The sequence below is a fragment of the Trichosurus vulpecula genome, chromosome 2, assembly GCF_011100635.1.
Source record: "Trichosurus vulpecula isolate mTriVul1 chromosome 2, mTriVul1.pri, whole genome shotgun sequence".
NCBI classification, from domain to species: domain Eukaryota; kingdom Metazoa; phylum Chordata; class Mammalia; order Diprotodontia; family Phalangeridae; genus Trichosurus; species Trichosurus vulpecula.
Window position 1 is genome coordinate 55058596 of NC_050574.1, and position 288358 is coordinate 55346953.

General features: G+C 46.1%; 3 protein-coding genes across 5 annotated transcripts; 1 reads left to right on the forward strand and 2 right to left on the reverse strand.

The window, feature by feature from the left end:
• Positions 1-280: 280 nt before the first annotated feature.
• On the reverse strand, positions 281-64798 carry USP48 (ubiquitin specific peptidase 48). 3 transcript variants are annotated; one of them, XM_036744370.1, is made up of 27 exons: positions 64490-64782; positions 50449-50569; positions 47210-47366; positions 45961-46088; positions 44748-44872; positions 43483-43591; positions 42122-42255; positions 41030-41112; positions 38743-38922; positions 35444-35569; positions 33786-33935; positions 28846-29043; positions 27408-27522; positions 25044-25174; positions 21635-21706; positions 17575-17699; positions 17336-17458; positions 16909-16970; positions 16367-16477; positions 13850-13980; positions 13216-13322; positions 12426-12530; positions 8839-8994; positions 5883-6008; positions 4282-4330; positions 3553-3579; positions 281-2485 (listed from the first exon to the last, which is right to left on the reverse strand). In XM_036744370.1, exons 1-27 carry the CDS (start codon positions 64621-64623, stop codon positions 2463-2465), a joined length of 3108 nt encoding a protein of 1035 aa, XP_036600265.1. In that variant the 5' UTR covers positions 64624-64782; the 3' UTR covers positions 281-2462. The 3 variants fall into 3 exon arrangements, with proteins under 3 accessions (XP_036600265.1, XP_036600264.1, XP_036600266.1); XM_036744369.1 differs by having other exon boundaries at positions 2263-2485; positions 35444-35572; positions 64490-64798; XM_036744371.1 differs by having other exon boundaries at positions 2263-2485; positions 35444-35572; positions 38743-38919; positions 64490-64734.
• Positions 61811-62189, forward strand: LOC118837474 (ATP synthase F(0) complex subunit C2, mitochondrial-like). Its single transcript, XM_036744372.1, has one exon. The coding sequence runs from the start codon at positions 61811-61813 to the stop codon at positions 62186-62188; it is 378 nt and encodes a 125-aa protein (XP_036600267.1). The 3' UTR covers position 62189.
• Positions 64799-99186: 34388 nt separating the features above from the next.
• On the reverse strand, positions 99187-221472 carry HSPG2 (heparan sulfate proteoglycan 2). Its single transcript, XM_036743736.1, has 103 exons — positions 221287-221472; positions 217012-217150; positions 213286-213330; positions 207456-207565; positions 207154-207212; positions 204850-205010; positions 204463-204501; positions 200841-200969; positions 200291-200533; positions 200038-200157; positions 197051-197182; positions 196656-196800; positions 196386-196537; positions 194467-194613; positions 192137-192300; positions 191001-191180; positions 190214-190410; positions 189275-189422; positions 188681-188808; positions 188343-188429; positions 188166-188227; positions 187756-187823; positions 186793-186933; positions 185285-185467; positions 184002-184181; positions 183685-183803; positions 183008-183119; positions 182462-182575; positions 182105-182232; positions 181500-181586; positions 180364-180413; positions 180110-180222; positions 179118-179258; positions 178608-178799; positions 173057-173149; positions 172438-172518; positions 171206-171436; positions 170436-170549; positions 169652-169779; positions 169287-169373; positions 168873-168931; positions 168266-168433; positions 167951-168061; positions 167351-167451; positions 167056-167236; positions 166115-166240; positions 165356-165508; positions 164977-165119; positions 164331-164457; positions 161458-161609; positions 161090-161240; positions 159764-159915; positions 158871-159018; positions 158436-158587; positions 157319-157454; positions 157056-157207; positions 155920-156067; positions 155559-155710; positions 154876-155011; positions 154259-154410; positions 150536-150683; positions 148395-148546; positions 147639-147780; positions 146733-146884; positions 145609-145744; positions 145288-145439; positions 144236-144377; positions 143231-143382; positions 142864-143011; positions 141951-142102; positions 141446-141596; positions 139409-139560; positions 139012-139159; positions 138668-138811; positions 135846-135980; positions 135559-135743; positions 133508-133703; positions 120527-120706; positions 119908-120168; positions 118846-119044; positions 116925-117022; positions 115634-115900; positions 115223-115332; positions 114348-114495; positions 114146-114262; positions 113657-113674; positions 113228-113345; positions 112524-112668; positions 111967-112066; positions 111615-111724; positions 111039-111147; positions 110233-110331; positions 108015-108236; positions 107415-107659; positions 105390-105561; positions 104699-104821; positions 104304-104354; positions 103459-103534; positions 102800-102878; positions 102388-102452; positions 102080-102163; positions 101668-101771; positions 99187-100990 (listed from the first exon to the last, which is right to left on the reverse strand). The coding sequence occupies exons 1-103, from the start codon at positions 221470-221472 to the stop codon at positions 100818-100820; spliced, it is 13995 nt and encodes a 4664-aa protein (XP_036599631.1). The 3' UTR covers positions 99187-100817.
• Positions 221473-288358: the final 66886 nt, after the last annotated feature.

Sequence of the window (288358 nt, forward strand, 5' to 3'; positions counted from 1 at the left end):
CTGTTATACAGACTTAACTTGGCAGAAGGTTAGTTATTCTAAACAACAGAAGCAAATTCACTATTATTTTGTCCTCCAGGAAAAACATGATACGAGTCAAACTGCATAGATCCTGCCAATGTTATATTTTTAGATTTTGAGTATTTACATATTAGTTGCAAAATGAACTAATGAAACTGAGAAGGAAGAAAACTGGTTGGAAAATCTACAGGTGCCTTTCTGCAATCCAATATAAAAACCTACACACATACGATGTATATGAAAAACATGAGGGAAAAAATTGACAATGCCGCATACTTTAATAAGGTATCCACAATTCAGATAACAATTTAGTCCAATATATTTGCAAATACAGACAGAACAGTCAGTCAATGGACCTTCAAAATTCCATCTTGTACCTGTTTTCCCTGTACACAAGGTCAAGAGCATTGAATACAGCCATTTATTTTTTGCAAATTGTAACTGCTTATACATCCCAGTTTACAGTACTTGGCCTACATAATTTAGAGGCTGTGTTTGCAAGGAAAAAGACCCTAGTTAAAAAAAACGCTATCAACAGCAAATTGAGAAAAATAGATCAACTTTCTGGGGGCTATGTACAGGAGTGAGGGCATCAATCCTGAGACCAAGGCTCTTGCTGCAGCCCCAGATCTGTCTGCAGAAAGAAGGCAGCCGTTTCATCAAGCACTAAAGCGGAGCAGAGCAAATGTTTGCGGAAGTCTTTACCTTGGGAAAGAAGAAGATACTGGGGGGATCATTCCACAGAAGACCCAGCCCACTTTTCCTGGCACAAAATAAGAGGCTGGAAGCCAACATCAAGATGAGCTTGCCGCAGCCTCTGTTTTTTTCAGTCCCTTTCCTGTGCTCATTTCAAAGCTACCATCAAGAGCTCTCCAGCTGCTTTTCATAGGATGATTTCTGTCAAGTCTTTGTGCTACTCTCACTAACCCACACACACTAATTAAATATTCCCCCACCTCCTCGGGGAGCACAGATTGAATATATTACAAACAGAGACAGAAAAAACAAACAAGGATTGATAATTTTACAGTACAGTCATAATTATTTTCATAAAAAAATGAGTTGCAGAGGGACACTATTAAGATTAGTGCCCCAACCCCAACACGAAGATATGCTTTTCTTCATTAAATCTATTTTCTGAGTTAAATTCTCAGCAATGTTTCATAAAAAACAAAACACAAACACAAGCCTTAAAACAGAACCACCACAAAAACTGAGTGCCAGCACCCCAACCCTCCTCAGCATCCCTGCCATAAGCGAATGGAGGAAACAGCCTTTGTCAAAGAGGGGCACACCAGTCTGAAGTTATACCAAATTATCCTTCAGGATCCTCAAGACAACCTGCTGGCTTCTGGCAGCTTCCGACAATCTGACTAGTTAGTAGCAAGCTGGATAAAATATCATTGTAGCCATGTATTTTCCACAGAGAAAAACAACAACATTTAATTAGGTATAAAAAAGACGACACACTGGGCATTCCAGAACACAAAGGAATTCATGGAAACCACAGACCAAAAGGGACTGGAGGGGGGGGGGAGAGGGAGGGGGAAGGGAGAAGAATCCGATGTCGGGAAGAGCCACATATTGTCCAAATTCACTTTCAGGTCCATCAATCTTCCTGATATGGACGTCACTTTAGATAAGGTCAAGTTGGTGCTTCCAACCTGACAAGTAGGCAGGATGTGCTGGGCATGGCTCTCTCTAGGCAGTGGCATCCTCAAGTTGCTACCCAATTAAAGTGGTTACAATTTCCCATCATTCCTAAAATGCACTCAAGCAAAAGACCCCTGAGGTTGAAGATTCCCATTTAAAACTGCTAACCCTGGACACCAATCACTGGCTAGCTTTGGTGGGTAGGCTGCGATCGGTATGTCAGTGCAGATTACCTCTGAAAAAGCTAGACATTGTTTTCACAATTAACAACTTGTTTACTTTCATGCTTTATTGAAAGTATAACAGTGGATTAATAAAGACAGGTATCTGTAAGCAGGTCTATAAAGAATTACTTCTGAAGACAGAACTGTTCATCTACTGCAATACAAATCCTTTATGGACAAATGCCTCCAGTATGAAATTTCGGCAAGGAAACACAATCGGATTTCTTTCCCTTCCCTCTATAAATTTTCATATGTAAACATGATATATTGTTACTGCTACTAAACTTGTTCAGCCTTAATCCAAGCCCCACCCTTTACCCCAAATTCCCCTCCCCCCCTTAAATATAAAATGGGAAACATTTCCTTGAAGTCTGATGTCCTTCAGTGCAATCTGCTTTATTTGACATAAGGCATTTGGGACAGTCACTTTTGAATGGATTCCTGCCTTCTGGAAGAGTCAAGCAGCCATTTATTCATAAAACTCGCTTTTGCAATAATGCCCTAAAATGTCAAACTCCTCCTTCCCTTATGGTCACTTTAAGCACTCAGCAATTTTTCATATTATTAATGTCCGAGGAGACCAGTCCCTGGGAAAGGGGAAAAAAATTTAAGAGTTAATTTATTAAAAGATGACACCAGCAACAATAATTTCTATGAGAACACACAAATACAAGCCCCTCAAAAGACTGTGTCCCCTTAAAAGCACAACACCTGGTCTGACTTTTGACTCCTCAACTGACTGGAGGAAACTGATGCAAGCTTTGACAAAGGAGTGTCACCTGAGTGCTCACAATCCCTATCTCCCTTATCCCTAAAATGAGGTTAAATAAAGATCCTCATCATGAACTACTCTGAGGAAAAGTGCCCTATAAAGTTCATTCTTCCGTAATTCTCTCTCTCATAGGGTCCAAACACAAATATGTGGTACACTGTGGGCACTCACCACACCATCAACAAGTGGGCAAGGAGAGTTAGAGGATGCAAACTAGAGGGAAGAGAAGAACCTAGGGAGAGTTTTTAAGGTTTGGGGACATTTGGATATATGCAGGAAACGGAAAATGCGGAGAATGAAAGGGATTAAATATACATGGAGATAGAGTGGTAGAAAAGACAGGAGGGGACAGGATCAAGGGTGCAAGTTAAAGGGTGGACCTTGTCAAGGATAAAGGCCAATGCAGAGGCTGGAATACAAGAGAAGAGGAGAAGATCATATTTCATAGGAAAGCTTACTGTTTGAAAATGGAGGGACACAAGCCTACAACCTCAGTAATATCAATTCCTCCATAAAACTACTTCTGGTTAACTACAAACAAGTAACTTTGCTTAAACCTAGGATGATTAGGAGAAACTGGATAAGGAAAGAAATAGCTCCATTTAGCTTCCCTATCTCTTTTCCTTTCCCCAGCCAAACACTCTCTTCAACGAGAAATGCAGCTCTGCTGATTTCTGGCAACAGGTGCTTCCAAGGTAGAGGCCCTTTCTATCTTTAACAGTTTAAAAACCAGGGATGAAGCTGGTCTTTTTTTTTAAACCACATTTGACTACAATGAATTGCAGATATAGGCTCCTGATGAAATTTACTTTTAAAATCAAATTTCACCTTTCACTTTAATGTAAAATTGTCCCTGACATTCATGAACCAAATGCATCTTACCTTTAAATCCCTCTTCAGGCATACACACTGAAAAAGAATGTCAAATTGAAAAACTTGTCAAGAAAGCGAATGATGTTCAGTGACTATGGAGTGTTTAAACTTTTCTTAAAAGTGAACTTGATCACCTACAATTGGTTCCTTAATAATGACTAACAATTCGTTTCCCTGCTGGGTCTCTGGAGACAAAAGAACAGGTATTTCATCTGATGATTACATTTCTATGAACTCTAGCTAACTTTGAAAAGCTTTTTTTTTAAATGTTAAGCATTGTATTAGTTCTGAAGCATGGACAGATCTACAGGAATTGATGCACAAGCAGAGCCAAGAAAACAAGATGCACATGACTCTAACAAGGTAAAAGATCGTGCATAAACACACACACACACACACACAAACTGTAGCAAAAATAAAGAACAAGCATGGCTCAAGACAAGACGGCCCCCAGACTGTGAGGTGGGAAGCTGCCTGGTGATATATTTTATATATCACACATATATATACACATATATATAAATTGCACATCTTTTCAGACTTTAAATGTATTGATCAGCTATGCTGACTTTTCCTCTTTTTCTTGTTTTTTAAAAATTTAAATTATAAGCACTTCAATAAAAAGAAGTTTGTGGGTGTGTGTGTGTGGGGGGGGGTGTGTGTGTGTGGGTGGGGGTGTGTGTGTGTGGGTGGGGGTGTGTGTGTGTGGCACTCAGCTGCTAGAAAATGTCTCCTTACCTTGCATAACATCATCCATTGCTGCATAATCTGCTATTGGTTCATCTGCCTAGGGGAAAAAAAATTAAAAACTCAGACAAAAACATTTTAAAAGTTCCTGTTTCAAAAGGAAGGAGTTCTGAAGAGGAAACAATCAACTGATGTCAGATTGACCACTCAATGACTGGCATTGCAACGTATACTGTCAACCCACTTATGGGAGGAAAGGTCAAAAGGAGCATTTCCCAAATTCCAAATGGAAACCTCAGAGAACTGGATTTACAGTTGCATCCACTCCTGTTCCCCTGAAAGAGGTTCCTGACTTGAGAAAGCTTAATGTCAATTACAGATGCCTTCACTGATGTGTTACATTGATGTTACTGCTGCTTTGGGAAGCTGGAGAGGAGGCAGGGCAGTGATAAATTCATGCATGGAAAACCAGCAGCAAATCAAGACCCTAGGTACACCAGCACGTTAGGAAATTATCCATCAGGATGTGTGGCTGAAGTTGGTGTGAGTTCTCCTACTTTTATACGTCCTACTCCTCTGATCTCATGAATAAGTGAAACATTATCTCTGTGGCCAACTCACAGATTCATTCATTCAATAGGACAATCTGGTTAAAGCTTTGATGAAAACGGACTAGGCAGGTTCTCAAAAAGAACTCTGCTCAAAACTATGCCTAAAGTGCTAGCAGAAGCATAAACCCTGGGTAACCTCACAATGGGATAAGTGGTGGAAGCATTCTTTGGCCCTGATCATATTTAGAGCTTAGAAAGAAGGTCAGAGTTCACCTTGTCTCCTAGCTTTCTAGATCATGTGGAAATTGCCCAAAGTCACAAAGGTGACACAGAGCAGCAGCAGAGTCACGCATCCAGTGTCATCCACAACATGGTACCTTCTATGACAGACATCTTAAAGAATTGGAAGAATCGGCTGGTCATGCTTGAGCTCAAAGGGCAGAACTTTGAACAGCAAGCAGCCGCAGGAATTATTTTAGATTAATTTAAGGCAAGATTGCCTGGGTAGTAAATGGTCTCCCAAAAGCAAGACAGGCCATCTTATGAGGCACTGGATTCCATGCAAGTCATATGACAAAGAGGCAGCTTGGCACAGTGGATATAACCAAATTCAGAGTCACGGATGTGCCAAGGAGGAAGCTGGGCTGGATCTCTAAGTGCCCCTTCCAGGTCCACTGTGCAGGGGCACTCCACTCTACCTTGGGATAGCTACAGTTTTAAAGAAGCTTTATCTTAAATCAAGCCCCTAGTCCTGCTTTGTGTGGACAAGTAGAATTATTTCTTTTCTACATGAAACCTATTCAAATACCTAAAAGTTACCTGTTTCATCCTTAATCATCAACAACGCTCTAGGCTTCAGCCTACTTTAAATGACTTAGGTATGTTTAAATCTGGGGCACACAGATATCAAGGAGTCTAGATAGACATCAGGGGGCTATGGAAACTTAGATGGGCAAATTCCCATTCTAAGTGTTATATAACACAATTTTATGGATATAATAAGGTGAAAGACATTTTAAATATGGGGAATTTTCATTTATTCTTGTAGAAGTCTTCATCTGTTGTGTGAGAGCATCTTTCATGCAAATAGCTGTTCATTACCTTTAACAAAATAACGGATTCAGGAATGACTCCAAGGGTACCCAGGGTAGCGGTGTCATCGTTTAAGACTTTCCCATCAATTGAGAGATTCTGGTCAAAAGGAGCTACTGAGAAGGCGTGCATGATCTGTGCCAATACAAAACAATGTTTTGTTTGTACAGAGGAAAAACATTCTCCTCTAAACACGAAGCAATGAAAGCAATCTAAAAAGAGAACACGCAGATCCACAGAGTACAAAAGCCTGGGAAGTGTTCAAAGTCAACCCACTTGTTGAATTTCTATTGAGACTCAGATCCTAATATATCTGGGAACATACCCAGGAGGCCTGGTAGGCAGCAGCGATGGAAGAATTAAATAATATTAAATAATATTGTTTTAGCAGCCTATTTTTCTAAAAGTTCATGGTTTCCCACCTCCTACCCCCAAACAAAGGGGAGAACTCCAAAGGAGGTTGATATGGGAGGAAGGCACAAAGGGACAAGTGTGGGTGCTAGCCTTGAGTGTGGCTGGAGAAGGCTCTCAAATGCCTTCCTACCCTTTGCCTATCTAAAGGCTACCTTACCTATCAAATGGCCAAATGAAGACCCACATCTCTCACTCACTAGCCAACTGATTCCATCCCACACAGATTCCTGTGCAGCAGCTAGGACACTGCACTGTGCCCTGCTGGGCAGACAGAGTTCAGTACTCTGCTATCATAAAGGACTATAATCTGTTTCCTGTGGCATTGGAAGAAGCTATTCTAGCTGTGTTGTGACAAAAGGAGGTTGAGCTACTCGAAGAACTCTGAACCTCCTTATCAGAAAAGGCACAGATAAAAAAATATTAACACACCGAAACCTTGGCTGAAAGGATTTAATATTAAGTGGGTCAGAAGGCATTCCCTTTAGGCCCTGAGTAACTAGGAATTTGCTGCTACTTCTCATCTCCTAAACTCCTCATGGTGAGATCAGCTGTAGCGGAGATTGTGCAGATCTGCTACACCAAGCCTGAGAAATGACTGAGAAATGTAAGATAAATGTATTTGGACCCCCATTATCTGCTGCAACATCATATCTTTTCCAAAGAATGGTTCCAAATTAAATCTCATATACCTTCACCATCAGTTTATGTACAATAATGAAAGATTCCCAAGAAGAACACAAGTTCCAATTTTATCCACAATGCTACTAAGCAGCAGGGCTGCAGAACAGGCTCATTGTGCTGATGTTAGGCTCCCTAGGATCCCGGAAGGAGAAGGGGAGGTAAAAGAAGAAAGCTGGAAAGGCACTGTCAGGGGGAGCTCACGCAATAGCTGCTGCCTGTTGTCTTTCAGCAGCTATTCCAAATGGCTGACAGGATAACAGAGGGAGAGGTGAGCTACAGCCGCTCAAAGGCTGACAATCCAAAGGGAAGAAATAAAGATTTCTTCATCCCCTGGGGCAGATTTATGTTGCTTTGAGGTTTACACTGTAGAGTGCTTACCACTTACATAGTTGCTGAGCTGATGGAGGAGGGCTAGCCATGGGTGGAGAGAGGAAGTGGCTATGCCAGTATAGGGAGAGGGGTATAAATACTCATGGGTTCTACAGTATCATATGCTTACAAAAGACTGTGCTTGTCAATAACAAATGACAAACACAAGAAACTGGACACTCAACATAAAAGGCCTTAATAAAAAGGCCTAAAAGAAATTTCATGTACTCTTCTGGGGCTTCAGTGACAGCAGGGATGATCACTACTACACTGCTTTCTATGATGGACATGTGAAAATCCTACTGTACAGATAGTACCTCCACAGACATAAAGGAATAATAATTGGACTTTCACAGGCCATCTAGGGCACCATGCCTCAACAGCATTAGAATTCTGTTTCTGAGGGGCAGCTAGGTGGTGCAGTTGAGTAGAGCACTGGCCCCGCAGTCAGGAGGACCTGAGTTCAAGTCCAGCCTCAGACACTGACACACTTACTAGCTGTGTGACCTTGGGCAAGTCACTTAACCCCAACCCCCCCCCCTGCCATCTCCCCTCCAGAAACAAACAAAAAAGAATTCTATTTCTGATGCAAAAAAAAAAGGCAAAACTGTTGGTGTTTAGGAAATTTTAAAAGAAATAGTACAAATATTGAAGTTCTCCATAAAGATAAAATATTACAAAATCACTTGGTACAAAAAACTTAGAAAAAGCCAAGGGAAACGGGTACATTTACTTCAATGATCACAAAGCAAGTGAGTCTCCAAGGTGGGACTGAAACCCAGATTCTCTGAGGTCCAAATGCATCAACTTCACCGCACTGCCTTTCTGTGTGCTAGTAATATGAGATATATACAAAGTAATAATGTCTAATTTTAACAAAGGTCGTTCAGTCACAGGAAAAAAAGAAATAGATACTCTTTTGGCTTGGAAAAAAAGTTATCCTGCAACAACATTAACATGTGCCCTGTATTTTCTCTACAACTTATAAATTAAAGTCTTTCTCAATAGTTACAAATGTTAACACATTGACAATATCAAAAAATCTTTGTCAAGATTTACAAAGTGTTTTCTTCACAACTTCATGGAAGGAAAAGTGGAAAAGTATCACTGCCCATTTTATAGTCAAGAGAGTTCACAGAGGATTAAGTACTCTTAACTAGTACTCAGGGACTCCCATTTCAATGCTACAAAACAGTTCCTCAAAAAAAATTACACAGATTCAGAGGTCTGCAAACTGACACTAATTCTCAATGAAACTTGAGAAAAATCCTGGCTTTTTTTCTTAATGACTTCATGAAAATTAACTGGTAATTGGTCAGAAATATGGTACTTCACAGGTTGGTATGGTAAGGGCATCTGTGAAGGAAGCATTGCCCTTTTTAGAAGTCAACACACCTTTTTCACATGGACTCATTCATCCCCTTTAAAAGCTAACCTCCTTCCTTACATAACTTGTAGGATAAAATCTAGGGGAAGACTACTGTCCACTACTTTTTCTCACCTGGATTTTTAGTTCTTTTAATGTCTGATTAGCTGAAACAAGTAGCGCCTTTTCTCCCCGAACTTTCCGGTGCCTCATGCTCCGTCTAATGACTTGCTTCTGATAAACAATATAATTCTGATGGGATATTTTTTGCCTCTTTGTTCCACCATTGGTCTAGGAAAGAGCATAGGAAAGAAGTTAGAGCAAGACATTTTTAATTTTAAGCAAGTCATGAGGACAAATAGTCTAAAGGCAGATTGGAGTCAGAAGGAGTCCAACTCTGTTCTGAGAAATGACTACTTCATTTATGTACCATTTGGAGTATTCAAGTAACACACAGATGGTAAAATGAAAGCACAAAGAATGGAAAGGAGACAAGGCCCAGCTTAGCAGGGCCACAACACAATGTAGAAGTGGGACGAAGGGAAAAGTTTTGTCCTGAGTTTGCCATGTCACCCTATAGTAGCAAATAGATTTGAAGATCTTTCCCACCCATTGAACGCCATGTGACTTGTCACAGGAAGCCTAGGACATGTGGTGGGAGGAGGAGCTTCCTGACAGGAAAAGGTTGCGTCACAGAAAATGCTGAGATAGAGAAGATAATATGGCTGCTGGTGGCTGCTAATGGCCACCCTTGTCATGGTTAGAACTGAACAGGCTGACTTAGCTGTACTGTGAGTTTGTTTTGGGGAGACCCCAACAGAGGGTTAGAGAAGTTTTGGGATGTTGAGGCTCCATGTTGTGATTTTCTGTATTGAATGTTTTGGGTTCCTTGCTGTTATGATGAAGTGGACTGACTGGCTGTGGGAGCTGAGCATTTGGTTATGGGATATGGTTCTCTGGTGTCTGAATAAATGATTTATTTCTACCTTTTTGTGGAGAGTCTCCTATACTTTGTGATACAGACCCACATAGGCATCTTGACAATCATCATCTACATTGTTATTACTGCCTTACTGTTTCATACCCTTAAAATCAAGATTCCCTACTAACAGGCAGGGATCTTCCAACACCTTTTCCCTGCCATTCACTGCCGCCACCCCCCCCCCCCTCCAATTTTACCAGGCAAGCTGAATTCTAGCTGTTTTAAGGATGTTTTTTTATTGTGGAAAATAAAGGAAACCTGCACCATAACTGGACCTAGGACTCTACTACCTAATTCTTCCAATTATGAGCTAGTGACCTTGGGCAAATCACCAGAGTCTCCATCACCTTCTAGCACCACATACCTCAAAGCGTGTTCAGTTCAATATGCATTTAAGTGTCAAACACAGGGGTTTTGTGAAGCTTGCCATTTAAAATGCGGGTTATGAGACATTCAAGCACACAAGGGTAATAAAGAAGAGTCAAGTGTCATGTGAGGTATGAGTGAGAATGTTGGGGGAAAAGCTCAGAAATTCAGTAAGCATCCTAGTAATAGGGACACTAACAACTACAGGGCGAATGAAAATGCTGTAGTCCAAAAGGAAAGGAGAAAGGAACGGTGTAGGGCAGAAAAGAAGCCTCCACTTGGGAATTCAGCAAGGAGAAAACGGAGAAAGGGAAGGGCAAGGTGGGGGTCAAAGTGCCAGACACCCTATTTAGAAGTACATAGCACAGAGAGAAAAGAACAAAAAGGGCCAGCTCAACCCAAGGGATTACAAGAAGCTGGTCCCAGATCAAAGTCCCAATACAGAAAATAGTTGAACTCAGCTTTGGAAGAGTCTTACCACTGCAGCTAACCTAGGACTGTCAGTGCAGAAGGAAGTTATTGTCGGAATGTTACAGACAATGCATGTAATCCCTGTAAAAGCACTTCTTAGTCGTTAGCCAGACAATGGGGGGCATGCAGAGTGCATGCAGAAAGGTGAGAAAATACAACACAGAAGGCAGAGGAGGATGACATTTGCGCTGTGGTGATTATAACAAATGTACAAGGCTTCAGAACATCCTGACACAGGGCCTGGGGAACAATAACAGTGAAAATTAAGAGAATAGCTGATTAATGAAAGGCAAGAAGATATTCAAATTATCTTTTGCAATTAAAAATACAGCATGGCAAACGTCTTCTGGATTGGCAGGTAGAAACACCCAATATATCAGCAAATCCAACAGCTATTCACATTAATGGTTTTTCTCCCCTTTAGGAGAGGCTTAAATTATAATTGAACTGCAAGCCATACTATCACAAGGAAGGAATTATTTCATCTCTTTGTTAATGGCAAACTTCAATTTGAGGAGACTCTGAATCCAAACTACCCATAAAAACTTCCTTTTTGAAGGGGTCCTATTTCCACAGCCTCTAAATCCTGGATTCTGAGCTACAATTTTCTATAAAACCAAACAACAACCAAAAGCACTGGAGCCTCTTCCTTGGGAGCTTTGATAGTTCATGTAAAATCGTGGTACATTCAGGCCTGCATATCCATGATCACTCAAACCTGCAATGCCATATTACTTCCTAATGTCATAGGACAGTACTGGTGATGACGTAGCAATGCCTATATAAAGCATAAGTAAAGCTTCAATTCTGTGAGAAAGCTTTTTTTATTCATTAAAAAAATGGAAAGGATTTTGTGGTATTTTAGGTAATGAAAATAGAAAACACTAAAAACAGCTAAAAAATGAGAATTGATCAAGATTAAAAAGTCAAATTAACTCTGGCATTTCATTACCATCTTACTCAGAGCCTTAAGATTCTTTCTGAATCTTAGCTCTTGGTATTATTCATCCTATTTTTAAAAGGGTGAGCACTTCTAAAATAATTGACATTTCTCAGCTTCCAGACCTTGAGATTCAAGTTAGCAAGACTTTAGAAGGATTTTTTTTTTCTCATCTCGTTTTCTTGACAGCATTTAACAGCTTTTTCAACTTTACTTATTTCTTTCATTTAATGTTTGTTTATTCCTGAAGCTGTGAATGTGTATAATTGTGTTTGTTTCTTAACATAGCAGAAACATGTTGTTCCTCTCCTCAAAAACCTCAACATATTTCCTATTCCCAATAATAATGTCCAAATTTGTTAGTCTGGCAAACAAGGGCCTTCCAGTGTGATCTCTTGAGGGACACTTCAGAACAGCTCAGCTCTAATAAAGCATCCCCAAAGTGCCCTGGGTAAACATGATAGACCTTGCATGGCCCTTACTACTTCTTCTACCTTCATGTTTTTTTTTCCTAATTTGCTAAGTTTTTCCTCAAAACAAGTCACATAACTTTTGACATGAGGCAACAAAGGAGTGTAAAGGTATTACTTAGTTCAGGATCACAGCTAATAATTGCCAGAGCTGAGATTTTTATAGCCAGGCTGCTTTCTCATGGTCCAAGCTTGGAGATCTTCAGTGGTATGCCTTTGGCAGGGGGGCGGGGGGTGGGGGTGGGTGGGTGGGTGTGGGGGTTACATGTCAGGGTGCAAGAAGACTGCCTACTAGTATGCTTCTCCCATAATGAAGCTTCTCACAAGAAAAAATTTGGTTATTTTCCCCCATCAGACAAGTTTTTATTCAGCAGTTAAACATAATCCCATTTTTATCAGCACCACAAATGGATCCGTGCTAGGGAATTCTCTAAAAGATCATTTGGAAGGATAGACAAAACACAATTAATGAAAAATGCCTTCTGATATTTACCTGATTAAAATCTGGGTCTTTTTCCCCTTCAGGTCTGGTTTCCTCCCTGTCCTCTTCAGTTTCTGAGCTACTAACATTCAATTCTGGAGCTGCATCCTTCATTACCTGAAGAGTACAGTAAGAGAACCAGGATCAACAGCTGGGAAAAGGACTGTGCATCAATAAATCCTTTTTAAAAAAACTACTCAAGAGTCTGGGGAAACCTAACTGGTGTTGAAGGCTGAGAAGCCAAGGACAGCAGAGAATCTGGTCCTGTAGTGAACGATCATAGACATAGCTAGGAAGCTAACCCTCAGGGAAGAGAATGACTTGATCAAGGCCACGCAGGCATTCAGTGACAAAGGCAGGCTTGAATCTAGGTCTGACTCCACAGCCAATGCAGAATGCTGCCTCTCACTCAGAGGAAATGTAATAGGATAAAGTAGGTAACAGCAAGTTGGAAAGGCTTCAAATATAAGATGTATATATAGCATGTTTTTGTTATAAAAAGGACACTAGGGTTAAGGGTAAGGAAAACTCCAAATAATCTAGACACTACTAGTCTAGTTAATGAGATATGCAAATACATTAATAATGGAGAGCCCTAATTGCTTCAGAAGGAGGTTAGGGAGGGAAGCTTTTTTTCTCAGGGAAACTAAATGAATTTACAATTGAACCTTAGATTAAGGTGTAAGTGGAAATACCAGATCCACAATAGGTACAGTAAGGTTTTATGTACTTTTTTTACACAAATAACCCCTCTACTCCAAGATATGAATGAGTTGGTCACATCCAGAAACAGAATCGGTACCTTTTTATTATCCACAACTTTATGTACATATATAGTGGCTTGAGTGTATTCCCGAAGATCCCGCTGCTGTTGACACAATAATCCTTCCCTGCATTCTGGGCAAAGACCTAAAATGTTTTTTTAAAAAAGCAAAAGGTTTGAGGAACTATAGTGACAAATGAGAAACGTACAAACAGCATAATGGAGCTATTCATGTGTTCCCAGTGATTTACAAGTTATGTTGGGTTCTCCTTACACAATATCTTTGAAGGGAAAGTGCAACTAAAAATGATCCCTGATTGTTGTGTGGGACCCCAGCTATAACTAGCTTCAGGGAGGAAAAGTCCCACCGTTTAAGTGAGAGGTGGCATATGAACATAGCAGGCCCACATAAAATATTACTCGTGTTGTCATGAAAATGTGCTCTGCACTTAAACGGGCTAAGATATATGGCTGCTATCTATGAAAAGCCAGCATGATTGATTAGCCATGTGGAAAGCACAGGGCCTGCTACAGAGTAAGCATACACAGTTCACAAATGTTTGCTCCCTGTTGGGTGGTTACATTATCAAATTTAATTACCCCAATTTGAGTTCTGCCATTGCTTCTCAATACCCCATGCCCACCTAAAACAAACGTGGCAACATTTACTTACTGGGTTCTAACGTGTACAGCATCTGGGAAGGGTTTGCATCGTCGGTTTCAGCTTTGTTAATTTTAATTACATGATCCACGACAAATAGCTTTTGTATCATCTCCCACTCATTGGGCCATATGAGAGCTATACTGTGCAAAGAAACACCATTCCTTATGACATTGTGAAGTCAAACACCAAGGTTTTAGCTAAGACAAATATTCTAACAGTAGAAGCTCTAGTGTTTATTAAACAGGAATAGCACGTCTAGAAAAGCTTAAAACGATAATTTTGTACAGTATTCTAGCTCCATTAAATTTATCTTCCTAAAGCAGAAGTTTGAACAGGTCACCCAATCTATTCAATATAATCCAGGGGTCACCATAAATACCAAATCTGTCTGACATTCAAAACCCTCCTCTAACCCCGTCCCTTCCTATCCTATACCACTTCCAGTATTCTTACACCTTACTTCCTCACATAAACTGTGAATCACTGACATTTGCCTCCTTGCTAGCTATCTCCTGTCTATAATGGGCTTCAGTCCAAACTCTACCTACTTCACCTTCTCTAAGTCCCAGCTATATCTCTGCCTTATATGTCCATAATTCCCTTTAGGCCTACATTCTGTAATGAGCCTTCTTTGGCGCTCCTAAATGTTAGTGCAGTCCTCTCTGCTTAAGGCATAAATCTTCTTTACTACTTGTATATAGTCTTGCACATTAGATTCTAAGCTTCTGGAGAGTAGGGGCTTCTCTGCATTTCTTTGTATACCCAGTACTTTAAGGTGAATGGCACACAGGAAGTGCTTACTGATTGACAACAGCATGTACAGTCAGAGCTAAATGAAAGCTGATGAAATTTTAAAAATTTCTTTCTATCTCTTTTGTCTTTTTTGTCTTTGAATCCCTGATGATTAGCACAGGATCTGACAGCAGGTGATAAATACTGATAAATTTTCCTAAAAGGTAAATAATCCATAAGGCTTAATGGATCATAGATTTACAGTTTTTCCTTCCACATCCTGACTTTCCCTATGGTGGTTTCAATGTGTCCCAGGGTTGGCAAAAGAAAAAAAACAGAAATTTTGCAGAGTTGTGTGGAAGATACAGTAGACATGTGAAGCCCACTACTCAACACGGGAAAAAGATTAGCAACTCAAAAATGCATAAAGTATAATACACATATAGTATTGTATAATTCACATCAACCCAAATATTACAATAAGCTGCTGCAAACACCACAAAAATAAAACGGAAAAATTCAGATTTCTTCTCTGGTATAAAGGGAGGGTCAGATTTTCAAGATCATGGGAGTGCCCCCCCCAACCCCTAATGCAAGCTTTCCATCTGACAAAGAGGCCCAGAGTCCAGAAGAAGGATACAGAGGTGGATACTTCCAGGGAAGTGAGGAATTACACAGGGTGAGATACCCTTCTTTAGGTTAATATGTTGTAGCCATAATGGCTTTTGTTTTCTTTGAATGGCTCAGCTTGCCTCATTGAGCCTCTGGACACTGTGGCTTGCTCTTCCGGGGCAGGAGGCCCGGGGAGCATGCCGGGAGGCAGACGGCTTCCTGTGTGGGGAGTCATGGGGCTGGCTGAGGGGAGGTGTTAGCTCCAGAACCTGGTCTACCCTAGGGGGAGGGGCCAACTCAAGAACCAATCGGCCCTGGTCATTTGGGCGGAGCTTAATGATGTCAGAGACCCTATAAGAGGGGAGAGGACAGCTCGGAGAGTTCTCTCTCTCTCTCTTTCCTTTTCCGGTTGGAGCCAGCGACAGTTACGACAGTTACGTCAGTTACAGCGACCGTTACATCGTCAGTTTCAGTTGCAGCTTCAGTTTCAGAAACAGACACAGCTGAGGCAGGAGCTGCCAGCAGCAGAGCTGATCTACGGGAGGAAGCTGAACAAAGACTTCAGTCCAGTGGGTAGTCTTATTACCATCAAGGGGGAAACATGATTTTGCTTTACGCAATCATGTTTCTCTGTAGCCTCCTGGTTACTCTTTCAAGGCGTACTTATTGGGCCTGGAAGATTTGGATCAACATATCAAAATGGGGTTGCTGGTTCATGGGTTGGTTACTGTTGAGCCTAAATAAATGTTTTGATTCTTCTGCCTTCTACTTTGAGAGTTTCTTCTATCCGGCGATTCCGAACCTATCAGACATGTTTATGATCCTCTTTGAGATTATAAACTCTGCCCTCCTGATACATATGTATAGCTTATTCAAAGTAAAATTACTAGTTCTGCAGCTGAGAAGATCCCTGCAACTTCTATCATACATCCAGTCATGTCTCTTGACTAAGGAAAAGGTCAGTAACCAGAAGACAGGCACTTTCTCAGAGTAAAGCCATTGCTTTTCTTACTCTGTTAGTGCTAAGGCCCAGGAGGAAAAGACATCTCTCACCCAAGAAAAAAGGATTCAAATTCTGATCAGAGGCAAAATGACATAGAAAATGTCTCTAAGAAAAGACAGTATGAGACAAACTTCTTAAATCACTTGAAGAAAGAATACACATAAACAGAAAAAACTCACAGTTTAGAATCTTCTTTGGTCATGGAAGCAAAAGTAAACATAAGTCCACCATGAGGACAGAGAAGAGCACTGTTTCCTACTGATGATACAGGGCTACATCTGGTAGGCCGCCTATTCCAAAGGACAATAAAAATGAACACCATTCAGATTTCAGTGGAGAAAAAAATTGCAAAACTGGGTGGCAACATATGCAGCACATTCTACTAAAATACAGACACAGGTCTACGCTTGTCATTATCTGGATGGATTTTGCTAAACGAGATAGGGAGACATAAAATAATTTATTTTAGAGTTATTCCCCATGCCAACAGCAGCGAACCTTAAGGATATGGCAATGGATGGTCTGAGCTATTTTTAAAAAATCAGAAAATTTGGAGAGAGAAATGTTCTGACTTTCTGACTGAAAAAAATAGAGAAGGGGAGGGGAGGGGAGAGGAGGGGCCGGGTATATATACCTTGGTAGAACTGGAGAAGGAAGGGGGAAGTTTAAGTGGGTGGAGGGAAACAGGGAGATAACAGATGAAAATTTAAAAAAAAAATACCTCACAAATTTCCGCCATTCTTCTACAAAAAATTGGGATACAATATAAAGCACATCCGTCTCCTGAAAAAAGCATTTCATACAGGAAAAAAAAAGATTCGGTTTATACCCATCAACAGTTCATGCTTCATACACCACATTTTTAAATTCACGTATGAAAAAGAAATTAGGAAAATCACTAAGACGGCATTAAGTCACAAACCAAAATGATCAAGTCAGGTGTTTTGTAACAGTTTTTATAGATCCATTTTCAATTCTTCTTGCTAAAATTGCAAATTTCACAATTATATAATAGTATTAACAAGGCCTTCCTAACTCATTGCCAAGAAATGCAGGTCAAAGGGAAAATACATTTAACTGGAGACTGGCTTATAGTAGTAGCCTTTTAAAAAGGTCATCCTGTTGCTGCTCTCTTCAATTCTGCATACCTGAGGCCAATTACTAAGACAGGGTCTGCTTTTGTCTTGGAACAAATTGGGGAGAGAAGTTTTCTGCTCATTTGCAATCATCTTATGTAAGGCTTCATTTTCTTCTCCTTCTCTTTCCAGAATCTGCAAGAGAAGAAAATACACATCAACTCCGTATACCTTCCTCCAAAACAACTATTATGATAATAAACTGGGGAGTCAGCCTGAGCTGTCTCAAATAGCACAGAAGGCATACACACCTTACACTGGGAACAGCATTCTTTGTAACTTGGAAATTCAGGAGCTTTTGGGAAGTATTGCAGCAGTTTCCCCCAAGCCTCTTTAGAAACAAGTCGTCTCTCATTTTCTGTTATACATAAATTACCTGTAAAAAACCATCTTGCTTGGTTTTGAAAAAGAAAAAGCACAAAATACAGTAGCCCTTCCTGCATATGGAAGAAAAACCATAAATGAAGACTCCAAGGAGTCCCTGAGGGAGTCTCCACTCTCACTTCCTAACTGCCGAAAGAAATTTGACTTTTCTTTTGATTTTGCAAGTGTCACAATAACTGCCAATTGGGTGCCTATTATACATAATTTTCTAAGCATGCCTTTGCAACTGCTACGTTGAAGTCTATGGTTCCCTTACAGGCTGTCATACACCTAGTTCACTAGTATTTCCATTTTTGCATGAAAACAGCAGTGTAAGGGGCTACTGATTATTCAGTACAAAAATGTTCCACTTTTCTTATGCCTACACAGATAACAAGGGTGCCAAGGAGGTCAAGTTTTCCTGTGACTGAAAACTTTCCCATAGGAGTATGCAACCCTGTACCGTGAAGGTGGTTACTCAACTGATGCATACAGCCCAACTTGAGAAAGCAGAACTCAATCATTTTGATAGTTATAAATATGTGTAAATTATATATAATTGAAGAGCAGGTGTATGCAGTAGGAGAATTCTTACTGGCTGCCCTCCAGGTTCATCAACTTGTGCACAGTACCTATCCTTAGAGACTTCTACTCTTTGATCTCTTCCCTACCTGATATGAGACAGAGAAGACTGTGAAAGGCAACTGATCCTCTACAGAAATTCCCTAGTGTCAAATAAAACAGACACCATTCTCATGAGATAATATTGTTAAAGGGATGTACTTGTCATTAAAAGGTTAACTGGAATAGTGATTAACCATGGAATACTAATTAGTTTAATTTACATCAAAAATTTTTAGTTTGTGTGCTTTGTGGCTAGGACTGTTCCATAACAATCATATCAAGTGACAAATCCCAAGACCAGTCCCAAGTCTTTTGCTCTATTCCTGAGAATATTTATAAATACAGCTTTGCTGGTCTTTGTAAACCACAATGACCAGTGGTGTTTTAATGTGGTCCTAAAACTAATAGCATTGAGATTTTTCATCTTCAGAAAGCATAACTATTTCCTGCAAAGCATAAAATCCTTAACCCAATTCAAAAAACCATTTTAACAGAATTTTCTGGAAATGAGGGAATATGATTTGAGAGCAAGTAAACAGTACATTAACATTGTCACCTAGTGTCCCAATGAGACCTTTTTCTATGAAAAGATGAAAGGCAGATCATAACATGGAACCGAAACAGCCAAAAAAAGAAAAAGGCCTAGGAACAGGGGTCCCTAATTTGAGAGCTATGAACTTGGGTTCTTTTTGAAATTCTAGTATGTTGATATTTATTTTAGTATTGATACATATTTAGTTTACCCCAAAGAATCTTACATAAGATTCCCTAGACTTGGCCACAGTTGTACATGTACTAGGGTTTCTTAACCTGACAATCTAAAGTCAATGTTTCCCTTCGTAATTCTATGTATTTTATTTTAGGCATTTAAAAAACAAATCTGTGACCGGGTCCACAGACTACACCAGACTGCCAAGAGGATCCATGCAGTGAGACTAAGAGCCAGAGGACTAGAATTTCATAAATTTCCAGTTTTAATGAACTCTATCTCCAAACCTATTATCAATATTTCAAAGGGTGACCTGTCCAACTTTTCAAAGTAGTAGACACTGGTAGGCATGAAGTCTGACAGGCATAAACATTTTCATAAATTGAAAACTACCATGGAATTCCTCTATTTCTATATTTTACTGACAAGAGATGCCCAAATAAATAAGAGTACCAAAGGAGCCCAAGGGTCAACACACACTGGCAGAGATGTGTTGACAAGAAGATGGCATCAGCATAACCTTGAGTCCAGGCAGCAGGGTGGTCATGAACAATATCCTTCTGCTGGCTCTGCAACAAACATATTCCACTTCTTCAGAAGTTCCAAGGTACATGCATTCTACTACTCACTTTAAAATTCAATTTTATTTTATTTTCAGTCCCAAATTCTGACCCTTCACCTCTAACAGTCTCCCATTTACTGGGAAAGCAAGAAAAACTAAACCAGGGGTGGGGAACCTGTGGCCCTCTAGGTCCTCAAGTGTAGCCCTTTGACTGAATCTAAACTTCACAGAACAAATCCCCTTAATATGCAGAACAAATTCCAGCTTTAGTCATGCCCCAAAGACACTATGGTAAGCTCAGTGGAGAGTGGGGTGAGGTTATGTGTTACATAATGGGAAACTGGGAGATTGTCTTTTGTCACTCAACAAACTGACATGATAGAAATCACCATGACTCAATTAAGTTTGAGAACACTATTTTGCAAATTTTAAGAGCAAAATAAATGTATGCTATTATCATAGTGATAGAGGAGAATCAAATAGGGAAGAAAAAAGCACTCTTAAGTATATAAAACTCTTAAAAACATGGAAGAGTCACCATTAAGACAAAACTATCAGTAATCTTGTAATTGTTCCTGTCTCACCCAAGGACTTTCTTCCACTTTCCTAATAATCTTCAGAGGTACTTAACAGGGCCTAGCATACAGCAGGCATTGTACATACAGCCTTGTAACACCACTACATCGTACCTCACAAGACTGTTCATTTGCCCCTGGAGGAGCCTATGTATGTTCAACTAGCTACAGAGACAACAATGGTAAAAGGGATGTGGACCCAGGGCACAAGAGGAAATAAGGGTGGAAAAGAATCTGGAACTCAAATTTAAAAAAAAAAGACAACAGATTAAAAAAAATTCACTGCCACCATAGAACGAGGCGAGTATTTAAAAACATTTTCTTTAAAGAATATGGACTCAATGTTTATTTTCAGACAGGTGCATTTAAGCCAAATTAGAACCACAGTTCCCTAAGCTGAGCATGAAGAAGTGTTTAATCCTTCATTTTAATGTTGATTTTCTTTTAGATATACTCTAAGAGAGCCTGATTTGGCTCTTTCTCTCTCTTCCTTAACCTATCTCAAATCAGTGCTGGATTTCCCCTAGCAACGGGCCTGGGAAAGCAACAAATGTTACTTTAGAGCAAGCCAATGAATCGCCAGCTCACTTGATGACTGACCAATCAAAACTCTAAATGTCACAGTATGTGAGCATATTAGGTAGATGAGATCTTGATCATGGAGGTGGTCTACTAGGAAGGCTATGATGGCTGCACCTCAGCTCTGAGCGGACTAGATTTTTAAGACGGATGAAAAGACGACCACAGTGGAAGGATCTGTGTACTGTTTGGACTTGGCATAACATCCTACAAATACCAACCCCAGTATCTAATGAAATCATTGTTAACATTAGAATTCGACCACTAGGATAGGCAAAAAGGATACAAAATTGTGACCTGAATAAGAAACTATTACAGTGGAGAGTTTCCAGCACAAAGGACAGGCTAGTGGTGATGTCACTTTAGTCTCTACCAGGCTGGCTCTCTGTGGTGTAATGAGTGTCACTGCTAAGTCTTTGGGGTGAGAAAGGGGATCTGGGCCACCATAACCAAATCACTTGATCACTCAGGGTTTCTCTTAGTTGCTTCCTCTTTAAGGTGAGGATTTCTAAGTGCCTGCTCAGCTCTGACTCTGAAGAGTCTACAGTGACAGATATGTAGGCAGAATAAGGCATCCTTTCAAGAACAAGAAACCAAAATGAATTAGCCAAGTAATTAACTTCTACAAAACTTAACACCTAAGCAGTTTTAGGTTCTTTTATTTACTCAACACAAAAACAAAAAAAGTAAGCAATGGAGGTATAGAGGGGTTAGCAAGAGAGAAGATGAAGGGAAAGGAAGCAGGAAAGGAATATCAAGCATTTCACTCAGCCAGGTTACTCTGTGGCAAGGATTTTATATAGTCTCCAGAATAGAGGGAAGATTTACAAACTACCCATCCATCATTGAGAAAATAAAGGGAAGAATAAGTAACACAAATGGTACATGCCAAAGCTCACCATGGGGGCACAGGATGTCTTCATTAAAATTTAACTCCTCTTCCTCATCTTTTTTGTCATCCTTTGAATCATCTGATGAAAAGATAAGGAGGTCATACAGTAATTATCACAGTTACTTTGTTTTGGTGGGGGGCGGGAGGGGGGAAATCAAAATACATTCAAGATCTACAACCTGAAAGAAAATGCTCCCAAATGATGACCACCCCCTAAAGTGGCAGGCATAGGCATTTCTGCCAGGGACTCTGCTCCTCTCAAAAAAAGGCAGACTGACTCACAAGATCTTCTGTTCTGTCTGCCCCGGGAGATGAATTGTTCCCACCTACCCAAAGAACACTCTGATTTTTTTTTTTACTCTTCAACACAACTTGGAAAAACTAAGGTGAAGGCAAAGGAAGCAGAAAAGCAAAGCAGGGACACAGAGTGGAAGGAAGCCAAAAGCCTGACTCAGGTAACGGTAATGACTCTGTGTTTCATAATGATCACTGGGACTTTCAAAGTTCAAAAAAATATTCTTGAAATCGCATTTAAGAAAATGGATAAAGGAAATGACTACACATGAAGTACAAGGAGAGCATCATCTTCACAAAAGGAACTGAACTGTGAATATTCAAAGAAGGAGCTCATGGATTTCACATTGTTTGCTAAAGACACAGGCTTAAAAAGAGAACATGCAATGAACAATACTGAAGACAGCTCAATCTAGTTGACAGGTAGGAGAAAAAACGTGCCAAGAATGTTTTGCAATGGAGCATAAAGGGCCCTGAAGTACACGAATCAGGGGGTGGCAAATTTCATTTTGAATCAAGAGCTTTCAGTGACTCGGTGTCAAAGCGTTCCCCAAGAGCAGGCATTATGAAAGGGAATATAACAAAGACTGTAAAAAAAAAAATTAAAGGAAGAAAGAGCCTAACCATTAATGTGAGGAGAACCCAAACTGGTTTCACTCTTGGATTGTTCACCAGGTGATGTGGAATACTCTCTACATGGAGAGACCTTCAACTCTCCAGTGGAAAAATTTTGCCTGCAAACTAGGAATTCTATTCTGTGGAGGTTACTGATCTCCACAAACCAACCTGAACCATTTGAATAGACACGATTTAAAATAGCATTTTAAAAAAGAAAACAAATGGTCATCCAAATAAGCTGAAGACTGAGTTCTCAATTAAAGACAATTATCTGATATAGTCTAATGATTTCAGGTTAGCAAATCTTTGGCTCATACCTTCAGACAATCCAATAACCTGCATAACAAAATAAACTTATTATATTTTCCTTGAATTACGGTTGAAACATTAACAATAAAATCACACTACAGTTTCTCAAGTGCAAAGGCATATCTGTACTACTGAGTATACAAACAAGGCAACAAGCACTTAATGTCTGCTATATGCCAGGCACTGTGCTAAGTGCTGGGGGATACCCCCATCCCCCCAAAAAGGATCTGTTCAAGGCTCTCATAGTCTAATGGGAGAGACAACATGCAATCAATCATGTACAAACAAATAAAACTAAAAGATAAGCTGAAGATAAAAGAGGGAAGGCACTAACATTGAAGAGGAACAGGAAACGCTTCTCTAGAAGACTTTAGCTGAGACTGAAAAGTCAAGAGATAGAGATGAAGGACAACCGGTGACTATGCACAGGGTCAGCTGATGGATGATATTGTATAAGGAGCAGCAACTCAATGAAAAAATGTGGAAGAGATTAAGGCATACAGTCCAGAAAGAAAGAAAAGGGTCAGGGTAATGAGGGCTTTGAAAGCTAAAGAGAACCATTTTATATTTACGGGAGAAGTGAGACGACTGGAAAGAGAGAGCAGTTTATGGTGTTTCAATGCTTAACAAGAATTCTCATATGATTATGGAGGTGACAGGGAATCAATGGAGTTCACTGAACAGGGGGGATGAACTAATCAGGAAGATCAGTTTGATACTTGAGTAGATGATGGATTAGAGTGGGGAGAGAACAGAGGCAGACAGAGCCAACAGCAGCACAGGCAGTGACGAGGGCCTGCATCCCAGTGCCCAAAGACAACGGGGGCATATTCAAGAGATAGTGCAGAGGAAGAAATGACAAGACAGACAGCAACAGACTGGTCATGAAGGTGATAGTAAAGAATCAAGGATGGCACCTAGGCTGCAAGTGTGGGTGACTAGGAGAATGGGGTTACCCTCAGTAATACTGTACTTTACTGGAATGCCACTTACAAACCACTCACTCATGGAAGGGGGGGATACTGATATCAAAAGTCATCTATTCTTAGCTTTCAGAGTAATTAATCTCATAGCACTCTTCTTAATAATGTGCTTTCTCAGGGAAGTCCTCTGGATGAATAAAAATTTTAAATATGCAAGTCAAATACAAGTCATTCCCGAACTGATAAATGGTCAAAGGATGTGAAGAGGCAGTTCTCAGAGGAAGAAATTAAAGCTATCTAGAGTCATATGAAAAAATGCTCTAAATCACTATTGATTAGAGAGATGCAAATCAAAGTAACTCTAAGGTACCACATCATCAGATTGGGTAACACTGGGGAACAGGAAAATGATAAATGTTGGAGAAGATGTGGGAAAGTTGGAACACTAATTCATCGCTGGTGGAGCTGTGGGCTCATCCAACCATTCAGGAAAGGAATTTGGAACTATGCAAAAAGGGCTATAAAAATGTGCATACCCTTTAACCCAGTAATATCACTACTACGGGTGTATCCCAAAGAGATTATAAAAATGGAAAAAGGACCCACATGTACAAAAATATTTATAGCAGCTCTCTTTGTGACGGCTAAGAACTGGGAGGGGATGTCTATCAGTTGGGGAAATAGCTGAACAAGTTGTGGTATATGAATGTAATGGAATACTATTGTGTTATAAGAAATGAAGAGCAGGTGGTATTCAGGAAAATCTGGACTTATATGAACTGCTGCTGAGTGAAGTGAGCAGAACCAGGAGAACACTGTACACAATAACAGCCACAAACTCAGCCCTTCTCAGCAATGCAAGGACCTAAAACTTATATAAAACTATGGAATGCAGACTCTTTTTCTCTTTTGTTTTGTTTTCTTTCTCATGGCTTCTGCAATTTCCTATAGTTCTTCCAATGACTAATGTGAAAATAGGAAGGTATGTGAAGAGCCCATATCAGATTGCATGCCACCTTGGGGAGAGAGGGGGAAGAGAGGGGCAGAAAATTCAAACTTATGGAAGAGAAGTTGAAAACTGAAAATATATAAAATATAAAAAGAGATAAAAATAGTAAGTCAACTTTAAGATTGTGATAAATTTTAGGAGGGCATTTTTTGTTCAGTTTTACTTTGTTTTTAATAAAAACTTTGAAACAGAATATTTGATTTGTAATACCACAAAATTACTATTTATGATGTATAACAAGTACAGGCTGAGAATATCATTACCTTTATTTAAGGTGTCACCATTCATTTTCCCATTGCTTTGGTCTGTATCAACATCTTGCTCATCTAATTGCTCTAGGGCTAGCTGTCGCCAGCTTCGTAAGGAAGATTTCCCTACCCAAAAGCCTTCATTACTGTGTGAAACAAAGGGGTAATAATAAACGAGTTAATGTCATGAGAGAACAAATACATGCCCTCTCTTCCTTCCCACCTTACTCATTTTTCTGATTTCCCTCCCCTCCCCTCCCCATCCCAAACACACTCAGCCAAATGTTCTTCACTGTGCAATTTCCCTCTTCCACTTCCACCTTTGATACCTTTATCTTCACTACTGTTAAACTGTTCCTTGTCTTCTGCAGGCCATCTGGCCCCTCAATGACTTCCTTTTCTTCCTCACACCTTTGTCTGCCCTTTACTTTACTCCTTGTTACTGAGTGATAACATATCCTTTCCACAATGGAAGGTCCACTGGTCTTAGGAAAAGAGGCTAGTGACAAGAAGGTTTCAAACTTACTAGCCATACTGCTATAGGCAAATCTCTTACGTCTAAAAGTCATTTTCCTCAACTACAAAATGGTGGTAACTTACAATGTGAGATAACTCACAGAGTAATTTAAGGACTAAATGAGATGGATTTGAGCCCCAGGATCCTGGTGGTGTAATAGCCTGCAATCAGGAAGACCTGAGCTCAAATCCAATTTCAAGACACTCAACTAGCTGTGTGACCCGGGATAAGTCACTTAAAACTTGTCTGCCTCAGTTTCATTACTTGTAAAATGGTTCTAATACCATCTACTTAACAAGGCTGTGATGCCTGGGAGATAGCAGGTGTTGTGTAAATGCATATTTCTTTCCCTTTCTCCTCCCACTCTCAACTACAGAAAAGTTCTCAAAGCACCTTGGACCTACCCTTTGCACTCTTCCCAACTCTTCAAGGTGAATTCACTTCTGTTGGTGTTGCACCCTCCCAATCCACACCACAATGTAAGCTTTCTTTGGCCTGGAACATGTGTTTTACCTATCTCAATCACAAAGCTTGTATAAGGTAGGTAGGTAATAGCAGAAATAACCCAAAATGAATGTATTATGTCTCCACTGCCTTAAGCTCAAAGCTGCATGACTACAGCTTGGGGGTTGAGGGGAGGGATTAGTGGTGAAGGCCCTGTGCCCTCTCCCCATTTCCACAGCCAAGCCTATGCTCAAAGCTCAGCTCAAGGGTCAGGTCCCGTGAGATTTTCTCAGCACTCCTGCTCACAAGACCAGTGAGTCCTTTAAAGCTATAACATCTGTAAAGACCAGGCTTGTGGTGCTTCACCCCCTACCTTGTGACAACGCTCTGCATCACTGTGCCTTTTCCAATTAGTAGTTTTCCCTATTTTTCTCCAAACTAAAGAAAAAGGGGGAGAAATGCCAAAATAGTACAAAGGATTCAAATATTGGTCACCTCCCAAAATACCCTTCCTTTGTACTCAATAGCTTAGAACAACGCATCTTCAGCTGACAGGGTACTGAATGATCCTTATCAAAAATTACAGAAGGGATTCTTGCTCAGACAGTGCAACTAGATGACTGGAGGTCTCTTCTACCAGAGATTCTTTCTATAAGAGGTTTTGCATCAACTACTATTTAATATCTTCCACATAATTCAAGTTGCCAATTAGAATAGACGGGAATTTTTCTCATGCCGTTCACAAAGCAAACAGGTGCTTAATGGTCAAATGGATATACACCTTCTAAAAAGCAGGATGACAGGTCATTGGATATAGACACTAGGTTTTCTACTCCAACCTGTATACTTTCAAAGTTATGATGGTCCAATGAAATCAAGAGGGGCAATCACCTGTTTGGGAAATTTTGTCAATCTAATGATTTTATGATTTCAAGAGACCAAACAGGTCGTCACTTCAGAACACTAAATCACATGACTCACATTTCCGTAAAGCTCTGGAGTCATAAAGTGTTTTGTAAATATGGTGACCTCATTTGAACTTATAACACCCCTGTGAGATAAGTCCTGTTACCAAGTCTATGTTAATAGATGAGATGCCTGCCAAGGGTCGTTCAGCTAGAAATGAAGAACTTTTGACCGAAGCGCTTCCTGACTCCCAAGTCCAGAGCTTTATCTTAACATAGGAGTATCTTCCCTTTATTGTCAATAGTAAGAGATATAATTAATCAACAAAAAATTAGCACTAAAAAACCATAGCCCACTTTTCCCTAACTGGAGAGATTTCTCTCTAGCACAGACACCTTGGGATACCCATGTGTTTCTATGAAAATAGAAAAGAAATCTCTCTTCTGAACATGACTGATTTCTTTTCTATTTTTACCATGTCAGTTTGGGAAGAATTAACTATTATTACGCACCCCTTCACTGTAGTTTTCAGCAAATTTGTAACAATCTTATAATCTTCATTTAATTGGTTCTTCAACCTCAACACCCGACAGCGCTCTACCACACAGTCTTTGCAAAGGGCTTTAACTATGGGTCAAAAACAAAAAAGAAAAGAAAGTAAGCCAAAAAACAAATGCTCCCTGATAAACCTCTGCATTTTACTTGATGTATTTAAAAGTATTTAACATTCTCTGTGCTTTTCATTTTAATGGTAGTAGGGGGGAGGGAAGAAAAGGGAAGAATGACCTTGTGAAACATTTCAAAGCTTTGGCTATAAAGGAAAAACAAAACTCAGAAGCAAGAAGACCCAAGTATATTGAAGAATTATGCACGAGTCATATATCTTATGTACAAGTGATATCCAACAATGATTTACTGTGTTTTAAAGTGTAACTACTTCTGATATAATAGGCAACCCTAGTCGTCACATTCTGTGTGCCAGAGGTTCATACCAAGACAAAAATGCTTCAAAAGTACAGGCCCAGCAAAAATTTCTACAGAAAGCTGGCCTATCTAAGCATAGGGATGTTCATCACTAAATAATTAGCTAGAGGAGCAAAAATTTGGGATTAATGGGGCCAAAATAACTGAGGAAGATTTTCGACTCTTCTCTAGTGTGGTAAAAAACTGAGAACAGTGTCAATGAACACCATTTAAAACACAGGCGGCACCTGAAATGAATAAAGTGCATGTACTTCCTAAAAGGGAGACATACATCTGTCATTACAAACACAGAGAAAGATCTCTGAAAGTAACAACAGTAACTATGTAAAAATCTGTAAATAACTGTTAAAACTGAAAACAGCTATTAGTTAAACTTCCAAGTGAGAATAATGCTAAAAAGTAGTTATCCAGGATACCTGCAGTTCTTAATAGGCCCCAAAGCAAAATAGAACAGAGAACAAAGCACACAAAGCCCAGGAGAACACTCAGAACCCTCTGAAATACAATCTTCAAAATTCACAGACTGAGAGGAAAAACAAATCAGAGAATGAAAGTCTGGTCTGAATTACAGAATATTGAAAAAGAAATTCAGCTTTTCTGCTTTGAAGAATGTTATCTCCAGTAACTAAAAATCAGAATGTCAGTAGAAAGTAGATGAAAAAAAACAAACAAAAAACCCTGTTTGTAAATAGCAACACGTGCATATACACAGTTTACTGAGCTCCAAGCCCTTAAAAATAACTGTCTTCTTACATAGATAAAACTCCTCTCTCCTCTACTCCACTCTAATCTTCTATCACTAATTTGTTTGGCAAGCTCCTTTCTCAAAGACGGTACAATAGAAAATTTCAGGTTGGCCTACATCAATTCTAATTATCACAAATGAAAAAATGAGCAGAGGCTGAATTAGCAAGGCTTTGCTGTCCCACACCCTTTCAGATGGAGACTGCACAGGTTTCAGTTTACCATTAAGCCGGGGTCCTCCTCCATAGCGACTGTAGAAAATGTCAGCTGCATATTCCGAGATTCTCTTCATGATTGATATTTTGTCAGGATGCAGCTTGTCATGGGCACACAGGCAGGCATGGTTATCAATGGGCTTTGTTGGGGTGGATTCATCTAACCACTTCTGCAGCCATTCAAGTGAGACAAACTCATATGGCTCTGGGAAAAAAGGACACAAAAAACAGCCTATGTATTTTACCACTCCCACACAAACACTGCACTCAGATAAATTTTCAAAAGTCCCCATTAGAGGGGACAAATCTAGAAAACACAGTTCTTCCATGACCACATTAGATCTACATGGCTCAATGCACATTGTAACAAAATGCTTGCAGCACCAGAGGAGAAAGGCTGGTATTATTAACCCCACCAGAGAGAAGTGTCTTGCTTATTACCACGGCAGAGCTTGGATCAGAGCTCCAAGTTTTCTGTCAGTGGAGTGCTCATATCATAAAACCCTGCTAACTTGCCCAGGCCCAAACCCCATCTAGTGCACAGTCTGAGTATTTGAGTTAAAGTACCTACTCTACAGCCAATGCCAGGAACCAAGAAGTAGGAATGGCTTTTCAATAAATTTAGGCAGCCAGTTCTCTTTTCTGTCCACTTTTTATTTCATTGATGTAAACTTTTTCTCCATTCAAGACTACATGAAGCCAATTTTTGAAAAAGTGAGCAAAAGATGTGTCTTTCTACACTTCATTTAGGTATCCACTGAAACTAGCAGACTAGGCTTTGGTAATTTTTCATTAAAGAAAGCCAAACACTAGCCAATCGAATTAAAACAAGGACATGTATCAAGAAGACAAAGGGTTTCTATCACAAGATTAAAAAATCATGTAGTAAAAATTACAGGTTTAGTTCTAAGCAATCTAAATAGAAAATGTATGAAATTAAAATGACTGATCCAGTGAATTATAAACACTTACAGGGAACACTGCAGTTAAGTTCTAGCATGATATGTGAAAAGAAAACAGACTGAATATTATAAAGAAGGTATTACTGACAGCTGAGCTTTGTTCTCCCAGGGCCATTCTGCCTGATTGAATCTTCATTTGAGTGATCTTCCCTTTTAAATTTTAGTATATTTAACATCCACAAATTTTGTTGCCAAGAAACAAAATTTAGGATGTCCAGATGTACTGTTAATGGTACACAAAATAACATATACCGAGTATAAGGTGTTTTATCCCTGGGGAATGGTGGGAGCTAAGGCAGCAGGGAGGAGCACTGTGCTGGCAGTTTCTAGGATAGAGGTCAAGCCAAGGCCTTCCCTGCGTGAGCCATGACCCCAATGAGCAAGTCACTAAACTCAAGGTGCTCCAGGTTATTTGTAAAATGAAGGCAATAATACCTGCCGACTACCTACCTCACAAGGATGCTGCTGAGTATAAGAGATAAGATATGGGAAGCATTTTGAGCTTTTTGGAAGAAAAGAGACATATAAAAGTTAATATTCATACATTCCATAAAATATATAAAGAGGAGACCTCAAGATGCAACATAGGTATCAATGTGATTGGCCTTTTAAAAAACAGCCTGGTTTGAAATTAAGCACAAAAACCTTTCCTTTGGGTTTGTTACCCAGCTTATAGCAAATGTGTGATGCAGGGTTAAAACAGGGGTGTGTGAAAAGGAGAGTGAATTAGTGAGGAGGCCACAAGATGCCTAGTCAATATTAAGTAGAAAAAAAAATTATTAGCATCCAGAATTAGACAGCTGAAGGGCCTGTTATCTACTCTGGTTTAAAAAAGATGTCTCTAGTCAAGGCAACAGACTGGTCCCATCTCTCGCCATGTTTCAGGAGGGAAGCTGAGACAGGGTCATACTCTTACAGATAAAGAAGGGAGAAACAGTAGCCTAAAGATTCCTTTAGATCACCACATTCACACATTTGATGAGGGCTGAGTGAAGAAAAGGAAACCTGGGTTTATGGAATATCTGAAAGCAGGTTACTGATAACTGCACAGTACCAGGGGGCTGTGAGTTACCTCCAACCCTGAACAATACTAGGAGAAGTTCCCACAGTTACCAGGTTTTCAGTAACTTTGTAGTTTCTAGAAAACTTTCCAAAGATCCAGAATGGCCAAAAGGACAATAGTGTTCCAATTAGATACAGTGACTTAGAGGTCTCCCAATAATATTCTTTTGTACTGATGACTTGACAGCATAGATCACTTTTCTGGTTTAGGTTAATTAGATACAGTGACTTAGAGGTCTCCCAATAATATTCTCTTGTACTGATGATTTGACAGCATAGATCACTTTTCTGGTTTAGGTTAATTAGATACAGTGACTTAGAGGTCTCCCAATAATATTCTCTTGTACTGATGATTTGACAGCATAGATCACTTTTCTGGTTTAGGTTAAACAAAATAAATTTTTTTGAGTTTACTTGTATTAGGAGTTACGAACCCTTGAGGGTGAGGCAAAAGCCAAAAAGGAGGGTAGAAAGAACCAGGCACTACAATTTTCCCCTGATTTGTAGCATCAACCCATTAATTTTGCAGGCTGCAGATTAGCATATATTCTACGACCCAATGCACTTAATAATGAATACTCAGGAGGGCCTTTACCTAGAAGATAAACAGTGTGTAGTTGTTCCAGGGTTATATATTTCCCTTTCAAAGTAGCCCATAATCTAAGGGGGTTTTTTCCATCTATTTCTGGCATTGCAAAACCCAAAGGTTATATCCTGAACCTGAAGCCCTTGCAGTTGTAGCCATGAAGGCAAACAAGATTTGGTTGTAACAAAGTATTATGTACCCCGGCCCCTCCCACAAACATATGTTCTACACACAAAATGAAAAAGAGTTGACAGGTTCTGAGAAAATACTCTTATTTATGGTTCTCAGGGATCTCTACTGGTTAGTGACCATCTCCTTCCTCACCCTGTACCAAGGGAAGGAAAGGAGCATAATCCATTAGGGAACGATTTTTAATAGGTAGTAAAGAAGAGTAAATCAGCAACAGTATTATAGAAATTTAACTCTGAACAAGACTTGAATATTCAAGAGTTAGGAAAAACAAGATGGACAAGATATTTGTAAAACACAATAAGTGGCACATTTTGGTTCAAAGTTATTTCTGCAAAATAGTTAAAGAGTTCAAAAACAAAACTAATTTCTTTTGGTAACCAGACAGTCTAGCAGGACCCAAGCATCAAAGATATGCCATAGATACATTTCTGTGACTTGAGGATAATGAAGATCACCAAGACCAGCACATAATTCATTTAATATATAGAATTGTGATGAATTAAGACATTCACCAATAGGTATTTATTTTAAGATCAAGAAAGGAAATGCTGGTCAATAATGGAGTTATAAAGTTGAAATCAGAATGCTTGAGAAACATTCTGACTCTTTCCAACTAAAATAAAGTACAGATTACAACATTTTTATTGGCTGAAACCATTCATCACACTTAAGGCATTAGGGGTCAGCTCCACCACCAGATCATAGATTTAGAAATGGAGTATCTATGCCAGTTCAATTTCATTGGAGTACATTTTACAAATGAGGAAACAAAGACTCTGAGGGGTTAAATGACTTTTCTACTTCCTCGTCTCCAAGGGAGTAGAAAAGCAGAGCCAGGATTCAAGTACAAATCCTCCTGACTCCAAACAATACAGCATTCCTCAATTACAAAACGATTAAATATAAATCACCTGAAGAAAAAAACAAAACAAAACAAAACATGGTAGCAAAGAGCCTTGGACTGGCAGTCAGGAGACCAGAACTTGAACCCACAACTGATACTGGGAAAATCACAGGCAAATCTAATCTATCTAATCTAAGACCACACAAATATGGACTCTCTCTCAGGATTGCTTTCAAGATAATCACTCTACAGCCCTCAATCCAAATTAATAAGATTACCAGGTTGCCTTTCAACTGGTTCCCACACTACACAGCAGCATTGAATTGAATGCAAGGAGCTGCTGCCCTATCAGACCCAGGGTAGTCTTCTGACCTGCTTCCATACAGGCAGTCAATAATCCCCATTCATCATGAAGAAATGACAGCACCAGGAATGGTAAGAAGACACATAGGCATGTGATTATGCTAGGCTCACTAAGCACAAACTCTGGCAGATAAAGGGGCAAAGCATGGGAGGGGACCAGATTGCTTAAGGTTAAATATTATGGAATTTCTATCATTAGCTTCAAAAATTCCTAGAAGCTATATTAAGAGCTGGGATCTGTGTTGCTCAAAGGAGAAAAATCATATTCTTGAAAGGGGTTTCTGTAAAATAGGTGGTGTCCTTTTGGTGGTCTCTAATCTCATCTATTTTATGCCAAGACAATTAATTGGAGCCCCATTGTCTTGATAATCATTCCCAAATCACTAAGTTGCCTGTTAATTACAAAGATTCTCAGTTCAACTTTATATACAATCAGTTGTTTTTCTAGAAGACTATCTGAAGCTAAGCTATGTGACTGTATACACCTGGGAAAAAATAAGATCTGAAACGAAGCTGAAAGCTTCACTTAAGTGTTTTAAGTGTGCATTTATGTGTTCTGAGAAACCTCTGTGGATTTAATTTAATGAAGTGTTATTCACTGTTTAGTGTTTCATTCTAATGGTGTAAAAACATTATTCCACCAAATGCTGATGCATCTGTATGGAAGACAATTTTTCCCCCAGAATCTCTCAAACTGGAAATTTTTTCAGATCTCAAAAGTGAGACCTGGATGGAAGAAAAACAACTTATCTGCAGGACTAAAGTTTAATAGCATGCTGGCCTAAATCTGACTCCAGGGAGGTAGTGACTAGACTCTATCATCACAAGTTTTAGTCCTACAACAGATTCTGATAAAGGACACATCTACAGATAGCAGTTCTCATAGTTAACACTCAGCAATGAATGACTACAGGGCACTACCAGAAGATCTTACAGACCAGCTCCAGCAGGTAACCTTTGGTAGAGTTCCTTCACCTCTTCATGTTTGGCTTTGCCTTTGTCCACACTTTGTTTACGCATTTCGGCCATTTCCACACACCACTCCTCAAACTTGGAGTTATCACGGTCTACCAGCTCTTGAAGAAAAGCTAACCAAAAGAAAAGGCAAAATTATGATTATTTCCTGTAAAACTCTTCTTCCTAAAAAGGCATGCTGAACGTCTCAACAAGAGTTTACCCAGATTATCTTACTGCTTTGTACCAACTGGACTACTTAGCCAAATCTTCCAGCTATGTATCTTCTCTTTTAAACAAGAGCTCTAGAGCTAGGAACAGATGTTAGGTGGGACACACGGATGCAAATGAGGTCAACACTAGTAACGATTACTAGCACACAACTACACAGCAGAATCTGCAACTACCTGCTGATGTGCCCCCTCTTACAAGATTCCCCTCACCCCCAACCACATGAACCAAGGATAAGAGGATCAACAGGAATAGGATTCTCCATGGTCCAAAAAGCTCTTTACCCAGCAGCCACAAAAGATTCCTGAAGTGGCTAATGAACTGTCTTTCTCAAAGGGATGTGGTAGAACATCTCACCTTATTAAACACCTTCCTATTATCTAGAATGAGAGATATTTTCACTTTTTCTTCATCCCGTCCTTAAAGGTAAATTCATACTTGGTCAATGATTTCATCAATATAAATACATTTTAAGTTCAACAAACCAATTTTAGAGGGGAATTATACTTTGATGAAAAGTTACATTTGTTCCAAGAAAAACGCACCACGGAACACGAACCTTTATAATTGATTAAAGGTGTTATTCAAGGTGTTAAATGCACAACAAACAGCTAGCCTTTAAGTCACACTTTGAAACTAACAACAGGGATTTCAAAGATCATCTAATGATAGTATTGTTAAGATGATGTTGATGATAACTAGCATTTATATAGGGCTTAAGGCCTGCAAACAACCCTATGAAGTTAAGTGCTATTACAATTTCCATTTTACAGAAAAGAAAGCTGAGGCTCAGAAGTGAAATGATTTGCCCAGGTCTCACAGCTCCAAGTGACTGAGTACAGATTTGAATTTAAGTCTCCCTAACTCCAGGCAAAGCATAATATACTGTGCCATCCATCTGCCTCTACTGAACTCAGTAACACATACCAGTCTCTCCATGTCATGAAGGGGGACATAAAATATACAACAGATGTCAGGTTCAGAGAGTCCCTACATTTGCCTTCACTTGGCCTTTCTCAGCTCATCTCTAAGCATCTTTGCCACTCAAGGAAATAAGCTTTTCACAGAAGCTTTGTCCAAAGCCTCTTTTCTGACTTTAATTCATCTTCAATCTAATGTGTATGTTTTAAATGAGCACCCAAAAGAAAAATCCTGACTCCCACTTTGGGGAGGACTTTCGTTTATCAAATGCTTATCGAAAGGCCCTCATGATCATGCTGGGACAAAGTAACTGAAGCTCAGAGGGACCAGGTGATTCATGCACAAGATCCACCCAAACTTCCTGTGACTTCTAGGGCTCTTGAGACTTCACCTCACTGACACTGGCCACACATGGAAGCAAACAGTTACTTCCCTTCTCTTTGAGAAAAATATTCTGAAGCTTCCCCTTCTGAATGTCTGACTTGCTTACCTGGTACTTGAACTGTCAGAGAAGATTTCTCTTGGGTCTGTAATCTATACACCAACATGTAGGCATTTCTAGAGCAGTGAGTTCCTTTCCCACATTTAGGCTTACGAGTCTGTGACTTAGAAGGCTCTGCTAAGATACATAAACAACAACAACAAAAAGATTAAGCTGAAACATTTATGCTTAGTGAAAGACGGGGCACTAACCAGGACCTAATTTGTAAACGCTCCCATACATGCTCAATGGGTTTGAATAACAATTCAGAATGATTATAGAACAGGCAAGGCAGACAATAGATTTCTTGTTCTAAAATATTTAATTTTTAATTTTCCTTTTTCCAGATGTAAAACTTTACATGCAAAATACTCATCAAGTTCTTTAAATTTTTAGACTCTAGAATTTCATAATTTCTCACTCAAGAAGGCTAAGTTCATTGGACAGACAAACAAGTAAGAATCTACTATGTGCACTGTGTTTGGTGCTAGGGATACCAAGATCCAAAAAGTTCCTGTTCCCAAAAGCTCCTTTTCTATTGTAGGAGAAACTGGAAATACAAACTTATCTGAGGAAGGAGAGAGAGCATTAACAATTAGAGAGTACAAAGTAATGGATCAGGAAAGGATGAGCAGAGGTGGGGTGCTCTGAAGTGGGTCTTGATAGAAAATGAAAGATTCTAAAAGGTGATGGTGAAAAAAGACTCCATTTCAAGGCAGGGTGTCAGCCCCACCAAAAATACTGAGTTGAAAGATAAAATGCAGAATTCAGGGAACTAGCAGACCACTTTTCAACGGAAGACAAGAGTTCATGAAAGAAAAAGATGCATGAAAAAAGTGTATGGATAGGTGGATAGGTGTGTCCTTACGAAATAGGTAGCTGATTACATGAAACAGAAAATGCACATAAGGGAAGTTGAGTGTAAAAAAAATCTGCCTCGTTTAGGTTTATATATTTTGCATGCTAGCTAACAGATTCACGTGTATGTGTGCAGGTATACACACATAAAATAGGCAAAAATAAATCTGGTTTTAAAAAGATCAAAAACCCTGATAAGTATTCAAAGATGTGAACAAACAGTTGCCAAAGAACTTTTAAACAACAACAACATGAAAAGATGCTCCAAATCACAAACCAGAGAAATTTCACATTCTGCACAATGACAAATGTGACAAAATAATCAACAGTGTTGAAGGAGTGATGGGAAGATGGGAAGTTAGGAACGGGTAGATTACTGGTAGAACTGCTAATCAATGCAATCATTTTAGGAAACAATTGGAAATTATGCCAATCGAGTGACTAAAACATCCATACCCTTAACAGAGAACTGTACCAGTAGACATAGGTGAAGGATGTCATAAGGAGAAAATGTATAGACCATATTTACGGCAACATTTTCTGTGACAAAGAACTGGAAATAAAGTAGATGCCAAATGATCAAGGAATATCTTTAAAAAACTGTAGTGCATGAATGTGAATTATTATGCTGTAAGAAACAACAAGCAGGAATACAGAAAGGCATAGGAAGATATGCAGGAACTTAATGCAGCGTGAAATAAGCAGAACCAAAACAGAATGCCTATAACAAACGTAAAAGAACCACCACAAATACACCAAAAGTGAATGATGTGGAATGTCTAGGGCAAAGGGAATCAATCTTTATGCCTTTAATTTTCCAGAACTACCTGGGGAAGCTAGGTGGCACAGTTACAGCACCAGCCCTGGAGTCAGGAAGAACCGAGTTCAAATCGGACCTCAGACAACTTGACACACTTACTAGCTGTGTGACCTTGGACAAGTCACAACCAATTGCATCGCCCTCCCCCTCCAAAGATAAAAAAAAAAAGTTTAACTTAATTTCCCAGAACTAGATATTTCATGCTTCTAAATAGAAGGGTTTTTAGAATAGATGCTATACTTTGTCAAAGGCTTTTTCTACATATGATTATGTGGGTTTTTTCAAATGTTGAACTTCAGCGAAATGTCATGATGAAATTACTAAAAGTAATTTAATAGGACAGTGACATGGTCAAGCCTGTGTGTTAGAAATAACCCTCTGAAGCCTATAAATGCCAATACTTGTGACAGCAATTTGGAGGTAGCAAAGAACTGCAAACAAAACAGATGTCCATGAATTGGGGAATGTCTAAATAAATTGTAGGACATGATTGTAATGCAATAATATTGAAGTATAATGAACTATGAAGAATAGAACATTGACATGAACTGGTACAGAGTAAGGTAAGCAGAGCTAGGCAAACAGTATATACAAAGACTTCAACAACACAAATGAAAAGAACATTCACCACAAAACAATCAAAACTGAAATATTGCAGAGGTGGAAGATCCACAGGGGTGGAACACTGCATATTGGCTTGTCTTTTCTTTCTATTCTCTTATGTTTCAAGAGAATAAGCAGGAGGAAGGAGGAGGGGTACAGGGAGAAATTTAGGTGATATGCAAATTTGTTACTTGCATGTTGTCAACCTATTTATTAGGGCAGGCACTGTGGTTTTGCCTTTCTTTTCAATCTGAGCACTTAGTGTCTGGCAAATAGTAATACTTGTTGACTGACTGAAGAGTAATAAACTATTACTGTACGAGGGGAAATGGAAAACAACATGTACTTAGAAGGCTGAAGAGATGCAGTCAATTCTTAAAGCTTTTCTAAATGACAAGCCCAATATTGTCATGGCCCATTTAGGTGCCAGTGCATCATCCATTTGGCTCTAGCTATCTAACCTGCCCTTAACTGTGTGAAGAAAGGGTTAAGAGGCCCTGAGAGGGAGGCAGCCATCTTCTCTTCCATACCACCTCCACCACAATGTACTCCACGCTAGGACCAGAGCAATGGTCCCTCCTCAATGTGGTGGCAGAGAGGGCACTAATGAATCCCCAAGGTTTCCATGCTTAGTCTGGTAACAGAGGTACAGAAGGAGGAATGGAAACAAAGCAATGCATAGTTTCTGGACAAACTCTCTGCCAAAGGGCACCTGATCACAGGCCCACCCTGGTTAAACATTAACTATCATTCATTTTTGATCCTCCACATTCAGAGCCTTACCATGAACCATAGTACTCAAATTTTAGTTCCTCCGAACTTGTATTGAAAACATGCTAAAACAAGTTGGCAAACGACCTACCTAATAGAAAAACAAGAGCCACATCCAACTCCGAAGGATAAAAATGGGCTAATTACACTTGCTTAAGGACTCTATCAATGCTGGCTTAGGTTAGTACTGATTATGAACATTTCAGGGAAAGAAAAGGTGTATTTTAAAAGGCCACTCACAACTTAAAGGTTTTACCTAGATCTTCCTCAATCCCTAGTTGTAATTTCTTTCCCTCCATCTTTTCTATGTCTTCATCATTGAATTTATACCATTCTCCAGTCTGAGGATCCTTCACGTGAGCAATGTAGTGACCCGAATATGCACTTACGCCTCTGTGTATGAGGACAGCACTGAGTTCATATACATAGATGCCTTCTAAAAGATAAACAGAAATGAATTACAACCTTGCCCACTTGTATACATTCTTACATTTCAAATTTCAACCATGGGGCGATCAGCAGTGTGTTTATGAGTAGCATGTGTGCACGTGCACCTCTCTAGTTACCTGCAGAGATGTATTCACTCTACACAAGAGAATTCTCTAAAAGCTGTTTAAAATCTTACAGACTTGAGAAAGGTCGCAAATTAAATAAGCTATAAAAAGAATACTTTTGAACATAAATAGCAAATGATACTTTAGTGTGGTAATAGGAGTTGGCTTCAGCAAACAGTGCAATACATAGTAAAAACCGAGTAGACAAATATTGCTAGAACACAGAAAAACAATAATTGCAGCTGGTCATTCAGGGAAGGTTTCCAGGTAAATTACACATCAGACAACAGATTTGAATTAATACAGTACAACAAGGAGAATATTCAAAATATAAATGGGGTGTGCAAAGAGAAACCTATGAGCAAATCATATGCGAGGGGCTGGGTACCATGTTAGCATAGATGAAAACAACTGATACATAACAATCTATTATATTCTATCTCACTGCCTAGGGGAAGCTAACTGGGTTCTCAGTACAGAATCCTGCTCTCAGGGAAAAACAGGTCTGAATAAGGAGGCCTTTCCTGGAGAATTCTGGTATACTCAAGAGAATCACATAGATGGACAAGAGATCTAAACCTGAGGAAGACCTTGGAATCTATCTTCATAATAAACCCAGATCAAAGTATTTTGTAAGTCATAACTAAAGTATTGAGGTAGTCGTCCAAATTTCTTAGCTTCCAAGGCTAGACAGTGCAGGAACCTCGATTTTCAGAAGGACCAATGGGCTACCATGGTTTATACAACCCTGAAGGAGACGCCATTTGGGTGAAGGGCCCTAATAAAAACAAGTGACTAAAATGAGTCTCTTCTTGAATTTATGTTGCACTTTCCTCATAACCACGTAGGGTACACAGTATATTCCCTTCTGCAGAAAAGTCTACTGAGGCACAGAAAGGTTAAGTGATTTGGATCAGACAGTAAGTTTCAGGGCCAATAATTAGGGCTTCAGATGTTAGGACCTTGCCATTACCCAAAACTTAACTTCATGGCCTCGCTAAGATGGCACTACAATAATACTGGAGAATTAGATTAAGTGGATTAAGAGAAACACATTAACTGGTTTTCTGATTTTTCTCATTTACACAAAAGACACTGACTTTAAGCAAAGCCATAACAGTATTAATAATTGGAGTATATCAAACTTTACCTAATCAAACCATATACCCAAACGGATCACATTCTTTGAGCCATCAATTCCACTGATAAAAATATAATCCAAAAGAAAAGCAAGTCAGTTCCTGAGCTCATGGTTTCTGATACATAATCTGATTAAAACAAACCAGTTTTTATCTATTTTACGAAAAGTTGAAGATGGTGGCTGGAAAGCAGGGACTTGCCTAAGCTCTCCCCCAGGTGTCTCCAAACACCTGTAAAAATGGCTCTGAATAAATTCTAGAGCTACAGAAACCAAGAAATAGCAGAGGGATGCAGGGCTCCAGCCCAGGAAAACCTGGATGGTCACTGGCAAGGGTCTATCGCATGGAGCTGGGAGCAGAGCATGGCCCAGTGTAGACCACACCAGGACCAACCAGACAGGGAGCAGGACCCTGGTGGTAGGGTCCTGAATCATTGAGCTGTGACAGTTACTTCTTAACCCACAAAGACCAAAGACAACAGAGCAGGTTAGTGGGAAAAACTATTTTTATCACTTTCAATTTATATAGCTCCATCTTGGGGAGGCTTGATAGTAAAAACCAGAAGAACTGAATTGTTAAAATACTGGTTTAATAATTTGTTCTCTGACCCAAGCTTGTTAATTTTTATGCTTTCATTTCTTTTTCTGTAAAATGGAAATAAAACGAATCATAGAAAGCAAACTGCAAAAGAACAAAGTGAATGTTGACAACATGTGTTCAAATATCTGGAGGGAAAGCACTAACAAAAGTTGACACTTGACACCTATCCCTTTGACTCTCAGAGTGAAGTGAATGCTTGTCTAGAGAACCTCTCATCTGGCCACAGCCAGACCAAGAGTGTGAAAATTACCTTTATGCTCCATGTAAGGTTCCATATCCAAAAGTTCTGAGAAGCCAATGTAGGTATTCAGCTTTTTCTTATGTCCCGTTTGTCTACTCAAAAACAAAATCAATGACATTTTACTTAACCTCAGTGGGAAAATGAGCTCTGCCCTTCCACTCTTTTCTGAGCTAGTTCAGGCTCGTTTTCCTTGTCAAGCTCTCCTTGTCAAGTTTTCCTTGTCAAGTACCAATCGACATGCCAGTATCTTGGAGTCAGCTAACATATCCCATGTCTGAAGAGGAATCTGCTCTCCAGTCTCACCACGAGTGACGGTCCAGACTATCGAAAGACTTCTACTGATAGGGAACTCATCATTCTCTCTCCTCTTTCAGGCAAGCTCAGGTTTTCAGGGTGTGACTCCTTACACAGACTTGAAATCTGCCTCCTTCTAACAATGTTATCAAAATACTATTTCAAAAAAATTGGCCATTATACTCCAAGTACCATATACTCCTCAGAGTACTCCTCAGAATATTCCAAAATGTACTCCAGTCACAAGATCAAAAATACACACTATCTCTTGCATCACGAATAAATGTGATCCTGCAAAGGTGGTTATAAACAAACATTCAAGTGCTACTATCCTAAATTTTGGGGACAGGGAAAAATACGTGCCATGCAAGTGGCGTATAATTAGGTTTGAGTTGGGGTGGTGGGGGGCGGGCGCAGGGCGGCAGTGGCTTACAATTGCATGAATGACACTGTATCCAGTGCCTATAAGGGGTGCAAGTTTTTAACTTCAAGTTCCCATTTTTCCTTTCTTACACTTTCCTTTATTGCTGTCAGTATCTTTTCCCCATTGCTACTGTGTCTCTCCTCTGCTTGAGGATCATCTCACTATTTAAAAGAAGCCTATATTATGTTCCATACTCCTGGATTAATAATCCAGGGATGTCAAATCATCAATTCAAGGTGCTAGAGTCCAAAACCTGTATCAGTCTGAAAATTCCTTCATATTCAAGGATTTAAATAAAATGTATGAGTCATTTCCTCACATGTCAATGGCATATTTAACATCTGCCTATTTAGTTCATAAGAGATAGATGTGTGGGTACTGACCTGTCAAACACAAAACGCATTAGCTGTAAATTAAGTGTACATGGAAGACTGAGTAGTCGGATCTTCCTCGTTGCATTTTGTTTACTCTGACAGTTTTCACAAAAGTATCGATTGTCTCCTTCTAATTTTTCTTCCTGAGCAGAATATAAAAGAAAAGATGACCAAAGAAAAGTAATGAGGATGCTGGATGATTCCAAGTAAAATCAAATCATGCAAACACATTATTAGATATGCTTAATAGAATTTGTTCTAAACATTATCTTTCATTTAAACTATTAACAAACACTGACAGAGCAACTGAGAAAAAACAGGGATGTGCAGACAAGCACTTGAGCTCAACAATAAGCTGTGGATTATAAAAAAGCAATGAGATTCAAAATTCTTCCATCTTTGCAGCAGTACATACATGAAAACTCATGGAACAACTGGAAAAATGTTTTTTTAAAGATGCTTTTAAACAAGTATGCAAAAAATGTATCCTAGATGCATTCTGTCAAGTTGTTTGATCAAGCTTATCTTCTCTTCCTAGTAATAGGAAGGCAAGAGTGTCTGTCAGGTCAAGGAGCACAAAAATTAGAAAATGGAAAAACAATGGCTGGGTCTGATTCACCTCATATTTTCAAAGAACAGTCTGCTTTTCTATTACATTTTCACCTTTTTTAGCCCTCTTTTAGCTATTATGAAGCAGCTTTTCCCCAAAGGCATAATGCTGTCTCTTCTGGCAGTGTCCCTTTGTAACCACAGCAGTCCTCAGTCTGTCACAATGAAAACTCCCCTGTAATCCCGCCAAACCCCAAATGTGACATAGGGTAAAAATGAGAGCTGGGAGGAGAGGATTTGGGCCTCTCCAGTCCAATTCTCTTGTACAAATAAGTAAACTGAGGGAAGTAATCTGTTCAATGATAATCAACCAAGATAGATAGCATGTTAGCAGTTTAATCACAATGCTATTTCTAAGTTCTTCTGAGCAGGCTGTTCTCCATGTGACTCCAAACTGATCCTATTTTTTCCACTTAACAATACATATATCATAAGCATCTCCCTCATTACTTTCAAATACTATCAAGTGGATAAGTAACAAAATTCATATTCCCAGATCAACCTATCCCAAATCACTCAGTAAAGTTATTTTCCACTACAAAAATCTATTCAAAACAGCCATTTGTAAAAGCCTAGTCTTTTTTTAAAAGTCATAAAACTCAGTCATTAAGTCATTAAAAAAATCCTATCCCTACACATTTCACTGAGGGAAAAAATGGAAATTGAGTAAATCACACCACTACAGCTGATTAAATGCTAGAAATAGCATCTGTTGGGTTTGTTTTAAAATAAAAGCTGCGTAATTTGCTTGTTTTCAATACCTTGAGAAATTCAGTGATGCAATCTGTTAACTGCTTATGCCCTTGGATATTTAACTCCAGTTCATAAAATTTTGATAAAAGTTTAGACTCACGACCACACTGGTTACATCTGAAATAAAGAGAACATAAATAGCATCAGAGAAAGAGCTAATAATTAAAGCCTAACAGGATTTTCAATCTTACACTAAAGCATAGGTTAATATGTCAAAATACATTGTATGATGGCTAATAATGAAAATGTGTTCTGCATAACTTCACATGTATAATGGGTATCATATTGCTTGCCTTCTCATATGGGGTAGGGCTGGGAGAGAATTTAGGTTCGGGGGAAGAAGAGACTTAGTACTTTGTATATCTATAGATAGAGATACATATGTATATGTACATATACACACAATACATCATATGATTAAGAAGTAAATGGCATGCTGAAATTTTATTGACAAAACTTGGCTAGAAGACAGGACAAAACATAGTCTTTTTTTCCTTGGGTCTAGATCATTGTATATATTGTCATACTTGGTCACTATGTTGATTTAGTTCTTTTGAACTCCCTTTGGAAAGACGTACTGGGAAATGAAAAAATTATAGGGAAACAAAAATCGGTCAGGAGTAGTTCCATTTATTTTCAATATGCTATACAAAACTTCAATTTGAAGGGATTGTGTCTTTCTGGGCTCTCTGTAAATCAGCTGTTGAACACATATACATGACAACTTTGTTCAAAGCATATTCCAGCACATTAAATCCTATTTCAATATAGCACAGATCCTATGATTTCACAGGCTAAGAGGTTTAACAACTTGCCTATAGACACGTAGTTATCTAAGTATTATTGGGATCTCCTGATAAACCAGGTTGTTTTAGTCAAAATACGAATTAGAGGCAATAGTAGCACCAAGCCCTAAAATGCAACATGTTCCCTGGAAGCAATGAGGGACAGTGAGGGACAGGTCCCTACGCAAAGGGATGGAACAGAAATGGTTATTCATATGCCCAATTTACTCATTAGCTAAGAGTTCAAAACTCAGGTACCACCTTTACAAATTAGATTAGTTTCTGGAAGTACTTTATTGATTTGTAGTGCATCATTGTAGCTTATGTAGAATTCTTAAAATTTACAAGATAACAATCTAAAGTTTGAGGTGCTAATAAAGAACTGAGAAGGATTTCTTTATTCCACAGCAAGAGCCCTCCCAAAAAGAAAATGCTACTGAAAATCTCTCACACATTTCTAAAAGACCAAAATGGCCCACAAAACTTACACAGTGACATATGCGTATTCCCCACAAAACTGCTGTTGGACAATGTTCCGTACATCTGGATTCTTTTGCTTAGACAAAGTATCCTCCAATAACGACATAAACAGCTTTGAAAACTCTTGGGCATCCTAAAAAAAATTTATTTAAAAGAAACAAAGAAAAATCAAATCTTGCCCTCTACTTGTTTATAAGAAATAAAATTGCTCCACAGCTACCTATACTCTGAATGTAAGGACTTGTAGATTAAAAAGTCAGTGCATGAATACTTATGAATGGGATAGTACTCCAGAAATCTGCTCTGAACAGCTGTTTGGACATTTACATAGCAACTATGTTACAAAGGATGGCAAAGTTTCTAGATCTAGGTCTAGTCTTCTTAAATCGGACAGTGACTAAAACAGCACTGATAACCCCCTATATTTATATAACATTTTAACAGAGCTGTCATTTCAGTGATCTGAGTATTACTGTCAAAGATCAGCATCTGCCAACTGGTTACTGAGAATTTCTGGTATACAAATGGTACACAGGAAAGGTAGGGGGAAAACCCATTTTAAAAAGTGGCTTCATTAGTTTGTATAGCGAAAATATTTTTATTTATTAAGTAAGTCCTCTGGTAACAATAACTGCCAATCTTTCCAACTCAAGAGAAGCCAGCAGAACTCTGACTCTCTTGGCACTTCCATTCTCCAATGAGGTATCATCTATGTTCTGGTGCCAGCATTGCTTAAAATCCTATTATTTGTTTCCATATATATTATTGTAATGTATACTGTTTTTAAGAAGACAGTGTCTGCTATGAAATCACACAAATTCAGGTGCAATTTTTATAACTGTTCACAAATGATGAAACACATTTTCCACCTTTTAAGTAGGAAGGGCAGAGGACTCCTTACATGTGCTATCAAATGGGGTCATTTAGTTGGATTTGACTGTTTCTTTGGTTCAAGGAAGTATTTGTTAGGAAGGTAATATGGCTGAAGGGCAAAAGGCATTTAATAAAAAATTTTTTAAATTTAAAATATCTAGTTCGCAGCTCCACCAAAAATACACTAGTGTACATATCTTCCAATAACCCATCCAACATTTCACTATTCCAATCATTTGTCATCTTTCCTAATCTACTGGGTAGAGTGAAATGTCAGAGTTGTTTTGTTTTTCTCTTTATTAAAAAATCATGTAAGAAAGTACAAGTTCCTTGTAAGACCAGCATTACCTGTTGTTGTCCCGTGTCTAAGCCTAAGGCTTTAACAAATCCTGATGGATCGATGTACCGTCTATTACTGTTCTGCAGCAAAGCAAACAGGTACTGGAGATGCTCACAAATGGTCTGAGGTTCATAATCTATAGGAAAGTTATTACACATTAAATTGTTATGTTGTTTCCTCTACCTCAGCCAATGCCATTCTTACCAAATATTAAAGGTTATAGTTGTTTATTATATCCTTTAATGTGCTGAATGTCTAAGAAAACAAATTAGTGGGCTCAAAGGCTTTAAAAAATAATTTAAAATGAGCTTGTGCCTTATGCCAACTCTCCTTTGGGAGAAGAAACTGCCAAGACTACAATATACTATAACCATGGCAGTGCCTGGAGTTTTCACAGTATTCCAGTTTGGGGTGTTCAAATCTCTAATCCTAAAATAAAGGGATACTAGATTTACTGTTGTTTAAGGCTGGCTAAAACTAATGTGTTTGATACCAAAAAGAAAACAAGCAAAAGGATTATGGAAGAAAAATTAGCATCTCTGTCAGGCAGGAAACAAAGCACTTAAGTATGAAGAGAATTAGTATTATTTTAGAATCAGTCTGCTGGGGTCAGACTGATGCTTCAGGGCATGCAGCAAAGGAAGGAGGCAGATTTCTCCTTGAGGAAGATTTCCTAACAAAGTTGCACATAAGCAAAATGGGTTGCCTTTGATGGCTACTGTCATGGATGCTACAGAGAGAATTTGTTTAGAAACAGATAAGCTTATATACAAAATCTTAGATCCCTTCCAATTCTGAGATCTAAAGATTAAGAACTATGCATACCTAAGGTAACAGAATGTTAGGGAGATACAAAATCTCATGGTCTGTAAATAAAACAAGCATTTGTAAATCAAGATTTATAAACTAAATTATTCATTAAAAAACAGGAGGCTGGTTTGTTTGCTATATGATGTCCCTTCAAACACCAGCTCAAATCTGATTATGCTATGCCTAAAGATAATAAGTTAAAAAATCCCTTCTCTAGCCAGTCTCTGATTGCAACTATAATCTACAAATATAAAAATTAATTTATAGAAATAGAAATATCTCAGAAGTTAGAAAAAGCATGAACTGCTTAAGAAGCAAGATTTTTTTCTGCATGTTCTTAAAGACTGAAATTGTTCAAACTGCACTTGCAGATGAAATATGCATGAGTGTACAACTGAATAGATATATATATAGGAAAACATGATCACAGATATTCCTTTCACTAACCTTTCTCTTCCTGTATGCCATCTCCCATCATGTGGTCACCACAGGTACTTGGACATAAATACAGAGCCTGCCTAAGCTCCAGATTAAGAAACCAAACCTGAAGAAAAGTGTTCACGTAGCAAGTTGCTCCAAGGTTTGTTAGACCCACAAATGAGTTCTACAATTGAAAAACAAACAAAAACATGCTTGCAAAGGTGATTTTTCCTTTAACACTCAGTAAATTTGATTAGTTTCAAAGTTAGCAATTTTAAGAATCTGAGTTATTCAATGGGCATATTTTCAATACTCTGATACTTCAAAATGTATGGCAAACATCTTTTAAAGCTGTTCGTCTTCGAAAGATTCATACCATTTCTTGTCTACCCATAAAAAACAATTCTCTCCAATTCATTATGATTAATGTTTCACAAACATATTTGAAAGTATTAAGAACGCTGAACACCAATTGTAAGGCAATCCATTTTATCCATGGTGAATCCTGCTAACCACAGCCTAACAAATGTACTCAGTACAGATCTGGAAATATTTTTATTGGTCATGGTCAATGTGGGCATTTCAAATTTGGGGGGATAACCTGAAGAATCTAACTGTTCGGATGCTTTGACCAAGATTCAATTATTAGATATATTCAAAGAGTCAGTAACAAAAGGAAATGTCCACGTAAAACAAAATACTGATAGCAACCCTGGTTTGTAGTAACAATGAACTGGGATAAAATGTAGATGACCTTAATTATTCTGCTTCATGTCCAGCTTTTGCTAACATAAAAAAGGGCTGCTAAGTACAGTTAAAGGCAGGTGGAGCTTTTGTTAAATGCCTTGGAATGTGTTGTGTGTCCTGGGGATCTCTAGGTCAAATGAACTTGTGAACCTCCTTTATATAAGTCTGGGCCCCAGGTAGGGATCATGGCAGATAGTGGTAGATTTTTTTGATGTTCATAGATAAGCTTTTTTTTCTTAAAGTGAGAAGAGAAAAATTCAGTAAAACCAGCATATACATGTGATATAAAAACAAAATATTTATTAAATATTTTAAAAATTTTTAAACTTTAATTTTAAAAATATTTTAAGAACAGGACTCAAAGTTCGAGGGCTACTCACAGGCCCAATCCTACAGCAGTGTAAATGCTGTTTCTGACCAGGTCTGTTTTGCCCCTCCTAGGGCAACATCAGTAATCCCTAACTCTAAATGTCAGTTTTATTACAAATCACAACTAGGCCAGCTAACTTTCTTCTTTCAGGAGTTGGCTACAGATGTGTTTCTATGGCTTGAGGGTGTTCTGGAAGAACAGATTCTGGAACACTGATGACCTCTCAAACCAGTTCACCAGGTTACTCAGTTTTGATGTCCCCCAATTTCACTTTTGTCTTTTGTTATATGGGATTAGAAGGGAAAAGTAAACCAAAGGAGAGGAATGCAAGAGATGGAATTCCTTGAGTAGGTGTGATGCCTTCTAGAAGGTGAATTTGGATTGTCTTTCAAATACAGAGTGGACCTTATAATTGGGAGGAAAGTGTTACTCCAACCCCAAATGAAATGTATGGAACTTCATGACCTTCACAACATAAACTAGAAATACCATCTCACTGAAAAGTAAATACAAACACCAGCACGGCATATGCTAGAGTTAAAAGTCACCATTTCACCCTGGTTCATACTACTTGAAATAGGCTAGCTGAGAAGAAATAGCATTGGGCATTTATTTGCCTAAGGAAGCACCAAACTGCTTTGCCCCAATCAGCAAGGTAACAAGTCTTCCTTCCAAAAAAGGTTAATTATCTTTCAAAGGAAAAGTGTTTAGCGCTAAAACAGCCCTTAGACATAATCTAATCAAATGACTCTCAAAGTATGGGCCAAGGACCCCACCAAATTCAATGTCAAAAATATTTTTCAGAATATCCTAAAACATTTTAAATTTGAGTACAGTAAATATCAATAAATATAATCCACATAAGCAAAAGTTCTTTGGGGTATCCTCAATAATTTTTTTAGACTGGACTGATAAGTTTGAGAGCCACTGAATTAATCCATTACCCTTCATCATTCACCTATAACAGGTAAGGCAACTAAGGCCAAGAGCTTGCTCCCACATAAGACAATAAAAGAGATTTGTCCAAGGGACTCAACTATGATGTTCTTGCTATTACAGATCAGGAGCTGAGGCAGAAGTGTACCATGCATGCTTCAGCAAAAAGTCTAAGGACAATCACATCTTTTTTCTCCTGAACTTAGGGAGAATGTCATAATGGTTTAGGACAGCCCCCAGCCCAAAAGGTGAGGAGCAAAATGTTTTCTTATGCATTTTTAAATGTTATTTCCTTTAAGGAGAGTAAACGAGATACGGGTCACAGGAATAGAGACCACCATTAAATCAACCCTGAAAGCCACAAAAGGCACCTGAGATATTTGGGGGCTGACATTTACAACAAATTCATCACACTGTGGTACTGGAGACTGAAGTCTTAGTATAACAGCATATGGTATGGTATCTAGCATGGAAATCAGTATATTCTGGGTCCATGATGGGCCTCCACTTTATCTTTCAGATTAAAAAAATTACATTTCTAAAATTTGAGTGGGAAAGCGAGGCTCAGGGAGGTTAAGTGATTTGCCTGGGTCACACAGTTAGCTAAACAGTATCATAACCAGAACTTGAACTCAGGTCATCCAATTATGAACCCATTGTTCTTTCTATTGAACCAGGTTCCCTATCAAAAGTACAATCATGGCGCCACCTAGTGGGATGAATCCTAACAGCAATACAATGTTGGATACCAAGGCTCCCAAAGCATATGCAACTTCAGCTCCTCCTTTGCTGTTTAAACAGAAGAATCCACTTGCTTTTCTCTAAAAACCTACAAGTCACTTACAGAAGTGCAGTTTTGTCCTCCAGCTTAACATCTTTACAATCCTATCCAATTCTGTAACTGGAGTTCCTTTTAAGAAATACAAAATATTTCTGCAAACCTATCAAATCTGTCATGACCAAAGTAAAACTGTCAAAGACAAATGTCAGTCCTGTACAGAGGGGACAACTTTCTCTAGCAGGGTCACCTGCCATCCTGGAAGCCTCTCTATCCATCTGTCCCCCTGCTCTGTGGTACAGCAAGACAAACACACGGAACACACACAAAGTTGAGAGTAAACAGTTCTAAAGACAATGAGAATGAAAGCTGCAACGTTGAGATGTGCCATCATCCAGTTAACATCTTATCCTCTACCACAAGTGCGGACTTTACCTTTTTCCTCCTTTCAGAGTTGGGATCATCAATGTTGTGAAAGCTGTTTTCATCAATTTCCCCCAGCCAGACATGTTCTCCAATCCCAACCAAGCAATTTGGGTTCCCTTTGCAGTTTCTTCTACAAAGCAAAGTTAACAAATTAACATTAGACTTAAAGCAACATTTACACAGTCAACTACCTGGTCCAATCAGTTTTTGCAGAGAAAAACACATTAAATGGAAATCACTCCAGTCTTTTACCTCCTGTCTTGAATAAATGACAAGACAATGGTTCCCCCATGACCTCATTCAACAATTATACAAGGCACTGTGCTCACTGGGAAAACAAAAATGAAGAACAACCCCCAACCCTGAAAAAGTTAAGATAAAGAGGACAGTACCTAACAAAATTTTTTCGTAATGAGACTAGGTTGTCATCCACCAATTCCAAATCTTCAGATTATGTTCTAAACGAATGGCTTCAAAGGGGTTACTTTATTTTTCAGGTGAAACACATGTACATAAATTTAATGAATAATGAATATCAAATTCAGAGGAAATTCAAGATTTGTATGAACTCACACAGCAAAAATAAACATAACCAGAAGAACAGTTTGCTCAAATAATGTAAATGAAAATATCATTAGAATACTCGAACCCTGACAAATCACTCATTTCAGAAATGAGGTAAAGAGGCCCACTCAGGGAGGTTCAGTGTTGACCGATCCCAGGTCACACAGGTGGCAAGCAGCAGAGGGCCAGCACACTAGCCACCCAAACATGCTGCCTCTTTATAACATCCTAGGCTGTGCCATCTAGGCACTGTTTTCTCCATCCTCCTACCCTTCTAGTTTAAAAGCCTCTTAGAGTTTCATGAGCAAACTACTCAGCATCTGTATCAAATCACTCCAGATGAAACCCAACTAACATTCCACCTCTTGTCCTTTAAAAAAAAAAAAAAAGACTAATGATCCTTTCACATTATCTGCTACCATATCTATTTGGCAACTCCTCTCCAACTACTACTTCCTCAATACCTTCTCTGACCTCGGCTTCCAAAGACTAATCCTGTGTCTGCTGTCTGCTGTTACTTCACAGCTATCAGCTATACGGATTCATCTTTTTTCAGCACGGGTAAGACTCAGGAGTACATCCGTGGGATTGTGCTCTCTCCATTCACAGAAAATAACCCAGGCACTGCGTCACCTTTTATGGATTCAGCTGCCCTCTGTTCACTCGTACACAGAACTGCCTACCTGGAAGACATCTCAAACTGAATTCCCTATCATCAGTTCAAGTTATGAATGATAATGACAAAGTTGGTCAAGTTCTCCTTGATGACCTTTCCAACAAAAGGTGTATCTTCCTAACACTAGCTTTCTAGGAAATTTCAGCATCATTTTTTTAATTCTTGTCCTATACTTCATATATTCAGCCTATACTCAAATTCCACATTTCTGCCTAAATGTAAATTCCTTTTTTCCTTTTTATCTCTACACATTAACTTAGCTCATAGTCAGTATCAGCCTGGACTCCAAGTACTCATTGTCCTCCCTATGCAATTTCCAGAACTGCTCTCATAAGTTTAATCCAGGTGGGGAACCTGTGGCCCTTTGAATCCAAGCTTCACAGAACAAATCCCCTTAATAAAAGGCCACACCCAAGGACCTAGAAGGCCAGATTCCCCATCCATGGTCTAATTGCTAGCATGATTTTTATTTTCACCAGGAACCCTGCCATCTCATCTCTTCAGGGACACATCTTTGGGGAATATATAAGTCATAGTTACTTGTCCCTAATCTCCTGTCCTCCTATCTATTTACACCAGAAAGTGCCCCAGAAGACTTCTATCTCCCTACTATCCTGGTTGGAGACTTTCTTCCCTGTCTACTATACTCCAATTTGTGGAGCCATGAACCAAAATCAGACCAACTACACCACTGTTCCTAGATGGAGTAAATCAATCTAATACACTATGGCCCCACTCCCCACTGAACTTTTTTTCCTTTAACTAGTTTTCAAGACCCAAGTACCCTCTCCCCAGCCTCCACTCTCCTCTGTGTCAGATCCCCAATAAAGTTCCTCTGAGACAAGAATTGTCTTTGCTTTTGCATTTTTAGGCCTAGTGCTTAATCTTTTTTCACTCCTTCATTTGCCTACTTCAAAACCTCATCTAAATCTGACTACTTAGAAAAAATGCTAACAAAACGGTGTCAACCTATTGGAGGAATGATTAAACACACTGTAGCATGTAAGGAATGAAGAGAATCAAAGGATCATAGATTTGGAGCTCGAAAGCTGCCCATGAGTAGCAAAACCAGAAAAAATGTACACAATGATTTTAATAAATAAATGAAGACAACATGCTAAAAGGGAAAAGACTTCATGGCAAATGAACAAAACTTGGGAGAATTTATACAAAACATAAAGAAAAACAATTTCGAAAGCCTCAAAAACTCTCCTCAATGCAATGACCAACCACAACTCCAAAAGGAGCAATAGTGAAACACTACCCGTCAGGCAGGTTATGGACAACAGGGTGCAAAATGAGACACACATTTTTGGAGATTGCTAAACTGTGGGTTTGGCCTCACTAGGCTTTGTTACAAGAGTCCTATTTTTTTGGTTAGCTCATGGAGGTACAGCTCTTCCTCTTCACCTTTCCCCTCCCATAGTCAATGAAGTTTGTTTTGTTTTGGCACAAGAGAGAACAGAAAAAAGTTCAGGAAGAAACAAACAAGCAGGACAGCTTTCAAAGTAGGATAGCACTCAATTCAGATATTCATTTTGCTTGGCTATGCATATGTTTTGAGGGTTTGGATTTTCCTTTTTCCTTTCAGTTCACTTGAGTGTGAAAGATAGTCAGTACATGTCTTTCACAAATTGAACCATACATGTCTGGAACACTTCACCTCACATTCAATTCCTAAAATCCTACCTCTCCCACAAAACTTTCACTAAATAAAATTGAGATTACAGCTTCCCCCAATTTTATTCTAGTTCAAGTAGTCCCACAATTTTGTTCTCTTAATACCAGGGAGAGGAAGTAAAACATTGCACCTAGGATGGTGTCCCTACTTTCTTCCACTTACTAGCCATGGTACCTGAAGAGCATTTTTATACAACTATAAAATAAAAGGAATTGTCTAAGGTTCTGTCTGGCTGTAAAGTGATTCAGAGAAACCAAAGGAAAACCAGACAAATGTAAACAATGACTTTAATAATAAATGAAGACAACATGCTAGAAGGCAAAAGAATGATGTGTTTTCCAATTCCTGACATATCAGGATGAGTTAAAACAAGGTGTTAATAGGTTAAGTCAAAAAGTACCTACCATAGTAGGCCAGGTATTGTAAATACAGTAGAATAAAGAAAGACCAAAATAGCCCTTCATCTCAAAGAGCTCACATTCTAACTGGAGAGACAAGTAAGCAACCACATAGAAACAAAATGTATACAAGACAATCTCAGAAGGGTAACAGGTAGATACAAAAAGCCCAGTCATACCAGTCACTTCTCTTTCAGGAAGCACAGAAAAAAGGCCCTCAAATCATACCAAATTTGTTGACTGATCCTCTATTGGGGCCATGCAAAAAAAAAAAAATACTGGGAAAATACTTGAACAGATAAGTTTGCCAGGTGTGAGTAACTACAATTCCCCCCAGAGGGATTACATAGAATATTTGGCTTCTTTATTTTAGCCACTGCCCAAAGGGTGGTACAATTTGCAATTTACATCCCCTGACCCTACAAATAGCAAATTTATATCAAGTTAAATTATAGTACCTTATACATTTGCTATATACTTGGAAAGCTCTACCAACTGAACTGAAAAAAATATAATGCAATCTCTCTAATCACCCAGAAGCCATTCAAAACAGATGTTATTGACTTTACTCCCCATCCCCTTCTAGTTTCCTGTCTATCAGTGCAACCGGCAAACCAAGGGAGGAAACAATCAATGACAGTTTTCTTGCATATGCTTCCAAAGAAGATCTTTTAAACCACATACAGACTTTGCCTAATATGGCTTGTTACAATACAGGCTTCTTCCTGCTTATTGACTGTGCTGAGCTGGCAAAGCATACTTTAACAATCAATTAACATAACCTCTTCAGCATAAAGTAATTTCTAGGTGGCTGGTTCTAGTGCTTTTGCTTAGACTGGAAACCTGGCAGAGAGAATAAAACTTCCCATATGATCAGAAATACAACCTAACAGTATCATTTATCCAGGTTACTCACTGCAATCTCAAAAAGAAAACCTACCTTTTATTGTTGATGGTAAATAAACTGAAATTTTGGTAAATGGCAAATAAATTGTGCAAGGAATAGCAAGGAATTAAGTATCATTGGATTGCAAAGTACTTGGAGAAGAGTAAGGTCCCCCAGACTAAAAAGCTAAGGAGTTAGTCTGAAATATTTCAAACTTTTTCCTTATTATGTTTGTTGTGCTGATCAGTGATCTTTGATGCTACTACTGCAACTGTTTTGGGGTGCCCCAAACCACACCCATGGAAGATGATGAAAGTAAGTGATAATTCTTGTGTCTTCTGACTGTTCCACTGACCAGCAGTTTCCTGCCTCCCTCTCCTTGGGCTTCCCCATTCCCTGATACAATACCAAAATCAGTCCAATTAATAACCCTACAACATCCTGTAAGTGTTAAAGTGAAAGCAAGAGTAAATCCATGCAGCAAACTTAATTGTTGCCTAAGAAATTGCCACAGCCACTCCCACCTTCAGCAACCACCACCTTGATCAATCAACACCCATCAAGACAGAGGAAAGACCCTCCACCAGCAAAAAGGATTACAACTCACCTAAGGTTCAGATGATGGTTAGCATTTTTTAGTAATAAAGTACTGCATGTAGTGATCCCTAACTGCTGTTTTAAGCTTTTCGTACCTTTACTTTCCTACATACTGTAGCACTCCTGCCTGTACAAACCACAACCCCTATACAACTCCAAAACATCTTCCACACAGCTGCCAAAGAGATTTTCCTAAACCACAGATTTAGCCACAGCAATATTCTATTCTATAAACTCTAGTTGCTCCCAATTATTTCTAGAATGAAAAACTCTCACATTTGGAGCTCTTCACAACTTAGCATCTTTCTACTCTTCCAGTGTAGAGACAGTCTCCACCCCCAGCTATGCTGATGGACCTATCTGCTGTTGCTCACAGGATGCTCCAGCTTCCATTTCTGGGCCTTGGCACTCCCCTGTATATCCTCCATAGCTTGAATGCTCCCCCTACAGCCCAATCACTGGCTTCCTTTAAGTTCAAGGGTCACCTTCCCAATGAGGCCCTTCCTGTTGCCTCAAACTGCTAAGGCTGTTCCTTGCAACGTTACCTTGTATTTGATCTGTATACAGCAGTACACAACCACGTTGTCAATTCCATGTGAAATGAAGTTCTTTGAGGGCAAGGAATGTTTCTCTTCTATCTCTGTATCCCTACTACTTGTGATGTTGCCTAGGACACTGAAAATTCAATTCAAGTGACTTGCCTAGGATCAGAGAGCATGCATCAGAGAGACAGGACTTGAAGCCAGTTCTTCCCAGCTCTGAAACCAGCATTCATATCCATTACAAGAGGCTGCTTCTCTACTAAAACTACAGTGAACATGACTGAAGTTTAATTTTTCATTATGCAAAAACTACTTATGGATCTCGCACTCAGTTATCACAACGTATGCCCCTGCTCCGGTTTATATAAACAAGTTATTTCTCAGGTTTTGATCAGAGGCAGGGCTTTATATGGTTTGTATGAATGTTGTATGAAGGATCCCACTTTGGCAGTCTGGTGCAAAAAAGGCCTCCTTTCTCAACTACTGTCTTAAAAGCATAAAATATGTAGAATTACAAAAATCAATTATATTGAGTTACCAAAATATTTTAAGTTTTATGTACCTCAAGAATCCCTATATTAGAGCCATTAATATATTGTTTTAAGTTTGCTGTATCTAATTCTAGACCCCTCAAATTCCAATCATTAATGACCTGATCCAAATCAAAGAGCAGAGAGAAATGTATTTACACTAAGGAGGTGAGTGGGGATGAGAAAACTGAAGCTTAACGCCTTGGATCACAAAACTTTTTCCAATATTTTAATTACTAAAGGATGAAAGTCCTAGCATAAATGTGGTAGAAGCATGCAAATAAATCTGGATTCTTAGGAGGCTACCAGAAAAACCCAAGAGCTCAAGTTTTGATTGATCCCAAGAAAATGGATAAGATATGAAGAGCAGGGGGCAGCTAAGTGACACAGCAGATAGAGCACCCAGGTTCAAATCTACCTCAGATACTTATTAGCTCTGTGACCCTGGGCAAGTCATTTATCCAAGGAGCTATATGGTAAAAAAATGTTTTCAGGCACAGAAACTCTCATGACACTATTAAGACACTGTCATCAACAAAGCCATGGATCTTTATTGTACTGAAAATGCTATTTTCAGTGAAATCCTTGTACAATATATTGCACATTTCTCTGCTTTCTTATTCATAACCTACTATTTAACAATGGGGAGGAAGGGCATTATCATGCCTATCAATTATTGTAGCATTTCCAACACCATCTCCTCCACAGAACTTTCAGTGAGCTCATATAGTACTGTATTTACCTTGGCACTTCAAGTCACTTTAACTTTAGTGTTACTTTATAACTCAGCAGTGTAAGAAAATTAGATAACTTTGTTAAAGTTGTGACTAAGTTAAGTTTCAAGAACCTCCCAAGTCTGGGAGACCAGTGAGGGGCCAGGTGTGCTGGTCCATGGCCCTGGCTAAGTAAGGTTCTTCCCAGCTCAGCAAGGCAGTTCACTCACATTCCTAGAACGAGGAGTGGACAAAATGACCCTTCCAGCAAAGCAAGGAGCTATTACGGAGTTCATTTTTACTGACTTTCAGGTTTACTGAAGACTAAATCAGAGTTTTTACAATACTGTATGAGTTTACAATAAAAATATTATCCCACACTTACCTCTGAATACTACTGTATTTGAAATCCATAGAAGGAAGCCTTTAAACATGGGGTCAGGGGTCTTCTGAGTTAAAGTACCCCTGGGGCAAAGGAAGATAACAATTTTGCAAGGAGATAGTAAAAATTAAGCCTCTTTTTATGATGAAAATTGTCCTATTAATTTCTGAAAAATGTGGCCTGACAGTTCACATTTTAGAGAGGAAAACAAACCTAACATTGAAGCATTTTCACAGATCCAATCACATTTCATGAAAACCCAGTTGTCCAGGGCTAGGCTTTGGAAACATTGTTGATACACATGTGTCTTACCTAACTTTACACACTATGTATTCTCTGCAAAAAGGTATGTATACATTAAAAATATTTGGAATGCAATGACCAGCTGTGACAGAATTATAAGGAAACTTCATTAATCAACTGGGCATCTCCTATAAACCAGACACTAGGGGGTACAAAGACAAAAATCAAAGTCAGCTCTCAAGGAATTGAGACAGGAGGAGTGTATATATGTATATAAACACAAGGTTTGTTTTTTTTTCAAAGGGATCAAAGTTGGAGGGACTTGGGTTATTTTTAAGGAAAGAGGATTCTAGGAGGCAAAGGTAAGGAAGTACATTCCAGGAATGGGGGTAACAAATTCCAAGTCAGAGTTCTGAGCTTCCTATGTAGTAAGACTTCCAGAAAGATAGCTATCTGAACAGGGGACAGAAAGCCCAGCTCCTGCTCCAGCAAACCCTTACATTTAAGAAATAACGACCAAGATATTCAATAAGAAACTATGCCTAAGTGATTTCTTCCACCTCAGAATTGGTCAACAGGGTCAGGCAGAAATTGGAAGGCAATAGGAAAGGAGATCTCCCAGTAAAACCAATTTAGGGTAACCTACCTTTCCAATCTCCTTAAACGTTACCTCTAACATCTACATACCCACTCTGACAACCCCCCAATCCTCAAGGGCCCAGGTTCCTCACCCCTGGTTTAGGGGAAAAGATAATGAATTCCATTTTGCACTTTTTGCAAATACTACATTGATACCTAGAATATCAAACAAGATTAAAAGTTCTTGAGAAAAGAATTAGAAGACTATCTTAGAAAAGAAATTGGTAAACTTTACCAATGGAAAAAAGAAAAGACAAATCGGTGATCTTGAGAAATATTAAAACAAAGATTTTTAAAATGTAAGCCATCTGTTTAAAAACAAATGAGAATAAACAATCGACTCCTTGAAAACCAAAACTTTAATAAAAAGCGTGGACACTATTTCAGGATATCATAAATAACTTAACTATTCGAGCCAGAGAACTAAATGGAAATAGGAAAAAAAAAATCCATCAATGAGACACTGAAGGAAAGTCCACAAGAAAGAGTCCCAGGAACTTCAGCCAAACCTTAGAGCTTCAATGTCCCCAAACAAGCAAGCATCTAGAAAGAAGCAATTCAAATTATCAAAAGACCTAGTCAGGATTGCACAAGACCTAATAGCTTCTACCATAAAACTAGGAGAGATCCTGGAATATGGCAAAAAACCTTAACTGACCCTCACTACTCCCTTATCAACTCACTACAACTACAACTGCTCCCTACAGGAGTTCTTCCAAAAACCCCTCAAGCCTTCCAGAGCTTCTCTTCCTATCCCCCTCCCAGCTGAGATGCTTGTGCTTAGTATTTTATAGAAAAAATTGAAGTCCTTCTCAGGGAGCTCCTTTTTTCTCTTCTTCCTCATCTCTGATCACTCAGGTGCCTTCTGCCCACTATCTCCTCCTTCACTCCTGTCAATGGTTCTCCTAACTATGTGACCACCCCCCTTCTCAGGCTCTTTTGCTGGATGCTCCCCTAGATCATACCCTGAACTAACTAGGTGTCTCTGGGGTCATTCTGGGCCTTCTTCTTTCTACTTCAGTAGGTGATCTAATCAGCTTCCATATATTTAATTACCATCTCTATCTTGATGATTCTCAAATCGACCTAAATGTGCCTCAACCTCTCAGCTAACACCAGAATCTAGAATCTAAGCTTTCAGACATCTTAAAACTCCAGTGACCCTGGGCTCCTAGATGTTTCACAAACAAGACATTCAGTACCTAGGCTCCTGGTATTCATTTTTTAAAAATTTTAGATATTTTTTCCAATTACATATAAAGTAACTTTTAACATTAGAACTGAGTTCCAAATTCTCTCATTGGGGGGGAAGCAATTTGATATAAATTACACATGTAAAATCATGTAAAACACATTTCCATACTAGCCATGTAGTTGCAACAGACCCCCTCCCAAAAAAAGGGAAAAAATTAAGTAAAAAAATAGTATGTTTTGATATGCATTCAGACTCCATCAGTTCTTTCTCAGGTCTAGACATTTTCCATGGCTATTCTCCATGCCTGGAATGCTCTTCCTTATCTCTGCCAAGGACCTTCTACATACACGAAAGCTTCCCCAATCCTTCTTAATGCTAGTGCCTTCCCTGTCAATTTCCCATTTATTCTATTTGTATAGGCTTCTTTATCCCATTTATCCTATTTATATAGGTTTCTTTGTACATTTACTTTGTCTGCCCCATTAGACTAAGCTCATTGAAAGTAGGAGCTATCATGCAACACATTACAATACAATACAAATACAATAAATGTGTATTGATTGATAAAGCTTAGAATGAATCTTTGAAATAGATTTTTAAATTCACTAAACAGAAGTTTAGAAGAAAACAAAAGCAGGACAGTTTAGAAAGTAATGTATAGAATTATGTACTTTTTATTTAAAAAGCAGTTTGGGTGAAATTGGAGACTCAGTTTCATATAGCCTGTGTTTTACTATGCATATTGAAATAATCTTATTCTGCTGTTTTAAATTCAGAATAAGTAAAATAACAAGGAAACCAGCTTGGCCAAGCTGTAAAGTGAAAGAGAGTAATCTACAATAAGGAGGTGGGTTGGGGCCAGGTTCTTAAGGGTTTAAAAAACCAAAGGGAGGAAAAAGTGTTAATGCAAAGTTAAGTAGTCTGAATTTTATCAGTTTGGATTTTTTTTAAGGTCAAATGAGATCGTGTATACAAAACAATGCAAACACTAAAGGTACTACATAGTAAAGTTAACTATTATTATTCAAGCAAGGCAAATTCAGGATGTTAACAAGCTAACTCAAGCATTTCTCCAATACCTCACAAGGTCAAGGTGGTAGGTGACAGTGGGTTGTCCAAGATCATGCTATCAAAACAGATCCTAACAAAATTAGAAAGGCTTTAAATAGTGGCCTGGTGAGGGACTTGGTGTTTCATCTAGGGACTACTAACAAAACAATCTAAGAGTTTGTTTAGAGAAGAGTGGCCACTAGGGACTGAATGTTTTTGCCATAACAACTTACAAAGTGGAGAGGTTGTGCTGTGTCTATAGCTTACCCATGCTGACAAAATGACAGATTTATTCAATTACCTATACTTCCTTCCCCCCACCACTCCTCTATATCCTTTAAAAAAAATCTTCCTTCTCTATTCGATGTTTGCTGTCTCAGTTTCCAAATACTGAAGTTTAACTCAAAAGTTACTGAAGTAGAGTCAGAATCACAAGACACTCCGTGCCTCTTTCCTCTTTCCTCACTGACTTTGTCATGTATCCTAGCCCTCCACAGGGGGAAAGATGGCCTGGGAGCCCTTCTAGTCTAATATGTATCTTAGTGAAAATCCCACCTTCTGCAGTAACCAGGCCCCTTCCCTGAGAGTACCTCCATTTTTCCTTGTTTTTATCTTATTTGTACACAGCGGTCCACATCTTATCTCCCAGGTAAGACTGTGAGCTCCTTGAAGACGGGGCAGGGACTATTTTGCTTTTCTTTGTATCTCTGGAGCTTAGCACAAGATGGCTACAGACTTGGCAATGGACAGGCCCAGATGAAGGTAAAATGGGCTGACTCAAAAAGCAGTGGTTTCTCTGAGTTGCTACATAGGAGGTCCCTGCTCAGATTATTTCCCTTCCAACTTCCCAAGGTTCCACCTTATTCATGTGTGGCTTTTGGGTGTTCTCTCTAGTTGTGTAGGCTGTGTTTTGTCCAACTACAGGATAAAAATCTAAGGAAAAGGACTATATCTTTGCTTTGATTATATCTGTAAAATAAATTCCTGGAACGAAGCCCAAAGGGCAATCAAATTGTGCATACCCTTTGACCCAGCAATACCACTTCGAGGTCTGTATCCCAAAGATCATAATAATCATGTATAAAAATACTTATAGTAGCTCTTTTTATGGTGGCAAACAATTGGAAATGCCCATCAGTTGGGGAATGGCTTAAAAAGTTGTGGCATATGAATACAATGGAACACTAATGTTCCATAAAAAATGAGGAGCAGTCCCCCTCTCTGTCTCCTCTGCACTGCCCGCAGCTCTTCAGCTTTGCCCCTCACCCCCTGAGAATGTTTGCCTGCACCAAGTTCATCTCTACCCCTGCCCTTGTGAGGAGCAGCTATCAGATGCTGAGTAGACCATTAAGTGCAGTGGTACTGAAACGGCCAGAAGTTCAGACAGATGAGAACCTCAGCATTTTGTCAGCATCAGGTCCCTTGTCCTCACTTGTCCCCAGATATGGATTCCAAACTAGTGCCATCTCAAGGGACATTGACACAGCAGCCAAGTTCATTGGGGCTGGGGCTGCCACTGTGGGGGTGGCTGGCTCTGGAGCTGGGATTGGGACTGTGTTTGGAAGTCTTATCATCGGTTATGCCAGGAATCCTTCCCTGAAGCAACAGCTCTGGGCTTTGCCCTATCTGAGGCCATGGGGCTCTTTTGCCTGATGGTGGCTTTCCTCATCCTCTTCGCCATGCGATGGAGCCATTTCTGTCCCCCAACGTTTCTGAATGTTCCTCTTCGTCCTGGTCCTTCCATGTCTCTTTTCAGCCTGTGTATACCTCCCCCTCCATCTTACCAGGCAGCCCTGGGGAAAGCCATGGGCTCAGGGTTTGAAAGAGGGAAGACAAATACTGTATTAATAAGCTGAAAAAAAATGAGGAGCAGATGGATTTCAGAAAAACCTGGGAAGACTTACATGAACTGATACTGAGTGAAGTGAGCAGAACCAGAACATTGTGCTCCGATCAACTGTGATACACTTAGATCTTCTCAGCAATACAATGATGCAAAACAATCTGAAAAGACTCCTGATGGAAAATGATATCCACATCCAGAGAAAGAACTACAGACTCTGAATGCAGAGCAGAACACAGCATTTTCATTTTTTCGGGTTTTTTTGTGGCTTTCCCCTTTTGTTCTGTTTCTTCTTTCAAAACATCACTAACGTGGAGATGTTTCCATGTATAAACCTATGTCAGATTGTTTGCCATCTTGGGGAGGAGGGGAAGGAGAAAAATTTGTAACTCAACTCGTTCATAAAAATAAATGTTGAAAACTATCTTTACAATTGATTGAATAAAATAGTATTTACAAAGTAAAATAAAAGATAAACTTGACCCAGACGAACAGCAATGAGAAACCAGGAAAGAAGTGGAAGCCTAGTCTAATGTTAAGAACTTGCTGCGTTACCTTGAGCAAGTCACTTCCCCTCATAAGCAAAATGGAGTTGAAGTAACTGACTCCAAAACTCCCTTCTAACTCCCTACAATACAATCTTAGCTTCCTAAATCTCACAAGAAATAAGAATTCATTCATCCCTTGTCTATTCTAGCTCTAACAACCAAGACTCTTATCAGGTACAAGGCATTTTGCTAGGCCCGGGAAAAACAAAACGTTTCTGCCCCCAAGCAGTTGATGTTTTAGGGAAGGGAAAGCTTTACTTCCATTACTTCCCCAAATATAACCACATGTCAGTGGACCTGAATTTTCATCCCAATCATGGTCAAGTCATTTCAAAGAGGTAATATTTGTAAAGTGCTTAGCACAGTCCCTAGTAAATAGCAGACAATCATTTATTCCCTTCCGTCCTCTTTCCCAATTCCGATCTTCAGTTTCCTCCTCTAAAATGAAGGGAGTTGAACTGCTACCTCTAAGGACTCTTCCAGTTCTAAACCTGGTAATACAATCTAGCAAGCATTCACTAAGTTCCTACCAAATGCAAAACCCCTTGGGAGGAACCAAGGATACCAGGACAAAAATAACTCCCTGCCCACTAATCAAGTGCAAGAATCCCACCATCCCTTCCCCTCAGTTGCAACAAAAATTGAGAGCTGCTGTATCCCAATACCTGGGCAAGTCACATAACCTCTCGCAGCCTCGCTTCCCTGGTTTTAATCCAACTGAATATCAGGGATACAAAAGCTCAAGAAGTTTACAAAGCAAGTAAATCTATACCAAGCAAGCTAGCTAACAAGACAAACTGGTACAATGCAAAGAGGACATCGAGGTGGAACTGTAGATAGACAGGCTAAAGTTCAAATTCAGCCTCCTATTTAGTAGCTGTGTGACTCCGGGAGCAAGTCACTAAACCCTCCTGTCTGCCTCAGTTTCCTCATCTGTAAAATGAACTGGAGAAGCAAATGGCAAACCACTTATAACCCCAAATGGAATCACGATGTCACAGTAACAGTGTAAATAGTCTCTCTCAAGAATTACAGGACCTGGATTCAAATCCTGCCTTTGATACATACTAGCCCCATGTTATTTCAGGCAAGACACTTAAACCTCCCTGGGCCTCAATTCTGCGCTCCACATCTGATCCTAACTAAATCAGGTCTATGGTCGCCTCCGGCTGAAAAAATCTTAAACCAACCGCCAACAAGCATTTATTAAGCGCCTACAGCGGGACTTAAAGTGGGGCCCTGGGCAAGCTCCGCATCAGCTTCCTCGTCTGTAAAATAGGGGTGAAGCTAGGAACAGTGCCTGGCTCCCAGGGAAGCGAGGGGGCTTTGGGGGCTCCCTGTGGGAAGGCGGGCTGCCGGGAGGACTCCGGAGGGCTTCCCGCCTCCTCGGGGGCGCCCCGAGGGCCGGGCTCCCAGCGGGCATTTAACCAGCGCCGGTTGCCTTGGCTCCTCCTGGGGGAATTCGAAAGGTGCGCGCCAGGCTCGGCGCCCGCCACTGCAGGTCGCAGTTTGGGGGCGGCGGCCCTTCCCCCCCCACTTCCCGGGCCCGGGGGCGGGCCTCACCTGCACACGCCCCGGATGCAGGGCTCCAGCCAGATGCGGTAGGCCGCCTCGATGTGCTCCTGCGACACCTCCTCGGGCCGCACCGTCTCCGCCCATCGCCAGGCGGCCTTCTCCAGCTGCAGCCGCGGGGCCATGGTGTCCCCGCGATCGTCCCCGCCCGATAGCAAGGAGGTACAGGTAGCTGCTTCAGCCCGCTCCCGCCCGCACGCACTCGGCCCGGCCCCTCAGTCACCGCTGCCACCGCCGCCGCCGCCGCCGCCCGCACAGCCCGGGCCCAGCCCAGCCCTGCGCCCACCGCGACGCGACGCGACGCGACCCGATACCCCCCGCGCCTAGACGTTGGACGTTTACTCCCCGCCGCGGCGCGTGCGCGCTCCCGAAGCGTCCGGCGAGGCCCTCGAGCGCCTGCGCAGACCGACCACTGGCCTCCAGCTGCCTCTCCGCGGGCTAAATAGTCTGGAGAGCTGAGTGGCTCTGCCCGGATTGGGTCTCTTCCCAGAGGAGATTGGAGTAGGGAGGATTTTCTCCATACCTCCCGGAGAAGGTGTTTGAGGCTGTTGTTTGTTTTTGATCCTTCCCCCTCCCCCATACTTTAAGGCCGAGAAGTCTGCAAAGCACGCACCCGCCAGGGGTTGGAGGAGGGAGGGGTGTGAGGGGAGAAACCTGCCATGAACTTGGAGCCACGACTCAGCGGTCTATCATTAGAAGCCCCATTCACCCCACCTTTGACAGGATTCGCCTCACCTGGAGGCAAATATGGTCTGCTGGCTTTAAAGGCTGGACTACAGTTCCCAGGGTTCTTTGCTGCAGGATCCAACACTCCTCTCCCCCCACGGCATAGTGCACGCCGGGAGATGTAGTCTCTGAAGGCTCTTCTGGCCCACCTCGTATCCCCGTGTCCTTTCTCTTCATGGGATCCTAATAAAGACGCAGAGAATGACAGGGCATCGACCACCTCCCTTCTAAGGCATCTGCCCCGGAGCGATGTGACTGGCACCTTAATGCATCCCCAGACCACTCTTTGAAGTCTTGGTTCCCCTCTTATTCTTGCTCTAAACTGCTGCTTTTACTGCTGTCCTTCAGTCTCTGTGAAAGCCCATTCATCACAATCTCATTTCATGCTCTGTTTGGAGAGATAACTTAGAGACCCCCTGGTCGCAACGCCCTTAGTTTACAGATAGGGAAACTGAGGCTCAGAGAGGGTCGCACAATTTGTGGGGGCTATTCCGGATTTCCGAGCCAGCCTTAGATTTATCTCTCATCACTGCGCTCCTCCACCCCAAGAAGGGATTCACTCAGATGCTTAAGTGGAGAGACTGTCAGATCCATAGGGGTGCGCAGATAATGACTCGTCAACAGCGGCTTGAGATTTGTACTGTGAAATTTGGATTCAGTCAAAGTGCCGCACTTGAGGACCTAGAGGGCCACAGGTAGCCTCCAGGCTGCAGGTTCCCCACCCCAGACTCTCCACCACCAGATCGCTCGGAGGAGAGGGGGCACCACCCTACCGCAAAGGAACTTTCCGATTTTCTTTTGCTCTGAGGCAATTAACTAAGCAAAATGGATTATCTCGATACTCTAGGGCTAACTTGGCCTGAGCTCTTTTTTTTTTCATAAAATATTTCGGAGCAAACTTCCTTTTACTCTGGTTCCCCTCTTTTGTAATTCCCCATTCGTAATAGACTTACAACCTACTCACACCCCCCTAGTGCTACTCCCCGCCTTCAGGAAATATTTATCCTTTCCAGACTACTGCTATAGCCTCCAAAGTAGTGTTCTTCCTGCCTCCGCTCTCTCCACACCCCAGTCTATCTTCTACACAATTGCCAAAGTAATTTTCCCAAAATGAAGGTCTATGTGCCATCCTCCTCGGTAAAGTCCAGCAGTTCCCCATTATATCTAGGATGAAATACAAAATCGTGTTTGGCATTTAAAGCTCTTCACACCTCGACCCCATTCTTCCTTTCCAGGGATTATAAATCACTCCTCTCCGTGAACTCCATGGCCTACTGGCTGACCCTCAGGAACAACATTCTATTTCTTATCTCCATGTCTTTGTACTTGGCCTTTCTCCAAGCGTAAAATACCCTCCCGCTTGGCCTCAGTCTCTGGAATCCTAGGATTTCTTCAACATTCAGCTCAAATACTCCCTTCTGCATGAAAGTTTCCGAATTCCCCACCCCAAGCCCTGCTATTGCTAGTAGCCTCCCTACCATTAAGGTTACTTTGTATCTTTGTATTCGTGTTGGTTGTCTCCTGGGATAGAATAGAAGTGGCTCGAGGCCCCAAACTTTGCTTTCTTTCTTTGTATTTCCATTGTCCAATTGGTACAGCATCGGGCATAAATGCTTGCTTATTAATTGCTTCACATAAAATCTTTTTGGGAATGTTCTCTTTGTCTCTGTCTCTCTGTCTCTCTCCCCACCACACACACTTGGCATACTTAATGAAAATGAGATAGGAATAAGCCATTTTAAAAAATGTTTTATTGATAATTTTAAAATATTTCAGTCACTGCAGTATATACAACCTCATCTAATCCTGTTCCCCCCCCACTCTGTATCCCCATATCCTATATAAGCCAAGCCATCACCCCAATATATCGCCATTGATTTGTGGTGCCGTACCCCAATGGCTGCCAGCTAATAAATTCTCCACTTAAAACTTATACTCTGTGGTGTGTCTCGCTCGCTTCTGGTACAACAACTGCAGTATATACCACCTCATCTAATCCTGTTCCCCGCCACACACACCTCACTAATGAATCTTCTAACAGAAGAACTCTTTAAGCATAGAAATGGTACAACAACCGTGTCTAACAGTGTATGCAAAATTCTGTACTCATATTCCCCAGTTCCCCATCTCTTGGAGTGCCATTTTTAACTCTCTTCTTCTGAGGCAAAAATGGTTTTCATTTTGGAATTTGTTTGTTTACATTACTGTAATCATTGAACACCTCCCCCCCCCCAATCTTCTTATCAGCAGCCAGAATCAGAAACCATACTCCTTGGATTTACCCCTTTAATCTCTACAACACCTGCCTCTCCCACCTTCCCCTTACTGGTCTGTTTGGGGTCCCCTATTTCACATGGGCCTAAACATACTTTAATTCCTGGTTATCTTCTCACCCTACCCTCCCTTTCCAGTTCTATATAACCATATCAATACTGCTATTATTGCTGGAAGGGGTGTGTGAATCTCTTGTGTCATTCACCATCTCTGATTTTCTAAACGAATAATACTTCTAATAGAATGTCATCTCCTTGAAGGCAAAGACTTTCTTTCCTTTTGTTTTTGTATCTCAGTCAAATGTTCTTTTCATTCATCAATTATTGTGTATTGTCTTTCAGGTTTTTCTTAACTCTCAGGGTCTGTTCATACAAATCTTCCCATGATTCTCTGAAATCTTCCTATTCATTGTTTCTTACAGCACAAGTAATGTAATATTCCATTACATTCATATACCACATTTGGTCAGCCCATCTCCGGTGAACGGAAATCCCGTTTTGTTACCAGTTTTTTGCTACCACAGAAATGTGTGGGGTGAGACCACCCAACAGCAATTAATTAAAAAAAAATCAGAGGTCTCTCAAATTCAGGAACAGAAAAACTTCTTTATTAGGATCCCACTGGGAAAGGCCAGGTCTCTGAACCCATAGCTGATCAGAGGTGGGGCCCAAAGGGCAAAACCCAGCCTTATACTCTAACATAAACAAGTCCCCACCCCACCACCACTGGCCTTTTACTCTCATTGGTGGAGTCCAGACACAATTTCCAGGACATCTACTACCCCAGGTACAATTTAGCCAATGCCAAACTCTTAAAGACACTTTTTCCTTATTTGGTGAGGACAGGGTTCAGGTGATTTTTTTTTTAGTAACTCCAGACTTAAGCCTAGCTGTCAATCAGAAGCCCTGAGTCCCCACCTCCATTTATCCACATTCAATTCACAGAAAGGCTGAGACCCAGATTCCATGGGAGGGCTTCACCATCCCACCCAGAAAGTATTGCACTGAATATTTTCTCTATGGGACTTTTCTGAATCTGATCCCCTTGAGTTCTAGGCCCAGCAGTCAGATCTCAGAGTGAAAGAGACAAGGAGACTCTTGAACATGATTCTTTACCACAGATTATTTTTTCACAGACACATATTTGACTGCTATGTATAAAGACTACAACACATTTCCGTGTTTTCCATTTGTTAGCAGAAATTATATTAGAGCATTTGGGTTGAAGGTGTAAAAGTTTAAGACTCCTCCACAAGATGTCTCAGAGGTCACTCCCAAAATCATTGTTTGTACAGTCACGAGAGAATTTTGCTCAGTGATTCTCCAACCATCAATACCATTGATCAAAGTCCTTGGCCAAGAGTAAATGGAGAAAGGGTTCCTTATCTATGGGGAGATTGTCCAGGGCTCCTATTTGGAGATGGCTTTGTTCTGACTGTAAACCTGGGTGTTACACCTGTTAGAAACATACTCACATTGTCTAGGAATAAGCAGGACTTGTTGGGAAGCCAGGAACATTTTAATTATAATTTGCATTTATTCCTCCTGAATAAATGGGTACCTCTCCTGAACAGAGTACAGGAGAAAGTACAAAGGACTCAGATGGATGCCAGTCCTTTAATAGACCTGTTAAACCTGAAAATTTGGTTGAAGGAAACAACAGAGCTAGGTGATAAAAAAATCCATGTTGTTTATTATTTTCGCTTAAAGCATAGCTAAGCTAGCTTACTTGTACGTACAAGGAGTTAGAGCATAGGCTCTGGCTGTCTGAACAAAGGAATGAGAAAACTTATATACATTATTTTAGCAGACTTAGCAAGCCTGTATTACCTCATGTTTATGGCCCCCATATATGTTTAACCATGATACAAGAAGAGGATTTTCCTTAATTGAATAGAGTTGTAAAGGATGTTGACAAAAGTCAGTTGCAACTACAGCCCAGCGTCTCTGTGTCTCATTACATTCCATAACATAGTATATACCTGTAGAATATTAAGCAAGGTAATCTCTCTTGGGGTTAGGGTAATGTCCTTAGGTCAGTCTGATCTGGCCTTGTTGACAGAGGTAAGGGTATTACCTGAGCAAACTTTTAGAGAGAACAAAGAAGCCCAGGTCCTGGATCTTCATCCAGTTATAATCATCCAGTATAATATTTTCCACAGACCCTCACCTCAAATCTCCCCCTAGGCTCTTCATTGGCCAGATACAACCCCCTGACTGCCTACTTACGTTCAGCAGCACGATTTCCATTCACTTTTGCAAACTGGATCACTTTTAACTTGAATTCAGCACTGTATGAAAATCTTTTCTGAGCCATTTCTGGGCAGAATGTGGCAAAACATAACCTAATATACTGCTAACAAATGCGAAACAATGAGTGCAAAGACAACAAGTAGGAAAAAGTGGGAAATGCAAGTAAAAAAAATCTACAACCACTGTATAAGATGCATCCAGTTTTTAGACCCCAAATTTTTCAAAACAGGATGTGTTTTATACATGGGGAAATACAGCACTACTAGTAAATTGGTAGATTTAATTGGAAGGATCTTCATTTGGGAATTTTCTATCCGCAGCTACCACTCCTGGTCCTAGAGGGTATCCCCTTTCCCATCCCTCCATGGCTGCCTTTCTAATCATACCCTTTTCTTCTCCCATAAACAGGAGGTTGAGTATGGACATTAATTCTAGTACCTGGGTATTAGGAATATTTGTCTGGCTAAACTTATAAAAAAGATCCAAGCTAGGATAACAATATTGAAGAACATCATAGGAACATGCAAGATCTTAGACAATTGGTAATAGAAAGGATAAGGGAAGGTGTGCCAAAATCACAGAATATAAATAAGGCTTTTGAAATAGATCAGGAAAAAAAAATGAATCTCCTTCCCAGTTCCTAGAAAGAATGAGGAGATATTCAGGATCCTGTTGAAGAGTTTAAATCAAAATGATGGTTGTTAGTGAACCATCAGTTTCTGGGGGTGCTCAAGACCCCAAGGTGCCTACACGCCGGCTCCTGCTGAAGGAGCTCGACTCGGGCCTTCTCAGCCAAGGGAAGGGACGGGGTTTGTTGGGGGTTCACCATGATAGGTTGTCTTGGGAGGTCCCACCCTTTGTGACGCCTGTTTTCACAGGCAGGTCAGACTGAATCTGAGCACCTTCATGGAGTCAAGATGGAGATTACATACATAAAGATTGCAGGAGGGATTGAGGGGTGGTCTGGGGTGACTAGAGGAGGGCTTTAGGGAGGGTCTTGAGGAGGAGTCTGGGTAGGACGAGATGAGGTCAGACTCCAGCAACCAAGAGAATGGAATTGGGGGTGGGAAGTAGCTGAAGTCATGGATATTGATAGTATCAAGAGTGGGAAGTAGCTGGACAATAAAGGGCAAGGCCCTAGCCTAATGATACTGTAAGGTTTATGGCCTTAGGGGAAGGCCAGATCTAGTTGGAAGATTCAAGGACAGTTCAAGAGGGCTGCCAGAGACTGTGCTCTCATCACTGTGGCCCAAGGGGTACTAAAAGTAAACTTTGTCACTAGGGCATGGCCAGATATAAACAAGAAATAGCACAAATTAGAGAGATGGAGTGAGAGATCAATAGGCGAATTATTGAGAGAGGCTCAGAAAGTATATGTAAGGCGGGAGTGATGAGGGCACAGTCTCTGGGAACCCCTTGAACCCTTGAACTCTCCTTGAATCTTCCCACTTGATCTGGCCTTGGCCTGAGGCTATAACCATTAGGCCCAAATGCCTACCTTGCCCAGTCCTCTATTGTCCAGCTGTTTCCCACCCTTAATCCTGTTTCCCATCCTTAATCCTGATCAAAATATCTATACCCTAGCTCTGTTACCCTAGCCCTTTATTGTCTGTCATTTCCAGGTAGCCTTCAGCTATTTCCCACCCTGGAGTCTGACCTCATCCCAGTCCCTTCAAGGTCCTCCTTAGACTCCTCCTCAAGTCCTTCCCTAGACCCTTCCTCTGGTCACCCCAGACCATCCCTCAATCCCTCCCACAATCTTTGTGTATATAATCTCCATCTTGTCTCCATGAAGGTGGTCAGATCCAATCTAGCTCAGATTCATCTGGCCCGCTTTCCTTACAGGCATCACAAGGGGTGGGATCTCTTGGAGCAGGCCTATTTGGCTAACTCTTAATAAACTTTATCTTTTCCCTTGGCTGAGAAAGCTTGAGTCGAATTCTTTCGGCAGAACCCGGTGTGTCGGTACTTTGGGGTGTCAAGCACCCCTCACGACAAACCCTCTTCAGGAGGATGAAAGACAGAAACAGAAAGCTCGGGTCATGGCCAATACTATGAGGGAAGTTATGAGGAAGCAAGAAGGAAGAGGCGATCATAAACAATCCTTAAGGGAGAATCTCAAAGGGCACAGGGCTACAGGACATAGGAGAGATGTGGGTAAATGGGCAGGTAGGAAGAAAGGAAGAACAGGTCGGAGAGGTCTTCCTTTTGTACACTACCCACTGGGGTAAAAATTGGGAGAAAAACCCTAAAGGTTATGGGAGTTAAGGGTGAGGATTTCTGGGTACTGATCTTAGAATGGACCCCTATCTATAGGAAGGATCAACAGATTTTCACTCATTTTTTATATATACCAGAAGTAATAGGACCAACAATTCCTGTATGTGGTAATCAGGAAATGCAATTGATGTCATCTGAAATTTATTGTTTCTGTATTTCTAAAATTCTCTTAGATTATGAAATTTGAGAAGAACATTGTGATTTTAATCTGAGTCTGATATATGTGAATTGGATGCTTTTAAAGGATGTGATGAAAATTTGATAATTTTAAACTGTCATATTTGGTTTAGAAATGTATTTACCAAGACTGAAATGAGTAGTTCAAATTTTACATACATAATAATGTTTAGGGCATTATTACATTTTTATAGTATGAATTTTGTTAGAGTTACACTAGGTTAAGAAGTTGGACAATTGCTGTAACCTAGGAAATTATAACTTCCAAGTTTTGTCTGGAAGTTCAGTTGAAATTGTTTTTGCTATAAATCAAGTATTTATGTAATCCCTGTCAATTCAGGATACATTGTGAACTGTTAAAATGTGGTTTTATAAACAGTAATCTTTTCTTTTACAGTGCTAAGAGTATTGGGCCTTAGAAATTAAAATGTTACCACTAGTGATCAAAATAATTCCTCTTGTAATCTAGATGTTGTTTAAGTATTGTACTTAATTAAGAAATTGAGGTTGTTAACTGAGCCAAGGACTTTTGGATATTCGATCTTGTGTAGAGGAATCTTGTAGAAGTGTAGAGGAATTCCTATGGACAACGCTTTTAAAGTCCTAGTAAACTTTGTTATTGTGATAAAGCTAATTTAATTGGGTATGTAATGTATAGAAACTAAGTGTTCTCCCCCTTACAACACCTTTTTGACTAAAGAATTTTTGTGATATCTAGAAATTCTGTAATAACAAAGAATTAAGTTGTTATTGTAAGAAATGGGAGGAGGAGTTTTGTTTCCACAGAAGTAAAGGTGTGCTTCCCTGCCCTCCCCCACCCCAGCTTTAGCAGAGACCAGGCCTCAAGGTCGGTCAGGTGAGAGGTCAGAGGCTTGTACTCATGTGCATACTTTTTGAGAAGGCAGTCTGGGGAATTAGAGAGGCCAAACCCACTTGAACCTGTTCAAGCTTATCTAGGGTCTGGTCTTGGTCAAGAATCCAGGCCTACTGATTTGCATAATTTGCATATGTTAAAGAGGGAAAGTAGGGGAAGTAAAAGAATATAGTTTAATCCTAAACTAAGGCAAGGAAAATCTAATTAACTTCACTTTTGCTTCTGTATCCTTATTATCCTATTTATATAAACTATATAACCTAGGAAAACTATGTAAAAAACAAAGATTGTAAACTAACCATGACTCTAGCAGGAGTGCAGGGAATGGTTACCCCTGCTCCTGCAACTGTATAAGTGTGAGTGTTCCCACGAGCACTACATCTGCTCTCCCGGGGAGCATAATAAAATGCCTTCCTCTGCCCACTCTGGTCCTGAATTCTTTGGGTGTGAATGGGCAAATCACATGGATTTTCCTAAGGTCAAGTGAAGGGAAGCAACAGGCAGTGGAAGCTCGCCAGGCTTACTCCTGGATCTTGTCTTGGGGTGTCCTGTGATCCCCACTGTGGTGTTAGGAGGGCTACCACTCTGGATTCCCTTGGGGAACCCTGTGGTCTGCATGGCCTTCTTAAGGGGACATCACATGGGACTTCCGGCCCTGTCTCGGGAGCCTTGTGATCTTACTGCTGTCCTAAGGGGCCATCACTTGGGTCTTCTTTAGGGTCTGACCCCTAGGAGGCCCTGTGATCCCCACAGATTAAGGGATGGCTACCACTTGGTCTTCCTCTGGGAGTCCTGTGGTCTGTACAGCCTTCCCTAGGGATTATCACAGGGTTCTTCTTCAGGACTTTGGCCCTGCCTAGGAAGTCCAGTGATCGCCAAAACCACGTTTCTCACATTATGATACTTTGAAAAATATAGGGGTGTGATTTTCAAGCCTGTATCATCTAAAGATATATTTATGTATGTTAATCTGGAGGGTTATGGACTAATTTGTGATGGCACTTTGGGAATTTGTGAATGAATCCCAATGTTTAAAGGTTATTTTGTTTTAAGAAGGAGAGAGACACATCTCATTTTAGAGCTGTCCAAATAATTTTTCTTCATGAAAGTTTAGTGACAATCCCTGTTTATATCAGGATCTATAGAAGCCTTGGGGGAGGGTGGTTGAAGGCCCATTCAATGTCTTATTCTAGGTTTTTGAGTAAGGAGGTTCGAAATGGCAGTCTGCATTCCTTACTCCTTCCCCCCTTCCCCCCCCCCCTTAGTTTAGATAAGAAGAAGGAGTTTTACCTTTGCTCACCTGTCAGAAGGGAAGGAAGGGGGAGGAGCGGAAGTTACTGGGATTTGAGTTTTTACTGAAAGAAAGAACAGTAGGGGTCAGAAGCCTCCAAACTTGGCTTCTTAAAAGTCAGCAGATACGATTAGATTTGAGATGTGATTTGGTTTGGTAGTTTTCATTAGTAAAGCTTGCCATCTGATGTAAAAGAACCCACTTTCGGGGTGAGATGATATGATGCTTTTTTTTTTATGGCAGATCTCTGTAATCAGAAATAAGCTGGTAGTGACAAAAGGGAAGGTATCTGCCAGAATCTGTTACCATTGTGAAAGAAGTTGGTTTTATGGGGGAAAAATGGAAAATTGGATAAATGCAAATATGTGAAATCTTGTTGTTTTTAATCAAATGACTGGTTACATTGGTACTCTTGTATAGCCAAGAAAGATATTATGGCTTCTAAAGTATTAAGGGGAATAATTTGGGAAAAAGGGAAAGGAAGTTTTATGAGACAATATTGTTTACAAATGTAAGGGTGAATCATTATCCCATAGACTAAGGCTGGGATTTAAAGTTATATTGTATCTATGTGAGATAGAGTCCTTAGATGTTTTAAAGTGAAATAAGAGCAATTAGGTATTACTACAAATAGTGTAATTAATCACTGGAACTAAATCAGAGACATCTTCAGTTTAGGGAAAGGAATTTCAATGTAAGTCTCTTTAGAAGAGAAGTTGTAGAATATTTCTGTATTAATGGGAAAAGTTAAATGTGGATTTTCTAAAACATAAAGTTATGGTTCAATTCTTTCAGATCAGGTATAATTAAAGAAGAATAGAAAAATAGAGGAGAAACTGATGCAAGCATGTTAGAGCAGTAACTTATGATCTTAATGGGAAGATGTTATGAACAAGGGAGGAAATGCATGCAAGTTATTTAGAGCTAACTTTAAGGATGTTCCTTAGGCAATAGTCACTAATCATTGGAACTTGCCATTCAAAGACTTAATGAGACTGTTAACTGACTGTTTTTCTGAGTCTAACTCCAGGTGTGAGTATCAAGGAAGGCTGACCCAAGATGCCAGCAGCCCCGTGGGAGGGCAGGCATAAGCTGCAGGTATGATTTTTTGGCAAAAGTTGAGGGGGCAACTGTTCAGCATGTGCTGAGGTGGGACCATCTTGACCTGGTGCCTTAACTGAAACCTGGCAGACTAAGCCTGGCTCAATGCAGCTTGCAGTTTGACATAGCCTCTGCCTGGAGTTGACAGGAAGCTGGGGAAAATATGGTCCCCTTACTCTAAGTCCCTACCCTCTTGGTGGCAAATTTCTATAATCAGATGGTTTTGTAAATCTATTAAAATAATTGATTATGGAACATCTTAGATTACTATAGGACTGGGACTAGCGTTGTTAGGGTTTTTTCTTGGAAATGGTATGGAGACAATTAGGTCAAGGGCTTGTGAGAATATTATTTTGTTATTTGGTTAATATCATGCTTGTCTAAAGCTTTGTTACAATTAGTAATGTTAATAGAAGAATGGCTTGTGGTTTATTTTGTAAACGCCATCGAAGAAACTTGGCATGACTGAAAGTTTATAATGTTATATGTACTGTGTTAAGAATTGGTTATCTAATGTATTTACGTATGTGCTGGAATCTGCTGTTAATTCCTTAGTGAAATATCATCCTCCTGGTGAGGAAATGTTAATGTAAAGTATGTTAAGTAAAGTATGTAAAGAGTTAATGTAAAGTATGAGGAACTGGGTTCTGATGTAAATTTCTTAAACATGGCAATTGGCCAAAGTTCCAATTTTGAATTTGTAAAAATGATCAGAGTATAAGGATTAGAAAATTGTGCCAAGGTAACTTTTGTAGGAGAATGGAAAGAAAGCTGGTTCCTACAAGAAGGCAAGAAGATGATGCTGGAGATGGCTGCAACAAATACCAAGGACCAGAAGACGTCACTGATGTTGTTCCCTGCCAGACAGCCTTATGGGAAGAAGACTCTTGAATCTTAAAGGGACAATTGCATTATTGTTTTCTTTTGGGTCTCTGTATCTGTATTTACAAAGGGGACTGCCCCCTTTGATTTGTCAATGCGTTGATCAATCCTTCCCATATTTAAAGGGGTGATGATTAAGGAGAAAAATTCAGATGAGAAAGAGAGTAAGGGAATATTAAAAATGTGGAAACAAAAATTTGAATAAAAGAAGAGGGGGAAATTGTAAGAAATGGGAGGAGGAGTTTTGTTTCCACAGAACTAAAGGTGTGTTTCCCCATCCTCCCCCAACCCAGCTTTAGCAGAAATCAGGCCTCAAGGACTATCAGGTGAGAGGTCAGAGGCTTGTACCATGATTTTTGAGAAGGCAGTCAGGGAAATTAGAGAGGTCAAACCGCTTGAACCAGTTCAAGCTTATCTAGGGTCTGGTCTTGGTCAAGAATCCAGGCCTACTGATTTGCATAATTTGCATATGTTAAAGAGGGAAAGTAGGGGAAGTAAAAGAATATAGTTTAATCCTAAACTAAGACAAGGAAAATCTAATTAACTTCACTTTTGCTTCTGTATCCTTATTATCCTACCTCTATAACCTAGGAAAACTATGTAAAAAATAAAGATTGTAAACTAACCGTAACTCTAGCAGGAGTAGAGGGAATGGTTACCCCTGCTCCTGCAACTGTATCAGTGTGAGTGTTCCAGTGAACACTACACCCACTCTCTTGAGGAGCGTAATAAAACGCCTTCCTCTGCCCACTCTGGTCTTGAGTTCTTTGGGTGAGAATGGGCAAATCACATGGATCTTCCTAAGGTCAAGTGAAGGGAAGCAATGGAGAGCGGACCGGCTTACTCCCAGATCTTGCCTTGGGGTACCTGTGATCCCCACTGCGGTGTTAAGAGGGCTACCATTCTGGATTTCCTTGGGGAACTCTGTGGTCTGCACAGCCTTCTTAAGGGGACATCACTTGGGACTTCCAGCCCTGTCTTGGGAGCCTTGTGATCTTACCGCTGTCCTAAGGGGCCATCACTTGGGTCCTCCTTAGGGTCTGACCCCTAGGAGGCCCTGTGATCCCCACAGGTTAAGGGGGGGCTACCACTTGGTCTTCTTCTGGGAGTCCTGTGGTCTGTACAGCCTTCCCTAGGGATTATCACAGGCTTCTTCCTCAGGACTTTGGCCCTGCCTAGGAAGTCCAATGATCCCCAAAGCCATGTGTTCTCACAATTTGGGGAAGTCCAGTGATCCCCAAAACCTTGTTTCTCACATAAGTAATCAACTGGATTCACATGTAACATATCAGCCAGGGGTTCTTAATTTTTTTTCTGCATTGGCCCCGTTTGGCAATCTAGTAAAACTTATGGACCCCTTCTCAGAATCATATTTTTAAATGCATAATATAAAGTACATAAGATTACAAAGGAAATCAATTATATTGAAATACAGTTATCAAAATAGTTTTTAAAACAAGTTCATTTGCCACAGTTTATGAAGCCCTGGTATACTCAAAAACAATGATCCTTCCTTTTCCAACTTTAGTCTTCCCCCTGCCCCCACCAGGAGTTAATTTACATATGTAACCCAAGCCTCAAAGCCCTTTGTATGGAATTCTTTTTTTAAATTTTATTTATTTGTTTTTCATTTTCAACATTCACTTCTATAAGATTTTTAAAATTAATTAATTTTAAGTTTACAACATTTAGTTCCACAAGCTTTTGAGTTCTGTTAAACCTGAAATTTGGTTGAAGTAAACAACAGAGCTAGGTGATAGAAGAATTCATATTACTTATTTATTTATCCATTCATTCCCTTTAAACATAGAAGACAGACATGATCATGGACTGAGCCAGACAGAGTTTGACTGACTTGCACAGAAACATGAACAGGTTTTATATTTTTTTAGAATAATCACAATTCAGCATGTTACTCAATTTGATGTTGTATGTTTGTACCGCAAGACAAGGATTTCCCTTAATGGAATAGGGTTGTAGAGAATGTTGACAAAGGTCAGTTAAAACTACAGCCCAACGTCTCTGTGTCTCATTGACATTCTATAACATAGTATATACCCGTAGAATATTAAGTGAGGTAGTCTCTCTTGGAGTTAGGGTCTCATCCTTTAATGGCTAACAGGGGTAAGAATGTCCTTAGGTCAGTCTGATCTGGCCTTGTTGACAGAGGTAAGGGTATTTCCTGAGCAAACTTTTAGAGAACAAAGAAGCCCAGGACCTGGATCTTCTTCCAGTTACTCATTAATTCAGGCTCTGGGTCTGGTTGAAATTAAAAATGATATAAAATGGTATAAAATGTTCCACAGTTCCAAATATTCTCTCCCTCCCTCCTACCCCCCCTCCCCAAGATGGCCTGCAATCTGATATAGGCTCTACATATACATTCACATTAAACATATTTTCACATTAGTAATATTTCAAAGAAGAATTATAACCCATGGAATGAACTGAGAGAAAGAAGAAACAAAACAAAAAAGAGATAGAATGCACAGCAAATAGTATGCTTTGATCTGCATTCAGACTCTATAATTCTTTCTCTGCATGTGGATAGCATTTTCCATCATAAGCCTGTATTAGGATGGCAGAGTTTATAATCTCAAAGAGGATCATATATATGTCTGAAAGGTTCGGAACCGCTGGATGTAAGAAACTCTCAGAGTAGGAGGCAGAAGAATCAAAGCATATATTTAGGCTCCACAGTAACCAACCCATGAACCAGCATCCCCATTTTGACATATTGATCAAAAGCTTCCAGGCCCAATAAGTACGCCTCACAAGAGTAACCAGGAGGCCACAGAGAAGCATGATGGTGTACAGCAAAATCATATACATGCTTCCCCTCTATGGTAAAAAGATTACCCACTGGCCTCAGGTCCTTGTTCAGCTTCCTCCTGTAGGTCAGCTCTGCTACTGGCAGCTCCTGCTTCAACTTCGGCTGTGGCTGTAGCTGCAGCAGCCTCTGGCTCCAACGGAAGCTGTTTTTAACCATCCAGCTTCTGCGGGGGTGTAAGGTACGCCGGGGAAAGCACAGGTTCTCTCAATCTGCTTAAGCAAGGTGAAGGAGTTGACCGGGAAAGCACAGATTCTTTCGATCAGCTTAAGCAAGGGAAGCAAGGTGAAGGGGCCGACAAGCTTACTCCAGTTCAACATACAAACAGCATTCAGTTCAGGGGAAAAAGCCAAACTAGTCAAGGCCACTTGTTGACTAAGTGCTAAGGAGCCCATTTTTGGTTGCCAACACAAAGCCTTTTGGAGTTGTCTTAGAACCTTGCATCGCTGAGAAGAGCCAAGTCTATCAAAGTTAGTCATCACACAATGTGTCTGTAACTGTGTACAATGTTCTTCCGGTTCTGCTCCCCTCACTCAGTATCAATTCATATAGGTCTTTCCAGGTTTTTCTGAAGTCCACCTGATCATCATTTCTGATAGCACAATACAGGGTATTCCTAAAGTCTGGACACACAGGCAAAAATGCATATTTTCAAGAAATGAAATGATTGAAATTTTTAACAGCACTTTACTTAATTGGAATATTAACAAATAACATCTTCAACTTCAAATAGCATCATATGATTTCATATTCATATTCCAAGAGTGAATATGCTAAAATTGACAGCAATGTGGAGTTATTGAGTTACTGCATCAAGTTCATGTGAATCTTACAAAGCACATCAGGATCACAAATGATGGAAATCATATTGAAGATGTTATCTGCTAATATTCCAATTAAATAAAATGTTGAAAATTTCAATCATTTCATTTCTTGAAAATATGCATTTTTGCCTATGTGTCCAGACTTTAGGAACACCCATTACATTCATATACTACAACTTGTTTAGCCATTCCCCAATTGTTGGGCATCCCCTCAATTTCCAGTCCATAATATTTTGAGTTCTAAATTTTCTCCCCCTCCCTGTGATTCCCCCTCCTCAAGAGGCCATGCAATATGATATAGACTATACATGTACAATCATATTAAACATATTACCACATTAGTCATGTTGTAAAGAAGAATTAGAACAGAAGACCACAAGAAAGAAGAAATGAGAGAGAGAGAATACTATGTTTCAATCTGCATTCAGTTCTTTCTTGGATGTGGATGGCATTTTCCGTCATGAGTCTTGGAATTGTCTTCTATCCTCGTATTACTGAGAAGAATTAAGTCTATCAAGGTTGGTCATTGCACAATGTTGCTGTACTGTGTACAATGTTCTCCTGGTTCTGCTCACTTCACTTAGCATCAGTTCACGTATGTCTTTCCAGGTTTTGCTGAAATGCACCTGCTCACCATTTTTTATAGCATGATAGTATTCCATTACATTCATAGACGACAACTTGTTCAGTCATTCCCCAGTTGAAGGGCATCCCCTCAATTTTCAATTTTTGGCCACCACGAAAAGAGCTGCTATAAATAGTTTTGTACATGTGGCTCCTTTTCCCATTTTTATGATCTCTTTGGGATACAGACCTAGAAGTGGTATTTCTGGGTCACAGTTTTATAACCCTTCGAGTATAGTTTCAAATTGCTCTCCAGAATAGTTGGATCAGTTCACAAGTCTACTAACAATGCATTATTGTCCTGATTTTCCCATATCTTCTCCAACATTTGCCATTTTCCTGTTTTGCCATATTAGCCAATCTGATAGGTGTGATGTGGTACCTCAGAGTTGTTTTGTTGTGCATTTCCCTAATCAATAGTGATTTAGAGCATTTTTTTTATATGACTATAGATAGCTTTAATTTCTTTTGAAAACTGCCTGTTCATATCCTTTGACCATTTATCAGCTAGGGAATGACTTGTATTCTTGTAAATTTGACTCAGTTCTCTATATGTTTTGGAAATGACGCTTTTATCAGAGACACTGACTGTAAAAATTGTTTCCTAGCTTTTTGCTTCCCTTCTAGAAATTCTTTTCTTTGGTGGAGATTGATTGCTCTGTGCTCCCTACCCACTTGAATTGGTAAGAACAATATTTCTGGTTTTTTTTCTCCTCTAATTTTAGATGCATTGGTATTGTTTGTACAAACATTTTTAAAATTCTGTTAGAAATACACCTGGCACAGAGATTTAGGCATCAAGGGCAATTTATTATTATTGAGAAAGCCAAAGAAATTGGGCTGATGTTCCTGGCCAGGAGTGGGCTTCACTCTTCTTTGGGAAGAGGAAGCAGGGAATACAGAAGGGAGACCATCTTTATTCTGTTAGACTGACACAGCCTCAGCACAGTACCTCCCTTCAGAGAACGGATTGGTCCATTCCCCTTCCGGGTTGCACTCTTCCCAACATGCCCCTTAGATACTGCTCCTTGGTATGTTCCTTCCCTTCAACATATGTCCCATATTCAAAAATGGTGGAAAACTCCTACCTGTGGGTATGTAAGGTAATATTCAATTAGCCAATTAAACATGCATGGTAGCCATTTGACCCAGTTCTCTCTTCAACCCTGACTGTTATCTGGTCTATTTAGGCCAGTTTTGCCCATGTCCTGAGTTTGTAGTTTTCAGAAAACCACTAGCTATTCTCTGATTGACTGGGTCCACCTGCCCTGGTTAATTTTTATTCCTTCTTTCTTCAAGTTGACAATTATTCTGTGGAAACAATTTTCACTGATCTCTCACAATTTTATGTAATCAAAATTATTGATTTTTGCCTCCTAGGAACCTCTCTATCTTTTGTTTGGTCAAGAATTCTGCCCCTATCTATAGATCTGAAAGGTAATTTCCCAGATCCATTAATGTGCTTATGACATCACCCTTTATGTCTAAATCATGTGTGTGTTATGAGTTTATCTTGGTGTACAGTATGAGATGTTGGTCTATACCTACTTTCTGCCAGATTTCTTTCTAGTTTTCCCAACAGTTTTTGTTGAGTAATGAGTTCTTGTCCCAGTAGCTGGGATCTTTGGGTTTATCAAACACTGTTACTGTGTTCATTTGCTTCTGTATATTGTGTACCTAATCTGTTTCACCGATTAACCTCTCCATTTCTTATCCAGTACCAAATGGTTTGGATGATTACAGCTTTGTAGTATAGTTTGAGATCTGGTACTGCTAGGCCCTTTACCTTCCCATTTTTTTTTCACTGATTCCCTTGATATTAACCTTTTGTTCCTCCGGATGAGTATCGTCATTTTTTTCTAGCTCTATAAAGTAATTCTTTAGTAATTTTATGGGTATGGCACTGAATAACTAAATTAATTTGGCTAGTTTTGTCATTTTCCTTCTATTAACTCAGCCTACCCATGAAAAATTAGTGTTTCTTCAGTTATTTAGGTCTCTATTTCTGTGAAAAATATTTTGTAATTGTGTTCATGTAGTTCCTGGGTGTGTCGTGGCAGGTAGATTCCCATGTCTTTTATATTTTAAATAGAATTTCTCCTTCTGTCTTCTTCTGCTGAGTAAGATACAGAAATGTTGATGATTTGTGTGGGTTTATTTTATATCCCACAACTTTGCTGCAGTTGTTCATTATTTTGATTAGTTTTTCAGTTGATTCTGTTTTTGTTCAGTCATTTTTTCAGTCATGTTGGACCCTTTGTGATCCCATTTGGGTTTTCTTGGCAAAGATACTGGAATGTTTTGCCATTTCCTTCTCCAGCTCATTTTACAGATGAGGAACTAAGGTGAACTGGGTTAAATTACTTGCCCAAGGTCACACAGCTAATATCTAAGGCCAGATTTGAACTCACAAAGATGATTCCTCCTGCCTTCAGGCATTGCAGTCTATTCACCATGCCACCTAGCTGCCCATGTTGGCTCTCTAAGTAAACCATCATATCAGCTGCAAAAAGTGATAGTTTTGTTTCTTTGTTGCCTATCCCTATTCCTTCCACTTCTTTTTCTTGTTTTATTGCTGTAGCTAACATTTCCAATACAATACATATTGAATAGTAATGGTGATTTTGGACATCCTTGTTTCATCTCCATCTTATTGACACAACTTCTAGCTTATGCTATTATGCTCTTGATTTTAGATAGATACCTGTTAGCATTTTAAGGAAAGCTCTATTTATTTCTGTGCTTTCTAGCTTGCTTTTAACAGGAATGGGTGTTACATTATGTAAAAAAAAATTTCTGCATCTATTGAAATAATCAAATGATTTTTATTATTAAAATTAAAGACAATTATACTTATAGTTTTCCTAATATTGAACCAGCCTTGTATTCTTGGTATAAATCCAACCTGGCCATAGTGTATGATGTTTGTGATGTATTGCTGAAATGATCTTGCAAATGTTTTACTGAAAATTTTTGCTCCAATATTCATTAGGGTGATTAGTCTTTAGTTTCTTTCTCTGTTTTGACTTTCCCTGGTTTAGAAATGAGGACCATATTTGTTTCATACAAAGAACTTGGTAGAACCCCTTCCTTACCTAATTTTCCAAATATTTTATGTAGTATTGGAATTAATTGTTCTATAAATGTTTGGTAGGATTTGCTTGTAAATCTGTCTGGTCCTGGGTTTTCCATCTTATAGAGTTCACTTAATAATTGTTAAATTTCTTTTTTTTTTTGAAGGGAATAGAAAATACATTTAATTTAGCAAAATAACATTTCTTTTTTTTTAGTTTTAATATTTTTAATATGATTGTTCATGTATAGCCTATATCAAATTGCATGCCATCTTGGGGAGGGGGGAGAGGAGGGAAGGGGGAAAAATTTGGAACTTGAAATCTTATAGAAGTTAATGTTAAATTTCTTTTAACTAAGACAGTTATTTAAGTATTTTGTTTCCTGTTCTGTTCATCTGGGCAATTTATATTTTTTAAAATATTCATCCATTTCATTTAGAATTCATAGGTTACCAAAGTGGGCAATAATACCCCCAGGGGAGCACTGGAATGATGGGGGGTGGGGTGGTAGTAACTGCAATCAACTGGGCAATGGAAGCATAAGGAAAGAAGAGAAGAGAAGAACATTTTGAAAAGCTGTTCATACATGTTTCATCCGTTGGGTAACAGAGTTAAAGTCATGGTGATTACATTATTTCCTGAATAAACACACAAAATGCAAGTTATAACTGATCAATGGTCAAGTCCGTTGAGGGGTCTTAAGAAGCAAGTGTTGGTAGGCGAGCATGTTGTGCATTGTTAGGAAGTCTGGCATACAATTGGCAGGAATATATGTGAGTAATGGCTTTTTTACAATACGATATTATACCTATATGGTTATATGATGCAATATTGTGTCATCAAAATTTCAGTGTGGGAAAAACCCCACAAATTTTTAATAAATTATTAAACTTAACATTTAATTTAAATTTAAGAAATTATTAAATTAAAATTTTTAAAATAATTTTTTCAAATGATGTAAATAAAAAAAAAACTGTTAAAGGGTTAAAGAAAGTAGATTTGGGGAGGGGTGTTGCTAAGTAATTTTGTTTTTTGAAAAGGGGATGTTAGCCCAAATAAGTTTGGGAATGTCTGATTTAGATTGTCAATTTTATTGGCATATAGTTAGACAAAATAGCTTCTACTAACTGCTTTTATTTCTGCTTTATTGGTTGTGAATTCACCTTTTTTTCATTTTTGGATTTTGGTAATTTGTTTTTCTTTCTTTTTTAAATCAAACTAGCCAATGGCTTATCAATTTTATTGTTTGTGTGATCATCGCTGTGGCTCCATAATACTCGATTTTTTTTTTCTTGTTGCATTATTATCTTCTTGACCTGGGAGCTCTGGATTTTGCTTATAATATTATTGGGGGTTTTCATTCTGGGATTTTTTTTTTTTTTTTGCTTTTTGGCAGGGCAATTTGGGTTAAGTGACTTGCCCAAGGTCACACAGCTAGTACATGTGTCAAGTGTCTGAGGCTGAATTTGAAACAGGTCCTCTTGACTCTAGGGCCTGTGCTCTACTCACTGGGCCACCTAACTTCCCCTAGGATTTCTTTCAGGAAGTGACCAGCAGATTCTTTCATTTGATAATTTGCCCTCTGGTTCTAAGATATCTGGGTAGTTTTCCTTTGTAACTTCTTGAAATAAAATATCTAGGCTCTTTTTTTGTTCATAGCTCTCAGGAAGTCTATTGATTCTTGTCTTAGGAAGATTCTGAAGATCATCTGGCAAGATAAGGTACCAGACACTGAGGTCCTTTCTTGAGTTGAATGGCCAAGTATTCAAACTCTACTGCAGAGAGAGCAACTTCAATGGGCCGACCACGTTATTTTAATGCCAAAAATATTTTAACGCCCAGCATGGCATGCCCACATCAAAGAAAGTGCTGTGTTCTATGAGGAAAGCAGGATTGCAGCAGCTCAAAAGAAAAGTAAGATGACCAAATTTAGAGACATTTCCACTCCAAATGTTCATCTGGACTATTTGTGCCTGACCTGTACTAGAAGCTTCTGAGTTTATATTGGTCTGATCAGACACAGTCAGACACGCTGTACCTCGACTCCAACATAGTGATGTCATTTTGGTCCTCTTCGAGCATGAAAGACAACAACCAGCCAGCAGAGGTGGGCAAAGGAGGGAGGCAAGGAGGCAGGAAGAGCGCCATGCGAAGATATGGGTATGCCATGCTGGGCAATACTGTGCCCGTGTCTACCATGAGGAATGGCTGAACATATTATGGCATATGAATGCGATGGAATACTTTTGTGTACATGTTTTCTCTCCATTAGAATGTAAGCTTCTTATGAGACTTTTTTTATTTTTTTTGTCCTTAAATATCAAGGACAGTGCCTTGAACATAATTAATCAGCAGAAATTTATTGGATGTACCAGATGCTTAATACATGTTTCACAGTCTCAGGCCTCAAGGAGCTTATATAGGGGGAATGATGACCATGGAGATTTGGATTGAGGCAGTCCCAGAAATTGTGAGTGGAGCCACAGGGTAGGAAATTATTTTTTCCTTTCCTTTTCCAAGTCCAGTCCTGTCTTCTCCTTCGTTGCTTGAGACAAAATGCTTGTGAAGAATAATGAGGGTCCCTAGTCCTAAAGCTAAAAATGAAGCTAAGAAGGTTGTTTTCTCCCAGCTTTTGGTGAAGCTCTTGGCTCCCATAACAATTAAAAGGTCTGACACTCCAAAAAAGATCAAAGAAAGTGGAAAAGGACACATATATGTGTAAAAATATTGTTACAGCCATTTTCGTGGTAAAGAACTAGAAACTCATGGAGTGCCCATCCACTGAAGAATGGCTGAACAGATTATGGTATAACATATTTTTGTGCCCTCCTGCTGCTGTTCAGTCGTTTCAGTAACGTCTGATTCTCCATAACCCCATTTGTAGTTTTCTTCGCAAAGATACTGGAGTAGTTTGCCATCTCCTTCTCCAGCTCATTTTTTTTTACAGAAGAGGAAACTGAGGCAAACAGAGTTAAGTGACTTGCCAGGATCACCCACCTAGTAAGTGTCTAAGGCTGGATTTGAGCTCAGGAAGGTGAGTCTTGCATTGGTAAAAGGAGCTTCCTCATCTGGGGGTCCCCTACATCGATTAAGTCCCGGGTCTGGTCGGTCCCCTGTCCCTCTTTGGTATTATAGTTATTTGTGCATGTGTCATATCCCCCTGCTAGACTGGGAGTTCCCTGAGGGCAGGGTATCACAAGGACCCTATCTTAGCTAAATCTTATATCTTCTCCAGCTCTGGTAGAGGTCTTCCCATGGAGTTCTACATATAAGTAATCAACTGGTTTTTTTTTTTTTGTTGGAATTCAGTTGGTTTAGTTACAAGCAGTGAGATGTTTCAGAAAGAGCCTGGATGTAGAGGCAGAGGGTCTTGATGTGAATTTCAATTACACTACTCACTATTCCTCTGAAATTGAGCCCTTCACTTCCTTGCTTTGGGGCCTTAGCTTTTCCCACTGTTAAATGGGAGAGTTGGGCCACTGTGATCTTGGCTTCTTCTAGCTCTTAATCCTCTAACAAACTTTGACAGAGCCAGGATTGGGACCAAGATCTCTCTCTCTCTCTCTCTCTCTCTCCCCCCCCCCCATCCATTATTTTTCTTTAAAAATTTTTTCATTAATATTCTTTCTTCTTTTATACTATTGATTTTCCTAATATCTCTCTTTGCACCATTCCTCATCTTTTGACAACGAATGAAAAAAAAAAGGAGAAAACTTAGCTTAAGGAAAACTAGCCACCCTGTCAAAAAAGTTTTACATTTTATGTGTTATTCCACACCCATAGATCCTACTTCTACAAAGAATATTAATAATAATAGTTAGCTTTTATATAATACTTTAAGGTTTATAAAATGCTTTACAAATATTATCCACTTTGATCCTTACCACAACCCTGGGAGGAAAGTGCTATTATTATTATTATCTTCATTTTACAGATGGGGAAACTGAGGTAGACAGAGGTTAAATTACTTGGCCAGAGTCACACAGTTAGCAGGTGTCTAAGGCTGGATTTGAACTCTGGTCTTCCAGGTTCAGGGCTTTCTTCCCTGTGCCACCTGCTTCAAAGAAGCAGAGAGGGGCTTTCTCACATTTCTCCTTTGGGACAAAGCTTGGTCACCATCATTTCACAGCATTCCATTTTATTTGTTATTGCGGCTCTTTCCCTTTACATTGTTATTGTCAATGTATATGCTGCTTCCCTGGTTCTGCTGACTTCACTTTGCATCAGCTCATGTAAGTCCTCCCTATCTCTCTATTTTCATTGTGTTTACTGTTTCCTACAGCATAGTCATATTCCTTTACATTCAAGCACAGTAATCTTGCTTAGCCATTTCCCAGTAGAAAGGCACCTGCTTTGTTTACATCTCCTTGCCACTACAAGTCTGCAAGCGTTGCTATGAAATTTCTGGTGTCTTTGGGGCATTTCTTTTTGTCATTGACCTCTTTGGGGTAAATTCCTAGCACTCAAATGCTCTTAATAGCATTTGATGCTGTCTCTTCAGACTCAACCTAATAAAGTGAGGCTTGGGAGTCTTGTGCCTGGACCTCCCTGGACAATTCATTCTTTTTCCTCAAGTTTCCAAGGGAGCAGGATTGTGGAGGAGGGGTGGAGACTCTTATATCCCATGGAATCCCCTTCCCAGAATCCTGTGCCAAACAGGATCTGAGTTCCCCGACTCCCTGTGGGGGCAGTGGGTGGACAAGATCATGCTTCCCACCCCCACTCCCACTCGACCTGGCCAAGGCCCCAAATCTCCATGGCAACCCCAAGACACAATACTGACCCCAAGGAAAGTAAAGCTCAAGGAAGCATGAAGAGACCAATGGAGATTAGTGGCTAAGGACAGAGATTTGCTTCTTCCTCTTCAGCCCTCTCTGTCACCAGGCTTCACTCTTGGACTGGTCGAGACAGGAAAGAGCCTCTCTTTACCCAAAGCCCCCAGCTTGGCTGTGTCGAAAGGGTTTGGACATTGGCCAACTGACTTGGGGACAACAGCAGATACAAGATGGCCTGCCTTAAACCAAGGACTCCTTTCCTGGGCCTTCCCCCAAGCCTGCTCTTTCTGGGGGCTCTTGTCTTGGCAGCATCAGCACTGGAAGCAGGTGGGTAGGACAGTCCACAGCTGGTGAGGTGCATCTCTTAGAGGCCACACTCCTGTTTTCTCCCTAGGGACTCTTGAGTCGGCCCCAAAAGGAGATTGAGATAAAGTCATAAGGTATTATAGGGACTCTTCCTTTGGAGGCTTGGAGATCCCTCTTCCCAACTCCTGTCTGGGAAAGTGAGTTCTTCCTTGATCAAGTCCTTTCCCCAAAGGTTATAGTGACAGTAGGTTTCTTAGAGACCTGAGTCTCCTGATAGGAGACTAGTACCACCTCCCACCTCCCCCAGAGATGAGCTGTATGTACCACCTTGTAAAACTGGTACCTAGTGCTTTCTCAGATTCCTCTTCTGCTCTCGTCTTCCTAACATCCAAGCTGGATGGGGGTCCTCAGCCCAAGTAACCCTATGTCTTAAGATAGCCCAATGCCATGGACAACTTTGGTGTCTCTCCCAAGGAGACTTTCTCTGCTCTTTTCAAATACCTCCCTTGATCTTCCTTCCCTTTCTCTACCCCTGTATTCTCTTCTTTCTAGTCAACCTGGTGGATTTCTGTGACCAAATGCTCCAAGGGGATGGGATGATTGTCCGCTCCCATCCAGATTCCCAGAAATTCTACTTTGTGGCTGTTGAGACAGACTGCTGGCTCACCATGCAGGCTGCTTCACCCCAGGACAGAGTCCTGTTCCAGTTCCGATTCTTTCTGGTATACAGCCTGACCCAGCCTCCACCTTCTGAGCTGCCCCAGACAACCACCTCTGGGCTCAGCCAGCTCACAGAGGACCACTGCACCACTGGCTCCTACCTGCAATTCTATGATGGGCCAGCCAAGGACAGTCCCCGCCTTGGTAACCCACTATGTGGACTGACCATCCCAGGCCCGGTCTTGTCTACAGGCAGAACCCTGAGCCTGCGCCTAGTGACAAGGGGACAACAGCCAAGGGTGGATTTCATCGGGGACTTCACCTCATTCAGACTAGGTACGTTGTTGGGATGACATGTGAGGAGGGGCATGGTGAAAGAGAAGGTGGGGCAGGATGGGCAGCTCAAGATAGTGAGAGCTGATGAGGAGGTAGCTGAAAGTGTACTGGATTGGGCCGCAGAATTGGGAGTAGCTCTGGCTCTCCATGATTCTGACTTTAGGCAAGTCCCTTAAGCTCTCAAGGATTCAATTTCTTTCTCTATATAATGTTAAGTTGGACCAGGGTATCATGAGATTACAGATTTAGAGCTGAACCTGCCTGGAGCGGCCATCTAGTCCAATGCCCTCATTTTACAAAGGCAGAAACTGAGGCTTACAGAGATCAAGTGACTTATCCAAGGTCATACAGGTAGTAAGTAGCAGAAGGAGGATTCCAATTCAATTCCTTTGATTCCAAATCCAGCATTCTTTCCATTACACTGATCTCCTTTCCAGCTCTGACATTATGTGATTCTGAGCTTCAAAGTCATCCCTCCCCCCTTCCCAACCTTACTCTTCAAAAACTCCACCATAAATAAACTTAATATTTATATTCCACTTACTTTGTGCTAGGCACCACACTAAGTGCTTCAAAATGATCTCATTTGATCCTCACAACACCCCTGGGAGACAGATGTTGTGATTATCCTCATTTTACAGATGAGGAAACTGAGGCAAACAGGTTAAGTGACTTGCCCAGGGTCACTGTAACAACAGTGTTGCTAGCAGCTGCTGTGGAGGTAAAAGACCAACAATAAGAACACACAGGAGGGCTGTTAACACAGGTTCTTTTGATGAGGTTAAAGAAAAATGATGAGGTTAGGAACTATATGCCAAATGAATTTGACTCAAGCCTTCTCAGCCAAAGAAAAAGAAAAAGTTTATTAAGGATTCACTATAATGGGTAGTCTTAAGAAATCTCACCGTTAGTGATGCTTGTTTTCACAAGCAGGCCAGTCTGAGAACCTTCATGGAGGTGAGATGAAACTTACATACAGAAAGGTTGTGGGAGGGATCTAGGGGTGGTTAAGTAGTCTGGGGTGACTAGAGGAGGGGTTTAGGGAGGGTCTTGAGGAGGAGTCTAAGGAGGATCTCGATGGGACTGGGGTGACTAGAGGTCAAGACTCCAGGAAACAAGAGAATGGGATTTTGATGGGATCAAGGGTGTGAAGCAGCCAGACAATAGAGGGCTAGGCTAGGTAGAGATTTGGGCCTAGATAATGAAAGGTTTATAGCCTCAGGGGAAAGCCAGATCAAGTGGGAAGATTCAAGGACAGTTCAAGGGAGTCCCCAGACTGTACCTCCATCACTTTGATCTGCTTTTCTAAGGAAAGCAACTTTAAGGGGTTAACAATCTCACTTTAATCAAACATATATATATCATTCACTTAGTTCAGGGGTAAAAGGTAGCACCCTGAACTTCAGGAAAAGATAAACAGAAATTACAAGCAGAAATTATATAAACAGAGCAAATAACATGCAGAAATCAACAGACAGGCCTCTAGCTGTCTGATCAGGACATTACCTACACAGTTACCAGAGAGAGAGGTACCAACATCTGGGTTTTCAAAGCCAGAGGGGCTCCTATGGCGCTCTCTCTCTCTCTCTCTCTCTCTCTCTCACATACACACACACACACACACACACACACACACGGTCCCATCAGTATGCTCACCCCAAGAAGCATATCATCACAATAAAATAATAAAATAAACACATAAAACTTAAGAATTGAAAAGATCTTTTCCATCATCTACTCAAAGTTCTTATGCTCTCAGTAGCATCCCCAATAGTAGGTGATCATTTAGTCACTTCTTAAATGGGGGAGACAACCACATCTTTAGTTTCTTGATGGCCAGCCCTAATTCTCACGAAGTTGTTCCCTACAATCAGCTGAAATTGGATTCCCTGTAATTTTTACCCCTAGATTCTTTAGAACAACACAGAACAAACAAAGCTATACTTTCACATTGTCTTGACTTCCGCAATATTGGAACTGACTTCTTATATCACATCCTCTATAAAGCTGTCTCTTCCCCAGACTTGACATTTTCAGATGCCTCAGTGGGTCCTTATGTGACAGTTTTGAGACCCTTTACTACCCTACTCATCCTCCTATTTGTCCTCCACCTTGTCAGTTTCTTAAACTTTGTCTCCCAGAACTGAAAACAAGAATTCCAAATGGAATCCAACCAGCATAGGACAGAATGGAACTGCCACCATCCTATAATCTGGACGTTATGTGTCTACTGGCATAGTCCAAGGCGGTATTAGGCCTTTCAGCAGCCGCATCATTCTTTTAATTGGATTTGTCATTAACCAAGGACATAAAGTCTTTTTCATGTGCTTAGAATGAACTCCCACCTTCCTAGGTGTTCCTTCAAGGAGAGAAGTCTTCCTTGAAATACTAGTCTTACTTCCAGCCTCAGTTCACTTACTGTCTCTTCCTGAAGTCTTCCATACACTTGCCACCCCTTAACAAGTTCATGGTACTCTTTCCCTCCACAAATTGTGTGGCAGTGTATCAACAATCCAGCTAAAAAGCTTCTGTGGGGGTGTGAGATCCATCAACAACCAGCACCCAGAAAGCTGCCAACACAGGTCCTTTTGATCTGCTTTACTTAAGGAAAGCAATGTTAAGGGGTTAATCTTACTTTAATCCAGTATACAAATAACATCCACCTAGTTCAGGGGAAAAAGCCAGCACCCTGAATTACAGACCAAATATAATTTGTAGTTATCAACATCTGGGTGTACAGCTGGGGAGCTCATTGGAATGGCTGGCCCAGAGTCACAAGCATGCTGTGGCTCAGAGCTCCAAGCGAGAATGCTAACCTTTGCGCTTATATATCCTGACCTCACCCAGGCTGGGCATGGAGAAGTTCCCCACCCCCAATATCACATCAGATACAAATCAATGGCTCCCAATTGTGTGAGGTAAATAAAATGTGAAGACTTCACAGGGAAGAAATGTATAAATATATGTCTATATCTATACTAAGAAATGTTTAAAAATCAAGAAATAGGCAAGTGAAAAAAAATTCTGAGGTCTGATATGAGTGAGAGTCTGATGGCTCAGCCTCTGGGAAAGTTTACTCTGAAACCTTTTGTTCTTTCTTCTGGTTCTGGTTTAAAGATTTGCTCAGTAAGAACAGTGTCAGAATGACCTGTTTTTCTCTACTGTAAAGAATGGAGAGGGTCTCCTCCTCCCTTTTTCCTATTCTCCTTCATTAGATTTATAGATGTCACCTCAGTTGTAATCATTAACTAAGGGAATGGGAATTGGAGTTTCTGTGCCTCAGTTTCCCAGTTCTTTGTCTAACTTTCATGCTCAGATTGTAAGTCCACCTCCCAGCCAATGGTGAGAAGGGTCAGAGGTGGGCAGGAATTCTCTTATGTTAGGTGTAATTATGGGCACCTAGCCCCTTGTAAAGTGCCTCCCTTGCTGGATTTGCTTTAGCGGGGGATGCCCAATTCTCGAGAATTTAATAAAATTTATTTCTGTTCCCATCCTGAGATGGCTCCTTATTAACTTTTAATTGGTGAGGGTCTTTCATCCCACACACAATTGTCTCAGTGCTGAGAAAAACAAAAACATCCCACTTTATATGCCCCATTCAAACAAAGGCCAGAATCATTAAAGGTCAACAGCAAAAGGTCTCACCTTAAATACTATTACATTGTAATTGTGAGGGCTCTCACTCTTGGTGGTGTGCTGATGTGGAGACTCTGGGTAGCTGAAGCTAAGAGCCCTCCAGCTCGTAAACTCAAATGCTGGGACTTTGTTAAACTCTGGTAACTATGAATCGGGTTTTGAAACAGACAATGTCTGTCTGTTGATGTTTGTAATTTGTTTATATTTTGCTCTGAAGTTCAGGGTGCTGGCTTTTTCCCCTGAACTAAGTGAATGATGTCTGTATGCTGGATTAAAGTAAACTTGTCAACCCCTTAACATTGCTTTCCTTAGTAAAGCAGATCAAAAGAACCTGGGCTTTTGCAGCATTCTTGTTGTTGGGCTTGTGTAAAATGAGGGGGTTGGATTGGATGAACTCTGAGGTTTCTAGAGCTATCCAAAGACCTTGTAGTTATTTATTTGTGTGGGTGTAATATCCCCCCAGTAAGGTATAATTTCCTTGAAGGCAGGGATTTTCATTGTATTTGTATGCTCTAAGAACAGTGTCTTTCAGTAGTAGGAATTTAAGAAACATTTGGTTTTTAGTTTGCTATGTGGTCTGGGAAAAGCTGCCCCTTTGGATCTTCCTGGTCAATATAATTGTTAAGACAAGTTGAGTTACATTGGCCCTATAAAGTTAGTTTCAGCCTGAGATATTGATTGTTCTCTCCCAGGTATGCTTTCTCCATATATGCCTTCCATGCCTTCATCCAAAGCTTCCAAAAAATCAAACAAGAGACAGGCCCAAATCTTCTGAGTGTCCCCCAAAGGCACCCTGGTTTCTTTAGCTGATTTGGAGCCAGAATAGTCTTCAAATCCCAGCCCTGCTGGATAACATATGAACTTTCTGGGCTTCATCTTCCTCATCTGGAAAAGGCAGCTAATACCTTCCTCCCAAGGCCATTGTGAAGAAAGTGTTTATAAGGACTAAAACACTATAGGAACCTGATTATTATTCTGTGGAACCTCTGTCCTGTGCCCCCTTCCTTTCCCCTAGCCATGGCACCATGCCCTCCTTCCTCAGATCTTTTAAAAATGTCTGGTTTCCTTAGAAATGTGGTCAAAATTTACTTCCTTATCAGGAAGGCCAAGGTGACTGGGTCACTCTCTCCCAAAGTACCACTTCTGTAACTAGTTCTTGTCATTCAGAACCAACCCCAAAAAGTACATCTCCTCCTATTAACAAATGAAATATTTGTAATGCACCTAGTTGTAAAGCACCATAGAGTTTGGCTCATAGTAGGTGTTTAATAAATAAATGCTTATTCCCTTAGGGCTGCTCCCCTCCCTACTCTCCCTAGAGCTGAAAGGTCTGCAAGGCAAATTCAGGAGTTTATCAGATGCAAATAGTAGGCATTTGCTGAATGAATGAAGGGAGGAATAAATGAATGTGAAAGGAGTGCTAGGTTTAGAATAAGAAGGCCTAAGGCTGAAAGACTCCAGAGATGGGCTGCTTACTTCTAGTGTGACTTTGAACTAGTAGTTATGGAAAATTACTTGGCCTCAGTTTCCATATGTGTGTGTGTATGTGTGTACATGGGTGTACAAAAAGAAGGGGTCGTAGGCAGTTTGATGAATGAATGAGGGAGTATATGTGACTGACCTCCTGTGTTGGTAAGCAAAATGGGCTCCTTAGCCCTTAGTTCAACAAGTGCCCTTGAATAGTTTGGCTTTTGTTCCATTTGAGTAATTGAGTATATTTCATTGAACCTTACTAAGTGCTAAGCCCCAGGCCCTAACCCCTATTAGGTGTAAAACCTATGTGGGTGTGGATTGGCAACTAAGGTGGGGCCCAAGGTAGGGCTAACTCCAGGGAGGGCCTAGTTTACATGTCAGGGACAGCAGAGGCTTTTAGACCACATGGGTTTAAGTCCGCCTCTTTGTGATGATTCTAGGTCACGTGGGTGAGTCGCATGTGTGACTCATCTCTGATGCTGAAAAAGATATAAAAACCAGGGGTTGGCTGTCTGTTCCTTGGAGCTCCCTTACCCACAGCAGTGGTGGCTCGTGACTCTGGGCCAGCCCTGGTTCTGAGCTCCCGGGCTGAACCTAGATGTTGGTAACTATGAATCTGTATTGGGTCTGTCTGTTGATGTTTGTAATTTGTTTGTAATTTTCTCTGAAGTTCAGTGTGCTGGTCTCTTTCCCTGAACTAAGTGAATGATATTTGTATGCTGAATTAAAGTAAGCTTGTCAAACCCCTTTAACCTTGCTTTCCTTAGTTAAGCATATCAAAAGAACCTGTGCTGTTGGCAGCTTTCTGGGTACTGGCTGTGGGTGGATTTTACACCCCCACAGAAGCTGCTAGCTGGATTGTTGAAACACCTCCCCATCATTTGCTTCCTATTCCCTGTAAGACCTTTCTGAGACTCAGTTTCCTCATCAGTCAAATGAAGTGTGTACTAGCTAGAAGTGAGTAAACTCCAGATTCCTTATCAGCTCTGACCTTCTTGCATAAGGGCCCTGTCCTCTAAATCTGTGACCCTGTCCTTTTCTGCCCCAGCTCTCCTGATCCCAGGCTCTAGCACCTCTTCCTGTGGCTTGGGCTTCTACTTCCTCTGCCGTAACAAGAGGTGCATCCCTCAGAGCCTAGTGTGTGACACATGGGGCATCGACAACTGCGGCGATGGCAGTGACCAGACCTCCCACCCCCCTGCCAGCTGTGAAGGTCAGTGGTGGGCACAGGCAGCCTTAACTGGCATTTGGGGTAGGGGAGGCTACAGGGGGAGGCAGGGCTTGGATGGGCCTAATCGGCTCCCATTTCTATGCACATGAAGCTTTACAAAACACTTTTCTCTGACAACCCTATGATGTAGACAGAGTAGGGGAGAAACTCAGGCCCTCAGATGGAATAAAAGTGGATGCCCTGGAAAGGGGGATGAACCTGGAATAAGGACACCAGATTGAATCTGGAGTCTGCCAGTATACCACTATGACCCTGTGACCTTGGCTGAGTGTCAGCCTCATTTTCTCCTCTTTGAAATGAGGGGGTTGGACTAGATTAGAAGTTCTCAAAGGGTGGCCCAGGGACCTTTTTAAAAGGGGTTCCAGAGATCACACAGTCACAAGGAAGAATCATTGCTTTGATTAAAAGGCCAAAATCTGAAGTCAAGAGGTCTGCCGGAAGAGTGTCTTTGGGTCTTCGAGCTGCCTGCCCCGTGCCCTCCACCCCCACCCACTGTGGTCTTGAATACTATTTTAGCACTTTATGGTTTACTAAGAGCTTTCCTCATGGCAGAAAGAACTGTCACCCTCATTCTCCAGGAGGAAATTGAGGTTCAGAGAATTGAATGATACAGGTAAAGTCCCCGGTCATCAGTTGTCCAGTGCCTGCACTGACCTTCCTTGTGACTTCCCTGACCACAACATTCCTCCTCAGACTATAAGCTTCCTGAGGGCAGGGACTGTCAAGCTTTTTGTCCTTGTAGCCCCAGCATCTAGCATAGGGCCTGGCATACAGTAAGCACTTAATAAAAGCTTCCCCCCCTGCCCCATTCATTCATTTATTTAAGGGTAAGAGCTGGGATTCACACCCAAGTCTTCTGACCTTCACCCAAGTCCAGAGCACATTTTTCCCTTCCCCAACCCTGCCCCTGCCCCCTCTACCCTGCACCAACTCCATTTCTATAGTGTTTTAAGGCTTACAGTCAACCAATGAAGAATCATTTATTGAGGGCCTGTTATAGGCCAGGCCCTGGATCCTGGGGATTCAAGGACAAAGGTGAAAGTCCCTGCCCTCAAGGAGGCTCCCCTCTAACCAGAGGAGACTGTGTACACATGCATAGTAGCTGCCATATAGATACTGGGTATATGTTTATTTTTGAAGGACAGGGCTAGGGTACAAGCAGCTGGGAAGAAGCAGGAAGGGCCTTTGGGGAGGCAGAACTTAAGCTGGGTTTTGAAGGAAATTAGGGATTGAAGAGTTAGAAGTGAGGAGGGCACTCCAGGCCTGGGAGAGCTCCTCTCCTCGCAACAGCCAAGTATGAATATTGCCATTCCACATATGGGATAACTGAGGCCCAGAAGGGTGATGTGGTGATGTGAATGAGGTCACGGAGGTGGTAAGTGGCCTTGGGCCTGGGAATAGAGTTCCAGTCCTGACATTAAATCCCCTGGTTTTTTCATTTCAGCCTAAGGCTTCCCCTTGCCTGGGGGGAAGTCACCTCCACTATTCAGCAGCCTTAGGGAAGGGGCAACCTGGGAATGGACAAGATGGCTTTAAGAGGCTCCTTCTTACTGGAGGATTCTGGACTTGTCAATTCAATAAATCTCATGCACTTTTATTAAGCACTGACTGGGGCACCAGCTACCCAGGTGCACATAAGACACTGACTGGCCCTTCCCTCAGGTGGCTCACAGTCTGGGCTCAGTAACAAGCTGGGAACTGGGTAAAGAAGCTAGTGTCCCTTCTCTGGCAATGTGGGGTAGGGGGATCAAGAGCCCTGACTGTGCTATTTACGCATTTGCTGTGTTCACATTCTCTGTACCTCTGTCTCCACATCTATTAAAGAATATGGTCCCCGCCTCCAGTCACAGGGGCGTCTCAAAGGTCATAAAATAATGGATGCGAAAGGCCAAGGGGATAAGGTGGGAGGGGCTCCCAGTCACTGGAGGTCTCCAAGTGGAGGCTGGGTAACTGCTTGTCTGCCATGTTGTAGAGGCAGGTCCTATTCAGGAATAGGTTAGATTGGGTGCCCTAAGGTTCTCTCCAGCTCTGAGATACTGTGTTTCCAGCCGTGACCATGGCCAACCCAACGTCTCCTGTCTTCTTGGCAACTCAAGGATCTCCGAACCCCAGCAGCAGCAGTGGTGGTGGCAACAGTGAGCCCAAGAAGAGCTGGCCTGCCCTGCAAGAGAGCTCAGCCACAGGTAGCCAGATTCTTCTTGATCCTTGCCCACCTTCTACCCAGTTTTGAGCCAGAGAAACCAGGGACCCCCCTACACACACCTGCTCACATTTCCATAGAGGTGTGAGGTTTGGAAGGGTTTCCCTACAATCACCCCAGCATGTCAGATGAGCCCAGCTTGACAGATGTGGAACTCAAAGGTTGAGTTTAAGTGATTCGTCTAAGGTCACACAGCTAGTAAGATACAACCCAACTCCCTTGATTCTAAGTCGGATGCTTCTTTACCTGCCTCTCATCCTGGAATGAAAAATGGGGGATGATGTGGAGGTCAAGGTCTTCAGCATGGCCTGTGTCTCTCATTCCCTAGGGCAAAGGTCACCAAGGACTCTGCTGGCATCCTTGGTGCTGCTGGCCTCCATGGGGGCTGTGGTGGGCCTACTGTGGTGGTGCTGCTGCTGCTCTCCAGCCTGGACCCTTACCAGGACCAGGGCATCCAAATTGCTCCCCAGCTACGGTTCCATCCCCACCACCTGCTGCCCCTTGGGTCTGCCTGGCTGCCTCTGCTCAGGCCAGGTCACCCCTCAGAGGGTGGCAGCTGAGCCGGTTGGCCAAGCTGGGGGGCAGGGGCTAGTGCTACCAGGGCTCTCCCTGCAGCTCTAGCCTCAGAGGGGACCTGCCTAAAGGCCCCAGATTTTTACATACCCCGCCCCCCAAATGTTATGAGTTCTGTCCCAAGATGTTGCTTTTACCACTCCCCTCTCCACTCATCATTTCATCATCAGTAGCTAGCATACATACAGCCCTTTTAGGTTTGCAAAGTGCTTTCCATATGTTAATTCATTTGATCTGAGCTCATCCCAATGGATAGACAGCTTCAGCCCTGGATAGAAGAGCAAGCACCTGACAGGGGGTAGCACCTTTTATTGAAGAAAGACAAAGACCACTGGAGGAGCCTCCCTTCCCCATTCCCACCCTGAAGGCCAAGGACATTGCTGGAGGGCACCCAACAGGAAGGACTCCAGGGAGGTTTGTGGAGTGCCAGGCCCCAGAGGTGGAGGGAAGACTGGAAGAGATATGACCTTGGCTTCATTTCTTCATTCCTAACTAGGACCAGAGGAAACATTGTCCCCATGCTGGGCCTCCTAAACTCCCCCTTAGATTTGATGTGGGGGTCCAGGGGAATTGAAGCCCAGATCTGAGTTCTCTCACCTCCTTCTCATCAGTCTCAAGCTCTTGGCGTTCCCCTTACCCACAGCTAGCACCCTGATGTCTCCTAATTCACCTCTTCCTCCCTGTGCACTGCCCCCCCTCACCCTACAACAACTGATGGTCCACCTCGGCCTCCCATCCTTCCGCTAACCCCAGCCAGACTGACTCCAGGGGAGCCCAGCCATCTCTCAGTTGGCCTTGGATGCCAGGGCCGAAGCCTGAACAGGTTTTCACTTTTCTGAGCTTTGCCTTGAATAAATCCTTTTTTGAATTGGGTGTGTAGACATCCCATCATCTGGATGTGTTTCTCTGATGACCAGAGAAAGTTGGTGGGCTAGGTCTCAGCTGTAGGAACTCTTGGGTTGGAGGGCATATGGAGGTTTGAGGAACAACAGACTGATTCAGTGGAGACCAAAGTGCAGGGCCAGTGAGGTCTGTGGTGGGCTGGCACCGTTCCCCTCAGTCTCCTCCTTAACCCCTAGACTAAATTCCTCGAGGGCAGGGAGCCTTCAGCACCCAGCACAGTGCTTTGTACTGGTACATGGTAGGAGCTTTATAAATGTTTTGAGTTTGGGGGAAAGAGGCAGGGCAGAATGATGCTGGGGGTGTGGAGAACATGGCAGGCTGGTACTGGGGGAGGCATGGAGGTGGGCAAGGGAATCTGCCAGGCTAGGGAGATGAGTCAACTTTGGCCACATAGTCAGCAGAAAGGGGCATAGGGATCCCCTGCTCCTCTCTGCCCAGTGTGGGGAAATGAGAAGGTCTCAAAGTCGGCCAGTGGTTCCAGGGAGCAGAGGGAGCCCTTTAGCTGCAGGGAGTGGAATATGTGGAAGGGAAGGAAAGCTGAGGGAAAGGGGTATCCTGAGCATACCCTTGTATGCCCAGCTGGAGATTTGGGGATTCTTTCTCCCCAGTACCCCAGGTGAGACAGGAAGTATGAGTTTCCTGCAGAAAGCAGGGCAGACAGGAGAAGGGTCCTGGCACCAGAGCTCACCTGGGCATCTCATGGACATCTGGTTCTGGCATTGTAGAGGACCTGGCTAGTACGGGTCCTACTGTGCCCAGCCTGACATTCCAAGGATTCTGCTAGTTTTTTGGGTGCATGTTGGCATCCCACAGTGCCCATCCCTACCCCACACCTCACCCTGTGGCTTTGTCCCCCGCCAACCCAAGGGGCAGGGTCAGCCCAGCCCCAAGGCGGGTAGCAGCAAAGCATGATGGTTGCCTTTGTTTCTTACAAAATAATAATAATAATAATAATAATATATAATCATCAGTATTGTCCTCTCCAGGGGCACGTGGCCCAGGAGTCTGCATGGGCGCCTAGGAGGGGCAGGGGCGGGTGTTGGCACCGGCTTGGACATGGTGCTGCAGGTCCAGGGGCTGAGGGGGAGGACCACCAGGGTTAGCACAGTGCAGCACCAGGTTCTTGATGCAGCCTGTGATGCCCGCATCAAACCTGCCCCCAGTGAGCGTGACTGCATCCGGAGCCCCACCTGTCAGGGAGGGAAGGCTCATCAGCATGGTGGATATACAAGACCTTCTGGCCTGCTCACTCCTGCCTCTGGCCCACAGCCTCTGCCAGTGAGGAGGGCTGGATCATGGATCCTGGATCCATGGATGGATCAGCGTAGATTTAGAGCCCGAAGGGACCTTGGAAGCCTTCCTTGTCTAATCCCTTTGCTTTACTCATGAAGAAATAGTAAAATTTATCCTAGGTCACAGGACTACTAGAGGCCTTGGTGAGAGCTGAACTCAGCTCTTCCTGATGCTAAGACATCTGGCTCTAAACCCAGTGCTCTTTCTCTTGTGCTATGACTGAACTGTGAACCAGCTGCCCCAAGAATGGTTCTGACCTTCCTCCCCATCAGGCTGCCTTGTCCCTTCCCCATGGGCTCAGGGTTCTTTTGACAGACAGATAACAACAGTCATCATATGGGTTGCTCTTTAATAAAGAACATTCCCTCCACACCCATGATGCAGATCACACAAGGGTTTTTAGTCCCATTTTATAGAAGAGGAAGCTGAATTTCACATAAGTTAAATGGCTTGCCCTGTTGGTAAGAGTTGGCCTCAAGTCAGATCTCCCTGCTCCTCCATTCCTCTTTCCCATTCCACCCACTGAGCTGCCTCTTGATGACCCCTGGAGAACAGGGAGAATGGTATGCCTTACCAATGTAGATGCTGCCCTTTGTGTTGACTGCCACGTTGGGTCCTGGAGACTGGCCACTCACCAGCTCCTCTCCATCTACCTGGATGGATCCACTTCTGCCCTCTCTGTGGGGATAATGGAGTCAGCCCCTACTTGTCTTTCCTGGGCTGTTCCTGGGGAGTTCCCCAGGATCAACCCCTCTGTCCCACTCCATTCTCCAAAGGCCACACCCACCCTTCTTTGTGGAATCCCCAACCTCCCCAAGGATCAGCCCTCCTAGCACCAGTGCCCTTGGGGTAGGGGAGCAAAGCATAGAGACCCAGGGAAACTCAGATATGACAGGCAGTCACCATTTTGCTTCTGGTCCCTCCCAGAGACAAGCTGAATGCCAGGCTGCCTCTTCCTTTCACTTCCCCCATGCCCAGCACCCTACCTAAAGGCTGTCACTTTGTGCCATTCGCCGTCATTGATGGGATCCTCAGAGATGATGTGGGCCTCACCGCTGCCCAGCTGGTAACTGTGCACAGAGCCCCAAGGGGGCATGAGAATCAGCCAGATAGGGGACTGGCCAGAAGATTCGAGGAATCTGCTGCCTCCCCTGGGAGACCCCTGATCTCTCTTTGGGAGAGCCCCAGAAGGGTTGAGCTTGGGGAGAGGGGCCGGAGGAAAAAGGGAAGGTGGAGAGATTGGCATGGATCACCTGTTAAAGAGAGGTGACATTCAGGGGGATGGGGAACTCACCTGAAGACTAGATGCCCATCTTGTAGCCCCAGGCTGATGAAGTCCTTGCCTTCCTCTCTGGTCTCCTACCAGGGAAACCCACAGTTGATCTGGAGGACTGGAGGTCCCTCAGCAGGACTCACAGAAGCGCTTAATAAATGCTTTGGAGCCGAACTGAATTGTCCTATCCCCCTATCAGACTCTAAGTCCAGTGCACACGGGCTTTCCTCCCCAAACCTGGCACGGTGCTCTGTATACAGCAAAGGGGTAATACATGCTTCATTGAAGTGAATTGCCAAACGTTTCATAAAAAATTGACAAGGTGAGAAGAGGCTGAAGCTCCTTTTCTTTGCAGAGTCTCTGTTCTTTCTCCTCCTCCCCCCAGCTGCCTCCCTCAGCCCAGAGCCGCCCCCCCCCACCCAGCCCTGCTTACCACACCCTGCCAGAGCAGGAGGCCATTAGGAGTGGTGGTCCGAATGTCCAACTCAATGGTCTCTGGAACATTGGGGAGGCTGGACGAGGAGGAGAAAGGCACATTGGCTTTGGAGATAGAAGGCCCCTCAGAGACCTCCTAGGCCAACCCCTTTGTCTTACAGACTAGAAAACTGAGAGCTGAGCCTAGGTCTTCAGCCTCAAAGTCCAGTCCACTACCAATGTGGCCTGAACCAGATTAAAATGTAATAGGGAAAGGTTTAACAAAGTCAAATACAACAGAAGACAGATAATGTAAATATGAGGTTTTTAAAGTTATTATGCACCCGCAGGGATGCCCATATATGGTTTGGTGGTCCTGGTTTCTTTTTGAGCTTGACACCCCTGAACTACATCTGACTACTCCATGCTGCCAAGGCAGGGAGGCTGAGGGGACCCCAGCCATGCCCTGTGCCCCTTTCACATCACTTCTGGGCTCCACTCTGGGCCATTTCTCCTCCCAGAGATGCCACATGGTGAACACAGACTAATAATTGCTAAGGGTAGCCCCCAACCCTTTCCACAGTACTGAAACTTTACAGGGTGAGATTTTCTCCCAAGAACCTTACATGTGTGTTTTGGGGGTGGGGTGGGAGTGGGAGGAGGGTACAGAGGCCTTACCTTCGAGGGAACACACGGCTTGGGAATGACAGGTAACCACCATCATGGAAATAGGCTCCATATTGTCCAGGGGCATCTTGGGAGAGAAAAGGGGGAATGAATGAATAAATGGATGGATGAAATGAAAAAAAAGAAATTTAAGAAGCCAAGGGTCATCCTATGCCACTTTAATTTCTCTAGACTCCCTATCCCAACTTCAAGGGCTCTGGGCCCATGGTTAGGGGAAGAGATTCACCCACAGCTCCTGTTATCCTTCCTATCCCTAGACTGCCTCAGGTCAACCATCCCTGCCCTGGTCCCTCCATGCCTATGCAGAGCCGCCCACTTGGCACAATCTGCTTCTAAACTTTGTAAGCTACCTTCCCTTTGTCACCCCAACCCTGATCCAAGGGTCCACAGGGCCCTGCATACAATCAAAGGTTGGGCTAAATGTCTTGTGAATTGAATCATCTGTACCTAAGAGATGTGCTGGCTCAACAGCCTGTGCTGGGGCGGGGCGGGGGGGGGGGGGTCACCCTCTTGCCAGTCTAGACTATAAGCTCCACGAGGGCAGAGATTGTTTCTTAGCTAAGCTCCATGTTTCTCCCACAGCTTCTGAACTCAACCAAACTGAACTGTCTTCGCCCAGGCACATCTGCCCACTCAATTGGCTATTCCTGGGTTGGGGGTGGGGGGTGAGGGAAAGGAATCCTTGAGACCAGGGACAAGAATGAAGGATGAGAAATGTTTGGAGGAAAGGGGAGGCAAAGCCCAGGACAGAGTGGGTGGAGGGAATCAGCTCCTTGTTCTCTCCCTTGTCCCAGGGTTGTCCTAGCTCAGGTTGGTCATAGAGTGGGAATACGCACCATTGCCTCCACTGCCCTCGAGATGCCAGTCAGCTTCAGGAGGACCTCGGCCTGTGGGAGAGGGGGCAGGGCCTGGTCATCAGTCAGCACTCAGCATTTGTCCATGCTGAGCCTAGACTCGAGGCCCAAAGTCAAAAAGGCTCTCAGAATGCTGGAGCTAGAACAGACTTCAGACACAGTCTAATCCAGCATCCTCATTTTCAGACATGAAAACCAAGGCCTGGAGAGGGAAGGTGACTTCTCAAGCAGTTCTCAAATCCAGGTTTTATGACCTGCCCCTCCACTCCCCACCTCCACCCTGTGAAGAATTCTCTCTGCTGTGTCAGCCTAAGATAGTGGCCCAGGGGCAGAAGAAGAGCCTGGGCAGGGGGCAAGGGGGAGGAAGGGTGGGTTACTTTTTTGACATCGAGGCCCAGTGAATCCAGGTGGGCAGAGGCAGCGGGCACCCTGGCAGGTACCTCCATGAAGGCAGGGTTCTGGAAGTAGGCAAGGGTTTTCTGCATGTTCACAGAGGTCTCCTGAGGGGGAAAGGGCACTGATTGGCATCCGGCATCACAGTTCTCATTTCTCAAGTGATTTGCAGTATACAAAGGAGGGGAGTACAAGCGGGATTATTACTATTTCATACAAAGGGCATCTGGGGTTCAGAGAGGCTGTTACTTGCCCACATTCATCCAGCAAGTAAGGAGAGCCCTAAGAGAATGAGAACTGGATTCAGAGTCAGAGTCAAGAGTCAGACCCTGAATACCAGTGGGTTTGAATCCTGGTTTTTTAACTATCTGGATGGGCAAGTATCTCCCCTGTAATGGGAAGAAGCCTGGGCAGATGACCCCAAGCCCTTTTCTAGGTCTTTTATCTTAAAAATGTCCAAGCTGGGACTTGAACCCAGGTCGTCTGGCTTCTCGTACAGCCTTCCTTCCCACTGGCTCTGGGTCATGGGGACTTTGGGGAATACCCACCCACCTCCTTTTCCTTCCCTTCCCAGTGAGAGATCATCCACAGGAAACACCCACTTGTCTCCCTTTCCTTCCCTTGTACCCCTTCCCTCCTGCCCAAGGATATCCTGCCCATGGGGCATTCACGCACCTTTGAAACCATCAAGGCACAGGCACTGGAACTCATACTCGCCGGCAGGCATGCAGGTGGCACCATTCTGGCAGGGCTGGCGCTCACAGGGAGAGCTGTCATAGCACTGGCCTACACCGTGGCTACCCAGGAAGCTGTAGGTCATGTCCAGTCGCTTCCCATTCACTGACACCTGGAGCCAAAGAAGGCAGGAGTGAATGCTTGGATTACTGGAGACAAGGAGAAGAGTCAGAGAGGTGGTCACTGGCCCAGGGCCTGGTGGCCTAACCTCATCTCATTTGGCCTGGTGGGCCAGAGGCCAGAGTTTCCAGGGAGATGCTCTCCTTTCCCTATATTCCTACTTTCACCCAGGATCCTGACTAAATTTGAGGCAGGGCTATGGGAAGGTCAAGGAGAAAGGGGACCAGCAAGGAGGAGACAGTCCCTGCCTTTGAAGGGGCAGATCTCAGTCCGATGCATAAGACACAGTCCCTGCCCAGGACACGTCCACCACCCTAGTGGTGTTCAAGTTCTGAGTTTCCTCGTTTCTCAGCTGAACTATTACAGGAGCTGCTGCTGGGTCTCCCTGCCTCCAGACTCTCCCCACTCCAGTCCCTTCCATACAGCAGCCAAAGGGATTTTCCTAAAGGATGGGTCTGTCCATTTCATCCCCCTGGCAGTAAACTGGAATGACTCCCTATCGCTTTTATAATTAAATGTATCCCTTCCATTTGGCTTTTAAAGCCTCTCGGAATTTGGCCCCAACTTATGTACTCAACTTTATTCATTCTCCTCCCCTTCCCCCATTTTGTGGCCTGTCCACACTGGCCTTCTTGCTACTGTTCCTTCCAACCCATTTCCCATCTTGAAGCTTTTTCTCCAGCTGTGCCCCCTGCCTGGTGCACACCTCGAAATCTGATGCTTCCCTCAAGACCCAGCTCAAGTACCACCTCCTCTGTGAAGCTTTCCCTGATCTCCAGCTTCTAGGGCCAGCCCTCTCTAATTACCTCACAATGACTTTGTTGTATGTGCTGAGATTTATCCATGCATCCTCCCTCCAACCATCAAACCCTCGAGTCGGGTGGAGAGGGGTGGGTGAAGGAAAGGAATCCCTGAGACCAGGGACAGAATGAAGGATGAGAAATTTGGAGGAAAGGGATGGAAAAGACCAGGACAGAGTGGATGGAAGGAACTCCTTAAAGGTAAAGACTATTTTTAATTCTCTCTGTCTTTCTATCCCCAGGACCTGGCACATAGTAGGTACTTAATAAATACCTATCTATTCACTGATTAACAATAACAGCAACTCCTATTTTCACAGTGCTTCAAAGTTAGCAAAGCTCTTTTAGATATGAAGTTATTATTGTCAGCCTCATTTTATAGATGAGAAAACCGAGGCTCAGAACCCTGTAAATAATAAAGTCATGTATTCGATAGCCAGTCACAGCCTGGTAGCACTGGACTCGGCAGACAGGGAGACCTAAGTTCAAATCTTGCTTCAGACACCTACTCGCTATTTGACCTTGGGCAAGTCATTTAAATCTCTTTCAGTGTGAAATGGGAAGACTAACAGCCCCTGTATCACAGGCTTACTCTGAGGGTCAAAGTTGATAATGGACATAAAGCACTTTGGAAATCTTATGATGGTACGGAAACGTCGGCAGCTATTTTCATTAGAGAGCGCCAGTGACTCCACCGTATGGATGAGGAGTCAGCCTCTTGAACCTTAGGAGTCAGGAGGATGAGGACCACAATAATAACAATGATAATGTGATGACTTAACTCTCAGCTGTTACAGTCGTCATTATCATGGCAACTGTAACAGCTGAGACTTAAGTCCCACTTTGAAGTGTGCAAAGCGATCTGCATAGGTGATCCCACTGGAGAATCACAGTAACTGTTTCAAAGGGTGTTACAAATGGAATTATTTCTATTTTACAGAGGAGAAATGAAGTGACTTGCCTGTGGTTACACAGCTCAGCAGAGCCAGGAAGGGAGAGCCTGTCAGAGTTCAAGAATGGCAGGGCTGGGAGTTGGAAGGCTCACCTCGCCGATGCAGCCGTGGAAGTGGGCACTGACATTGGCAGCAGGTGGCACAGCCACCGAAGGCTCCACGCCACCCAGGTAGAGGAGAGTGTGCAAGTTGAGGCCTTGGCTTTTGCCAGGGGAGGATCGCTGCACTGGGCGCCCACCATTTACTCGGAGGCTGCCATCTTTATTGAGCCGCTCTGCAGACACACGGTGCCAGCGGCCGAGGGTCAAGGGTTGGGTACTCCGGAGCACTGCTGTACCTGTAATGGACATCAGGAAAAGGTAGGCTTAGTTCTGTCCCAGTTCTTGAAGGAAGGGGTTACTAAGACCACACTCTAGTCCTATGGCTTGGCACAGGGCCTTGAGTCCCCTGGTATTTCAGATTGGTGCTCAGTTTGGCACAGGAAGGATTCTTTGGATCAGTCATTCCAGCTGCTCAGGTCATGGCAAGGCATGCCCATTTATTAGTCCACTTTAGGGAGCAAAGACTGCCACCCAGATCTGGTCACCTATCAAAGGCAGCAGGGACTTAGACACCCATCTCCCTATCACTCAGTGCCCAAGGTGAGTGCCTGGGTCCATTATCCCTACCTGCCACACCCACATGGTACTCACCTGAACCCAGCTCATAGCGAAATTCTAGGTGCCCACCAGCCATTGCCAAGGACACAAAGTCTTCAACAGGTGCACCCTTCCCACCACTGAAGAGCAGGAGTCCCTCAGGAGCCAGCGGCTTGAACTCAAGGTCCAGGCGTAGTTCATGGTGGGTGTTGGTGAGGGCAGGTAATGCCAGGTATGAACCAGCACCTGACAGGGCTGGTGTAGTCACTGTCACACCTGGAGCAATGATGAACAACTTCAGCAAAGTTGCAGGATATAAGATAAACCTACACACACCATCAACGTTTCTTATATTACCAACAAAACTCAGCAGGAAGAGATAGAGAAATTCCATTTAAAACAACTACAGACAATATTAAATAATAACTTGGCAAGACACACACAGGAAAGATATGAATGCAATTACAAAACACTCTATACAAAAATAAAAATAGATCTAAATAATTAGAAAAATATTCATTGCTCATGGGTAGGCTGAGCCAATATAACAAAAATGACACTACCTAAATTAATTTACTTATTCAGTGCCATACCAATCAAACTAGCAAAAAACTACTTTATAGAGCTAGAAAATAATAATAACAAAATTCATCGGAGGAACAAAAGGTCAAGAATATGAAAGGAATCAATGAAAAAACGAGAAGGAAGGGGACCTAGCAGCAAAAGATTTTAAACTATATTATGAAGCTATAATTATTGAAACAATTTGGTCCTAGGTAAGAAATAAGTTGGAAGTGAAACAAATTAGGTATAAAATAGACAGAAGCAAATGAACACAGGAACCTGGTGTTTGAAAAACACAAATATCCAAGCTTTTGGGGCAAGAACTCAGTTCAATTCAACACAGATTGTTGGGAAAACTGGAAAGCAGTCTGTCAGAAAATAGGCAAAGACCAACACCTTACACCATACACCTAGACAAGCTCAAAATGAGTGAATGATTTAATAAACATTAATGGTGATAAATTAGTGGAACAGGGGAGAAATTACCTGTGAGATTTATGGATAAAGGAAAAATTCATGAACAAACAAAAGATAGAGAGGATCACCAAAGACAAAATTGATCATTTTGATTACATAAAATTTAAGTTTTTGCACAAAGAAAACCAATGCAACTAAAATGAGAAGAAAGCAAGAAAAGGGGAAAACTTTGCAGCAAATTTCTTTGATAAAGGTCTCATTTCTAACATATCTGAGGAACTAAGTCAGATCTATATGAATAAGCTCCATTCCCCAATGATAAATGGTCAAAGGATGTGAATTAGGCAGTTTTCAGAAAAAGAAATCCAAGGTTTCAATAACTATATGAAAAAATGTTCCCAATCACTAATTATTAGAGAAATGCGAATTAAAACTCTCAGTGGCTAAGATGACAAAAAAGGAAAATGACAAACGCTGGAGAGGACGTAGAAATACTAGGTATATGAAATACTATGGCATACTAGGTATATTACTTACACCACTACTAGGTCTGTATCCCAAAAAGATCAAAGGAAAAGGAAGAGGACCCGTATGTGCAAAAATATTTATAGCAGCTCTTTTTATGGTGGCAAAGAATTGAAAACTGAAGAGATATCCCTCAATTGGAGAACAGATGAACAAGTTGTGTTATAGGAATACAACAGAATACTATTGTGCTAGAAGAAACAGGGGATGGTTTCAGAGAAATCTAGGAAGATTTGTATGAACTGATGCAGAGGGAAGTGAGCAGAACCAGGAGAACAATGTATACAGTAACTGTAATATCGTAAAGATAATCAACTTTGAAAAATTTAGTAACTGATCAATACAGTGACCAACCACAACTTCAAAGGACTTATGATATAAAATGCAATTCACTTCCAGACAGAGAACTGATGGACTCAGTGCAGACTGAAGCATATTCTCTCTTCTTTCTTTTTTTTGCACATGGCTAATATGAGAATTTGTTTTGCACAACTATATATATTTGTAATTTTTTCCCCTTGCTTTCTCAATGGATGGAGGAGGGGAAGGAGGAGAGAATTTGGAATTGAAACAAAATTAAATTTTTAAAAAAGTCTCTGTGCCTTAAAAAAATTTTTTTTAAGTCTCCTGATCGGTATACATGTTCCCTTTTTTTTGTTCCTCCCCGCCGCCCCCCCACCCCTGCCTCTTTTTCCTCTCTCTCTTTCCCTGTCCATTGGCTCATGGCCCTAGGCCCCATCTTGTGATGAGAGCTGGCATCACTTACCTTCCATGCACTTCTCCCCAAAGCGGCCCAAGTGACAGCGGCAAGAGTAGCCCCGGCCATCTGGGCGGTTCACGCAGGTGGCATCAGGTCCACAGGCCTCTGGGGAAGCAGAAAGGACAGGGCAGTTGAGGGTTAAGAATTGGGAGGGGGAGGGAGAAAATGGCTGGGCATCATCCGAGCCAAGAAAACCTCCATTCCTTCTATGCATTGGGAGAGGGGAGGACACTGAGGCAGTGTCTAGAAGGGCAGGAACCAAGGATGTGGCAGGTAGTAGAAGCTGGAGGTTATGTTGGTATGCATCAGAAGAGAGTGGATTGGGTGACAGATTCCTAAGAAATATTTGTTGGATTCATAGCCCAGAGGTTTAGAGCTAGAAGCAGGGGTAGGCTGGTAATTGTTTAACACCTGGCTCTGTGTACATGACCCACGTTTAAGTTTAATCTGTATTATTATCATTTTCCCCCATTACTTTCTGAAATCTACACAACCAACAAAACAGTAAATCAAGTTCTGGTGTGAAGCCTTTGCTGATCCCTGATGTGTAAATACTTAAATGGAAAATTTAACACCCAGCTCTCAGGACCCAGTTCCACCTGGCTCCAGAACACACTCGTCTAGAGGGGCCGTTGACTCTACCTCTTTCATTTCCCAGTACAGGGAAGAATAAAATGAGGTAATCTGTAAAGAGCTTTGCAAAGGTTAGTGTTGTGTAAATACTGGTGATTATTTCTTCTTGTTAAGCCCCTTGCCTTCCCACCACACAGGCTGCCTCCCTTATATCAGACTGACTGGTGACTGCCAGATACCTGGATGACAATGCAAGGCTTGCGAGTGTTCACAGCGGCTCCCGGTGAAGCCGGAGGGACAGGAGCACACGTAGCTGCTGCTCTCAGAATCCTGGCAGAACCCCCCATTCTGCAAGGCAGACCCCGCAGGTCAGGCCTCCAGTGCCCCTGATCCCCTGGGCCCTGCCCAGAACAGGGAACAGAGGCTCTCCCTCCTCCTGACGGTCCCGGAGTGCCAAGGCCCCTAGGTCCTGAAGGTCCCCTGGTGCCAAGTCCCTGGGGTCCTGGAGGCCCTCCCTCCTCCTGGGGGTCCCCTGATGCCAAGGCCCCTAGGTCCCAGAGGCTCTCCCTCTTCCTGGGGGCCCCCTAGTGCCAAGGCCCCAGGGTCCTGGTTTCTATTCTCAGGCTCATTAGGAGCAAGAGAAAGAAGGCTTTTGGAGGAACAGGAAGAAGGGGCAGGGAAGGTGGGGAAAGGTGACAGAAGGAAGGGCCTAAAGGCAGGAATTGGTCTGTCCAGGCATGGGCCAGCTGTGGGGTTAATTGGGGCTGCCAGTAGAGGGCTGTTGTTCGGGGCCCAAGGGTCGGGGATGACATCACCTGGCAGGGCCTGTCCTTGCAGGTGGGGCAGTGGGAGATGCCATGGGCTGTGAGGTTGAGATCATGGAAAATCACTTCCTCTCCCTGGATTCGAAGCTCCCGCACGCAGCCTGAGGAGGCAGTGGATGCTGGAGCTGGGGCAGGGTAGCCACCTCTCCTTGACCCCAGGAAGATCTCCTATGCCACCAACATGCCCACCCACATTCACATATACTCTGTCATGCAATGCCTGGGAGCTCTTTCCTAGCTGATGGAGCAGAGTGGAATTAAAAGAACCTTTCCCTGGAGCAGGCAGCTTGGGGAACATCAGAGGGCTGAAACCCCTTCTGTGGGGAGGGAAAGTGAGCCATACCTACAAAGCCACTGCTTAGGCCAGCTTTGGGAATGGCGGCGTAATCTGGGTAGCCACCCAGGTAGAGCTCCTCATTGAGGTCCAGGCCTTGGAATTTGCCCTGGAGGGAGATGAGTGAAAGGACTGATGAGGAGCTGAAGGGGAGGTTGTGGGAAGCCTACTCGCTGAGGGTACCCTTAGACCCTTCTCTGGCTGCTCCTGGCCTCTGCCCAGTTCTGGGCCCTCACCCGCAACAGGAGCCAGACCAGGGCCCTTTGCCCACTGTTTCCCACTTTGATGCTAGACTGTGCCCCAGGGCAGCAGGGATGTGGAAGAGAACTTTGCCCTTCCCCCAAACTGGGGCAGACCTGGCAAGAGCCTTGGAGGGCCTAAGGGCTCCCTGAGGGCAGAGACTGTAACCCTCCCATCAACCTGGGGACTCCCTGAGGGCAGGCCTGTTTCTCCCTTCTCCCACTGGGAGCTCCCTGAGGGCACACACTGTGCCTCCCCCATCAGACTAGGTTTTGAGACATCATTGAGAAAAGGAAGGTATCGGGGAGAAGTGCTAAGGGCCTCACCTGGGATGTCCCATTGACTGGGGACAGGTTGCCCACAATCAGGGAACCCTGGGTCAGGTTTCGAAGCAGGGTCACCGTGTGGAACTGGCCCAGTGCCAAGGGGGTGGGGTGGCGGATGGTGGCCATGCCAGACCCAGCATCAAACCTGCTCAGGTCAAGAGGTTAGTGACAAGGGAGATCGAGATCGGAAACTGTGGGGAATGGGGCAAGACCATGGGAGAAAGGGCAGTCCAGGACTCTTCTAATTCCTGTCAGGAGATCCTAGAAGCTGCAAGTAAATTGGAGGAGTTCTGGGTCCTGCTCTGGGTCCCAGTCCATCCGTGCATAAGGCAGGTAGATCTGTCTTCCATCCCTCTGTCCCAGAGGTGTTGACAGTCATCCCAGATCTTTCTCCCCAGGCCTATGCTTCTCACTTAAATACAGACCCAGTTCTGACTCTGGAAAGCCTTTCTAGACCAAACCTTTCTAGCTCTGCTCTCCAATTACTCAAACAACCAATCCTGACTACCCTGCTCCTTCCAAACACTTGGGACTCCCTGAGGGCTGGGACTGTGTCTCCCCCATAAGACTGGGATCCCTTCAAGAGCAGGGGCTGTTTCCTCATGACTTGTCACCCAGGCGACCTGACCATCCCATGGCCCTGCCTCAAACCTGTACAAGATTCTGAGAGAAAGTGGGAGTGTGGGGAGAGCAGGGCATCTCACCGGAACTCTGGCCTCCCGCCCACCAGGCCAAAGGAGATGAAGTCAGGCTGCCTGGCTGCCAGATTGACAGCGCTCCCAGGCCCTGGGATCCGCTTCTGCCCATTGTAAATCAGCATGCCTATGGGGAATAACCAAGTCAGAAGCTTCCTGTCCAGCGTCTGCCTCCTCTCCCCTCCTCCCATGCTACTGCTCAAGGCAGGCTGGTTCTATCCCTACCCAGCCTCCCAGTCCCACCTCAGTCTTTGGCTCTTTCTGAGACAGTCACCTGGCCTGTTTGCCCCCTTCTCCCTTTCCCCTGGGGGAGCCTCCGGATTAGAGGGAACCAGCTAAGCAGTGACAGAGAGGTGGAAAACTCATGCCTGTCCCCACAGAGGGATCAGTTAAATGAAGAAAGCCCCAAAGGGTGTGTGGGGAGGGCAGAGGACTTACCGGAATAAAGGAGGAGGGCTGGACAGGAAGGGCCGAAGACAGGCAGAAAGGGAAGAGTGGAGAGAAGCAAGGGGCATGGGCCAGGATCAGGAGAGGAGGGAGAGATGGGGAGAAGGGGAGCCGGGAGGAGGAAGGGGGATGGAGCAGATGAACAGGACAGAGAAGAACGAAGAACAACAGATCATGTTGGAGAATCCAGGAGGGGAGGCACCATGGAGAGAGAAGAGGAAGAGATGAAGAATGAATAAATGAGAAGAGACAGAGAGGAGAAAGAAGGGAGAGAAAGATGAGATACCAGTTGGTCTGTATGTGCTCTGAGATAAAGAGGGGCAGAGTTTACAATGGCCTGGAAACCCGGGGGCTCAGCTGAGGGGAGGGGGTAATGTAACAGGGGAAGTGGTTCTACAGTGAATGGGGTCTTGAACCAGGCCTCCATCCCCGAGGCTGCAGTAGGGACCCTACCCCACCAGTGACCATCTACCCTCTTACCATCTGCAGCATCAGGCCTGAAGTTGATCCGGATTTCAAACTTCCTATAGGCGTCCTTGATGGTGGGCAGAGGCAGGAAAGAGTGTGGGGTCTGGGTGAAGTAAGGGACCACCCTCTCTGTGGACAAGGCACGGTGGTCAGATGGTATGACCCACTAGACATGGCAGGGGAGAGTTGGAGGTTGGCATCAGGGCAATCTCACCTGGTACCTGGAGGCGGGCAAAAGCTTTCACTTTGCCCTGGCGGTTGGTAGCAGTACAGATGTAGGTGCCAGCATCTTGAGGCCGGACTGAGGGCAGTGTCAGCACATTGTTCTCCAGATGACTGTCTGGGGGAAGGTCTCCCTCCAGCTGAAACAAAACACAGCCTCTTGTACTCAGCTCCAACCCCTTTGTCACCTGCCTGGTCCCTGGCTCTAAGGCCTGGCACCACACATGTGGATATTTGGCATTCTACCATTGCTTGTCCATTATCTCTGAGAAGTCCTTCCTTTTACCCCTGGGCCCTGTGATGCAGTGTAGTGAGAGCTGAATTTGGAGTTAGGGAACCCAGGCTCCAGGCCTGGTACTCCTTAGCTGGGAGCCATGAGTGAGTTCTTATCCCTCTCATAGCCTCAGTTTCTCCTTCTGTAAAATGAGGGGTCTGGAGGAGGAGGTGACCTCTGAGGTTTCCCCGCCAGATCTTAGAGGTTGCTCCTGCATCCCTCAACCACCAGCATCAGTCATAACCTCTGTCTGGGGATGAGGATTCGAGGGCCACGTGAGTCTGTACCTAGGAAGTCAGCCCTGGATCAGGGAAAATACACTGTAAAGGGAAAGGCAAGACTGCAGGATGTTAGAGCTATAAACAACCTTAAGTGACTTAGGCTAACTCCTATTTTACCAATTAGAAAACTGAAATGGCTTACCCATGGTCACATAGCGAGTAAACCTTTGAGGCAGCATTTGAACCCACTTCTCTTGAGTAAGTTCTTTCATGTCTCTAGGTTTCCTCTTATCTTCAGGTTTGACCCCACTTTTGGTCTTTCTCTCCCTCCAGTGACCTTCACATTCCCTCTCTTCCCACATAGGTTCCTACCTTGGTCCAGGTGATGTCCGGAGTCGGGAAGCCAGAAGCCATGCAAGGGAAGACGGCTGTGGAGCCAGCGGGCACTCGGACCTCGGGAGGGGCTGAGATCTGTGGCAGAGCTGCAGGGGGTAGGAGGCACATATTGTGAGATGCAGACACCTCGTGGGGCATAGAGGCAGGTCTGGGAGGGAGTATATTAAAGGACAGAGCTGGATTAAAAGGGAGGGGGTGGGTATGGCTGGGCTATGAGATTGGGGTGGGGAGGGTGTGATTGACATGAAGTGGGATGAAAGGTGGGCATGGCTACATTGGAAGCTTAGGGACCCCCAGATCATGGTGGGGCTTGGTGATGGGGGAAATGATAGGTGTGGAAATCAAATGATGTGCAGGACACCGGAGGGATCTAAGGCAGGCCTTTACCTTGTACGAGTAGCAGCACATGAGACTGGGTGGTACCCGCGGCATTGGTGGCTGTGCATCGATACTGCCCAGCATCTGCCTGCTCCACATGGGCAATCCTGATGGTGCCTCCACTCTGCACAATGCCTGAGCGCAGATGGCCCCCCACTTTGCTCCAGGTGATGTGAGGCTTGGGGTCACCCAGGGCCAGGCACTCAAACTCCACAGCATGACCCACCACTACAGTCTGCACTGATGTTCGGATGTTAATGAGCACAGAGGGAAGAGCTGGGGAGAAAATAAGGGAAAGAGAGGGATTCAGAGAACAGACCCCAGAGGATGGAGAGGTAAGAAGGAAATGCTTATCATAATCAAGAAGCCAGAGCAGTCAAACTCTGAGAACAGCAAGGCAGCCACCTATGCCAATATCTCCCAAGATGGAATTGGTTTGTCTCCTACTCCAATGCTGCCACTCAGCAATTTATAAAAGTTTGGAAAGCCCAAATTTCTGTTTCAAAATCTGGTTTATATACTGAAAAGCTGAATTCCTGCATTGACAGGAAGAACAAGAGAGGATTCACTGAGATCTTTGTGGCCTGGTTACCAGGTTGGCTTTGCCTTTACCAGTGTTCCCCTTTCTTACATGTATCCCTGAGGAATGTCTTGTACAATGGGCTGGGCTGTAAGCTGACTGAGGTCTTTTTTTTTTTTTTTGAGGAGGGAAGGCAGGGCAATTGGAGTTAAGTGACTTGCCTAAGGTCACACAGCTAGTAAATGTGTCAAGTGTCTGAGGCCGGATTTCAACTCAGGTCCTCCTGATTCCAGGGCCTGTGCTCTAGTCACTGTGCCACCTAGCTATCCCTCCCTAACGTCTTAACCACATTGTCTGAAGAGTGATTACTTTGTTACTGTGATCCTTAATCTCTCAGGCTAGTCTGTGTCAGAGATTATGCTACTCTAACATCCCATTCATAAGGTATACGTAGGATTATCTTAACGTTGGAAGGGCATGTGATCTCTATGATTTAAAAGGCTGTCTAAAGTCCCTCAGATCCTTCCCCTTGCTAATTTCCTTTCCTCCCCACCCATCTGCAGAGGCTTGAGGCTTTTTGCAAATTTCTAGGACTAGACAAAGACTTTCATCTATGGAGTAGGTAGGTGGCCCAGTGAATAGATAGCACTGGCCCTGGAGTCAGGAGGACAGAAATTCAAATTGGGTCTCAGAACTAGCTGTGTTACCCTGGGCAAGTCACTTAACCCTGATTACCTGCAAAAGAGAAAGAAAAAAGGAAAAAAAAAGACTTTCACCCACCATGAACAACTAGCTGTGCACTAGCCTGGGCTTGGCCCCATGGACCATGTGCACGGCAAATATATGTCCCTTGGCAGCTCTGGTCCAAATTCTGGATCCTGTAAAGAAATGAAAGTCCAATATTGATGATGCCAGCAAAGGCCAGATAAACCGCAATGATGATAATGAGAATTATAGTGTTTAACAGTGTAAGAAATGGGAGGAGGAGTTTTGTTTCCACAGAACCAAAGGTGTACTTCCCCCCAATTCCCCCACCCCAGCTTTAGCAGAAACCAGGCCTCAAGGTCAGTCAGGTGAGAGGTCAGAGGCTTGTACTCATGTGCATGCTTTTTGAGAAGGCAGTCTGGGGAATTAGAGAGGCCAAACCCACTTGAACCAGTTCAAGCTTATCTAGGGTCTGGTCTTGGTCAAGAATCCAGGCCTACTGATTTGCATAATTTGCATAGTTAAAGAGGGAAAGTAGGGGAAGTAAAAGAATGTAGTTTAATCCTAAACTAAGACAAGGAAAATCCAATTAACTTCACTTTTGCTTCTGTATCCTTATTATCCAACCTGTATAAACTGTACAACCTAGGAAAACTACATAAAAAATAAAGATTGTAAAGTAACCATAACTCTAGCAGGAGTGGAGGGAATGGTTACCCCTGCTCCTGCAGCTATATTGGTGTGAGTGTTCCAGTGAGTACTACACCTGCTCTCTCAAGGAGTATAATAAAATGCCTTCCTCTGCCCACTCTGGTCTTGAGTTTATGGGTGAGAATGGGCAAATCACATGGATCTTCCTAAAGGTAAAGTGAAGGGAAGCAGTGAGCTGTGGAAGCTCCTCTCAGGCTTACTCCTGGAAGCAGTGAGCAGTGGAAGCTCCTCTCAGGCTTACTACTGGATCTTGCCTTGGGGTATCCTGTGATCCCCACTGTGGTGTTAAGAGGGTTACCACTCTGGATTCCCTTGGGGAACACTGTGGTCTACACAGCCTTCTTAAGGGGACATCACTTGGGTCTTCCAGCCCTGTTTTGGGAGCCTTGTGATCTTACTGCCATTCTAAGGGGCCGTCACTTGGGTCCTCCTGGGGTCTGACACTAGGAAGCCTTGTGATCCCCACAGATTAAGGGGGGGCTATCACTTGGCCTTCCCCTGGGAGTCCTGTGGTCTGCACAGCCTTCCTTAGGGATTATCACAGGATTCTTCTTCAGGACTTAGGCCCTGCCTAGGAAGTCCAGTGATCCCCAAAACCATGTTTCTCACAACAGTAACAGCAGCAGGATTTTTCATCTGTAAGGACAAATCACTTTACTTCTGATTCTGTTTTCTCTTTTGTCAAGTTGGGATACCAGTTCTCTGGGCAGCCCTCCTGACTCTCTCCAGGACTCTCTTCCCTGCCCCTAGAACCTATTCTTCCTGAAACTTCACTTCAACCCTGGAATTCACACACTGGATATACCCTCTTCCCCTGCAGCCTCCCCCTCTGGTTGGATGGCACCTCCAGACCCTCCATTTCAAGTAGGGCATCCAGGCAAGATGTTCTTCATTCTTCTGACAACGCCCCCTTCAGGTTCTTTCCAGAACTTTCCCACCCTCCCACTTCATCCCATCTTCCTTTTTCTGTGTTGCCTTCCCCCATTAGAACATAAGCTCCTTGAGGACAGGCATGGTCTTTTTTTTCTGGCTGGTATCTTAATTCTCTTAGGCACACAGGAAGTCCTTAATGTTTACTGATTGATCCATCAGTGATCTCCCAGGGCTATGGTGAGGAGATTTCTTTGGAAATCTTAGCACTGCTGTAATAGGTGCTATTGTTAGGATGATACCAAAGTCAAGACATCCCCTACACATGAGGCCTGAAGCTCTATCATGGGCTCCATGGCAGGGACCCCAGGGACAGGAAGTCTGCCTCCCCACCATATTTGCCTCCCTTCCTCACCGAAGCACCCCATCTTGCACAGTGTGACCCTGTGGCAGCTGCCCTCCTTCTTTGAACCAGTGGATCTGGGTTCCCACGTCACCATCCACAGAGCAGTGGAACTCGACACTGCCCCCGATGCCCTTGGTCTCTTGCTGAGGTGTGATGTGTACGGCTGGGGCCGAGGCTGCAGGGTAGGGGCCTGCAGGGTGGGCACCTGCTGGAACAAGGTTGGAGGTCACAGCTCTGCTGCTCATTGGCAGTCATGGGGCAATGGGCACCTTCCTGGGCAACATCCATTCCTCCCCTCCCACCCTTCTGCTTGAAGACCCATCAGGGAAGCAGAGATGGCACAAGAGGATGGGGGATTCTGACTTACGCTATTTAAAATTTCATCTGCTTTGGAAGTTAGAGACAGAGAAATAAGAAGCAGTTCCCGACTTTATCTATTAAAATTTTTTTAAACATTAATTTATTTTTAAAATTTTCAGTTCCAGATTCTCTGGCTCCCTCCAGCTCCTCTCCCACTGAGTGAGAAAGTTCCTGATTTCTCTGGCTCCCTCCCTCCTCCCCCAAGTCCTCACCCCCACCCCACCCTGCCCCTACTCCAATCCATAACATTTCAGGAATGGAGGGGACTTTCAGCCAACATCGGGTCCAATGATCCAGGCCCCATTTCACAGATGAGGAAACTGAGGAAAATGAGATGAAGTGCTTTGCCCAGCACCAAAGAGCTAGCATCTGAGGCTGGATTTGAACTCAGGTGTTCCTTGACTGTAGGCCATTGCACCATCAGCTGCCTCATTTTGTAGAATACTTCCTTGAGTACATGTTATAACCCCTCAGAAGTCAGTATGCCACCCCCCCCAGGTCACCCACTGTTTTGTTTCTCATCTCTCCATTCCTATCACAGAGCTCAGGCCCTAGTACACAGTAGGAACTTGATAGAGGTGTGGGTCTTTATGTGTAATGGTGGCAGTGAGGGCCTATGCAGAGGGGTCTCGATGGGTGTCAGTAAGCAGCAGCACCAATAAATGGTGTCTAGAGAAAGTTACTCCCCTTCCCCTTTCATGCGGCTCTCACCCTGGATTCGGAGGAGGGCGAAGGCCTGGGCAGAGCCCACTTTGTTGGTGACAAGGCACTGGTACTGGCCGGCATCCTCAGGGGTCGTGGGGTTGATGCGCAGCAGGTCCCCTCGAACAGCCGCCCGTCTGGGGAGGCTGCCATTGACCCGACTCCAGTGGAAGGTGAGTGGGGGTGTCCCGTGTGCCAGGCACTGAAACTGTACCATCTCTCCTACTCCTACCAGGGCCTCCTCAGGGATTGTTGTGGCATATGGATGGCCTGGGGGAGATAAATAAAAAAGGGCTGAGGGGGACAAGCAAAGGGCACCAAGCAGTCAAGGAAGGGCAGCAGATTAGGTGGGGAGGAAGGATGGGCAGAGTTCAGTGAAGGGAGAAGGGCAAAGAGGTTGCTTAGCCCCAGAAACTAGCTCTGTTGGAGGTCAAAGGGAGAGATGGGCAGAGGTTAGAAATGGAGGAGATGGCCGTAAGTGACGGACACCAGGAGGTGGGCTGGCAGAGAGGGCATTCCAGCTGCTGGCAGGCTTGGTGGGGCAAAGGGAATTCAGGGACAGAAATAAGAAGCAGGAGGGTTAAAAAATAGGGCATCTCCTCCCAGGGGCCAAGGGCTGGGTCCTTACTCTCCACGTGCAGGATGACAGTGGTCTCAGCATGTCCAGCTGAGTTGGTGGCATTGCAGATGTACTGGCCAGAGTCCTGTTGGGCAACCTCGGGGAGGATCAGGGTGTTGCCAGATATCTGATGCTTCCAGGGCAGGGGTGCCCGAAGCTTGGACCAATGCACAGTGGGAGAGGGGCTGCCTAGAGTGTAACACAAGGAAGATTAGGAACCCCTGAGAAACCCCTAGCTACTGACAAGCACCCCCAGAAAGAATGGACTCAGATATCTTTGGCATTTAGCAAACCCCCTGGGACTCCATGACTCCACCAAGGAATGTCAATAGATAGGACCATCCCACTGAAAGATAACCTGGCAGACCCTTTCTAGCAGATATCCCTGGGGCTCCACCAAGGAATGTAAATGAAATTATCCCACTAGTATGATAACCTGACTGAATCTTTGATCAGCCAGAACCTTTGTTCCTGTACCCCCAGACCACCCTGTGACTTGACATGTAAATTCTCTATATAAACTACCCGTTCGCTTCAACACATTGCCATTGATTTGTGGTGCTGTACCCCAATGGCCGCTGGCTAAATAAATTCTCCACTTAAAACTTATACTCTGTGGTGTGTCTCGCTCGCTTCTGGTACAACATTTTGGAGGCCCCAGCGAGATGAGGTGGTATTTCGTGTTACCGCCCTGGAGACACACACAGAATTTCGGACCTCAACAGGGAGTCTCTGCCCCTGATCCACCTTCTCTCACTTCAGAGGGCCGGCTCCTGGGGATTTCTTTTCCTAGGATTCTGATGTGGAGTGATGGTCTCGGAGAATGGGCTCTTTGCTGACCTGTCCCTTTTCGGCCTATGGAGAATTATGGTTTGTAGACCTCTAGAGGTAAGGTTTTTCTGGTTTGGTTTCTGGTTTGGAGCTAGCCATTTGGGTCTCTGTTATCATGCTAAACCCTGACGAGGCTGTGGTACAGAGCTGGGGGGCTGGGATGCCACCCTTCCTATTGGGGTGTGGGAAGATTGGGGTATTTTCCTTGAAGAGGAAATCTGGTTTATTTTCTTTCCTCTGAGGGGACCTGCTTAGCCCCAGTTAACTCATGCCATTGGTTATCTGTTTTGTGTTGGGTATGGGAAGATTGGGGTGTTTTCCTTGAAGAGGAAACCTGGTTTATTTTTCTTTCCTCTGAGGGGACCTGCTTAGCCCCAATTAACTCATGCTATTGGTTATTTGTTTTGTGTTGGGGTATGGGAAGATTGGGGTGTTTTCCTTGAAGAGGGAACCTGGTTTATTTTCTTCCCTCTGAGGGGACCTGCTTAGCCTCAGTTAACCCATGCTACCGGATCTGTTTGGGGTGTGGGAAGATTGGGGGTGTTTTCCTTGAAGAGGAAATCTGATTTATCTTCTTTCCTCTGAGGGGACCTGTTTAGCCTCCAATTAACCCATGCTGTTGGTCTCCATTTTGTGTTGGAGGTGTGGGGGTCGTATTTTAGAGGAGGAAATCTTTCCTCTGAGGGGACCTGCTTAGCCTTCAATTCGATCCACAGTGTGAATTTTGTTACGTTTTGAGTTTGTCTCTGTTCGTGTGTCTATGTCAAAATTGTGAAACGACGTTTTTAAAAAAAAAAAAAATCTGAAACATAAGCAGCCAGAGATATCAGGCTGCCACTAGGGAAACAGACTCCCTTCCTTGTGGCTCCCTTTTGGCCAATGTGGAACTATGGGGAATGGGTTAAAATTTTGGCAAATTCTGGGTTTTAAATTGTTAAAAGTTTGGAAATTGGTTAGTCGAATTTGGGAAGAAAGAACTTCTGAAATTGTAAATCCATTCCAGGAGCTCACTCTTGCTAAAAACACCTCCTCCCAATGAATGCCTTCTGGCTAAAACCTCCGTTAAAGTCTTCAGTGGGACTCTCGCATTTGTCTTAGTCTCGGATTCCCTTAGATTCAAGTACAAAAGAGGTTTTTGGGAGTGAGCAAGGGGGTGAAGTTTACTTGAATTACAATCTTTGAGATCTTTTCACTAGGGCTGCCGTAAAAGTTAGAGCAGTTAAATCAAACTCCTCTCCTCCCGGATCAGATTAGAAGAGAATGCAGGAGGACTGTAGGGAAAAACTTAAATCACCCTCCCCACCGAGCAATGAGGAGAGGGACAGAAATTCACAGACTGACAGTCAGTCTTGTGCCCCTGAGTACCTTTGTAGCCCATCCTTGTGCTAAAGTTTAAAGGTAAATTTGTGAAAGAGAGAGATAGAAAACCTGTATAAGGAATTTAGGGGGGTTGTAGAGTAGCAGTTTGAGATTACCTGTCTAGTCAGGAGTCCATGTGCTCCTCTTGGCTGCCATGTGCTCCTGGCCTCACCCTTCCCCCACCCTCCACATTGAAAGGTTATCAGAGCTGAAGCTAAAAGGAAACTTGTAAAGAAATAGGGCTGGTCAGTTAGTGCTTGGAAGGGTAGGCTCCTTGCCCTCAAGGGGCTGCCAGGCCCCACCTAGGGAGGAGCCCTTAGAAAACTAAAAGGGATTTTTTCCTGCTCTTATCTTCCTTGGGAGTCCGAAAAAAATCCTTTTAGGCATTTTTGTATAAGATGAAGCTTGGAAAAAGTGGGAACAAAATTAAGTTTCTCTTTCTTTCATAAGTTCATTCATGGCCAGGCAAAAGTTCCTATACCTGGGCCAGAGGTAGTGGTGCTGAAGAATATACAGCTAAATAAAGTGTATTTAAGATGTTAATGTATTAATATATAATATCAGAAGTAATAAGACCAACAATTCCTATACTGTATCTGGAAATGCAATTGATGTCATCTGAAATTTATTGTTTCTGTATTTCTAAAATTATACCGTATTTTAATTTGAGTTTGATATATGTGAATTGGATGCTTTTAAAGGATGTGATGAAAAGTTGGTAATTTTAAACTATCATATTTGGTTTAGAAATGTATCTACCTAGCCTGAATTTTACATACATAATAATGTTTAGGGCATCGTTACATTTCTAAAATATTTTGTTACAGGTGCATTAGGTTAAGAAGTTGGACAATTGTAACCTAAGAATTTATTACCTCCAAGTTTTGTCTGGAAGTTCAGTTGAAATTGTTCTTGTTATAAATCAACTATGTTGTTAAAATGTGGTTTTATAAACAGTAACCTTTTTCTTTTTCAATGCAGAGAGTATTGGGCCTTAGAAATGAAAATGTTACCACTAGTGGTTATGATGAGGGCACAGTCTCTAGGAACCCCTTGAACCCTTGAACTCTCCTTGAATCTTCCCACTCAACCTGGCCTTGGCCTGAGGCTACAACCATTAAGCCCAAATGCCTACCTTGCCCAGTCCTCTATTGTCCAGCTGTTTCCCACCCTTAATCCTGTTTCCCATCCTTAATCCTGATCAAAATATCTATACCCTAGCTCCGCTACCCCAGCCCTTGATGGGTTGTCATTCCCATATAGCCTTCAGCTATTTCCCCCACCCGGGAGTCTGACTTCATCCTTAAGTCCCTCCCTAGACCCCTCTTCTGGCCACCCCAGACCACCCCTCAATCCCTCCCACAACCTTTGTGTATATAATCTCCATCTTGCCTCCATGAGGGGGGTCAGAACCAATCTAGCTCAGATGGGTCTGGCCCTTTTTCCTTACAGGCGTCGCAAGGGGTGGGATCTCTCGGGGCAGGCTTATTTGGCTAACTCTTAATAAACTTTGTCCTTTCCTTTGGCTGAGAAAGCTTGAGTCGAATTCTTTCGGCAGGACCCGGCGTGTCGGTACTTTGGGGTGTCGAGCACCTCTCACCCCAAACCCTCATCATTTATGGTTCCCTGAACTGGGAAGCACTGCTAATCTCAAGTTCTTCTCCAGCCAAGACTGAAGGTATGTGAGCCTCCCCCTCTCCCAATCTCCCTCCTCGCTCTCCAAACATTTTGGATGTGCTTCTCGGGCCTGACCTCAGCAGGTCCCAGTGGGTTGGACAGCTTGGTCCAGTGGTCTCAGTGAGTCGGACAGTCACACTGTCCTGGTCAACCTGACGCTCTCTGGTGGTTCTCGGTGGGTCGGACAGCTTGGTCCAGTGGTCTCAGTGAGTCGGACAGTCACACTGTCCTGGTCAACCTGACGCTCTCTGGTTCTCGGTGGGTCGGACAGCTTGGTCCAGTGGTCTCAGTGAGTCGGACAGTCACACTGTCCTGGTCAACCTGACGCTCTCTGGTGGTTCTCGGTCCACTCGGACAGCTCGGTCCAGTGGTCTCAGTGAGTCAGACAGCCAGGCTGTCGTGGTCAACTCAACCTGACGCTATCAGGTGGATCTCGGTCCAGTGGTCATGTCGAAGGACATGGACGGATGCCCCATCCAGAAGCATGTGCCAGATCCTTTCAATTGTTTCGGCGCTGGGAATTTGGGAAAGTTTCAGGTACCTTCTGTATATTTTGTTTTCTTGTTTTATTTTGTTTGTCTCCCGACAATTACTCCTAACTTCTCCTTTACTAAGGAGGAAGGAATTTCCAGCCGAAGGGACCCCACGCCCTGCCTCTACTGCAGGCCCTGCAACATCTATCACCATGGGCCCTATCCCCAAGGCAATCCCTACTCAGGTTCCAGCCTCGGGCCCTGCCCCCACGGCAATATCTCCTCCCCTAGCCTCTCTCTCTGAGGTAGCACCCACTTGGGTCTCTGGGGTATCTTCCCCTCTGACCTCTACCCCTCCTCAGGTACTAGCTGATCTCCCTTGCCAGGCAGATGCCCTGGTCTTGCAGTCTAATCTACCTCAGCCCCAAGCTCCAGGTCCCACAGTGCCTTCAAGGCTTTTTCCCCTGAGGGAAATGCCTGCCTCCCCTGCTGGGACAAGGAGATTGCATGTTCCATTCTCCATTTCAGATCTCATCCAAATTAAAGAAAAACTGGGGAGATACTCAGAAGATCCCACTAAGTTTACTGAGGGTTTTAGGGATCTGTCCCTGCAATTTGAACTTTCTTGGTGTGATTTGCATATCCTTTTCTCTACCTGTTGTACCACTAAGGAGAAGAGGAGAATATGGGAGCAAGCCCAAAAATTTGGGGATAGTCTGGCTAGCAATAATCCCATAAAATATCCCCCAGGTGCAGCTGCTGTTCCCACTAGTGACCCAGGATGGAATTATCAAAGGAGTGAGGATAGAGAAAAGAGAGACCATATGGAAATTTGCCTGTTAGAAGGCCTAAGAACTGCATTTCAAAAGCAAATAAATTTTCAAAAAATTAGGGAGATTACTCAGGGAGAAAAAGAAAACCTTGTCCTTTTCCAAGCCCGGCTAGTAGAAGCTATTAAGAAGTATTCAAATTTGGATCCTGATTCTATTGAAGGGGCGGCAATACTTAACATGTATTTCATTAATCAGTCTGCCCCAGATATTAGGAGGAAACTGCAGAAATTGGCAATGGGACCCCAAACACCTCAGGCCCAATTACTGGAGACAGCATTCGGAGTGTTCAATAATAGAAACTTAGTCCAGGCAGAGGAAAAAGCCAGAGACAGAGAACATGCCCAATTCTTGGCGGCTGCCATGGCCAGGAGATTGCCGGAGGGTGCTTCTGGCAACTTTGGAAAAGGGGAAACCTGCTTTCGATGTCACAAGGAGGGTCACTGGTCTAAGGAGTGCCCCTCTAGGGCGCCCCCCTGGAAGAAGCCTCTAGGATCCACGCCTCCAGGACCATGCCCAGCATGTCCCCGAGGCTGGAAAAGTGGTAGAGCCTCCTCCCAGCACCCTGTCCTCCAGTACTCGGGAGGAGGGGAAAGCCTGGGGCTTGGCTGTGCTCCCACTTTCTCCACCTCTCTCGCGGAGCCTTGGGCAAAATCGAGGCAGAAGGTAAGGTTACCCACTTTATCATGGCTATGTTCTCTTACTTTAACTAGTGGCTTTGGCCCCACATGCCCCTTGACCTATCAGGTCATGGGCATCAAGGATCTGTTGTCTGAACACTCCTTCTCTGGCCCTGCCCCCTTTTGGGGAAGGGACCTGATGGTGAAATTGGGAAGCCAATTTTCTCTAGTTAAACCTCATAACTCCTTTTTCCCCCTGTTTCCCAGACCTCCCCATGTTCCCCCAGAGGCGTGGGAGAGGGTTGAGCCAATTGTTTGGGATCAGGGAATTCCTGGGCAAGCTACTTCTGCCACCCCAGCCATAGTTCCCCTCCATTGCCTTCAATATCCAATTAAGTCCAAGGCTTGGGAGGGGCTGCAACCATTAATTGGCACTCAAGGCCCTGACTCACTCCCTCTAGAGTGGGGCCCCTACCCAGCACAAGCTTTTGGGACTTTGAAAACTAAACTGACCACCACTCCAGCATTAGCCTTACCTAATCTAGAAAAACCTTTCACTCACTCTGCTGAAGGAAGGAGAGGACAGGCTTTGGGAATTCTAATCCAGTCCTTAGGATCTGACCCCTGTTTTCCAAAACAATTAGATTCTCTGGCTGCTACAGCCATTCCAATTGAGGAAGCTTCTAAGCCTCTAGCAGACCAGCCCCTAGAAGCTCTGCCTTGCCAGAGCACCCTGGAAGCAGAGGGCCACCAGTGCCTGGCTAACCACAGGCTCACCAAACATCAAACCTTGCTCTTAGATATCCCCGACCTAATTTGGATGTGCTACACACTCCTGAACCCCGAAGCAGAACAAGTGGTTAGGAGAGCTAGGTATGAAATAGTCATCTTTAATTCCCACCAGGGATATTGTCCTTTCTCTGTACTCCTGTACTGTCTGTTTTGTTGTTTGCTTAACTTCCTTGCCAGGTTTGTCTCCTCCAGTCTCCAAGCCATCAACTTCCAGATGACTGTGCACCCCTTGAACTGGACCCATCAAGCCAGCTCTACGCCCCTTGTCAGCAGGAAGCAATTCCAGAAGCTGAGACCTTCGTCCCTGACCCCAAAAGAATTTGGGTCCCATTTGTTTGAGGGGGGAATGATGAGGGCACAGTCTCTAGGAACCCCTTGAACCCTTGAACTCTCCTTGAATCTTCCCACTCAACCTGGCCTTGGCCTGAGGCTACAACCATTAAGCCCAAATGCCTACCTTGCCCAGTCCTCTATTGTCCAGCTGTTTCCCACCCTTAATCCTGTTTCCCATCCTTAATCCTGATCAAAATATCTATACCCTAGCTCCGCTACCCCAGCCCTTGATGGGTTGTCATTCCCATATAGCCTTCAGCTATTTCCCCCACCCGGGAGTCTGACTTCATCCTTAAGTCCCTCCCTAGACCCCTCTTCTGGCCACCCCAGACCACCCCTCAATCCCTCCCACAACCTTTGTGTATATAATCTCCATCTTGCCTCCATGAGGGGGGTCAGAACCAATCTAGCTCAGATGGGTCTGGCCCTTTTTCCTTACAGGCGTCGCAAGGGGTGGGATCTCTCGGGGCAGGCTTATTTGGCTAACTCTTAATAAACTTTGTCCTTTCCTTTGGCTGAGAAAGCTTGAGTCGAATTCTTTCGGCAGGACCCGGCGTGTCGGTACTTTGGGGTGTCGAGCACCTCTCACCCCAAACCCTCATCATTTAGGAATCAGATTTGATTTGCTTATCCAACTCAGTTATGATCACTAGATTGGTAATTAATTGGAATCTGTTTCAAGTTTTAAGTACATGATAAGTGCTTGTGGTGTACTTATTTCTAAATTTGTTATTATATACAAATTGGTTAACATCGCATTACCTGTGCTGTTAGAGAATAATTTCTCTTGTAATCTGGATGTTGTTAGATTAAGAATTGTACTTAATTAAGAAATTGAGGTTATTAACTGAAACAAGAACTTTTGAAACCATCTAGTCATGAATTCTTATCAATCTTGTGTGGTTTTCTGTGTAGAGGAATTCTTATGGAAAAAGCTTTTTTAAGTCCTGGTAAACCTTATTATTGTGATAAGGCTAATTAATTGAGTATGTAATTTATAGAAATTAAGTGTCCTCCCATTATAACACTTTTTGATTAAGGAACTTTGTAATGTCTAGGAATTCTGGGCAATATTTGAGAATGAGGACATTTGGCACCAACTTAGTTAATGAATTCCAGCATTTAAGGGTTAATTTGCTTTAAGGAAAAAGAAGGAGATGTCTATCATTTTAAAACCTTCTAAATAATTGTCTTCAGGAAAGTTTAGCGAGCATGCCTTTTAACATCAGGATAAAAAAATTTTAAACTGTTTTTAAGAAAGGGAAAGAATTCTAGAACTTCTGTAATAACAAAGAATTGAGTTGCTATAATACCTTGAAAAATATAGGGGTATGATTTTCAAGCCTGTATCATCTAAAGATGTATTTATGTATGTTAATATGGAGGTTTATGGACTAACTTGTGAATGAATCCAAATGTTTAAAGGTTATTTTGCTTTAAGAAGGGAAAATACTTTTGGAAAAATGTTCTGTAAAATCTTTTTGTATAATTTTAGAAGGTCTGCTGAATTTCCACCTGTAAGCCAATTGGTTGCAGTTCAAACCTATTGTGAGTTTTCGGAGTTTCTGGGTGAGAACCTTATTAGAATTAATGCTTATCTATAGAAGCGCCCATTCAATGTCTTATTCAAGGTTCTTTTTTGAGTAAGGAGGTTCAAAAGGACAGTCTGAATTCCTTACTCCTCCCCGCCCTTAATTTAGATAAGAAGAAAAGAATTTCACCTTAGCCCACCTGTCAGAAGGGAAGGAAAGGGGAGGGGCAGCAATAAGAGGACGGTAGGGGCCAAGAAGCCTCCAACCTGGCTTCTTAAAAAAAAAATGATAAGATTAGACTAAGACTTGAGATGGGTTTGGCCTGGTAGTTTAATTAGTGAAGTCTGCCATCTGATGGAAAAGAACCCACCCTCAGGGGGAGATGAAATGGCAGATCTTTTTAATAAGTGTTCCCTTTTTTAGAATGAGTTATCACCAAAAAACAAATCCCCTTTTTGTGTCTTTGAGTGTTTAAAAAGCTGGAATGGGATTCCAGTATACACAGTTATGACAATGAAAGTACTAACTTATGAATTGTTTTGTCTTATGGCTGAAATGTAAAGGAAGACTGAGTACTGGGTTTGAAAGATTTGGAAAGGTAAATTAAGGTTGAGGAAAAATAGGAAAGGCAGATAAGAAAGTTTGGGGACAAACGGGAGTTAGCTAAGCCTCTCCTGTCCCGAGAATGATAGTTTCAGAAAGTCAAAGTAAGTTGGAGATGAGTGTGAGGAAGTATTTAGAAGATGGAAAAGTTATGTAGCTTGATTTGATAATTGTTAGGTCAATAAAATTTGGGCAGTCTTATCTGAAGGATATTTATTTGCTATTTAAGATTTTATGGGACTACAATTTAATATTGTCTTAAGCTCTGATTACAGGACTAGGTCACATGAAGCCAGTAATGGCATGGCAGGCATTGCAAGCTGAGAACTTGAAAGGTCTGTGCCTGGGAAAAGTCTTGAAGATGACCTTGGACACAGCCTAGGTAGGATCTTCCTGACTCTATTTCCCAATTCTGCTATCTCCTTTCTGAAAAGGAAAATCCCCACCTGGTTACACCTAAGCCCTGCTTTCAGCACCTTGTGACTATAAGATTGGCTATCAGATATGACTCATGCCTGGAATCAAACAAATTTAAATTATCAAGAAGTTTTGTAAGCACTATGCTAAATCTGTTAGGTAATAGATAGATGAATATTGAAATATCTCTGAGTTATTATAATAGGATACAGGTATGAATAGCTTACAATTTTAACCTATGTTCATGACCAAGTAAAACATTGAAATAATATAGGGATAACATCCAAAAAGGGGAAAATGATTAGGCAAAGCAAATAAGGCAAAGATGTAATGTGATTAATGTCTAATAAAAGGAAGGGATAGCAAATTTTGAAAAAGGCAATAGGATCAGATTGATTCCCCTAAGAATTATGTACAGATGTGTATGATTGGCTCTAAAAATTTATCAGTTCTGGAAATTCAAGCTGATAAGTGTGTTTTGGTAATAAGATCTTAAATTTGGATGCTAATACAAGAAAATTGTATAAGATAATGGTACAAGTGAAAATATATCCCCTTTGTAAAGTATCTGTAAGTTATAGTAGGTTAAAATTGTCTGAGAATTTCTAGATCTGAACCAGAGACGCAGAACTTAGCCCTGCGTGGCTGGGACCTATGTTGTGTTTCTTTCTTAATCATCAAATTACATGTGTTCTGGGAACCCTGTGTGAGGAGTGGACATCTGGGCCTATAGGAGCCTCGCCCTGTGGTTCCAAGAGCCTGAGAGGGACAGCACCGGACGCGGACGGCTTTCTCACGGGATCCGGAACCAGAACCTGAGCAAAGACCTGCTTTTTCCCTTCTGCGTCCTTGTGTTCCCAAGACTGTTTTTCCTGAATTTTTATTATGTTCCCTCTGCTTACTTACAATTAGTTTACAATTTCTGCCCATCCCTGGGGATGTCCAAATACAGAAAAGGGAAAACCTGACTCCACCTAGATAGGGATTTTAAAACTTCACCCTGTGGAAAATAGAGTTTTTTCCATACCTTTAATTGGTCTTTAGGCGAAACTTTCAGTTTGCCTTTGACCAAAAAGGGGGAAATGTGGGATGTTTTATACCATTTTTTTAAATTTCTGGAGTGCAGTACCCGGGGAGGCTCCTTGGACTCTCCTTGAGTCTTCCAACTAGGTCTGGCCTTCCCCTGGGGCCAACGACCTAGCATTCCTTTTATTATCACCCCTGCTTAGCGTTTTGGTTGGTCTCCTAATTTTATTGCTATGCCCCATCAGGTCATTCCTTTTTTCAAGGATTTGAAATTCCCATGGAAGAAAGTGAGGAATGTAATACAAGGAAAATTAGGAACCCCTGAGAAACCCCTAGCTACTGACAAGCACCCCCAGAAAGAATGGACTCAGATATCTTTGGCATTTAGCAAACCCCCTGGGACTCCATGACTGCACCAAGGAATGTCAATAGATAGGACCATCCCACTGAAGGATAACCTGGCAGACCCTTTCTAGCAGATATCCCTGGGGCTCCGTGACTCCACCAAGGAATGTAAATGGAATTATCCCACTAGTATGATAACCTGACTGAATCTTTGATCAGCCAGGACCTTTGTTCCTGTACCCCCAGACCACCCTGTGACTTGGCATGTGAATTCTCTATATAAACTACCCGTTCGCTTCAACACATTGCCATTGATTTGTGGTGCTATACCCCAATGGCTGCTGGCTAATAAATTCTCCACTTAAAACTTATACTCTGTGGTGTGTCTCGCTCGCTTCTGGTACAACAAGAGGGTAGAAAGAATTGGAAGGAGTGCTGATGAGGGGCAAGGCAGGGCATCTTTGGACAACCTAGAGCATTTTCTAAGGATAATGGAGTCAGAGGTTGAAGGCACCTTAGAAATAATCCAGTCAAATCACCTCAAATTATTGTCTTTCTATTCAACTCTCAGCCTATCTACCCCAGAATCAACCCCTAGGACTACAGAAAACATCTTCCCTTCCCACCCTTCATCCCCTCCTAAATCAACTTTGGAATTCAGGCCCTGGGACCCAGTTGCCCAGAAGAGTAAAAGATTCAATTAGCCTATTGAATATGGATACCCTAGACCAGCCCACCAGATAGTAGGATTAAGTTTCCCAACCCATTAAGCCCTCCACCCAATCTCCCTCCAGGTAGTGGTCTGGAGGGTGCCCCAGGGCCTTTTAGTCTCACCTAAGTAATCAAAATAAACACTACTTTAGTTCCTAGAAAGGGTGGGCCCATTGGGTCCTCCAGGCTTCCAGTGACTCCCTAGATACCCCCTTCCCTGGCCTCCACACCTCTCTATCACAGGTCTACTACTACTCGAGAACTCCTTGAAGACTGGGACTGGTTGTTTTTTTTTTTTTTTTTTATTCCCAGCACTCAGCACAATGGCTGGCACATTGTTGGCACTTAGGCTTTTTTCATCAATCAATTAATTAATTACTTTAGCCTATAGGTATTTCTGCTTGAGAGGCATTAGTAAGAGCTCCTAGAATCATGGTTCAGTCCTCTCTCAGACTGACCTGTGTGACCCTGGGCAAGTCACTTATCCTCAGTGCCCGGGAAGCTCTCAAATTGCTTATCTGCTTTGGTATGGGACCAAAAAGATTATATTGTTCCATTTTACAGATGAAGAAACTGAGGTCAAGTGCCCAAGATAGCAGGTTGTAAATTGGATGGGCCCACATTTGAACCCAGGTCTTCAATCATCTCATTCTCTTTTCATTTCCACTAAGCTCCCAGGATTCCTGAGTTCTGCCAATTCTCCTAAGTGAGAAGTCAAGGAAAGCAGAGCAGCCAAGCCGGCTCTAAGAGAAAAGCTGGAGTTCAGAGTGACACACTGGAGCCTTCTGGGCCCCAGATATCCTGTAGCTGTTCACAGTGACTATTATTTTGACATGCAGAGCTCTTGGAATGTGTGCCTGCCCTCTATAACCCACTGGTTATCAGAGTAATACTATATAATATAATATTAGTTCTAATAATCATGTTAATTATTACAGATTATCAATTATAATATATGTTAATATGTAAATATAATGCAATTATAGAATATATGAACATGTAAACATAATTCTATAATAGTATAATATATTAATACACAAGTAATAATATACTGCCATAGTACTGATAATAATAGCTAACATTTATAAAGAACCTACTATGTGCCAGTCACTGCATTAAGCTCTTTACAAATATTATTTCATTTGTTCCTCACAACAATCCTGGAAGGTAGGAGCTATCATTGTTTCCATTTTACAGATGAGGGAACTGAGGCAAACAGAGGTTAATTGACTTGCCCAGGGGCACACAGTTAAATTTGGATTTGAATTCAGGAATTCAGTGCTCTGTGCATTATGGTAATCCCCCTAGCTGCCTACTTCAGTAGACATTTACATATTCATTTCCGGAACACTTTTAATTTCAGGAATGACCTTCCCCAGTGCCTTGTCCAGGTGATACTGACCACCCCTCCCTACCTCGAGGGCCATACCATCCTCCCTACCTGTGGCTGAGCAGCGCAGGGTGGCAGTCTTCCCTGCTTCCACAGTCATCTCTGCCTGTTCCACTCGTACCTCAGGGGCACCCACAGGTGCTGTACCTGTCTCCACGCTCACCTCCACCCGAGCCTGAGCAGAGCCCAGAGCATTCTGAGCCAAGCAGACATAGGTGCCTGCGTCCTCTGGTTGGGCCTCTGTAATCTGGGGATAGGCACAGGGAATAGAGAAAATACACTTAGAACAGAGTCCTGCTAGCAATTTGGAATGATGCCCAAAGGGCTATAAAACTGTGCATCCCCTGTGATCCAGCAATACCACTACTAGGTCTGTATCCTAAAGAGATTAAAAAGAAAAAAAAGGGAAAAAGACCATTGTACATGGTTATCATAGAGAGCAGATCTTTTTGTGATAGCTAAGAATTGGAAATCGAGGGGACGCCCATCAGTTAGGAAATGGCTGAACAAGTTGTGGTGTATGATTATGGTGGTATAAGAAACGATGAGCAAGATCATTTCAGAAAAACCTGGGAAGATTTACATGAACTGATGCAGACTGAAGTGAGCAGAACCAGGAGAACATTACACATAGTACCAGCAACATCAACCTTCTTTCCTTTCTTTGTTTTCTCCCACAAAATGACTAATATGGAAATATGTTTGACATGATTGCACATGTAGAACCTACATCATATTGTTTACTGTCTCAGGGAAGAAGGAGGGGAGGGAGGGAGAGAATTTGGAACTCAAAATTTATAAAAGAACCCTGAATGTTAAAAATTGTTTTTATATGTAATTAGGAAAAAAAATTATTAAAAACCAAAAAGAATAGCCTCCTCCTGCAGTGACAGTCAAAGACCATGTAGCCTGGCAGCCCCTTTCCTTCTAGGCCCGCTCTCCCATCTCCTTAAAACCTCATATACCAGTGAAAAAGAAAGAATAATGGCTTCCAATCCTATGCAAGACATGCTTTGAACAACTTCTTAGAAATTCTCTAGGGTTGTCCTGTAAGCCTAGTGTCTTACACTTTGTGTAAGAGGAGGTGTTCCATACCTCTACCTCAGTTATTATACAAGGCTCCCAGACTTCTCCACTGACTCAATCAATCCCAAGTATGAATCAGGGGCAAACAAGGCTTAACATCTCCATTGAATCAACCAACTAATCAAAAGGATTTCATCCAAGGAAGAAAGGATATATTGGGAATGGCTGGGGGAATCCATGCCCTCTGGGACTTAGATAAAAAGTGCAGGCTAGTTCAAAACCCAAAGACTAGTCCAGCTGGGCCCCCAAGATGGAATCACGTGGAATACCCAATGAGGATAAGGGAGATTCTGGACTTCTCATAAGTGTCCTATAAAGCCCCAGCCACTCTGTCCTGGTTAAGGCTCTTGGGAACCAGAACCAGATTAAAACTCAGGTGGAGGCCAACTCAAACAGTAGTACCAGGCCGACTCTGACCTTTGTGATCATCCCTTTGCTTCACTCTGACATACACTGTATGGGGATCCCAGCAGGAGGCCCAACACCCACCTGTGACCCCCTCCCCCCAAACACACAATGACAATAAAAGGAGAAGGCATAATACAGAAATAGCAGCTGTACCTCCCAGACCCGGGGCCCTCCCCTGAAAAATACCTGCTTTAGCAGACTCTGATTGTCAACACGTATCTGCTGCCTTCTTCACAACCATGACCTTCTCCCACCCACCAGCTCTCTCTCTTCCTGCTTTTTGGCAGGCTTAAATGTTGCCCCCCTAGGCTGACAATCAATGACAACCTCCCCTAACTGCTGTGCATCTGGGAGAGCTGGAATGTTAATAGATGACTCTCAGGTCATAGTTAATATTTCTTATATGAGATTTAAAAGATATTTTAAATATTATACATACACATAAAATATTTTTTATATACTATGCAAAATTTAGAGGCTATACTCTCCCCATGGGAACATTAATACTAAGGTACTGGCTCTGGAGCATCCCAGTTTCCTATTATGCCTGCTTCCTGGTATGGCTCTTGACAGAACTGCCATAGCCCTGCCCACATCCCAGTCCTCACCTGCAGCACGGCGTGGCTATCCATGGGCCCCAAAGTCCGATGGTGATCCACCTTGAGGGGTGTCCCAATGCGCATCCAGCGGGCAGAAGGGCGGGGTTCTCCAGCACTAACACACTCCAGAGAAACAGCTTTGCCAACCTTCACCTGTATGGGGCCCTTAGGGAGCACGGACACTGTGGGTGGTCCTATGGGAGGCAGAGAAGTGGGATTTATTGAGCCAGCCCAGGCTAGGCCTCTGGGAATATATAGATTACTCAGGCCCCAGGGACCGTGCCCCACACACTTACCCTGCACACTGAGACTGACGACACTCTGGGCCACACCATAGGGGTTGGAGGCCACACAGCGGTAGGTGCCATGGTTGCTGGGCCGGGCACCCATGATGGTGATGATGGAGCCATTGGGGCTGAGATGCACATTGTCTGCAAGTGAGAGGGTAAGGAGAACAGGAGACACTCAGATCTGGTCCTGGTCCTCAGCTCTTCTAGGCACTTATGGTCCCGACTGCTTCTTCCTAGTGTGCTCCTGATCTCTAAGTGCCCCTCTCACTTAGAAACAGAACTAAAGATGTCAGAGTTGGGAGGGCCCTTAGAATACAGTATGTCAGAGCTGGGAGGGCCCTTAGAACACAGTATGTCAGAGCTGGGAGGGCCCTTAGAATACGGTATGTCAGAGCTGGAAGGGCCCTTAGAACACAGAATGTCAGAGCTGGGAGGGACCTTAGAGCACAGTATGTCAGAGCTGGAAGGGCCCTTAGAACACAGTATGTCAGAGCTGGAAGGGCCCTTAGAACACAGAATGTCAGAGCTGAGAGTCCTTAGAACACAGAATGTCAGAGCTGGGAGGGCCCTTAGAACACAGAATGTCAGAGCTGAGAATCCTTAGAACACAGAATGTCAGAGCTGGGAGGGACCTTAGGATAGGCTATCACATTTGGAAGAAAACTTAGATTAGTAAATATAAAAGGGACCTAAGAACATAGAATATCAAAGCTGAAAGGGACCTTAGAATATGGAATGTCAGAACCTGGAATCTTAAAACATGGAATGTCAGAGCTTGGAGGAATCTTAGAACACACAATATCAGAGCCAGGAAGGATCTTAGAACAGCCAATGTCAGAGCTGCAAGGTGTGTTAGAATAAAGAATGTGAGATCTGGAAGAGACATTAGAACAGAGTGTCAAATATGAAAGGGACAGAGAACAGAGAATGTCAGACCTCGGGTGAACCTTAGAACATGGAACGTCAGTTTGGAGGGACTCTAGAGACCATTTAGTTCAACTTCCCATTTTATAGATGAGGAGAAGGTGGGTCAGAAAGTTGACATGATTTGTCTAGGGCCTGGTAGCAGCTATGTGGCAGAGCTGGAATTCGAACCCAGGTCTCCTGATTCCATGTCTAGGAATGATTCTGTCGCTTCTTCATGGGAAAATGCCAAGGACCTGCCCCTTGAAATGTCTAGTGCACCTTAGCCTGGGTCACTCCAGTTTCTCATGATTCATGTCCTCATACAACTCACTTGTCAAGGTCAGGTTGCTTGACCTTGTATATACCCTCAGGGAGGGTCATGGGACCAAAAGACATCAAGGAATACCCTTAGATAGCTATATCATGGCCAAGTTCTCTGTGTGGCTCCACAAAATGACTCTTCACACACTCTCCCTTGTCCCCTACCAGGAAGGGGCGCACACCTATCCTAGCGGGAGGTGCATGTCCAGACTCAGAAGGAAAGGCATGCAAGTGCATCAGACTCTCTAAGGAGGCCCCATATTCTCGGTGTGCTCCCTGTTTTTCTGGGCCCATCATGTCTTGCACAGGCAGCCTAATTAAGATCAATCAGTCTCACTAATGCCAGTGGTGGGAGCCGGCTTATCCCCCATGTTTGCAGCAGCCCAAGATCCAAGAATCACAGGATTTGAGAAATGGAGATGTCAGAGCAAGCCCATCTAATCCCCATCTGAGCAGGAGCCTTTGGAAGACATCTTTACCAAGTGGGCCTTGCATGAAGAACTCAGTGATAATGAACTCTTTCCTGCTCGGTCTATTGTCAAAAGAATCTCATCTAATTCATACAAAGGGAATCCCCTTTATAGCAGTCCTGACAGATAGCCATGTGGTCTCTATTTGAATACCTCTAGTGATGAGAAACTCACTACCTCCCAAAAGCAGCACAAGCCACTTTAGGACATGTCTGATTTTAAATTTAAATTTAATTTAATTTTTTCCCTTACATTTAGTCAAAATCTCTCACTTCAATTTCTACCCATGGCTCCCGGTTTTGTCCCCTTGGGCCAAGTGAACAAGTTGTAACTAGGAGGCAAAGTGGACAGAGTGCTAGACTTGGAATGAGGAAGACCTGAGCTCATAATCCTGCTCCAGACCAGCTTTGTGAATCATTTAACCCTCCAGCCTCAATTTCCTTGTCTGTACAATAAATAGCACCTTGGGTACTTATGAGGATCAAATGAGACATCCTATATAAAACACTTTGGAAGTCTGAAAACGCTATACAAAGTCTTGTGACCCCATTTGGGGTTTTCTTGGCAGAGATACTAGAGTGGTTTGTCATTTCCTTCTCCAGCTCATTTTACAGATGAGGGAAACTGAGGCAAACACAGTGACATGAGTTGCCCAGGGTCACCCAGACTCCAGGCCCAGCACTCTATGTATTATGGCGCTACCTAGTTGCCCTTGAGATGGAAAACCAGTTCCAGCTGTCTAAGAGGCAGCTGGAAATTTGTGGCTTGTAGACAGACTACGGATGGATATATGCATAGCGATAATTGAGTTCACTGCGCCACCTAGTGCCCATATAAAGGCTAGCTTGTATTAGCATAAGTAACATCTTTTTTTGAAGTGGAGAGCCTTCTAAATACCCAAAGAATCCTACCTTATAAGCCTAGCAAAACTATGTTAAAGGCCTTTGGTTATCCCTGGTGACTTCTGACCCTTGGCTTCCTGCATGATAAGTCTCTGGCCCTCTCTCCTTATATGCTAGAGGTAAATGTGTCCACCAAGGCAGGAGGTTCTTGATTTCACCAGCCTCACCCCCGGGCAGGGACAGAAAGCCAATGCTGCCAGGCCCCAGGTCCCTCCAAGGCTCTGCTCACCTTCCAGCTCCTGGTTTCTCGCCATCTTCCACTCGATGCTGATGGGGGATGCTCCATCGTGGATCAGACACTTGAAGGTTGCATCCTGGCCCTGTTGTACAGTGGCACTAGGTGGGTCAATGGAGATGACTGGGCTCTGGAGGCCTGGAGGAAAGGCAGGCTTAGTGGGAGAGGAGGGCAGCAGAAGAGAATGATCCTAGGTTCAGGGGGAGGGATGGCAAGGGACTCAGGAGTCCCAAGGAGGTGGGTCACTGGGTAGGTGGAGGGGCAGGGCAGGGAGAGGGTGTCTCATTCAGATAAACCACTACTTCAAGCCTGGTCTTTTTGGGGGGGTCCCAACTCACGGTAGGATTCAGCAGTAGTTGTGGAGGGCAGCACAGTGACGGTGAATGAAGACTCCTGGGGAGGACCAGAGCCACCGATCACCCGACACACATACTCGCCTGCATCAGTCCGAGATACCTGGTACAGCCTCAGGTGGGAGCCATGGACCTGGAGGTCAAGGACATAACAGAATTAACAGGAGGGAGGGATGATCAACCAAGGGCTTGTCTGCCTAGCTCAGTCCAGCACATCCTATCGCCCCCCCAGATTTCTTTGAGAGGCTCCAGCTGGGTTTGGGGAAGGAGGGGGCTGACATGCTCAAGGAAGCCATCCAATTGGCCAAGAGAAGGCAAAGGCTGGGAAGGAGTTGGGATGGGGGAAGAAACTTTGGGCTCAGCCCATCTTTCATTTCCATACCTGATGTCTGGTGGGGAGGGTCCCTCCTCTCTTATACCATGTGACTTGGGCATGGGGCTGCCCAGGGACCACACAGTTCAAATCCACTGTGTGCCCTTCAGTCACTGATGGGGACGAGGACTCGATTCTGATGGGTATGAAGGTGGCGGCAGCTGTGGGCACACACAGAGGGTTAGGGCAGCAGGAGATCATTCTCCTGCTCCCAAGTTCTCCCAAGTTCAATTTAATCAATTCAATTCCCATGATCTCAGACTTAAAGCTGGAGGGAACTTAGAGGTCATTAAATCCAATCTCCCCACAATACAGACGACAAAATCAGGGCTGGAGAAGTGAGTGACTTGTGTATTCCCTCTGAGAAGACCTTCCATTTCCACTGGTCTGTGCCTTGTATGTACATGGTTGTTGGAATATTGGCTCTTCTATTAGAAGTGATCTCTTTGAAGTCGGGAACAGTATTTTCCCCTTTCTTTGTATCCCCAGTGCCTGGCACATAGTAGGTACTTTAATAAATATTTGTTGACTGACTAACTGGGTCATCACAACTAGTAAGTAGCCTGGTTGAGATTCTTCTGACTTCCAAATCCAGTCCTCTTTCTACTGCCATTCCATTAGACAGGCATTTATCAAATGCCAGCTATATGCAAGACAGGAGAGGCATGGTGGTATGGTAAATAGAGAGACAGCCTTGGACTCAGAAAGACCCAGATTTGAGTCTTGCTTCTGATACATATAAATGTACTAGCTGGGTGGTGCAGTGAATAGACTCATCTTCCTGAGTTCAAATCTGGCCTCAGACACTTACTAGCTAGGTGACCCTGAGCAAGTCACTGAACACTGTTTGCCTCAGTTTCCTCATCTGTCAAATGAGCTGGAGAAGGAAATGGCAAACCACTCCAGTATCTCTGCCGACAAAACCCCAAGCAGGGTCATGAAGAGTCAGACATGACTGAACAACAATAATAAATTAGCTATCTGAGCATGGGCAATTCACTTTATCTCTCAGTGAGTACAAGATCAGAAGTCGCAGGTGAATGGCTGATCTGTATCAGTGGAGGGCTTTTTCACACTGAGAGCTCCCACATTATTCCAACTCACTCCTCTCAGATATGGTAGGTAGGGGAAATACAAAGACAAAAACTAATGGTGCCTGCCCTACATTCCACCTCGTAGGCGGAAATTCATGTAGACAGATCAGCAGACAGATACATTCTGGCCAAGGCAAATGATCTCTTCCTCAACTTGGTCCTGCCCTCTCCCTCCTAGGCATTTACCAAGGCTTCCCCATGCCTGGGACATCTCCCTCCTCAGGGCCACCTGGTGACAGAAACCTTTTCTCCCCTCAAGGCTGAGCATAATACCACCTCCTCCCATGAAAACTTCTGTTATAGCCTTAGCTGGAAGTGACAATCACAAATGTTCCCAGTCCCCTAACGCATTTTATCCTGTGTTCTATTATACATATCTGAGTACATGTTCTATTCTCCACACTGCCCACCCTCCCCAGGAGACCGTAAGCTCCTAAAGAGTAAGGAGGGTCACTGCCATTTTCTCATCTTTATATTTTCGATGCCTAGCATATGGTCTTATCCATAAGAAGTATTTAATAACTGTTTTTTGGATTGAATTGTCCCAGGGTCATTAGGCATTTGTGAGGCTACAGCACGGATGCACCTTCCTCCCTGGTTGCCCCCTTTCCTGTTCCTTAAACAGAAGGAAGGTCTATAGCTTTCAGAATGATAGACATGGCTGGGTTACCCTCTGGCCTCTGGAGTAGGGGTCCGCTGCCTTCTAGCAGACAGTGTTTAGAAAATCAGCCAGAGAAAAACAGCATGTCTGTGTGTGTGTGTGTGTGTGTGTGTGTGTGTTGAGGGGTGGGCACCACAGAAGGCAATGGGAGGGGTAATACCAAAGCATCCATAGATTCTAGCCCAGGAAATTCCTGAAGGTTCCTAGGATCTCAAGTCTCTTCTTAAACCCCAGAATCATCAGCAGCCCCACCGCTAATTCTGCTGGCCACAGTCCCACATAGGCACTCACTGGGGATGACAGAGCTGGTGCTGGAGCCTGAAGCTTTGATGGTGACCAGGATAGAAGCCTCTTGAGGGCTGGCGCCGCCAAGTACCCGGCACACATACTCGCCAGAGTCAGCTGGAGATGCCTGGTACAGCCGTAGTCGGGAGCCATGGACCTGAGCAGGGAGTGAGGAGATGGGAAGCTGAATTTCTTAGGCCCTTTGACCAGCCATGTGACCCTGGACCATCATCACGCAGTGCTCTTTGACCCACCTGTGATCGCTAACCCTTCCCTGGCCTTCAGACTACCTGTGTCCTCCAACCTTTCCATACCCTCTGATTTATATCTCTCCCATCCACCCCCAGCCCTCTGACCCTTCCATTCACTACTTAGTCTGATCCACCTCATCTGTGGTCCTCGGCAGCTTCAAACCATTCCTGGGCAGGACTTGAGCAAGTCCACTTGTGAGGGACCTTCTCTCTGATTTCTCCCTCTCCCCAAGGTTTCTTTACTCCTAAATTCCCCATACCTGGTGCTTGACTGGGAGGTTGCCCCCACGCCTGTACCATGAGACCCGGACATGGGCCTGTCCCGCCACCACGCAGTTGAGATCCACAGTCTGTCCTTCAGCCACAGATGAAGATGAGGACTCGATCCTGATGGATGGGATGATGCCTGAGGCTGGGGGCACACAAAGTGTATCAGCATACAAGGACTTTACCCTCTGAATGGCTGACCTTCCCTGCTCCAGCTTTCTGTTCCCCTATGAGCAGCCCAGATTGTCTCAGAATGTTGCACCTGATTTGGGACCCAACATTTTAATGGAAATGTGGATAAATAGGAGAGGTGGCAATTGTGTGGTAGGCTGTCAGGAGGGAGAGGTTAGACATATTCTACTTGGCCTGAGAGAACAGGGAAGGGGATGAGGGGGAGTTATAAAGTATAGTTCATAGAAACTCTAAGGACCTTTAGCCCAACTTCCCCTCTCACAAAGGAGCCTCCAGAGCAAAGCTAGTTACATCTCCATTCAGAGTTCTAGGGGTATCCTTGAGTGCATTCTATAATGCCACTGACTTGAGCCCCCACCGGAGTGCTCCACCCCTACATAGTATGAGCTGAGAATAATTTTCATTAGCTAGTCTTAAGTGACTTTTAGAAAGGGGTATTTACTAAAAGGTGATATGGAAGGACAGATTTGGTAATAAATAGAGCTGCTCTGAAGTAGATTGGGTTACTTTAGAAGCAGTGAGTTCCCTGTTACTGAAGGATTAAAAACAGAGGCTGGATAAGATATTGTAGAGGGGGTTCTTGCCCAGGGATGAGTTGGATGAGATGCTCTCTGAGATTTGTTTTGGTTCAGAAGGCAGATTTAACTGTATTCCTTGCCTCCTCAGGTTCACCTTCCCTGCACCCACCTTCCCTACTCCTGCTGGGGTCCTCACCTGGTACAGAACCTGAGTTAGGGTGAGCAGGTTCAATGGTGACAAGGACAGAGGCTTCTTGGACGCTGGAGCCACCAATCACCCGACACACATACTCGCCTGAGTCAGCTGGTGATACCTGATAAAGCCTCAGCTGGGAACCATGGACCTGAGACAAGAGTAAGAGGGGCCAGAGAGAACATGAGCTGAGGATATTGTTGTTGTTGAGACCCTTGGGACCAAGTCCCTTTGATTCTTCCCTCTATGTCTGCTGACCCTCCTGATGCCCTAGCAGAGTAGGACCTGGGTAAGGGCTAGGAGAGCACACTCCTGGCTGAAGGAACTTTCAAACCCACGTCTACCCTTCAAGGCCGCCAGCGCTCCATACCTGGTGCTGTGCTGGGAGGCTGCCCCCACGCTTGTACCATTTGACCTGGGCATGGGCCTGTCCAGAAATGACACAATTCAAGTCCAGGGTCTGTCCTTCAGCTACAGATGAGGAAGAAGATTCGATCCTGATAGGTGACGTAAGTCCTGGGGCTGAGAGCAGAAAGGGGAGGTCATAGGACCATAGACCTAGAGCTGGCAGGTACTTTAAAGGCCATCAAGTTTAAGTTCCCTCATTGTCAGAAAAATAAACTGAGTCTGGGATACTAAGTGACTTGCCTAGTCTGGGCAGGGATTTGAATTTGTGTTTTCCTAACTCTATCATTCATGATGCCATGTTGAGTCAAGGCATGGCTCACTTTAGGGACCATGCATCTAGTAGGTTCCTTAGCTATCCCAGGATAACCCTGCCTATGGAGGCTAGAATGTTGCTTTTCTGGGACCCTGGAGCAGTGGTTTTGGAGAGGTGGGGGAGGGGGGAACCAAGGTAATTCCCCCCAAATAAGTGTCCTAATAATAATGATACCACAGCCTCATGTCATTTTACAATTGATATTTTCAAATCGTCCTCTTATCAGCCCTGGGAAGGAGGCAGGACAAAAGTCACAGATTTAGTACCAGACAGGACCTAAGAGGCCATGTAGCCCAACCCTGTCGTTTTACAGATGAGAAAACCAAGGGCCTGCGACTTGTCCAAGATGACACAGGAGACTCCAGATCTAGGACTCTTTGGATGACATTATGCCGCCCCTCATTTTACAGATGAGGGAAGATGAGGCCCACAGAGGAGGAGTGGCTTGGCAAGGGTGAGTGTCAAGGAGTTAGTGGATGAGCTAGGTCAGTGCTGGGTCAGCTCCTACCAGCAGAACATAAGCCCCCCGAGGGCAGGGACTCATTCATTTTTGCCTTTGCATTTCCAGTCCCTCTAAAAATGTCCAACCCAAAGTAGATACTTGCTAGTGGAATGGTAGACCTGTAGAATGGACAGACTCAGGGTCAGACTCACAGGAGGGGTTGACAGGGCTGCTGGAGGGGATGGAGATCACGATGGAAGTCTCTTGGGCTTCGATGTTGTTGTTAGCCCGGCACACGTACTCTCCAGAATCGGCTGCTGACACTTGGTTTAGCCGGAGGCGGGAGCCATGAACCTGAGAGAAGAGAAGGCTGATGGAGGGATGGCAAAGGCTGGGGGTCCTCCTTTCCTCTCCTTTCACACTCTGTTGGCTGCTGATAACCTGAGTCACTGAGATTCAGAGACGATCAGAACAGGAAAACCTATAGAGATCACCCAGTCCAATCCCGTCATTGTCCCCCCAGAGAGATCACTGAAGGCTAGAGCAATCAGGGAAGGTTTCAAGCACAAAGTGGGATTTAAAGGATTCAAGGATGGTGAGATTTGGTCCCACACGCACTAAACCTTTCCTCTACTCTTATCATGTTCCTTGATCCATCCCGATCCTCCCCACCCATCTATACCAACCCTTGCCTCACTTGCTTCCATACCCACTTTTAACCCCATGGTTTGCTCCAAGATTCACTAGCTGATCCTTGGTTTTACATATGAGGAAACTGAGGCCTGGAAGGAGGAACTGACTTAAGATCACATTGCTAGTAAGGGATATAGCCTTGGGCCCCAGGCTCCTGCCCTCCTGATTCTGAGCCTAGAATTCTCACCCCCAAACTGTTACCACAGTCCCCAACTAATAAGAGTCCCCATTTCTGGGGGGATATAGCAGAAGACAAAGAGGTTTAGGGGTCTTCTGTAAATAGGGTGATAGGTTTAGAGCTGAGAGGGTCCTTGGAAGTCTAATTTTACAGATGAGGAAACTGAGGCACAGAGTCAATCATATAGTAACTGACTGAAGTGGCATTTGAACCTGGTCTTTCTGATTCCAGGCCTGGTGCCCTACCCACTATAAATCTGGAATCTTAGAGCTCATCCCCTCCAGACCTGTCTCTGTTATCCTCTCCCCTTCTTCCTATTTTTCCTTTTCCCTTCCCCCTGCCCTGACTTAGGGGTCCTCCCTACACTGAGATAGTCCCTTGTCCAACCTGTACCTGATGGCGGGCAGGCAGGCTGCCCCCTCTCTTGTACCATGTCACTGTGGCTTGACTCTGCTCAGGGACTATACAGTTGAAATCCAGGGTCTGTCCTTCAGTCACCACTGGGGAGGAAGATTCAATCCTGATGGGAGGAGTGATGCCCGAGGCTATAAAGAGAGAACCAAAGGCAACATTCAGGGATGCTGGGTTTTCCCTGGTGTGGGACCTCCGCTGGCGCTTGTTTGCCATCCCTGCCCCAGCTGAGACTCCTAGTCAGTCCCTAACCCCAGCCCAGTGATGCCTTGAAGGATGGCTAAGAGGGAGAAGGGGCCTTACAGTGAGAGGAGCCACCACCCTGGATGGTGACGATGAGCGAAGACTCCTGGGAACCGGCCCCATTGCTGACGTGGCATACATACTCTCCAGAGTCGGCAGGGGTGACCTGGGGGATCCGCAGCCGGGAGCCCACAATCTGGGGAAACAGAGAGATTCTGTCCAGAAGCTAGCACTACTGCCCATGGAAGTGGGTTTGAGGCACCTTCCCAGGGGCCAAGCAGAGGGCAGTGCCACCCTTGAGACAGACATGGGATCAGAGCAGTACAATAATTTGTTTTGTTGACTAGTTACTTTTTTTTTGAGGCAATCGGGGTGAAGTGACTTGCTCAGAGTCACACAGCTAGTAAGTGTCTGAGGCTAGATTTGAACTCAGTTCTGGATTTTAACTCCAGGGCCAGTGCTCTATCTACTGTGCCACCTAGTTGCCCCAAGCAGTAACATAAATGGTAAGTTTTAAGAAATACTATGACTTGCTGTCAAATTTTTTTTGCCTTGCATTTATTGAAGCTCAGTTCATATTCCTTCTAGTAGAATGTAAGCCCCTTGAAGGCAGGCACCATATCATTTTTTTTTATCCAGCCCTGCTCTACCGAGACAGTATAGTGGAAGTATCATGATTTCTATTTTATATATCGCAAGCTTTAGCACCTTAAAGACTGTTTAGTCCAGCAATTCTGAACCTTTTTGGTGTTCCAGACCCTTTGGGCAGGCTGGGAATGTCTCTAGACCCTTTTTCTGAATCATGTTAAATGCATGAAATAAAATACATAAGATTAAAAGGAAACCAAATATATAAAATAAAACACAGAAAATCAAATATATTGAAATACAGTTATCAAAAGATTAAAAACCAGGTTCACAGACCCCAGTTTGAGAATCTCTGGACTCATCCAATCCCCTGTTTTGACTCCTAAGGACATGGAGTCTCAGAGGCCCTTGTCCAAGGTCCTGACTCCTAATGGTCCTGATAAAGACCTAGTTCTCTTGACTTCCAGGCTGCTGGCCTTTCATCTACAGCACCAGGCATGGGATTCAGAACGCGTCTTGCTCCCAAACCTGTTTTTCTTGTCTTCTCCACCCTTTATCCAGAATTTCCTCTCCCCGTTCCCCAGAAGCCCTCGTACCCGATGGCGAGCGGGAAGAGTGCCTCCACGTTTGTACCATGTGATGGTATGTGGGGCTTGACTTGCCACCAAGCAGTTGAGGTCCAGGGTCTGTCCATTGGCCAGGGAGGAAGAGGAGGACTCGATTCGGACAGGGTACACCACACCCTGGGCTGGGGGGAGAGAGGGGAAAGGAAGAGTAAGAATGGAAGAAAGACTCAAACTGAGAAATCAGATCTGGAAGGATCACGAGATCGTAAGTTTAGGGCTGAAAGGGACCTTCAAGGCTATCAAGTCCAATGCCATTATTCTTCAGGTGAGGAAACTGAGGCCCAAAGGGATTAAGTGACTTGCCCAGGGCCACACAGCTACTAAGTGTGGTGGGAAGTAATAATGTAAGATACAAATCTAGGTCTTCCTGACTCCAAGGACACTGATGTATCTACTACACCAATAACTACTCTGATGACCTTATTTTATAGACAAGGAAGCCTAGGTCCAAATGGCTCGATCAAGGTCAGAGGGGTAGCAGTTAGTAGCAGGATTTGAATCTAGGTCTTCTGCCTCCCCAGCCGTGTTCATTCCTAATAATCATGGCTAGCATTTGTATAGCACATTTTACCTATATTATCTCATTTGATCCTCACAACAACCTTGGGAGGAAGGTGCTACTATTATCTCCATTTTGCAGATGAGGAAACTGAGGCTGAGAGAGGTTTTTGTGTACAGGGTCACATGGCTAGTAAAGTGTTCGAGGCAGGATTTGAACTCATGTCTTCTTGACTTCATATCCAGTATCTATCCACTTTGCTACCTAGCTGCCTCTCTTGAGACAAAGTTCTTTCCTATGAGATGACAGTAGGGTCCTGGCTAACTCCTCCCCAGCATCACACTCCAGGGGGGCCCATCTACCCCAGGCAGACTCACGGTGGAAGTGGCCGGGGCGCTGCTGTTGGATGGTGATGAGGACAGAGGCCTCCTGGGGGCCGGAGCTGCCGATCACCCTGCACACGTACTCGCCTGAGTCAGCTGGTGATACCTGGGACAGCCGTAGTCTGGTGCCGTGGACCTGAGTCAGGGCGGGAAGAGGGGAGGTGGGGAAGCAAGCGGGACACAGAGGTGCCTGCACTGAGCAAGGGTTGTTTCGGTTTTTTTTTTTTTTGTATTTGTAATCCCAGTGCCTGACCATGATGCTTGTGGATTGATTGACAACAGAATGTAAATTCCCTGAGGGAAGGGAACTCCTAATTTTACATCTCTGTATAATCAGTGCTGAGGACAGTGCCTGGTTCTTGGCAGCCACTTGAAACATGTCTATTGAATAGAATTTAACAAGCATATACTATCTACAAAGGGTCAGGACCCTTCAGGCACCAGGCAGGTACTCAGACTGGCTTCAGAGATTCCTCCCCCTGAGACTTCAGTACGCGTACTCTTGGGCCCCCAACCTTGGAGCTCAGCAGCAACTCAGTGGCCCAGCAGCTGGAATCAGGGCTAGATCTGGCTTGTGTCCATCTCCCCCCCGCCCCTGCCCCCAGCCACAAGGGGAGGCTGATGATCAAGAGTGTCCCTTCCCCTGCCCCTCCTTGCTATACCTTTGGATTTCTGGTACCTGATCTAAGACCTTCCTCTCTTCCTGGCAAACATGGGGGTGAACAGCCACTTGACCTCGTCCTTTCTTACCTGATGCCTGGTGGGAAGGCTGCCGCCACGCTTGTACCAGGTGACCTGGGCATGGGCCTGTCCAGAGACCAGACAGTTCAGCTCAAAAGTCTGTCCTTCAGTGATGGATGAAGAGGAAGACTCAATCCTCACTGGGGGAGTGACTCCTAGGCCTGGGGAACAAAGAAGCCAGATCAGGGCTTTGCAGACAGAGACAATGGGAGGCAGGAACAAGTCTATGGGGACAGGGGGAGCTCCTACTTGGGCAATAATAATAATAATCTAACATTTCTCTAGCACTCTACGGTTTGCAAAGTGTTTCACACATATTATCTCATTTGACCCTGAAAGGGAGGAGTTATTATTATTCCCATTTACAGATGAGAAAACTAAGACCATATGACTTGTCTCAGGGTCACTAAGTTAATCGGTTTCCTATATAGGATTCAAACTCGTGTCTTTCTGACTCCTAAGCCTGGTGCTCTAAGCCCTTCACCACGGAGCTGTCTAGACAATGATGTTGGTGAAGTGTCATGGAAAGGTTCCCAAACTTGAGAGTCACAGAAGCACAGAATTAGTGAGGACAGTTTTGTAGGTCACCTGGTTCAACTCTTTCATCCTGTGAATGAGGAAGCCAAGGCCCAAATGAGTAAAAATGACCTGCCCCAGGAGCCACAGGTGGTAATAATCACACCAAAACTATGACTGACACTGGAAAGGGGAGGACATGGTGCCACCCTGTGGCTCCATTCACCATCTCTGTGACTGTCCTGATCCAAACTCCCCACCCATACCACTCCCCTGGCCATATTGCGTCTCCCATTAGATCATAAACTCCTGGAGGGCAGGGGCTGCCTCACTTTTGTATCTGTATTCCCATAATGCCTGGCCCTTAGCAGGTGTTTAATGAATGTTTATTGACTGACTGATAACCCCAGCAGATTCAAGCCAAATCCAGCACCAGGAAACCTGGCTTGGACACTTACTATGTGTTTAACAAGTCACTTTTCAGAGCCTTGGTTTCCCCATTGGCAGAAGGATGGTAATAATCCCTGAGATAACCACCATGGTGGTTGTGAGGAAGACTGCTCTGTAGACCATGACTGCTACAGAAATGGAGCTGTTATTAGGATTATCTCTCCTCTGAAGACTCCCAGTGGCCCAGAGGTGGTCCTGGTTCTTGAAGGACCAGACCATGGGATTACAGAATTAAGAGCTAGAAGAGACCTCTGAGTGCCACTGAGCCTGACCCTTCATTTTACAGAGGAGGAAACTGAGGAATGGATGGGTTAAGTGATTTCCTCAGAGGCACATAGCTAGGGAGTGACTGAGACAGGATCAGAACCCAGATCTTCTGTTCAGTGGCCTATTTACTCCATCATGCTCCTTTCTCAAAATACCTCATGGAAGAAAGAGAGCTTTGATTTAGTATCAGATAGGAGCTTTTGAGGCCCTGGAGCCTCATTTCACAGACAGCTGATTAGAGAGAAGCCATCTAGTCTCATTTTGGGAGGGGGACTGGTGAAGTGACTTGTTAAATGACACAAAGGTGACCATGGCAATTTTGCCATTGCACCAAGCAGCCCTCTATAAACATATGGTGATGGAAAATTAAAATGAACCAATCAATTTGTCAAGCATTTATTAAGCACCTATTACATTCTAAGCACCATGCTGGGTACTGGAGACAGTAAGACAACATTGGACAGATCTTCGTCTCATGGAGCTTATATTCTATTAGACCCAAAAAAACAAACCCCCGAAGCAGGAAGGCCTCCATGCTATGGATCCACTACGGGGGAGCTAATAGAAAGATCTGGCCAAGGATAATTCAAGATAAGAAAGTCTGAATGAATCCAGATTTGGACCAATAGTGAGAAGATGCTCAATGATGAGACCATAGGTCTATCACATGCTGAAGCATTAGGACTGTGATGATAACCTAAGGCAGGCTGAAAGGCCGCCTGGTCCTGAGGCTTACCAGTCTCTACTACCACAGGGTATGTAAATTCCCCAAGCATGGGCCAGGGAAGGAGCAGGGCTACTCTGGGGATACTCATGACCCCCAAGATCTAGAAGAGTCCTTCCTCGACCCAGGCCACTTACCAGGGATGGAACCCCTGAGATCTAGAAGAGTCCTTCCTTGACCCCAGGCCACTTACCAGGGATGGAACCATGACTGGAACCTTGGGCCTGAATGGTGACAAGGACAGAGGCTTCCTGGTGGCTGGAGCTGCCAACCACCCGGCACACATACTCTCCGGAGTCAGCTGGAGTCACCTGGTATAACTGTAGCCGGGAGCCATGGACCTGATACCGGGGATGAAGGAAGAGAGGATTAAAAAAGGTTCAGGACTCAGAGATACCAGAAGCTGAGGTGTGGGATCAAAGACTAACAACTCATATCCTGTCACCTTCTGACCCAGCTGACCCCTCTAAGCCTTCTTGCCCTCTGACCCTCTTATCATCCTGGTTGTCCATATCTAACTTGAGATTGGATGAAAAGTACTCGGTGACTTCTTACCACATATAGTTTACACTGCTCTATCTGGCATTCCAGGGCCCCACAACATGGCAGCACCCTACCTATCTTTCCAGCCTTATTTCCTCTCACTTGCCTTCATGTGTGCTACCTTACAGCCAAACTGGACTGCCCTCTGTCTCCAAACGTGCCTGGTGTTTGCCCACCTCTGTATCTTTGACTATGCTCCCTGTACCTGGAACACCCTTTCTCTTCTTCTAGGTCTACAGAATGCCTCTCTTCTCTCTCTCTTCTTACCTCTATGTAATCTTGCTTCTGACCTCATCATTCAACTAAAACTTCCCTCCCCAAAGTTACCAACCATTTCTTAATCGCCAAAGCCGATGACTTTTCTCATTCCTTTTCCTTCTTGACCCCTCAGCAGCAGCTGACACTGCTGATCACCTTCTCCTCCTATGTATTCTCTTCTCCCTGGCCTTTCAGGACATTGCTCTCTCCTGCTTCTCCTCCTCTCTATTAGACTGCTTCTTCTCAGTCTCCTTTGCTAGATCTTCATCCAGGCCATGCCCACTCACCATGGGCCACCCAAGGCTCTGTTCTGGACCCCCTTCTTCTAGATTAGTTCTTTTTTAATGTTTTCTTAAAATTTTAACGTTAATTAAAAAAATTTTCACTTCCCAATTCTTTTTCTACCTCCAATCCCTCCCTTACCCATTGAGAAGGCAAGCAGTATAGTGCTCATTATACATATGAAGTCATGCGGAACATATTTCCATATCAGCCATGTTGGGGGAAGAAAAGCAATGAAAATAAAAAGTGAAAAAAGTCTGCTTCCATCTGCACTCAGAATCCATCCGTTCTCTCTCTGGAGGTGGAGAGCACTTTCCATCATGGCCTCTTTGGGATTCATGGATCATTGTATTGATCAGAGTAGCCAAGTCTCTCACCCCTCTGTACTATTTCATTCAGTCATCCCATCAGCTTCTGTGAGCTCAGTTACCTCTATTCAGATGACCCTTAGATCTGTACATCCAGTCCTGGTCTCTCTATTGAGCTACATTCCATATGCCTCTTAGATAGCTGGAACTGGTTGTTCTATGATGTTGTTGTTGAGTCATTTTTTAGTCCTGTCCCACTCTCTGTGACCCCATTGGGGGTTTTCTTGGCAAAGATACTGGAGTGGTTTATCATTTCCTTCTCCAGCTCATTTTACAGAGGAGGAAACTGAGGCAAACAGGGTGAAGTGACTAATCCAGGGTCACACAGCTAGTGAGTGTCTGAGGCCAGATTTAAACTCATGAAAATGAGTCTTCTTGACTCTAGGCTCCAAGCTAATTGCACTATGGTGCCACCTGACTGCAATTGGCATCTCAAAAGTAACAGGTCTAAACCAGAACTCATTATCTTTCCCCCAAATCCCTCCCTCTCACCTTCCAGACTTTTCTCGTAGTCATCCAAGCTCACAGCCTCAGTTTCCTCAACTCCTCACTCTCAGCGACCCCACCTATCCAATATGTTGCCACATCATGAGATATTTCTACCTTCAAATCACTCACAAAGCTCTAGCTGGAAACATCTCTCTCTGGACTACTAGAAAAAGCTCCTAATAAGGTGCCCCAGCCTCAAGTCTCTCCCCACTCCACATCCATCCTCCACTCAGCTGCTAAAGTGATTTTCCTAAGGTAAAGATCTGACCACATCTCCTTCTTAGTTCAAGAAACTTCAGGGGCTCCCTGTTACCTCCAGAATGAAAAATAAAATTCTCTGATGGGTAGATTAAATATAAAGTTCTCTGTTTGGCATTTAAAGCCCTTCCTGACCTGGTTCCAACAGTTTGGAGTCTTTTGAATGTCCTTGTCCTTTCCTCCCCTCCAGGAAAGCTTTGAGCCAGCTATATAAACCTACTTGCTTTTCTGTGAACATAACATAGCATCATTTCCCAATACAGTGCCTTTGCCCAGGCTATCCCTCATGCCGGGAATGCTCTTCCTCTTCCTCATTAAATCTTGGTTTCCCAGGCTTCCTTCAGAACTCAGCTTAGACCACACCTTGTTCCAGAGGCCCTTCCCAGCCCGCCCAGCTGCTAATGCCTTCCCCTCTGCATTTTCCCTCCATCTAATCTATATGTATCTTGCACATATCTAGTAATTTACAGGTTGTCTCCCTCACTGGCATACAAGCCCCTTGAAGGTAGGGATTGGTTTTTGCCTCTCTCCCAGGTACCTACTATGGTGCTGGCACACAGTAGGCACTTAAAGAGATTAACTAAATGATTTACTGACTGCTCTCTAAAGACAATCCAAATGCCACCTTCTTTAGGAAGTGTTCTTCCTTTGATTCCTTCGGTCTGTAAAAACCTTTCCTTTCCAACTCACAGAACACTTATTTCTGTGCTTTTCTGTAATTGTTATCTATGTTGTTGTCTTTTCTTTCCTGCTTGACCGTAAGTTCAACAAGGGTAGGAATCATGTCTTCTCTATCTTTGCATCTTCCCTTGGGCCTGGCACAATGTCCTGTACACAGCTGATGCTTAATAAGCGTTTGTTGAAAGAATGAATGAATTAGGGCACAAATCTTAAGGATGGCAAAGACAGAAACATGTCAAAATCTTCATAGCAGCAGGTTTTGTGGGAGCAATAAACTGGAAACAAAGGGGCAGCCCATTGATTAGGGATGTCTAAACAAACTGTCGCACAGAAATAGAATGGAATATGATTATACCATAGAAAAAAGGAAATACAAGGAATTTAGAAAAACTTGGAAAGATTTGTGGGGATGAACACAGAATGAAACCAGAAGAAAAATAAGCATAATGAACACAATAAAAGGCTAAAACTCTAAAAGGCAGGTAAGTTCTGATTCACTGTAATGTCCTACTTCCCTAGGACAGAAGATAGAAGCATACTTCCCTTCTATATAGAGGTGGTGAACCCTGGGCAAAGAATGTTGTATACATTGTCGTTGTGTTGGTGGATTTTTTTAAACTGTTATTTCTTCGTTGCAAGAAAATGATACGATGTAAAAAAGAAAGGCATTCGTAAAGCAACAAATAATGACTGAATGGAAATCTGACCTGTTTGGAGGGCACCCAGATTTAGAAGGGTAGCGATGTCTCTGTAGGACAGGAGGACCTGGGGATGGGAGAGATCCCAGTTATGGGATTCTCATCATTAGGTCATAGGAGATAATATATTTAGAGCTGGAAGTGAGTTTAGAGGTTTTCTCTAAGCCAATCCTCTCATTTTAGGTAGGAGAGAATTTGATTCAGAGAGGTACTCAGGGTCGTTCAGATGTTAATTGCAGAAGGAAATTTGAACCCAGGATTTCTGACCCTAGAGGCAGATATCTTTCTGCTTTCTCATGACATGCATCTTTCTCTCACTCTCCCTGAGTTGGCCCTTACCTGGTGCTTGGCCGGGAGGCTGCCCCCTCGCTTGTACCATGAGACCTGGGCATGGGCCTGACCGGCAACGATGCAATTCAGATCCAAGGTCTGTCCTTCGGCTACAGATGAAGAGGATGACTCGATCCTGATCGGAGGCGTGACGCCCTGGGCTGGGGACACAGTGGATTGAGTGGGACCTTGGCACAGCCTCTCTGGGCAGGGAGATGGGGAGGCTGGGACAGGGTGGTGGGGCCCACCACACCTCTGTGTCCTTTTGGGGAGATGGGAAGTAGAAATGGCGTAGTTTAGAGTAGTGGGACGAAAACTAGGTGTAGAGTAAGAAGGCCTGGGCTGCCAGTGTGTCCTGAGGAAAATACATCACACTTTCTAGGCCTCAGTCCATTCAGCTCTAAAATGAGAGGACGACATCAGATAGTTTTTTTCAGCTCCACAGTTTTAAACTCCTTACAATGTCTTAGGCTAGAACCGGGGGCTAACTCAGAGATACGTCAGTTATAGGAGGATTTCCCAAGAATTTCCCAAGCACACACTGGAGAAGAGGAAGGCTTTGGGGCAGGGCTTCACTGGGGCCACATGGCCCTCAGCAGTCCCCTCCATGACCCTGGGACCCTCACCGGGGATGGAGCCTTCAGGCTCAATGGTGACAAGGACAGAAGCTTCCTGGGGGTGGGAACCGCTAACCACCCTGCACACGTATTCTCCAGAGTCAGCCGGGGACACCTGATGTAGTCGTAGCTGGGAGCCATGGACCTGAGCAGGGGAAAATGAGAGAAGGAAGAAAAATGATTCAGAAATTTTCAAGGCTAAGACCAAGAGCTTCCCAGACTCTAGGAGACAGGAAGTGCCCCTCCTGAGCTGGGGACATCTTTAAAAGGACTTGGGGCCTCCCGACAATGAACTGGGTGGGGACTGAGTCATATGGTTGATGAACATACACACATACACACACGTACACACACAGTATACACATGTGCATATACATACAACATATGCATATCACACATATATGTACTGTGCATGTATAGCTATGTGTGTGTATATATATACATATATACGTATATATTCACTCAATATACATATTTTGGACATGGTCCATGCAGGAACTTTTTTTTTGCTTGATTATGCATGTTTTTCCCTTTTTTTCAGTGAGAGAGAGAGAGAGAGAAAGAGAGAAAGCATTTTCTTAACTGAAAAAAAGACAAGTAACTTGGGGGACCCATCATGGGGAGCAGAGAACTTCCACCCCCAAACCCCTCAGATCTGTCTCTCTCCCAACCTGCCCTAGAGGGATCCGTACCTGGTGCCGGGCAGGGAGGCTGCCCCCTCGCTTGTACCATGTGACCTGGGCATGGGCTTGCCCTGCGACGATGCAGTTTAGATCTAGGGTCTGACCTTCAGCCACAGATGAGGAAGATGATTCAATCCTGATTGGGGGTGTGATGTCCTGGGCTGGGGACGCAAAGGAAAGGTCACTGATGTCCTAGGGCAGACCCCAAGGGCCATTCCTGAGGTTCATCAGCTTCTTGGCTCCACTCCCACAGTGGGGAGGGTGGTGCGAGGATTCCTTAGACACCAGCCAGAGAGAGTAGAGGTTCCTGGGCAGGATTTCAGTGGCGATGCACCCGTCCCTGAGACATCCCTGACCCTAGGCCCCTTACCTTGGACAGAGCCATGCAAAGAGCCCTCGGGTTCAATGGTGACAAGGACAGAGGCTTCGCGGTGGCTAGAGCCGCTGACCACCAGGCACACATACTCTCCAGAGTCAGCCGGAGACACTTGGTGCAGCTGTAGCCGGGAGCCATGGACCTGATCCGAGACGATTCAATTCAATTGAATTAACAATCTTTAAGACCCAGAAGGTGGTAGGCACTGTGCTAAAAACAAAATGGTCCCTGCCCTCCAGGAGATTATATTCTATTAGGTGAGCGGGAACAGGGTCTAACTCTTTCCCCTTCTCAAAAAAACCAAAGTAAATTGGGGGTTGGTGAGCGCTAATAATTGGAGGAATCAGAAAGGCCTCTTGAAAGACTTGGCCCTTGGCCCAGTTTTGAAAGGAGCTAGAAAGTGTGTAGGAGAGCATTCCAGGCATGGGGGACAGCTAGGGCAAAAGTATGGAGGTAGGAGATGGCAGGTTGTTTATGGGGAAGAGTAAGTTGGCCAATTTGGCTCTTGTGAAGTGAAAGGCAGTGATGTGGGCTGGAGTGAAAGGCTTTAAATGCCAAACAGAGGAAATTGTACTTGATCCTAGAGGCAGTGAGGAGCCATTCAAACTTCCTGAGCCCATGAGCGATGCCATAAGATCTGTGCTTTTGAAACATCACTTTGGTAGTGGTGTGAAGGATGGATTAGAGAGGGGAGAGGCCAGAGGCAGGGAAACCAATTAATTAGGAGTCTACTGCAGTCATCCTGGCATCCTGATGAGAGCCTGATGAGGGTGGAGAGAAGGAGATGCACTCGGGAGATGTGGAGAAAAGATGCAAGTTCGATTGAAAGCTTGACCTTCTGAATGCCATCTGCTTTTCAACCAGTCAGTGCCCGATGACCTAGCTAGGACACCCTCAATCCTTCCAGGTCCTGTTGACCCTCATAGGGTCCATCTTACGGTCTGGTGTCCCTACATGGGCTCAGTCTGACCTGCCTGCTAGGCACTGAGCCACCCTCAGGGACTCAGGAAGTTAGGGGTGAAAGTTGAAGGTTTCCCTCTTGGGTGATGTTAATAGGGATCAGGAGGGAGAACCGAGGGCAATAGTGAGCTCCCATATACATCTTCCCTTGACCTCTCCCAAGGCCATACCTGGTGCCTGGCTGGAAGGCTGCCACCTCGCTTGTACCAAGTGACCTGGGCATGGGCCTGCCCAGCCACGACACAGTTCAGAACCAGAGTCTGTCCCTCAGCGACAGTAGAGGAAGAGGATTCGATCTTGATTGGGGGAGTGACACCCGGGGCTGGGGGGGATGGACATGGACACAGAGAGTGGATTATCAGCTGCTCCAGGGGCTCAAAGTTATCCCAGACCAGCCCACTGCCCATCAGGTGCCCCCTTTGCCTTGACTTACGGTAGGAGAAGCTGGCGCCCTGGCCTCCAGTGACCGTGACCGTCAGGGAGGCTTCCATGCCATTGGCCGCACGACACACATACTCACCAGCATCGGCCGGGGTGACATGGAAGATGTACAGGCGGGAGCCACGGACCTGCAAAGACAGCCACGAGGAGGCATGGGACAGAAGGACTTGGAGCTTCCTCTCCCACAGACTCTCAGCGATGGAAGGGCTCCCCAAGGGCATATGGTCCAATCAACAAGCATTTAATATGGTGATTTAATATGATCTTGGGTAAGTCACTTCCTTTGGACCTTAGCTTCCTCATTTCTGAACGAGGGCTTGGACTGGAGGACCTCAGATGTCCCTTTGGGTTGCTTCCTCCTCAGGCCAACAATTCCACACGGGGGCAGGAGGGGAGCAGAGAGCTGTCTTTGTACTCCTTGCCTACCCTGACCCTAATCCTCGAGAATTCCTCACTCGGATAACAATCATTATTATTTTGTCATATATAACGATTATTAATGTCACATATAACAATTCTTATTAATAGCATTGATTTAGTACCTTAAGGTTTGAAAAGCTCTTTATAAATGTTATCTCATTGGATCTTTACAACAACCCTGGGAGGGAGATGCTATTATTTGTCCTCCTTTTACATATAGGAAACTGGGGAAAAAGAGGTTCTCACTGCTAGTAAGTGTCTGAGGCAGGATTTGAATCCAGGTCTTCCTGGCTCCAAGTAGGAGCTGTTACTTCCTTTAAGGCTCAGCCAAATGCCACCTCCAATGGGAAACTTTTACTGACTCTTGCAGTTAGGTTTTCTTCTTGCCTTAAATGATCTTGGGGCTATTTTTTTTAAAACATGCTATGCTACTCAGTAGAGTGTATAGTCCTTGAGGGCAAAGGCTGCTTTTGTTTTGTCTTTGTTATTACCACTGCCTTGTACAGAGTTTATTTACATCTTGTATACAGTAGGAATTTAATAATTGTTCATTGGATTGGAATGGACTAGGCACTCAGACCGAGGGCTGCTTCCAGGGGTTCCTTCATCTCCCCCTCTTAAGGGTTCTTCCCCACCCCCTCATGCCCCTCGACCTCGTTGTGGTCTTCTTTGGCAGAGGGATCCTCTACCTGGTGGCGGGCAGGGAGGCTGCCTCCTCGCTTGTACCAAGTGACCTGGGCATGGGCCTGCCCAGCAACCACACAGCTCAGGTCTACCGTCTGCCCTTCAGCCACTGTTGGGGATGAGGATTCAATCCGGACAGGTGCAGGGGTGGCTGGAGCTGCAGACACAGGGGTCACGTCAGGACGTCAGACCCAGAAGCAAAGGTGGGTGGTGAAGAGGGGACAAAGATGGGGAAGTAAGGAGGCTAGAGAGAGATAATCAGAGGGGAACTGGAGGAGAGCTAGCAGGAAAGGGGTAATAGAGGGCCAGGGATGAAGCAATAAAGGCCAAGGGAAGCTGGGCCCCTGGGCTAGGCTCTCACTGGCCAGGTCTTAGGACATCAGGACATCTGCAGCCCTGGCTGGTGGGGGGAGCTTTCCCTGCACCCCCAGGCTGTTCACCTGGGATGGAGCCATCGTTGGAGCGGGAAGGTTGCACAGTGATGACAAGGGAGGCTTCGTGGGGACGGGAGTCTCGGACCACACGGCAAACGTACTCCCCGGAGTCAGCTGGGGTTACCTGGTACAGACGTAGCCAGGTCCCATGGTCCTGCACAAAGGGAAGGAGGGGGAGAGATGTGGGGCAGGAGGGGAAAGAGACACCCTCCAGGCTGCTCGAACCCCACTAGTGCCACCCACTCCCAGGGGCCGGAGAAGCCATACGTGAGTCAGGAGCCAGGAGTCCACAGCCCCCATCTGGGCTCTGCCCCTCCCTGATGATCCATGTCCTCACGGGGAATGAGAAGCAGGTCATACCTGCAAGCCCTATCTCACAAGCTGGTTGTGAGGACAGCCCTTTGTAAAACTTAAATATTAGAGAAATGGTAGCTACCACTGTCAAGGGTCCCGGTTAGGTGGGAGCCTTGCGGGGTGGGGCTCCTCCCATGGTCCGCCTGATGGAGAGCTATGGGCTGGATGGTTTCAATCACTCAGTGGAAGGAGCGTGGGATGGGGAGTTGTGGGTTCTAGGTAATAGCACTTACACAGCACTTTACAAATATTATCTTGTTTGATCTCTGCAACAACTCTGGATTGTGGGTGCTGTTACTGTTCTCATTTTATGGAAGAGAAAACTGAGGCAGACAGAGATTAAGTGATTTGTCATGCAGCTAGTTAATGCCCGTGGCAGGGATTTGAACTTGGGTCTTCCTGACTCCAAGTCCAGAGTCTTAATTTCCTCATCTGTAGAATCAGGGGGTATGACCAAATGATCTCTAAATGCTGTTTCAGCTTAAAATCCTAAGGGTCTGGAAGAGCTCCAGACACCACCTCTTCCCGATGTTCTTCTCCCATACCTGACGCCGCACGGGGAGACTGCCACCACGCTTGTACCATGTGACCTGGGCATGGGCCTGTCCGGTGACCACGCAGTTCAGATCCACAGTTTGTCCTTCAGTTATTTCTGTAGAGGAGACCTCTATCCTCATGGGGAAGCTGGCATCAGAGCCTGAGGACAGACGGGTGGGTCAGGGAGCTAGGTGTAGGCTCTCCTTCCCTGTGCCTGGCACCTGTCTCCAAGGCTTGACTGGCAGTGCCACTGAAGGCATGGGCCCCAAGGATATACCAGAGAGGGACAGCTGGGTGGTCATCATGGCTGAAACTGAGGCATGGAAAATGGCTCAGAAAGGTTGGGCCCAGGCAGCCTGGCTGCCCTTAGGGGCCGAGTCAGGGCCACCAAGAAGTTTCCCTCCCATATTCCTTCCTAATTCAGCACCTTGTTCTCAGTCCTTGTTCTCAGAAATGCCTCATTGCCGATGGATCGTTACACACGGTAATCTTCCTACTTTGATCATACTTCCATCCTATGACCTTTAGGGACTCCCTAATAAAGGGCATACCAAATAAAATATTGGTTCTGGCATCTGAGGCCCTTTACAATCTGGCGCCACTCTACTTTTCAAGGATTATTTCTCATGACTACTTTTCCTGCATTCTGGAATCCATTCAACCTGGACTATCCATTGTCCCCTATTCCCTCACCCTCTCTCGGATCTGTCACTTTGCTCACACTATCCCTCAGGCCTGCAATGGACCTCCGCCCCCATGGTGACAACTGTCCACCGAAACCCTCCCCTTCATTCCAGACCCTGAGCAGAGGCTACCTCTTCCATGAAGCTTTCTCTGACTCACCCTCCAGGGTCTCTCTCACTTTGAATCTTCCCCCCCCCCGAGCACTCTGCTTGGGCCTCTTTGGGGCAGCCCTGTCACCTCAGTCCCTGTTACCCCAGCTATTTGTATCTCTTCAGAACAAGGGCTGAGTGACAGCTGTTTGTACATCTTCCTCAGCCATGAGTAGAAGGCCTTGTGTGAGAACTCATTTGATAAATGTGAATAAATGAATGACAATGTAGGGCATTAGCCGAGGCTTTTGCATATCAACTCAAGGACCTAAGCTACTTCACTTTATTTCAATGTAAGCAAGGCCAAACTCTCCATTCCTCCTAGGTCTTTTGGTCCACTATCCCAGGGGTAGAAGAACTAAGGACCCTCCAAACTCCCATGGGTTTACAGATCAGGTATTGTCTCTCAAGGCTAGGCAGACTTACATACATCCCAGAGAACCCATGTGCCCTGAAGCTTCTGGCCCAGCCCTAGCCTGGCCCACCATCATGGTCCCGCACCTTGTGAGTGGCTGGAGCCAGGACTGCCACTATGGGAGACAGAGATATCAATGGAGGCTTCCTGGTGGCCTGAGGTGCGCTCAAACCGGCACACGTATGTGCCTGAGTCTGCTGGAGTCAGTTGGTATAGCCGCAGTCGGGTGCCGTGAGCCTGAGTAGGGGGAATTAAGGGATGGGGTGGATGAGAAGGGAGGGAAGGATGCCCCATGCCCTTTGCTCCCCTGTTCCCCAAGGAGTTCCCCTGGAGCTCTGGGGTCTCAGAATGACCTGCTTTCTACATTCCCATTATGTTCCTCCACCAATCCCCCACATCATGGCTCCATCTCCCATCTCCACACGGCTTCTCTAAGGGGGATTTCCAGAAGTACCTGGTGCCGAGTTGGGAGGCTCCCACCACGCTTGTACCATGTGACCTGGGCATGGGCATGACCAGTGATCACACAGTTCAGATCTACTGTCTGTCCTTCAGTCACTGATGTGGAAGAAGACTCAATCCTCATGGCAGGGACAGTGCCTGAGTCTGGAGGTTGAGAGTGGGAATGTGAAGATCATTAGGTCATTGAAAGGATCAACCAACCAACAAACAATTACTAAGTGTCCACTATGTACCAGGACCTATGCTGGCCATTGGGGGGCATCAAGGGTCATCTAGTTCACTTAACCCCCATTTTGAGGGGCAGCATAGTGTAGTAGAGAGAGTGCCTGACAGAGTTAGGAAGACCTGAGTTCAGTTCTTACCGCAGACACTTACTAGCCTCAGTTTCCACATCTGTAAAATGGGCACCTACCTCAAAGAGTGGTTGTGTGGATCAAATGAGATAAAAGAAGAAGCCCCCAAAACACTACATAAATGTGAGCTAGTAGGTTTTTTTGTAGTTGAGGAAATAGGAGGCAAGGTGTCAAATCAATAAATAAATCAACAGACATTTATTAATTACCTGCTATGTGCAAGGCACCATGCCAGGTGTTGGGGATGTAGAGGCAAAAACATAATAGTCTCTGCCTGCAAGAAACTTACATCTAGGGAGGATTCTGGGAGTAGGTCAGAAAATCCCAAGCTCTCAAGATTTTCCCCCACAAAAGAGTTAAAATAGCACCTCAGGGTGAACAAAGTGTGGGTGGAGACAAAGAAGAATAGGGGCACAACCAGGATCTTCCTGGGACAGTTTGAGAAGATCTGAGGAAAAATCCCAGGACCAGGTTTGGTCCCTGCGAGGAGTAAACACCTCCAGGCTAAGTTCCATTTTAACAACCAGTGGCAAACCCTGGGGCTAGTTGGTTTGAGAGGCTGCCTTGGCCCCAGCCCCTGGAACTTTGTACCCCGGGATAGTGAGGGGAGTCCTGCCTTTGAGCCCAGGAAGATTGCTGACAAGAAACACCAGACCCAGTTGTGCTGCAAAGAGTGGTGGGGGTGAGAAGGAACCAGCACGCGCCCAGTGAGTGCAGAAGCAGTGGGGCAGAAAGCCCCTGGCTATGGGCACTTACAGGAGGTTGGAGATTTGGCTTTGGTTCCAGGATAGAGGGGAGAACTGAAGATCTGGGGCAAGAGGCACCATCTCCCATACCCCAGGGCTAGAGGTAATTATAAAAATCAAGTCATTACCGCAAAAAATGCACAGGCAAAGGAGAAAGAATCCAACCATAGAAACCTATTATGGGAATAGAGATGACTGGGATTCATCTTCAGAGGAGGATGTTGAAGTAAAGAAACCCCCAAAAAGCAATGTCGAATGGTCACTTGACCAAAAAGAATTTATAGAAGATCTTTAAAAAAGGCTCTAAAAATCAAATGACAGAGATGGAGGAAAAAGTAAAAAAAGAAAATAATAATCCAAGAAAAACAAGAAAGCTATGAAAGGAAAGTCAACAATTAGAAAAGATCCAGAATCCCAAGGAGGAAAATGACAACTTGAAAATTAGAATTGGGCAAAGTGAAGCCAGAGAAATTATAAGAGATCAAGGAATAACTAAACAAAACATGAATAATGAAAAAATAGAAGAAGAAGTGAATCATAAGAAAAACAACAGATTTGGAGAATAGATCAAGAAGAGAAAATATAAAAATTATTGGAGTAACTGAAAGTCATGATTAAAAAAAGAATCTTGATACAATGATACAAGAAATAATTAAAGAAAATTGTCCTGAAGCATTAGAACAAGGCAGGGAAGTAGAAATAGAAAAAATGCATTGAACACCACTTAAAAGAGATCCTATGAGGAAAACTCATATGAATATCATAGTCAAGTTCTGAAACCCCCCAGCTCAAGAATAAAATATTAAAAGCATCAAGATTAAAACAATTTAAATATGATGGTGCCACAATTAGAATTACACAAGACCTAGCAGCAGAGACATTTTATGACTGCAGATCTTGGAACACAATATATCAAAGAGCAAAAGACCTGGGGCTCTGGCCAAAAATATCATACCTTTCAAATTTAAATATTATCTTGAATGAAAAAAAAACAGACATTTGACAAATCCTCAGACTTTCAAGACTTTGTTAAAAAAATCCTCAACTTAATAGAATATTTGACATACAAGAACCAAGAAAAACAAAAGGTACATACTGAGGACTGACTATAAGGGATTCATAAGGACAGACTGTTTACCTTTTGTATAACATAAAATGTAAAATGTATGTCTAAGATTCTTATTAATAATTGTGGAGCTCATAAGAAAGAGGGAGATAAACCTGACTATAATATGAATTTAAAAAGTGAAACCATTTAGAAACAGCTAAAAAGAGTAACTATTTTATACAAAAGAGGTTCAAGAAGAAGAAAGGATACAGAGGATTTTAGATGGGGGAGGAGGGCTGGTAGTTCTGCTAACCTACTTTCATTGGGAATGGATTTAAGAGGGAACAATACATATATATTTAGAAGAGTATAAAAGAAGCTTACATCCTCTTGGGGGAGACCACACTTACATATATAGGAATACAGAGAATAAAAAGGGAATAAGTCCAAAGGAGTTGCCCAGGTAGCAGGTGGCAAGAGCCAGGAGGTAAACCCACATGACCTAACTCCAAATCCTGAGCTCTTTCTGCTGGCCCACAGGGATGTTCACTTAGGAAAGGGTGATGGGGAGAGCTAGAGAAAGGCGAAGTGGCCAGGCCCTCTTCAGGGGAGCCCCTGCCTCTCTAGGCCCAGGCTAGATCTCTCAGGAGCACCTTGGCCCAGCCCACTAACTGAGCAGGCCTCAGCTCTGGCCAGAGTTCCCTGCCCCAGTCCATACCTGGCACAATCACCACTTCCATGCGGGCCTGGGCACTGCCAGTGAGGGTGTTAGAACTGCACACGTAGATGCCAGCGTCAGCAGCTGTTGCATCGGGGATGAAGAGCATAGTGTGCTCCACACGTGCCTGCAAGGTTCAAGAAATGAATGGGGACCAGAATGAGACAACATAGGATAGGAGAAAGGATGCGTCTGTAGAACATGTGCAGTGTCTGGGGTCCCGGTGGACTGATGAAGGATGAAGGGGAGACAGGAATAGTTTGGAGAATGTAGAAAAGAGGGAGATGAGGGGGAAGGAGAAGGTAGAGGATGGGAAAATAGAGTAGGGGAGACCAGGGAGAGGGACAGGAAAAAAGGAGAAAGGGAGGAAGGAGGGAGAAGCAGGGGAAAGAGAGAAGGGAGAAAGGGAGAAAAAGGAGACAAGAAGAATAGAGAGAAGTGAGGGAAAGGAGGAGGAAAGAAAGAATAGAGGGACGCTGAGGATAGTGGGTGGATACACTCCCTTTTAAGACCAGGTTGGACCAGGTTGGGCTAGGCCAGGGGTAGGGAACCTGCAGCCTCAAGGCTGCATATGACCTCAAGGCTACAGGTTCCTCATTCCCGGCTAGGCAAAGCAGGTTTTAAGAACTGGTCCTGAGGTCCTCACCTTGGATGGTAAGGTGCCCCCTTCCTTAGTCCAGACGATCCTGTGAGGTGGGTTCCCCATCACCTGACAATTCAGCCTCACAATGTGGCCCTCCTGCACCTGGGTCTGCTCAGGGCGTGGCTGGGCATCGGATGTTCGAACCCCTGCCCAGAAGAGGCAGAGTGAGAGCTACCTGGGGTGCTCTTCTCCTTGGATCCAAATTACTTCTTTTTCCCATACTTTCACATTGCTCATCATCTGGGGCCTTTGGCTCCTTCCTCCCATCCCCATCATTGCCCCAGATCCGCCCAATCCTTCCCCCTGCTTGCAACATCAAGGCAGGCCCCCGGTCACATCCCTGACCTTCTCCTCCTCCTCCTTGTATTCCTTCCCCTCTTACCATGCACATGGAGTACAGCTCTGGCCACATGCTGTCCAGCGCTATTGGAAGCACGGCATAGGTACTGGGCTTGGTCAGAGAGCTCAGTGGCCGGGAGGCGTAGGATACCACCGTGAATCCAGGCCTTCCGGGGCATCTGACCCCCAGGACCTCCTGGGACCAAAAGAAGGGAGTGCTAGGTCAGTGACAGTCAGAGTCTGGCTCAAGTCCTCACCCTTAAGACCCTCATTCTATCCATGAAGAGGGGGGAGATATATCACAAAGTTCTTCACCCAGTATTGCACATACTATCAGACTGGGTAAGTTTTGTGATGTTAACTCATTTTCCTCTTTTTATTATTATTTTTAATAAAGCCTGGCTCTCTGGGTAGGGATCAGGGAGGGAAAATATTTAGAAGTAGAGATAATATAAAAGCAGAAGAGATTAATAAAAGTGTTTTAAACAAATTGACCAAAAAACCTTCAAAGCTCCCCAACCCCTTTTCCTCAGCTTGAGTATTCAGACTAAGCCCCAGCTTTGCCAAGGGTCATAAGATCAAAGATTTAGACTTGGAAGAACCCCAGAGGAGAGTACTGAGGTTAACTGTCTTACCCAAGATTTACACAAGTAGTAACTGGCAGAGAAGGGATTTGAGCCTGGGTGATCTGACCCTCAGTCTAGTGTGCCTTCCCTTGTACCAAGCTGCAGCCATGTGACTGCTGACAATGAAGGGCACTATCTAGCACAGAAGTCTCCAAGAGGTTTAAAAGTGTTCCCACCTGACCACTCCAGGCTGGGTGCCGGGTTCCCGGTGGCACTACAGCGGAACTCTGCTGGCTGGCCAGGTTGCACTGTGAGCTGCGGTGGGTAGATAGAAACCACGGGTGGTGATGGGCTCCCAGAGGCTGTGAATAGAGGAGGGGCAGACGGGTACAATCAGGACAGCATTCCAAGGACAAGAGTGAAGAGGGAAATGTAATCATGACAGGGAAGGCCAGAGGAGAGAGGAAATGGGAAAGCCTGGGGTGGTGGAGGCGGATGGGCTAGGGTTAGGGAGAAAGAAGATACGGAAGTGAGAAGCCAGGACCTAATGAGGAAGGCTGGGAATACGAATAAATAACCATAATAATAATCCACATAGCACTACATATGCATGGGCATGGACTCTAAGGGAGGGAGTGCTAGGGGCTCCCCTGAAGGTGCAAGGGGGCTGGGAATAATACCACTACCTATTTTAGTATGGCAGGATTGTAGATCTAAAAGTTTTCTCTCTCTCTCTCTCCCTCTCCCCACTTCTCTCTCTCTCTCTCTCTCTCTCTCTCTCTCTCTCAAAACTATTGGGGTTAAGTGACTTGCCCAGGGTCACACAGCTAGTAAGTGACTAAGGCTAAGTTTGAACTCAGGCCCTCTTGACTTCAGGGCTGGTGCTCTATCCACTGTACCACCTAGCTGCCCCTAAAAGTTATCTCAAAGACCACTCATTTTACTGATAGGAAGGTGATCATCAGAAAAGGAAGGTGACTTGCCCAGGATAACACAGCTAGTAAGTGGCAAAGTTTGAACCCAGGTCTTTGGACAACAAGTCTACTGTATCAAAAAGTCAGGAATGAAGAGAGTGAGAGAGCAGGGACTGGACCTAGGCTGGGGGTACGGAGGTTTTTAAGGGGTGGACAGGTAGAAAGAAGGGCCCAGAATTGGCAGGGGGAAGGGCAAATTGTACCCTGGACATGCAACATGGCAGTGCCCTGGTCCATGGCGAACATGTTGGAGCCAGTGCACACATAGGTGCCTGCGTCACTGGGTTGGACGTCCCGGATGGTCAGGATGCCATTGAAGTCCATGGCTCGTGGAGGCAGCTTCCCATTATGGAGGCGAGTCCACACCAGTGTGTAGGCTGGAGACTAGGAGAGGCAGAAAGGACAAATGGGACCTACGAGACTTCTGACCTCCAAGACGTTATCTATCTTCTCAACCTAGTCCCAGCGCTTAAGGAGAGATGAGGTCTCCCCTCTCACCTTGCTCTTGGCTGTGCAGATGAAGGTGACGTCCGCCCCAACTCGAACGCTCTGGCTTGTCTGCTCCTCCACGGTCACTGTGATAGCTTTGGTGGGTGCCTCTGTGCAGGTGGAGAGCTATAGTGACTGCCAGTCCTGGCCCAGCTCCCGATGCCATCCCTGGCCCAGCTCCCAATGCCATCCCTGGCCTAGCTCCCCATGCTAGCCCTGGCCCAGCTCCCAATGCCAGCCCCAAACCCAGGTCTAATCCCAGCCCCAAACCTCAATCCTAGATCCAGGCCCAGACCCAGGCCCTCACCATGTCCCACACACCAGCCCCAGCCCACTTCTAATCCCAGGGCTAAACCCACTCCTAGCCCTTACCCCAATCCTGATCCAAACACCAACTCTGATCCTAATTCTACCTGACCTAAGCAAAACCCAGACCCTGACTAACTTTTGAAGAGAACGAAGCAGCCTGGATGAAGGGTGGAAGGGAAAGCGTGGAGAGCTACAGAAAGGTCAGCCATCAGCTATGGGAGCTACAGGAGGAGGGGGAAGGAGGGGAGGCCAGAGGAAGGAGGGGAGAGAGGAAGCAGAAAGGGACCAAGGCAGGCTTACCAGTGACCAGAAGCTCAGCCCTGCTGGTGTTGGCGTGGTAAAGGTTGCGGCAAGTACAGATGTAAACGCCTGCATCGGAAGGCTGGACGCTGGGGAAGTAGAGCTCAGAGCCTGGAGGTGTTGGTGGAGGTGTTGGTGGTGTACTCAGACTGAGTACCCTTTGGAACAAGACCCACCCCCAAAATTCCTACCATTCCCTCCTCCTACCACGGGTCTTTCCACACAGACAGGACCCTGAGGCAGTAGAGACAGTTGGAGAACTGAAGATCCCATTCCCACTCACTGACTAGGAGGGAATTCTGGGACATCCAGTACCTTGTTGGCGCTGTTGGGTGGTGCTGGGAATAGATCGTCCGTCTTCTCGGGTCCAGTAGTAGTAGTACGGGGGGCTCCCGCTGACCTGGCATCGAAGCGAGTGGGAGCCACCCTGCGGCACTGTGCTCCGGGCTGGGTGGACCTGAACTACCAGCAGGGCCTGGTCTGCTAAAGAGAAAGAAGTTCAGGGGAGCAGTCAAGCCTGATGATCCCCCCCATGCAACCATCCTTCTTTGACTTCTGTCCCTAAACATAAGGTAGGCGGGACCAAAGGACTTTAGAACCCAGAATGTCAGAGCTAGAACACAGAATGTCAGAGCTGGGAGGGGCCTTAAAACACAGGATATCAGAGCTGGGAGGGTCCTTAGAATACAGAATGTCAGAGCTAGGAGGGCCCTTAGAACACAGGACGTCAGAGCTGGGAGGGGCCTTAGAATACAGGAACTGGGAAGGAATTTAGAACATAGAGTATCAGAGCTGGGGTCCTTCCCACAGGTAAAATTTCTCCCCCATCATCCTCCCTTGGTTCCAGGACTCCCAACACCCACACACTAATGACTCCTCCAGAATCCTTTCATTCCCTAGCCCTCTGCAGTCCTCCACTTACCTTGAGGCTGGCAGCGCCCTCCACGAACATTGGGGTTGCCCACATAGCCCGGGGCACACCTGCAGGAGACATGCCACCCTTATCAGGCTGTACCTGTCAGGGCTAGCTGGAGCGCCTGGGATGCCTGGGGCATCAGAGTTCAGCCTCTGGCCCAGGGCTAGGCTGGAGACACAAGGGCCTCTTTTGGGAAAAGAAGGACTGGGGGCAGAGAGTAGGAATAGCTCAAAGATGACCTAGTCTCACCAGACTCAGTTGGGTTGGGGGCTTGTTTCCACTCCAGAAGGATCTTCTTATAAACCCCGCCCCAGATTCTCATGTCCTTCCCCACTGCCTCTCATTCCACTCTCCTTCAGGCTATGCCTGTCCCTGGACCCTGACCCCAAGGACCCCCACCCCAAGCTGTAGAAGACTTACTGTTCACAGTATTGGCCAGTGTATCCAGGCTCACAGGCCGTGCAGTGGTAACCCCCAGATCCGAGGCTCTCACATGTCCGAGAGAACCTGCAGCCCAGGAGGCAGAAGTCAGGCTTAGGTGAGTCCCTTATCTTCTTGGGGACTTTTCCCTTTTTCCCTTTCCTGAATGACTCATATCCCCTGGGGTCGGTCCCCCCTTCCCATCTCCCTTCTCCTAGGTGCCAAATATCCAGACCATGCCCACCCCCTGGATGTCCACTTGTCAGAGGGGTCTCCTATTCAGCTTTGGCCTGGGGTAGCTGGCCACCATGAGAACTGATCTGGTGATTCCCTATATCCCTTGGCACTAGGCAAGGCCAACCTACATGTTCTCAGGGTTGGTCAGGGGGCAGGCACAGGGCTGGCAGTCCTCAGGAGTCCCCGCGGTGGCATCACCATAGTAGCCAGGTGCACAGAGTTCACAGAATTCACCAGCCGTGTGGTGCAGGCATTGCTGAGGATTCAGGGGTGTCACACTCTGGCTCGGTCAGCCCTCATATCCTGTGTCCCCACTGAGCCCTACTGACTGGCCACTAATGGGCCTCTCAAGTACACCAAAGCTCCCCAATGCATTTCTACACAGATCTCCACCCCGTCAATGACTCTGCACTCAACCCTCCATGCTTACCCCCATTCACTGACCTACACAGTGGCCCCCTACCCCTCACTGATACCTCCCACCTCACTGACTCCTAATGAGTACTTCCCTTACTTGCTAAACTTGCCCTGATTTGAACCCCTAAATTACTCTTAGATGATGATGCCTTCTACTCACCTTACATAAGAGGCCTGACCCTTTGATGATCTCCCCTTACACTGAGCCCCTCCCTACAGTGGCTGCTCCTCACTGATCCCCCCTCATAGAGCTCTTACATGGACGCCCTCCACGTGGACCCTGCTATACTGACTACTCACTAATCATTGACACACTCCACTAACTGACCCCCCCCAGGTGGTACCCACCACTCCTCAGTGATCTCCCACACTGACCCCTTCCCCTCACCACATAGACAGACAGACAGACAGACAGACACACAGACACACAACATAGAGGTCTCCTCCAAATGCTTCCTCCCTCCCAAACCCCTGCTTCCAGCTCCCATCCCTCACCGAGCAGGCTCCTGTCTCTGGGTGACAGGTCTCTGAGTGCCCATTGCATTCACAAAGCTCACAGTGGCCCAGGTAGAGGCCACTCCCTGTTCGTGTGTAGCCAGAGGCACAATCCTGGCAAAGGAGAAAAAAAGGTCAGGGTTGAGCCTCTCAACAAGGAGGTTCTAGGGGTAGAGGAGGAAGAATCAGAAGTCTCCAGCCCAGAGACCCTGCCATCTTTACTTGGATCTCATGTGGGAACTTCAAAGTCAACCAGGCCAAAGTTATTTCTCTCTCCCTCACCCCAAATTGGAGACTGTTTTCTTAAAAGGATTACAAAAACCACAGAGCTAGAATGTCAGAGCTGGGAGCACCCTTAGAACACTGAATGTCAGAGCTCTGAAGGACTTTAGTACAATATCAGAGCTGAGATGGGGCTTTAGAAAACTGAATGTTAAAACAAAGAATGTCAGATCTAGGGGGCCATTAGAACACAGTGCCAAAGCTGGAAGTCTTCTCACCTGCTGAGCTTGCCTCTGATCCCCTCCTGACCCTTCACTCATGCCCCCTCACACTGAACTCCCTAACACCGAGGATACACAAAGGAAGGTGCCTCTGATGATTAGAAATCAAGTTCAGGCTGGTTATTTAATAGGTGAGAAAAAAAATGTGAGGCCTAGTGAGAAATGACTTGCTCAAGGTTATAGAGTGAGTTAGTAACTTAAGTAATACCAGAAACCAGTCTCAGGCATTCCTGAAAGAAGGTTACAGTCCAGCGCTTTCCCTCTCACCTGGCAGGAGAGGCCTCGGTAGCCAGGTGGGCAGCGGCATTCCTCTACTTCCAGGGCACGGGGTCCAGCCGTGGGGCCAGGCAGAGCTCTCTCCATGCTGACGGCACCAATGCTGGCTGCCAGAGGGACTGAGGAGAAGGTGGCACGGACCAGGATCTCATCCAGGTCAGCCAGCACCATCAGCAAGTGCTCTCGAGTGGCTGGCTGTCCATCCAACCTCCTCCAGAATTGCTGGTTTGGGGGAGGAAGGATAGAGAGTGGAGGTAATGAAGGCTCTACACCCTGCTTCTGTGACCCCTCCTGCCCCAAGTCTGGCCCTTGTTTCCCTCGGCCAAGCAAACACAAGTCTTCAATTATTAGGTTACGATGGCAGCTGGATTATGCCTGAGGAGGAGTAGGGTCAAAGCTAGAAATTGATCACGATTAGGTTTAGCATTGGGGTCAGTCAGGCCTCTTGCTTTGGTCAGAACTGGGGTCTGAGCTGGGTGTCATAGTTCTGGGTCAGAGTTGATCATGGTCACGGCCTTGGTCACAGTTGTGGTCCTGGCCTTAGTCAGAATTGTGCTTGTGGTCTGGTCAAAGTTAGGATCATAGTCATGGTCAGAGTTGATCATGGTCATAGTCAGAGTTGGGCACATGGTCCTGGCCTTGGTCAGAATTGGGATCATGGCTTTGGTCAAAGTCATGCTCATGGTCTGGTCAAAGTTAGGATCATAGTCATGGTCAGAGTTGGGATCATAGTCATAGTCAGAGTTGGAGACATGGTCATGGCCTTGGTCAGAGTCATGCTTGTGGTCTGGTCAAAGTGAGGATTATAGTTATGGTCAGAGTTGGGATCATGGTCATAGTCTGAGTTGGAGACATGGTCCTGGCCTTGGTCAGAGTTGAGATCATGGTCTGGTCAAAGTTATGATCATAGTCACAGTCAGAGTTGATCATGGTCATAGTCAGAGATGGGGACATGGTCATGGCCTTGGTCACAGTTGTGGTCCTGGCCTTCGTCAGAGTTGGGATCATGGCCTTGGTCAAAGTCATGCTTGTGGTCTGGTCAAAGTTAGGATCATAGTCATGGTCACAGAGTTGGGGACATGGTCATGGTCATGCTCAGAGTCAAGATCATGGTAGACATCAGAACTGACATCATGGTTGGACTCATAGTCAGGACTGCTGTGTTGGGGTCAGAATCAAGGTCTTGGTCCTAGTCACACAATGTCAGGCTGGTCCATTTATACCTCTCTGAATACTATTTCGAAGCTCTTCCTTTCACGGCCTTGCAGCTCTGGTTGGGAGGCTACTAGAGTGATGTCATTCCCCTGTGGTAAGATAAGAAGAATAATCCCCCCGAGACTATGTTACTGGATAGGTGCAAAGCCTTTTCACATCCTCTATCTTTTTTTTTGCTCCTACAAAGTTGTCGGGAAAGTATGACTTTTCATTTAACAAATGAAAAAACCGAGGCCCAGAAAATGGAAGTGGTTTGGCCAAAGTCATACGTGAAGTAACATGGCAGAGCTAGGGACCTTGTGACTCCCAGACCAGGACACTATGAGATAGGAGAAGAGGCTCTCAGTGGGCGCCCTGATACTGGCTGCTTTCCAGTAACTCCAATACCTGTTCACCAGCCCTCCATGCTCCCCTGAAGAGAGAACAGAAGAGATCTCTGCCCGTAGCCTGCCAAGATGGCGGCATGACCCAGAAACCCATGCTACGGCACACACTGGGGTAAGGTACTGGGAGAAGGGACTCCAACAGAGCCTAGCCCTTTCCTCGTAGACACTCACTGCCCTTCACCACAATCCCTACCAGGTTTGCCACCCTTTCTCCCATGGCCTCACTCCAGGGATAACTCACCGTGATCTGCACATCAGGATCAGAGAGGGGGCTGCCCTGTGCTCCAGCTGTGTAGGAGAGAATGTACCGGAGCTTTCCACCATAGGCGTCCACCTGTGTGGAACCAAGCTGGGGTGTCAGCAGTCCTGGTCTGCCCCTCTGACCCCTTTGTCCACCACCCTCATCCCAACTCTGGTTCCTCAGTTAGGAGAACTGGCTTGGGTGCAAGGGCCACGATGCTGTTCTAAGCTCCTTCTCCTCCCCCCAGTGAGGCTGAACCTGAGGCAGGGTCAATGCCAGAGAACACAAGGTGAATCTTCCCTCAGCAGGAAGTTCAGTTGTTGGGATCAGCCCAAGTTAACCTTGGGGTCACGGCGAGGGTCAACCCTTCCTCGTCTATAATCCCAATTACTATTAATCTCACCCATCTTAAGACCCTCCTTAGAGCCTCCCATGATCCTCCCAGCCAGAAAGGATAGTCCTTTCCACAGCCACCCCATTCAAACGAAAACACATGATCCCAATAATTCACATTTACGTCAACTATTCGTATTCAATCACTTTAGTAAACATTTACTATGCCTGGGAGACACAGACTATTTATTATTATTACATTCTAATTATTTTAACCTGGCATATTTAGTGTACACTATTCGTGAGTCTGTAGTCTTCCTTAGTTCCATGTAGTCAGAATCTCGTCTTAATTATTTCTGTATCTTTCTCAGCACCCAGTACTGTGTACTCTAGATTTTCAAAAAAACTGAACTTGTGATTTCATTGATCATACGTGTTTAGTACGGAATATCCTCTCCACCGAGGCAGGTCTGCACCTTCTCTAATTTCCAGTCTCAGTGAGTTGCCTGAGGCACTGAGAAGATCAGTAACTTGGGCAAGGTCACACAGCCAGGATGAACCAACATTTTCCTAACTCTGAAGCCACCTCTCTATCCACTAAGCCACACTTCCCCTCTCTGCACAGAAGGCTTTTTGTGAATGGCTTCCAAACAAATGACTCTTGGATGTCACCACAATCTGTTTCACCCTCCTCCTTGTCTAAATCTTTCCCATCCTCCCCTTCTACCTCCCCTTCCTCCTCTGAGAAGCTTCCCCTGAGCAACTCAGCTTAGGAGGCTCTTTCCCTGCTCTATGGGAATTCCTATAGGCCGATCTAGTCTGTTACACAAGTACCGGCCCTGTTGGTTCAATTCAATCCAAAGGATTTGGGAAGGATTCATTAAAGTTGGATAGGTGCAGGGAGCTGGGACTGGTGTGAAGCAGGTTAGGAGCAGGGGGCTCTATTGTGGGGTATGGGGGAGGGAGAGAGCCCCCAGAGACTCTGGAGACAGCCAAGGTCCCTGTCCTTTTGAAAGTGTCATTTGTAGGATGATGCATGGAATACTGAGCGACAAATCCATGGCCCTCCGTTTGATTTTAAGCTCTGTGAGGACAGTGACCCTGCTTTACTTATCCCTGTCAAACTCATGTCACCAAGTGCTGGGCCTTGCATACAACAGGGAGGGATACACACACACACATACATACATACATACATACATACAACAGATAAGAAATGCTTGATAATGATGACGATTCTTGCTGGCTTTTTTTTTTGATGACTCTCTGACCCCAGCAGGCTTCCCTTCCTCTCATTCCCTGCTGCCATGTGTCATTGTGTCCCATGACGTCTTGGTTCCCAGTCCTCAGGACCACAGACCCCACCTTGTGCTACAGCTAACCAAGCCCAACTGGGCTTTTCCTCCTGCTCCTTTGGCTCTTGGGCCCCTGGCCCCGATGCTAGGACCTAAGAATAGTCATTGGACGTGAGACCTGGGTGCTGCTGGAGATGGGAAGAGGTACCCAGTGGGCCCACGGTGAGCTCCCCTGTCGCCCCTCCATGTATCAGCCCTTCCCAGATGGGAAGCCAGGACAGCATTTTTTCCCCAATGGCTACTTTGCTGGGGTCTGCCTAGGATCTCTTCAAGGCACTGGCTCTCATTGGGGCAGAGCCCTTTTCAGAAACCCAATTTTGATTTAATGGCGAATTCAGGTGTCTGAGCCAGGCCAGGAACAGGCTGGTGGCAACAGTAAAGAGATACTGAAGGAGATATAACTTGAGGTGTCTGGGAACTAGCCAGCAAAGGATGATAGAATGAGAAGCAGAGAGTAAACCAGAGAGGAGGCATGAAACCCTAGTCCGCCCTGCAGGCTGCCCGGTTGTATTTCCCTCCCAGGGTCCTGGGCCCTTCCATCTGGCACAGTCTAGCCTTTCGAACCAGAGGTCCGTCCATCTCCCTGTCCTTCCCCAGCCCCCATTACCTTGTCCCCTAGGAAGATTCTAGGCAGCTGCCAATAATAGATGCTTTCAGGAAGCTGAGAGAAGGCCTTGTAGGCAAGAGAAAACTAGGTCAGAAGGTGAAAAAACCAGTGAGGGTCTGGGGAAGCAGGGAGGAAGGGAGGAGGGTAGGGCGGGGACATTACTAGATTCAGGGAGAGACTGAGAACCCAAAAGGCAGGCAGAGGAGAGTTATCACTGTGAGTTCCCAAGGCTCAGGCTCCTGGGACAAGGCCTAGACATGGTTAGTGGCAATTGTTTTTGAGACCTCAAGGAATGTTGATAGGTGTGAGGGTGTCTGTTCACTAGGAGATCCTGTCTCAGCTCAGGTGGGAGGTGGGATGGGGGGCAGAGAGCCAAAAGGTTTCTCAGACTATGCTGGTAGAGATGAGCCAACCGGGAGGCATAGAACTAAACAGGCAATGGTGGATGGAGTGGGGCAGGGCAGAGTGGGGAGGACAGGAGGAGGGAAGGAGCAGAGCTGGGCAGAATCCTTGAGGACACAGCTTGGCTCTAATAACCTGCCACCTACCTGAGAGCCAGCTAGCCTGGCAGTGGTGCCAGAACCAGGGGCTGCAGGGGAGGAGAGGGAAGCCACTTGAGAGTAAGAGGAAGAGGAGAAGGAAGAAGAAGAAGAAGAAGAGGAGGGAGGAGCTGCTTTTAGGGAGGCTGCAGACCGAGGGTGGGTAGGCCCTGCAGGGCCTGGGCCATGGGGTGGAGGGGGAGCAGCAAAGCTGGAGAGGAGCTGCCAGATCTCTGCATCCATCCGCCTTTGAGCCTCATCCACCTGGAAATGCAGGTGGGAAGGGAAAGAGATGGAGGGAATGGAGGGATGGAAAGAAGGGAAGGAGAAGGGATGAGAAAGGAGGAGGGTGGCCAGCAAAGGAGAGATGGGAAAGGAAGGAAGAGAGGAAGGAAGGAAAGAAAGGAAGGAAGGGAGGGAGGAAGGAAAGAAGGAAGGAGGAAGGAAGGAAAGAAGTAAGGAAGGGAGGAAAGAAGGTAGGAAAGAAGGGAGGGAGGAAGGAAGGAAGGAAGGAAAGGAGGAAGGGAGGAAGGAAGGCAGGAAGGAAGGAAGGGAGGGAGGGAGGAAAGAAGGGAGGAAGGGAGGAAGGAAGGAAGGAAGGAAGGAAGGAAGGAAGGAAGGAAGGAAGGAAGGAAGGAAGGAAGGAAAGAAGGAAGGAAGAAAGGAAAGGAGGAAGGAAGGAAGGAAGAGAAAGAAAACAAAAGAAACAGAGAAGATTGCAAGAATCAGCAATTCTTAGAAGCTCCTTCCCCACTCCCAGCCCCAAACCTGTGGATCTCCCCAGGCTTCTTGGCGCCCTGCTCCAATGTCAAGCCTCAAGGTTACCCAAAGGGTTACCAGGGCAGGACTACCCTTGCTACCTCCACAGGGGACAGTGAGGCTCCAAGACTTCTGCCTGTCCTGTTTCTCACCCCTTGGGGTTGCTTTGATCTTAGAGGGCAGGTGTTGCTAACTGGGAGAGAAGATTGGTGACTATCCAAGGAAGACATAGATACTGCCTGATGGACAGAAAAGGGGAACCAGTTGGGCAAAGGAGGTGGGAGGAAGCCTTGAAAAGTGGCTGTGGGAATGCACACAGTGGGTACTCAGGGATGTGGGGCAGGCATAGGCCCAGAATTTTCTCCCCTGGTCCTCACAGCCTTTCTGTTCTGGGATACACTCCAAGGGGGTGGCATGAATGATCAGCCAAATGATGGCATGAGCCAATGCTAGAATGAGAAAAGTAGGCACAGACTAGACCTGTGCCCTCAGTTCCAGAAGCACTTGCTTTGGCCTTCTCATTAGGACTCTGGGCATTGCCAGGCTCAATGGTTACCTGGGGTGCACGGGCTGCCCGGCCCCTGCCCACAGGGGGCCCCAGGATCTTTCCAGTTGCCACAGCCTCCCGCAGCTGCTCCTCTGAGAAGGATGTGCGGTTCTAATAGGATGGATGGTGGGTCAGATCTCCCCAAACAATGCCTGGCACCAGAACCCTTAGGCAGTGCCAACCCTCCCCTAGGTGCTTGCCAGTGGGAAGTACCCAATCTGTATCATGCCATGAGTCACAGTTTCTCATTTCTGTGCTTGGCACATGGAAAGTGAGCTCCAGGTGATTGGAGGGTCAGTGCCAATGACCTGGTAATGTGGAATGACACCAAGGTTACCTCCTCCTGCCAACCCATGGTCAGTACTGGAGCCCAAACCACAGAGTAGTTACAGGAAGGTTGTGGGAATACTATTCTCGTGGCTTGGCCTGTGGGGCCCCTGCCTGACTACAAGCTTGGATGTGCCTGTAATGGACAAGCAGGGACTTGTGCCCAGGGTGTCACTATATCCCCACCACGGGCACCACTCCTGGGCCTCCACAGAGTATACAATCCCATTTCCCTTTGAATCTGTACTGCATGCTGGACTGAGGGGAATAGTAGGCACCCCAAATGCACACCAGGAACATGCCACACCACGCTCCATATGCCATACCTGATGTGCCCACCGTAGCCGGGCAAAGAATGCTTCCCTCTGGCAGCACAGGGCACCAGGAGAAAGAGAGAAATAGGAGAGGCCCCAGAGATCACGGGAGACAGAGAAAGAGAACAGTAGGACAAGGGGAGAGATATGGAGGATGGAGATGAAAGCAGAGACCAGGGACAGAGACAGGATAGACAGAGATGAAGGAAGGGTGGCATCAAGGAACAGAAAGACAGGGGAGACAGAGACATGGGCAGGGGACAGATAAGGAAGGAGACAGAGGGACAAGAGACAGAAGGACAAATAAATGGAGAAATGAACAGATAAGGGCCTGAATGATGGGTTCCCTTGGCCTAATCTGGAGAGGTGACATTAATATGGCAAGCCCACTGGGAGGAAGAAGGTGAGAAGCCATTATGGTCTCAAGGATGAAGAAAGGTACAAGCCCATAGAGCTCCACACCACCAAAAAGCATGATCTACCCTTCATTTGCTGCTTTCCTGACTCGGGTCCCATCCCACCAATGGGCACAACCAGTTGGGCATTGCCCTCACCCAGCCCACAGCAGCTGCTTGGATGCAGGACACCCTAACATCACAACCTAAAGGCAAAACCTTTCTACTTCATCCTCTGCCTCCTCTACCATCTCCATCACTGCCTTCGTCAACTTCATCATCGCCCTTAGCACTATCATCATGAGCCATTGAGCCATGAGTACAGGGAACTGGGCCAGCCCCCACTGCCCACCTCCGTGCCCTCACACCCTGTACCTTGTCTCCCTGGTAAAGCTCGGGGAGCTGCCAGTAGAATGACTCATGGCCCAGCTGGGCGAAGTTGCTGAAGGAGAGCTGGCTGCCCTCAGGCACTGGCTGCACTGTGAAACCCCCAGCCACCCGGCTGCTTCGCTGCCGATTCACCAGCGCGAAACCTTGGAAGTCACCAGGAGCAAAGGGGCTTGAGATCTAGCAGAGAGAGAGTAGGATGGTGTCATTTTTGGGCACTGAGTCTAGGCATTAAGGAGAGTGTAGGGATTGGCATCGGGGTGGGCACTGAGAAGGCTACAGGAATGCGTGCTGGGGTGGGCACCAAGAAAGGCTGAGACTCTATGGAAATGGGCATTGGGGTAGATACTGAGAAGACTTTTGGGACAGTGGAGACAATGTCGAGGTCCCCCCAGGAAGAAGGGGCTGGCTCTGGAGAAGTCCCGGCAGTAGGTAACAGAGGGGAGGGGAGGGCACAGGCCGCTGTGGGCCAGGGAGGTAGAGCTGGGGCGTCCGTACCAGGTGGCGGCTGTAGGAGGAGCTGACACACTGCTGGGTGACGCCCATACAGAAACAGGGCAGGCAGCCTTCGGGGTTGGTAGCACTCAGGTAGAAGTGATGAGGCCGGCAATAGCTGCAGGTGGGACCCTCCACCTTGGGCTGAGAAGGGGATGGGGCAGACATAGACAGACAAGGTTATCCATCCTTTTTGGTTCCACCTCCCACCCCAGCAGCCCCTGAGCTTCTTCCATCCCAATTTTTTTTCCGGTACTGTCCCTTCCTCTCCCTATAGGCCTGAGTCAAGGTCCTGGGGTAGGCAGTTGGCCTCCCTCAGAGGCGATAGGCATGCTGAAAAGGCCCCGGGCCTGCTAGACTAACAGCAGCTCACAGCAAACAGAGATTTAAAGATTACTTTCCCCTCTCAGGTGAAGAAATAGAATCATTCTCATTTTACAGATGAGAAAACGGAGGCCTAGAGAGATTGAATGACTTGTCTAAGGTCACATAGCCTGTAGATGGCAGAGTCAGGACTCCAACCAGGGTCTTTAAACCCACATTCAGTGGTCTTTCTGACTTTTTTTTAATTAATTTTTTTATTATGAACTTAACATTCATAACAAACATGGACATTTCAGGATATAAAGAAGAACAGAAATAAGGATGGTGTATGAAGCGGTTACACCCAGTTTGGTGTTGGAGGCAACAAAATGGAGAGGCAGCAGGGTATAGGGGATAGAGGGCTGGCCTCGGAGTGGGAAAGACCTGGGTTCAAATGCTGTTTCTGAGACACATGGCTCTTTGATTCTGGGCAAGTCCCATAACTTCGGGTCTTTTTGTTTTCTTCTCTATATTTTAAAATATTTTCCTGATGCTTGTTTCTAACTTTTCTGTGCATTGTTATCCCCAGTCCCCAGCTCCCCTCTCCCTCCATCAAATGGAAGTCCTCCTTCCCACTACAAAGGTGTAGAATCAATCCCCCGCCCCTCTTGCCTTCCTGTCCCACTACTCACCTTGCAACGACACTCCCCTGTGGCTTCACATTGGGTGCTGATGCTGCCCTCTGGGTCACATCTGCAGCTATCGGGGCTGGGACCAGGGCCAGGGCCGGGGACAGGTACGTCACCTGCAGAGAGAGATGGAAGGGAAACTTATGGCTTTCCCCCCTGCTCCAGACACCCCCACCGCTGCTCCTCCCACTGTGGACAGAGTGCAAGGGCCCACTCCCCATGGCTTCGGTCTTTCTGGTCCCACAAACTCCACTCACTTCGGCAGGACTGGCCCAGGCTGGGATTGCCATGGTACCCAGGAGCACACCTGGTGAAAACAATCAACTCATTAGCCATGAAAGTGACAGCCCAGCTTCAAAATACATCTGGTCTCTCTATAAAACACTTTCTCCATCTGTGATTTCATGGGGTCAGGGGTTTGCTGGAGGCAGCTTAAACCAGCTCAAAGAGAGCCGATTATTACATTTTCAGTGCGAGCATTTATACCTCAGAGATCAGAAAATGCTTGATTCATTGGCAGAGATTTAGTGACAAAGAAAATGTGAATAATATAGATTAAAGCTGAAAGTGTCTCCTGCCCACATTCTGCCCCTCCCTCACCCCGAACTCTGGAATCAGTGGTTAAACATTTTTCAGCACACCCCTGCAGAGGAGCTTTGCAAGACAGATATTACAAGAATGACTACCCCCATTGCACAGATAAAGAAACTGAGGAAGTAACCAGCACTAGGATCATTCAGTGAGGCCCGATTTGAGCTCAGTTCTCCTGTGCCAAGCCCAGTGAGCATTCCACTATGTAACATGATCTCCATAGGGCCATGGGCTGAAAGTTTGCTTAGAAATCATCTAATAGCAGGGGGAGGGAGGAAAATTGGAACTCAAAAATTATAAAAATGAAAAAAATATTTAAAATAGTTTTTATATATAATGGAGAAAAATTTAAAATATTCTTTAAAAAACTCCTCTAATCCTCCCCTCATTTTACAGGTGACAAACCTAAGGCTCCTACGGCACTGTGCCTCTCAAGACCAAATGCTTAAAAAATGGCACATGCAGGTCTAAGATCTAGGTCAAGTGTCAGTGGAGGCCTGCTCTCTGCCCACCCCTTCATCCAAGTCTACAGAACTGACCTGAAAACCAGGCAGCACCCCCAGCCACTCACCATGGGGAGGCAGTGTGGACCAGGGGAAACAGGCTTGGCTCTGGAGAAGGACCTGAAGGCCAACGTCTCCTCTAAGGCTGGGACACATCACTTAACTTTTCCTAAATCTTAGTTTCTTCTTGGTCTCTGAGGTTGGTCCTGTCCTGTTCTAGATCTCTGTTCCTATGACCTGCTGAGAGATACCCCCTCCTCCCACTCTCCTCTGGCTTCGCCCTCTTCCTGGGGACATACCTCTCACAGTGACGGCCACTGTGCGCTGGGGAGCAGGCATCGCAGGTGGGGCTGCCGTCGGTGTCCAGGAAACAAGTGTGGATCCCCCTGGGGTTTGGGGAGAAGAAGCTAAGCTGGAGTCAGGCCTGGGCTGGGGTCAGGGGGAAAGGGAGGATTCTCAGGGAGCATAGAGGTCAGCGCTAGAAGGAATCCTAGGATCTCGAATGTGAATTAGCACTGAAAGGAGCCTGTGAGCATGGACTATTACCAGTGGTCATTACAGAATGGTGGAAGGTAGGAACCGGAAGGCACCTTAGCGGTCATCTAAGCCGGTGGTATCAAACCCAAATGGAAATGCACTTGGGAGTTTTGTGGGCTGCAAGTATGAGATCTTTGATCTAGCCCAATCCCCTCATTTTACAGAAGAAATGGAGGACTGGAGGGCGAAGGACTAGACCAACGTCACATAGATAGTAAGGGTCGGAGCTGAGATTCGAACCCAGATTTGACTCCAAATCTACTCATTTCTATACCATGCTAGAATGGGGTGGAAGGGGAAGGCAGAAAGAAGGGCAAAGATAGTGAAACAAAGAGAAAAGAACAGGACCCGGGCATGGGCCACGTACTGGTTGTTAGAGGGTAACCCGTAGCAGGGGCATGGCTGGCAGTCTTCAGGGGAACCTCTCTGGGCATCACCGTAGTATCCAGCTTGGCAGCGTTCACACTTGGCACCCTCCGTGTTGTGTTGGCAGCCCTAGAAAGAAGACGTCAAGATCTTGGGTTCCTCTGGGTCAGTGGGGAAGCCCGGCCGGTTGTTCCCATTTCCACCCCATTCTGTGTTCTCTATCCCAAGCTAGGGGTTGTCTTTTGCTCACTCTCAAGTGAGGTGCCATAGGGATTAGAGCCCTGGGAGTCCTTGGCACATCGAAGAGCCCTGGCAGGGGCATCATCAGCCCCTGAGCACCGGGTCAGGGGTCACTCACCTGGCAAGCTCCGGTTTCCGGGTCACATATCACTGAGTGTCCATGGCAGCTACAGAGTTCACAAGTGCCCAGGTAGAGGCCGCTGGAAGTACGAGTGTATCCCACATCGCAGTACTGAGGGAGAAGGCATGTCAGGGATAGGGGAAGATGGGAGTGGCTAGCAAAAGACCACCCTCCCATCCCAGATCAGAACTTCTTCCCTTGGCTCAACTGTTGGCAGGACTGCCCAACTCTAGGAGCTACAAGTTGGGGAGCGGGGATTAAGCCCCCTAAAGGACAAGGAACAAACCCAGGGCCAGGAGAGCTCTTTGGGGCAGGGGATGTAGGACTGAAAAGAAACCTTAACAGATCCTCAGGACCCAACTCCTCATTTTATAGGAGAGGACACTGAGGCCCAGAATGACTTGTTGGAGGTCCCACAGGCAGTAAGCAGCAAAGCTGGGATCATAACCTCATCCCCGCTTTCTCCAGGAGGAGGGGAGTTCAGGGACAGACTGGTGGTGAAGGTGGGTGTGGGTGTGGGTATGCACGGATGCTGGGGCTTACCTGGCAGGATGGACCTTGGTAGCCAGGTGGGCACACACACTGCTCCACCTCCACAGCCTGCTCCAGCCCTGTGACCTGGGGCACTGCCACATCCATGTGCAGTCCAGAGAGCCTGATGAAGGGAGGAGGGCATGGAGTCACGGGTGTTAGAGATCACCCAACCCCCACCCCACCCCCACTTTATAGAGCCTGAGCACAGGCTCATACAGCTGAGAAAGTGGTACAGCAAAGAGATGAACCCGGGTCCCCTGAGCCCCTATACCCTGAGTGGCAGAGGTCCACCTGCCATCCTCCGGCCCCCTCCCACCTCATTCTAGGTCACACAATGAGAGATTGCAGAGGCCAAAGGACCCTAGAGTCCAATCTGCTCACGTTGCAGATGGACAGGCCCAAGGAGGTAAAGTCATCTGCCCAGGGCCACACAACTAGTGTGTATAAGAGGCAGGATTGGAACCCAGGTCCGCTGACCCCAAATCTAGGGTTCTCTGAATGACAGGAGGCCTACCTTTTCTATCCCTCCCCAACCTCACTCTAGTGTTCATTTCCCCCTGCCCTCTCTCTGCCCACTGACCCCAGAAACCACCCAGCTCACACCTAGACTCCCCCGAGTGCCTGCCATTGGCCCAAGCTTCCTCTCCTTTGTGCCCCAGGCCAGGTGCAAACCTCTGGCGAGGTACCTGCTCTCTGCCTGGCTCTCGGTGAAGGATGCTCGGATCATGATCACATCGATGCCCGCGAGGGCCATGAGCAGGTGCTCGCGGGTGGCTGGCTGCCCGTCGGCCCGGCGCCAGGCGTGCTGCCAATGAGAAAGCATAAATCCTGATGGTCTCTGAGGAAGGCCTAAGGATGCAGGACTAACCTGCACTCATCCCTCCAAAGAGGGTGGCTCATGCTGACCAGACACTGGGTGGGGAGGACGACACTGGGCCCACTGGCTTGAGGAAGACACGTGGACATGGACCCTGCCCCCTCCAGCCTAGGGGCTGGGGCTCACCTCTCGGAAGGGCACAGAGAAGGTGCTGGGCTGGCCAGGCACAGGTTCCCTCTGGGCATGGTGCTCTAGGGAGATGCCATTGCCTTGAAGCAGGACGAGCGGCTGCCCGTGCAGGGATGGCGAGCCTGCCTGCGGCCGCTGCGTGAGGGTAAAGTGCAGCTCTCCTCCATAGGAGGTCACCTGGGGAAGGGGAGAAGGGGCTGGATTACATGGCAATCAGCTCCAAGGACACGTGCTGGAAAAGAGCCCCCCTCCAAGATAAAGGCCCCTAGAATGGCACCTAGAAGGCCTGGGTTCAATGTGATCATTAGCTGGCTGCAAGACCTTGGATAAGTCTCTTCACTTCACTGTGCCTCAGCTTCCTACTCTGTGAATTCAAGGTAAAGGATCAGATGATTTCTTCTTCCTTTCAGCATTGACTCCAGATTGCAAGGAGCTTTCTAGATCTAATACTCTATATTCTAAGGGCCCTCCCAGCTCTGACATTCTGTGTTCTAAGGGCCCTCCCAGCTCTGACATTCCGTGTTCTCAGGGCTCTCCCAGCTCTGACATTCTGGGTTCTCAGGGCTCTCCCAGCTCTGACATTCTGTGTTCTAAGGGCCCTCCCAGCTCTGACATTGTGTTCTAAGGCCCCTCCCAGCTCTGACATTCTGGGTTCTAAGGGCCCTCCCAGCTCTGACATTCTGGGTTCTAAGGGCTCTCCCAGCTCTGACATTCTGGGTTCTAAGGGCCCTCCCAGCTCTGACATTCTATGTCCTCAGTCCCTCCCAGGTCTGACATCCTGTGTTCCAAGTCCCCTCCCAGCTCTATCTGAGTTCTAAGGCCCCTGCCAGCTCTCATACTCTCTGTGGCCCACACTTACTGGTTTGCTTAATTATGTCCCTCCTGTATGGGTCCTTTTTCCCTGGTCATATTCAGCAGACACTGATCAGGACACTCTCCAGCTCCCTGCACATGCCTGCTTCTCTAGGCCCTCCATGCCTCAGCTCAGGCTCCTTCCTCTTCCTGGGATGCCTTCCCTTCTTTCTAACTGTTGAATTCCCACCCATCCTTTTTTCCTTCCTATATTTTAAATCTAACCTTTTGTTTAGAAGTTTTATTGCTGCCTACTAATTTGTATCACAGTCATTTCTGAATATACCTGTTCCTCTTAACTGGAGTGAAATCGAATGAAAAACCAATTAACACAGGATGACATTTGGCACATTCTATCCCTCTCCCAATGAAAGGCAGAAGGTCATTTCCTCCTGTCTTCTTTTCCCTCTTGTCCCTTGTCCGCTCACCTTGTCTCCTTGGAATCTTGAGGGCAGGTTCCAGAAGTAGGTGCCAGGGAGCAGGCTGTGGAAGTCAGAGAAAGCCAGCTCCCCTGGAGCAGGGGAAGAGATGCCCTCACTTGTGCTGTGATCACCGGCCGCATTGGACAGGCTGAACTGGGTGTGATCACCAGCCTGGGAGGCCCCATGCACCTGGGAAAGAGAGAGTACGGGCCTAGGCTGAGGGAGGCAGGAGGCCTTCTGTCTGCCCCAGCGCCCTGCCCAGCTTGAGTCCAGCCATGGAGTCTTGGGAGGACCTGCCAAAGTTTGCGCCTGCTCGGGGTCCACAATCATCTCCAAAGAACAAAAAGGCAACGCCGCCTAGATTTGTACTGTGATGTTTCCAAGACCTCTCTGTGAAGGGAGGCCTACCATAGATGCAGATCATAATCTTCTTGGTGCCTTATGAGCCAGTTTAATGGATCACGGGGCTTGAAAAAAAAATTTATCCCCAGGAGTGCAGCCCTCGGGGACTTAGCCAGTTGGTCATCAGTTGACACAATCTGTCACCAGACCCATACTTGAAGCTTTTCCAGTGGGACAGAACATACCAGAGCTTTTGAGAGCCTAGATTCATCTCTGTACCAAAAGGAAGAATCAAGCGCATCTTTTCCAATAATAATAATAATAATATTTTTAAAATGGTCTCAGGATCTGCTATGGCTGGAAAGAAATCATTCCTCCAGCAGCCAACTTAGTGTACCTCCTGACACTGGGGAAGGCTAGTCCAAGGATCATGGGTATGAAAGGGGCCTCAGAGGTCATCAAGCACAACTGATGTCACAGTTCACAAGCTTACAAGATTTACACATCCCCTGATTTAACAGAATAGGAAACTGAGGCACAGGGAAGTGGGGTTTGCTGAAAGTCACACAGATATTAATTATGTGGCAGAGCCAGATTTCAGACCCAGGTTGTCTGACTCCAAATGTGCTCCCGATATTGAAAAAAGTCCATCCTCTACTAGTTGACCTTGGTAAGCCGGGGTCCAGGGTCATAGGAGACTAGCTCTGGAGCTGGAAAGGACCCCAGAGGCCATGGGGAGTACAACCCATTCCTATGACAGATAAGAAAATGGATGCCCAGGCCAGGGGACTTGTCCAAGGTATTATGTAGCAGGACATCATTTGAACCCAGGCCTCTTTCGACTGTGTCTCACATGGTCCTCAAACAATAGACACATGGAGGTCTCCAGATCTTAAGATTTTATCAGCTGGGTAGTACCTGCTACGGCCTGCACTCAGCTGGCATGGCCTTTGCTGACTCAGGATGCCTCGGTGCCATGATGAGGCATCCGAGGGTAGCATGTGAATCACACCAGAAGCCCATCTTCTCCTAGGCAGTTTATTTGGGGAGGTGAATGCCCACAAGGCTCGGAGCTCCCTTGGGCAGGTGCCCATCCTCTGACCTTGTGGTCCAGCTCTGCCCCACTCACCTCTCCCCACCCCCATCTCTCCCACATCCCACTTTCCCCATACCTGGTCCCGGCTCCAGGTGGAACTGGTGCAGTAGCGACTCACGCCCATGCAGAAACACTTGAGGCAGCCGTCTGGATTCTTGGCACTCAAGTGGAAGGTGCCGTCCGAGCACTCATTGCACAGGCGGCCCACCACGTTCGGCTACAATGAAGGGAGCGTAGTGTCAGCTCAGGAAGCGTCCTCAGCCCCAGTGTGGCCCCCAGGGGTCTGGAGGCAGGCAGCCAGAGGAGAAGTATGCAGGTCCTTGGCCCTTTTAGAAGGTCTCTCAAGCCATGATGCCTTGGTCCTAGAGCTATGGGGGTGTCATTGGGGTAAGAGGTGGGGCAGGGGTGGGTGGTGATGAGAACGGAGGAGGGAGGAATGCCAAGGATCATGGGGGGATGGGATCCAGAGCCTGAAGGAGTCTTGGAGAAGGGCTAATCCAACCCCCTTGTTTTACATATGGAGAAACCGAGGCCAGGAGAAGGGAGGTGGCCTGCTCAAAGTTAAATATAGAGCATCAATTCTACAAATGCTTCCCCTTTCAAACAGATGATCTTCCATTTCCTCTCTACGTGATGCATGTGCTGAATTATTCACTGGATTGTGAGCTCCTGGAGACCAGCACTGCTTCTGGCTTTCTTTGTATCCGTAGCACTTAGCATACAGTAAGCACTTAATAAATGGTTGTTGATCAGCTGACTGATGAACCTCAGATCCAGCAATAATTATTTTTTAACAGAAAGGGGACTTGGGAGATGGGAGACCTGAGTTCCAATCCTGACTTCAAGGCCAATTAGCTGTGTGACTCTGGGCTAGTTCCTTCTCTTCCAAGCCTCAGTTTCCTAATCAATCAAGTGGGAATAACAGCACACTGCTGCTCTCACGCGATGGTTGGTAAAAACCTTAAATATCTCCTGGGCACTGCCCACCTAGCAACGTGCAGTGCCTCGACCCCAGCCTTGCAACTCCCGAAGGTCATACCTTGCAGCGGCAGGATTCTCCAGAGGCGCCAGTGCTCCCCCGCTCATCACAGCGCACAATCGCCTGGTCTGGGGAACAAGGGAGGGGGAGGACAAGGTGTTGATAGGACCTGAGCAGGGACAGCACACGCAGGAATGGTGGCAAGAAGGATCGTGACAAAAAGGGCACCAGCAGCACTCAGAGGGTCACGGCAGCTGGGAGGGGTGAGGAAGGAAGGCAGCCTTGGGGAGCTTAAGAGTTTTATTAGGAGCCAAAAAATAGGGAAAGGGTGTGATTGAAAGCTGAGATTGGGAGACACTACTGGATACTGGGGCTGCCGGGTAAGGGCATTCAGGGGACCTCCCGAGGCCCCGTGGGAGTAAGGGCTAGTGAAAGGAGGCTGGAGAGAACCTCAGGCTGGCATTACTCACTGGTGATTGGTTTGCATTTGCCATTAGGTTGAATAGGGTTGCCTTCGTAGCCAGGGGCACAGCTAAGGAGAGAGAAACCTGTGTCAGCAGCACTCAGAGTTCTTTGGGGTGCTGCATGACCCCCACTTCTCCTCTGACCATGCCAAATGGACCCTACCCTCCATATCCTGCCCTCACCTCTCACAACGGCGCCCAGTGTACCCAGGGGCACAGGCATCACATGTGGCTTGGCCATCCGTGTCCAGGAAACAGGTGTCTGAGAACCTGTCAGTATCAGAGGGGAGTTGGCACAGGGCACCAAGTAGATTAGGAACTGGAAAGTCAGTGGGGTAGGCATGGGGAATCAAGGGTAGGTGGGCATTGGACACTGTGGGTGATGGAGCACGGACACTGAGGGTGATGGACATTGGCACGATGCAACTAGCAGCTCTACTGTTGTGGATCCAGGTCCAGAGAAAGTGCCAACTGTACATTGTCTGAAGCTGGGTGTACTCACCATTTCTTAGGACACTGACCTTCGGGAGGCATCGATGTAGGGGCAGGGGCAGGGCCGGCAGGCAGTGGGGGAGCCACGTGTGGCATCGCCAAAGAAACCGGGTTTGCACTTGTTACACTGAGGTCCCTCTGTGTTATGTTGACAGTTCTGGGATGGCAGCAGAGAGAGGGGCTCAGAACTCAGATCCCCAAATGCTCCCAGAAAACAATCATAGGCTCCCCAGGCTGGAAAAGAGCTAGTCCAACCACCCACCAGTGCACAAAGCCATCCTGAATCTGCTTGAACACTTCCAGGGATGGGGAGCTCATCACCTCCAAGTTCTACTGTGGGATGCCTCTGATTACTCATAGAGTTCTTTTTCCTGAGTCAAAATCTCTTACTTCCTGGGGCTAAGCCTTTTTCCCACCATGAGAACTAGTCCTGGTTCTCCCTTCTGGGGCCACATGGAACAAGTTTTCTTCCTCTGTCCCATGACAGCCCTCAGGCCTTCCTAAAATGTGCTCCCAAAACTGACCAAAAGAGTCTAGATGGTGCAGGACAGGGCCAGACCCTCACCTCCCTAGACCTGTCCCCATGGGACAGCAGAGTCTCCGGGCCCATGGGCACCACTCACCAAACAGTGGCCGTACACAGGATCACAGGAGCTGGCATGGCCGTGGCAGTTACATCCAGAGCAGGTGCCCAGATAAGGCCCGGTAGGCACTCGGGTAAAGTGGGCATCACAGCTCTCGCAGGACAGGCCTGAATAGCCGATGGGACATCTGGTAGTGAGGGACAACACAAATCATCATAGGCTTAGAGATGAAAGGTTCTGCTGATCAACCTCTTCAGCCCATTGAAAGACTAATAACTCAAGATAGCATGATAGGTAATTAACCCAACAGGTAGAGACCAAGCTTCAAGGAAGGAAGACCTGCTATTAGATCTCTCTCTGATACTTACAACTGCATGACCCCAGGCAAATGACTTATCTACTCTGTCACTACTATCTACAAGACAGGGAGGGCAGAGATCTGTGTTGGTGGAGGGGAGTTCCCAGTAAGATTTCCCTACATAGAAGAAATTGCACATCCTTCCGATGCCAATTCACATTTCTAGAATTTTTTTTTTGTTTTTTGGAGGTAATGGAGTTGAGTGACTTGCCCAGGGTCACACAGCTAGTAAGTGCCTGAGGCTGGATTTGAACACAAGTCCTCTTGACTCCAGGGCCAGTGATCTATCTACTGGGCCACCTAGCTGCCCCTCTATAATTCTTTAATGTACAGAAAGCACCTTTCTTACAAGAGCCCAAGAAGTAGGTTCATAGGGTTTGAAGCCAAAAGAGCTTTAAAATCATCTGGTCCTAAGGTAACCAAAGCCCAGAGAGGTAAATTGACCTACCCAAGGTCACACAGGGATTAAGTGGCAGAGTCATACTTTGAACCCTAGCCTTCTTGGTATAAATTCAGGGCTCTTAGGAACTCAGGAGATTCCCTGCCCATGGAGGCTCCAACGATGCCTGGGTATCAACCCTCAGCCTTCCCCCTGCCCTGGCCCTGCCCCAGGGGGTCACCTGCACTCCTCAACGCTGTGGACACGCCCATGGGAGGTAGGGCCAACGGCTGTGGTGTCCATGGCAATGTCACTCAGCCCCACGCTGGCCATCTTGTTGTTGTACACGGTCTGGATGAGCAGGCCCTCCAGGCTCTGCAGGGTCTGGAGCAACTCAGCCCTTGACACTGGCTGACCCGACTCATGGACCCAGTGCTCCTGCAAGCAGCGGTGGGAGGGAGAGGACCACTCAGCTCCCTGGACTACCTTGGGCTCTCCTCCCGACCCCTTCCCCACCCTCACCCCCATCCTCCCCTTCCCTTCCATGCGCTCCTCCACCCTCTCCAGCACCCTTCCCTGTGTCCAAGTGGGGTCAGTCAGGCATTTCTCATTTCCAATAAGCTGCCTACAGTATAAAGAATGACCTTCTTATCCTGACATTCAAGGCCCCAGACAAGGGCCCACCTCCTCCAGGAAGCCTCCCCTGCCAGAGGTTCTTCCCTCCTAACAGTTCTTTTCGTGTTTGTCCTTCCCATTAGAAGGTAAGGGCGAGTCTAGCTTGTTATTCCCAGGGTGGAGTGAGGGGCCTTGCTCATGACAGACACTCAAAGATTTGTTGGCTTCCATTTGACATTTCTGTGTTGGCCTTACTATTTCCATTTTACAGGGGGGAGCCTGAGGTCCCGAGAGGGGATGTTACCCACCTCCTTAGTGGTACAGGAACCCAGAACTCTTGGGATTCTTTCTCAGAACCCAAGCTTGCGCTCTCTCTGTCAGACTGTCCATGAACCCCACAGGCCATCACTCACCTCGGTGAACTGGACCTGACGCTGGTTCAGAATGCCAGGGTGGGTGGGCGTGTGGCCCCTTGAGGAGAGGCGGTGTCCACCCCCCACAAGCACCACGTCGACCCTCTGCACAGGGTCCAAGAAGCCCCGAGACACCTCATAGCGAACTTTGTAGCGGAGGAAGCCTCCGTAGGAGTCCACCTGACCCAAAAAAGAAAGAACTGGCCATGGGTCTTGCCTTTCCCTGGCATGACCTGGCCCCTGCCCACAGATATGCAGCACCAATCCCTCCCTCCTCCAGAGTGTGCCTGGGGGCAGTGCCCAGCCTCACCTCTCTGGGCTCCCCAGACCCCGACTCTGAGGCTCTGTCCTCAGTCCTGCTGCTTCCTCAGCCCCAGGGTCTATCCACCCACCTTGTCTTAAAGGACCTATGGGCATGGACAGCCATGTATCACATCCCATAGTGAGCATCAGAATGCAGAAGACTGCTCTCCAGTCAACAGAATATAAGCTCCTTGAGGGCAGAAGCAGCTTTTACTTTTGTCTTTGTATCACACAAGTGCCAGCATACAGCAGGCACTTAATAAATGCTTATAGAAATGAATTAGCACTGGAAGGTATCTTAGCAATCGGGGGTCAAGTCCCCTAAATTTGTTGTATCTTTCATTGTTATTCATTTTATTTCTGTTGATATCTTTGTTTCTGTCACCTTCATTTCCACATATGTCCCTCCCCCCCAGACACCCCACGAAGCAAAGACTAAAAAGGAAAGAAGTGGGGGAGGGGAGAGGAGTGGTTTACCCAAGCCAACCATGCATCCGTGTGCTAGCTTTGCAAGGAAGGAGGAAGGGGCATTTTTAACTCCTCTCCAGTAACCTGCCTTGAGATGCCTGCATAGGCCGGACGGCTTGTCCACAGTTACAATCTGAATCAGCCAGACCTCCAACCCGAGCCTTCTGACTCCCAAGTCAGAAGATGCCCCACTATAACACACTCCTCTGCTTGGCCACGGTCAATTCCCTCTCTGGGTCTTCAGACCTGGGACCAGCCTATTCCCTCCCAGTTTTAAGGGTACACGGAGTCTACATTTAGACTGAGAGACACAAACCCCTCCCCCTCCCACTTGCACCCATGAGTGGGTGTCCTGGCCCCCTCACCTTGTTCCCAAGGAACTGCTGGGGCAGCGCCCAGAAGGAATTGAGGACGAGGAAGCGGCGTGACAGGTCGACCAGCTGGAACTCCTGCTGCTGGGGGTCTACCTGGAGCTGGGTGGAGGACAGGGGCGGCATGCCAGGCTGGGAGGGCATCGTCACATTCACCCCTGGTAAGGAGAGGAGATGCATGAGGGCTTTGAGCCCCAACACCGACTCCTCCAGCTGCTCCGGACCCTGGCTGGCTGAGGCCAGAAAGCCACACGGCCTGCCTGCCCGTATCATCCCCCTACTCAGTCTCTAGGGGCTCTATTTCCTCCCAGACCAAACATTAAATCCTCTGTTGGCATTTAAAGTCCCTCCCTCTCCCTTCTTTTTCCTCTTGGCTCCCCTTCCACATACTGTAGGACCCGGCTACATTGGCCAACTCGGAGCCTTTCCCCTAGCTGTCCACCTTACCTGGAATGTTCTCCCTCTTTTCTCTGCCTCTTAGCTTCCCTCATGACTCAGGTCCAATCCCCCTCTCTGCAGGAGGCCTTTTCTGGGTCCCTTCCCCTACCCCCCTACTGCCTTCCCTTCTGAGGTCAGCTCCCATTTGCACCATACATATTTTGGCTGTATGAGGCTGCTTGTAGGATGTCTTCCCCATTAGAAGGGAAGCCCCTTAATGGCAGAGACCTTGCCTTTGAATTCTCGGCTCAGGGCCTGGTATATAGTAAGCACTTAATAAATGCTTGCTAACTGCTACTGTCCCTCTAGCCCCCAGCCCAGGATTCTAGCTTGGGCCTGAAATCTATACCTAAGGAGGCAATGGCCCGAGATTGAACAACCCTCGGGCAAACACTCTTTCTAGGGGGTGTTTCTTCCCTACCTCCATCATTAAAAAATGAGAGGAAATTTCCCCCCTCCCTAATGTCTCCAGCTTTCATGTTTCTAAACAGTAATTCTGAGAGCAAAGTAAGCTAAACATGTCTAGTCCTAGCAAAGACTCGGGGGAAACACAAGGATTCTGTCTTCAATTATGTAAAAAGCTGCCATATGGAAGTAAGATTCCGTTTTTTTCTGCTTGGTCACAGAGGCCTAAATGAGGAGTTGGGGGACAGAGAAATATCCAGGAGGCCAGCTCTGACTTAAGAGAAGGCAGAACTCAAATAATTTGATTGCTCTAACAAGAAAATAGGTGCCTTGGTTCTGTGGTTCTAGATCCTGTGTCTCTGGTTGAGGCAAGGCCGGATGCCCACTGGTGGGAGGGATGCCTGCTTTGAACAGCGATGGCTCTAGACAGCCTACAAAGTCCTTCCAATTCTACAGGGCTATGAGTCTAGCCAAGTGATCTCAGACCCGTAAAGGGCCAAGAAACACAATTACTCAGTAGATTATAGAATCCTACATTTAGAGCTGGAAGTCTGGAGTCATCTTCAGCCATGTTTGACTCTTTGTGACCCCATTTGGGGTTTTCTTGGCAGAGATACTGCCCTCGGTCCTGCTGAGTGCTCTGGTTCCTCGGTTCCTCAGCCCCAGGGTCTACCCACCCCCCTTGTCTTAAAGGACCTATGGGCATGGACAGCCATGTGTCACATCCCATAGTGAGCATCAGAAAGCAGAAGACTGCTCTCCATTCAACAGAATACAAGCTCCTCAAGGGCAGAGGCTGTTTTTACTTGTGTCTTTGTATCACACAAGTGCCTGGCACACAGCATTTCCTTCTCCAGCTCATTTTACAGATGAGGAAACCAAGGCAAACAGGGTTAAGGGACTTGCCCATGGTCACACAGCTAGTGAGTATCTGAGGCTGGATTTGAACTCACAAAAGATGAGTTTTCCTGACTCCAGGCCCAGCGCTCTATCCACTGAACTATCTGGCTGGCCCAGAAAGGGCCTTGGGGCCATAGGTCTAGAGACAAGGAAACTGAGGCACACAGAGCTGTTGAGACTTGCCCAAGGTCGCAGGTAGTGAGCTTCGGAGGAGGAGTATGAAGCCAGGTCTCCTGACCACTACTTCTCACTGTCTCACTATATTACCTGGGTACCAGTTACCTAAGGCTGTGTGCTATCCAGCCATCAGACTGTGTTTCATGAGAGTGGCGCCCTGGCCATAGTAAGCTGCATTTCCCCCGCTCACCCCCAGCCTGTACTCTATCCCTAGTTATTCACAGGCCTCTGTATCCAGTAGGAACTTTATGTCTGTGGAATGAATGATGTATATTTCCATTTTCCTCCCTCAAACTGGCAATGTTACCCACACCCTGCCCCTCTGGTTCCCACCCTGAGGCAGCCCCCAGCTTGGGTTCTAAGAGGACAGGCCTCCATGCAACCCTGGCCCACCCTCCCCCTACCTTTGAAGTCATTGGGTCTGTCGAATCGCAGCTGGATCACATCTCGGTAGCGGCTGCTGCTCTGGCACAGGCTGGTGATGCCAAAGCAAAAGCATGGCAGACATGTGGCGCTGTCCTCCTGGTAGAAATGCCCATCGGGGCAGGGACCTGTGGGGCAGAGGGCATCAGCATCAGAAGCCTTGGTCAGGGGACAGCCCCTGAGGCGGAGGTGACCCTTCACTGGGGTAGCCTCATCCCTAGGAGGGAAAAAAATGAATGCGCCCAGAGCAGCAAAAGGCTTGGCCCAAAGTCACAAAGGTAGGATTCGAATCCAGGGCCTCCAAAGCCAGGTGTCTTTTGATTATGCCCTACTCCTACCAGGTGAGCAATAAAGAGCTGCCCCTCTCCCCATTCCTGAGAGGAGGTGGAGGACTGGTTCAAAATCCCAGCTCTGACATTTACTGTCAAATGAGATAATATATAGAAAGAACTTTACACAACTTAAAAAATATTAATGCCAATATTAGCTATCAGTCACTAGCTGGGTGCCCTATGGCATGTCACTTCACAATGGGCCTTAAAGGAAGGAAAGGACTCTGGGCAATGAGCTGGGTGGAGAGGATGGGAGAAGGTGTTATCTGTTGGGGGGCCCAGCACGAGCAAAGGTGCAGAGGTGGGAAGGAACTTGGCTTGTATGTAGAATGGTAGGGAGGCCATCCTGGCAGGAACAGGGAGAGGCTGTGGAAAGGACACTGGCCTTTGAGTCAGAGAGCTTGGGATTGCATCTAACCACCGAAGCATGTTACCTGTGTGACCTGGGATCACTTTACCCTTCTAGATCTCAACTTCCTCATCTGTAAAAATGAGGGGATTCGACTAGAAGGACTCTGAGGTCCCTCTGGGCTCTGAGTCTATGACCATATGATCCCTCTGAGCCTCAGTGCCATCACCTGTAAAATGGGCATGATAATAAATGACACCTCTACCTCCAATCTCACAAAGCTGCTCTAATGAACCTTCAAAGCTCTGTAGGAATGGAAGTGACTTGTTATTGTGGGTAACACTGACAGAAGGAAGAAGAAACAAAAGCACTTATTAGGCCCCTACTGTATATCAGGCCCTGGTTAACTACTTTACAAATATCACCTTATTTGAGCCTCACAACGGCCTTGAGAGGCAGATGCTGTTATTACCCGAGGCAGACAGAAGTTATGTGACTTTCCCAGGGTCACACAGCTAGAGTGTCTGAGGTGGGATTTGAACTCAGGTCTTCCTGACTCCAGGCCCAGTACTCTATCCACTGTGCCACCAGCTGCTTCTAATGGGAATTCTGGAAATCTGTGAGGGCTGCTTTCTTAGGAACATTTTTCCAGCCTGGAGAGGGGGACGCTGATGGGGCCATCAAAGCTCCCATGTCTATAGCCTGTTATGGTTTGCAGAACACCTTCCTCACAGTGATACTATTGGAGGGAGGTAATGTGAATGTGGGTGCAATTATGCCCATCTTACAGATCGGAAAACCACAGCTCCCAGGGGCTGACGTGCCCAGAGTCACACAGCTGGTAAGCATCGGTCCAGACCCAAATCCTGGTCTCCTGCCTCCAAATACAGCTCTTTTTTCACCATCCCCAGCCCCAGTTTTTCCTTCACAAGAGCCCTGAGGAGTGAGATTGTTCTCCCTTTTTGGCCAGTGCATTTTAAATTGCAGCACAATGGAGGTTGCAGCCTTCCCTGAGCCCTCTGCCTGTTTCCATTTGGAGGAGTTCTTGGGGATGTCCTCATGGGTCCCCAGCTGGCCTGGCTGGCACTGGCAAGGACAGAGCTCTCCCCTGCTCCATCCATGGCATTCTGGGACATGAGCTGTCAGAGGTCCTCCCTCCCACCACCAGAGCCCTCAGATGTTGTCCAGGGTCAGTCTGTGCCCCCTGCCTGCTTCATACCTCGCTGGGGGATGAGCTCCAGGACACCGTCTGGGATGCCAAACACCATGCCCCGTGAATTCATGGCCTCACACGTGTAAGCTCCTTGGTCGGCCTCCTTCACGTCCTGAATGGTCAGGGTGCCCCGGCCACCCTCACTGGTCACTTTCACCCTGGGCCATGGTACAGAGAAGCACAAAGTTGAGCCCAGGGCCTTCTGGGACCAGGGGATCCCTCCCCATCTAGAGTCCTTGCTGCTGGCAGGAAGCCTGGGCTAATGTCTCACCATACCTGGGGTGGGAGGGGATGTGGCCCCAGTTGAGTCTCCAGTTAATGATGGGGGTGGGTACCCCTATGGCCACACAGGTGAAGGTCACCGTCTGGCCTCGGGACACTTGGACTGACTCCTGAGGTGGAGTCACCACCTGGGGGGGCACTGTGGGCACAGAGGGAGAGGATGCTGTAGGTGGAGGGGAAGGAGGAGCTCTAAATGTGGGGGGGCACAGGGGCAAAGAAAGGGGGCTGAGGAAAATTCACTGGACAGGCAGAGAAATGGGGAACCAGAGAAGGAGCAGGGGGTCAGGCAGCAGGGGAAGCCACGAGTAGAGGCCCCAAGATCTGCTCTCAGATCTTGCTCCAGAAGCCAGAGCTTCTTCCCTGGCGCCCTCCCTTCCCACTGTGCTCACTGCAGCCGAACTCGTCCGAACGGTCTGGGCAGTCACTCTCATCATCACAGTGGAAGCTGGACGGGATGCAAGTGTTGGTGGAGACGCAGCGAAACTCGGTTGGTCCACAAATCTCCCCTGGGAGCTTGGGGGCTGTGAGGACACAAGGGGAGGTGCAGCTCAAGGCAGAGGGCCCCTGGGACCCAGGGGGAGATCACCCACAATGGCACAGACATTCACACACAGAGGTCTTCACACACTCATATCACGTTGTGTCTCATATTAAGGTCACACACATCATAGCAATGTCTCATACATATGCACACACACAAGGTTACACCCAGTCCGTGTCACACAATCCTATACAAGAGGTCACACAGACACACCATCTTACTTAGGTCAAAAGAGTCTCTGGCACAGCTCTCTCTCTCTGTCTCTCTCTGTCTCTCTCTGTCTCTCTCTCTCTCTCTCTCTCTGTCTCTCTCTCTCTCTCTCTGTCTCTCTCTCTCTCTCTCTCTCTCCCCCACCCCCAGCCCTCTGTCTCTCCCCCTGCCCCTGGCACAAGAATCAGAGCATTTTAGAGCCAGGAGGGACCTCAATAGCCATGTGGTCTAATCCTTTACAAATTATTCCAACCCAATTCCTTTGCCAGACTAACTTCCTTAAGCAGAGATCTAGGCATGTCCTTCCCCCATCAGAAATTGTCCACCAAAGCTCAAACCCTATTCCTGACACTCAACCCCTTCCCCATCTGATGCTGCCAAACCTGTCCGGCCTCCTTTCCCTCGACTTGTACTTTGTTCAGCAGAACGCCAATGTGTTTACCATGTAATAGTATCAGTCGGTCAAGCAACATGCACTTTTTAAGCACCTGCTGTGTGCCAGGCACTGCAAAGTTTTGGGGATACAAAGGAAGGCAAAAGACAGTTCCTGCCTTTAAGGAGCTCCTGCGGGGAGATGACATATGAACAATTGTGTACATGTGAGATAAACACAGGATAATCGGGAGGCGAGCTACCTGTGCATAGATTTTTATCCTCCGATGACACAGTTCACGGCAAAAAGTAGGCGCCTAATCAGTGCTCGCTGACTGCTTCATTGATGGTTAAGTTCTACGAAGACAGGAACCCCTGTGTTCTCTAAACTTTGCGTCCAGAAATAAGTGTATTACATTAACTTTGTATCTCTCCTAGGGCCTTGGATAACGTCTCCCGAGTGGCACAAAGAATGTCACAGTAACACACAATCACAGTCTCAGACACACAACATGACAATGCCACAGTCATACACAATCATACGCAGACACACAACGTGACAACGTCACAGTCACATAGATCAGTCTCAGACACAAAACATGATGTTAGTCACACATAATCACAGACACACAACACAAAGTCACAGTCATACACAATCAGTCTCAGACACACGTGACAATATCAGCCACACACAACCATACAGTCTCAAATATACAACATGACAATGTCACAGTCACACACAATCAGTCTCAGACTCACAACATGACAATATCACAATCACACAGATCAGTCTCAGACACAAAACACAATAATGTCACAGTCACACACTGTCTCAGACACACATGACAATATCAGCCACACACAACCCTACAGTCTCAGATACACATGACAGCGTCATAGTCACCCACAATCATAGTCTCAGACATACAATATGACAATCTCATAGTCTCACACAACCACACAGTCTCAGACATGACAACATCACCATCAGTCACACACAACCACACAGTCTCAGATACATGACAATGTCAGTTACACATAATCAGTTTCAGACACACAACATGACAATCTCATAGTCAGTCACACACAACCACACAGTCTCAGACTCACAACATGACAATATCACAGTTACACACAACCACACAGTCTCAGATACAATGTCCCTTAGTCTCTTCCTCTCATACGCACATTTTACCCCATAAAAAATGTCATTGGTGCAGGGGTCCTCCTACAGAGGCAGCTCCTTTAGGTAAGGTGGAGGGCAGGAAAAAGCTCATGATACACCCTGGCTTCCTGACATTGTCACCTCCTCCTTGCTACACTAAGCCTCTGCCCAAAATGGCCATGGCCAGCCCGTGGCCAGGCAGAGGATTCCAAGGGAAGACCTCTGGAGCCAAAGCATCTCATTCTCTCCCCAGCTCCCAAGGCAAGCGTGAGCTAGCCAGGTAGCAGGTCTGGCAAGAGAGGGCAGCTCTGCTGAGGCTGGATGGGGCTGGTACCAGCCTCAGAGGGGGAGGAGGAAGAGAAGGTAGGAAGAGTAGGATGCCAAAACTGGACGGCTTTCCCCTCCGCGGGAGTGTCTTTCAATGCAGTCCACTACTTGGTTTAGACCACTTGGTTGGAGAGGCTGCGGGGAGCACTGGATAGGGGAGCATGTATGCTCCAAACTCAGCTCTGCTACAGACTCCCTGCATGACCCTGGGGAGCTCAAGACTCTCCTCTCTAGGCTACACTATCCTCATTAGAGCATTACACTACATGATCTCTAAGGTTCCTCCAGTTCTGCCACCCTGGATTCTAGGCCTGTTCTAGCAAGTCTATCAGTTCTATGTTCTAAATATTTGCCAGGTTTTAACTCCCAATATTTTAAGCTACCTCCTAGCCCCAGACTTCTTTGTTCTAAGGCCCTTCCCAGCACTAACATTCTTTGTTGTAAAGTTCCTTCCATCTTTAACACTCTGTGTTCTGAGGCCCCTCCCAGCTCTGACATCCTGTGTTCTAAGGCCCCTTTTGGTTCTATGACTTCATATTCTCTGTTCTTGGTGGCTCCCAGCTCTTCCATGTCCTACGCAATACTAGCTAAGTAGAAATGGTTAGGGCATTATAAATGACAATGCTGGATTAGCTTGCACCCTGACTTAGTGAGGCTAAGAGGTAGCTGTCCTCCTCCCCTGATTTAAGGGGTGGTTTGTAGACTCTTCCTGGCCTGAGCTGGGGGAGGGAAAGGGGACGACTAGGCATTTGAGGACTCACGGCAGTTTTCTTCATCAGACCGGTCATCACAGTCAAAGTCCCCGTCGCATCGCCAGAGCTTGAGGGCACAGCGCTCATTCCTGCACTGGAATTCGTTGGGCTCACAGGGCAAGGAGGGATCTGGAAGGACAAAAACCAAGGGCTTCTGCCAGTGATCTCCCCAGTCCCCAAAGGCCTTCTACTTGGACTGGGAGGAGGAGAAGAGAGGGGTCTGGGGACATCCACGCTTCAGTTCCTGCACCATCTCACTCACCACAGTTTTCCTCATCACTGCCATCCTTACAATCCTCTTGGCCATCACAGAAATAACTTTTAGGGATACATTGCCCGTCAGTACATGAGGCTTCATGGGGTTCACAGGGCTTGGGTGGGCCAGCTGCGCCAGGTGGGCTAACTGGGAGGTAGGCTAGTGCGGGTACTGTCCACGCTATCTGCGGCATGGTTGGGGCTGGGGTCTTTGGGGGTGGTACTGTGGGTTCTGGTGGAGTGGACTCCTCTGTAAGCAGATGATGGAGAGAAGAAATACCAATGAATTACCTAGAAAGAGGAGTCCTTGCACCTGGTGCCCACTTTCTGGTTTCTTGTCATGATCTTCTGCCTCACATGTCTAGCCAACCCTCCCCAGTCCTTTCTTCCCCATTTCTCATTCCCAACAGCCTACTCCTTACCACAGGACTCCTCTAGCCCATTTTTCATGCCCACTACCTTGACTGCTCCACACCTGAACACTACCTTAGATGCACTCCCATCCCCACCTGATTTTGCTCCATGCCTACCCTCCCCATCACCACCTTGACCCTCACCGCAATCGAGCTCATCAGACATGTCCCTGCAGTCTGGCCGCCGATCACAGCGATACTCTAGGGCTATACACTCATTGTGGGTCCGGCAGGCAAATTCTTTGTCCGTGCAGAGCCGAGAGGGGGGTGTCACTACAGGAAGATACGAATGGTTGGAGAAGTAGGGAGGGACAGGTAGTTAAGAAAACTGGGGAGAAGAGAGGTCTCAGAGCATGAGGCAATGCCAGGCCATGGTCAAGTGAAGGACTTGGGGAAAGGTCCTTGTCCTACGGGTGCAGACCAAGGCTTCTTAGCCTATTGGGCTCCAGGGTATCCTAGCTCTCAAGCCCTGCTGGACCGCTCATATTCTTTTCACATTCATAGCAATCAATGCTTCTATCTTCTTACCCTCTTTGATGCCAAGGTAGGATCTGTGACTGATGACCACCTCCCAGGTAATCCACTCCTCCTTGGGTTTTCGTATCACTACATTATGATTCTCCTCCTACCTGTCTAACCCATCCTCCTCAGTCTCAATGCAGAAAAACCATCCATGTACAACCCCTATGCGTGGGTGAGCCCCCAGGGCTCTGTCCTGGGCCCTGTCCTCTTTTTTCTCTACACTATCTCAGTGATCTGGTCCACTGGAGGGATTCACCTAGCATCTCTCTACAAACCATTCCCAGATCTAGGCAGCCAGCCCTCATCTCCCTCTTGACCCTGTGTCACCAGCAGTGATGTATGTCCTGGATGACATGTAGGCATCTCAAACTCAACGTGTTCAAAAGAGACCTCACTAACTTCCCCCTTGAACCTAGCTCTCCTGCTAGCTTTTCTATTTCTGCCAAGGGCATCTCAAGCCTTCCAGTTGCCCAGGTTCCCAATCTAGGAGTCCTCTTTGACCCCTCACCCCCAAATATGAATAAATTGCCAACTCTTGTCAATCTTCCCTCTGCAACATCTCTCCCATATGTCCCCTCTCCTCTTTCTACACGATGACCCGTCTGGTGCAGCCCCTCATCACCTCTATGGCAGTAGCCTCTATGGCACCTCAGTCTGCCTCAGGTCTCTCCTCTCTCCAGCCCATTCTCAGCACAGCTGCCAGGCTCTGCACATGTCACTTCTCTTCTCAATATACTTCTCCCCATTGCCCTAAGACCAAGTAAACATTTCTCTCCTTGGGATTGAAAGCCCTGCACAACCTGCCCCCAGCTTCTCTTTCCCAGATGAGCACACATTATTCCTTCCAATTCCAGCCATTCTGCTGTTCCCCATATAAGATTCCATGTTCTGCCCTTGCACAGACTTGTCTCCCATGCCTAGACCTGAACCTTCCCATTCCCTTTAAGGCTCAGCTGAAGAGTCTCCTTCAAGGTCCTTCCTCAGCCCCCCACACCAAAATTAGGTATTTCATCAGCAATATATGATGGCATGGTGGATGAAGAGAGGGCCTTGGGAAGACCTGGATTCCAGTCTCACTTCTGACTCAGGGCAAGGCATTTAATATCTCAATGCCTGCAATAAGCCCTCTAGATTCCAAGAGAATGTTCCCAGGTAGTAGAGGGAATTTCTCACAGATCTAGTAAAAAAATTCTTCTATTTCCTTAGGAAAAAATGTAGTGTTCTCCTAGTAAAACATAAGCCTATTGAAGACAGGGGTGGTCCCAATTTTCTATTTGCATTCCAAAAATCTAGCACATAGTAGATGCTTCAGAAATGCCCGATTGCCATTAAGCGTGGAAGCTCTGGTTGGTTCATCCCATGTGCCAACACAGAGGGTTGAGCACACTGAAACAACAGCAATATGAACAAAGCTCCCATGCTTATAGTATTTTGAGGTAGGGAGAAGAAATACTACCTTGATGTGGCACATGGGAATAATGAGGAGTAAAGGAACTATCCGGTGAGCGAATGAATGAGTGAATGTGGAGGAATCGTGCTGGGCTTGCCTTTGGCTATCTGAGAGGGGGCCTACTGAGCAGCATAGGGCAGTATGGCCCCAGTTCCTGGTCCCAGAGAGGACAGATGGAGCAGGGGCCCAAGGATGGCAGGATTGGGGCTGGAAGGAATTCTGGACAGGATAGACTCTTTGAATATGGAATGTTAGAGGTGATCGGGCTCTTGGAGAACAGAATATTAGAGCTGAAAGGGACCTTAGGAATCTGAGGCCCAGAGAGGTGAAGGTTCTGGCCCAAGGTCACACAGCTAGCAAGCAGAAGTTCAGAGATCTGAACCCAGGTCCTTTGACCCTAAATCCAGTACTCTTTCTGCCACACTCTGCCTTCAATTTCTGTTTCTTCCTCACCCTTTTTCTTCCATCCCAGGGCAGTTAGTCGGCTATTGGCCATGAGGTATGCTAAGAAAACCCCCTCTCTCAACTTAAATATATCTCTTCTCTGCTTCCTGGTACATTTAGTAATTTGTTCCTTTGGGGTGAGCCTTGGCTTGTCAGTGCAAATATGCCTGAGGGAGAGTAGGGACACATTTCATCTTCCATACTCGAGTATGATGTTTTGGGGAGGTGAGGGGGCTCCGGGAGGAGATGCCTTTGGATGGGAGGAACACAGAAAGGGAAAGTGGAGGACAGAGAAAAGGGGTGAACCCTGGACCAAACCACTTTTCATTCTGGATCTGACAGATGGCCGAGGAAACGGATATCAGAGTCTCCAGCCCCTGCGGCACGTCTGGGGCCATGAGTCTGACTGACATGGTTGGGGGCTTGGCACAAGCTCCAGGCTTGGTCAGTACCTGGGAATGGGCATAACACAGAGCCTGTGGTACACATGTTATTAAAAGATGAAGGAAAGCTCAGGGCTGAGGTGTGGGAGAAGGGGGCCCAGGTGTTGGATCACCTCCCCTCTTCTTAACCCTGTCAAGATAACTAGAAAGGGCAGTGATTGCTATTCATGGACACTATTCAGGGGTATCAGGGAAAGAGACGGTACTGCCATATGTGATGAGGGGTGGTTAGCCCAAATAAAATGGGTACCATGTTGGTCCTGAGGAGGTGTTGGGTATGGAGGTGCTATTCTGGTGAGAAGGCAGAGAGGAAGTGTGGGTGACTATGGCAGTCAGGACCCTTCCTTTGGGTAGCTCTCTTGAGGTGCCCAGAATGAATGTACCCAGCTAGGGTTTGTAACCAAGTCTCTAGTACCCATCTTCCCTCTGGCATATACCAGCAAGGAGGGACCAATGATAATAGTAAGAACAGAGTGGGTCCAGAACAGCTTCTAGGGATTAGTGGCCCAGCTGAGCTCCACTCCAAGGGGATGTTTCCAAAAGAAATGTCCTGGGGAGGCACTGAACCTCCCAACAACAGCCCACACGGCACACAGGGCAAATAAGGCACACACACAGCACATGCCCCACCCTGCTACCACTCCCCCTGGGAATGCCCATGCCAGGCCCATGCTCCACACAGCACACGAGGCCCCTCAACATAGACACAAAACATGGCATACAAGCCCCCTCCCAACCCCTGCAACAAGGGCGCGGGCCCCTAGGCAGAACAAAATCCTGAGGGCCAAACAGAGGGAGAGGAAAGGTGTCATGCACTTCTGACCCCCAACTGGGTGGAAAGGCCAAAGAAGTGTGGCTCCCTGGCACCCCGCTCTCTACCCAGAGGAGCCGCTGGCGCCACTCTCACCTGGTGAAGCCATGGCAACAGGAGGGGGCGGGGTTTCTGCTGCAATGGAAGAGTTGGTCAGTGACTGGCCCTCTTGGGGGACTGGGAGTTCCTCCCACCCGGACTCATTGGCCTCTGGGCCTCCAGCACGTGTGGGGAAGTGGAAGCCCATGGCAGGCCACAGAGATCCTTTCCTTGTCTAGCGCTGCAGGGATGCCCAGAATGCACGGATCCAGCTAGGGTTTGTAACCTAACCCCTGGTACCCATCTCCCCTCTGGAATACACCAGCAAGGAGATGAGATGTTTCCTCGGGAATATCCAGGGGCCAGGGTAACCCTGTGCCAGCTCTTCTCTCTCTCACCACTTTGGGCCCACAGCACCCAGCCTAGGGATGGAAGCCTGCTTACCTGTTCCCAGGCGCCTGAACTGGAAGCCAGCCGTGGAGGTGATATAGGAAGCGATGGAGCCGCTGGCAACCACTGAGTGGAGCACTTCTTGGATCTGACTGGCGTCGGAGTTCCCCTCCGAGCCCACATCGAGCTCCACAAATACCCAGCCATCCACCTCCCTGAGGGTGAGGGTGGGGAGAAGGTAAGGAGGGGGCTCAGGGGCCCTTCTCTGCTCTCTCTTTCCCTAGCTGGGAGGGCTTCTGTCTAGCACCCCTTGTGCACAGGTTCCACCTGAGGGTGGGGGGTGGGCAGCACTTACCCACCAGAGGTGAGAAGCACAAAGAGTCTGCCCCAGCAAAGAAAGGAATCTCACATACATACAGTGGGGTTTGAAATTCCACGTTGGGAGCTTGAGCCTGGCCTTCTTTTAAAAATGAAAAGGTGGGGCAGCTAGGGGCAGCCAAAAAAAAAATAAAAATGAAAATGAAAACGTGGGGGGAGGAAAAGCCCCCAAGGAGCCCACTCGGGGTGCTCAAATCTTAGTGTGGGTTTTCCTCTGGATGATGAGGGGATGTTTTCTGGAGGCAATTGGGGTTAAGTTACTTGCTCAGGGTCACACAGCTAGTGTCTGAGGATGGCGTTGAGCTCAGGTTCTCCTGACTTTAGGGCCAGGACGCTATCCACTGTGCCACCTAACTGTCCCATTAGTCATCCAGGAATAGAAGGGTCCGGGGGACACCAAAATCTGTAGTCCATGGAAGCAACTAGGATAGAGCAACGGACCCAGGGTCAGGAGGACCTGAGTTCAAATCCTGTCTCTGAGGGCAGTGGCTAAATAGGATCAGAGAATCAGAGCTAGAAAGGATGGAGGCCACCCAATCCAAACGTTTCATTTCAAAACTGGAAGAGGTTCAATGATTTATTGGCCCAGTCACACATAGCTTGTAAAGAATCTGGGGCAGTTCTTAAATCAGGTCTTCCTCATTCCAAGTCCAGCATTATTCGAACTCTTAGGGGTCATCTAGTTCAACCCTCTCATTTTACAGATGAGGAAACTGAGGCTCGATGTCCCACAAGTCACATGTGGCAGAAGCAGGATTTGAACCCAGGTCCTTTGACTCCAGATCCCATATTCTTTCCACTCTAACAGTGTGGGAGCAACATGAGTCCCCATTTCCCAGGGTTATAGGATTGAGGGCTGAAAGGGTGAAAAGGACCAGTCTGATCACATCATTTCGTGATAATAAGATGAATAAACCAGAAGCTCAAGAGGTGCTGTGGGGGACAAAGGGGGATGAAGAAGGTACTGAGCCCAAAAAGGGGATGGACCCTGTCCTTCATCTCCTTCCCTTCTTCTAATCTTCTAAAGCAATTAATCCCACCACCTTCCCAATGGCGTTCCCAGGACTTCAAGTAGCACTGTTATTTGCGCTATCTTGGGGCTCTCTTCTACCCACTCATGGGCCTGGCTTCCCTCCATGATCTTCTCTAGGTTCTGGCCCTGCCACTAAGTTACTGTGTGACCCTGGGTAAGTCCTTGAACTTCTATGGGTTCAGGTTCTTCATATATAAAGATATTAATCCAGATTATTTCTATGGTCCTTCGCAGCACTGACATTCCATGCTCTAAGGTCTCTTCTAACTATAAATCTTATTATTTCTTCTGATCTTTTGTCATCAAGCAAACAAATTCTATCATTCTATGCTCTAAGGCCCTCCCAGTTTTGAAATTCTGTGTTCTAAGGGCCCTCCCAGCTCTGACATACTGTATTCGAAGGGCCCTCCCAGCTCTGATCTTCTGTGTTCTAAGGGCCCTCCCAGCTCTGACAGCCTGTGTTCTAAGGGCCCTCCCAGCTCTGACATTGTGTTCTAAGATCCCTCCCAGCTCTGACAGCCTGTGTTCTAAGGGCCCAACCAGCTCTGATAGCCTGTGTTCTAAGGGCCCTCCCAGCTCTGACATACTGTATTCGAAGGGCCCTCCCAGCTCTGATCTTCTGTGTTCTAAGGGCCCTCCCAGCTCTGACATTGTGTTCTAAGATCCCTCCCAGCTCTGACATTTTATGTTCTAAGGGCCCTCCCAGCTCTGACATCCTGTGTTCTAAGGGCCCTCCCAGCTCTGACATCCTGTGTTCTAAGGGCCCTCCCAGCTCTGACATTTTATGTTCTAAGGGCCCTCCCAGCCCTGACACTCCATGTTCTAAGGTGCCTCCCACCTCAGACATCCTGTATTCTAAGGGCCCTCCCCACTCTAAGCATCTGGGAGTTGTGCCTTTATGACCTTCCCTCCCATACCCCATCCATGCCCAGGGTGACCCTTCTTACTTGATGAACACCACGCTGACAACTTGGTCTCCAGGGATCTTCAGGTATTCAGACTCCAGCTGGTAAGGGACACAGAACCATTGGCCTCCTTGCAAGCTCAGCTTGGGACCCCCTTCCCTCACATCCTCCTCTGCACTCCCACCCAAAGATCTCTGATGCAGGGAAGGGCATCAAAAGCAGGTGACTGCCCCTCTTCCTTCCTGCCGTACCTCCCCCAACCCCACTAAGCCCACTGTCCTCCTCTCAGCCTCCAGGACCATCCCCATGACCCGTCCCCCACCCCAGCCTCCCCAAGCCCTCACCGTATCCACCACGGCCTCAGACACATCTCGGAACTCCTGTGAGCCTGCATCCTCCAGCTGAGGGCTGTAGTCGATGGACCGTGTGAAGTTCACCATGGCCCGGAAGTAGACTAGGGAGAGGAAGGAGATGGAGCAATGATAGAATTTGGACCTAGCAGACCTTAAAGATATCCAGTTCAGCTCCATTGACAGATGAGGAAAGAACGGCCCAAAGAGAGGACAAGAACTAAGTCAGGTCACAAGGCAAGTGATGGGATTCAAACTCAAGATCTCCTGGAGTCAGGAGGACCTGAGTTCAAATCTGGCCTCAGACACTTGACACCCTTACTAGCTGTATGACCTTGGGCAAGTCACTTAACCCTAATTGCCCTGCCTTCCTCCATCAAAAAAAAACCAAAACAAACCTTATGATCTCTCACCAGGAGGAAAAGAGTCACTGTTGTGCCTCAGCCAGGCATGGTCTGGGCAAAGTCCTCCAGCAATAGAAGAGTCTGGGGGACCTCAAAAGTTATGACCCATGGGAGGCAACTAGGTGGCACAATGAATAGAGCAATGGACCTGGAGTCAAGAGGACCTGAGTTCAAGTCTAGCCTCAGACACTTAGCTGAGTGACCTTGGGCAAGTCACTTAACTCCAGATTCAGAAACTCTGAAGCACATGATACATTTATTATTAGCCAAGATAAAATGTAAAGTGTTTTGTGAACCACAAAAAGAAATATAAATGCCATAATAAACATTCTTGTCATCATGATGATGATGAATATTGTGCCCATGGTCCTCGAGTCCCAGAGCTAGCTTCCTCTGGCTCCCAGGATGACCAGGTTCCGTTAGGGCAATGGGGACCACCGGTTAGCAGCGGTGATGGGAAGGGTGGGGTCCGTCAGAGAATCAGCCAGTACTCCCCATGTCTCCCACTGCCATTCGTCCAGGGAATTAGAGTCCTTCTAGAGCAAAGAGGGCTTTGCTTTCTAGGTGTTCTCTGGTGAAGGTCCAGAATAATATTTTTAAATGCTAAAATACATAGGTTCACAAAGTACACCAATTTTATAGTGAAATACATTTATCAGAATATTTGGGGGGAAAACCAGTTCACAGACTCTGGGTTGAGGATCCTCTGGACTAGAGAGAGGGAAGTATGGAGAGTAAGAAGGGGTCAAACAAAGCCCGGGGCCATGAGGCCCAAAGTGACGTTTGTCCCTGGGTCCCCAACAGGCCAGGGGTTGGGAGCTAAGGAGAGGCTGATTCGACACCTGCCTATGTGGAACCAGAAATGAGATTTGGAGGACAGTGACTTGACTAAGGTCACACGGTGAATAAGCAGCAGAGAGGCTATTCAGTTACCCTGATTCCTAAATCAGTGTCACTAGGGTTCCGACTCCCCCAACCCCAGATCGGGCCACTGGGGAGGCCACGTAGGCAGAGCGCCCCCAGGCACAGGCCACAGAGGCCCCCTTGTCGGGCTGTACAAAGGCCCATTCAGTCAGACCACTTGCCCGCCCCACTGGCCCTCCCCAGAACTGCCCAGTCTGCCTGCCCAGGAATGTGTCTGCTCCCCCGGGGAGGAGGGGAGGATCCAGGCCCACAAAGCCCCTTTCTTACCGTGGGCTGAGAAGGGCAGTGGGCAAGGGGGTGGGGAAGGAAAACCTCCAGGATGAGGTTACTTCATCACCTCCTCCTCTGGGACAAGGACAACCACTCCCTAGGATTCACTGACTCACAGATTTAAATCTGGAAGGGACCCTTGCTATCAGCCAGTCCAGCCCTCTGATAATGAGGGAGACTGGGGTTCAGAAAAGGAAGATGAATTGCCCCAGGTCCCATGGCTATTACACGGCAGAGCCAGGTTGTTTTTCAGTCCTGTCTGATTCCCTGTGACCCCATTTGGGATTTTCTTGGCAAAGATGCTAGAGTGGTTTGCCATTTCCTTCTCCAGCTCATACAGATGAGGAAACTGAGGCAAACTGGGTAAAGTGACTTGCTCAGGGTCACACAGCTAGAAGTGTCTGAGGCCGGATTTGAACTCAGGAAGATGAACTCCCTGATTCTAGGCCCAGCACTTTATCCACTGATCCAACAGAGCCAGGACTAGACCCCACTTGTTCTGACTCCAAGCCACTGTGTTTTGCCCTACCCAACATGACCTCTCTACTTCTGTCTTTGTATCTTCAGCACTTATCAAAGTACCTTTTTCCTTTCCCTCACCAAAACCTGTGCCTTCATCTGGGGAGGGTGTCCCTGGTGAGGAACCCCTTGTACCAGGGAGGATGAGCCCAGGCTTTGCAACTTAGTCTTTTGGGTGCCTGGTACATGAAGGGAGAGCAAAAATGACTGATTCAAGATCACCCAGCCAGCAATGGGGCAGAGGTGGCCTGCGTATTTCTAACTCTGAGATGTGTTCTATTGCAGTGTCCTGGATGGGCTGAGCCCAGACACCCCAGGAGGAGCTGAAAAAGAGACAGGCCTGGAAGAGGACCCAGTGACACCCACGCTGGAAACCAGACCTTGGGCCAGCAGGCTCTGGGGAGCGGTGCCCACACTCCTGCCCCACAAAAGCAGGTGAAGCTGATGGCGGAGGCTCCCAGGTAACTGGCCAACCTCCTTATCTTATCCCTGGCAGCTATCAGCTGAAAAATGATGCCAGCTGGGCACAAAGGCTGGACCACTCTGATTTGTGATCTAAATCCTGAGAGCGGGAGGGTGGGGAGGGAGAGAATGGAGCCTGGAAATGCACTTGCCCCATCTTCTTGGACTCGGGACAGGAAGAAGCAGAGTATTATGGAAAATACACTAGATTTGGAGACAGACCTGGGTTCAAGTCTCTGATCTTGCCGTCTCTCGTCTCATTTTCCTCTGTCAAATGATGGGGTTAGATTCAAAGGCCCAGTCTGGGGATCCCTCAGGTGGGGCAGGAGAATGGGATCAGGGCTGAGAAACTGCCCAAGGGATAAATGGGGGAGGAGAAGGAGGGAAAGGGAGGGGCAGGTCCCTCTTTCCTCTCCTTCTTCCTCTCCTTCTCTCTCTTCATCAAATCCAGAGCTTCAGTGGGGCTTAGAGATCCCTGAGGAAGCTATCTTTACAGAAAAGAGAGATAAGGAGAAGACAAAGGAGAAGCAGACACAGGGCCTGGTATGTTCCTAAGAACATTTTTTTTTTAAAAACCAGACCTGGTGTGAGATCTCGGTGAGGAAACTTTCCCTACTGACAGAGAGCCTGGTCTGCAGTTCGCAGCCTCAGAGGGTTACCTGGCACGTTGAGCAATGAGCTGACTTGTCTAGATTCACACAGCCAAGATGGGTCAAAGAGGGGCCTGAAGGCCCGCGCTGTATCCACTGAGCCACACAGCCGCTGGCCAGGAGAACAGCTCCTTCGTAATGCTTATTAAAATGAATTGAGGGAACATCCTGACTCTGTAAGGAAAGCATGCCAGGGGAAGCTGGGAATGTGCAGAGCCAGGATAGGGGTGTCCTTCTGAGGCTCAATGGGGGCCCCAAAGGCAAGGGAGAGTGGTTAGGCCCCTTGCTGTGCAGCATCCGGGGGCGGGAGGAGGCAGGACCTCCTCCGGGGGAGCTGTGACTCAATGGCAGTTGTCAGGTGCGTGGAGGATGGCAGCAGGCGGGAGGAGATTCTCTTTCTCCTCCTCTAAACAATCACCCACGATCTGGCTCTGGCCTCTGGCTGTTCCCCAGTTGGACTTGAGGATCCCACCCCCTTCCCTCACACCCGAAACCGCCTCCGCCCTGGCCTGGCTCCTGCTCATTGCAGCTGTTTTCCCAGGAAGATTTCTGGGGGGAAAAAGTGAGGAAAGAGAGAATAAGGCAGAGGGGAGGAGGCCTGAGAATGAGGTCTAGGCATGGTCTAGGAGGGTGGGAGAAAGGGGCCTGCTTGGGATGGGCAGTCCCTTCCCTAGGCTCTTCTTGCTAAGAAGTAGAGGTGCCAGAGGCCCCAGAGCACAGGCTATGTGGAGGAGGAGGACCAACCAGACTGGGCACTAGGAAAGTCCAGCTTCTCCTCTACTGTCCTACCCTCAGGGCCCTTTTGTCCCACAGCCCCCAGAGAATACTATCATGTGCTCCTGTCTATAGCACCAAGAGTTTGCCGGATTCCGAGCAGCAAGATGGCAAAGGGAGAGGTCAGGTCCATTCTCCCCAGAATGGCCCAGAAGGAAGTGGCCCAGCTCTGAGAGGTCGGTCCTAGGCCCTGATTGTGGCCTTTGTGACTGTCCTGAGACCTGTTAAACATCAATGCCTCAGGAAGCAGAAGCCCAGTGTTTATACTCAAACCCTTATCTAAAACAGTGCTGATGAGAGGGGACCAATGGAATGCCCCACTAAACCACATTGAGACTGAGCTAGAAGCCCCTTGCCTGCTTCAGGACCCCAGGACAGCCAGGAAGTAGAATTGAGAGCTTCTAGCTGGGCTAACCCATCAAGGGAGTTCCCTCCACTATACGCTGAACGGGCCCAACTCTGTCATCATCACCTGGCTGGGTGCCCGGGTGCCCAGCACTCTGACCACAGAACAGCTTTTGGTCAGACAGCTCCCATCCCAGGAATGGCAGGAAATGTCTGTGGCTCCTAGGGTCTTGTTCAAGGGTTGTTCCCTACCTGGGGTCCTGGACTAGTTTGGAGGAGGGGAATAAGGTGGAGACCCAGAGTGGATACAGGGTCTGTGCTCCAGAGTTCCTGGCTGGGCCTTTCCACTATCCTAATCCAGACTCTTAGTTGTCCTGATTGCCTGGAATTCAGGGCTTAGTCCCTGGGAATGGAGCCAGGGAGAGGGGAACAGACAGATGGATGGCTTGGCCTGCATCTGTCTCCCTAGGGCAGGGAAGATGGGCTGAGGAAAACACACCCCTTCTGTCCCCAAGCCCAGAGGTTGAATGCAGCTGGTTGCTTGTCAAGACATTTTAGGATGATAAGATTTCAGGCAGCTTAAGAATACTGAATATCAGAGTTGGGAGGGACCTTAAATTAGAGAATGTTAGAGCTGGGAGGGCCCTTAGAACACAGAACATCAGAGCTGGGAGGGCCCTTAGAGCACAGGATGTCAGAGCTGGGAGGGCCTTAGAACACAGGACGTCAGAGCTGGGAGGCCATTAGAACACAGAACATCAGAGCTGGGAGGGCCCTTAGAACACAGGATGTCAGAGCTGGAGGCCCTTAGAACACAGGATGTCAGAGCTGGGAGGGCCCTTAGAACACAGGATGTCAGAGCTGGGAGGCCCTTAGAACACAGGATATCAGAGCTGGGAGGGCCCTTAGAATCATATTCCCATTCTCTGGATAGGAGACCCTATGCAAGAAGGGGTTCTTGCTACTCTTGCCTTATTTACTGTACCTCTTGCTCCCATAAATCTAGTAGGGAAAGGGGAAGAAGAACAGCCTCACTCCGCACACCCATTCCTAAGCTTTCCTACCCCATGTGGGAAGGTGCCAGGCCTTTTAGCCTTCAGCACTGAGCACCATGCCTTTGGCCTCTGCTTGGCGCTAAGAGTTGTCTTGAACTGCTAGCTCATCTCTAGGTCTAGGCCATGGGCCAGAACCTCGGCCTCCTTGGGCCCAGCCTAAAGTGAGTGCCCAGTCACCAACTCCTTCTTGGGAAAAACATCCCTTCATGTCAGTTTTGCCTCCAGCCAATAACCCATTATCACCCATGTCCATTCCCCAGGGGAGGGCCCTGACTCCAAGGGCCATCTGGAGGAAAGACCCTAGGTGACCTATAAATGTCTTGGACTTCCCTTGGGAGAAAAGGAAGACAGAAAGGGAAAGCAAGGTTGGGCTGGGCTGGGTTGGGGGGTGGGCTCTCAAATTATCTTCTTGGTCACTCACCCATCTGAAAGTCTGCGCTTCCAAGGTCCCCACTGCCGAGGTCATCTGGAACCAACAAAGACATCAGTTAGGAAGAGATGAAGGCAACATCCCAGCCACAGGGATCTGGCCCCTATTTAAAAGGCCTTAGTGGAGAGGAGGGGACAACTACTCCAATGGCATCCTCAAGAATATTTCATCATTCCAACGATCATAGATTAGAGAGCACCATAGATTTAAAACCTGAAAACTGTGAAACAGACATGGCAATTTTTGTACTCTCCTCCTCCCAGGCAGTTTTTTTTTGGGGGGAGGAGGGGGGAAGGCAGGCCAATTGGGGTTAAGTGACTTGCCCAAGGTCACACAGCTAGCAAGTGTGCCAGGTAGTTTTTAAGGAATGTGCTTTGTAAACTCTAAAGGACCAGAGAGCCTCAGGCTGTTAGCCTAGAGATCAGGAAGACCTTGATTTGAATCCTGCCTCAGATACTTACTAATTGTTTGATTTCAGGTGAGTCACTGAGGCAAGTCTGGACCTCAGTTTTCTCATCTGTAAAATGGATGATGTGTGAGGTCCCTTCCAGCTATGTAAGAATCAAAACCACAATCTGACCCTACATCTCTAAACCCACATGCTCTCACCACACTCTTGTTCTGCCGTAGATTTTTGGACCACCCCTTTAATTTCATCGGTATAAGGAATGTCAGGTGAAGAAATGTTCTTCACAAATGCAGTTCAGCACCTGCTCTGCCTGTTACAGCCTGAGAGAGCTGCCTGGAGGGGTCACTGGACAGGCGGGGTCAGAGGTGGGCCTGGAACTCAGGCCTTGTCTGACCCACTTCTCCAGGACTGCCTCCACCTCCTATATCATGGAGCTGGAAGGAACCTCAGAGATCTCACAGTCCAACCTCCTTATTGTAATGATGAAGAAACAGAAGCCCCGGGGAATTTAAGTAACTTACCCAAGGTCACAGAGCCAGTGAAGTGCAATACAGAGGGCAAATCCTTCTGCACTACAAATCTCAGGATGCCTATCAGTTCTCAAACCCCTAGTACATAAGCATCAGAGTAGGATTTGAACCCAGGTTCCTTTTCCGCTATCCACCTCTATCTTCATAGTTGTTGAGCATTGACCTCTCTATGGTGTTTGAAGGTTGACAAAGGCTTCCATTATTCAATTACATCCTCAAAACAGCCCTGTGAGATGGGTATTAATATTGCCAGTTTACAGTTGGGGAAACTGAGTCTCAGGAAAGTCATGTGATTTGACCGAGGCCACCCAGCAAGTAAGCGTCTGAGGCAGGATTTCAAACGCCACTCCTTCCTGCCTCCAAATCTAGCACTTTCTCCTAGATTCAAGTATGTAACACTTGGTGCCTGGCAGATAGCCCCTGCCAGAGCACTGAGCTGGGCTAGGCCGGGAAGGCCTAGATCCTCTGAGAAGAAATCTCACAAACAGCTCTAAATGCCTAAGGGAGGAGACCAGGGAGGCCCCCAGAGCAGAGCAGGGTCGGGGCAGGACAGGCATCTAACAGAACAGAAAGCAGCCTCTGACGAGGAGGTCCTGGGAGCTTCTTGCACGGTCAACTTCAAAGCCCTAATCAGAGGATCTTTAAATACTTTTAAATACCCGGGACAGCCTGGGGTGAGATGGGAGAAATGGCAAAGGATGGGGGATGACCCTCTAGGAGACACGCCAGAGCTAGAGGAAGTTTGGAACACCATCAATGGGTCTGGGGTGATGGCTATGGAGAAGGACCGCAAAGGACCAGACAGAAAAGACTAGGCTTCCCTCAGCTAGATGGAGGAAGACAAGGCTCAAAGGGGATGTGTCTGACGCCTACCCATGAACACTTGGCCAGAATTGGGGACAGAACAAGACAGGTGTTGGACTTTGAACCAGGAAGAACTGGATTTAGATCCTGGTTCTGCTGAATGACCCTGGGCAAGTCACTTAACCTGTACATGCCTCAGGCGACTCCCCGGGACTTATCTGCTTAGTCAGAAATGGGTTGCATTGTACACGGATGGACAGAGTTACCACAATGAGGAAATTATAGATGCATACCCACATTTGAGTAAGAAATTGTCCAACTTGGGCAGTTCATTTGTGGGACTTGTTTCTCCTAAGATGTAGCACAGGCCCCCCCGCCAAAAAAAGGAAATGGAAAAAAAAATAGAAAGCCTTTTGAAAAGACTTAAATTCTTCTTTAGATGGGTTACAAAGTCAGTCAATAAGCATTTATTAAGTGCCCACTATATTCCAGGCACTGTGCCAAGAGCTGGGGATACAAAGAAAGGCAAAAGACAGTCCCTGCCCTCAAGGAGTTCCCAGTCTACGGGGGAGACAACTTGAAAACCACTATGTGCAGAACAAATTGGAAATAATCCTCAGAGTAAAGGCACAGGCAAATCCAGAGTGAATTAAGAGGAATCAGAAAGGGTTCTTGCTGAAGGTGGGACTTTAGCCAAGACTCGGAGGAAGTCGGAGTGTTCTAGGCATGGGAAACCACCAGGGAAAACTCCTGGAGTATCTTGTTTCAAGGAATGGCCAGGAGGCCGTTGTCACTGGATTGACATGTCAGGGAGTAAGGTGGAAGAAGACTGGAAAAGCAGAAGACTGGAAAAGAAGACTGGGGAAAGGTGATGAAGGGCTTCAAATGCCAAGCAGAGTACTGGGTGTTTGATCCCGGAGGCACCGAGTTTGGAGTTTATTGGGCAGGGAGGGGTGACAAGGTTGAGCCTGCTTTTTAGTTCTATCACTTTCATACCTGAGTGGAGGACAGACCCCTCAGTGGGCTATTGCACTAACTCAGGTCGTGGTAGAGGTATAGTGGCGGTAGAGGGTGTTAGATAGAAGGGATATTACAAGTGTCTTTTGCGGGTGGAGTTGGAAGGGACGTCAGAGGTCATCTGGCCAATCTCATTTTGTAGAGAAGCAGAGGCCCAGGAGCGGATAAGCGATTTGCCTTATTTTACAGATGAGAAAATGGGCAGTGAGGTGGCACAGTGGATAGAACGTTGGGCCTGGAGTCAGGAAGACCTGAGTTCAAATCCAGCTTCAGACACTTTCTAGATGTTTGATCCTGGGCAAGTCACTTTACCCTGTCTGCCTCAGTTTACTCATCTGTGAAATGAACTGGAGAAGAAAACGGCAAACCACTCTGGTATCTTTACCAAGAAAAAAACTGAAAACAACCACAGACAAGAAACCGAGGCCCAGAGAGGTTAAATGATTTGAGGCATTGAGATGGTGAAGGAATAGAGCGCTGGGCCTGGTGTTAGGAAGGCCTGAGTTCAAATACAACTTCCCCTACTAGCTCTGTGATCCTGGGCAACAGATCTTGCCTCAGTTTCCTCATCTGTAAAATGGGGAATCACAGCACTTCTCTTCTGGGGTTCTGAGGATCGAAGGAGATCGTATTTGTAAAATGCCACATAAATGCTAGTCATTGCTGTTCAAGCTCACCTAGTCTGATCTCTCCATTTCACAGATGTAGATGCCAGGGCCCCGAGAGAGCCAGTGACCCTTCCAAAGGGACCCACGTAGCCAAATGCACCCTGAGCCAGGATCTGACCCAGGCCTCTTCTGACTGTGGATGCAGTGCTGAGTACGCTACACTGCCAATTCATCTAACAGGCTCCTTGGATGGGAAGGGAGAACAGGGTCTGGGCCCTGTGTTGATGGCTGGTCACCCTTTGTTTTGGGTCCTTTCTCCAACCATCCCACCTTGGCCCAATCTGCTCACCTCCAGAGGCCTCATCAGCCAGCAGGTCTTCATCATCAGAGAGGTCAGAATAGTTCCATCGAGGTCGGACCACGGCCGTCTCCTGTTCTGCATCTTCGGGCAGTGACAATCCGTCATACGCAGTCCGACTGTGGACCACCTGTAGGATACCAAAGTGTCAATCCTGGGGCCTCCCCTCTCTGGACTCAGAGATACCTCCTCCCCCTCACGTTCCCTTCAAGGGTTAACCCTCCCCCACCCAACCAAAATCCCCCAATAACACCCTCCAAGGGATCCATATGAATAAGCTGGAGACTAGGGGATGATGCCCGTGGGCAGAAAGGGCAAAGAAGGGGGGCGAAGGAAGAAACCAACAATAATAATGACTAGACCTCTGATTTCATAGGTGCAGCAGACTCTCACTGGAGAAAACGCCTACCACTGCGGGCTAGCATCATCACCGTAACTTATAGACTCAGCTGTCTAGCACACTGAGAGGTTAAGGAATTGTCCCAGGGTCACACAGCCAATTATTATGTGTCAGAAGCAGAGCCCAAACCAAGGACTTCTTGGCTCTGAGGCTGGCTCCCTATCCACCACACTACACACCCTATTAATAATAACATTTATGAATGAAAAGATTTATGAGAGCAATACCAAACCAGGTCATTGGGATTAGAAACCACAGAAAAGCTATTGATACTCAAGGAGCCTGGGAACTATTTGTCAGCTGCAGATTATACAGAAAAATGGCAGAAACTGTCCAACACAACACATACGGGGCAAAAATATTGTACCTACTGAATACCTAGATAATCACAACCAAGTGGCCATTACTGTATACCAGATGGTTGTTATTTCTTAGGAATCAAGCAGTGAGAAATCCCTGCATTACAAAAACAGACCACCCTGCCCCCCAATCAATGCAATGATGTCAAACTCAAATAGAAATGAGGCCACTAAACAACACAGAAGGACCCCCTATGGGCTGCAGATTGACTTACTAAAAACCACATATTAACATTATCTATGTCTTATTGTGTTTCCATTTATTTTGTTAAATATTTTCCAATTATGTTTTAATCTGATTCGGGCACTCCTAGTGATGCCCGAGTCAAGAGTGTTTGACACCTCTTAAAGCTGACCCTTTGTCAAAGAGCCAGAATATATCAGATGCAGGATCTGAACCCAGGTCCCTCCTGGTTTTGAAAGCTGAGATGCTAAATCCCCATGCTACAAAAGCAGACCTCAAAACAAGCTTGAGAACTCAACCAACAAATGAAGCTGGAAGGAGGGCTATCCCAGAAGCCAAGTTGTGTCCCACATTCTCCCCAACGCAACACTGATCCATAAAAACCGAAGCATGTTTTTAATGAATGTTGCCATAACAAGTCCTATCGTAATCTCTAGCTGGCATGGAACAAAGAGCTTTCAAAACCACAGGGCCGTGGAAGAAGAAACCCCAGATCATGGGAGAACAGTACAGGTCACCATCATCACCACTGATGGTATTTCTATAGTACTTTAAGGTTTGTAAAACACTTGTTACAAATATGAACTCATATGATCATCATGACAACCCTGAGATGTAGATGCTCCTATTGTCTCCCTTTTACAAATGAGGAAAACCGAGGCAGAGGTTAAGTGACTTGACCAGGGTGACATAGCTAGTAAGAGTCTGAGGCCTGATTTGAACTCAGGTCTTTCTGATGCCAGATCCAAGGCTATGTCCACTGCTGCCTCAGGTCATTCTTGTTGTCCTGCCTGCCCCTGGAGTTGTACCAAGAAGGGGGATTTCAATGAGCTTACATTCAAAGAGCTCACACCCTAAAGTTGTTCAGTCATTTTCAGCTGTGTCCAACTCTTTGTGACCCAATCTGGAGTTTTCTTGGAGTGGTTTGCCATTTCCTTCTCCAGCTTATTTTATAGGGGAGGAAACTGAGGCAAACAGGGTTAAGTGACTTGCCCAAGGTCACACAGCTAGTAAGTGTCTGAGGCCATATTTGAACTCAGGAAGATGAGTCTTCCTGACTCCCAGCACAGTGCTCTATTCGCTATGGTACTGCCTAGCTGTCTTTATACCCTAACACTTTTTTCAATTCAAAAAATAGTTTTGTTTTTAATCTACCTTTGCACGACAGACTACAAAATGTGAAATATCAAAGAGATTTTTCCAGATAGTAATGATGAAAGTAAACTCCCCACCTGATGCCTCAGCAGAGTGTCCACTCTGCACTTAAGCCAAGGGTGCCCGAGTTCTGCTGGGATCTAGACCAAGCTGGGCAATGGGCTGAATGGGCGCCTGTCATCCCAGGACTGGGCAAATTCATTACTCCACAATCCAACTAAGCAAGCCTTTATTAAACACCTACCATGTGCAAGGCATGATGGGGGCTGTAAAGATAAAAAGTAAAGCTAGGCCCTGCCCTCAAGGTGCTTACATTCTAACAAAATGCGGCAGGCAGCCTCCTTGCCAGGAGGTGGCTGACCAGGGGATGTATTTGGGGAAGCCACAGGAGCTTATCATATACCAAGGCCTAGAGGGATTGTCATATGCCTTGATGGAGGCATTGGGTGTGTGTGGGGGAAGTGAGGAGTACTCTTACTGGTAAAATCATAGAGAAATTATGAATTTAAATAAGAAAGACATGATGATAGCTTTTTAAATTCATTAGGATCAGTTTTAGCCTTGGGGTTTCTCATCAGTATCTTTGGATAAATCCTTCAGGGAGGATGCCCCCAACGCATTCCAGGTCTCCCTGTCAGGTCTCATTCACCCCCTTGGACTGGTCATCTCCTTTTCTGGTCACAAGTGTCCTCAGTGATGTCTGTTAAGCTACTTGGGACCTTATGACTTTGAGTTGGGAGGGACCTTAGAGAGCACTGAGTCTAATACCTTTATTTTTATTTTATTTTAATCGTGTTTCATTGATGTTGCTTATTTTTAGATTACTTCATTTCTGAATGTATTTCTCACACACACCTCTACAAAGAGGGAAGGGAAATGAATTTTTTAAGCTCTTCTCTGCCAACTCTCTCATTTTACAGAAGAGGAAACCAAGGCCCATGGAAGTTATGTGACTTATTCAAGGGTACAAAGAGGGCAGCTCCAGGATCCAAACCTAGGTCATAGGATCAAAGATTTAATGTTGGGAAGTGATCTTAGAGACCATTGAGTCCGACCTCATTTAACAGAAGAGGAAACCGAGGCCCACAGAAGTTATGTGACTTACTCTGCATTGAATTTATTTACATAATAGTCCAGTTGCAAAGAAGAATTATAACCAATGGGATGGATCATGAGAAAGAAGAAATGAAACCAAAGAGGAAGGAAAAAAAAGACGAATCAATTTGCCTTAATCTGCATTCAGACTCCATAATTCTTTCTCTGGTTGTGCACAGCTTTTTCCATCATGAGTCTTTTAGAGCTGTCTTTGAACCTTGTATTGATGAGAAGAGCCAAGTCTATCAAAGTTAGTCCCTACAGATACTCTGTGTCTGTAATAGTATATAATGTTCTCCTGCTTCTGCTCCCCTCACTCAGCATCAGTTCATATAAGTCTTTCCAAGTTATACCATTTTAACAACACTGTGGCTTTAATACAAAAAAAATCTTTTCATGCTTCTCTTGATTCTTGTGTTTGAAAGTCAAATTTTCTATTCAGCTCTGGTCTTTTCACTGAGAAAGCTTGAAAGTCCTCTATTTTCTTAAACGTCCATATTTTGCCTTGGAGCATGATACTCAGTTTTGCTGGGTTATGTGACTTACTCAAGAGCACAAAGAAATGGCAGAGCAAAAATTCAAATCTAGGTCCCAGCACCCAAACATGGTGCTCCTTTCAGGTGACCATTCTGCACTCCTTTTGATACCAATGCTCATACCCATCATGCATCTTTCCATTGCCCTTTGGGTTAGTTGTAAGTTGGATTCTTCCAAGATCATGGTGTTCCAGGATAGTACACCACAGAGCATCATCTGGGGAATACAGATGTTTAAAAGACAGGCTTTGGAGCAACGAGCAGCTTGAGAGTGCACTATGTGAATTCCCAAATTCAATCCAGTCTGATCTCCTACTCCAATTCTGGACCTCGCTCACTATTTGCAGCACCTGTCCAAGATAAACACATTGCTGGACTAATTCGGCAGTCTGCCCACCTAGCTGCATGTTACATTTGGGACGATTGGCATTTTTCATCCACTCTGTTTCTCCAACATGGATGCTTAGGCCAGTTCATTTCTCACTACCATTTTTAATGGAAATTTTGTAGTATTCTTGTGCTTGGTAGAATTAGTACGAAGTCATTTGTGGACAGGAGCATTTGGAGAACCTCACCATCGATGAGGAACCATTCTTTCTTTTGGGGCTTGTGGAAGACATCCTCTATGAGGCTGGTGAACACTTCAGGGGAGTGTACGTCTCCTTGTTTCATACACTGCTGGATACTAATACTCAGCAGACCACTGAACAAATTGTCTGTCATCGCACATATCACATGGTCTCGTCTGTTTTGTATGTTCTATCTTTTTGGAGATGAGACTTTGTATTTTCTTGTGTTGAATTTTTAAAAAAAATTAAAATAGCAACATATGTCTTCTACATCTCTCACCTCAATTCTGAGACTGTAGAGATACGATCTGCTAGAGGAAATTATCTGTGAAAGCTTGCTTTTCCTTCCTAATGTTTTCATCAAGGATACCGCTGGTGCACACCTAGACTATTTTCACAGAAATTTTATAGAAGTGAGAAACCAGATATATGGGTAAGTAATTGTTGAGTCTTCTTGGTTGTTGTCGTCGTTCAGTCATTGGGGCACGTCTAATGACCCCATTTGGGGTTTTCTTGGCAAAGACAATGGAATGCTTTGTCATTTCTTTCTCCAGCTCATTTTACAGATGAGGAAACTGAGGTGAACAGGGTTTAGTGACTTGTCCAGGGTCACATAGCTAGCAGATATCTAAGGTTGGATTTGAATTCATGTCTTCCTGATTCTAGGCCCTGCAGTATGGTGTCTCTTAGCTTTCCTAAGTGTTTGCTAGCTGAGGGCAGTTTCTTGGACCTTTTCAGTTGTTTTGCATCAATTTAACTCTTCTAAGCAAAGGGGCCAGAGTTGAATGTCTTCTTTCCCATTTCCCATCTATCAGAACCAACAGCTTGCTAGGTCACCCTGGTGAAGCCGGAACTGTCACCATAGCAAGCTGTCATCGCATTCTCTCTCTTTCTTGCAATCGGGTATTTATTTTGACCTTTGCTCTAATCTGATGATGATCTTGCTACATGCTGAGACTCACTACATACATATCGACCACATACAGACAGATGACTCTGAAATGACTCCTCCATCTGGGCATTTCCAATTGGTTAAGGCAAAGTAAGTGCATTTTTTCCTGATGTCTTTCAGTCCTTGCCACATGCATTTCCTTCCAATTTTCCTGTGGAAGAAAGTGTTCATTGTGCAGGGGTGTGAGGTGTCCGAAGAGTCTCCAAGACCATGGTCTCTTTCATTCCTGGATCTCCAAGCATATTTTCCAACATCAGTTGTTTCTTGTCCTCCCCCAGACCATAGTTCCCCTGAAGTCACTGTCTAGAAGCGTATGTGATGACTTGGCTTCAAGCCCTTCATTGTGCTTTTGCTCTGGCGTGAGGGAAGAGATTGTAGGCTCTAGCCATGGGAAACCTGAGTACAAATCCCAGCTCTTACATTTCCTTTTTTTTTTTTTTTGGAGGGAAATTAATTTGGAATTAGGATTGCAGACCTAGAGCTGGAAGGGATTTTTACTTATTGGCCACTTCTCCAGTCCAATTCTCTCATTTTGCAGATGAAGAAATGGTGGCCAAGTGAGGTTAAGTAGTTTCTCTGAAGTCCTACAGGGAGTGGGTGTCAGAAGCAGAATCTGAACCCAGATCTTCTGACTCTGGAGCCAATACTCTTTTCCAAATTTAAGTTTTCTTCTCTTTAAAAGGAGGAGGTTTGACTAGGTCCCCTCTTGCTCTAAATCTACGCTATTACAATTTACCATAGACTATAATAATAAAAGCTAGTGTGTATGTATGTGTGTGTGTGTATATATATATGTGTATACGCACACATCCACCCACCATGTGCCAGGTACTTTGTTAAGCACTGTATAATTATGATCTTACTTGCTCCTTGCAACAACCCTGGGAGATAGGTACTATTATTATCCGCATTTTACAGACAAGGAAACTAAGGCAGATATCGCTTAAGTGATTTGCCCAGGGTCACACAGTGACTGAGTGTCTGAGGCCGGATCTGAAATCAGTTCTTCTTGACTCCAGGTCTGGTATTCTACCCACCATGCTACATGGAGGCCTCTACCTCTTCACCCACCATTGGTGTCTTGAGCTACGGTTACAATAGTCTGTTTGTTGACGATCACGGCAAGATGACCAACCAGGTGACCTATGAAATGAGGTGACCCATGGGCACATGATGAAGTCAACACCACCAACTCTTTCTTTTGTTGTTTTAAGACATTCCAACAGGGCTTGTTTATATCAATTGGATTCATTCATAGCAAGAATGTCTCCTTGGGTACAGCTGGCTTCCTCCAGTAGGGTCACTGCACAGGCGTTTCTCTTTAAGAAAACTGATCCTTAAATTAACATCTGGAGATGGTCTGATCTCCTTTCACATTCTCTGTTGCCACATCGCCACCGTCCCTGTGGAATTAATTGGAAGGGACTGCGCAGTACTGAGAGTCACGCGCTTATCACAGCAGCCAAAGAATTCATCACCTGGTATCCAACCCACTAGCAGCAAGTGTTAGCTAAACACAACCTGGTCCCAACCTGCCCTTCCAGACTTTTTTTTTTGACACATTATTCCCTCCCCACCTCCAAAATCCACCAAACAGGCCCTCTCACTATAGCACTCCATTTCCTACCTCCACACCTTTGCCCTGGCTATGCCCCATCTCTGCCTCTTAGGATTCATTTCCATCAAAACTAACTCAAATGCAACTTTTTTCCCAACTTACTAATTTATTTATTTTTCGTTTTCAACATTCACTCCCATGAATTTTTAAATTTTCTCTCCCTCCCTTTCACCTCCCTCCCCAAGACGGCATGCAATCTACTATGGGCTCTACACATACATTCCTATTAAACAAAATGTATCTTTCTATATGAAGCCTTTCCTGATTTCCCCCCTCAGTTACTACAGCCTTTCCTCCCCCCAAATTTGCCTTCTATTAATCTTTTATATACTTACTTAAGCTGTGTTCCCCAACAGAATGGGAGCTTCTTGAGGGCAGGGATGGTCTTATTTTTGTCTTTGTATTCCCAGTACTTAGCACAATGACTGGCACATAGTAAGGTCTTAATTAATGCTGGGTGGTTTATTAATTAATTGATTAAGCAAGTCCTCAGCTTGAAGCAGCTCAGTGGTGCAGTGGATAGAACACCGGGTCTGGAGTCAAAAAGATCTGAGTTCAAATCCAGGCCCAGACACTTAATAGCTGTGTGACCCTAAGCAAGTCACTCAACCTCTGCCTCAGTTTCTTCAACTGTAAAATGGGCATCATTATAGCCCCTGCCTCTCAGGGTTGTGGTGAGGCTCAAATGAGGTAATATTTATAAAGTGCTTAGCACAGTGCACATAGTAGGTGCTTAATAAATGTTCATTGACTGACTACCTATTTGAAAAGACTTATTACATCTTCTGGTATAATCCTCAAGAACTTTCATGGAAGTAATATTAATAATTATGATAATAATAATTATTATAAATCCTTATAGAACCTTATAGAGTCATAGACCTAAGCCTGGAAGGCACCTCAGAAGCTATTAAATCCAACCCTCTCATCTTACAGATGAGGAAAGTGAGGAGATCAAATGACTCGCCCAAGGTCACCTAGATTATAAGCACCGAAGGCAAGATTCGAATCCAGGTCTTCCAGCTCCAGAGCCCCTGCTGTTTCTCCTATACCGAGCTGTCCCTTTCAAATAAATGACGTCATCAATATCTCACAATAGCCCCTGAATATAGAGATCAGGGCATGAATTATTATCATTTTACAGAGGACTAAACTCACCATTAGAGAGGTTACCAGACTTCCCTGAGGCTGTACAATCAATAAATGAAATACAATATTGCAGTCCAGTATTAAGTGTAGAATAAATCTTAGCTGAATTGAATTAGAAGTGGCAGGACTCAAACCCAGGTTGCCTGATTCCTAGGCCGGTATTTGCCTGGGCTCATGTGCCCTTCTGTTCCCCACCCTAATTGCTACCTTGGTTTCCCCGTGTATGGCGCTAGAATAAGTTTATTCCTGACCCCACCAGCCCCAGGAGCAGCTTGCCTAGGATCCTGAAAGAAGCCAGCAAGTAGGATCAGAAGAAATGGGGTAAGCTCCATTTCCATTTTATTTTCCTAGGTCCACTTGGCAGCGAAGGTAGGGATGGACGGGCAATGCCAGTTGGAATAACAGTAATAGCTAACACTTATCTAGGTTTACCACGTGCCAGGTACTGTGCTAAGAGCCTCATAACCGTTGTTTATAGTTGGGGGGGGGTGGCGTGAAGGGAGGTATTTTTGGTTTGGTTTTGGACCTTGGAAATATCTAGAGACATGGAGGTTTTTAAGGAGGCCTCGGCTCATCGCCCTGGCCGTAGAGGCTGACGCCCATCCTTTCGAAGAGGACCAGGGACAGCACGAGTGACGTCTTAACTTTCGAGTGACTTGGATTTAAGTGAGGCAGGCTTGCACAAAGTCGTCAGCATCCCTCTCTTCCAGAGTCATCCGAGTCCAGCGGCAAGACAAAAATCAAAATGACTGGCGATGGCCCGGGATGCCACGGATGACCCTGGCGCCTTCGACGTCTGACCAAGCTCTGACCACAGCGCCTGCTTCAGCCACCTTCATGGTCATTGGCGCTAACTGTTCTCCTCCGCCTGTTCTGCAGGGGGTAAGTCTTCCCATGCTTGGGGTGGACATCCTGCTAACTCCCTGAAGGTTACCCTCAACCTGATTTAGCCCTTCTGCTGACAACGTTCACCGGGGTGTGGCCACTGCCCATGCTACGGCTTCTTGGAGCCACCCACAGGTGAGAGATGAGTGAAAGATGGTCACCAGAGGTGGGCTAGTGGCACTCACATCAGAGGTGCTAGTTCTCCCTTTTTTACAATTACAGTTTATAACTATTTGCTCACAACAGCCCCGGGAGGGAGGAGCTATTATTTTCCCCATTTTCCAGCTGAGGAAACTGAGGCAAACAGGGTGAAGTGACTTACCCAGGGTCACACAGCTAGTAAATGTCTGAGGCGGGATTTGAACTCAGGTTTTCCTGACTCCTGGCCCAGGGCTCTGTGCACTATGGTGCCCCCTAGCAGCTCCAAGGCAGAAGGGATAGGAGTCATAGGAAGGATGGGAAGATATTATGGGTGGGAAGGGAAGGGACAAGAATGTTTCCCAGCTGTAGACTACATCCACAGGAGCGGGTCTGTCTTGGCTGCCTCTTTTTCTTGGCGGGGGTGCTGTTACCACTGTACATCCAAATCAGGAGCCCAAGGGAAATGCATTCCAGACACTTAAGTGAATTAGATTGAAAATTCAGCATCTGTGAGTCCCCTTCCCTCCACCCCCCTCTCCAGCTGCTGCGTGAGTCAGTTGGGGGCCACATGTGGCACGGAGGCTCCAAGAGGCGGGACTGCTTTCCTTGGTACCCTGAGAAAACCCTCAGGGCGTGGGCCCCAGCTCTGGACTCAGGCCCTTGCTTGTGTACACCCTGTATCTCTGCACCCAGATGAAGGTAGAAGACCTGCTTCCATGCCCCATCTCGGCGTTTCTGGAGAAGAGAGAACTCTTGTCTTAAGGAAAGAGGGAGTAGGAGTTAGGAGGAGGAAGAGGTGGGAGGAGGGATAAACCTGGCCTTGGGGAATGAGGAACTGAAATGGTCCGAGATGGCCAAGTCAGTCCAAAGTCAGACTGGAAGCGATCACTTGAGGCTGGTTTTGAAGCTGGGGGCGCAAATATCTAGGTTTCTTAGCGTGGCTATTTCAGCACCACGTAAGGCTGGCAGTGGAGACCCAGGCACACACAATTCTTGGGCTCCATCCCAGGTAAGGAAATCCCTAGTTACCCTTTGCCTGCCTGGCTCAGTGCCTGACTTGGATTGGACTGGGGGACCAGGAGAGGATGGGGACAAGACAGGAAATGGCAAAACGAAATTGAACTTGGAGCACTGTGAAGTACACACATCTGGGAGGGAGGGTAAGGTCCCATCTTACAGAGGCTAGAATGGTGGACATGGGGAGAGAGCCAGGAGGGGAACGGGGCGGGGGGGAACCACCTGAATGCCCTCCCCAGATCCAGGGTCAGCTCAGGGGAGGCTCGGAGCCAGGAGACAAGCAGGCAATCATGGAGATTTGGCTCAGGAGCTCAAAAGCGAAAGATCAAAAGAACAAAGCAGCTGAACTGCACATCTGGGGGGCGGGGAGGGTGGAGGAAAACTGGAGTCAGAGGCTGGAAGGTGGGGCCAGAGAGAATGAGAAGCCAAAGACAAGGAGGAAGAGGGGAATGGATGAGACTGGAAATACTAGGGGAAAGAAAGGTGAGGGTCCGAGACCAGGATTTTCTGAATCTTCAGGACGGATAACCAGTATCAGTCAGCATTCATAGGTTCCCACGGCACTTAACAAATTGTATCTCATTTTAGCATCACAACAACCCTGGGAGGGAGGTGCTGTTATTATCCCCAGTTTACAAATGAGGAAATGGAAGCAGGTTAATTGACTTGTCCAGAGTAATATAGCTAGCGTCTGAGGTCAGAACTGGCCTTCCCAACTTCAAGTCCAGCTTTTTGTCCACAGAAACATTTAGCTGCCAGGTAATAACACAGATCATCTTTTACATAGTGGTCATCGAATGTCACAGTTGGGAGAGCCCTTAGAACAGAGAATGTCAGAGCTGGGAAGGGCCTTAGAACATAGAATGTTGGAGCTGGGAGGACTCTGAGATACTACCAAGATTTAGACCAGCAGATCCTTCATTTTAGAAATGGTAAGACTCAGACTCAGAAGTGCTTTTGTCCATGGTCACATAATGAGTGGACAGGAGCTGGGATTAGGATCTGGGTTTCCTGACCCTCCACTCAAAGCTCTTTTTACTGAACTACTGGAGATGCCTCAGTAAGAGTTTGAATCCAAAACCACATGCAGCACGGACCCTAAGGTTTGGAGTTGGATGGTGCCTTGGGGATCATCTAGTCCAATCCCTCCCATTTTACAGATGAAGAAACAGAGGGGAAATGGCTTGCCAAGGCAAATTGGCACCTGGGTCTTGGAACCCAAAGACCACAGCTCTTCCCACCAAGCTGACATCTCTTCTTCTCACCGGTGCGAGGTGAGGGGGTGGGGGGGGCCTCAGCCCAGGTTGCCACCTCGGCTCAGTCTGGGCCCATGGGACAAGGTTCTAGGCATATGGGTGAGGTCCAGAAAGGCCAGGAACCGGCTCCAAGGTCAGAGGCAGAAATAGAACCCAGGCTTCCTGACTCCTGGTCCCCGTCTCCGGCTAGTAATGGCGTCTGCTTCCTCCCAAAGGAATCAGCTATTCAGAAACGCCAGTTTGGTCAGCTGGCTGCCCTGGCAGCTGGGTGGGAATGGAGCAGCAATGGGGGACCCTGGAAGGGTCAGGCAGCTGCCAGGAGCTGGGGGAAACCAGGAAGGAGGAAGGGCAGAGGGGGGAGTAGGGGATTCTTTGGGCTCCTGGGGGAGCAATGGGGTGTCTGACTCAACCCAAGTGTTGGGAACAAGCATAAGCGGACATCCTGCCAGCAACATTCATGTGAGGCCAGGCCGGCATCTCTGACCTCCCCCTTGGTTTTAACAGTGCTGGAGAAGGAGGTTTTGGATGCCTTGATTCCAGGCCTAGGTAGCAGGAGAAGTAGGAAGGAAGGCAACAGATCCAGGATTCTCCATGTCCCTCAAGTCCTGCTAGGGGATGGCTCCTTCCCTCTCCTTATACCTCTTTCCCCAAAGGGATCACAGGATGCAGAGATATTATATTGAGCAAGGAGTTAGAAGATCTTATTAAACCCCTCCCTTTTACAAATGAAGTTGTGACCAAGGAAAGTGCCTTGGGTCACACAGTTTAATAAAAATGACAGAACCAGGCTTTGGACCCAGGTCCTCTGAGTGCAGAACCAGAACCAGGGATCTTTTCACCATGGCATGCTCCACACTACCATGGCCACCACGAAGTATCCCATGCCCAATTCCGGTATTGGCAATATAGCTAGAGACCTTTGATTAGGCACCTGCTGGGGCAGAGGAAGTTGTGAGGCACGAGGAGGTGGAAAGGGCCCCTGGGTTAGAGATGGAAGGGACAAGGAGGGTCACTGAGTCCATTTTACAGATGAAGAAAGGAAAACCCAGAGAGGTTAAAATTCTCCCAGTGAACGAGCGGCAGGTAGAAGAACAAGGATTCAAACCCTAGAGCTCTGGCTCCAGATTCAGTGCTTCAGGAGACTTAGAGAGAAATCTGAGCTCTGATTTCTAGAAGATTCTGGGACCTTGGGAAAGTCAAGCATCCATTAGAAGCCTTCTCCATTAACAAAGGTGGAGTAGGAAAGACAAGGTATAGAGTTGGGAGAAGCTGGGCATAGAAGAGTAACAGACCTGCAAAGGACCTTAGAACAGAGCCTTTGACCACAGGATATCAGGGCTGGGAGGGGCCTTAGGACACAGAATGTCAGAGCTGGGAGAGTCCTTAGAACACAGAACATCACAACATCACAATGATGCCATGAGAAAGGTGCTTTATAAGTCATAGAGTGCTATAGAAATGAGTTCAGCTCTCAGGATGAGGCTCCAGGGCTGAGGTCACTGGGCTCTGAAGGCCAGGCATTGCTTTGGGGCAGGCTCTTATGCTCTGGACCCTGGGCTGAAGCTGGAGGGAGAGCTCAGCCCCTCCGGCACTTCAAGGTTGGGCTGGGGCACTCAGCCAAAGCGCAAGTCATCTGCCCTGGTGGCTGCCCAGCCTCAGGGCCTCAGTTCACCCCCATCCCCTGGCATGGAGACATTCCTCAGATGCCTTCTGAAGCCTGCACGCCAACCTCCCCAGTAGCCAAAGGTCCTCACTGCCACCAGCCCAGGCCAGGCCAGGCCAGGCCACAAGACTAAGTCACACCCTCATCATCTCAGCATCCCTCCCCACAACCTGCACAGCCCACACATTGGGCAAGAAGGTCCGACTTCTCCACAGTCCTAAGGGTCAGAGACTGTTCCCAGCATCTGGGCCTGCATGAGCTCATCCTTTGGAATTCCATAGACAAGAGCTAGAGAAGGGTGGCCAGATGCCCAGAGAAGAAGGATCAGTCCCCCTCAGGCAGCCTTCGGGTCCTTCCAGACCTGGTTCAGGCTTCCCCATCAGCCTGCACTGCCTCCTGGCAACCTGCACCGGGGACCAGCCCCAGCAAGGGGGCTTACTAGGCATGGTGGAGGTGGGAACCTTTCAATACTTCTAAAGGGGAGAATTTCCAGGCCTAATCTCTTTTATTTGGAAGATCACAGGATCCTAGCCTTCAAAGCTGGAAAGAGCCCTTGATGTCATCTAGTTCAAAGGCATATTTTACTCATGAGGAAACTGAGTCTGGGAGAGGGAAAGTGACTTATGAAGGGCACACAGGTAACAGTAACATTGCAATAAAACCCAGGCCCTCTGATTCCAAAACCATCACTCTTTCCCTTCAGCTAACTGTCCCTCCCAGCTCTGCCATTCCATATTCTAAGGGCCCTCCCAGTTGACATCCTGTGTTCTAAGGGCCTTCCCTGCTCTGACATCCTGTGTTCTAAGAGCCCTCCCAGCTCTGACATTCTGTGCTCCAAGGGCCTTCCCTGCTCTGACATCCTGTGCTCTAAGGGCCCTCCCTGCTCTGACATTCTAGATTCTGAGGTTCCCTCTCAGCTCTGACATCCTATGTTCTAAGGGCCCTTCCAGCTCTGACATCCTGTGCTCTAAGGGCCATCTCAACTCTGATATTCTGTGTTCTAAGGGCCCTCCCACCTGTGACATTCTCTCTCCTAAGGTCTTTTACAGGTCTGTTACTCTTCTATGCCCAGCTTCTACACCTTGTCTTTCCTACTCCACCTTTGAATCTCAGACTGGCTCAAACTCAGGCCCAGAGCTCTCCTCGCAGGTGACACCAGCTCAGGGTGCCCCTCTGGTGCCCGAGGGCGGCAGACAGCCAAAGGGCAGGAATCTGTCAGGGCAGCACTTTGTTGTGCAAACTGTCTGGGGGAGGGGCAGGGGAGCTACAAAGGGAGTAGCCGCAGGCATGAAAGGCCTTTAATCCACCCGGCTGCCCGAGAGGGGAGTCCAGGCTGGAAAGGAGGTGACTGCTGGACCCTGGCAAGCTGGTGGCTGCCCGTGCCAGACTGGCACAGGGCCATCTTCCCACAGCCCAGCCCCCCAGGTGGCAGGAGAGTCCCTCTGGAACCAGGGGTTGGCTAGGCCTCCTGGCAGGGCTCTTTGCCAGCTTGGGTCAAAGAATTAGGTTAAGGAGCTACAGCTGGGAGCAGCTAAGCACACCTGAGGATGGCAGGCCTAGGCAAGGGTCTGAGCATCCTGGCGGGGAATGGAACTAAGCCCTAAACTCACAATGCTCTAAGGGCTCTACTCTCACTGATCAGAGTAATGCAGTGCAAGCAAATGTTGTACCCACTTTACAGATGAAAAAACTGAGGCTTTGAGAAGCAGAGTTACAAGGTGCATTGAAGAATCTACTCCATCCTATGCACTAAGGCAGCAGTTCTCAAAGTATGGCTAAGGGACCCTTAGGAGTCTCCAAGATCCTTCCCCAGGGTCGATGAGGTCAAATGATTTTCATAATGATTCTAAGATATGGTACATATCAGTAGATGAAGCTCATATTAAACAAAAACTCTTAGAGGGTTCCTTTTTAGGCATGTAAAGGAGTCCTAAGACCAAAAAGGCTGAGAATTGTTGTGCCAAGGGTGGTGTGTGGGGGAGACTTTGGACCTGGGTGTTTTGAACAGAAGGCCAGTGTTCCAGGTGCTCCAGCAACACACTGTGCTGGGCTGGGAGACATAAGAGCTGGTTCTTCAGCATGGCTCTGTTATTCATTTCCTGGGATACATGGGGCTTCCCGGGCAGTGCAGTACAATGGAGAGAGTCGGAATTGGCTGTCTTTCTAAGAGGTGCCTTGTTCCTCTGATTCCTCAGCCAAGATTCTTCCCACTACCCTCTTCTGCTTCTCTCAAAACCTCAGATGAGAGTGAATAGGACCCTCTCAAGGGGCTGCTACCACGTGGCTTAGCACTGCCAGAGTGCCAGGCAGATAAGCCCGGTGCTACCTGGCAGCTTTGCCCACCCCAGGGAATACAAGAAACTAAGAGCACAGGCCTCCAGGCTGTTGGCAGACACGTGAGAGGCTGCAGGAGGCCCACTGGCCCTGGCCACAACCAGAGGATAATATTTGGTGATGGCTGGGCTCCCTGGGGATAGACAATGAAGAAGTGTTGGCAGGCATGCCCTGCTCTGGGTCTGCTGGTATTCCCAGTCCTGGTGCCAGGGACTAGCATGGGTCTTTGGGAAAATGTAACATCACAACTGGGAGCACCCTGAGAACACAGAAGGTCTGAGCTGGGAGGGCCCTTAGAACACAGGATGTCAGAGCTGGGAGGGCCTTTAGAACCCAGAATATCAGAGCTGGGAGGGCCTTTAGAACACAGGATGTCAGAGCTGGAAGGACCTTTAGAACATAGAATATCAGAGCTGGGGGGCCCTTAGAACACAGGATGTCAGAGCTGGGAGGGCCCTTAGAACACAGGATGTCAGAGCTGGAAGGGCCCTTAGAACATGGGATGTCAGAGCTGGGAGGGCCCTTAGAACACAGGATGTCAGAGCTGGAAGGACCTTTAGAACACAGAATATCAGAGCTGGGGGGCCCTTAGAAAACAGGATGTCAGAGCTGGGAGGGCCCTTAGAACACAGGATGTCAGAGCTGGGAGGGCCCTTAGAACACAGGATGTCAGAGCTGGGAGGGCCCTTAGAACATGGGATGTCAGAGCTAGGAGGGCCCTTAGAACACGGGATGTCAGAGCTGGGAGGGGCCTTAGAACACGGGATGTCAGAGCTAGGAGGGCCTTTAGAACCCAGAATATCAGAGCTGGGAGGGCCTTTAGAACACAGAATATCAGAGCTGGGAGGGCCCTTAGAACACAGGATGTCAGAGCTGGGAGGGCCCTTAGAACACAGAATGTCAGAGCTAAGAGGGCCCTTAGAACACAGGATGTCAGAGCTGGGAGGGCCCTTAGAACACAGGATGTCAGAGCTGAGAGGGCTCTTAGACCACAGGATGTCAGAGCTGGGGGGGCCTTTAGAACAGAGAATGTCAGAGCTGGAAGGGCCTTAGGACACAGAATGTCAGAGCTGGGAGGGCCCTCAGAGACTCAAGGTCTCATCCAATCTAGCCCTTGGACAGATGAGGAGATCAAGGCTTACGTGGCTTGCCTGAGGTCACAGCCAGATAGTCTGACTCCCAGCTCTATCTTCTTTTTTTTGTTCCCATAATACCAAAATTGTTCCTTCCTGGGAAAGGCAACATTCATTCACTCCCTCATTCACTAACTCATTCATTCAGTCAAATACTTCCTGAGGTCTAACTCTCTGCTCCTCACACTGGGGGATTAAAAAAATAAATCCTTCAGGCCAACAACGGTTTGCAGGCAAGAATCAGGCTGAGCCTTGAAGGATGCCTGAGGAGAGTTCTGATAGGTAGACAATGTGGGGAGGAGGAGGTAAAGAGGAGCAGAGGAGAGAGAATATTCCCGGAGAATAACATGGGGCATAAATAAGGTTGAATCTGGGAGGGAGAGAATACAAGGCCTATTTAGAGATGATGGGGCAGGCTGGAACAGGGGCTGCTGGGAGAGAGGATGACATAAGCCTGCAGGGGGAGGGAAGGCTTTCTAAAGGTCCCTCTGAGGCCTGCCATTCTAGGTCTACTCTCTCAGCCTCATCTGTGTTCTCTCCTATCACTTTGTTTTCTAGCATTCTAGGCTCTAAGGGCCCTGCCAGCCATCACGTTCTATTCCCAGCTCTGACATTCTTTGCTCAACGGGCACCCCCAGCTCTTGCGTGCTATGTTCTTAGCTTTCCCCCTCCCAGCTCTGGCAGTGTGTTCTCAGGTCCCCCGGCTCTAACAGTCTATAATTGAAAGTCTCCTATCTCACCTTTCCCTTTGCCCCTCCCCCAGCAGCAGGACCTAAAAGAAACAGCCAGGAATCCAAAAATAGCCTGGCTGGCTAGAGAGCCTGGGGAGGGGAACGGTCCTGGACAGGGATGCGGATGGCCACGGAGCCAGGGGCCCGCCCATGGGCTGACCTGAGAACAGGGGACATTCACATTCACACAGAGGCACCTTCACCTCCCAACACACGCTTGTCTGTGTCCCTGGGCCTTGGCTCACTGTCCGCTAGCACGTTGCTCACGGACATCAGGTTCTCCCCATCCTCCTTCCCTCCCCCCTTGACTTTTTGTCTGCCAGGCTTCCCTTACCATATAAGCCAAATGGAAGGCCTCCCAAAGCACCAAGAGAACTCAGAGATCAGTATCCCTCAGGGAGACCAACCCCTCCTAGAACATCTCCTCTCCTTTGCAGCCAGATGCCAGGAGCCCACCTCCCACTTGGCACCAAAGTCATCCAGAGCCCTGTGCTGGACACGAGATTCTAGGCATGGCCCCACTCAGGCTCCCTCGTACTCCACAGCCACCCATTTCCAATATCCCCCCGATAGAAGGGTCAGCCTTTCCAATGACCCCTTTCTCCAACCCCATTTTTTCTCCAAAGCTCCCGCTCCAGGACCATCCCTTCATAATAAATCTGGGTTTCCCAACCTTTTTCAGTCCCTGTATCGCCTGGTTTTGAGTAAACCTTCTTGTATACACCCTGCTATCCAGTATGAAAAGGAATCATTTCCAGAATATACCATGCATAGGCACCGTACCAAATAAAAACCGATTAATTTCAATAGGATATAGTCATTACTAAATCATCCCAATAACTCCTGACAAGCTTGCATAGCCTGAGGGTATGTGTATCCCCAGGTTGGGAACACTGCTGTTCTGATGCCACCCTATACACAATCTCTCTTCTAAAACTACCTCCCCAGAACCTCAACCCCCTAGGGCCAAACTCTCCTACTTCCCTTATTTCAAAGCTGGGCCTTCTCAGAACAACCCCAGTGAAAAGCTGTCTCTTAAAACCTAGAAAGGGGTGTCTGGGGCCAGGTCCTCCCAGGCTCTCCCCCCACCCCTTCACTACAGGGCAATCCCCTTCTAGGACTCCCTCTCTGTGGCCAGCCCCTCCTAGGATCCCCAATTTCCCAGCTGCAGGCCAGGACAATGGAAGCTATTCTGGGGAATGCAGGTCTGGGAGGGTATTTAAAGCACTGGCAAGCTCTGGTCCCTTGGGGAACAGGCAGCCTTGGCCCCAGCACAGGCTTCCTGGCATTGTTTCTACCTGAACTGATGAGGCTTCATCCCATGTCCTTCCCAAACTCCAGCCCACCCCCCACATCTACTACCCCAACCCTGCCTTGTGGGCCTGGGGCCCCATGCCTAGGGCAGTGCTTAGATAAGGAAACTCTGCCCCTTACTGGAGACAGGACCCTCCTCCTTTCTAGCATACCCATTGCCTAGAGTGCCCACGTGCTACTGGGTCCTACTCTGACCGTAACAAACCTCTGGTCAACTCCCCCTACTCTAAGTCTGGCATAGCCTTGCCCTTCCCAGGGGGCATGCTGCCAGAGAGCAGGCTTAGAGTTCACACCCAAACCAGACACTGAAATCGAGACTCTTAAGAGGATAAATAGAGGAAGGGGACTCTGAACATAGAATATCTGAACCAGAACAGACCTTGTGACACAGAAAGTTAGGGCCAAAAGGAGAACAATCAATCAATGAGCACATACTGCACACCTATTACATGCCAGGCACAGTGCCAGGGGACAGAGAGAAAAGGACAAAATAAACCAGCCCTGACCTCAAGGAGTATATATTCTATCAAGGGAGACAACACACACAGATAAAAGTACATACAATATATATGTAGAAAATAAATAGAAGGTAATGGGGGAGTTTCTGGGAGGAATAAGGAAAGGCTTCATTATAGAAGGCGGCATCTGAGCTGAGCTTCCAAGGAAACTATGGATGGTAAGAAGTAAATGGGGAAGGAAAGCAATCCAGGGATGGAGAGGATCTCTGCAAAGGCTGGAGGACCTCCAAAGGTGGAGCAGAGCAGAGAGAGTGCTAGATGTGGTGAGCACAGAAGGTCAGAGCTGGGAAGGGCCTTAGAACATGGAATGTCAGAGCTGGGAGGGCCTTAGAACAGAGATCAGTAGAGCCAGAAGGCCTTTAGGATATAAAACTGTCGAGTTAAAAGGGTGTTTAGGAACTAGATGATCAGAACAGAAAATATTCAAACTGTCCATAGAGACAGCTCCCTCCATGGTATAGATGCAGACCCTGGGGTCCGTAGATGGCCAGGTAATTTGTCTAAGGTCACACAGCATAGCTAAGAGCGACCTCCGTAAAACCGCTGGGCTGACTGTGGCAGGGGGCAGGGGAGTAGACTGGAGGGCATTCATGGCGTACCTGCCCCCTGTCCAGAAGGCTCCCTTCTCTCTTATCTTCCTGTGCAAATTGCCCTTGTCCAGCAGCTGGCTCATCTTCCTTCTTCTCAGAGTGACCTTGGCCAGAGGGGTCGAGCTACTTTGAGCAACTTCAAACTCCTGAGTACTATGGAACCACAATAAAATGGAACTGGGAAATGTTTGATAAAGTAAATAAAAATGCAATACAACATAGATAATGTGAATCTGTGGTTTTGTGCCACTCCTTTCTGTTTGAGATTAGCCCCACCAATCGAGGCTGCCCTGAGCTCCTGTATCATTTGGTCCCCATACTGGTACTGGGTACCAAAAGGAACTGCCTGGCATTCCATGTTCTACCTGTTTTGTCTAAAGCCTGGTCCTGACCATGTCACTCTTTTCAATAAACACCAGTGGCTTTTTATTACCTCTAGGGTCAAATACAAGCTCTTCTGTTCTTTACTGAGATACCTTACAACATGGCTCTAACCTGCCTTTCCAGCTGTATCATACACGATTCCCCTTCATTCAGCTAGATGACACAGCAGGTAGGGCTCAAGAAGATCTGGGTTCAAATTCAACTGAAGACACTTACTAGCTGTGTGACCCTGGGCAAGTCACTTAACCCTGTTTGCCTTAATTTCCTCAACTGTGAAATGGAACTAATAACAGTACCTACCTCCTAGGGTTGTAGTGGGGGTCACATGAGATAGTACAGTACACCTAGCACATAGTAGGTTCTTAACAAATGCTTATTCCCTCCCTCCTTTCATCCTCTCTAGAGTCCTTAATTTCTCTCAGCTTGTTTGGGGTTATCTTTTCTTATGTATAACGGCCATACTCTTCTTTGTTGTCTGCATAGCACCTAGAACTTAGTGCTAAAAGTAGATTTTTTAAAATTGAGGAATGGGAAAGGCCCTGTTTGGAGTTAGGTGAACTGGGTTCTAGTAGGAGCCTTAATGCTAAAGGTGAGGGTTCTTTAAGGTCCCTTCTAGTTTTAACATGCCATAAATTCAATGTTCTAAGGGCCCTCCCAGCTCTGACATCCTGCGTTCCAAGGGCCCTCCCAGCTCTGACATTCTGGGTTCTAAGGGCCCTTTCCAGCTCTGACATCATGTGTTCTAAGGGTCCTTCCAGCTCTGACATCATGTGTTCTAAGGGTCCTTCCAGCTCTGGCATTCTGAGTTCTAAGGGCCCTCCCAGCTCTGACATTCTGGGTTCTAAGGGCCCTCCCAGCTCTGACATTTTGGGTGCTAAGGGCCCTCCCAGCTCTGACATTTTGGGTTCTAAGGGCCCTTTCTAGCTCTGACATTCTGGGTTATAAGGGCCCTCCCAGCTCTGACATTTTGGGTTCTAAGGGCCCTTTCCAGCTCTGACATTCTGGGTTCTAAGGGCCCTTTCCAGCTCTGATATTCTGGGTTCTAAGGGCCCTCCCAGCTCTGACATTCTGGGTTCTAAGGGCCCTCCCAGCTCTGACATTCTGGGTTCTAAGGGCCCTCCCAGCTCTGATATTCTATACTCCATGCTCCCTTCCAATTCTAACAAGTTATAGCTTAGGGACTCTAAATCTAGTTGCTAGTCAGCAGGGATGAAGGAGAGGGGAGGGCATCGGTTGGCAGCTTGGGCTATTTTCTTGCTGTTATTTTTTTCCCAGCTGTCTGTGGCATCCCAACCCTGGCGTCACAGCCTCTACCTGTCAGGCCCTTCTAGGGGGTAAAGAGGCCTGCCAGAGTTCTCCCACTCAGGCCCTTGGGGGCTGCTGGCATGGTTGGGCGGGCAGCAGCCCTCTCCTCCAACCAGTTCACTCTTCACCCAGTTCTCGGGACCCCAGAGAGATGCTGAGAACTTTGAACATGATGGATAGAGGAGAAGGGTGGGGCTGGGTTCTGTGCTCCCTCTGAAACAGATCTACCCTGGGCATCCTCAAAATAACCCAACGATCCATGCCCACGACCTGCATTCCCAAAATAGCTGCCATGAAGGCTGGCAAGCAGAGGAAGGGAGGGGATGTTGTTGTGAACAAGGGGTTTCCTAGGAGCTAGCTTCAGACACCCTTGGTCTTTGGCCTCAGGGTCCCTCTTCAAAGTTTGCCAGGAGGAAGAAGTATTCTAAAAGAGCTGGGTTCGAATTCTGATTCTGAACAAATGCTAGTTGTGTGCCTTGGCCAGGTTATTGGACCTCACTTAGTCACAGTAAGCATGAGTCCCCCACTACGAAAAGGAATTGATGCCATCTGCATTATTTGCCTCATAGGCTTGTTTTAAGGTTCAAATGAGATGCGAGGCAATGTCTTCTTACACCTTCCTCCCTTGCCAGCAGCCTGTGGTCCCAAGATACTAACATTCTCAATGTTCCTTTGAGCACAAGACACTCCATCTGTCTGTTGGGGCATTATCTCTGACTGGAACGGTCTCCATCCTCATCGGCCTCCTTGGCTTCTTTCAACTTCCAGCTAAAATCCCACCTTTCACAGGAAGCCTTTCCAGACCCCGTGTAATACTGGTGCTTTCCCTCGGTTGATCATCTCCAATTCATCCTGTATACACCTTGTGTGCACACAGCTGCTTACACACTGTCTCCCCCATTAGACTGTAAGCTCCTTGAGGGCAGGGACTGTTTTTGCCTTTCTTTGCAGCCCCAGTGCTTAGCACAGTGCCTGGCACATGGGAAGCACAAACTATGTGCTTGTTAACTTGACTTGATTCCTCTGTAATGTAAACCACAGCTCAAAGCCCATTTGTAAGGGACTCCCCTTCCTGGTAGAGACTGATGATTCAGTGAGTGCCCCACCCCTGCCTGAAGTGGCTTTGGTGAGAGCTTGAGGAAGAAGAGAGATTCTGGTACTCTGGCTTCCAGAGAAAAGGCTAGGATCACTGAGTCAGTACAGTAAAAAGTGAGATAATTCTAACTATATTAGCAATCAGAAGTATTGTTCTTGTTTGGCTGTTTTAGACATGTCTAACTATTTGTGACCCCTTTTGGGATTTTCTTGGCAAAGATAATGGAGTGGTTTGCCATTTCTTTCTCCAGCCCATTTTACGGTTGAGGAAACTGAGGCAAATAAGAATAATAAACAGTAAGAATAGCAGCTCCCATTTCTGTAGTCTTTTAAGACACGTAAAGAGCTTTATATACAACACCTCAGTTGAGCATCACAAGACTGAGGGAGAGGCTATTACATTACAGAGGCCATTTTACAGAGAAGGAAATTAAGGCTCGGAAGGTTCAATTGACTTGCCCTGGGTAACACAGCTAGAAGCATCTGAAGTAATCCTTGAACCCAAATCATTCGGAATCCAAGTCTCTCCTCCATACTGTAGTACCTTTCTCTCCCCCTTCCCCAACCTCCCAAGGATTGCTTAAACAGAGTATCAAACTCACAATAGCAGCAAAACTACAACGTAACTGGGAAATGTTTAACAGAAATAAATAAAAATACAATTCAGCACAGATAATGTTAATTCGTGGTTTTCTAAGTCAATGCGTTGCCAGTAGGGAACCATGTCTATTAGAGTGGGACACCACTACCTTATAGCACCAAAGGAATGGAACCGCTGGATTTATTAGTCACCCTAATGATTTCTAGCTTCCCAGAAGCCATCCTGTGCTTCAGCCAGACTTCCTCAAACCCAGTACACTCCCCCTTCCCCCATTCTGCTCAAGCCATTGTTCCCTGCTCATGTCTCCTAGATCCTGATTCTGTTCACATTTCAAAGCTCAGCTCAGTCCTACCTTCTCCAGGAAGACTTGGCAAATCATAGGATCACAGATTTATTTTAAGTTTTCGAAGGTGTCTTAGCGGCTCTCCAATACAACCCCCTCATTTTACGGAGTAGGAAATTAGAGCCGGAGGAAAAAACGGGGACTTACCCACAGTCACACAGGACACAAGAGTCAGGCCTGAGATTTGAACCCATGCCCTCTGACTCCAAACCCAGAACTTTTCCCACCTCATCTCGATGGCGGCCACATTTCAGACCATAGAGAATCATCCCAGGAAGAAAGGGGAACAGGCCCCCTCCCTGTTTTCAGTGTACAATTTGGTATAATAGAGAGACTTGGGCTAAGCAAATCATAAGATCAGAAGATCCTGAGGGGGAGGCAATTGAGTCCAATCCTTTCATTTTACAGATGGGAAACTGAGGCACTGGAGTGGTTAAATGACTTGTCCAGGGTCAATAAGAGTCTGAGGTAGAATTTGAACCCAGGTCTTCCAGACTCCAAGGCGAGTGCTTCAACTACTATACCATGTGGCCAGTCAAAGGACTAAGATTCAAAACCTAGCTTGGCTCTTAATTGCTGTGTGACCACAAGCAAGTAACTTACCCTCTCTGAGGCTGTAAAATAAAGAGATTGGCCTAAGTGACCTCTGGTTCCCCCTTCTAATTTCCAAGCTGTGTGTCCTGTGCCTCTGAACACACAGCATGAGATAGCTGAGCAGTAATTCACCTCCCAAGAGAAAGGACAGCCTCAGGGTTCAGAACAAGGCATTCTTTTTGAAAGTGGTAAGTGATGGCATTTGCTTTGCTTGACTCCTTATTTGTTATATAAAAGATTTGCTTTTTTTTTTCTAAAAGAAAAAAGGAAAGAAAATAGATTTTTGTTCATTGAAAACTTTTAAAAAATTAATTTTAAAGCTATGTGAGCCATGAAGGAGGAGAGCCTTAGCCCCGTGGGCCCAGCTGCCCCACAAGCATCTTTTCCTGTCTGGGAAATGCCACCTTGGCTCACAGTGGTTCTAGCTTCCACCTTCTTGACCCTGGGCTGGTGCCCACCTGTCCTTAGACTGGAGATAGACAGGCCCAGCAGGAGCCTGGGCATAGAAGAGCAGAGGAGGGTCTGGAGAGGGAAAACTCAACCTCGGGGATTCAGGTTACCGGAAACAGCAAATCCCCCCCAAGCCTGTCACTTCCACTAGAAATGCCTCCCTCCCTGGAAGAACATCCTGTTCTGATGGCTCACTGACCCTGACAGCCCAGCTTTTGGAGCCTGGGCCCAAGCCTCAGAGGCCAGTGGGTAAAGGGGAGTTTGCAAGCAGAGGCTGAAGCTTGCTCTGAGGGAGGAGGGTGACAAATCTCTGCCAAGAGCCTGAGGCCACTTGATGGCTCCTGCCAAGGGACAATCAGGAGTAGGCTGAACTGTCCTCAAATATGTAATGAACCAAAGAATCATGCGTTGTGCTGGGAGGAGCCTTGGAACTAAGAATGTCAGAGCTGATAGGGCCCTTAGAGCAGAGAATGTCAGGGCTGGGAAGGACCTTAGAACATAGAATGTCAGAGCTGGGAGGGACCTTAGAACACAGGATGTCAGAGCTGGGAGAGGCCTTGGAACACAGAATGTCAGAGCTGGGAAGGCCCTTAGAACACAGGATGTCAGAGCTGGGAGGACCCTTAGAACACAGGATGTCAGAGCTGGGAGGGCCCTTGGAACACAGGATGTCAGAGCTGGGAGGGCCCTTGGAACACAGAATGTCAGAGCTGGGAGGGCCCTTGGAGCACAGGATGTCAGAGCTGGGAGGGACCTTAGAACACAGGATGTCAGAGCTGGGAGGGCCCTTGGAACACAGAATGTCAGAGCTGGGAGGGACCTTAGAACACAGGACATCAGAGCTGGGAGGGCCCTTAGAGCACAGGATGTCAGAGCTGGGAGGGGCCTTGGAACACAGAATGTCAGAGCTGGGAGGGACCTTAGAGCAGAGAATGTCAGAGCTGGGAGGGCCCTTAGAACACAGGATGTCAGAGCTGGGAGGAGCCTTGGAACTGAGAATGTCAGAGCTGATAGGGCCCTTAGAGCAGAGAATGTCAGAGCTGGGAGGAGCCTTGGAACTAAGAATGTCAGAGCTGATAGGGCCCTTAGAGCAGAGAATGTCAGAGCTGGGAGGGCCCTTAGAACACAGGATGTCAGAGCTGGGAGAGGCCTTAGAACCCAGAATATCAGAGCTGCTAAGGACCTCAGGAAATCTGAAGTGTGACCTATAGCCCACCTTATTTATCATAAAATAATAAAAATATTCATTGAGTTCCCACTCTGTGTTCAGCACTACTTACTGATGCTATAGAACCAGTTTAGATTGTGAAGGAGGAAAAGGGAGAGGGAGCAGTTATCCCCAAGTCAAGCACACTGGCTCTGGACTCTGGTTTCTCCCACTAACATCAGCCTGGCTTCTCTGTGGCTCAGAAAACCTCAGGAGAGAAGGAGCTACCTTATCTGCCTCTTGGAATCTCTAGCCTCCTTCAAAGCTTATCCCAAGCTTCACCTCCTACGGAGGCCTTTCCTACCCCCCCTACCTCTGGTGCCTTCCCCAAAATGTACCTGGTCTTTACTCTCTACATATTTTTTTTTGGAGGGGGAAGTCAGGGCAATTGGGGTTAAGTGACTTGCCCAAGGTCACACAGCTAGTGAATGTGTCAAGTGTCTGAGGCCAGATTTGCACTCAGGTCCTCCTGACTCCAGGGCCGGTGCTCTACTCACTGTGCCACCTAGCTGCCCCCTCTGTACCTATTTTTAATATGCTTGTATGGCTAGAGCTTATTTCTCAACAGAATGAAAGCTTCTTGGGGGCAGGTCCTATTTCAATTTTGTCTTCATATCCTCAGCACCGAGTATGTAGTAAGTGCTTTAGAAATGCTTACTGATTTAGAAAAGTGGAAAGAACAAAACCCCCATACAACTGAAAGCTATATAACCATAATGACCAAATGTGGCTCCAGAAAAGAGATGAGAAAATGCTACTTCTTCCCCTCATTGGAGAAGTGGGGAGCTACGGGTGTGGAACATTGTATACACTTGCCAGACTCCATTGACATGTTAGTTAGTTTTCTTGAACTGATTTTTTTCCCCATTAAAAAAAAAATATGTTACATGGGTTGGCTCACTGGGAAGTAGGGAGGGAGGAAGAATACATTTGGGAAAAGAAGGTAATACAAACGATATCAATAAAAAATTTTTAAATAGATGAATCGCTAAAATATTCATTAAGTGCTTAATATGCCTTAATATGCCTTAATTACTGATTGATTGAACTTGTCCCAGCCAGAAGCATGGCCTTCCCTCTCCAGGACCGTCCTCAGGACATCTCTGAGCGCAGGTGGCTCCACCCTGACTTCCAGAGCCAGTGTCCAAGGCCCCTCTTCCCTGGCCTGGCCCATCAGTGCCTGGCCTTCAGTTGAGCTCGAGCCCAAGACTAGGGGAGGGGGGAAGGGACTGGCCCAAGGTAGCGGAGGTGAAACATCGTCTCCTTTGTTATCAGAGGTTCCAGACAGGGCCTGCTCACATGGGCAACGTGCCAGGGCTGGGGACCTGAGCCAAGAGCAGACAGCATGCTTGGCGCCCAGATATTAATGCTGCGGGGCGGGCAGGCTGCCCACTGACCCCCGTCACAACAATCCCTAATCTCTACTCTGCCCAGGGCCAAGGCTTGACATGCTAGAGCTCAGGAGGGCTGTGGGAATGGGGCCTCCTCATGGGGCAAGCCTCATCCCTTGCTCCTAGCCCCTTCCAGGAAACTGGGAGTGGGAGGTTGGGGGAATTCCTGTGTACCCTAGCTGGGGTGTAGCAGAGGCCGAGAAGGGGTGGGGTGGGCGGAGAAAGGCCCAGATTTCCAGGAGAGGCCGCCTGCTTGCCTGCCTGCCTTAGGGGGCAGAGGGTCATAGATTTTGAAAAATTACGGACAGGGCAGAGAAGAAGGTGGAGGAAAGAATTCCACAGCAGCTGCTGCCTGGCCTCAGCTGTTGTGGGGATAAAAGGGGAACAAAGCAGAATCCCTGGCCCCCATTCCATGTCAAAGCTAGGCAGGTCCTTAGCCAGAGTCCCTCAGAACACAGACTGCTGGGGGAGGCGAAGAGGGACAGAAGCACAATCTGGCAGTTGGAGGGCAGCTTGTCCAACACTGACCCGACCAAGAAATTCTTCTACCCTATCTCCCAAGAGTAGTCAATCAGCCTTTATTTGAAGGCTACCAGTGAGGGGAGGGGGCAGCTGAGTGCGGAAGTGGATAGAGCGCTGGGCCTGGAATCAGGAAGATGAGTCTAGCCTCAGACACTAAGCTATGTGACCCTGGGCAAGTCACTTAACTCTGTTTGTCTCAGTTTGCTCATCTGTAAAATGAGCTGAAGAAGGAAACGGCAAACCCCCTCAGTATCTTTGCCTAGAAACCACTCCTCCCTCAAAAAAGGGCTCATGAAAAGTCAGACATGACTGAAACAACTGAACGACAGCAAAAGTCGGGGAGGGGGAAGCCGGAACCCTCCAGGACTGATCATTTTGAGAGAGCTGCGATTATTAGGAAGGCTTTGGTGATAGCGAGCTTACTTTGCAAAGTGGTAACAGTTACAGGCACCACCACCATCACCAGCAGTAACAGAGTAACAGAAGGGACATTCAGATTGTGCCAAGCGCTTGCAAAGTGCTTCACAAACACATTGTCTCATTTGATTCTCGCAACAACCCTGGGAAGTAGGTGTTCCCATTAGTACCCCCATTTTATAGATTTGGGAAACAGGCAGACAGAAGTTAACTGACTTGCCCACGGTCATATATTGAATGTGCACGGGTGGCTGACTCTTCAGTGTCCCTAGTCCTGCCCTTTGAGACTAAACAGAACAAGTCTAATTTCCCAAGTTCAATGTCAGCCCTTTAAATACTAAAACACTTTAAAGACAGCTCTTAGACCAATTAAGCACCACCAAGCCAAACACTCTCCACCCCTCTCCTTCAACCTAGGCCAGGACCTAAAGGCTATTCACTGCCCTGTTTACCCTTGTCTGGATACTCTCCAGTTCATCAACGTCCTTCCTAGAATAGGGAGAACCAAGTATAACACAGGGACAAGTATGTGTTAGAACACAGGACATCAGAGCTGGGGGGGGGGCCCTTAGAACAGAGAATGTCAGAGCTGGGGGGGCCCTTAGAAAACAGAATGTCAGAGCTGGGAGGGGTCTCCCAGTACAGAATGCCCTTGATTCTGTTGGAACGGGCACCTCCCATGAAGCCGAGCACGTATGCTCTGGGGTACAGATGCATGCTTCGGCCTTTTCTAAAGTACATGCATTAGCAGCAACTCTTACTTGGTCCTTGATCTGAATTCACTGTGACAGAGACTGTGTCAAAAAACAACTGTGGCCTGAGCCAGGAAGAGCCCCCTCCACGGTGTGCTAGGAAACGAAGCAAGGCCAGATTCCTTTCCTACCCTGTGGCCCCCACAACTGAGCCCAATGTTCCAGATATGGTCTGGCCAGGTCAGAGGACACAGGGCTGGCACCCGCTAGGTCCTGGACACTAGGCTGCTCTAATGCAGCCTAAGAGCACATTTGAGTTTGTTCGTTTGGAGCTTCCATATCACACTGATGACCCATGTTGCAGTCCACTAAAACCTTCAGATCTTTTTCAGTTGAATCTCTATCCAACCACACCTCCCATCCTGTACGTGAGAATACCATTTTCTAAACGCAAGCATAGAACTACATTCATGCCTATTAAATGTTCAGTTCCAGACTGTCTAGATCTTTCTGGATCTTCACTATAATAATAACAACAATAATACCTTACATGTATGTAGTGCTTTACATTTTTAAGATGCTTTATATATGTTATCTCACTTTATCCTCACAACAATTCTGAGGTGGTGCTACTATTATCCCCATTTTACAGATGAAGAGACTGAGGCTGAGGTTAAGTGACTTGCCTAGAGTCACACAGCCAGTGGAATATCTGAGGAAAAATTTGCACTCAGATCTTCTTGATTCCAATTCATGCATGTCATCTATCCACTGCTCCAAGCAGCTAGGTGGGCCCAGGAGACAGAGTGCCAGGCCTGGAGTCAGACTCATCTTTCTGAGTTCAAATCCAGCCTCAGACACTCACTAGCTGTGTGACCCTGAGCAAGTCACTTAACCCCGTTTGCCTCAGTTTCCTCGTCTATAAAACGAGCTGGAGAAGGAAATGGCAAATCTCTCCAGTATCTCGGCCAAGAAATGGGATCCCAGAGAGCTGAACATGACCGAAAAATGACTAAACAATGACAAAAACCCACTGTTCCACCCAGCTGCCAATCATCTAGTCTACTCCCCCACCCCGTTTCTGCTTTGTGTCATCTGCAAATGAAGTATCTGTGCCTTTATTCAAATCATTGATCAAAAGGTGAAATGACAGTGGGCCAAGTACAACATCTCCTCGGATGATTCCTCTCAAGGTCCCCACCACCACCAAGTTCTAACTCTAAGTGTGCAGTACAGGGCACAAGGGACTCCATTTTGTCCACAAAGATGGCACCAGCTACTCTCAGTTAACGGCACTCTCCCTATGTACTAATCTACTATGCCAAAAAAGGAAATGAGGTTAATCTGAGCATGATCCACACTTGATATAAAGCCAAGCTGACTCTCTATGATCACTGCTTCCTTTTCTAGATGTTCAGTAACCTTCCCTTTAATAACAGTCCATTCTGGAATTTCATCAAGAATCAAAGTCAAGCTCACTGTCTGCTCCTTTGCCTTTTTGAAAATGAAGACAGTATTTGCCCTTTTCCTGTCCTGCGGCACCCCTCCTGCTCTCCAAGGTCTTTCAAAGGGCACTGATAGTAGCTCCGCAATGATATCTGCCAATTCTGGAGCTGTTCTGGGTCTGTGACCTGAATTCTTTGGGGGCAGCTGAGCACTGTTTTATTCCAGGTTCCAACTGCCTCAAAGTCTTTTTCTTCTGCCCTCTCCCGTCCAAAGTCCACCCTATCCTCCTTCTCAGAGTGGGGGCCTTATCTCTTCTTTGATCTTCCTCTTTTCTCCAAAATAGATTAAAAAAACAAAACCCTTTTTGGTATCCTTAGCATTCCTTATGAGCCTTGGCTCAATCTGAGCTTTGTCACACCTGTCCCCACTGTTCTAGGATAGTACCACACAGTGGTATCCATCCTCTACCCACTCTTCTTGCTCCAGTGTTGGACAGTACAAGGGACAGCATGACTTAGTGGACAGAAAGGCACGTGAGAATCAGGAAAACCTGGGTTCAAATCCTGCCTCTGACACATACTGACTGGGAGACCCCAGGCCAGTAACAACTTCTCAGGAGCCCAGACAACTGTCTCAGGTAGTACAAAGGGGAAGGGAGGGGAGGGGAGAAGAAAGGAATGGCTAAGGCAAGCACACCTCATTGCTTCCTCTGCCCCTGCCTGATGCCCAGGACAGCCCTTTGTGGGGTCAGGGAGGAAGGCCCTCACAGTGGTAGACCTCATCACCCATGTTAGGAGCCCAACCCCACCCGTCCCTCTCAGGACAAGCTACAGATGTCAACACCCCATCCTTAATGGTGGGTTGAGGTGATCTCTCCCCTTCCTGTCAATGGGGAGTCAGCACCTCCCTTCTTTAGTTCCTGGGGAGGGGGAGGGAAGGACCCATCTGGGAAGGCATAAGTAGGATGCAGAATGACCCTCTGGCCTCCCCTGATCAGCCCTGAGAGCTGTCCTGGAGGCCTTGGACAGCCTCACCAAACCACCCGGCCACAGCCTTCCTGCTGGGCCCAGCCGCCTGCGGCCCTTCATCTCCTTATAAAGCAGCTGTCCTGGTGTTTTTTTTCCTCTAAGCGCAGTTTAATTTTATACAGAGCAAAGGCACTCTTCAGTCCTTTCTGCCTCACCCTGGCCTGCTGAATACATTCCTCCCAGATCAACATTACCTAATTTAACCACGGTCCCTGAGCCCTGGGCTCTCTCAAAATAGCAGCTGCCAAGGAGGGGGAAAATACCCTAATGTTATCAAAATAAACAGTCTCCCAACTCCCTGGCCTGCCCCAGGTCTGCCTGGCCTGCCTGGCCTTGCTGGGGAGAAGGCCTGAGGAGGGACAGTCCCCAGGGCCCTAATTTGAGGGAAACCAAGCAGAAGGCTCAGGTCCTATTCCCTACATCCTTCCTGGTTCTTCTTCCACAGTTCCTGGGAAGCAGAGAGCTTGGCCTGCCCATGGACCTCTTCCCACAACCTCCTTTGCCTTCCCCCTCTCCACCTGCCTCTCTCACCTCCTGGGGAGTGTATGTCTAATCCTGATCCCCACAATATGAACCTCGACTCCAAGCCTTGGAGTATTAACTCCTCAGCCAAGCCTAGGCCTAGGAGAATCGGAAAAGGACAGAACAAGCTTTTATTAAGTGCCTACTATATACCTGGCTCTGTGCTAAGTGCTTTACAAATATTATCTGTTTGTTCTAAAGAGAGGCCTTAGAACATAGAATGTCAGAGCAGGAAGAGGTCATGGAGTCGGGGTTCTTACCCTGAAGTACAAGGACCTATGGCATCCATGGATAAATTTCAAGGGGGTCCAGAAACTTGGGTGGGGAAGAAAAAGGACACGTTGATTGTAATACAACTGATTTTCTTTGTGTGGATTTTATTGTTGGCATCTAATAACATTATTCGGAGAAGGGGCCTGTAGGCCACCCCAGACCAACAAAGGAGTCCATGACACAACAAAGCTTTGGAATTCCTGCCTCAGAGCACAGAATGTCATGGCTGGGAGGCCTCTTAGGATAGGAGCCCTGCCAGCTGCTAGTACCTTCCTTCCTAAAATATCTCGTTTCACTTATATATTTGTGTGTCAAGAGAGGATGCCTTTGTCTCCTCTGATAGAAAGTAAGCTCCCTGGGGGCAGGGATTGTTTTGCTTTTTTCTCTGTATACCTGGCACCTGGCACATAGTAGGTACTCATGCTTGTTCCTCGGCTCTGTTTCTGACTTCCCAGACTTCACCACCATTCATCAGCTTCACCATGGAATTTCCCTCCAGCTTGTCGGCCCCCTCCTCCCAGTGGCGAGTCCTTCCCAGGACCTCCATTTTGAAGAGGGTCCCAGGATAGCCAACCTTCATTCCCCTCCTGGCTCTGCGTCTGACTTTCAGGACTTAATACCACACCCTACCCACTTCTATGTCTACCCCACCTCCCAACCTCTCTTTCTTGTGTATCCCCAGGGCTTAGAACAGTGCCTGGCACATAGCTGGAGATTAATAAATGTTTACTGACTGTTTTCTCTCCTTAGAGGGTAAACTACTTGAGGCAGGGATTGTCTTTCTTTTTCGTTTGGACTGGTCTCCCCAACACTTAGCATAGTGCCTGGTATACAGTAAGTGCTTAATAAATGCTTGTTGCCTTGTTGATTGATTAATCAGAGCTAGAAGAGTCCTTGGGGTATTGACTATGACAGCTTTGAGGGACCTTAAGACAGGGAATGTCAGAGTTTAGTTCATCAGAGAATTGGAATCTCAGGATGACCTTACAGACCATCTAATTCAGCCCCTTCATTTTGCTGCTAAGGAGACTGAGGCTCGAGAGAGCAAACAGCTCATCCAAGGTCAAATAAATGCTTCAGCAAATCATTGAAACTCAGCCACTCCTCCTGGAAACTGCGTCCCTCTGGAAAATTCTCCACTGGGCATCATCCTGGGATGATCCAGGCAGGATTGTCGTGACATGACAGGCCCACCTCCCTCCTAGCCCAGTCATCCATCTTTGGAATCTCTTACCAACCTTCTGGCAATATTTGCACATAGTCTGCTCACACCTTCCATGCCTGTCGTGTGTGTGTGTGTGTGTGTGTGTGTGTGTGTGTATGAGAGACAGACAGAGAGAGAGAGAAAGACAGAGACAGAGAAAAAGACAGAGAGAAAAAGAGAGAGAGAGAGAAAGAGAGAGAGAGAGAGCACACTCCCATTGCCCTTTAGGTGACCTTAAATCTTGATGGTCTGGGGTGGCATTCCAGGATTTTTGGCCATGTGGCACAAAGCTTCGGTGGCTTTGGGAACCTTAAGGTGCAGTATAAATGTTAGCCATGACCAATTCATAGGGAAAGGCTTTATTCCAAGCCCCTTATTTTATAGACGAGGAAGCTAAAGCCCAGAAAAGGGCAAGTGGCTTAAACTCTCAGGATAGGGGAGTGACTTGTCCAAGGCACACAAAGGGAAGAGGGATGTGCGCTGGCACACTGAACTTTTAGAGCATTTCTCAGAAGTCTGGAATCTGGTGGAGTTGGGATTTAGAGGGGAGGGATGCAGGCGCATGATTGTAGAACTATTCATATTTCACCTAATATCATGAGACCTGGAGCCTCCCACCTGTCTGTCTGAGGGACAAAAAGTTGTCCAGACACAGTCAGGCCCTCCCTAGACTTGCCTCCCTCCTCAGCCCATCCCCCTAATTCGGCTGCATTGTCTGCTTTCTCCCAGGGAAGGAATGTCAGGAGGACAGGAATGTCACACACACACACACACACACACACACACACACACACACACACACACACACACACGCTCTCTATCCAGGAGAGCTGGAATTCCTCCAGCACCCCCTTCTTCTCACCGGGTTACCTCAGCAATCATTAACCCCGGGGCAGAGGCCACAGTAGGGCCTTCCCCAAAGGGAAGGTGGAATTCCACCCACATCTGGGGCCTCTGTAACTCAGACACCTGGGCTAGAGGTAAGACCTGAGGTGACTCGGTTAGAGGAGAAGCAGAGGAAGTGGGAGGTGTCCAGCCTGCCACCTGGCCACCCCTGCAGCACAGCTCCCTCCCAGGCAGAGCCCTGGGCCTAGAACTTCTCCTTCAGAGTGTAAGACCCTGGGACTGACACAGTCTGATCTTAGAAGTTAGAGATCACCCAGCATAGCCAGCTCACTTATTTTACAGGTGGGAAAAACTCAGGCTGAGAAAAAGTCTGAGTGACTTGGGCAATGTCACACACAGAGGAAGCTGAAGAGCTGAGATTTCAACCCAGGGCTTGAGACCTAGAGCTGGTGCTGTATCATGGCTGCCTCAAACCCCACACTCAGTCAGTGCTTGGCTGAATGAATGACATCCCCCCACAAAAGTAAAGGCTTTATAAAAGTTCCCAGGCAGTCAAGTTCTCATCATTCCAGAGCCCACTGGTGTGAGAGGATAGGAGTGTTGAGTTCGCGCAGCTCAGCACCAGTGGAAATGGCCCCAGCACTGTGCATCCTCATTTTTTATCATATAATGATAATATAAGCAGCGCGAGGGTCTGTAAAGTACTTTATACACATCGCTGAATCGATCCCTACAATTTGGGGGAGTTAGATACCATGATCATCCCCATTCTACAGATGAGTAGGTGGAAGCTCAGAATGTCCAGTGGATCCCAAAGTAAGCATCTGCGGTATAATTCAAACCCAGGTATCTCCAGGGGTCCAGTACTTTCGTCTTTTCCATCACACTATACTAATCTTTTTCACTGTTCTAAGGTTCTAGGTCTTTCTTGGAGGGGAATCTCTCAGTCGGGTGGAAGTGGCGGGGGAGAGCAGGTGGAGGGCCCCACGTGAGGGAGTGAACCATGACTAGGGTTGAATCTGGCACCTGAAGTTTTCCCCAGGCCGCACCTGAACCAGGGAGGGAGGTCTCTGGGGCTGTGGCCTCCCCTCCCTCTCTGCAGAAAATTCCCCTCAGTCACTGAGGTGAATCGGAGGCTTAGGGTTCTGATCTTATCAAACATTCCTTTACTCACCTCTCCTCCAAAGGGAGGAGGAGGGAGACCCTCTTAACCCTTTCTAAACTCCCAGAAGCCTCAGCGGAGGAGACCAAAGGGGAAACAGGGTGGGTAGGGGCAAAGGGGAGAAGGGGATGGGTGAGTAATTACAAAGCACCAAAAGCCGGTTCAAGCTAATCACAGCCTCTCCTTGGGCGCCCCCCACCTCCACCCTTTCTTTAACCCTTCAGCTGCCGACATTCTCCAAACACTGGCCTTGCCTTGACTATCACTAACAGCTGCCAGGGAAGGCTGTCCAAGCACTTTCAGAGCCATGATGTCATCGGATCCTCCCAACGAGCCCATGGTCGAACAGGATTGGCGTCATTCTCTCCATCTTAGCCGAGTGGAGCCAGTGTGAAGGGTCCCAGGACTTGGAGTCGAGGATCTGAGACCACCTCCCAAGCTTGCTTGGGTGATCTTGGGCAAACTGCCTCCTCTCTGAGCCCCGATTTCCTCATCTGTAAAATGGGGGTGGGCGGCAGTGTGACTAAGATGACCTCCAAGGTCCCTTCCAGCTCTAAACTTCCGACTATATGCAACTGAGGACCAGATAATGAAAGGGATTTGCCCAAGGCAACAACCTGTCAGGGCCATAGTAATAACTGTTATCATTATTGTTATAAATTTAAACAAAGCACTCACTATTATTAGAGTGGAGCTGACTATAGCCCAGGTCTCCTGACTCCTAAATCACTGCACAGATGGACTGCAGCCTTCACTTTCCTCACCTATAAAAGGGGGTAATGATAGCACCTACCTCACAGGGGGTTGTGAGGGTCAAATAGGAAGATGCCTGTTGTGTGCTTGGTCAACCCTGGAGCCCTGCCTGTGATGACGATGGTAGATGTTGCCTTGCCTCCCCTCTCTTCTCTACAGTCTATCCTTCCAGTCAGACTGGACTGTTCTCTGTTCCTGTCCTGGTCTCTTCTGATTCCATGGCTCTGCATACACCATCCCCTGGGTCTAAACCCTGGTCATCCATGTCAGATTGTTTGTCTTCTCAAGAAGGAGGAAGGAGGGAAGGGCGGGAAGAGGAGGGGAGAATTTGGAACTCAAAAATTTTAAAATGATTTTTAAGGTTTTTTTTACATGTAATTGGGAATTATTTAACAAAATAAATATTTTTTTCCAATTCCATGTAAAAACAATTTTTAACATTTGTTTCTTAAGATTTTGAGTTCCAAATTCTCTTTCGCCTTCTCTTCCCTCTCCCTCAGATGATAAGCAATTTGATATAGGTTACACATGAAAATGTAGTTTTAAAAAACAAAATAAAACAGATTCCCTGCCCTCATCTCCATCTTCTTAATTATTAAAAAAAAAAAAAGGTTTTTTTGGAGGGAGGAAAGTAGGGCAACTGGGGTTAAATGACATGCCCAAGATCACACAGCTAGCAAGAGTCTCAAATGTCTGAGGCTGGATTTGAACTCAGGTCCTCCTGACTCCAGGGATGGTGCTCTATTCACTGTGCCACCTAGCTGCCCCCATCTCCATCTTCTGAAGGACAGCCCTTCCTTGAAGGCTTAGCTCAAGCATCACCTCCTCTATGAAGTCTTCTTTGATTCTCTCTTCCAGGTAAAAGTGATTCCTTCCCCACTTCCCCCCACCCCATGTTCCCCCATGATGGAAAAGGTGGAATGTGACTTGGAGATGCCTGGGGAGCCTTCTCTAGCTATGTCCTCCTCTCTTCTATTGGACAGAGAGATGGTCCTTCTGCTTTGCCAAAACAAACCCATCTGCATGTTCCCTTGATCAAATTCCCTTCCCACTTCTAGAGAAAACTCCTCCCATCGTCATCCTCACTCATAATCTCCAATTCAAACAAAACCCCATCAGCCAGCAATCCCTCTCCTCCCCATCTCAGCTAAACTCCGAAAAAGCTGCCTAAAACAATTCTGAAAGACTTAAAACAACAATCGACAAAATAACCAGCCACGATTCCACAGGAGCCATGACAAGAACTGCTACTCGCCTCCCGAAAAAGGTGACAGTTTCAGGGGCAGACTGAGAAATATACTTTTTGGACACAGCCAATGTAGGAATTTATTCTCTTGACTATGCATATGTTTTATAAGAGTTTTGTTCTTCCTTTTCTTTTTCTTTTTTAAATGAGAGGAGAGCAGGAAAGAGTGAAAAAAATTCTTAAAGAAAATGACCCATATATACAAAAATACTTATAGCAGCTCTTTTTGTAGTAGCAAAGAACTGGAAACTAAAAAGTTACTTGTCAATTGCAGAATATCGGGCTGTGTTAATGTAGTGATTTTTTTTTTTGGTGGGGGGAGGCAATTGGGGTTAAGTGACTTGCCCAGGGTCACGTAACAAGCAAATGTCTGGGGCCAGATTTGAACTCAGGTCCTCCTGCCTCCAGAGCCCTGCTCTATCCACTGTACCACCTAGTTATCCCTAGGATATATTAATATAAATGGAATACTATTGTGCCACACAAAATGAAGAAAGGAATGGTTTCCCAGAAACCTGGGAAGATTTGTATGAACTGATGCAGAAGGAATTGAGCAGAACCAGGAGGATCATTTATGCAACACCACCCCTGTTAAGACAGACAACTTGGAACTCTGATCAGCAAAAACACCAACCAAGACCTCAGAAGACCCTACTTCCTGACTGACAGAGGACAGACTCAGGGTGCATATTGAGACATACATTTTCAGACAAGTCCAATGTGTTCATTTTGTTTGATTTTTCCCTCTCTCCTTCAGAGCTCAAAATTCCTAATCTTAACTTTAATTCCAACCTCACCCACTCACCCACCCACTAACCACATGCTAGGAGGGAAGAAACATGATGGGGCAACTGGCAATAAAAATGAAGGTAGTCCATGAGGCTGGTGGCTAAGGAGAGCCTCCCAGCCAAGGTTCTGCCCATTCAGATTCATTTGTTTAAGCAGAACTTGGTGTCTTCCCCTCTTCCAAGCTGTCTTGGAAGCTGGTGTTGAGGGCACCGTTATCCTTCTTTGTAAGTGAGGCATCATACCCCCCTTCCTGCTCACTCTGCCCCTCAATCCCATCAGATGCCAGGCCCTGTGGTTACCACTGAAGCAGGTGGGCACTGTGGTGAAGAGAGGGCTAGGACCCAAATTTGAATCCTCTCTCAGACACTATCAGTCCTACCCCAAACAACTGACATCTGTCTGCTTCAGTTTCTGAAGATGACTGTGCTAAGGATCAAATGAGATCACATATTTTTTAAGTTTTTTTTTTGGAGGGGGGAGGGCAGGGCAATTGGGGTTAAGTGGCTTGCCCAAGGTCACACAGCTAGTAAGTGTGTCAAGTATCTGAGGCCTCAGGTCCTCCTGACTCCAGGGCCAGGGCTCTACTCCCTGCACCACCTAGCTGCCCCGAGATCAAATATTTAAAGTGCTCTGCAAACTTTAATGAAGCATTACTCATCGAAGGCAGGGGCTAACCCACTTTGGGTCCACAGTCTCCAGTGCCTAGCTTGGAGCTTGGTACAAAGAGGTTGGGACTGAGCAAGAGAGGATGTCACCTGTGGATGCCTGATGGTTTCCTCTGATTCTTTCCCAAACATTAATAACTTCAGCAGCAGGCCTAAGGGCTTCCTGCTTACAAACAGGACAACAATATAGACAGGAATGACCCCATTCCTTGTAGCCAGGCCAGAGACAATGGAGGATGTCTCTAGGGTCCCTCCCCGCAGGAACATACTCCTCATTACTCTCTGTCTATTCCAACCCTACCCTAGAATCGGACAATGCTAGACCTGGCAGCGTCCTTACAGACTAGCTGGTCCGTCCCGCTCATTTTACAGATGACGAAACAGACTCAAACAGGGCAAATAATTTGCCCAGGGTCATATCATTTAGGGATGGATGGAGCTGGGTGGTAGTCCAACCTAGGTCACCCAGCTCTAGGGCCACCTATAGGAGAGGAAGCTTGGGGTGATGAAAATTGCTCTGGCCCAGGACTCTCGAGAGACAGGTTCCAATTCCACCTAAGACTCTACAGATTATAGCTTGAACAAGTCACTTTCCCTATAGGCCTCAACCATCTCACCTGCAAAATGAGGGAGCTGAATTAAGATACATTTGAAGGCCCCACCCAGCTCTGACATCTTATGTCCTAGGGTCTCTTCCAGCTCAGACCTTTTTTAAGAGCTTACATGACTCAGTATAGCCTAGTACAATGCTGACTAAATAAAGATAGAACTTAAAATAAGCTGATACTTTTTAACTCCTAAAGAAAGCTTGCAGTTAAACCCAAGAAGCAATACAATTTATCACTCGGGGGAAACAAAATCCCCCAGCAGAAATCTTAGATGGGATAGGGTGGGATGGGGAGTGAAGGTAGCAGAACATGTGGCCAAAAGGGAGAACCAGACACGCAACTAAAAGCAGCTCCCAGACAGGCGAGAGGAACAGGCCGTCTTCCAGCATGCCATTCTTCCTAGTAATGTTCTCCTTCCACCTGTTCAGGGTCTAGTCAGCCTTCAGGGCTCTGACAAAGTCCTGTCTCCTCCTGAAAACCTGAGCTCCCTCTCCTCAGAATTCCTACTGCGTGAAGGCATCTCCAACTCCATACATTAAACATCAAACTCATCTGAAATCCCCTGCTCTTCCAGACTTCCTTGGTTTGGTCAAGGACACTACCATGCTTCCAGACACCTGGGGGTCTCAATTGTAGTTCTCCCTGGATTCCTCGATCTCCCTTACTCCACAAGTCTTGTCTTTTCTCCACAACATCCTCACATCAGTGGCCTTCTCTCCATGGACAAGCAGGGCCCTGGGTCAGACCCTTCCCACCTCTCATCTGTACTAAGCAATGGACTCCTGATTGGGATCAATGCCTCAGGTTTTCCACTACAACCCATCTTCCCCACAGCTGCCAAAACGATTTTTCTGAAAGTACATGCTAACTAACCACGTCACTTCCATCATACTCAGTGAGTGCCCTAAGGATCAAACAGCAGTTCCTCTGTTTGGCATTTTAAAGTCTTCATAATCTGGCCTCGACCTTCCTATTCAGTCCTCTGCACTCTGTAGCCCAACCAAGCTGGATTTCTCTCTGTTCTCTCTGTCTCTCTCCTTTTCTCTCCCTCCATCCCTCCTTTCCCTCCTTCCCTTCTTTCCCTCCCTCCCTTTTTCCCTCCCTCCCTCTTCTCTCTCTCTCTCACACACACACACACTCTCTCTCTGTCTCCTCTCTCCTCTTTCTCTCCTCTCTCTCATATACTCTCTCTCTCTCTCACACACACTGTCTCACACACACACACTCTCACACACATACTGTCTCTCTCTCTCTCTCTCACACACACACACACACACACACTTCACTCTCTCACACACATATTTCCCTCTCTCACACACTCTCTCTCATCTCTCTCTCTCTCATATACACTCTCACACACACACACTCTAACTTTCTCTCTCACACACACACATACACACACACACACACACACACACACACACACATGCGCACTCTCGATGCTCCATCTCCCCCTGGGCCTTGGATGCATGCTTTCTTCATCTTGGATTTAAATTCTCTGGTTTTCTTCAAGGCCCAGCTCAAGTGTCACCTCCGACGTGAAGTCCTTACTCACTTCCCCAGGTGCTCATTCCCTCTCCCCCAAATATCACTGTATTGTATATACTTATAAGAGTATATGTGGTCTGCCCCCAGAGAATATAAACTCCTTAACAGCACAGACTATTTGCCTTTTTATCTCTGAATCAACCGCACCTAGCACAACGCCCGGCATGTAGTAGGCACTTAATAAATGCTTGCTGATTGACTGCACTGCCAGTCTGTACCAACCTTGTGGTTTATGCTGCCTAAGTGTCATGTTATAATACCCTGCCTTCTGTTTTTAACACAACGGCTTCTGCTGGGGTTTAAGCCACAGCCCAAAATCAGAATCATGCAATGAGCAATCTCAGTTCCGGAAATCTGATGATGAAACTAGTTTTCCCCCTCAAAAGCAGAATGTTGCAAAAGCCGTCAGCTGGGGCAACACGGATAGCTGGTTTCGCTCAGCTGGTTTTCTTTATGATGAGGGGGAGTTCCATGGCAGGGGTATAAAACTATCAAAAAGTATCAACAGAATATCTAAAAGTCCACTGAAAGCTGCCAGGAAGCAGGGCAGTCCTCATCTCTGACTCCCAGATTCTTTTAAGGCTCAATTCAATTGACCTGACTCCACCCTCACCCCCAGGATTGCTGCTCTCTTCCTCCTCTATTGGCTTCTCTGTATATGATGTGTACCCCCTGGCATACCATAGAATCTTGGCCAGCTGGGACTAGGTTTTTGGAGATGTCTTTGCCTCCAAAGTGCTTGGAATATATAGTAAGTATTTAAGGAATGTTTGCTGAATTGATTAGAACAGGGCCTTGAGGCCACATGTGGCTATCTATGTCCTAGAGGGCTACATGTGGCCTCAAGGCTGCAGGTTCCCCATCCCTGGACTATAAGGTGTCTAATAAATATTTGGCAGGGTCAAAAACATCCACCTTAGACATGAGAAGCCCAGAACTGGAAGCCTAACTCTGCTCGCTACTGTCTATGGGGTCATGGGCCAGTTACTTGAAGGCCCCCCTCCACCCCGGCCTCAATTTCCCCAACTGTAAAATGGGATGATGATACTGGCCCTACCTACCAACTTCACAGGGCTACTATGAGAAAATCATTAGCTGAATGAACTCTGTCATTTCTCTTAACTGGCATTTGAACCCAGGTCCTCTGACTTCAAATTGAGTGGTGGTGTTTTGGTCACACCAAGGCTGGGCCTGGAGCAGGCCAGAGGCCTTGTTCCCCATTCTTCTAGAAGGAAACATTCCTTCCAGACGTCAGGAGCCAGAGGAAGGGAATAAGGAGGCACAGAAGAGCTGTTAAAGTGATAAAGGCCATTGGGGCCAGGGTGGAGAGATGAGGAAAGATGTTAAATCCATCCAGCTCAGCTCAGTGGCTAAGTGGAGATATGAGCCGCGTTCCCAACTATTTGAAAAGTGGAGATACCAAAGAAAGAGAAGAATGAGTCAGCAGAGCCTGGGCGGCTGGCTGGGCCCTGGTGCCAGGGAGACGGCCTCGTTTGCTCTCCTTCCAGCCTGCTTCAGGATACCAGGGATGGAGGAGCCCAGGGTGAGCTCTGGCCCGGCCTTAGTGGGGTATGGACGGGCTGAGGGGCCTCGAGAGACTCTCACTGAAGTCTGTCTCCACATGTAGGGGCTGTGTGACCTCAGGTAAGTTATGGGACCTCTCTGAGTCTATAAAATGAGGAGGTGGAATGAAATGTTCTCTTCCAGCTCTGACCTTCCATGATCTGAGGACCAAAAGAGGGGGAGCATGCACTATCACTCCCCAGGGGTGGATCTGAAAGTCCAGTGGTTCTCCAAAGGTGTGCCACCCACATAGAGTTCCAATTAAAATGTGTCCCAAAGAAATGTGTCGAGAATTGCAGGACTCTCATTTGAATGTTCATGTAACAGTTTCCTGACTCTCCCTGGCATATATAATAATTCCTAACAGCAAAGAGTATATATACTGTGCCTTAAGCAACAAAAAGTTTGAGGACCATTGATCCAGGCCTGCCTCCTAATTGTACTGGAGGGTCAGAGAGGGAAAGTGATTTATCCAGAGTCACCCAGCCCAGAGAGGGAAAGTGATCTAAGAGCCACAGAGCCCAGAGAGGGAAAGTGATTTATCCAGAGCCACAGAGCCCAGAGAGGGAAAGTGATTTATCCAGAGTCACACAGCCCAGCTGGAACTTGATCCAGGTCCTCTGCCTCTAAGCCCAGAATTCTTTCCATCATGTCACCTGTTTCATGACTTCCTGGACCTAGAATTGAATTCAATTCAATTCCACAGATATCTATAAAGCACCTACTGTGTGTAAAGCACTGTACTATCCCTTTGTGGAGAAACAAAGCAAAGTATAAAGATAAAAAAGCACACAGTCCCAGCCTTAAAGATCCTGGGAGGATCTACCTTGCATACAAAGAAATAAACAGAAGGTTAGTTTGAGGAGGGACAGAGAGCCCTAAAGGAAGGGGAAATCAAGGAAGGCTTCTGTGGAGGAGCTGGAAGTTCTAAGCCACGAAGAAAGCTAAGGATCCTAAGAGACAGAGATGCTTCCCAGGCACAGGGACCCCTTCTGCAGAGATCCATCCAACACAGAGAGCATCCAGTTCAGGAAATTATGGCCCGACTGCAGAATGCAAGGCTGGGTATCATCACCAGGAAGAAGTCTGGAAGGGAAGGTGGGAGCCTGCCGGTGGAGGCCCAGCCGACACACAGATAGCATTTTACTCCTCACTCGCGTTGTCTCTTTAGAATTTCACAAACTCCCTAGGAACTAGCACAAGCAGATTTTATTATGCCCATTTCACAAGTGGGGAAATTGAGGCCTGGGGAGGGAAAGTGCTAGTAAATTGTAAAGCCTGGACTGTTCCATGGAGCTTCCTTCCAGCACCTCTGTCCCAGGCTACCCTGACCCTCCCACCCTGCTCTAAGTTGGAATGGGAGGGGGGAGGCAAATGGGCAAGGGGCCAGAGGCTGCAGCTGCAACAGCTGTATGGAAGCCCGGGTAGCTTTCTGGGAAGAGGAATGAGGGTGTCCAACCGATCCTTGCCCCCTGCTCAGGGGTAGGGCAAGGGAGTTGATAAGAGGAAGACACAGTGGCTTCCTCTCCCCTCTGTTCCCTTGCCACCACCACCCCCATTTCTGTCCCAGAGCTACAGCCAGGGCTAGATGCCAGGCTTTGCCTCCACTGGTCCGTGAACCTCCCTGGCAGGCATGGTCACCTTCCTGTGTGTCAAGGCAGATGAGGTACTGCCCCCTGAGGTTGGCCCCAGCCCCGGCCCCATTGGCAGGCTCCCTTCTGCTGCTATCACCATGCCTGGCCAACACCACCATTGAGGGAGTCTAGAAAGGGTGGGAGAGGGATCCTGGGCAGCACCCCCCCCACCCCCAGGAACATCCTCTTCTCACCCAGGGGGTGCTCTTGGCTGGCTCTCATGAGCTTGTCCCGAACTTCCCAGCTGCATAAAGCTGGGAGAAGGCCCAAGCCTCAGGCCATTCTCAAACCACACCCTAGGGCAGTTTCTCTCCCCTCTCTAAGACCCCTAGGGAGGGAGAGATTAGGGGGAGCTCCAGTCCTCCAGCTGGGTAACAGCTGGAGAGGTCAGGTCTCAGCAGACCTAATGATGCTGATAACAGTAAGGAGAACAAGCCCACGGCAAAGAGCATGGGGCTGTAATCCCAGCTCTGAGGCTTCTTAGCTGAGTAGCTGTGGACAAACACCTTTAATCCTCTGAGCCTCTAACAGGGTCATGTTGAGGAAAGGGCGTGTGAGCCTGGGAACGCCTGATGCTCCCAACTGCACTCGGCCCTTTAGTTCTCAAAGCACCCATTTCTCTCATTTGATTCTCCTAACAGCGTTTGGAGGCAGACTACAGCTAGGTGGCTCAGTGGCTAGAGTGCCAGGCCTGGAGTCAGTAGACCTGAGTTCAAATCCTACCTCAGACACTCACTAGCTAAACCTTGTTTGCCTCAGTTTCCTCATCTGTAAAAGGAGCAGGAGAAGGAAATGGCAAACGGCTCCAGTATCTCTGCCAAGAAAACCCTAAATGGGATCACTGAGAGTTGGACATGACTGAACCCCAACAATTTGCAACTATCACTGTCCTCGTGTTACAGCTGAGGAAACTGAGGATCGAGGATTCAGTGGACTCAGAACCACAGCCTCTATGCTCCAGATGTGCTGGCCTGTTTGCTGTTCCTCACACACAATCCTCCCATTTCCCACCTCCAAACCTTTGCCCTGGTTATTTGCCTAGAACCCTCTCCCCTCCAGGTGCTGCCTTCAGCAGGAGGCCTTTCCAGATCCTCCTTCCCCTCCATATAGTCTATATAGAACATAAATATTTACCACGAGGGCAAGGATTTAGATTCAATCACTGAGCCTAGTGCCTGTAACACAGCAGAGGCACTTAATAAATGCTCTCAAACTGATTAACTGGAAGGGACCTCAGAGATCTTTAGGTCCAACCTCATTCTACATGTGAGGAAACTGAGGCCCAAATTCACCCCAGCTAAGGCGGGATTCTAATCCAGCTCTCCTGCCCCAAATCTGTGTCCTTTCCCTGCAACCAGAGGTGCACACACTCAGCCTGGACCAGATTCAAATACAATTGGGAAATATTTCATGAAGCAAATAAAAAGAACAATAGAGAAGAGATAATGGTAATCTGTGGTTTTCTATGCAGCAGGAGGGATCCTTATGGATACCACTTCCCTCCCCCCACTTGCTTTAGACACCTCTGAAACACAGCGGTATTGACCCAGCCACTGTTCTAGAAATTCAGGCTGAGAAACTGAGTAAGAGAAGGCAAGGGGATGGCACAGGTTCTGAGGTGGCCCTTCCCGTCCGGATGTCTCTAGGGTCTGGGCAGGCTCTAGAGACTTTCATTCCCATTTCAGTTGTGCTGTGTGACTCCTTCTCTGGGTCTCAGTTTCCCCACCATTAAAATGAAGGGGTAGGACCCCCAACTCTGAATTCTACGACACCACCAGCCTATGACCTCTAAGGACCATCGCATCTCCAAATCTTAGGATTCTCGGAAGTCCCCTGGGAGGGACAAAAGGGAACAAGGAAGGGAAGGGAATGAGCATTTTATAGGGCACCTACTATGTGCCAGGCACTGTGCTAAGTGATACAAATGTTACGTCACTGGATAACCCAATGGGGTTGGTGCAACTACTGTTCCTGTTCTACAGCTGAGGAGACTGAGGCAATCAGAAGCAGCATGATTCTCAATCCTATACTACGTAGGAATACTATAAACCTATGACCTCTAAGGTTCCAGCTATCTCCAAACAAACTATCTGAAGTTTAAATGAAATTCTTATGCTATAAACTCCCCTGGGAGGGGAGGCCTCTTTCTATTTTTCTCTGTGCCCAGAGGACACTAGTCACTTTTCTCCACCTATCTGGCCCCACAGGGAGCCCAAAGCTAATAACATCACTGCGTCTGAATGGTGTCTGAAATATGTCCCAGAAAGCCTCACTTTGGAGCAGCACCTGCATTATCCTGACTCCAAAGGAGGGGCCTTCAGGCGGGGCTTCACCACCCCTGGCACTCCCAGAAAAGGGACCTTCACAAAATCACCAAAGCCTTGGATCTTGGGATTACAGATTGAGAGCTGGAAGGGGCTTTCAAGGCCAGAATCTAAGCCAGGCCCGCCCCTTTTATGGAAGGGGAAACTGAGGCCCAGAGAGGGTTAAAGCTTCTGGCCCAAGTTCACAGAAGTTAGTAAGGAGCAGAGCTGGGATTCTAACCCCAGTCCTTTGACGGTAAAGACTTCACAATATGCAAATCCACTGTCTCCCCAGGAGTCCTCATCCCCTCCAACAAGATGACTTGCATGTAAAACATTCTGCAAATCTTATTATATTTATATATATAAAGTATTATATAAATAATATATATTATATACAATATATATAAAGCATTATATAAATTATATATATAATATATAAATATTTATATACATAAGGTATTATATAAATTCCAACTGTTAGCCTTTTGTGGGTTATCTCCCTTGTAAGCTCCTTGAGGACAGTGTTTGGTTTTCTTTTTCTCATTTGTGTTTAGCATAGTACCTGGAATACAGTAGGTGCTTAATAAGTGTTAACTGAATCAAATTGGAAAAGCTTTTATGATTGTCAATATCTGGTTGTTAAAAAGCACTTTCCTCCCAATGGTCCTTTGTGGGTAGTAGTATAAGCAACATCCCCACTTTACAGATAGGGAAATTGAGGTTTCCAAAGATCAAATGAAATTCCCAAGTCCCAGTTAGTGAGTGGTTCCCCTAAGGACTCAATCCTCAATGTCCTAATAATAGCAGTAACACTTAGCATTTATATATATATATATATATATATATATGTATATATGTATATGTATGTATGTATATATACATATTTATATTTATGTAGCACTTTAAGGTTTGTAAGGCATCTGCAAATGTTAACTCATTGAATCATCACAACAACACTAGAAGGTGCTATTCACTCTCTCTATTTTACAGATGAAGTAACTCAGACCCTGAGAGGTTCAGTGACTTGCCCAGGGTCACACAGCTGTCAAGTGTCTGAGGCTGGATTTGAACTCAGTCTTCTTGACTCCAGGCACCAGCTGCCTTCTGACTTTTAAATCCGTAGCTTTTTCCATAAACAGCTAGGTGACCCAGCCGATAGTGTTTGCTGGACTGGGAATCAGGAAGACCTAAATTCAAATCTGATCTCAGATACTTCCCAGGGACTAAGCCTCTCCTGGCCTCAGTTTACACACCTGTAAAATGAGGATAATAGTAGCACCTCCCTCCCAGGGTAGCTATGAGAATCAAATCAGATTATGGATGTATAACACTATATAAATGTTATTATTAGGCCACATTAGACCTCTTCTTGATCCTTGGGCCTATGGCAGTGTCCATCATAAACAATGACCCTTTGGAGACTCTTGACGTGAGGACAATGTCCCTTGGCATGCCAGGAAATGGGTATCAACCATCAGATACCTCTCTTCTAGAAGGCTGTAGACCAAAGCAGAAACAAGCCCCCTTGGTACATATGCACACCCCACACCCTCCCGTCAACTTTGAAATTCATGCCAACACAAATAAAGGCAAAAACTATTGAATGTAATACTACAAATACTGCAATTAATACAAAAGTAATTGAGATGGATCCAGTTGAGTGGGAGGGGATAATTAATTACTCTAGTGGCTTAACAGCTCGATGTTATTAACAATGGTTACCTAAGTTCACTTATTTCTTTATTGGATATTACTGGAGAAGTCGCACGTGTTACATTTTTGTCAAATTTTGTTGTCCTGAGACAAAGCCCCAGCTATCCCACCTTAGTTAAGGCTGTGGCCCTGCTTGCTTTGGAATGAGAGGCCCAGGAGAAATGAGAGACAGGATACTGGTGCCCTTACTGTGACTTCACTGGGTTTCCTCTGACATCCTCTGACAAAGAGCTAAAAATCTATTTTCACAGAACGAGAGAGCAGGGAGGGGTCTTGGGACATACATACATCACCAGGGTTGGTAGGGATCTTTGAACATAAAATGTCAGAGCTAAGAGGGCCTTTAAAACAATGTTAGAATTGGAAGGAGACTTGGAATAAAGGTGTCAGCTCACGGGATCTGCAATACTCCCAAAAGGGCCCAAACCAAATAAAAATGAATTGGGAAATATTTAATAAAATAAAAACACAATAGAACACGAATAGAGTAATTTGTGACTTTCTAAGTCAGCACTGCCTTAGAACACAGAATGAAAGAAATAAAAGGTGCCTTAGAACTTAGAACACCCATTATCAGAGCTGGGTCCTCTCTCGCTCTTAGACGTTGAATGTCTATGAAGCCACCTAGTCCAACCCTCTAGTTTGATGGAGGAGACAAAACTGAGGCCCGGAGTCAGAGAGTGACCAGTTCGAGATGATGTGGTGAATAAGAAAAAGAACTGAGACTAGAACCCAGGCTAGCTGAGAGCTCTCTTCCCCACATCCCACAGTCTCCAACCCATAGGCAGCCACTGCGCCCAGCCAGAAGGCTTCTGAAGAGGCTCTCCAATGGACAGGCAGCCAGGAGTGGGGGAACAGGAGTGAGATGCTGGGGGCTCGGGGACTTGTAAGGCCCGGCATTGCTCGGAGCTGAAAGAATCTCCTTGTTCCAACTGCTTTTATGGATCCTGCCCCCAGCAGCCCATGGGCCACTCCCTGCTTGCCTCTCAACATGGCTATTGACAAGGCTTGAGCCGGCAGCTCCGATCCCAACCCTGTGAGTTCCACACATATTTCTGGGTTTTTGTCAGCTCCACTCTGGCCCCAGAAAATCTTGGCTCCAAGGCGGATGCCCCTTGAGGGGGGTGGGAGTGGGGGACAAGGGCGAGAAGAGATGGCGTAAGGGCCAAAGGGGCAGAGGCCTGTGGCTCGCCGGCCTGCTGCCCACCACATTCCTGGGATGGTCCCTCAGCAAATGGCTTTGACCCCTTCCCACCCACTACACCCGCCAACCCAGCCCATTCTCCCCCATATCCCTACTGCCAAGGGCTCTGAGAGAGAAAGGAGGGAGAGGTCAGGTCAGGGATGGCCCTGAGCCCTTGCCTAAGAAACAAGGGAGAACAGGCAAAAAACACGAGCTACATCTGGGTTCAGGAGAGCTGAGCATCAGTCCCAGCTTTAATACTTAACCAAGTGTGATCTGGGGCAAGAAAATCCACTTCTCTGAGTCTCAGTTTGCACTCTGCAAAATGGAGACAGCAGTACCTGAACTACCTCCCTCCTGGGGGGTTGGGAGAAATACCCTTTGTCAAGTTTTAAAGGGCCCTTGAAATAGGAGTTATTATTTGACTCCTTGCCCAGCAGTTTTCATAGCTTAGAGCTAGCCTGCGAAGAGAGAATCCTGCCTCTAGAAATTCCTTCCATTCTCCCACTGTTTTGTTTATTTCGGCCTAAAATCCAAGTGACCGTAGAATCCAGGAACCACAGTCAGACCCCATGACTCAGAGGCAATTAAAGGCCCTATCTCAAAAACTTTCTAGGGGGAAGCTAGGTGGCACAGTAGATAGAGCACCAGCCCTGGGGTCAGGAAGATCTGAGTTCAAACCAATCACAGACACTTACTAGCTATGTGACCCTGGGCAAGTCACTTAACCCTGATTACCTCCAAAAAAAACCCCCAAAATCCCAAACCTGCCAGGACTCCCTACTGCTCCTAGATTAAAAATATAAACAGCTCAGTAATGAAGGCCCCACCCAGTAAGGACTCCTACCTTCCTCCCTAGCCTTATCTCACCACTCTTCCTTCATATGGTATTGTTCTAGCCAAACTGGACTACTGACCATTTCTCAACATCATCCCATCTTCTACCACCTCCAAGGATTTGCACAGGCTGAGCTTCCCCCTCTCCCAGTGCCCAAACACACTTTCTTCTTCACCTCATGTCATCCCTCACTCTTCCTTCAAGGTCAGGCTCTAGTATGTCTCCTCCATGAAGATTTCCTCAGCTGAAAAAGTTTTCTCTCTTTCTCCCCCACATTTTCTCAGCAAACATCAGCCGTCCCCATCACGCTCTCTTTTGTATTATCCCCTTCTCTGGATGTGTCCTACCCTGCATGATGCTGTGACAGCAGGGACAATTTTTCACCTTTGCAGCCCAGCACCAAATGGGGAACCTTGTATATAGTTTTAAAAAAGGGGGGAGTCAATGAAACATTGAAAAATATACACGGGGAGGGGAAAACCAAGTTCAGAAAGGTACACAGACAAACAGGGCAGTGTTCAATCTACTGTGTTAAATTTAATATATGCTAAAAAATAAAAAACCAAAACAACCCAAGCTGGACACATAACAGAGATTCATGGTGTTAAATACAATCTTCCCTTTCTGTTCTTTGTATAAGTAAATGTTTGTATCTGTTAATATCAAGTCTACAATAAGAAAAAGGGAATACTGAAAAAAGAAATATTGAATAGAAATGAAATGTTGGAAGGATGTGTGAAATGACAGATGGGAAGGTTATCCTTCTGCAGGACTAAGGAAGTCATGGCTTGCCTTGGTCCTCTGCCAGTTAAGCCTCAGTTTCTCCATCTGTAAAATGTGCCTGGAGTGCTAGAGATAAGTAAGGTATTGTTATTACACAATTCTCTTCAACAATATTAAGTAAGCGCCTACTATGTCCAAAACAGAACTCATAATCTTTTCCCAAAAACCCCCCTCTTCTTCCTAACCACAATCCTTCTGGTCACCCAAGTCCATAACCTCAGCTCTTCCATACAGTGGCCAATTTGACCTTCACCAGGTTTCTAGGAAACGTCCCCTTCTCTCCACTCACAAGGCCATCACTCAAAGCTTAGGCCCTTGTCACTGCAATAAAGGACTTCTCAACTGATCTCCCCACATCTAGCATCTCCCATGCCCAACCGGTCCTCTACTCAGTGGCTTAAAAGATATTCCCAAAGTGCAGGCCTGACCATGCCACTCCCCTGTTCAGAGATGCCCCACTGCCTTTAAGATAAAATTATAAACTCTTCTGTTTGCACCTTTGAAAGCCCTTCCTGGTGGTCTCCAGACCACCCTTCCATGTTACTCTCTGTCAGGCACTCTACATTCTGGCCAAATGGGTCTGCTTGCTGTATTCCATACATGACATTATTTCCTGCCACTGTGTCTTTGCACAGGCTGTGCCCCATGTCTAGAGTTCCTTCTCTCTCTCCTCACCTTTGCGTCAGATTCCCTAGTTCCTACAGGAGGCTTTTCTTCCTAGATGCTGATGTGCTGCCCCCAGAAAGGTCTTTCCATTTACTTGTCTGTGTTCATATGATTTCTCCCAGGTAGAAGATACATTCCTTGAGGACAGGAATTTGTCCCATTCTCTGCTCTTTTACCATGAAACCAACAAAGCCCAGTTCCCTTCCTTAGTACCCAGAACACTGGGCCACATTCAAAAGGAAGAGGAAAAATATGGTGGTTCTATTCAGAGGAGTCAGAGCTGGAAGAAAGGGGCTTAGTTAGACTAGATGGTCTACCACAGTGCTTGGAGAATAGGTGGTGCTTAATATTTGCTGATTGAATGAATGAGCAAATGAATGAATGAATGTCATGGGGCTGGAATCTTGGACATCTCTATTAGGACCTCCTGACACCTCTCTCACACCAATCCCCGTCAATCTCTAGGAACAGCCACAACACCTGGGTTTGGAAGAGATCCCTCGAAAAGTCCAGTCTAACGGACCTTTTCCTGATCTCACTTCCTGTCACCCCACTGATGCGGGCTCACCCCCAAGCCAAGAACAGTGGAAACACCACTTGTCTGGGACTTGGGAGACTCACTACCATTCCATCTAGCTGTGTTACCTTAGATAAGTCACTTCAACCTTCATTTCCTCTTCTATAAACTGAGGGGGTTGGACTAGGATGATCTTTCCTCTTCTATAAACTGAGGAGGTCAGACTAAGATGATCTTTCCCCTTCTATAAACTGAGGGCGTCAGACTAAGATGATCTTTCCCCTTCTATAAACTGAGGAAGTCGGACTAAGATGATCTTTAAAACCAGAGGATTTAGAGCTAGGTGGGATCTTAGAAGACAGAATGCCAGAGATAGAAGGAAGCCAGAAAGGGAGGCTGTGTAGCACAGTGGAATGAACATTGGCTTTGAAGTCAGATGACCTGGGTTCAGATTCTACCTTGGGCATCTATCAAGGTTACGTGACCAAGTTCCGTGAACTCCCTGGTCCTCAGTTTTGGCATCTGTAAAATGAATGGGGGGGTGGGTGGGGGTGGCCTCAATGACCTCTAAGGTCCCTTCCAGCTATGATCCCGGTTCAAATGCAGCCTCTACAGCTACTCTCTGAGTGACGGGGGTGCAAATCAACCTCTCTGGCCTCAGTTTGGGGGTTGGACTTAAAGAGTTCCAACCCTAAATCCATGCTCCTATAACCACCCAGGCTAAGCCCTTCATTTTCCAGACTCAGACTGGTGACCTTTTTCAAATCACACCCAACAGCTGGAAAGGTTAGAATGAAAAGCCAGCTCTGTGACTTCCAACCCAGGTTGCTCTTCCCCGGCCCCACACACTGCCCCTTTCTAGCTTCCCAACACTGAGCCCAACCTCCTTGTCCCTCCTGCTAAACCTCCTACCCCTCGGGGGCCATCCTAGCACAGGGAGCTCAGATCCCAACTTGCCCGGGCACAGTTAAAGAACAAGCCCAGACCAGAGGCGGGCAGGGGGCAGGCAGCTCCCCTGATAAATAGAACCAGCCCTTGCCCAGGGGAGTGGGCCACCAGGACAGGAGGGAGGAGGGTCCTGTTTCTGCCTGCTGTAAAGTCAAGGGTTCTCTGGCTCCTTTCGGCTTCCTTCTGGTCTGCCCAAGTAGCATGTAAGGGGCCTGAGGCTCTGGGGCCAAATAAGAAATAAGCATCCCCATAAGTGAACACTTCTGTAGCCCTTCCCAGATTACAGAACCCTCTTCTTCTAATCCCCTGAGAGGGAGGCAACACAAGGATGATTACGGGCCATGGACAAAGAGCTCTAGACTTGGGAGAACTGGGCCGGATTCCCCTGATGTTCTCTGTGAAATGGGGCCAAGTGAAAGGGTGGTCTAGTGGATAGAGCTGGCCTCATAGCTGGGAAGACCTGGGTTCAACTCCAGCCTTTGATACACACTGCCTAGGTGACCTTGGCCAAATCAATGAACCTCTAAGGAATCTGGGCAACTCTACAAGGCCACGACCTGCATCGGTAGATGGGGTTCCTTCATCTGGGAATTCTTCATATCAATAGAATCATAGACCTAGACCCCATACCCATCCCTAAAATGGGATGGGCACTTCCATTACCTATCACACAGAACTTTTGTGAAAGAATCATACGAGCCTGGATCTAAAGGTGGAAGGGCCCTCAGAGGCCATGCAGTCCAACCCTCTTATTTTACAGACAAGGAAACTGAGGCCCAGAGAGTTTAAGTGACTTGGTCATATAACCTTAATAAATGCCTGAGGTAGGATTTGAACTCAGGTCCTTTGACTGCAGAGACAATGCTCTTTCAACTGTATTACACTGCCTCTCTAATCACTTTATAAATCTGGAAGCACTATGCTCTGCTCCATTTTACAGAGAAGAAAATTAAGGCCCAAGAGGGTGACTCAGCCAAGAGAGTTACTATTTAAAGACGGTTCGGAGATCCAGTTCCTCTGACTCTTACTGTGAAACCAGCAAAGTCCATTTCACTGCTGTAGTACCCAGAAAATACACTGGGCCACATCCAAAAGGAAGAGAAACAATATGGCGGCTCCACTGATTCAGAGGAGTCAGAGCTAGCAGGAATGGACTTCCCATTCAGGTGTGGGTTGGCCTAGATGGTCACGAAGTCTCTTTAAATTCTGGGATTCTATTAAATCCAATAACCTCATTTTACCTAGGTTCATCAGTCATCCAAGGGAAGAGAGGCAGAGTTAGCATTCCATCCTGGACCTAACTCCAAACTCAGGGCTCTTTCCACCACACCCACACCAAGCTGCCTCTCCTAGAAGTGGAAGATAGGAGTGTTTAACAACTAACCATATCAGGGAGGGAAGAAGGAGGTCTGAGGTCCAACCTCTTCCCAGCAGTCCAACCTACAAGGAGACAGGGGGCCCCAAGGCAGGAAGTGGGCTATCTCAGTCACTTCCCTCCTCATGTTAGGAAATGTTACAATCACATCTCCTCAACCCCAATCTCCCGGTCAGTCTGGCCACAAGAAATTAAGGGTCAAGACCTAGCCCAGAAACCTACCAGCTCAGGAAAGCTCCCCCTCGCCAGGAAGGAAAGCCCAGTGAGTCACACAGTGAGTTTCTCAGGACCTTGCTCCTCTCCTGTCAACTCCAGGAGGCCCACCAGGATGTCTCTCCCCATTCTCAGCTCCCACAACACTTCTATCTTAGCCACTCTTACGGATCATGGCCTGCTGGTGTCACCCAAATGTGTTCATCGGCCCTTTCACAAATGTTCACTGAGCAAATCTGTTCTGTTTCTGATGCTGGGGCCTGGCCTACAGTGGGCATTCAATAACCTTGCCGAACTGAGCTGAATCATGGGGCTGGAAAAGAACAATTCAAATCATTTCTCTAAACCTTAAAGCAAGTCCTAAGGGCAAGATTCGGTGCCCACTGATGAGCACACAAAGAAGATAAGCAACAAAAGGGAAGAGAAGGGAAGAGGAAGGAAGTAGGGCAGCTGAGGACAGAGTGAGGGAGAAGATATGCACAGAATAAGAATAACAACCACTGAGTACTTTAAGACACAAAGACCTTATCTCATGCCTTATCTCCTACCTCGGTGAGGTAGGCACAGCAAGCAACATTATACCCACTTTACAGAAGTGGATATTGAGGCTCAGAAAGGTGAAATTATTTTTTTCCCCTAGCTATGACATTTGTGATATTGGGACAGATTATTCCTCTTTAGTGGGCTTCAGTTTCCTCCTTGGTCAAATAAAGGGGTTGAGCTTTTTTATGACCTTTCAGTCATAAACCCTATGACACTTGAAATGCCAGTCAGGACTCACACTCAGGTGTTCAGACCTCAAAACCAATGAAATCCTCCTAAGTACCTGGTCCCCAGAGAGGAAGGATCCAAGGCTGAGAAGCAACTCCCCTCCTCCACTCTGGAAAACTCTGAAGGCCTCTTAGGAACAGAGTCTGCCATAGTAAGGAGCCCACCCACTCCCTTTTCCTTCCTGGGAGGAAATAGGACCCCAGTCCAGTTGGGGGGATGGTGGTAATAAAAAGTCGTCGGAAGGAGTGGAGAGGATGTGACTGGAGCAGAGGATGTGACCCAAAGGCTCCAGGTGGGAAGTGAGTCTGGCTGAAAGCTGGAAGAAACGTTTGGGGATCATTTAATCCAACCTGCTCATTTTATAGGGGAGCAAATGATATTTGATTGAGGTCTTCCTCCAGTGCCAAAACTGGGAAGGGGGGGAGCTCCTGATAAACCACCCTGCTTTGATACTCCTACCTGCAGTCCCCATGTGGAGACACACACACACACACACACACACACACACACACACACACACACACAGTCCGGATACAACTTTGGGCTTATGTTCCTTGAAAATTGAAGGCTTATAGGTGGAGGGAGGGAGGGATAAGGGGAAAGCAACTAAGCAGACTTAGTACAGGCTAGTGAGATTTCAGAGGCTCGGTACCACTGGGACTTCCAGCTAGAGGAAGAACTTGATTTATCCTAGAACAGAGGACATCGGGAAGCTGGGAGAACCCTTAGAGCACAGAGTGGTGAAGGAGGAAGTAACTTTTGACCACAGATCTTTAAAAGTGTGTGCAACCTCAGACTATACAAAGTCAAAACTGGAAGGAACTTAGGACCATAGATGTCAAGCCAGAGAGGAAACTGAGGTTCAGTGATTTGACCAAGACTAAACAAGTAGCAACACGCAAAAATGACAGGGACTCAAACTTTGGTTCTCTGGCTCAAAATCTAATTTTGGGGGGCACATTTACTGATGTTTTGTTTTTCCATCATTTTCATTTCTAAATGTTTCTCTCTTCCCTACCCCAACCCCTGTCTAGCTATTTTTAAACACTCCAATAAGGTGCTGGAGGGGAGCCAGAAGGGCTAAGTGTGGGTGTGTCGGGGAGGAGGGTGTCCACGGGGCATGAAAGGCACAGGGTGTTTAGGGAGCCAGCCAAAGAAACAATTTCCTCCACAAAATAGTAATTCCTGTATCAATGGTAGAGGTTGGGTTACTGAAGAAGGCGATCTAAGCCATTTCTACATTCCCATTTTACAGTCTCGGAGAAGTGATGTGGGTCATCCAACTAGTAAGAGTAGGTCTGGTTCAAACCAAGCTCTCCTGCCCAGGGGAGGTCTACAGCCCGTGGAGCCAGGTTGGAGGGAGGGGGGCCATGGCCAATCCAGTGAGATCTAGCAGCATAAGGGGGCTGCTGGGGGAAGGGGGTAGTTACAGAGTGACTAAGGCCCAACCGAGGTAAGACTACCAATGGTGGGAGGGGATGAAGTCATTGGGAGATAGAGTCAGTCACTAGGTAAACATTTGCTGGGTTAGAAAAATCTCGCTTCTGGCCAGGAGAGCTCCAGAGCTGGATGAGGGAGCATGAAGGCGGGATGCATGGCTCACTGGAACAGGCCTGGCACATCTCACCAGATTCCACCCACCCAACCTCGGGCCACCAACTCCCTGCCCACTGACCCCGCCCCAGCCTCCCCTCTTCCCCTACAGTTCTTTCCAGTTTTCTAAGGCTCTTACCACCAGCTACTTTCCAGGCTTCGGGATTAGAGACACTCCCTTCTATTTTCCTATGAATGGGACCAATGGCTCCTGTGTCTGGGGAATCTGCAGCTGGAGTTAGGACTCCGGAGTTGGGGAATCTGCCTCCCTCCTCCCGGCCCCCAGCAGCTTCTCAGGGCACCACCCTGGCAGAGGAGGAAGAATTTAAGAGTCTAAGTCTATTAAAGGCAGTCAGAGGGCCTGTGCTCAAAGCCTAATTTTGCCACTTACTATCTGTGTGGCTTTGGGCAAGTTATTCCCAGGTAAGCCTCTGTTAAATGAAAGAGGGTTGAACTAGTTAGATCTCTAAGGTCCCTTTGGCTTTAAATCCAATGAGCTTCCACCAAGGTCCTGAAATGGGTCCACCCAGGCTACAGGCCCTTCTATAACTAAGTACTTGGTTAAGAGAGACTGTAACTAAAAAAATCTGTCCACAGAGGCAGGGGCCAACCTGGTAGGCTGGTCCTCCACTGACAGCCACACTCCCAGTCCATTTCTGGGCCCATATCCTTTCCAGGATCATCAGCCCTGGCAGAACTTGTGCTCCCCTTAGAGTTTCTAGAACCCAGGTTCACCTCCTCAATGGGTTGAGGAATCAGAGGAAGAAGTTTCAGTGGAGTTAGTCCCATAGGAGAGATGCCAGGAAGGGCCCTAACCCCCTACCTCTTCTGGTCTGGAGGTGTCAAGATGAGTGTATTAAAATGGAACTGGGAAATGTTTAACAAAATAAATAAAAGCACAGCACAGATAAAGCTAAATTGTGGTTTTCTAAATCAATCTTCAGCCTAGGGAGATCCCTTTCTGTTTGAGTTTGACATCACTGCTCTAGGGCTACCTCTTCATTTTACCCGTGAGAAGTCTGAGGCCGAGAGAGCTAAAGTGGCTTTAGGACCTCCTCCTCCTCTAAATCCAGTACAATCAGTATCACAAAGATAAGCACCAGGCAGCACAGTGTAATGGTTAGAACACCCGAGCCAAGAAGATAGATTGCCTCCTGCCTCGGATACCAGCTGTGTGAACCTGGGCAAGCCACATCTTGGTTTTCTCATCTGTAAAAGGAGGGAGGATGGGCTTAAAAAGTATCTAAGGTACCTTCCAGCACTAGGGCTATAATCTTATGAACACTCAGATGATCCACCTTAAAGGACTGTTTTGAGGAAATTACCTAGGCAACATCCAAGCAGGACACAAACATCCCATCTGTTACAGTTATCCAGTTATCTGCCCAGATTTCAGGAGACTTTTTCGAGTCCCATGACAGTGATTTCCCTCTCTGACTTTAACCTTTCTGGGTCTAAAGATGCCCATCGGTAAAATGAGAGGTTGAGGCAATTTGGTCGTTAAGGCTGGTTTCAATTCTAACTACTTGGAGTCAGTCCCGTAGTGAATGATCTCGCACAGGGTTAGTTAGTTTCTTGTTCCGAGGTATAAGGTCCTTAAGGGCATGGTCAGATTGACTGAGTCAAATCTACACTTATTAATGGAAAAGCAGCTGTTCTCTGGGGCCCTTCACAGCAGGGTGCCTGCCCAGGGCCCTTCCTAGGGCCGAGGCTCACAGCCCGCAGCAGCCAGGAATGGAAGAGCTTACTGTGGGCAAGTCCCCACCCCACACCCTCTCCAAGGCCTCTTTTTAACAGAGGCATCATGGAATGTAAAGGGACCACATGAGGGAAGGGACCACAGCTATCCAATACACCCTTCAGTGTGTACCATTGAGGACAGGGCCACAAAAGGCAGTTCTAGCCGGTCTTGTTCCCAAACTGGTAGCTTTAAGGCTTCCCACAGACCTCAGCGCGCCCCCCCACCCCCGACCCAAAAGAATTCCTTCGGTCATCCTGGCCCAGTCTACAGAGCAAAAGAAGGTAGGAGGGCATGGCGTCCCCAGCCACTTTCTCAATACCTTGGAGATCACTGAGTAAACTGAGGCAAAGGGAGGAGAGTGACAGGCCCAAGGGGAGGGAGCCTCTCTGTTTGCTCTCCCCCCTAAAAGCCCCCCCACCTGTCTATTCTCTCTGTCGGAGGCAAATGCTTAGCCCCTCCACGTCATCCACGAGGTCCCTGAAAGGGTCTGGCCTCCCACTCGAGACGTTGGCCCCACCCACTCTCCCCACCGGAGGCGATGACCCCGCCCACTCTCTCCACGCGCGGGGACTGACCCCGCCCATTCTCTCTCGATTCTGTCCCCTCTCCACTCCCCTGAGGCCGGCCCCGTGCGTGGCATAGGCAGGTCACCCAGGGGAAGCCAGATTCCTAGTGTCTCCTGGGAGGCATGGACCGGGGCTTGGGCCTCTCATTCCCGGGCCTGAACAGCTCCCCTGGACAGCCCTTCCCCTCCAGGGTCTGGCCTCCTGGGGCTGGCGGGGGGAGGGGGAATGCACGGTCCTGGCCCTCCCCCCCCACCTAGCCCTGTGCCCTGAGGGATCCCAGCAGAGGCACTGCTGGTCCCCAGCCTATGGGGTTGATCTACCGAGAAGCCAACTTTTTTCTGGGCGCTCCAAGTTTCCCGAGTTTTTGGAGGACCCGGGCTCTGGTCTCTCTCTCCTCAGCCCCCGTGCGCTATCCCCTCCAGCCCAGCCCTCTGGTGGCCCAGGAGGTCCGGGGGCATCGCGGGGTCCTCGAGGACATCTGCCCCGGGGGGAGACGCGTGGCAAAGGTGCCGAGGCAGGAGCGCGGCCGACCAGCCGACCTGAGCCCCCGATCCCAGTGCCCAGCCCGTCCCTCCCAGTCCCCGGGCAGCCCCAGCCCGCTGGCCGCGGAGCCAACTTGCCCTCCGGGCACACAAAGTTTCCAAAGTTGCAGAAGAAACAGAGGGAGGGAGGGAGGAAGGAAGGAATAGAGGGTGGGGAGGGATGGCAGGGGCGGACTCACACTGAGGAGAGGACCCAGCAGCAGCAGCAGCGGCGGCAGCAGCCGCCCCGTCCGCACCGCCCGCGGCCCCATGTCTGCGGCCCGCTCGCCTAGGCTCGGCTGGGCTCGGGATCGGCGCGGCTCCCCGGCTCTCTGCCCCCCACTCCCAGCCCCCGCCTCCCACCGGCCCCGGCCCCGCCTCCGGCCCCGGCCCCGCCTCCGGCCCGGCCCAGGCGGCTGGAGCCCGGGCCGCGCAGCCAACTTGGCCCTTTGTCTGGGCCCCCGATCCCCCCCGCCTCCCCAGCGGGGCAGCAGCCCAGGGCCGGCTCCCCGCCAAACCCGGCCTGGAGTCCGGGATGGGACCAGGGGGCGGGCGCCTGGGGGCGCGGGGAGACCTTAAGAGGACCGGGAGGACTGACTGAGCAAACTGTTGCGGGGAGGGACCTGATTCCGGCTCCGCTCGGCTGGCAGAAACCTGCCCCGAAGGCGAGGAGCAGAGCCGGGTCCAGAAAGCATAAAGAGCCAGACTCAGGCCGCAGCGGGGGCTGGAGGAAAGCGCGCCCCATTGGGTTCTTGCAGTTTAACCTTGGACAAGTCACTTAACTTCTCGGGGCCTTAGTTCCCCCTCTGAAAAAGGAGGGGGTCGGACTTGAAATGCTCCAAGATCCCCGTCTCCCCATCCCGCTGGCGAAAGCACTTCCTGGACCCTTGAAAAAGTTGGCACCAAGTTAGGGACAGGAATCAAGCCTCGTATACACATTGGTACTTCTACTTTGTCAAAGTATCCAAGCCAAAGAACGCTTGGCCTTTGGAGTCACAGGGCCTGGATTCAGATCCTGCTTGTATACCTTACTATCTGGGCAACCTAAGTTCACTTAAACTCTTTATGCCTGTTTTCTTTTTCTGTAAAATGAGGAGTTTAGACCAGGTGGCCTCTGAGACCCTTTCCAAGTCTAAATCTATGGTTCTATTAACTCATATTGACGTGCAAAACTGAGGCAGTTCCTTCCTATCCCTATCCTGGTGACCTCATAGAGAGACAGCTCCTCAGCTCACCACGTCATTCACATAAATCAGAGCTCTGTTGATTTCATCTTCACTCTTTAAAGTTTAATGCAAATGTCACCGCCTCCAGGAAGCCTTCTCTGATCCTCCCATCACTTCAACCTCTTCCTTCTCCATAAAATGAGATCGGAGTAGGTGATCTCTGGGCCTATTGGTTCTAAATCTATGATCCCAGACACACACCAATCATGTAAATCACACTCGGACAGAACACAATTGATCTGTAAATTCATGTGGATTTCCCAAGAAATTCTTAGATGTATGAGTTCAAACAGGCACAGCCCTTCTTTCCAGTTTGGACTCACTCTGAAATTCCCCTTTCCACTTGAAATTTTCCAGGACTGCACCAGGCTCAGTGGCAGAAAGAAAACATTTTTTTTGGGTGGGGGCTTGCTTTTTTTTTTTTTAACCTTGAAAGCAACTTTTTGAGTAATGAAATGGTGGGGTGGAGGGAGAGAAAAAATGAAGTTTTCCATTGTTTCAACAAAGAGTTGCTAGGTTTCCATAGACTCCAGGCTGGCTCTCCAGTCAGACGGGTGGGAAGGCAAGATGAATAGTGAACCAGAGGAAGTGCCCATCTGGGTGTGACATGGTCCAAGGCATTCCAAGCCCAGCTCTCAGCTTGTGTGCCCAATGAGGTCCAGGACCTGGACGCCTCGTCTCCTATCTCCCAGCCTCCTAAGAAGGCCCACGTGACACACTTCGTAGCCACCAATGGCTTGTCTTGATCTTGGCTCACCTCATTCTCAAAGTGGTAACCATTGCTCCACTCCCCCTCTTCCCCAACCTCAAACCAAGATCCTTAATAGACTTCTAAGGCAATCTTATCCATTTCCCCATTTTACAGGTAAGAAAATTGAGGCCAACCAAAATTAAGTAAAATATCCTAAATCACACAGGTAGTAAGAATTAAAGCTAAGTTTGGAAGCTATGTCCTCTAACCCCCAAGCCAATGCTCCTATGCCACACTATCTCCTAGCCCTTGAGGGGGCATTTCAGCTTCACAGTTGGCACCGAAGACTCCCCCTATCCCCACCCTAGCTCCCCAGGAGGCACTAAGGGACCAGATTCCATAGCATTTGGAAGGTTTCTCACCTTCCACCCCAGGGCCAGTGAGGACACCCAGACCCAGAGAAAAGGGACATTTAGGTCAGAGTCAGGGTCAGGGAGAAAGCTTGGGCATCTCAGTCCCACGTAGGAAAGAATAACCTACCCCACTCTGAATGACAGGGAAATAGACCAGTTTTTGCCCCCTGCCCACAGCCAGCCCTCTGCCTTTATCGCTAACATTCACATGGCCACCTAAGTCCCTCAAACATTGGTATTTAAAAAGCATCACTTCAGTAGGGTCCTTGGCTGGACTCTGTGGGAATAGTCAGAGGAAAAGCCCAGATTCCTGCTCTAAGAGAACTCCCAGTCAGCTGGAGCAGACACAAATCCTGACTTTGGGGAGCCTCCAGTCTGAGGGAGAGACCAGACCCTTACCTTTAGAAGGAAGATAACCCTTGCCTACACCCAGTCTGCGAGTGAGGGTGAGGGGCAACAGCTTTGCCCCTGCTTGGAGAGTCACCAGGCTGAGGGACATGTCACAGCCCCTGTCCTCAGGTGGACTGCCATCTGTGGCCTGAGACTCAGAGCCTGGCCTCTAAAAATAGAGGCTAATCAATGTAGCGGTGGAAGGAACCTTTAGAGGTCTTCCAGTTCAACGCCTTCATTTTATAGGTGAAGAAACTAAAGTCCAACAGACAGAAAAAAATCCTCAGTTCTCCATTGTGAGCAGGCTATTCAGCCACGGGCTGGGGAAGAGAGACAGATACAAGTAGTCACAAGTTGATACAGATAACCCAAGTAGCAGAAATACTGACCTAATGCTGGGTAGGGCTACTGAGATAAGCTCCCAGCTTCCTGGACCAGAGGGGAAGGGGAGAAGGGAAAGCAGATATGCCAGCAGGGTAAGAGGTAAAAGGAAGCTGAAGTGAGACCTCGGAGGGGAGAGGAGCCAAGCCGTTCTTTTCGATTGGCTGCTGGGGTGCTCTTTATGGGGATTTTGCAGAGTTTTGGAGGCTCCCAGGAAGGCCCTCCCCCAAAGATCCCACCTCCTTCCAGACTGCCCCTAGAATTCCTCCATTAGCAATTCTAACACCATACAGTAGAAATAGCTCTAAATCCAAGGATAGGATGTCTGGCTGTGCCACTAATTTTCCGAGCGATCTTGAGCAAAATCGCGGTCCCTCACCATAAAATGTTAAATTTCCTCCTCTGTAAAATGACCATAAAAATACTTCAGGGTTGTTGAAAGGAATATGGTCTTAAAGGGCTTTATAACTGTAAGCTATTATTAATGTTTGTAATAGATGGTTCGTGATAAATGGTTGTCGAATGAATTAATGATGAGTGAATCTAGCAATCATCAAGTACCAGGTATTATGCTAGAGAAGACACGAAAGTGAGATAGTCTCTGCCCTCAAGGAACTTACAGGAAACATTTGTTCAGGATCTTCTTGGCAAAGACATGGGTATGGTTTACCATTTCCTTCAGCTCATTTTACAGATGAGGAAACTGAGGCAAATGGGGTTAAGTGACTTGCCCAGGGTCACACAGCTGCTACTCAGTGGCTGAGGCCAGATTTGAACTCCATTCTTCCTGATTCCAGGCCCAGCACTCTAACTATTGTGCCTCCTGGCTGCATGAGGGGTGGACAATACATTTACAGATAAGAAAATTCAGAAGCTATACAGAATAAATGCACAGTAATGGGGGTGGGGCATGAATAAGTAGGGGAATCAGGAAGGGCTTCTTGGAGATGTGGCCCTCGAGGCGAGTCTTGAAAGGCTTGGGTTTTTAAGAGGAAGAAATGAAAAAGGAGGGTTACCAGCATCATTTTCCCGTGTGTGTCTGTATTTGTGTACATTTCCATCCTGGGTTTCTCTAGGAGAAGTCTTATTCATCAGGTTGTAGTCTTAAGCACAGAGTACCACAAAGGTCTGGGCAGCAAAGACTGTGCCACAAGCTAGAGTGAAGATTTTTAACAATACCTTTCAAGCCCTTCTTTATTCCCTCTGGTGTGCCTTTGTAGGTAGAGTCCAAAAGATCTGAGTTCAGATTTGGCCTCAGATACTTACCAGATGCGTGACTCTGGGCAAATCACTTGATGGCAGTCTGCCTCAGTTTCCCCATCTGTAAAACGGGGCTAATAATAGTACCTACCTCTCCGAGTTGTTGTGAGGATCAAATGAGGTAATATTTATAAGTGCTTTGCAAACTTTAAAAAGCCCTCTAGTAAAGCACTATTATTTTTGTCAGGGTCCTGGAACCCTGATGGCAGGTTTTCGATATCCTCCCCTGGACCTTGGCTAGATTAGATCCTAACTATCTGTACAGTCACTAGACTCCCCTCTTCAGCTATCTAACCATCCAGCCTCCCAGTAAAGATTTCAGTTCCTTAATGTAAACAGATACATATTTTGTTCAACAATTTTCCGGGGCCTACTTTTTCTTCCTCATTGTCTATCTATACATTTTCTTCCCTTTAGAAAGATTTCATTTTAGTGGTATGCCTGTTATTCAGAATCTTAAAATTTGAAATCAAAAATTTATCCTGGAGAATTATTTGTAATTTCCTAATCATCAAATCCAATGCCCTTTTTTTTGGTTTTCTTTTTTTTCTTAATATAGTAATTTTTTCAGCAAATGCTTAATATTTTCTTTTAAATTAAAAATTAAATTAGAAATATTAACTGAGCCCTAGAACTAGGCTGGGGCCCATGGATGGTCTTGGACCTAAGCGGGTGTGTGTGGGGAGGGCAATAATCAGGGGAAAGGGAGGACAACAGGATCCTAGAGAAATATTAGGCCGTGAGTTAGGAGACGTGGGATGGAACGTTGGCTCTAACCCTCACTAGCTCTACGATTTTGGATGCATCTTTAAAATGAGAGATGATGAGCCAAGCCCCACTAAAGGGCTGGAAGAATTTGTGTAAACTTTTTTTTAAGTGAACTGGCCTCATTGTTGTCAGCAAATCCCAAAAGGGAAAAACAGAACTGGTGACCGGGTCAAGATCCAAGATGCTGTGATTGACCTTGGAGGCTGTGGAGCAAGTCTTTTGGAATGTGCCACTTCACAAGCCTTGGAGTTCCCCTCATTGTCCAGTTGTTCCTGAGAAGTTCCTGCCTTGATGGGAGAGATGAGGCCCCATGTCAGGCACTACACCAAACATGGTTGTACCAGCCAGAGCACAACACGTAACTCGCCTATCGCTCCTGCCCAATGCAGGCCGGCCTGGGAGTGACTCCAACATTCAGCCTGTGCACAGTTTGGGACGTTGCCACCCACTTCCAATTTTATAGTCCCCATATAAGGCCTGAGTGATAGTCCCCAGTTCTGCAACCAATTCTCTTTGTGACCTAGGGCAATTCCCCTTCTCCTCCTTAGGTCCTCCGTTTATTTATTTTTCCTTTACCTGCCTCAATTTCCTCAACTGTGAAATGGGGATAATAATAGCACTTAACTTCCAGGATTGTGGTGAGGATCAAATGAAATAATTTTTGTATGTGCTTGGCACATAGTAGGTCCTTAAGAAATGCTTGGGTCAGCTAAGTGTTGCAATGGATAGAGCACAGGGCCTGGAGTTAGGAAGATTCATCTCCTTAAGTTCAAATCTGGCCTCAGACACTTACTAGCTGTGTTACCCTGGACAATGCATTTCACTCAGCCTCAGTTTCCTCATCTGTAAAATGGACTGGAGAGGGAAATGGAAAACCACTCCAGTATCTCTGCCTCTGCCAAGAAAACCCCAAATAGGGTCATGAAGAGTTGGACACAACTGGACTGATGAATACCAACCGCATGAACACCAGACACTCTTGATGTGTACAAAGTATTTTGTAAAACATAAGAATAAAAAGTCCTTTTTAAAATTCTCATCTGCATCACCCTGTCTCTTCTCACTCACTTGCTTCACCTTCATCCCTTTCATAATCCAATCTCAAATCCCCAAACCCACCCTCAGGAAGTTCTCTCTACCCTAGTAGTTAAGTCTGATCTCAGAGTAATATTAGCATATCTAAAACCTATTGACCTCCCAATGAGAATTATGTTGGGTCCTTGCCAGACTGGATTCTCAATCCACATGTTTTTTTGGGAAAGAAGTTGTGAGCGGCAAACCATCAGGTGACTGTGGATAGACTGCCAGACTTGAAGTCTGGAAGACCTTAGTTCTTACATCCTGCTGCTGCCAAGGCCTTGATTTCACCTTTGCAACAGGAAGTCACAGCTGATCTTCTCAGATAAATTCTTCAATTTTCCATATATATGATGTTCTGAATAATGGGCACATCCCTAAAATGAAATCTTTCTGAAAGGAAGAAATATATGCAAGATGCAGGATGTCCCCAAAAGCTTCAGTGCCTTTTAAAGCAATTATTTTGAACAAATAGATATATATGTAGAAACATTTGTACAGAATCTCCATGTGTATATCATTTTTCATCCAAGAATATGCTGAGAAGTGCGATGATCAGAGAGTTGAGGGGATGAGTCTAGGGGCCGGGCAGGAGCTGACCCTGCCAGGATCAGGGGGAGGATCTCTGAAACTTGGCATCAGACACCCCACTGAAAAAGACCTACCTGAGACAAGAAGGAAGGACTCAAAAAGTATTGTTAAGATCCATGTATACTCTAACTTGTGATGCAGAGTATATAGTGCCCAGCCTTCTGTTGCACTGTGCACTTAAGACCCAGGCTCTTAACAACACAGCCTGATATATGAGAATTTTCCCAGGGACACAAGACAAGGACGTCCAGGTAACCAGTCTCGCCAAAGTGGCCTACCTGCTTCTGCTGCTTCCCCTCTTGCCGAGGTGTTCAGATATAGAATTGCGAACAATCTACAAGTATTTATTAAGCTACTGTGTGCTAGGCACTGTGCAAGGCACTGGAGATACAGGAAGAAAGAGTGAAACAATCCCTGTTCCAATTGAGCTTATGTTCTAATGGGGGAGTCAACAAGTAAATATAAATAAACAAGTATAAAAATATAAAAACAGTATAAATAGAAATACATAAAATTATTAAATCATTTACTTAATTTAATAATTATGCTAAAATAGAAATATATAAAAATGCAAATGTGTAAAATACACAGCATAAAGCTAATAAATGCATACAAAGTGGTTTGGAAGGAAGGACACTAGCAGTCGGGAAGACTGGACTTTCTGCTGCAACATAAAGACCAATTTAGGGAACTAAATTTAGGCTAGGAAGCCTAGCCCTTCCCTGCCTTGAAATGCAGGGCAGTGTGAAGCATCTTAGAATTGGAGTCGGAAGACCTGAGTTTAAATGAGACCCTCTCCTCTCCCTTCCCCTCTCCCTTCCCCTCCGCTCCCCTCCCCTCTCCTCTCCTCTGCCACTTATTACTTGTGTGACCAATAGAAGTCATTTAACCATTCTGAGCCTCAGGCTCTTCGTCTGTATAATGATAGGGTAAGGAACAGCTAAGTGGCATAGTGGATAGAGTACCGGCTCTAGAGTCAGGAGAACCTGGGTTCAAATCTGGCCTCAGACCTGTAAGTGGCTGTGTGACCCTGGGCAAGTCACTTAACCGCAATTAGCTCAAAAAAAAAAAGGAAAGAAAAAAAATGATGGGGTGGACTTAGGTGGCCTTCAGGTCTCTTCCAGCTCTAAAGCCATGGTCCAAGGACCAGTGCCCCACCTTATGCTACTGACAGCAGCTGCTGCCTTGTCCCCACAGTTCAACTGCTGGGCTCTGTGATTGTGGTCTCACTTCAGGGAGTGACCAAGGTGTCAACAGTCTGATCAACGGACATAAAAAAGAAAAGAGACTGATAGGAACTGACTATGAATTCTGCATTTGACATCTGCCTTTTCCCTTGGACAGCTTATGGTGAGACAGGCAAAAGCCCATCCGAGTGCCATTGTAGGCCGTACCCGAGTCACCCTGGGGATAGGGTATAGGGACAATGGGAAATGTATAGCCTCTACCTGAACTGAAAGAGCAGTTTGTTGTTGTATTTTATCGTTGTCATTTGTTTTGGTTTTGTTTTAACGAGGGTAGAATCGACCCTCTAGCTTGACTGGTGAAGGCCATCCCAATCTCCGTGTCTGGTCCCTTTTCTTGGTGGTTTTTCGATTTCTGGGGACACAGGAGGCCCCTGAACATAGTAAAATGATTACAAAGTTTTTATGATTACATGATTTTTCCAGAGCTCAGATTAGACTGACACCTGGCTTTCTTGTACCAACACAAACAGACCACATGCCTGGGCTATTGTTCAGCACTCCTCCAATGTCTTCCTGTTATTGCTACCATCCCTGTGTGTGTTTCAATTGTAGGGGCTGAGTAGGGGACTTCCTGTGGGGTCCGTGCCAGGAAAACAGACCCTGGAGAGTTCCCTCCTAAACTGACATACTCCCCTTACACGCGCGCACACACACACACACACACACACACACACACACACACATACAAACGACCCATGCACACACACACACACATCAACTGTCCCTGCAGCATAAAGGACACTGAATATCTCACCAAATGTGGAATCAGGAGACCCCCAGACCCAGCACTCACCACCTATGTAATTTTGGGCAAACCAATTGGAGCCTATTTCTTCATCTGTGAAATGGTTATACCAATACTTATACTACCTTCCCCACAGGGATGTCGGGATAAAATGCGAGTTATTATTATGAAGGGGGAGAGGCTCCCATTTGTCATCATAAACAGAGTTGAGCAGGTGGCTTGGTTGATAGAGTGCTGGGCCTGGAGTTAGGAAGATCTGAGTTCAAATCCAGACTCAGACACTTACTAGCTGTGTGACCCTGGGCAAGTCGCTTCGCCCTGTTTGCCTCAGTTTCCTCATTTGTAAAATGAGCAGCAGAGGGAAATGGCAAACCACTCCAGTATCTCTGCCAAGAAAATTCCATATGAGGTTATGATTGAACAAAGCCCCTTCCAATTCTAAATCCTGTCACCCATGAGATAATTCCTGGATGGTGTTTTCCTGCGACCTCACACCTCATCTTCCTTCTCCACGTCTCCCCCACAGGCTTCCTTTGGCAAATATCTATGTTTTCCCCTGCTCCGAACTCCACCACACCCTTGGCATGGCTGGTGGCCACAAAGCTGCCAGCAGAGATGTCAGGGGAGCAGAGACTCAGCCCAGCTCCAAAGGTTACAGGTTCAGACCCGAGGGAAGCCGGTCTAGCTCCTTAGCCATGACTGTGTCCTCTCCTAGGACAGTTCATCCACATGTCTCCCTTAATAATGACCTGCACATCTGTCTACCAGGGCGATCAGCAGCCTGATCTGCTGGGCTAGGGCACCTCCTATGGAGCTGAGCATGAAGCGGGGAAGGACTTGTGCCTGGGATCACCCCTGACTAGAGAATTCAGGAATTTCCTACAGATGATTTTGCTAGATTCTTATAGAATGATTGTTCCTCCATTTTACAGATTGTAGAACTAAGGCTTAGATAAATTAAATGACTTGTCCATTGTCGTGTTGGCATCAGAGTTTGGGTTTCGAACCCAGGTCCAAATTCAAACCTGACTCCAAGTCCTTTGTAACTCAATGCACCGCCCCCCCCCCCCGGACAAAAAAAAAAAACCACAAAAGAAGCATAAAGACATGGATAATTTCATTAAGTACGAGCCCCTGTCCCCAGGGAAGTTCTATCAGACAACCCATGGGAATCCCAGAATGAGGGGGCACCATGGAATACCACAGCCCTCCCTCGCCCCCTTATCAACTTCATCTTCCTGTCCTTTCTAGCCAGAGACCTCTGCCTGCAAATCCAGGGGCCTCAGGCTTCGTCACTGGGGCAGGCACATTCCACCTGAACTGTTCTCTCCCCTTCTTTCCCCTTCCCAGGGAGATCAAAAGGGAAGAGAAAAGAGGGAGGAAGGGGGAGGGGGAGAGACAGCAGCAATAGCAAGGGACTGGGTCTAAAGTTCAGGGCAATGCAAAAAAAAAAAGGCACTGTGAGGCAGGGAACATTAGAAAAGCTCTCTGTGGCTCCCAGAAGGCTCCAGAGAAGGGAGGCCCAAGGAAGACCACCTTGGCTTGGCCCTCTCCGTCTGGCTCATATATGCCTTTTTGCCCTTCCAGCCCTGTCTCCTAATAGTCCCCCCTATATTCTTATAGCGCCTTAAGCTTTATGAAGTGATTTCCTCATGAGAACCTTGAGAGGCAGGGTGTGCCTGGACTATTAAGCCGCTGTTAACAAAGAGGCAGATAGAAAAAGGGAGAGCTTGTCCATGGTAGCACATAATGAGTACCTGCAGCTGAGATTCAAAGGTAGAGGTCTCTTAACATACCCTGGGCCGCACTTGAGGACCTAGAGAGCCAGATGTAGCCTTGAGGCTGAAGGTTCCCTACCCCATCCCATGCTTCTCTGCAGCAGAATCTCCTTCCCTTTTAAATTCTCCACCTTCCAACAAACTAGATTTCCATCTCTTCCCCAATTTCAATCTGGCCTCTCCCAACTTATGAGTTCCTTGAGGGCAGAGGCTGTCTTTTGCTTTTTTTTTTTTTGTATCCCTAGCACTTTGCACAGTGTCTGGCACACAGTAGGTGCTTAATGTTTATTGATTATTGACTTGCACAGACCACATAACCTGTGTTTGCATCTCCCTCCCTCTCTCCTGACTTCCACCTGCTCAAATCGTTCTTAGATTCCTCCAAGGCCCAACTCAGGTGCTACCTCCTCCATCAAGCCTTCAGAGATTTCCTCAGATAGAAGCATTCTTAGGGGCAGCTTAGGTGGTACAGTGCACCTGAGTTGGTCTCAGACACTAGCTATGCGACGCTGGGCACATTGCTTAACCCTGGTTGCCTCAAAAAAGAAAAAGAGTTCCTAAATTTTCCTGAAGTCTTTGGTCATATGTTATCTAAACTGTCCGTATCTACCCCCAGTAGGTGCTCAATAAATCAATATTTAATGAATGAATCTCTTCTTTGTCCTATCACCCTCTCCCTCATAGCTAGTTAGTTGTGTTGGAAGGGAAGGGGAACAAGTATTTACCTAAGGGCCAGGCTTATCTTCCTGAGATTAAATCTGGCCTCAAACACTTACTAGCTGTGTGACCCTGGGCAAGTCACTTAACTTTATTTGCCTCAGTTTCCTCATCTGTCAAATAAGCTGGAGAAGGAAATGGCAAACCACTCCAGCATCTCTAGCAAGAAAACCCCAAATGGAGTCATGAAGAGTTGGGCACAACTAAAAACTTTACGACTATACAAATTTTACAAAAAGTGCTTTACAAATATTATCTCACTTGATTCTCACATGCCTGGATGGCAGGCACTATTAGGCTAGCCTGTCTCCTTGTCTCCCACTCTTACCTGTCCCCAAGTGGAGGAGATGACTCTTGACTTGGAGTCAGAATGACCTGGGTTTAAATCCTGTCTCAGATGTTTACTAATTTTCTGACCCTGGGCAAGTCTTTA

What these genes read in the sequence shown, in the direction of transcription:
- LOC118837474 (XM_036744372.1), top strand. Translation starts at nt 61,811, where the DNA reads ATGTTTGCCTGCACCAAGTTCATCTCTACCCCTGCCCTTGTGAGGAGC.
- USP48 (XM_036744369.1), bottom strand. Translation starts at nt 64,623, where the DNA reads ATGGCCCCGCGGCTGCAGCTGGAGAAGGCCGCCTGGCGATGGGCGGAG. An exon ending in AGGAGGACCCCGGCTTAATG is followed by an intron (nt 27,523 to 28,845) that starts GTAAACTGAAAC and finishes TTTGACCCATAG; the next exon opens with TTAAAGCCCTTTGCAAAGAC. An exon ending in AGACATCCTGTGCCCCCATG is followed by an intron (nt 17,700 to 21,634) that starts GTGAGCTTTGGC and finishes GGTTTTTTACAG; the next exon opens with GTAATTTATGTATAACAGAA.
- HSPG2 (XM_036743736.1), bottom strand. Translation starts at nt 221,472, where the DNA reads ATGACAGACAATTTGTTCAGTGGTCTGCTGAGTATTAGTATCCAGCAG. An exon ending in GAGAATCCTGCCGCTGCAAG is followed by an intron (nt 186,934 to 187,755) that starts GTATGACCTTCG and finishes CCTTCATTGTAG; the next exon opens with CCGAACGTGGTGGGCCGCCT. An exon ending in GCCTGAAGGCTCCATCCCCG is followed by an intron (nt 154,411 to 154,875) that starts GTGAGGGTCCCA and finishes CTGTGTCCCCAG; the next exon opens with CCCAGGGCGTCACGCCTCCG.